Here is a 288358-nt window from a genome sequence, read left to right on the forward strand (position 1 = left end):
TGTAACCAAAATATGTGCGAACATATCCTCAACAGGTCGATAAACTTATCAGATATAACTCTAACTGTCTGATAAGAGCGTGTCTATCCTTTGAGAACTTATGAATGAACATGCACATTCATTTTTTCATTTTAAAAAACATTAAAGGTAACTTAATGTTAAGCATGTGTGAGTGACTCTTGATGTTTTTGATAATGTTTTAATTGCTGATCAACAGATGGGATAATAAAAGGGTTTATGATAATGCATATATAACCAGCGACATTCCTCGTAGCATGGGCACAGGAAAGTGTAGCACTGTTATAGTAGAGTGCCATTCACTCGACACTGTTGTAGAAGATTGGGTGGTTAAGGCAATATTGATGACCAGAAACAACCACAATGTGTGTCAGTCTACAGCCACCCATGTGTATTCAAGTCATTACAAAAAATATATATCACAAACACACTTACCTGCAGTAAAATAATTGTTATAAAACACAAAAATGTTTCAAGAATACGCAGTAACTTCCTTCAGGTGCATTTCTGTCAGAATTGGTTATTAGATTTAAAGAACAATATGGTGGCAATGTAAGTAGAAAACCGAGGACTACCTGGTTACCATGTTTGCTCTCAGAATTAAACTAAACTAAGGATAAGGTGTTTACAATGTTTGTTCTCAGAGCTAAAGTAAACTCATGACTAGCAGGTTACAATGTTTGCTCTTAGAGCTAAGCTGAACTCAAGAGTAGACGGTTACAATATTTGTTGCCAGAGCTAAAGTAAACTCATGACTAGCTGGTTACCATGTTTGCTCTCAGAGCTAAACTAAACTAAGGGTAAGGTGTTTACAACGTTTGCTCTCAGAGCTAAAGTAAACTCATGACTAGCAGGTTACAATGTTTGCTCTTAGAGCTAAGCTGAACTCAAGAGTAGACGGTTACAATATTTGTTGCCAGAGCTAAAGTAAACTCATGGCTAGCTGGTTACCATGTTTGCTCTCAGAGCTAAACTAAACTAAGGATAAGGTGTTTACAACGTTTGTTCTCAGAGCTAAAGTAAATTCATGACTAGCAGGTTACAATGTCTGCTCTTAGAGCTAAGCTGAACTCAAGAGTAGACGGTTACAATATTTGTTGCCAGAGCTAAAGTAAACTCATGACTAGCTGGTTACACCATGTTTGCTCTCACTGAACTAAACTAAGGATAAGGTGTTTACAACGTTTGCTCTCAGAGCTAAAGTAAACTCATGACTAGCAGGTTACAATGTTTGCTCTTAGAGCTAAGCTGAACTCAAGAGTAGACGGTTACAATATTTGTTGCCAGAGCTAAAGTAAACTCATGACTAGCTGGTTACCATGTTTGCTCTCAGAGCTAAATTAACTAAGGATACGGTGTTTACAACGTTTGCTCTCAGAGCTAAAGTAAACTCATGACTAGCAGGTTACAATATTTGCTCTTAGAACTAAGCTGAACTCAAGAGTAGATGGTTACAATGTTTGTTCTCAGAGCTAAAGTAAACTCATGACTAGCAGGTTACAATGTTTGCTCTTAGAGCTAAACTGAACTCAGGAGTAGATGGTTACAATGTTTGTTCTCAGAGCTAAAGTAAACTCATGACTAGCTTGTTACAATGTTTGCTCTTAGAGCTAAACTGAACTCAGGAGTAGATGGTTACAATGTTTGTTCTCAGAGCTAAAGTAAACTCATGACTAGCTGGTTACAATGTTTGCTCTCAAAGCTAAACTGAACTCAGGAGTAGATGGTTACAATGTTTGTTCTCAGAGCTAAAGTAAACTCATGACTAGCTGGTTACAATGTTTGCTCTCTGAGCTAAACTGAACTCAGGAGTAGATGGTTACAATGTTTGTTCTCAGAGCTAAAAAATCATGAAGCTGGCTGCAATGTTTGACTCAAAGCTAACCTGGCTGCTAATGTTTGTTCTCAGAGCTAAACTGAACTCATGACTAGCTGGTTACAATGTTTGCTCTCTGAGCTAAACTGAACTCAGGAGTAGATGGTTACAATGTTTGTTCTCAGAGCTAAAGTAAACTCATGACTAGCTGGTTACAATGTTTGCTCTCTGAGCTAAACTGAACTCAGGAGTAGATGGTTACAATGTTTGTTCTCAGAGCTAAAGTAAACTCATGACTAGCTAGTTACAATGTTTGCTCTCTGAGCTAAACTGAACTCAGGAGTAGATGGTTACAATGTTTGTTCTCAGAGCTAAAGTAAACTCATGACTAACTGGTTACAATGTTTGCTCTCAAAGCTAAACTGAACTCAAGAGTAGATGGTTACAATGTTTGTTCTCAGAGCTAAAGTAAACTCATGACTAGCAGGTTGCAATATTCGTCTTAGAGCTAAACTGAACTCAGAAGTAGATGGTTACAATGTTTGTTCTCAGAGCTAAAGTAAACTCATAACTAGCTAGTTACAAGGTTGTCTTTAAACTGAACTCAGGAGTAGATGGTTACAATGTTTGTTCTCAGAGCTAAAGTAAAATCATGACTAGCTGGTTACAATGTTTGCTCTCAAAGCTCAAACTGAACTCTCAGGACTATGGTTACAATGTTTGTTCTCAGAGCTAAAGTAAACTCATGACTAGCTGGTTACAATGTTTGCTCTCAAAGCTAAACTGAACTCAGGAGTAGACGGTTACAATGTTTGTTCTCAGAGCTAAAGTAAACTCATGACTAGCTAGTTACAATGTTTGCTCTCAAAGCTAAACTGAACTCAGGAGTAGATGGTTACAATGTTTGTTCTCAGAGCTAAAGTAAACTCATGACTAGCTGGCTGCAATGTTTGCTCTCAAAGCTAAACTGAACTCAGGAGTAGATGGTTACAATGTTTGTTCTCAGAGCTAAAGTAAACTCATGACTAGCTGGCTGCAATGTTTGCTCTCAAAGCTAAACTGAACTCAGAAGTAGATGGTTACAATGTTTGCTCTCAGAGCTAAACTGAACTAAGGATATGGTGGTTGCAATGTTTGCTCTCAGAGCTAAACTAAACTAAGAATATAGTTGTTACAATGTTTGCTCTTAGAGCTAAACATTACTAAGGACTAGATGGTTACAATTTCTGCTCTCAGAGCTAAACTAAACTAAGGATTAGGTGGCTACAATGTTTTCCTTATGAGATGAACTTTGGTAAATGGTAAATGACAGTCTGGATCTGATTACTGTCAACCATTGTACAGTGACTGAGATGTATTTTGGGTAGATTACATCAAAGCACATCTTTAGAATCGGATTAAGCCAATGTTGACACCACCATACAAAAAACAAGTAACTCTTGATAGTGAAAGCCAGTGAGTGTGAATCCTGTTCATAAGCCACATGCACAATATTCAAGCCATATCACATAGGTCTGTGACCAGAAAAAACAGTGGTTGATATCATGACCACCATCCCACATCATCAGGATACAATGACACAGAATCAGCAAAATCAGAGCCTGACCAACATCCCACACCATCATCAGGGTACAAGGACACAGAATATCGGCAAAATCAGAGCCTGACCAACATCCGACACCATCAGGGTACAAGGACACAGAATCAGCAAAGTCAGAGCCTGACCAACATCCCACACCATCAGGGTACAAGGACACAGAATCAGCAAAGTCAGAGCCTGACCAACATCCCACACCATCAGGGTACAATGACACAGAATCAGCAAAGTCAGAGCCTGACCAACATCCCACACCATCAGGGTACAAGGACACAGAATCAGCAAAGTCAGAGCCTGACCAACATCCCACACCATCAGGGTACAATGACACAGAATCAGCAAAGTCAGAGCCTGACCAACATCCCACACCATCAGGGTACAATGACACAGAATCAGCAAAGTCGGAGCCTGACCAACATCCCACACCCATCAGGGTACAATGACATCAGGGAATCAGCAAAGTCAGAGCCTGACCAACATCCCACCACCATCAGGGTACTGACACAAGAATCAAGCAAAGTCAAAGTCAGAGCCTGAGCCTGACCAACATCCCACACCATCAGGGTACAATGACACAGAATCAGCAAAGTCAGAGCCTGACCAACATCCACCATCAGGGTACAAGGACACAGAATCAGCAAAGTCAGAGCCTGACCAACATCCAATGACACACACCATCAGGGTACAAGGACACAGAATCAGCAAAGTCGGAGCCTGACCAACATCCCACACCATCAGGGTACAAGGACACAGAATCAGCAAAGTCAGAGCCTGACCAACATCCCACACCATCAGGGTACAATGACAGAATCAGCAAACAAGCCTGACAGTCAGGCCTGACCAACAGAATGACACAGCAAAGTTGGAGCCTGACCAACATCCCACACCATCAGGGTACAAAGGACACAGGGTACAAGGACATAGAATCAGCAAAGTTGGAGCCTGACCAATCAGCAAACAATGACACAGAGCAAAGTCGAGACTGACCAACATCCCACACCATTATCACAATGACACAGAATCAGCAAAGTCAGAGCCTGACCAACATCCCACACCATCAGGGTACAAGGACACAGAATCAGCAAAGTCAGAGCCTGACCAACATCCACACATCCCATCAGGGAATACAAGGACACAGAATCAGAGCCAGAGGAGCCTGACCAACATCCCACACCATCAGGGTACAAGGACACAGAATCAGCAAAGTCAGAGCCTGACCAACATCCCACACCATCAGGGTACAAGGACACAGAATCAGCAAAGTCAGAGCCTGACCAACATCCCACACCATCAGGGTACAAGCCTGACACAGATCCCACACCATCAGCAAGGAAAGTCAGCAAAGTCAGAGCCTGACCAACATCCCACACCATCAGGGTACAATGACACAGAATCAGCAAAGAGCCTGACCAACATCCCACACCATCAGGGTACAAGACACAGAATCACAGCCTGACCAACATCCCACACCATCATGACACAGAATCAACAAAGTTGGAGCCTGACCAACATCCAACACTACCATCAAGGTACAAGGACACAGAATCAAAGAGCCTGACCAACATCCAACACCATTATCAAGGAGCCTGCAAACCAACATACAATGACACAGAATCAGCAAAGTTGGAGCCTGACCAACATCCCACACCATCAGGGTACAAGGACACAGAATCAGCAAAGTTGGAGCCTGACCAACATCCCACACCATCAGGGTACAAGGACACAGAATCAGCAAAGTCAGAGCCTGACCAACATCCCACACCATCAGGGTACAAGGACACAGAATCAGCAAAGTTGGAGCCTGACCAACATCCCACACCATCAGGGTACAATGACACAGAATCAGCTAAGTTGGAGCCCGACCATCAGATGTACTTCATGATACCTCACTTGACAAGAATACACATACTGCAAAGTCCCAGAGTGAAACCTTAAATGAAAAGAGACTTGTAAAACCTATTTCCCAAACACTATTTCTGACCCCATCCTCCCGAAAGCAATTGAAATTATTGGTTTAGACAATCCTAAAAACAATGAATCTTTCAATTCAAACAAATTACACATTTACAGCTCAAAATAATAAATAGAGTATATTTTAGTTGATATTAGGGCACATTTTAATGCACTTCTTAGTTTTCAACAGAAAAATATAATTTCCTATTCTGTTTCTTCGTTAAAATATCGCGACATTTTCCTCAAGTGTAATTTCCTCGTCACTTACAGTTTATGTAACATAATACAAACCCTTATAAACATTCACCCAAGCTCAGCTCAGATTAGTTTTAAATGGCATACCCCATGCAGCACATAATACAAAGTCAGTTTAGTTTAAAACCGGCTAGAACTATGACATGAAAACGTCAACATTTGATTCAATCCGGAAAACAATACTTTTTCTTAAACATAAACAGCCATTTCCGCATGTGGAAATGTCAATAAATATCATGTACTGTTTACCTCCATGCACTACTTGCTGCACATTCCAATTAATGCCAACTGGTATTTGGAAAAGAATAACAAGAAAAAGATTGAAATTTTGACATTTCCTTAAACTTCACAAATATTAAATTGGAAAGCTTAATTGGTCTGTTCTCATCTGCCTGTTTTGTATATCTCTTAAATTAGCACTGACAAGTACAATGTGATAAGTTGCTTCATTTTGTTTGAACTTTTGAAGAAACTTACGTAAGAGAACCGTTTTTCAATGTTCTTACTATCTTCAGGGGCACCTGCCATTATCAATCTGATGTACTTTAAGATGGCTAGGTGTTTTGAGTGAGAGTATTAGCACTGCTGGAAGGAAAGTTCTCTACCCTCAGTGAATATAGATAAGGGTGACTTCAATGTCCTGTATGCTTCTGTTGAGAGAACTGCAGATGCTTGTCAGCTCACTCAAAGAGTACACTTTTTACCAGAAAGGCTAGAAATATAGCACATCTTCTATTTCAAAAAACGTTTTAGAACTAAGAAAATATTTGTTTTGCAGGTTCCTGTTATGAAAAAGACTGATGTTCAGTTTGAAAACTAATACCTGATGTTTGTTTGTGCTCTCTGACAGAATACTAAACATATGTCCTGTGTACTGTACATAAACCATCCTAATCTTTAGTAGCAAAGATTTGTGCACTCTTTGAATTAACATGTCAAACATTTAATTGTGCTCTTTCCTGTATGTCCAACATTTGTGTTCTCACTCAATCAAGGCGGCAAACGTGTACTCAATCAGTATGTCAAACTTTGTTGTTACAATCTCAGTGCAGCCTTTAAAACAGTATACCAAACACTTAGAATCTGTATACCAACAATGGTGACCTCTGACAGTACAATATACCATACCCTGATGCTCTCATTGTATACCATGCACAGCAAACCATGGTGATATCTAACCAAATCGACTTGTGAAGGTCCGGGTTAGAATATTGATTTTCAGTAACCCATGCTTGTCGTAAGAGGCGACTAACGGGATCGGGTGGTCAGACTTGCTGACTTGGTTGACACATGTCATCGGTTCCCAGTTGCGCAGATAGATGCTTATGCTGTTGATCACTGGATTGTCTGGTCCAGACTCGATTATTTACAGACCGCTGCCATATAGCTGGAATATTGCTGAGTGCGGTGTAAAACTCAACTCACTCACTCACTTGCATACCAAATCAGGGGTCCCTCGCTGTGATAGTGTTCAAATATTGCTAAAAGCAGCATAAAATGATACTCACTCATTCACTCTTAGAATCAGTGTACCAAATCCTGATGATCTCATTGTATCAGTACACCAAACCTTGCTGATATCTTAAAATTCTTTTCACCAAATTGTAGCGCATTCTTAGAATCAGTATACCAAATCCTGGTGATCTCTGAGAGACAAATATACCACACCCTGATGATCTCATTGTATCAGTACACCAAAGCTTGCTGATATCTTAAAATTCTATTTACAAAACCATGGTCCCTCACTGTGATATGGTTGGAATATTGCTAAAAGTGGCAATAAATCATATTCACTCACTCACTCTTAGAATCTGTATACCAAACAATGATGACCTCTGACAGTCCAATATACCATACTCTGATGATCTCATTTTATCAGTACACCAAACCTTGGTGATATCTTAATATTCTATTTACCAAATCATGGGGATCTCTTAGAATCAGTGTACCAAACCTTGGTGATATCTCAGAATCCAGTATCTGGTGATGTCTTAGAATCAGTGTACCAAACCTTGGTGATATATCAGAATCCAGTATCTGGTGATGTCTTAGAATCAGTGTACCAAACCTTGGTGATATCTCAGAATCCAGTATCTGGTGATGTCTTAGAATCAGTGTACCAAACCTTGGTGATATCTCAGAATCCAGTATCTGGTGATGTCTTAGAATCAGTGTACCAAACCTTGGTGATATCTCAGAATCCAGTATCTGGTGATGTCTTAGAATCAGTGTACCAAACCTTGGTGATATCTCAGAATCCAGTATCTGGTGATGTCTTAGAATCAGTGTACCAAACCTTGGTGATATCTCAGAATCCAGTATCTGGTGATGTCTTAGAATCAGTACACAAAACCCCAATGACTCAATATACCATACTCTCATGATGTCTTAGAATCCAAAATACCAACCATAGTAGAATCAGTACACCAAACTTTGATGATCTTTCACAATGGAAAAACTTAAATTCTTCTGACCAATGTAAAAGACAAACAAAGGATGTACCTGACTCCTAACCTATATTGATCATGTTTATGAACTAAGGTAACAAACAGAAAACCAGATCTCAATCTGCAATACAAACACTGATAATTCCATGGCCCTGCAACCCGGCAGTATCAGTGATTCTCCCCCAACATATGATATGCTGTGTTCAGCACTATCATCTTCTACAGCACTATTTTTTCAAAAGTACATCATCATTAAAGGACAATAAATAAACCAAAAAATCGCAAAGAAACAAGCAAAAATAGCAGCCACAAAAAAACTGCAAGTGAAGCATAGGAGATATTCACCTTTAAAAGTGAAAGACGCAGTGTTTAGTCTATGGGCCTTCAAGCTTGAATAATTAAAAGAAAACAAGATATATACAAATGTGAAGGTGATGTTCCTACTTTTCGCACAAGTTGAGCATGCAATCCTATGGCAGCTGAAGCTATACAGAGGATAGGAGGGATGGATATCATACAAACATCATGGCCAACATGACCACCCAAATCTGGGCTCTATCTTCTGTAATAAGCCCAGCCACAGGTGTGTGGATACAACATGGCACGAGTTGCCATGTAAATATACTCTTCTCCCTATAATGATCCATTTTTAGGTCAGTAACTAGATATTAAGTGGACATGTGAAAAGTATAAGGCTTCGGGACAGAGGAATTGTGGACTCTCTGGATCTGATAAAGGCTGAAGTAATAATCAACACATTCTGGAATCCGTTTGTCATTTACCATATGTTTTACATGATAAGCAGAATGCCAGACAGTGCCCACTTCAGCAGGTTGGATCACTACACCTGGGTTATGGGATATTTTGGACTGAAGTTTTCAGAGTAGTGACAAACTGACCAAAGTCACAGATTCCACAAAGTGATCTTATAATTAGTACTAAGGCTGACATAAGTCAATGTTAAAGTATAGAAGTTACGATCATCTTAGCACTTATCTTAAGTCTATGTTAAAGTATGGTAGTTACGATAATCTTAGCACTTATCTTAAGTCTATGTTAAAGTATGGTAGTTATGATCATCTTAGCACTTATCTTAAGTCTATGTTAAAGTATGGTAGTTATGATCATCTTAGCACTTATCTTAAGTCTATGTTAAAGTATGGTAGTTACAATCATCTTAATGTTTGCCCTTAGTGACTATGTTAAAGTATGGTAGCTACAATCATCTTAGCATTTGTCCTAAGTCAATGCTAAAGTATGGTAGCTACAATCATCTTAGCATTTGTCCTAAGTCAATGCTAAAGTATGGTAGTTACAATCATCTTAGCACTTGCCCTAAATCTATGTTAAAGTATGGTAGTTACGATCATCTTAGCCTCTGTCCTAAGTCAATGCTAAAGTATGGTAGTTACAATCATCTTAGCACTTGCCCTAAATCTATGTTAAAGTATGGTAGTTACGATCATCTTAGCCTCTGTCCTAAGTCAATGCTAAAGTATGGTGATTATGATCATCTTAGTGCTTGTCCTAAATCTATGTTAAAGTATGGTAGTTACGATCATCTTAGCCTCTGTCCTAAGTCTATGTTAAAGTATGAGTGAATGCTTTAACCACTAGGCTACCCCACCACCCCTTGTGAGGTGAAAGACCTCTTAATCTGAGAAACGTCTAAATATGCTTTTGAATTGCAGAAAGGTCTGTGTGGAAGGGCACATAATGTAGACTGTGAGACAGACTCAGCCCACCTCTGGTTCTAATTGAGACTGAATATTAAGCCAGGCTGTACCATCTTAGACCAAATGATGCAAATATTTGGTGCTGATTCAGGTCTATAGGCAACAGGAGTAAACAGTAAACCAATACATGTATTAACTGATGTGTTAGGTCATGTCTTATAAAGCTCATCAGTAGAGTTTCAGTGATGGAATTACACATATGTGGGGCATTTTCCAAACCAGTGGATGATAGTGTGAGCATTGATATAACCCATCATACTATAAGCATCTTGATATGTTATAGGTTTCCAATTTCTTTCCAAGTACCATTTCCCAGCAAGCACAGTGAGAGTGCGTTTAGTTTTACACAGTACTCAGCAATATTCCAGCTATATGGTGGCCCAGCAAGCACAGAGTGAGTGAGTTTGGTTTTACGCCGCTTTTAGCAATATTCCAGCAATATCACGGTGGGGACACCAGAAATGAGCTTCACACAGCAAGCACAGAGCACTGATACCAGAAACTATGAGGTCTGGGGATGTAAGAGGTTCAGCTAGGCATATAGATTAGTCGTGAGTACAAAAACCATTTCACAGAACCGCTTTTGTAGTTGTTCCCAGGATACTGCCTGCGTTGGACAAGGAAGAAATGGTAAGGAAGCATAACAGTATGTTGACTGCTGTGTTACTAAGTTATGAGAGGCCTCCCTGGTGCTATGGGCAGCAATGGAACAGGTGGTTCCTCTAGAGCTGGGCAGGGAAGCCAGGTAGAGGGTTATCATCTAGCAGATCCCTACCTCTGATGAAAGGCAGCACGGAAACCCCTATATAACAATGTTCATTCCTGCTGTCGAGACTGATAGTGCTGGAATGTCTACAGACTCAAGTTTCATACCCCTTGGAGTTCTTGTAGACTAGACTGGCCCTGTTGACCTGAATATCGCAATCTTCAATCAAAATATCACAATGTATTATTTTTACAGGTAGACTCAACTATTCAATTCACTGTGGCAGCAATATTAAAAATGTAGCCCTTAATGAAAATCACATGAGGAACCCCAAGGCATTGTTACAGGATATTTGAAAGGATTGCCACCAAAGTCTGAGTGAGAGAGTTAGATTTTATACCGCTAACACATATTCCTGGGCTACAATGGCAAAAAGACACAAGAAATGGGTTAAACACTAGATTGACATTTAGTCCCTCAAATATTTTGATCACATTAAAAAATTAGACCTACAAAATATACACAAAAATATATTCCACAGAGAGACCAGGACAATGCTTTTAAACATATTTTATTCGAAAATGAAATGGATTGGGCACAAGTTATCCAACTTAGGAACGCCCTTTCCCAGAAGTTATATATGTCATATTTACAATATAAAAAACATTGACAACAGGGATTTGTGGAAGGAATGTACAAGGTATTTAAAGAGGATGTGTATAGTATATACAAGAATAAACCTACAAAAATCTTTCAGTGAGCTTAATATATCTATTTACATGTTCAAATAATAATTCATTTTCATATAGTGATATTGTACCATGACCAAATAACAATAAATCTAGACTAATGGGTATGCTATATTTAATGACAGTATTTACATTTGCAAACAAATCTTTACGCTGTTTTGTGTACAAAGAACATTCTAAAAGATAATGCCATGAATTTTCACAAGAACAATGCTTAATTATGGAAACGGAGGCAATGTAGACCTGTTCAATCATTCTAAACTACCTTTTTATCTAATCTGTAGGTTCTGGGAGGCAGACTAGTTTAACATGTACCTATTTCATACAGGACCTGAAACAAATAGACCCATAAAGGTTCGGGTTAAAATTGATCTTTAGTAACCCATGCTTGTCGTAAGAGGCGACTAACGGGATCAAGTGGTGAGGTTCGCTGACTTGGTTGACACATCGGTTCAACATTGCGCAGATCAATGATCATGCTGTTGCTCACTAGGGCTGCTCAATAAAACCGGTTTACCGGTTCAGACATGACAGTATTGCGATACGCTTATCGAAAACCGGTATTTTGACATGCATTCGGAAAACTTCGTAACACTCGGAACCTTGATGACTGTGGCAATTGTGGTAATGGTGGTGGGAATGATGGTGGTGAAAATTACATTAAACTGGATTGTTAAACTCGGTTTGAAGTAGTGTTCTTAATTTTAATTCAAGTGTTTGGCAATGTTTTTGGATCTGAAAGTTTTAAATATTTACTCATTAATGACCAGTGATCTCTGATATGTCCTGACCAGGTCAAGTTGCTGTCTAAAATCTCAGGGCTTTTTTGAGAGTGGAGAAACAAGTTCAAAGTAGTAACCACTGTGTTGATGTTAAATTGTTCTTTTCCTTGTTTCCTTTGTGCCAAATATTATTTCCATTCTTATTTTGTCATGAATAAAAGTTTTTATTAAAGCTTAATCAAGCATAGTGATTTGGTTGTGTTTTTGCTTTATAAATCAAGCATTAACTAGATTATAAGTATTTTTTTTATTAAAAACAATTCTTGCAATATATTGCAATACATATCGCAATATATGCTTTCGCATTGCAATATACTGCAATATGAAAATTCTCTGCAATACCCACCCCAACTGATCACTGGATTGTCTGGTCCAGACTCGATTATTTACAGACTGCCTACATATAGGTGGAATATTGCTGAGTGCGGCCTAAACTAAACTCACTCACTCACTCACTCAAACAAATATATCCAATGCAACCTGTTCAGGTCTATAATATATGGCAAGTCTAGATTACACCGGGCATCCTATCCACAAAACGTTCATAAGACTATGCCATTCCTTAGCCTATGATAAAGTATAGAAATAGGTTGTAACGTTACGACTGGGATTGGGACCCAGGCTCTGAAAATGAAGAAAGTATCAGGGCTCCTTTCATAATATTATATTTACAAAATTTAGTTACTTAGGTTTTTTTCTGTAAAATATGATAATTTCCTAGACTAGATGTTAGTTTAGCGAATATACCACACAAGCAAACAACATGAGGAACCAGTGCGCTTTAACCATGCGAGTGAGTGAGTGAGTGAGTGAGTGAGTGAGTGAGTGCGTGAGTGAGTGAGTGAGTGAGTGTGTGTGCATGAGTGAGTGAGTGAGTGAGGGTTGGAGGATGGGCTGCAAGGATTCATCTATGCCACTGAAAGGTCCATGACACAAGTAAAAACTTTAATCAGTGAAAAAACCCTTTTCCAGTTTCTTATCTTCTAGACAAGTGCATCTGAAATGTTTATCATGGCATTAACAACCAAAAAAACCCAGATGCCAGCTAAAAGTCTTTTTCCAGTCATAGGTTTGGTTATTTTGTGTCACATAAAGATTGTAATGTACAGTCAACATAGTTTCTGCTCTGCTGTAAGTGGAGATTTTTCTTCTCTCAGTGCCACCAGAGACCATATAATTGATCTATTTTGTTCTGATCACCTATGTTGGGGTGTGGTGGGTGAGCTGGCTGGCTGTAGCCAGGCTAGTGATCCAGCGAGGTTGAGTTGTCGGATCGAGCCCACCTATGACCGGGTGTAAAAACCTTGAAGTCAACTTTGTGTGCAGTCTCTTTCAGTGTTGTCACAACCCCTAGTGTACAGTACACAACCCTGTGCACTTAAAAGAACCCACGAATCCGTTGGTATATGACCAGATGGTGGCTACGATCGCAAACACCTAGTTTGTGGTACAGCAAGGTGAAGCAAACTTGGACAAAGTACTGTGACTATGTGTCCCAGTCCACCCAGCTGTGAATGTGTACTTCGTAAGGATGGAAAGCCACAATAACTTGGGGCGCCTAGTGGCAGCAAGAGTTGTATACTTCCCAGGGAGTTGAGATTGATAATACGATGTGCCGTTAAGATTGACATCCAGTGATCGAGGGAAAAATACCAGCGCCTTGAGCATGCACTAGTTGCCTGGATATGTGCGCTACATAAATATACTATATAGTAAGTGTCTCCCTCAGACATACTCTGAATAAATACTTGGGCTGGGTATGCCGAGAATGATGTACTGCAATATATTGTAATACTTAGGTCTGAATTTCGATACATGTTGCAATATATTGTGATATATGGTGCAATATATAATAATACTTCAATTGTATTGTGATACATGTTGCAATATATTGTGATATATGGTGCAATATATAGTAATACTTCAATTGTATTGTGATACATGTTGCAATATATTGCAATACTTATGCCTGTATTGGGATGTATAATGCAATATATCATCATTAAGATAATGCTGTGTTTTCATCCACTTTCAATCCACCCTTTAAGTTTTCCAAGCCAACATGTTTGGAACAATGTGTAGTGGAGAAGAACACCTGGCAGTTATGAGTACAGTGACATTCAACCAAGGGAGTTAACTCAGTGACAAAATATATAGCACTGCATCCTTGAAATATTATCAATCTGAAATAGGATGCATCAGGAAGATTATGATTAATTAAAGACCAATTCTAACACAGATCTTCATAGGACAATGCAGACTGAAGCTAACAACTGACATGAAACAAGGGAGTTAACTCAGTGAGTGAGTTTTAGCAATATTCCAGCAATATTATCAATCTGAAAGGGACACCAGAAATGGGCTTCACATTATTGTACCCATGTGGGGAATCAGACCCGGTCTTTAACCACTGAAGCTAATTAACTGCTCAGAATGCAAAAGAAAAACTGATGAGGTACTGTTCCTTAGTATGCTCCGTTGCTCATATATCAGTTATATTTTATCTCGTCTCACATTTTATAAAGAAAGGATGAAATTTCCATTTTCTTAACGAACAAACCAAATCAGTGTACATCTTTCCTTTACACAGGTATTTCAGTTCTATTTTGTCTATTACATTGTCATTCTGATGAATGTTGTTGTTTCTTGGCTTAGTTATTACTTCTAAACACACCTTTTGTATCGTTAATTTCAGGTAATGACAGGTAAGCAAACATTTGACATCTTATCTCCATGTAAGCATTGTTGTTAATGAGACGGAACACTTCATTCATCATAAGGATTCATAAGATATCTTCAAGTAATTGTAATCTGAAACTATTTAGACGTTTGAAAATACAAGTTAAGTGCATGTGAACTCATGCAGCACTCCAGCAAAAATCTCAAAGGTATTCTCTAAGCAAAGAAGTAGGATATGAGCTTCGGAGGGGGCGCTCTTTATATTTGGCCATTCATGTTGTTTCATCTTTTTTATATCATGATAACCAGCTTGCTGGAGTTGGTCAAATGAAACCAAAACAAATTTGTGTTGCTTGAAAAGTTTATCCTTATTGTATGCGGTTGTTGGTTTAGGTAGTTGAGGGGGCAGAATTAAATCTTGATGCTGTCTAAATTGCAGAATTTATACAGTAACATATATACTAGTCAAAAGAAGTTAAAGGACCCCTGATTCTTTCATATTTCTGTAGTTTATTTAAATAACACCCAATTCATTAATATCAATATTTAATCTGTCACTGCATGACAAATTATACATGTAAGAAGAGTATGAAATAAATTCTTGTATTTTATTATCAAGATTTAATTCTGCAAGGAAAGGCTATATTTTATGTGAAAGGTATATACCACTGTTCTACTACTACTAATTATTGTCTATAATGTGACACTTACTCTTATGTCTGATTATTGTAGTTGAATGTTATAATGTTTCTGCCAAAACATTAAAGTAGAGAAATCAATTAAAAGTAGTTTAATCCAATCCTAAAATATATAATATACCCTATAAACAAGTATTGTTTGAAAGGGGCATTAGTATAGCAGAGGTGCACATTATCAAAACACTAGTTACCATTGTTAATAATTCTAAGCATACTTCCATGACATTACATCAAGGTCACATCCTGTAATTACAAAATAACTTGACCGCCTCCATGGTGATGTGGTTAGAGCGTCCGCCCGGAGAGCGGAAGGACGTGGGACCGATCCCCGACCGCGTCATACCAAAAGACGTTAAAATATGGTACTTGTTGGTCCCTGCCTGGCGCTCGGCATTAATGGGTACAACAAGGACTGGTCGGCTCGGAGTCAGTATAATGTGTCTGAGTGGGGTATTCATGCTTCACTGCGGCATGGTATCTCAGTGGGCTAGCACTATAAAACCAGCTTAAGTCTGGGCTAGTACAAGCAGCCGCACATACACATACACACGCATGCACGTCGTCATATGAGCGAAATATTCTCAAGCACGACGTTAAAACCCAATTTCACCTCACAAAATAACTTAATCTTCAGATTTTCAATAGAAGTCCTCTTCACTGCTAACTAGTGAATATATATACTCAACTATACATGAGTAGTTGTATCCATACTAGCATATAGCCGCCTACAGCTTCTCTTACGACTTCTTTCCAATACCTGCTAACTAAATACAGATGACTGGAGGGACTACTTCTGTCGAGAAAGAATTATTAAAAATGACTATTACTTTCATAATCATTGTGAATGCCATGCCTCTATCAGCATATATCAGATATACTTTAGCTATAATTCTATTATTTGGTATTTACTGTTGAAGTCAACTGGGCTGCGACTGGCAACCGATACCTTGCCTTGCACGTGCAATGCACATGCTCAGCCCGTACAACCCGTCTTGAGAGGAACACATGGTTCATACTGACAAACAATCTCATTCTTCACAGCGATTCTTTGTAGCGTAGTGGGTAAAACTGCCAAGCTAGTAAGCAAAGGGTTGCAGGTTTGAAACCAGGACTTGGCACAATGAATTGGATGTTTTCAATAATGTGATATTTTACGATTGTAAGAGCAAACCAAAGTTATACCAATCTTCAAAACAAGTAAAATAATTCAAAGTCAAGGGCTATTCCTCAGAAAATACCTGGCATGCAGGCAATTCTGTAGAAAATCCCCAGGATGCAGGCAATTCACCCTGTAAAGTTACCACTAGATTATGAATACCTACTGATTTCAGCTGTCTCACTCACGTTTGGAATCTGTACTGGCCATCCACTGCATCAAATCACCTCAAGTGGCTTAAATTCAGATAAATGGTAAAAATTATTAAAGCCAAAAACACTTTACTTGAACTACGATTATGTGTGTTGATAATCTCACTTGCGAAGTCAACAATTCATCAAACCATCTATCAGACAGATATTTTTGGTCTCAGTGATGTCATCGATGCTCATGATGTTAATCACTGGATTGTCTGCTCCAGACTCGATTATTTACAGACCGCTGCCATATAGCTGGAATATTGCTGAGTGCGGCGTAAATCTAAACTCACTCACTCACTCACTCAGTGATGTCCTTTCCCATTCTGTCAAGGTCACTTCCCATTATGATGTCACATCCATTTATGACAACATATCTGGGGAACTGTAGATCAACTCTGGGTGATATTATGTGATTCCAGCAGTTAACCTCCGATCTGCTCTACTCACAGTAGACAATAGTGATGAAATGGTTAGCCAACCTTCCAAGGCTGGGGTCACTGGAATTCTTCACCACCTCTATCCTCCCTCTTTTTTCAAACTAACGGAGAAACTACTGAGACTACCCCTGAGAATCCATGACAGGTCCCACGGAATTCTGTCTGAAACTGGTTAAATGTCACACTAGTAAAAGCTGTTGGAAACAACTAGTTCTACTGAAACCAAGTCCAATGACGCTAAGCGGGCATACATGGCTCTGATTGTTAGCTTTACATTCACCTTATACTGAGTAGAATCTTCTGCATGAGGATGCTTGTGGTCATTAGCAATCTTGCAACAATGGCTTTTGTGATCTCCTTGTCTGAAGCAGGACATAAGATCAGAAAAGTCATTTCCTGTGTCTATTATATGGTTCCATAGCGGCCAGATATAACCTTAGTACTTTGATTGGAAACAGAACTGGTCTGGATGATCCAGTCACATTATGAAGCATATACAACTACTGGATCTTGGGAGCAAACTGCAGGAGAGATCTGACAAACATAGAGATCCTGTTCTCTGTGTTACCAAGTCTCAAAGACTCTTGTTTACTAAACACCAATACTCAGGCTGCTGTAGCCACAGCTAGTGGAAAGGTCATCTTTTTGATAACTGAAGAAGGAATGCCAAGGATTCATACCTCCATATGGTTCATAAATCAACAATAGACAACACCATAGATGTGATCCACTTCAGGAAGGTACACACAAGATAAACCTCTGGTAGGTGTGTGATTCAATAAATCCATACTCATATAATGTTGATAGGGTTTCCAGACAATCAATATCAACTCTGTAGCCTCATCTCTCATGCTTGTAATCAGATTGACAGTGCTGAGTTTACTTTTAATAAATGAGTGTTGTTACCTGGTTGGGCTTTCACAAGCCTCTTTGAGGTCACGGCACAGCCACAGTCCAAAGTTGGTCAGGAAACATTACCTCTGTAACCAAGAGGATTGGCTGGACATTCACATTTGGTGAGTACTGGTACCTCTTCCTGCATTTAACAAAGTTATTGAGAAGACCAGGCAAACCCCCATCTACAAGGATGGTAGCCATCCTTCTCTACAAGAATTCCTGCATATAATGTCTCTGATGTTTCATGACTGGACACATTTATGACAAAAACAAAGTCTGATGTAGGTCCACAAATTGTCTTGTAGCATACTTTGCCATGTGTTCTCTGTGAACAGTTGACTTACCCTGCATGTGTTTGTGATAGGGTGCTACTAACCACATGGTGTGCAGGATTCACTCACCTTTCCCCTGGTTTCATCAGTATCAAATTGACATGCTTATGATATAGATGGAATCATACAATCAAGGAATTTGTTCTTGTAACAAGTGCAAAGACAATAAACCTGATTGACAACTTGTAACAGTTATGATAGAATACATTTCTTATGAATTGGAACAGAAAATCAGTCTATGGCCAGCTGTGTATTCTAAAATATTTAGCAACCTGTTCTTTCAGGTTTGGCTTGAAACCTGACATTAAATGATGATCTTCTATTAACCGTGTAAAAGGAGTGCCCCTGTTTGTATTATCAGGTGTTGGAGATGAGTCAGAATCAGAGGTCTCTTCATCCCCTGGACTGAATCCAAGTCTCATTTAGCAGATCTGACCCAGAGGATGATTGTGCCACTGTAGGCAGCACATGATAATCTGGGTTGGATGGTGTTCAAGTCTGACTCATTATTGTATCTACAAATGATGGTTCTGTGTTATGTTTACTTGACAGTAGCAATGTAAAATTTAAGAAGTGAGATACAAATAATTGCTTATCTGTTGAGGTGACCATCTAGTGTAATCATGGAATCTGCAGTGTGGATGGTCACCCAAAAGAACGCTTGTTATGTTTGTGGTGTCTGTGGAAGGAAACATCTCTATCTCCCGTTTCAAAGCTCAAGCAATGTCAACACAGCTGCCCATTGGTGCCCACAAGAAGATGTCTTTGCTCTGAATATGATCTAAGTCTTGACTACTAGGCCTGGTCTGCATGTTGAGCTTGTAACTGTGGCAATAACAGGACGTATTGGACTGTGTGAAGTGAGCTGGATGTTCTGTTCATGAGTTAATTCAGTTACCATGTGTTGCCCTTGGCAAACCTTGAATCTATGATTGTTGGTGGGTAATAGGTTACCATTTACCCACTCCACCACCCTCCTGTAACTGAGAAGTTGGTTCTTCAAAGATGAGGAATAGCTGGAATATTGCTGAGTGCGGTGTAAAACTAAACTCACTCACTCACTCAGAGATGAGGATGACTTTCCTCACACCACCATGACTACTGGTCTATCATGCTAGGCTTCCTTATCCCATGGTCACCTGGTAGAAGAAAATGACATGTTTAATGAATATGTTGTTTCATCAAAGAACTAACTTATCATCATCATCATCATCATCAAGATTCTTGAAACTCTTATTGGTCTAGGGGATCACCTGCAAAGTGGAGTTGGCCAAGGATAATATCTGGTGCAGAATTCGGAGAGTACATGTTCTATGGCGGGTTAGGGTTAGAAGAATATTGTGGGCCAAGACAATTGAATCCAGCTGTTCCCTACGTGACTCATGATGTCTCTGTGACCTAGGTTACTGTGGAACATTTGCATGGTTGACTTGAATCGCACATACTGTGGCTAATGGTACCTGGACAGTTAGGCTGTCTCTCCTCAAAATCACAGGATCTGCTTTCTTCCAGTCTGTGTAGAACAAGTGCCCACAGCAGTAGACTGATCTCTGTGTGATGTCTTGTTTCCCACCAGATCCATGTTGTGACCTGAATGGCCCTGTTACAGCAGAAAGAATGGCAGATATTGAAAGAGGTAATGGGTCTGCAGAGTGATCATCCTTGGTTTCTTATGAAGGCCATTTGCATTCAAGAATTGTGGCTGGATACATCTTGGGGACTGCCACCCTGATGATTGACGGTAGTAAAATTGCCATGGTAACTGCCCAGCTTCCTTGGTGGTTGCTGATTCCTCTGGTACAGGAGGAGGAATATACTTGCCATTTGACTATCCTCATTGTCTTGTTTTGGAGATGATCTTTGTACCATTTCAGCAATTCCATTTCTGCTGATAACCCAAGTGAGAATAAATCCTCTACAGCTGACCATTGTATGAAGAATAGTTATTCCAACATACTGAAGAAGTAGAAGCAACCTCTGACTGGGTGGTGTTTAAGCTTTGCAGGGTATGTAGGCTGCAAGGCAGAGGGTATGGTAATTTTGGCTGGTATGGTAATTTTGGCTGGGTCCTTACATTTAACTTTCTTGACCAACTAAAGATAACTTGAGAAAAGCCAACTGACAGGGATGATCACTGCTTCATGGCAGTTCAAATAAGCATGGTCTCAGGATCCCCAGAAACCATAAACTTCTTGCACTTAGAGAACTCTCTTCTTGCATATCAACAATGACAATGCAATCCCATACCCAAAAACACAGATCTTCAACTTGTATTTTTGAGTAACTAAACAACCATTTTACCAGAAGAAAAAGACCTAAAACATCTGAATTATGCTGTATGCTGCAATTACAACTTGAGAATACTGAAAAAGGTCTTGTACCGAAGTGCTGGAGATAGTTGGTGCTTCCTCTTGCACACAGAGGAAAGACATCAGGTTTTTCCCTACCTTCCACATACAAAAGCTTCAGCAGCTATATGCTTAGACAGGTACATCTACTCATGTATAGTTGACTGTGAACAGGACTCCAGTTGAAAATCTGACAATTATTGATAGTCTGATCCCAGCCACAATATGAGCCAAGACAAAGGATTATGGCAATGATGTAATATTTGCAAGAACCCATGTTGACGATGGAACATATGCAGTCTTAACCTCACTGTTTTATGCTCTAGCACTTATAAACTTAAAGGTCACATGCAACGTAAAACACAACTTTGCAGATTCTGATACCTTTCGGTATGGACTTACCGAAACAAAGCGTCAAAAATGCAAATTCAACTTATAAAGTTGAAAAATAACGATGATGAAAAACCGCGAAATCGGAGTTCAAACGTTTCACTAATTTTCCCCAGACTTTTCTGGGGAATACGGGTTTCAACAGCTGGGCTGCGCTCATAGCACGTGCGCAGTGAAATAGGTTCGCGCAACTTGGAAGCGGGCTGTCCGGTGAATACTCGGTGAAGGCTTTGGTGTGAGCTATTTTCATAATGTTTTGTTGATATCTCACAGGCGCGAGCTTTTTATATGTTATGACAGTAAATAAACTGTTTATATAATTTCATTTGTCTATTTCACCACACGTTCTTCTTACCGAGTCACTTTCTCAGTTCGATACTTAAAAGCAATGTCATTATTTAGCGTTGACACAATTTCTAACTGTGATATAGATACGTTGCTGTCACAGACAAAACTCAATGTCTTGTTTTATTGACACCTGTGTGTCTGCCTGCCTGTCTGCTAATGACAATATTCAATACACAACTGCGATCACTGACCACATGCAGTTTGAACTTAACACCAATCAGGTTAAACACCATAAACAAAATGCATTGATTTATGGCCCGAGTTCGGTCTCTGTCACATTATGTAATTACACAGACAGGCAGGTGTGATACTTGAACACATGACATGTTATGATGTCTGTTGATTGCAAAATGTTATACACAAAAAATGAGCATGTATTTACAAAACCCAACATCTCTATATATACACACACAAAGAGCCGTGAAGGCGGCATCTGCTAATGAACCAGCCGTTACACTTGAGTGCACACCCACCCGCTCTGACTGGGTTCGGTATCTCGGCTGCTTCGTTTCGAGGGAGGTAAACCCAAGTACAAAATATTGCACTTTTGATTTGCAATTATACGCTTATAATTTTGTTTATTTGTTTTTTCATAATCAGCAATGCATATTATATGTCATGAATAAGTGATAATTGTGTTTTAATTATGTTTGATTTTTTGGTTGCATGTGACCTTTAAGAGTTTAACAAAATATTTATTCTTTTCCTTGTATTTTGTTTAGAATCCCTTTGACCCATATGAATAACTGAACATTAATACTATGCAAACTGATCACCATGGTATATCAATTATAACTTCCTAGTACAGCAACCCCTTGACACAGTGCCCCTCCATGTACTGCTTCCTCAGATACACAGTGGGGCACTCCTTGGCTCCCAAACATTCATGTCCCTGAAAAAACAAGATTCTCCAATAAAATGGATGAATAAACTGATGAGATATCCTCTGATAAAATTATTAAATAATCTGATGAGATTGTTTGTAGTCTCAGTACTGTTGTGTCTTTAGTATAGTGCTCTGTTTTTTCTCTAAAATGCCTTGTCAATAGGAGTGAGCATAATGCATGCCACAATGAGTTATGGTGCTTTTTTAACCCAAAAGCCAAACCATTAATGTAAATTTTCTGGTCTGTTTGTAAACTATATCAAATTGCAAACTAGATACATATCACCAGGGTGTATCATTACAAACTTATCTGAAAAGGACTATAATATATCTGAGACTAATTGCTTGAAGCAAAAAGATCTGATAAATTCTGCCAGTCAGATTAGCTTGCATTGGGGGGCTATGATGATGGAAACTCTTCTCTGATACACTTTATCCTGGATCAGGGCCCATACTATCTCAAGGATCTTATTGAAGTGGATTTTAAGTTACACCTATATTTCAAAATAAACTACTCAAAGGATGGGTTTATCTTCAATTTTCAGGCAACAAAATTCATTTTCTAGTACTGTTTAAACTAGCTTGCTGTATAAGTAAGCATTCCTCTGAATGATGTGGTGAAAGAGATACATGTCTTAACTCCAAGGAAACGTCAAAGTAATAGGAATATCTTTTTAATCAAAGGTGGACATACATAGGTAATATTTTCTGAGAAAACAACTTCATTTTCAAGATATTTACCTGTCTGAAAAAGATGCTGGGGATAAAATGTGTGGGAATGTTTGTCTCTATATTTATGTTTTCTTCAAAATGAAACATATGCAACAAAACAACTGACGTTACCATGGAAAATTACAGTGTAGGTTTGGTAAATACTTGATTCTGGAGATCGGTCAGTCAGAGAATTCAAATCACAAAAACACCACTGACTGAAACAGCTGATTTTTATGACCATGGAAACTAATATTTACACAAGGAACTTCTAACTTGTCAGTCATTATATGTGGATATTTTGAAATGATAACGCATACAATTATAGTTTGCCAATTGCTTATGTTCTGTTACACTGGTCCCCCCCTCCCTCACTCTCACTCACTATTTTGTTTCTACAACACTGAAAGTACCTGAATGTGAGACATGGTTGAAAAGAAACATTGTAAATATCTCCTGAGGCAGTTTGTTTTTTGTTTTGGGGGAAAAGTGACCTTGAAATCTGGTGCCTTTCTAACATTTGACTGTGCTTACATGCTCTCTTTATCACGTTAAGTGGTGATACATCATAACATTGTAATAGTGATGTGTGGTGTAAACTTTAGGGGTGCCTACTGTTTACAGGTAATGATGTAACTATACTATATACTATTATTGACTACAGTTCATGCGAGTAAAGTTTAAAGATGTAAATACAAGGTTTGAGCATACACATTCCTATACTTTGTCAATACGATTGTATTTGTGTTTCCTCAGGTCTGATAATAAAAACACTTAAAACAACAAACTCATTCAAATCCACTTCCTTCACTTCTCATCCAAACAGGGAGTCTAAAACCCCAGGTTATTTTACAGGTGCTCCAGGGTTACCATGGTATCCATTTTGACTTGGTCATGAACACAATTGTAGGGAAGGGAATACCCGTGAAGATCCGGGTTAGAATTGGTCTTTAGCAGACCATGCTTGTCATAAGAGGCAACTAACGGGATCGGGTGGTCAGCCTCGCTGACTTGGTTGATACATGTCATCATATCCCAATTGCGTAAGATCGATGCTCATGCTGTTGATCACTGGTTGTTTGGTCCCGACTTGAATATTTACAGACTGCCGCCATATAGCTGAATGCAGGTTTAAACAACAAACATCCCGAGGGGACATAACGTGAGCTACATGTACTTCGGTGCAGAGTGCCGTTGTACAAAACAACCTTAGCACTAGGACTACCTTAAGTCTATGTTAAGGTATGGGAGTTACGGTCACCTTAGCACTAGGACTACCTTAAGTCTATGTTAAGGTATGGGAGTTACAGTCACCTTAGCGCTAAGACTACCTTAAGTCTATGTTAAGGTATGGGAGTTACAGTCACCTTAAGCTAGGACTACCTTAAGTCTATGTTAAGGTATGGGAGTAACAGTCACCTTAGCGCTAAGATCGCTTTGTACAACGGCACCCAGGACAGGACCGACATCTAGAAATGTGTAGGGGTCAAGCTGTGGAACTTGGTCTTCTATCAACCAACTCTTCCCGACCAATGTTGGTAAATTTCACCAGATTTGTGCCAACACTAACATCAACGATTTTTCTTTTAATTCTGTTATGGCAGAACGAGATAAACATGCTGTGTTTTATCTCCTTAGTAAAAGACATATCATGTAAATATATGGTGCTCTCTGCTTTCTAGCTTTCATTCATCTGATGAATGAAGTACTCCTAAGTAAAAGATATATCATGTATGTACATCATCCTGAACATGCCATTATCAAATAGAGAATGTCAGTGCAAAAGAATACCCAGTCTTCAATATCCTCAGAAACAAAATTCGTTTGGTGTAAAGGGAAAAATGGCCGTGAAAATAATATGAATGGATACTGAAAATCAGTGATGACATAAGCTGTTTGCAAAAAGGGCAACCATGCATCCTTTCAATTAATCTTAAACGGAGTTAGGGAGTTGTATTTGTAGCTGTCAGTTCCATTTGGTCTTAAAATTACCATCAGCCTGGACAAGACAAACCAGTGGTTGATAGGGCCACTCACATTTCAGTTGGGGCTTATGCCTCGTATGTGGCACTGGTCTGGACCTGTTCTGCTTTTGAATCCAAAATGGTGAATAGTAAACTAAAAGCTAAATGATGCCATATTTTATAACCAAAATGCCTTTTACAGATCCCAAGATTTAGGTAGTCTTAGTTCACTTAGTCATCTCCGTGGCATCCCATTCACATCTCTGTGGCACCCCATTCACATCTCTGTGGCACCCCATTCTCATCTGTGGCATCCCACTCACATCTCCATGGCATCCCACTTACATCTCCATGGCATCCAAGTCACATTTCTGTGGCATCCCACTCACATCTCTGTGGCATCCCACTCACATCTCTGTGGCATCCCACTCACATCTCTGTGGCATCCCACTCACATCTCTGTGGCATCCCACTCACATCTCTGTGGCATCCCACTCACATCTCTGTGGCATCCCACTCACATCTCTGTGGCATCCCACTTCACATCTCTGTGGCATCCCACTTACATCTCTGTGGCATCCAAGTCACATCTCTGTGGCATCCCATTTACATCTCTGTGGCATCCAAGTCACATCTCTGTGGCATCCCACTTACATCTCTGTGGCATCCCACTTACATCTCTGTGGCATCCAAGTCACATCTCTGTGGCATCCCACTCACTTCTCTGTGGCATCCCACTTACATCTCTGTGGCATAAAAGTCACTTCTCTGTGGCATCCCACCCACATCTCTGTGGCATCCCACTTACATCTCTGTGGCATCCCACTTACATCTCTGTGGCATCTCACTCACATCTCTGTGGCATCGATATCCCACTTACATCTCTGTGGCATCCCACTCACATCTCTGTGGCATCCAAGTCACTTCTCTGTGACATCCCACTCACATCTCTGTGGCAACCAACTCTCATCTCCATGGCATCCAAGTCACTTCTCAGTGGCATCCCACTCACATCTCTGTGGCATCCAAGTCACTTTTCTGTGGCATCCCATTCACATCTCTGTGGCATCCAAGTCACATCTCTGTGGCATCCAAGTCACATCTCTGTGGCATCCCACTCACATCTTTGTGGCATCCCACTTACATCTCTGAGACATCCCACTTACATCTCTGTGTCATCCCACTTACATCTCTGTGTCATCCCACTCACATGTTTGTGGCATCCTACTCACATCTCTGTGGCATCCCACTCACATGTTTGTGGCATCCCACTCACATCCATGTGGCATCCCACTCACATCCCTGTGGCATCCCATTCACATCCCTGTTGCATCCCATTCACATTTCTGTGGCATCTTATTCACTTCTCTGTGGCATCCCACTCACATCTCTGTGGCATCCCACTCACATCTCTGTGGCATCCAAGTCACTTCTCTGTGGCATCCAAGTCACATCTCTGTGGCAACCAACTCTCATCTCCATGGCATCCAAGTCACTTCTCAGTGGCATCCCACTCACATCTCTATGGCATCCAAGTCACTTCTCTGTGGCATCCCACCCACATCTCTGTGGCATCCCACTCATAAAATTAGGCCTATTACAGTACCTGTATAATGTGAAATATCAGGCATGGAGAAAATATGCTAATTCTCTAAAAGACATAACTGAATAACACCTGTTTACAGCAGAGATTTCTCATGAGAATGGAAAGAGTTATCTTTTTTTGTTTACAATGTAAAATATAATAAAGTAATTTGACTGCTATACAATATCAGTGAAAAAAACCTCATAGACATAAGCTCTTTATAAATGTTTTAAATGAAAGTAATCTTGTACTTTTTAACTGCACTTTGTCTTCAGTACATCTTGCTGATTTTTCAGTACACTGAATGAGAACCATCCATATGATAAAGGGTTAACTGTGCAGGGTATGGATCTTCTTCAGTCTTGAAAGAGTTAACATTCAGGCACACAAAAACGTCTGGCCCGTTTCACAGACCAGCTAAGAATTCCAGACAGTGGCAATAGTTGCTGTCCAACCTCACACAATCCGACTTAATCACCATATTTAAAATATTGTCTTTGTTGGTTTTATCACTGGCAATGCAGTTAGTCAGAGGAAATGACAGATCTGACCAGTCTCTGTTTACCAGATTGATAACATTGCCACTGTTGTATATATCTTCTTGTAGACCTGCCGCCCTCATTGTGTATACAAGTCCATCATTTGGTCATACAGAGGCTGGAATCCCTACGTCTACCTCTCTCAGCTGCTTGTTTATGTCTGAATAGGTTTAGGGTCACTTTAATATGAAGACCTGACTGGCTCTGTAAATAATAATCTACTCAAATAACTCACATATAGATCATGAAGGAAGACAGCTTCCCCTTTCTAAAGAAACTGGGTAGTTAGCAGATCCAGGCACAGCTAAGGGAAGCAACTCTGCACAGTGAATTAGGGCACCTCATGCTAATAGTCCTGCAGTACTGTTATCTTTATATGATTTCAATATATTTTTAATTTAATACAATGGTTATAAAAAATATATTGACTGAAGGATACAAGCATGAGAAGTGGGAAAAATCCCTTAACAGTAATGCACTATTTTTTCATTCAAATGACTGACAAGATTTGATTGACGAAATTGGTAGTAGCTTCAGTAAAATGTTTGAAGAGAACAAACCAAACCTGTAATCTCTTTGTCATTATTATGTTATTAAACCAACAGTAAACCATTACATGAACAAATATCTGGCCTGACACTTAAAAACTTCAAATACAGGCTTCAAATACTGGTATGAACTGTGATATGTTTATCATGCACTGAAATACACAGTCAGTGTAGCCTCAGGGATAGAACTTGGTGTCATATCTAGTGAAACAATCACCTCCTGAATCTTTCATATTTTAAACTGCTATGCCTGGGCAGATTACTACAGTAATATGAAAGAATAATTCCTAATAAAAGGAGCTACTGTTTCTTAGTTTTTTACATTTCAAATTATAAATCCATGTGACAAGGGATTGTGGTGCAGAGGCCATGAAACAAACTCTGTAAGCAGTGTAACCTCACAAGTCGTTGGGAATTAGGGTAGCCTAGTGGTTAAAACGTTCACTCGTCACGCTGAAGACCCGGGTTTGATTCCTCACATGGGTACAGTGTGTGAAGATCATATCTGGTGTCCCCCACTGTGGTATTGCTGGAATATTGCTAAAAGCGTAATAAAAACTAAACTCACACACCAAGTTGTGATCCATGTTAGACTGGAAACTTGCTGATAATTACTGCTAGGAATGCTTTCAGGTACAGATGATGGTGTATTGTTCTGTCCATGGTTTGTTAATCCAGCATTCATTAGGTCTGGAACACTACAGTCAAGAAAAAACAGGGTTTACCTGTAAATCCCTGCTGATAAGAAATGGCAGATGGAATGTGTGTGTGAGCGCGTGCACGTGCATGTGTCCATGCACGTGTGTTGATACCCGATTTACTATTACCTAGCCTGCCTACCTGTGAATTAGTAAATTTACAGTTTATTACCTCTATATTGTTGGGGTGGTGTGGTAGCCTAACGGTTAGCATGTTTGGTCATCACATCGAAGGAATGGGTACACACCTACAATGTATGGAGCCCATTTCTAGTATCCCCCACCATGATATTGCTGGAGTACTACTAAAAGTGGCATACACACTCACTCACTCTGTATAGTCATTATGTTATGATTACACAAAGCCATTTAAAAGTGGTCAAATGTAACATATGTTATATTTGGGATTACATTTTCTTAGTAAAGTACAAATTCTAGTACTTTTTGAGTTGAGTCCACACCCTCAGAGTCAGGCACGTAATTCTATTTATTGAAATATTTTGAAACTCATGATCACCTAAGGAATCTGATTAACAGAGCAGCACATGCACCTATGGTTATTGTACAGTTTGACACGGACATGATTAACACATGACAATCATCACTGTCAGCATTTGTTTAAGTGTAGTCTTTCTAAGATGGTTGCTCCTCTCTGCATAGCATAGTAAAAAAATATATAATTATTTTTTGAAAAAATATTGACTGCATTTTTTGAATGCTGGTTCAGCATCTAACAAATGAAGACACATATTACTGCCTGGCAATGGTTTATCAGGCCCGGCTACAGCCTGGCATACTTCTCTGATAAATGGCGATACTGTCTGTAGTACAACATTCAATCTGCTCCTCAAAATAAACTCAGGTAAAGTTGATAAACCAGGAAATCAACATCACTCTCACTTCCATACTGTCTCCTTGACAAATCTGGGAGTACTGCTGCGCACTGCTGTAATCTTTGTGGTAGAAGCCTAGAAGGCTAAGTGAATATAGATAACAGTTTCAGGTAGACTTAAATTGACAAATGATTAACAGCACACTCAATCTGCTGTATACCTGGAATAAGAAAGAGGCTTTGTACCCAAAATGGACTGTCTGACTCTTGTAGAATTGGTTTCTTGATAAGATGGAATCATAATTAACCGAAATTCTTCAAAACATGGACTAAAGGAAAAATATTGATATATTTAACTGGAAATATTTTGTTTTTGATTAGTAAACTTTGTGTGTTTATGCCATGAGTGAGTTGGATAATATGCCGGTTTTCACAATAATCAAGCCATACCATGACAGTGGAGCCACAGCTGAGGATCCACATACATATATCAGTGGAATCAAACTCAGACTCTTTGTGAACACTACTTTATTTGGTTGGTTGGTTGGTTGTTTTTTTAACGTCACACTCAGCAATATTGCAGCTCTGTAGCAGTGGTCTGTAAATAATTGTGTCTGGACCAGACAATCCAGTGATTAACAGCATGAGCATCAATCTACGCAATTGGGATACGATGACATGTGTCAACCAAGTCAGTGAATCTGACCACCCAATCTTGTTAGTCGCCCCTTACGACAAGCATGGGTTGCTGAAGATCAATTCTAACACCGGATCTTCACGGGTAACATTGCATTAAATACCTCATGAAACCTTAAGGTGGACAAGAAACTTGAATGTAAGCTGACATAAAGGGAGACAAATTTAGCTAACAATAACAAGTACAGAAACAATGTAACCAGGTTTCCTTTAATATACACCTGGACTAGCCAGAATACTGAAATACAAGGTTAAATCATTGTGACTATATTGAGACATCGCGGGTGCAGTTGTTGCTGCTGACAGATACTCACATGTTGAAGGGCCCTAAAGTGATAGTGAGTTGGAGTGCATGCTACTTGTAACAATGAGTTACTTATATCAAAGGACAATAGCTTATTGTGGTAGGAAAGCCTAAATTGATACAGGTTTCAGAAACCCACAAGCCAGGATATGGTGCAGACACACCAAGAAACACACGGTTTCAAACCACAATCACTGGTTCCTGGCACACCCAAGGGACACAACTAAGATGAGTGGGCCACCCTTACCTTCTCATAAAGTAATAGCAATCAAACGAAACTGCGATTAGTCAGGTACTGAGGAGATTGTGTGTGCTGTATATATCCATGTATAAGGCATGGTTTTTATACCTAGAATTAAGGGGGTTACAATATACCTGGGGAAGAAGATCTTACATTTGCTTTTGAATGGCAGAGTTAACTCGTGTCCTATAGCCACTGATGTTATTCAACAATAAAACTTTGTGTTTTGTTTGAAGTTACTATTCCAATTACTATTTTGGTATATTAGCTTCAATTGTATGTGAATTCCTTGTTTATGCTATACATATTCTGCCTATAAACTTTAAATGAGCCTTGCCTCGATTATGATTGACCAGCCGGCTGACATTTTAAAAACCCCATAACAGTTATTTTCACATACATTCTTCATTTAAATTATCATTGCATGTCCATAAATACATTTGCATAAATTAGCATTGATTTTGATTTTTTTTTTAAGTTGGTTACCTTATATATGGGGATACTTTATTTATGATTAAGTTTTATACATCTACCTGTGTTTAAATGACATCATTCCGAAACACTCATATGTAAAAAATATATGTTTCTCTTAAAAAAAATAACTTGTACATCCAGTTACTTGACAATCCTGTTAAATTCACCTGGGAAGATACTGTGAACCTCACAGGCTGAACTGTACTGCAAACATGCTTTAACAGTTCACACTGACTCCTTGACAACACTTAGGCTATGGCAGGTTGACGTTATGAAAAGGAATCAGATTTTTACTGCTTCGCATGTTTTCATTAAGGTTGTATAAGAAAGATATAAAACCTATTGTATAATCCTGTCTCTGGAAATCGTGCCAGAACCAACACGAAGACGTATGCAGTCAAAAGGCAGAGGGAAAGTAGCGCCGGTTCAGAGTGTTTACACAGTAACAGTAGTACATATACAAGCACTAAGTGTATGCTCTTTGCACCAGATTAACATAAGGTCAACAAATGTGTGCTCCTACACAAATTTACCCAAACAATTGTGCATAGATATGCTAAACAAATTTCCTTCTCCATACTGAATGTCAGGAATGGTAAATCAACAAGTGTTAGGACCAAGACAATCACATAACCCTGACAAACTGGAAGCAATGATGGCATGGGAAGACACATTTCTGAAGCACCAGCGAAAGATGTTCCACATCTTGTAATAAGCATTGCCTTTGAAGTGATAGGGGATATATGGCAAGTTTCTGTTGTGACTATGCCCAGCATTTGTTATTCCTCATTTTCATGAACTGTCTAATTGCTGAATTCATGAATTAACTACCACAGGTTCAGCAGAATATTCCCATGCTTTAATTCTGGCCTTGTTTTTATGTGCTCTGATGTTTAGTGTTGGATTGTCCAGTCCCAGATTGCAGGATGGCAATAAAATAACTTGAACCTTTAGGCTTCTGGATGAATCAACATTTGAAGTGTAACCAAAAGTTCATATACATGTACTTGTTACAGTCTGCACATGCACTTATGATTTTCAGGTAAGATAAGACCCATGAAGATCTGGGTTAGAATTGGTCTTTGGTAGCCCATGCTTGATTAATATTTACAGACTGCGCCATATATCGCTGAATGTGGATTGGGTGGTCAGGTTTGCTGACATGGTTGACACATGTCATCGTATCCCAAATGTGTAGATCAGTGCTCATACTGATCACTGGATTGTCTGATCCAGATTAAAATTATTTACAGACTGCCGCCATATCGCTGAATGTGGCATTAATAATAAATTAAACAAACAAAAACAGTTAAGGTGAGAGTATTTCCAAAGGTAAGAATCTGTGTTTCCCTTGAGAATGGTAAGATTAAGATTGGTAATCATGCATAACATTTTTAGAGTCACTGACAATGTGGTTGTTGGGGGAATGTATACAATCCTTCACTACTAGTGCATTCATTAATCCTTTGATGAAGAATCTACTGATCTGATGATGTTAGAAAACCTAATACAAGCTATCTTATTTGTATTGGTGCATTGAATACGCATGTATATTTGTGTTTCTATTCTTTAAGGATTTTCTGTAAAGTAAAGAATTGTCCTCATTGGCCCTAACCCTTGTACAGGATATGATCCTCCTTCTATACCATGATTAAACAAGTGTTTGGAGACATCTAGAATAGGCTTTCAATACTGTCCCTTCTGGGGAATCGAACCTGGGTCGAACATGATGAGCAAACACTTTAACCACTAGAGAACCCCTTCACCTCTATATTGGTCAAACAGGGTTTTTTATGGCTATAACTTACTATTTGTGCACAAAAATTCACACTACACTTCCATACTTTTATATGTTATTATTGTATTTCTGCTCAAGAGTGCCAAAAGCGCGGGTTCGATTCCCCACAAGGGTACAATGTGTGAAGCCCATTTCTGATGTCCCCTGTAAAAGCCAACTCACTCACTCTGCTCAAGAGAATTAAGATGCGTAGGATGTCTGATACTCTGTTGATGGCATTACTTGAACTAAGCATGAATGCTCTGTACTACAGGAATTGGCGGCAAGCCATCCTAAACACCAGATTTTGTTTAACAGTTATGCTTCCCTGAGTTATACCAAATTTGGTTCAACTCAGATTCACGCTGATTATGATTCTTGCTTTTCTGCACCATACCAATACTTATGGCTTTCCACCCAGGTTTTCCTTCCACATGAATCTGACACACTATGGTATAAATTTAAATACTGATCAACATCCTATGGTATAAATTTATATACTGATCAACGTCCTATGGTATAAATTTAAATACCGATCAACGTCCTATGGTATAAATTTATATACTGATCAACGTGCTATGGTATAAATTTATATACTGATCAACGTCCTATGGTATAAATTTATATACTGATCAACGTCCTAAGGTATAAATTTAAATACTGATCAACATGATGTTAACACATTTTACTCTCTTGGTCACATGAAATTGCTGGGTGGCTGGCGATAAGGAAAGAAATGACAGATACCCTTGTAAAGATTCAATGTATGAATTCAATGTAATGAGAGAGAATTTTAACAGTTTGTAAAAATGCAATGGCAAAAAAGTCATTCACCTTTAAACTCAAACACAGATCTATCAAGGTTAATGCATTTTTAATTTGTGTTGCTCAGAGATCCTCAGCTATCATGACCTTCTGATAGCAGACATAAGACGTGAAAATCCCACAAGAAATGGCGATGATGGACAAGTACGAAAGAGATGAATGCAAGCCTTTAGACTAGTTTCACATTAGGAGTGATAAAGAGCTCAAGTGCATTTCTTTTGTACGACATACAAGTATTCGGTGAGGCATATCGTTTGAAGTTATTTGAGAGCATCTAAGTCAGTGTATCAACCAATCAGCTGACACTGGGACACCTAGAACAGACACAGTCTTCATTATCAGCTGAGAGACAGCTGGAAAGGTTCCAGTCCATTTTTTCTTTGGTATCTTGACTGAGTGGTGCACTTGATGTACACCTTGTTTGCAAAATAATGTTGTTGCAAATTCAGAATTTGTGTGAAAATAAACATATTGGAGGGCGGTCTAGACATCATAGAACTGAGAATGCCCATGTGGCTTTGACGTACATTTAGTTGTTTTTAACACCTGTCAGAGATTGTGAGGGTTTGGTTTACATGATCAATCATACGTTCAATTAGCGTGCTACAAGTGGTTGCAGAAGTAATTCTCATCAGAGCTCAAGGTGGGATCACACACAAAACAGCAGCAGAAGAAAAGACAGATCTATGTTCAGTACTTGATTGCTCACATCCAGCTGGGTGTGAAGATATTTCCTTAAAATGTAATAAAGATGACTTAAGGTGTAATGTTCATTGTTAAATATTGGATTAAATCTATATATATTCAAAAACACAGTTCTCTAGTGCATAATTGTCACTGAAAGGTATTAAACCATTATTGACAAACTCATCTTCTTAAATTATTCAAAGAATAGATTTATATAGACATTTCTGGAAATTTAATTTATATAGGTTATACCTGTATGTTACAATTTCTTGCTTACAAGTTGTGCTGAATTTTCTTTTTAGAAATTGGGAAAGAACTATTTAAAGTCACTGAATGTACCGGTGCTATAGGTCAAAACAGTACTACATCACAGAGGATATGTGTGTCCAAGTACTGACCACAAATGACTGATGTACTGGACATATTGAAATTTAGATTAAGACTTCTTGAAGGCAATCGGGTTCTATTAATTGATCGTAACAAGCATGTAAAGTTTCAGTTTTATTGGTCAAACTGGTTCTTATGATTTGTTTTGCATTTTCCAATATGGACACTGGCAGCCACATTTTCTATCAAGATGTCTTGAACTAACTTAGTACTATACAAACCAACAGTCTCAACAGCTTAGTTGTCCCTGAAAGTTTTTAAAATACTGATACCTGAATGTTTCTTGTGGATATCCATGATGACTACCGTGTGGCCATATTTATGTTACAATTTTGATGCCTTGAACAAAAACTTGAGCTCCACTCTGGTAAAAAGTTTACACACAAATTTCAAAACGTTTAGAATGTAAAAGGTTTATGGATCCCATCACTGAAGAGAGATGACTGTCAGGTGAGCTGAAAATGCACAACAATGCATCAAGGTACATGTAAGTAAGACCACATGACAATCTCCAACTGTTCAAGCTGGAAAACATATGGTAACTTTTCGAGTAAAGATATTTTTTGGAAATATTCTATAAATCTTCCAAAAATAGAAAAGTCGTAATCCAGCCTTATGTGAGAGTCCCACTGGAGATGCCAAATACAAGGATATGACATCATTTAGGTACCCCCTTTCAAGGTGATGCAGTAGTAAAGCTAAACTGACATTGAATTTATCTTTGAGTCATCAATTGGACAAGACTGATACAGGTGAAAATATATAATTATGTGTCCTAGTCCTCATGAGTGGGTGAGTGAGTTTGATTGTATCCTGCTTCTAGCAATATATTGTCAGGGGACATCAGGCATGGGCTTTATGGGGTAGCCTAATGGTTAAAGCGTTGGCTCGTCATGCCGAAGACCCGGGTTCGAATCCCCAAATGGGCACAATGTGTGAAGCCCATTTCTGGTGTCCCCCGCCGTGATGTTGCTAGAATATTGCTAAAAGCGGTGTAAAACCGAACTCAGTCAGTCAGTCATGGGCTTTACACATTGCACCCATGTTGGGAATCAAACCTGGACCTTAAGCATGATGAGCAAATGCTTTAACCAGTAGGCTACCCCATAGCCTTGTACCTATCTTAATTACAATACCCTTTGACAGATACCAAACAGCACTGTAACATACAGGAACCTTCAAGACTTGTTGATTAAGACATCAAACATCCTCCAATAACTGCCTATCCCTCTCAAGTTGTTATTTACAAAAGGGAGTTTCAATGACCAAATGTTTAAAGCCATGTTTGAGTTTTCTTCTCCTCTACCTGCCCTGGAGGCCTGGAACTGCTAGAGGTCTACTCAGTGTTTCTGTCAGTCATTATCCTAGACGGTGTTTGTGTAGGTTCGTACAAGTGAGTGGAATCATTCTCAGGAGTATCAACCCCTAACTGTAGCAGCCATCTATTTGTCTAAGAAGGTTGTCTTTTATCAAGCTAGTTCTCTGTTTTCACAGAGATGAGTTTACAAGCCTGATGAGTCACTGTCCCCCACATGGAGCCCCCGTACTGAGTTGCTTTCTGTATGAAGGTGAACACCACAGTCTATGTTAATCTCCCAGTACCATGAACACTGCTGCCAAGCCCAGTGTTTAACATACATTTGCTTCTAGATGGTTGATGTGGTTATGGGATTTCTTTTCTTTCTGACAAGACTGTTTTCATACTGGGAATATTACTGAACCCAAATGGAATGAAGACACCACTGGACTTTCACTCTGGGAGATTGGTATGGCCCTGCTGAGTTGGTCTTTGAAACAGAAAATTTGGATGGTGGAGTATTACAGAAATGATAGGAAGAAGTTGAGATGTCCAACACCTTTTCTTTCAGAGACGGCATCTCAGTGCCTATCAACAGCCCACAAAAATCCTTAACGTCTGGGGAGCAAATCAGAGTTCTCTGACCGTGACCTATGTAACAAAACCACAAACTGCTGTTTTCTGTCTCTTTCATTCATCCCCTTCTTTGCATCACCACAGGGGTGTTTCTGCTGGTTGCTGTGGTAACACATAGATATTATGGTTGATTGGGTGTGTGAGGTGTTGCTGGGTTAAGAAAACGAGAAGAACAGATTATTCAGGTGAGAAGTCTATGACCTTATCCAGGTGAGGCCAAACTGCAAGAAAGCTGTTTTACTTCAGCAACCAATGTAGATAAATGTACAGGGTTTCACATTATGCATCAGTCTTGTGTGTTTCATGATCTTCCTCCTAAATACTTGTCACATTTTCAACAAGTCCAACTTACAGCAGCATACTTCTTCTGTCCTACCATATCACTCAAAGGAGTAACAAAAAGCAATTATTTATTATTTATTATTTCGATTAACTAAATGTTCATAATGTTATTTATCTGTAAAGATCTGGGTTACAATTGGTCTTCAGTAACCCATGCTTGTCTCAAAAGGCGACTAACGGGATCAGGTGGTCAGGCTTGCTGACTTGGTTGACACGTCATTGTATCCCATTTGTGTAGATCGATGCTCATGCTGATGATCACTGGTTTGTTTGGTCCAGACTCGATTATTTACAGACCGCCGCCATATACCTGGAATATTGCTGAGTGTGGCATAAAACTAAACCCACTCATAACGTTATGTTTGTTACCAATATTTCAAATTCTTGACTACAACTGACCTTTGATAGCTATTAGCATTGTGCTCATGTCGACATGACTCTCAAAATATATTTTGAGAGTCAAGATGACAGTAGTTTAACTAAGCTAACCCTTTAGCCCTGTGTATATGTGTAGATGCATGTCTCCATTTGTTTATTCCAGTGTTATACCACAACACTATCTATAATTTTATCATGGTGTTCTATTCAAATGGTCATACATGTATATGTTTGCTCCAAGGTTAAATAGAAAAAAACGTGTTCCTCAAGCACATTTTCTCAATTGCTACGAGAATATATCTGGCTTCCGATATTTTTCATAGAAACTGAAAACTATAAGGGAACAGCACAGTTTATGAACATTCCACCAAGAATATAAGCTAACAAAACTGCACATGCATAAGACTTGGTTCTTTAATGATAATATCTCAGTCGTTAATCATGGACATCAGGGTGCTTCTTCATATAATATTGCCAAGACTGACATACAAGATTTAAAGTGATGTTCCCCAAACACATTTCCTTTCCATTTTACCCTGTTCTAGAACTACAGGGGCAAATCCACCATTCTGGAATAGAGGGTGTTTGCTAAAGTCATAAAGTGAACAAAAATACATTAAGGACTGACACAAGGTGCCTGAGAATACAGGGTTGTGTGCACCCTCTTGGATCTGGCAGTTTGGCAGGGCTGTTCATACATTTATTAATGAAACCAGCAAGGATAGATCCATGTACTGACTGATAGATTACCTTGAGAGGCAACTCTACACTTTACTTGAGAGGCAACTGTCACTTTACTTGAGAGGCAACTGACACTTTACTTGAGAATTAACTCACTTTACTTGAGAGGCAACTCTACATTTTACTTGAGATGCAACTGACACTTTACTTGAGAATTAACTCACTTTACTTGAGAGGCAACTCTACACTTCACTTGAGAGGCAACTCACACTTCACTTGACACTTAACTCACACTTCACATGAGAGGCAACTCACACTTCACATGAGACTTAACTCACACTTCACTTGAGAGGCAACTCACACTTCACATGAGACTTAACTCACACTTTACTTGAGAGGCAACTCACACTTTACTTGAGACTTAACTCACACTTTACTTGAGAGGCAACTCTACACTTTACTTGAGAGGCAACTCACTTTACTTGAGACTTAACTCACACTTTACTTGAGAGGCAACTCACACTTTACTTGAGAGTTAACTCACACTTTACTTGAGAGGCAACTCACACTTCACTTGACACTTAACTCACACTTCACATGAGAGGCAACTCACACTTCACATGAGACTTAACTCACACTTCACTTGAGAGGCAACTCACACTTCACATGAGACTTAACTCACACTTTACTTGAGAGGCAACTCACACTTTACTTGAGACTTAACTCACACTTTACTTGAGGAGGCAACTCACTTTACTTGAGACTTAACTCACACTTTACTTGAGATTTAACCCACACTTTACTTGAGAGGCAACTCACACTTTACTTGAGACTTAACTCACACCTTACTTGAGAGGCAACTCTACACTTTACTTGAGAGGCAACACTACACTTTACTTGAGAGGCAACTCTACACTTTACTTGAGAGGCAACTGACACTTTACTTGAGAGTTAACTCACACTTTACTTGAGAGGCAACTCTACATTTTACTTGAGATGCAACTGACACTTTACTTGAGAATTAACTCACACTTTACTTGAGAGGCAACTCACACTTCACTTGAGAGGCAACTCACACTTCACACTACTTGAGAGGCAACTCACACTTTACTTGAGACTTAACTCACACTTTACTTGAGAGGCAACTCTACACTTTACTTGAGAGGCAACTCACACTTTACTTGAGATTTAACTCACACTTTACTTGAGAGGCAACTCACACTTTACTTGAGAGGCAACTCACACTTTACTTGAGATTTAACTCACACTTTACTTGAGAGGCAACTCTACGCTTTACTTGAGAGGCAACTCTACACTTTACTTGAAAGGAAACTCACACTTTACTTGAGAGGCAACTCACACTTCACTTGAGACTTAACTTCACTTGAAAGGCAACTCACACTTCACTTGAGACTTAACTCACACTTAACTTGAGAGGCAACTCACACTTCACGTGAGAGGCAACTGAGACTTTACTTAGACTTAACACACACTTTACTTGAGAGGCAACTCACACTTTACATGAGAGGCAACTCTACACTTTACTTGAGACTTAACTCACACTTTACTTGAGAGGCAACTCTACACTTTACTTTTGAGAGTTAACTCACACTTTACTTGAGAGGCAACTCACACTTTTCTTGAGAGATAACTCTCACTTCACATGACAGGCAACTCTACACTTCTTGAGAAGCAACTCACACTTTACTTGAGAGTTAACTCACACTTTACTTGAGAGTTAACTCACACTTTACTTAAGAGTGAACTCTACACTTTACTTGAGAGTGAACTCTCACTTCACATGAGAGGCAACTCTACACTTTACTTGAGAGTGAACTTTCACTTCACATGAGAGGCAACTCTACACTTGACTTGAGAGTTAACTCACACTTTACTTGAGAGGCAACTCTACACTTGACTTGAGAGGCAACTATACACTTTACTTGAGAGGCAACTCTACACTTTACTTGAGAGTTAACTCACACTTTACATGAGAGGCAACTCTACACTTGACTTGAGAGGCAACTCACACTTTACTTGAGAGGCATATAGTGAAATCAAGCATCATATAACAGTTAAGCATGACAGTATATGTAATAGTACTGAACAGTTTCAGATATTTTAACCTCATCTGGTTCTTCCTGTGAAGACACGTGAAGATCCGGGTTAGAATTGATCTTTAGTAACCCATGCTTGTCGGAAGAGGCAACTCACAGGATCAGGTGATCAGGCTCGCTGACTTGGTTAACACATGTTATCGTATCCCAATTGCATAGATCAATGCTCATGCTGTTGCTCACTGGATTGCCTGGTCCAGACTCGATTATTTACAGACTGACACCATATAACTGAAATATTGCCGAGTGCAGCGTGAAACTAAACTCACTCACCCTTACTATTAAAAAATATACAAATGTGTGAAACATCCACCAACATGATGAATGATTATATAATGCCTCTTTGAAAGCATGATAAAGTTGTTATCATTCATGGATATAAAATAATATTCCAGGAAATATGATGACATGCAATCACCAAGCCAATGAGATTATTAGTCTCCTCTTACATATTGATGTGTAATCAATAATAGGCTGATAAAGATTAATAAATGACATAAACCAATGGATTTGGGTTAGTAGACAGGTTGGTGAGTGAGTGAGTAACATTTGTAGCTGCATGAGAAATATTTCCACAATCCATGATGATATTTGGTTATTCAAACTTTGAGCACCCTCCTTGGTGAGAATTAAGAATAATATCAACATATGGTACATGAAAAGCATGACTACTTGAAATTGCCTAAATCTAAAGGATTTGAAGTCACTTAACACGAAACCTTTCTTGCAGTATTATCACTTTCATAATTATTACAAATGACATTTGAATTGAAAGGAGTATCTCATAATTAAGGGATCAGTGTCAGGTTTAACAGTACATTTAATGACAGAACACAGAGTAGATAGTTTTATCTTTGCAAGATATAGACCATAGTCCATGCTTTATGTATACCCCAAATGCTGGAAAATAATACCTCCTCCAAATCAATGTAACAGAATAAAATAGTCATGCAAACATGCATGTGTATGAACTGAGGGAGACATAGGTACTGAATTCCTCCCAAACTGAACATTATCAAGATCGTAAACCAACTTTAATATGAAAAGCACACCTCTGCTTAATCAAGCATATGACATCCTCAGGTGATTGTGAATTACTTACAGATGATACAAAGAGCAGGTGTGAAACACTAAACGAGCCCATAAGATAGATAAAAATACCTGTAATCAATACCTATATCAAAGACCATACGCACAAAAATGATACTATTATTTCAAGTTACAACTGGAGTAACACCAATAGAATAATTAATGAAGATATGAACATTAAAATGCTACTGGAATTATTAACATCTGATTTATTCTAAGCATGGAATATGTGTGACAGCTGGTTTCACCAACTGAGCTACAGGTAGCGTATACAAGTGACTATTCAACAATCCGGTCAGTGTCCAGTTTATAAACACTTCATACTAGAGGATGATATGCCTCGGTGGCTTCACCTCAGGTGCATAGTCCCAGCAATGGATCCTTTATTGGCCTCCGTGTAAGCCCAGTCAAGTGTTTGATGAAGTCCTGGCACCCTCACCTGGAGTACTGGACGCCTAGCTCCGCTGGTTGACGTGAGTTATCTACCTGTTTCACGCAGACAGCTGAAGGCGGCCCTTACTCACAGCGGGCTAGCTTCACAACACTTTTATCTACATGGGGAAACTTTGTAGGGATTGAAGCTATATACGCTAACGACCAGCAGACTCCTCCTTACACCATCCTGGGAATACGAGGATTTATCTCATGACGAGACGGATGTAATTACTTTTGCAAGATACTCTTTGCTAGAGAGAGTCGATATGTATGTACTGGTCTCGATTTCTTATCCAAACAGTGATTAGTTCTGCGAATAAACCTTTAGGAAGGCATAATTTGAGTGGAGTGTGTAGTTTCAGCATTAAGATCGTATTGCTTTGATGGCTGAAATGTGAATGTCTGCATTGTGGTCACGACTCACATGTTCACCCCGCTCTGACAATGAAGAGGAACCCATGAATAGATGTGTTGATTAGAATTTGGATTCCAGTGAATGTGAACTCTGTGAATTCTTTTATGGATTATCTGTGGATTTAACATGTGTTTAAATCTTAGAGGAACAACTTAGAGGAACAATATCAATTCTAGTGCTGGCTTCTATACCAATCTGCACCATAAACTGAACTTTTCCACGTTAGCAAGACTGCTGACTTTTTCAGGGACAGCACCTTTCCTGAATGGATTATTTTCTATCACTGGTGAAATAGTGAGTTCTGAACATCAATTCAAACTGAATTATAAACATCCCCCAAAACAAGCAAGAACAGAATTATATACAATGCCTTGGTAAACAGAATTGTTAATTGGGGAAACAAAAGCTATCAGTGTACAATAGCTTGAAGGAAGTACAGTGTCGTCAGTGTGCAGTTTGTCATGCCAGTTGATTGCTCCGCAGCGCACGCTTTCCCACGCTCTCTGGTCTCTTCTACTTGCCAGCGAGGTAAGTAGAAATTACGACAAGCACTGCCAAGGGGCACCTATGTAAAGAAGTCAACAGGCAGTGGACAGGTAGCCAAACATAGGCTGTAAATCTCTTTCATATCACTTATCACTGCTTATCAAAAGTGTATTTATCAACGTTTTACCTGAGAAGGCTGTTGGGAAAGCGAGACTTCAGAGCCCTATAGGTTTTATTTAGTATGCACACAGTCTTGAGAGCAGAAATCATGACCAGTACAAAGAACAGGGGTTACGATTAATGAGATGTTGTGTCGTGGAAATGAAACATGGTACGGAGGAAGAAGACACCGGTGTAGCTTACAGGATAAGGGCAGAAGGAAATAGGAGACACATAAGTAAATATACTCCCAAAAACACCTTGTGGGCTGACGAGGCCTATGCTTTTCCTTCAATTAGCAAATAAACAGTCTGGAGAGGGTCTACAAAATAATGAATTATGCAATGACATTAAGGGAAGGTGTAAGCATAGACACCTATGAGCTTTCTCACGCTTTGTGGGCTCTCTTCCCTCAGCTGGTTTCCCTCCGCTCCGGTAAAACCTGTTCTCAATACAAGCCTTAACACCCTTCATGTCCGCTGCTACTCACATACATCAAGTAAACCTACACTGGCATTCTGAATAGCAGCTTGAAAAAGGTATACATAATAAACACATCAGTATTCTCAATTAAACTTGAAAAGAGCATTAGGTAGTCTGGAAACTGACAATACTATGGGTTTCACCCCGATGAATTGATTCAAGCCATGGAAAACATAAAGCACTTTTTATGGCTTGAGAAAATTTCAAGAGTATGATTTCTATGCAAAAAAGGGACTTGATCATATTCGTCCTATAAAACAGAGCAATGAATCTGAATTGATGCTAAATAAATCAGTAAATGAACATTCAATAATTCAGGTTGAACCTAAACATTATGATAACTGTGTGATAACGTTCATATCAGCAGGCTTTTATACTAAGAGAAATATGTTATAGTCTGTTATACAGATTTCTTCAGCAATAATATCATGTCATTACTGTTATAAATTCTGTCATTATAGAATGCATGAATTTGTTATCTACACAATTTTACAGAGTATTTGAAGGTATCATAAAAAGGACAATTGGAAACATTTGTTTACGGGTTTTTATTGATATTTTATTGTTACATACAAGGAAATAATAAAAGAAAGAGAATAATTAGAGATAAATCAGTTTTAGTTCATTGTATTTTTTCTAAAATTATACAAAATGACAACTTTCAATAAATATGTAGCATGCAATTTATATTGTCACCAATGTATTGTAGTAAGCTCATTTATTAGATGGGGCAGTGGGTTATCCTGGTGATTAAAGTGTTCACTCATGATGCTGAAGACCCCCTAAAGACAGATGAGTACAATGTGTAATGCTTTTCTCCAGTGTAGGTCACCAAGATATTGCTGGAATACTGCTTAAAGGGACATAAACATAGTCTCATTCATTTACTTGAAGTTTGTAGTAACAATAAGGACTTTACATAAAGAATGAGGGTATAAAACAAGCACCATGTCTGAATCTAAGCTTGGAAATCCTATAAAAGGCTTATATGTTATATAGGACTTATCGTAGAATGCAATTCTTTCTCACTGGCTATCTTAGGTGTCTTAAGTTGTCAAGTCAATTGCAAATAAATACAGACAGGGGTGAAGTGGTACACAAAGTGACTTCCTTAGTCGTGAACTGAAAGATACCAGGGACAATATATACTAACACCTACGGGAAATGTGGCAGTTCATGTTGATGTAGGTATATCATATTATGCTAGAAAACATATATTACAACAGTTTGGATGCTGGTGCATTGTGCTCTTGTATGTGTACATCCTCTTGGTATCAAACCGGATATGTAGTCATCTTATAAAAGCAGTTATCATGATAACTTCCCCTGAACAGCATTTTAGCTCTCTGAAATTAGATGAATGAGTGATATTAGTTTTACGCTGCAATATTTAAGCAATATCATGATGGGATACACCAGAAATGGGCTTCACCATTGTACCCAACTGGGGAATCAAACCCGGGTCTTTGGCGAGACAAGCAAACACTTTGACCTCTAGGCCACCCCACCGCCTACTCTGATATAAGGTTGGGCTGTACTGTATAATCATAGCAAAGAATTCTTTGTATTTCTTGTATTCATTCCAATGGTTTCTTCAAATGTGAAGTACTTCTTCAGAAGTCGAATCTTCTGAAGTTCTGGTCAGTTACTGGTGAGCTAAATGCATGAAGTTGGGAAGTATCATGTTATGTGCTTATGGAGTAGAGTTGGATGTGTCATATGCTGTTCTTATGAACTCACACGTTACTTAGTACAAGGACAGGAAAAAAAACCATAAAAAATTGGGAGTGCCTTGTTCCATGGGGAGAGAACACCAACTTAAACAAACTTGACCTTCACAATTGTTTCAGCACAGATACCTCACTCACACATGGTACACTGATTCTGAGACGACCAGTCCTTGTTTCATCCCTTATACACCAGGCAGGTCAACAACAAGTACCATCTTTCAACATCCTTTTTTGTTATGTGGCCAGTGACTGAACCACCTCCCTTCTACCTCCAATGTATACTCTCTATCCATAAGGGGGTTGGGGGTTGGGGGTTGGGCTAGCCTGATGGTTAATCTGTTCGCTCGTCACGCCGAAGACCCGGGTTCGATTCCCCACATGGGTACAATGTGTGAAGCCCATTTCTGGTGTCCCTCGCCGTGATATTGCTGGAATATTGCTAAAAGCGGCGTAAAACCAAACTCAATCACTCACTCACTCTATCCATAAGACCATAGAGACAGACCCTTGACAGCAGCCAGGGATGGTTCAAGTACCAACCACATATGCTACTCAACATTTGCTAAGAGCTACATCAATCCCTATGGAGTAGTATACTAGAATCTACCACACCTGATGAAGATGAGGCCAGTAATGCAGACATTGCTCTGATATCATCAGGATCTCAAAGCAGCCCATATGAAAGAAGACTCAGTCGGTGTTCTTATAGGTGGTATCATATTGCCCAGATACTCCTGATCAAGTATGTGGGCTTGGGAGGAAATATCTTTGGTGCAAGCTTCTGGTCTTGCAATGAAGTGATGAAAAGTTTTCAGTTCTTTGCCATTGGTGAAGGTAATCCAAATGTCTTGGCTCAATACAATCCACCTTCTGCTTTTCTCAGTGGAGCTGAATCAGATACAAAAAACAACCCTTGGAGTGAGTGAGTGAGTGAGTATGGTTTTACGCCGCTTTTAGCAATATTCCAGCAATATCACGGCGAGGGACACCAGAAATGGGCTTCACACATTGTACCCATGTGGGGAATCAAACCGGGTCTTTGGCGTGACGAGCGAACGCTTTAACCACTAGGCTACCCTAGAACCCTTGGAAGAAGCTTGGACAGCCCGGTAGACAGTCTCCATGAGTGAACGTCAAGGACACATGAATTGTTGTGACAATAAGTTAGGTCTTAGTGATTGTTGAAATTGTACAATGCACTTTGATTTTAGCAGAGATTTCTTATGGATGTTGAAAAGGTGTTGTTGCTTTTATTTACACCTAGCAGAATCTGTTTCAGCAAATAATCTAGACTGGTTATTCTCTTGCATTTTATATCACATTGATTGTGGGTTGACCGGAAGGGTAACTATGCTTGAAATACAAAAAGGGTGTCTTCATAGATACTGAGTAGGTAAACTGGTAACTTCATGCCTTTCAAATGTAACTTAACATAAAACGTTAGGGATATGCAAATCATAGCCACTAGGAAAGGGATAAAAAGTTAAAGTGTTCAAATAGCAACAATTTCAAAACTCCAGAAATTACTGTAAAGTTACATGTACAATCACACAATTTAAAGGGTTGCAATCTGGAGTGACACAGGAAATACATAACTGGAAATAGGGGTGACTGAACAATCAATGTATCTTTTTTACAGAAAGCAAGGATTTACGAACCATTTATCAACAAATGATCTGAAAATGTTACCACTGGGCCCCGTTCCTCAAAGCGATCGTAGCGCAAAGTTGATCGTAACTCCCATACCATAACATAGACTTACGACTGTTGTTGCGCTACGATCACTTTGAGGAACGGGGCCATGGACAACTACTGAACTAAGCTATGGAACTTCCAGTTGTGAATTCATTTTCTCGATGCTTAAACACCAACAAATTCATGCATTACATGTTAATGACTATTACACTCCATAAACCAACAGTTGGAGGCAATTAGCACAGGCAGCAACTGCACATGAACACCTGCAACGTCTATGTTGGCAAGTCTATCCTATTATTTTTAACAGTGTGAAAATCATTATTTAGTACTGTTGGTATACCTGGGAAGGGTAGACTTGAAAAGAGGTTTGGAAAAAATGTCTTTCATCTATGGCTCATTTCAAGCATATTAGCCTGTAATTTTCATTTTAAATTAACACCTCTTCAGAAGTCTATTTCGCAGTATAGCTTTCTTTAGGTTCAGCTAATTCATCTACATTAACCTAGTACAAGGTACCACCATTTTCAACAATACTCATAGTGTTTTAACAGAAAGGTTTCTGCAAGTAGCTCAATCATTTTTAAGTCTATCAATTGTGTCTTAAACCAAAAATAATTATGATGATGATTTCTTTCCCTTCAGACCGCTTTCCTGTAGACTATCTAACACTGAATGCTATGCTCATTTTCGTAACTGTAGATGAAAACACATTTTGATGATTGGGATTTTTTTACTTACTTCTTTGTACTTCATACAGCTCAGATCGAATGGTAAGACTCCTAATTATGATGAAATAATTATTTTGATATTTACTCTCGAAACAGTCAAAACTATGTACTCTCGAAACAGTCAAAACTCAATACAATCAAGGTCTTAATTCAAACTGAACATATCTACTGCAGCACTACATCCTAATCTGTTGAACAACCATGATTATTGTTACTTAAAATGAATCAATTTGCAGTATTTCTATAATATACAATAAACATAAGGGGTCAACCATTTCATATTCTTTGGGTGGGAGTCGAGAGTTTCATCTCAGAAAGATATATACTTAAATACTATGAAAATACATATTCAGTGTATCTTAATATTTGGCAAAATAGCCACAAAACAAGTATTTCTGGGTATAGGCATGAGATATTGAAACACAGCTATATATGGGTACGAATCTCATTTTGAGATGGACTTGAGATGGAATTCAGTACAAATGTTCATCTTTTCTGATTTTGATTAGAAGTTAATTGTGTGTTTTCAATGTGATGGAGAACAAGTCTTATTGATTGACAACTTTTTTATTGCAAATAATGTTGGTGTAGCTGCTGACACTGTAATCAACCAAACGTGTATTTCTTAGTCACAACAGCTTCTTATGCCAGGTGTTTCAATATATGATATATCAATACCTAGAAGTGTATCATATACAGTACTGAGAATGGCATATTCACTTAGCCTTTAGGTAACATTAGATTCAAAATCTGCAGCTGAAAGAGATGCTCACAAACAGTTTAGACTTCCATTCTAATGCTGGCGGTGGTGGAATAGTCGAGTGGTTAAAGCTTTGCTCATCATGCTGAAAAACCAGTGTTGATTCCTTACATGGGTACAGTGTGTGAAGCCCATATCTGGCGTCCCCCATCTTGACACTGCTGGAATATTGCTAAAAGTGGCGTAAAACCAAACTCTCTCACATCATTTTTATAGAGCAGCACAGTTTATCACTGACTTCACAACTGCAGACTTGAAATAACTGATCATATTGATTTCAGTCATATCATGACATAGTTTCCTCAATCAAACTACCCGCCACACATCAATACACATGCATATATATTTCATTGTCCTCAAACTCAATATTAATACATGTAATTACATGACTATTTAATGTGTTCTGCATGTATAAAAAGGGCCATTTCTCACAATAGAATGCTGCTTAGATTCAAAACCCTCGAACAACATTCGACTGAACATATAATATGTCAAGGATTTTCATACTGTCTAATGCAATGCGACCACAGTGAGAAAAGGCTATATATACTTGAGTTGTGCAGCAATTTATACATAAAAAATGCCTTTTCTATTTAGTAAGATCATATACTGGTCAACTTTTAACAGGGATAATCAATAGTAATAGTATAATGATATTGCAATGGAGCCTTGTATCATGATTCATTCTAACCCGGACCTTCACGGGTCCTGATGTATGGAACCTCATCTGGTTTAGGGAGCATCAGTTGCATGATAGACTGGTTCCTTGTCCCACAATTATCCAGTTTGGATCACTGAGTGATAACTTAAAGATTTTTATCAACATTGAAACCAAATTTACTTATTCCTGTATTCAACCTCTACATCCTCAAGTTCGTTTATGTGTAATGCTGAAAGCGTATATGCTTAATACCTCAACAGTTCCCAATATTTCACTAAGTGTTTCAAAACAATAGTTGAACATCTATCTAGTGAAAAATCTGACACTGTCACAACTCTTGTGTTTTTGGTGAAAGATCAGAGTTAATTGTTGGTGAAAGAAATTAACAGCTTGCTGCTCAAACTCGTTTTCCTTTTATATGCTGTTCTTACATAACATGAATGCACAGGTATTAGGAATGTTAAATGAGAAAAATGTTTCTCAAACAGATTGCAACTTAAAGAGGTAATTACAACAATCACTTAGAAATTAATCATGCTATATGCCATGTTAGACGCTTTGAAACTAAAGCCTTACACAAATATTTAGTGAATCATCACTGTGCAAGCTCACCTTCATATGATTACAGGAAATTTCTCAAGCAGATTCTTTTAACAAAATAGTCTGGCTTTCAACTTAAGGAATCCCCATTAGAATCTTGTCATGGGATATCAGACGAAGACTGGGGAATCTCGGACATTCCATCACTGCATATTACCTCAGGGTAGAATGTTCCTACATGAGTGGGACTTGAGTGGGACTGTCACGCTTCAAAGCATCCTCGTTCTGGAGGGGACACGTTTTGACGGACAACACCCCTGGAAGGGTGCGACATGACAACGATGAAAGGATAAAGACAGATTGACCTTACAAAATCCCTTGTTAGTCGTGGCAAGTCCATCTACCATCGTCAGTATGCAATTTGTATCTGTGACAGGTGTCTAGGTGAGCATGGCAGGGATGGGAGTGGGGTTGCTTCCTTGCTGAGTCAAAGACGAAGATGCAGTCATGCCTGGTCTTGATCTGCTCGCTCATCCTCTGAATTAAATTCTTTGATGATGTAACCGTCACATTTAAAAACTTGTTTTAGTGGTTTCCACTGATGCTTACTCCGCATGCTTACATGTCCTTTTCATGTTCTGGAAACCATTCATGTACATAAATAAATTAAGGAGGCATGCTTCAGGAATTTCTTCCTTTTAGATTTTTTATTCAAACAAGGCGATATTTGTAACAAGTCGTGATCATTCATAGATAAAGCACAGTCGTGCAAAAGGTTCATCACTTTTAATCCTGTGAAGATGCTTCAGTTGAAAAAAGGTGAAGATAAAATCCTCTGATTTTGAGTTGTAGATGTTTTTGCCACAGTTTACTCTTCACTGAATCTGTTTTGGCAGATAACAGAGACTGAATATTCTCAGATGTTCATATTTATTCTGAGTTGAGATGCCATAGACCCCTAGTTCCTCAATGTATGACCAATTTGATATTTCTGATTTTGAAACTCCCAAGTTTTAATGAACAATGTTGGAATTAAGGTACAGAGCAACCATTATCTGGATGGTATGGACAACATCTTTCACCATGTTATTCTGGCTGGAGAGTGGTTCAGTGATGATGTAGGTCAAGCACCTCCATGGGCTTTCAACAGGTGCTTGTGCCACTGTAGATGGCAGTAACTAGTGGTACACTACAGCAGCAAGATGGTATCTGTCTGCAACATAAAATGCTGTATATTTTGCCTTTGTCTACATATTTACAAAGTCAGCCAGAAAAAGCAGAAAGGTAAACAGTCTTTTTTGGGAGTACATGTTCTGATCACCATGGTGTGAGCAAAGATTTTCCACCTACTTTTATACAGGTCTTTCTTCTACTGCAATAGTGCTTCTCTTTCAATACCTCCTATAGCATCACTTCTACTGCAATAGTGCTTCTCCTTCAATACCTCCTATAGCATCACTTCTACTGCAATAGTGCTTCTCCTTCAATACCTCCTATAGCATCACTTCTTCTGCAATAGTGCTTCTCTTTCAATACCTCCTATAGCATCACTTCTACTGCAATAGTGCTTCTCCTTCAATACCTCCTATAGCATCACTTCTACTGCAATAGTGCTTCTCTTTCAATACCTCCTATAGCATCACTTCTACTGCAATAGTGCTTCTCTTTCAATACCTCCTATAGCATCACTTCTACTGCAATAGTGCTTCTCTTTCAATACCTCCTATAGCATCACTTCTTCTGCAATAGTGCTTCTCCTTCAATACCTCCTATAGCATCACTTCTACTGCAATAGTGCTTCTCTTTCAATACCTCCTATAGCATCACTTCTACTGTAATTGTGCTTCTCCTTCAATACCTCCTATAGCATCACTTCTACTGCAATAGTGCTTCTCCTTCAATACCTCCTATAGCATCACTTCTACTGCAATAGTGCTTCTCTTTCAATACCTCCTATAGCATCACTTCTACTGCAATAGTGCTTCTCCTTCAATACCTCCTATAGCATCACTTCTACTGTAATTGTGCTTCTCCTTCAATACCTCCTATAGCATCACTTCTACTGCAATAGTGCTTCTCCTTCAATACCTCCTATAGCATCACTTCTACTGTAATTGTGCTTCTCTTTCAATACCTCCTATAGCATCACTTCTACTGTAATTGTGCTTCTCCTTCAATACCTCCTATAGCATCACTTCTTCTGCAATAGTGCTTCTCCTTCAATACCTCCTATAGCATCACTTCTTCTGCAATAGTACTTCTCTTTCAATACCTCCTATAGCATCACTTCTACTGCAATAGTGCTTCTCTTTCAATACCTCCTATAGCATCACTTCTTCTGCAATAGTGCTTCTCCTTCAATACCTCCTATAGCATCACTTCTTCTGCAATAGTGCTTCTCCTTCATTACCTCCTATAGCATCACTTCTACTGCAATAATGCTTATCCTTCAATACCTCCTATAGCATCACTTCTACTGCAATAGTACTTCTCCTTCAATACCTCCTATAGAATCACTTCTACTGCAATAGTGCTTCTCCTTCAATACCTCCTATAGCATCACTTCTACTGCAATAGTGCTTCTCCTTCAATACCTCCTATAGCATCACTTCTTCTGCAATAGTGCTTCTCCTTCAATACCTCCTATAGCATCACTTCTTCTGCAATAGTACTTCTCTTTCAATACCTCCTATAGCATCACTTCTTCTGCAATAGTGCTTCTCCTTCAATACCTCCTATAGCATCACTTCTACTGCAATAGTGCTTCTCCTTCAATACCTCCTATAGCATCACTTCTTCTGCAATAGTGCTTCTCCTTCATTACCTCCTATAGCATCACTTCTACTGCAATAGTGCTTCTCCTTCAATACCTCCTATAGCATCACTTCTTCTGCAATAGTGCTTCTCTTTCAATACCTCCTATAGCATCACTTCTTCTGCAATAGTGCTTCTCCTTCAATACCTCCTATAGCATCACTTCTACTGCAATAGTGCTTCTCCTTCAATACCTCCTATAGCATCACTTCTACTGCAATAGTGCTTCTCCTTCAATACCTCCTATAGCATCACTTCTAGCATCACTTGTACCTCCTATAGCATCACTTCTACTGCAAAAGTGCTTCTCCTTCAATACCTCCTATAGCATCACTTCTACTGCAATAGTGCTTCTCCTTCAATACCTCACATAGCATTACACTGTCTACCATAATGAGCTGGTTGGAGTGAGTGAGTAAGTTTAGTTTTACGTCGCTTTTAGCAATATTCCCACAATATCATGGCAGGGGAAATGGGCTTCACACATTGTACCCATGTAAGGAGTCAAACCCGGATATTCGGCCTGATGAGCGAACGCTTTAACCACTAGGCTACCCCACCACCCTTGCCCCTGAGCTGGTTGGAAGTCTGTAGCATTGGATCATAAGAAATCACAGCAATAAATATGAGGGGAAGAAAGGTTAAAAGAGAATATTAAACTGGCATATTTACAGGTTACACTGATTTGTGATATTAAACCACAGCCTTGATGATTAGCAAGGATATGTTTTACAGTCCAAGTCATTATAATAAATGTTGTAGTATTTCTTCATCAACAGATTTCAATGTCTGTCCCTCTGGCAATATGAACATATATGTCTTTCTCCCCACACAAGGGGTATAATGCAGGAGGTGCTTACTCATTCTGAAAACTCTGGTCTTCTTTGATTAGGGGTGGGTATTGCAGAGAATTTACATATTGCGATATATTGCGATGCGAAAGCATATATTTTGATATGTATTGCAATATATTGCAAGAAGTATTTTTGACAAAAAAACTACTACTTATAATCGAGTTAATGCTTCATTTATAGAGCAACAAAATCACTATGCTTGATTAAGCTTTAATAAAAACTTTTAATCCTGACAAAATAAAAATGTTAATATTATTTGGCACAAATGAAACAAGGAAATATCCGAGGACTTCCGAGTGTTACGAAGTTTTCCGAATGCAAGTCAAAATACCGGTTTTCGATCAGCGTATTGAAATACGTATCGTTTTCAGGTCTGAACCGGTAAATAGCGGTAAACCGGTTATATTGTGCAGCCCTACTATTCATGTAATTTTCATCACTATGTTGCCGTTTATACCCTATATAGAAACGGGTGCAGCAGTTAGACATACTGATCAATCACTGTAGTTGATATTTTGAATTCTAAACCTAACATTTTTGCTACGCATTCCAACTTGTATGCATTCTATCATGATTCAGTTTCTCACTTTGAAACTTAACCTTTGCTTTAACCATAAGAGTAACAATGCTCCTGTTGGTGAGCATATAACCTTCAAGGCTGCGGCTGCTATGGAAGACTTGTTTATCCATGTATCTTGTATTGGCACTCTAGTCAGACTCCCCATGGAGTCAATCAAGATCACTGGCTCTTGCTTCTGCTCTGCCTCTACCAATTCCATAAACATTTGTTTCTCCAACACCTTTGGCTTGCATATCCAAGTGATACCAATATGCCTAATGTGAAGCGATAATGAAGACCTGAAAGGATAATGTTGTCCATAGTGGCAGGGCTTATCATGGACCAGGAACTGATACTCTTTTATGTATCAGAGCCTACGTTGCTGATGTTTTGCCCACTGGTGGCTATTTTTGTGTTGTTTTTCAATGTTTGATTGGACTGTATATCTAGAATGGTTGTAAACTGAAGAAGTTTTAAAGTCAGACATTGGTCTTGTGATGGTTGCTTACTACAAGTTGTCTGTGGCTGCGGAAACATTCCCAGGTCTGTTTCATTTGTTTTGGGTAGGTGGGTGGTCAAACAAGTGGGCAAGTGATGGAGGAAGGTAGAGGACTCGACAAATATAGTCTGTCTCACAGTCCTTGAACCACATTATTTTCCCTACAGCCTAGCCTTCCCTGTAGTGCTAAAGCCCTAAACGAAGCAAGTCTAGATTTCCCCAGAATCTCTGGTCTCCCTAGGGCTCCTTTTCAATTTAAATGGGCTTGTTTGTTACTATCAAAATTATATATATTCAGAGACTAAGCCTTAGTCTACGACAAATATAGCACAGTGGGCTGTGACAAAGACATAGTGGTGGCTCATGACATGAACCATGATGTCTTGTAGAATGTCACACAAATCCCCAGTTTGTTTAGCATTTAACGAATAATGAGGAACTGGTGGCATATATATCATAAAACCTACATAGCACAAAGAAAACTTATCGAAATGACTATTTTGAATACAACTGTCATACAATGATACTTGAAAGCGCTGCATGTAATGACTGCAAGCCAACCTGGCCTTGTTTCATCACCTCAATGCTGGTGCCAGGCAGGTTGACAAGTATCAGCTCTTAATGTCACTTGGTATGATGCATTTCAGGAATGAACCCCCACCCTTCTCTCTTCCAGGCAGATGCTCTGTCCACTAAACCACTGCAACCACACAGTGCAGGCAGTATCTTTACATACTGAATATAGGATTTTATCCTGGAAAACAGGAATCCCCTAAGTTGTAAATTCAGCTATGATAGAAAGTTTGTCAGAAACTTCTATCATGCATACTAATAATGAATAATTTGAAATATATTTATAGTCCAGTCACATGACAGCTGAACTGGCTGAATACTACACAGTAATGGAGTAAGGCTGAGAATATTACGTCTAATGATTTCATTAGAGGCATGTGCTCCTGAAACACATCTTGCTTACAGTGATAGAAGGGAGATCACAGAATGGGAAGGAAAAAATGGCAGACAAGCATAAGGGAGGACTAATCCTTGAGAATCTGCAACTACATCTGAGGGCAATGCTGGGCTGCAAATTCGGCTGTTTGTACAGTAAACAGGGTACCAAAATAATTGTTCTGACTGAAGCAAGACTGTAATCTGACCTGTAACAAACCTAGGTAGTGTATTACCTCCACCACAGATGCATAGAGGGACTCTGTTTAGAGGATGGATATTAAGGATAGTACACCATGTAATGCGACTCCGAAATATGCATGGTGGGGCCTGTTCTGTGTGGAAGGAAAAGGGTGACATATCCTGTTGCTGGTATGATTGTTAAGACATAGATACAAGGATGCATGCTTTAGGAAACCTTGACACAGGTAACCTTTAATCTTCTAAAAACAGTCCTTAATTACTTGTTTTCAACTGTATCAATTTTAGTTTGAAAAAATATACCACATCCAAAATATACGTTCATGGACGCGTGTGTGGGATACCTTGACACAGGTAACCTTTAATCTCCTAAAAAACAGTCTTTAATTACTTGTTTTCAACTGTATCAATTTAAACAAAGAAAACCAGCCCACCCCAAAATATATCTACATGCATGCACACTTTGGGATCCCTTGACACTATTTCTAAAAAATAGTCTTTAACTACTTTTTTTCAACTGCATCAATTTAAAATAACAAACACCCCATTCCAGTATAAAAAAATAAAAACCAAAACAGTACACAACTAATGAACATTAAATGAACATTTTTAATTTGGTTAACAGTGAGTGAGTGAGTGGGTATGCTTTTACACCACTTTTAACTTTTAAGTTTGGTTTTACGCCGCTTTTAGCAATATTCCAGCAATATCACGATGGGGGACACCAGAAATGGGCTTCACACATTGTACCCATGTGGGGAATCGAACCCGGGTCTTTGGCATGAGGAGCCAATGCTTTAACCACTAGGCTGCCCCACCGCCCCAAATGTGGCTAAAAGATAATATCAGTATGACAATATGGTAACTATTAGATCGTATATACATATATCCATTGGACAGATGGTTATGTTTCAAAACTAAACTAATATCTTTTGTCAAAAGTCCTCATCCTCTCTCCTACATATTTTGGTATCAATCTTCATAATTACGTTAGAAATATGAACTTTACTTATGGAGCATTATTAAACAATGTGGCATAGGACACAGAAAAAGGATTTGCATTAGGGATCCATGCACTGAAAATACATCTGTGTTGATGGACAAACACTATAACGAGACCCATCATACATATGGAACAATTTGCACACTCATAAAGGATGACAGAGCAACTTTTCTTAACCATGTGATAACAGCAGAACCTTGTCAGAGGCTGATAAATTGTCTGGGAATGCTACAGGTGTGATAGACACTGCTTCCTGTAAATCACTGCAAGAACAACTGTGTTGCAAAAACACGGAGCCATTGATAACAATATATCAAACATCAGGAAATAGAGACAATAAAAAAATGTGTATATGCATAAGAGTGGGTAAGTGAGTGAGTGGGTAGTTGAGTAGGTGGGTGGGTGGGTGGGTGAGTGAGTGAGGCAGGGAGGGAGGAAGGGAATGAGGGAGCATAAGTTTATGCTACTTTCATCAATATTTCAGGAGTATCACATTCAGGAAACAACAGAAATGGACTTCACACATTCCACTCATGTAGGGAATTAAACCCTTTCAGCATAACAGCTGAACACATTAACCACTTGGCTACCTCACTACCCTGCCTGTTTAAGATTAATGTAGTATTCTTATACATGTGAATGTTTTACCTTGATCTAAAAACATAATTTAGTAAAATAGAAATAAATGAGCTTTAGAATTATTTATTTACACCACCCTTTGGTCCCTAAGGGAACCTGACACAGCTATCTAGCCACTGAAACTTTAGTAATCTCTCTGATAGGATGTCTTCACTAACATAAACAAAATACCGGGTGTACTTCAGTGACCTAAACCTTTAATGTATTTGTTTTGATATGCTGACACAACAACACAGCTCGTAATCTAGCCAACACTGACACACTTTACAATGACCTCTCATTAATGCCAGTCTCATTTCCCAGAATCCAGAGGCAGGTTTAAACTCTTCAATGCCTGAATTAGTCTCTAGTACAGACCCTGAAGCAAATATATCCAAGAAAGCCCACGCAAGTCTAGAAAATGTGGCAAGTCTAGATTTCCTCAGCTGAAAATGAAGTCTCAGTCCTCCTTTTCATTATATATATTTTTTTCACTATGAACTTTTTTTAGTAAAATATGTTCATTTCAGAGACTAGTTGTTAGTCTATGCCTGAATCAGTAACTGCACAAGATCAGGCATGGGGCAAGTAGTATTCTAAACGTATACATGTAAATACTACTTGTTTTGGTCTTGTACATTTGTTAGTTGGTTTACGAGACCGAACAACAAAAGAGACATAGTATAAAATGTAATACAATTCCTTTCAATAAACAGTTTTTTGCTAACACTTTTTTTCAAGCAGGTGATGTGAAAAACACACTGTTCAAAAGAAATGTAAAAGTTTTAAAATATTCAAACAAAACAAGAATCAATCTCTTTCGTACCTTGCCATGTTAAGACTTCTTTTGTCTTTTATTCCCTTAGTAGCATTACTAAGCTGGAAGGTTATGTTTTTTTTCCAAAAGGCCAAAGGTTTTGTACTCCCACTAATAAAATATACAGGCCTGACAATGTAACGACAGATGTGTTGACAAGTCATATGCAACTTGCATTGTTACGTGCAAGCACGGGCATGGTTATATTTGGTTTCCTAGTTTACAGGTATCATCCTGTTTGTAACCAGACCATGCAATAAAAGGAGACATGTCAAATACGTAAGCAATTAAACGAATTTGGCTAAACAGTCCATGTAATCTGGTAATGATTAATAAGACAGAATTGTGACACAAACAGAACACTTACAGGGGATTCCACAAAGGGATCTTTCATAGTGCTATGAATAAAGTAACTTAAATTTCCTTGCCTTATGATAGTTCTATCATATTGATGCTCTCTCAGCGCTAAGATAGTCGTAAGTGCCATACATATACATTAAGTTACGACTGTCTTAATGCTAAGAGAGCTTCGAAAATCTAGGCCCAGGGGTGGTGGGGTAGCCTAGTGGTTAAAGTGTTCGCTTGTCATGTCGAAGTCCTGGTTCGATTCCCCACATGGGTACAATATGTGAAGCCCATTTCTGGTGCCCCCCACCATGCTATTGCTGGAATATTGCTAAAACCAGCACAAAACCATACTCACTCACTCCTAGCATACAGATCACTTGGTGGAACACGAACCAAGATATAACATGTCATATTCAAGACATATCGCTTAAATTGAAAACAACAATGTCAGAAAATAATCAAACTTTATCATACGCCCAAACAGATTCCAAAGAATGTAAAAGGCAACATACTATGGATGAAACACTAAAAATGAGTGATGACATTAGGTATTTGCTAAAGGGATAAACATGCCCTGTTCTACCTACAGCACCTGCCACTCAAACATTTTATAAAAAGTATTTGTTTGTTGCCTAACACCTCACCCAGCAATACTCTGCCATATGGTGATGGCCTGTAAATAATCAAGTCTGGGCCAGACAAAAGCTTGCAAAACACAGTTTTGAACAAAGCCAAGACAATTGTAGGTTTAATCTTAAACAACCGAATTTGGTTCGTAGAAACAAACCAGTAATTAAGTTATACAATCAATCATCCATACACACAGAAACACAAACACATTCTGTGAAATACAGCATACAAATCAGCGAAGTTATCTTCCTAGTCAATGGCAAGGGAATAATCTTACATACAAATCTAATCTGTAGACATGCTATTCACCACACAACTCAAAATATGAAAATTGCTTTGACCTTTACACAAATTAGTTTACATGCACATAAGAATAGGTGACTGCATTTCTGAATCAATGGGTATAAGCCATGCAATAGGTGATGGTTTATGAACAGGGCTAGAGTACATTATGACTGTATACGAATGATAAAGCAAGCCTGTTGTTATCTACATAGCATCAACCTCCAAGCTAGGCAATCAAAATGACTAATGCCTCTGCAATCTTAAATGGGTAAATCAGGATCTGGATTTAATAGACCTTGCAAATATTAACAACCGGGTTTGATATGGTCACATATTTCTTGTTCTATTTTATTGCTGGAATCTTCAGCCTCAATTAGACATGAAATATTAATAAACATGGAGGCTATATGACAATAGTGGAAGAAGGTATCTGATGTCTTGGCCACACTACATATTTTAAATCATTCAGTTGATAAAAATTGTGTGTGAAAGTGTTAATTTACAGAAATAACCCTCCCTAACCCCAAAGTGAAAAGAGTCAGTAAGTGATCTCAAAGCAATATCAAGACAGGGTAAATATAACAATATATGGGTGCACAACTTCTTTATTGGAGGGAAGCGATGTTTTGGTGTAGGTTGGCACAGGTCCTCAAAGAAGTTAAATTTCATGTTGGGGGACAGCCTTGCACACTGTATCCATGTAGATAATTGGGACTTTCAGTGAACAATTTAACCACTAAGCTACCCACTACCCCACTACCACAGGCCTTGTTATATGGCCTCTGCCACTACTAAAAAGACAGTTAAAAATCACATCTGATTTGTTAATACATGTATTACTACAGTCAATTTGTCATGTCATGACAGGCTAACTACACCAATGTGAAACAGTTCTTTTGAGTAGTGTATGCATGATTCATTCATGCATTTAAAAGCTATTTCAACAAAAATACAAGAACTATAATGCTTCTGATTATACAGTCAACTTATTTACATCTTTGTACTGTTAAGGTCAGGAGTATTATGAATACAGTTTACAATGGACAAATAACATTAGCTGAAGGAAGAGTAAAAACTCCATACTAGTCCTGTTAAAATAAGGCTGGTATTGTTGATATGGTAATGCGAATCCTGCATGGAAGAGGGCTAAATGAAGAGGAGTGTCTGTATGGGTTATATCAGTTTCAGGGGGCACCTGCTGACAGACTAAGGGGAGGCATGGGGTCTCATCCCTCGTTACAACCAATTTGGGTGACTGGGAGCCCACCATGGTAGACATTACCGTAACTATTTTATTAACATGAACAAGAAAATATAATTCTTTGAACAGTACCTAAATTGTAAATAGTAAAAAAACACAGCTGTGAATTAGGTATGATGGTGGGTATACATATACAGCCTAACATTTCTTAAATATTTATGAACCCTCTAGGATACATATTTGCTGCTATTTTATTAACAACAGAATAAAATGTTACTCACATGAGGACTATAAAATGAATGTAGTTTTCAAATTGCAGAAGTGAAGCAATTTTGTGAACCTGATTTTACTTTTATGTGGCTTGAAATAAAACATATATCTTTGGACTCATTTTACAGTTAATTTTGATCAGATCAACAACAAAAACAAGTCTTAAAGCAAACATTAAAGAAACAAAGATTAAGATTTATCTTAAGAATTTGATGTTCATGTCTACACACACCAGATGTCAAGTACCATCACGTAGTGTTTGTATTACAAGGATAATTTTGGCTATTTGGGAGAGGTGAGCTACACGATCATATGATACTTAATTCTGGCCTTGATTCATGGATACATGAGTATGATTCACTATGATAATTGGTTTTATTTGTACACAGGCACACCCGTTAGGTGTATCCTGTGCTTAATGTCCACTTTAAAGCAATTGCCTTGTGAATGGATTTGGTAGGTTGATATACAAAAAATTGTCTTATCTTGACATATTGCTAAAGGATGAAAAATCAAGTAGTCTCTCACAGCAGAATATGTCTGATAACATTTACATTTCAAGTTGATGATAATATAGATTAATCCAAAGCTCTAAGTCTTTTTCATTTTGAAAGAATATTGCAATTTATTTTGAAAGAATACTGCAAACCTTGAAATATAGAAATAACCAGGGCCGGGAATATATGATTTATATCACCTGTCTAAATTGTGAACTAGCAAACTTTACTACTTCAATAAAACTTATAATGGTCTTTTTCATTCCCTCCCAGTACATTAATTGGATGTACATTTGCTGATAATATACATGATACATACTTTCTAAAAGCTAATCACAAGAACTAGGAACTGAACCTATTTTAATAAAACCAGTTTAAACAGATCACCACACATGAACATGGCAAATATTATAATTAAGCTGTTTGATCACAGCCAGTCTGTAGTTTAAATACTTTGCCAATGTCATAGAAACATGCATCTTGAAACACGCTTGGCTACTAATGGCAATGTGGACCAATCACCAAGTTTGGTATGTAATATTTTGGTACAATAACCTGGCAACCTTCCATGGGCATTGTGTAATGTAATGAGCAATGATTCTGATACAGTAAGCAGAGCGTTATACAGCAATACAGCTTCATACAGTGCCACATAGCGAGCACTCTTACCCTGTTTATCATATGAAGTATTCGTGAGTGCACGATTTGGAGTTTTAAAATGGTTACAATCAAAATAAACATTCTTTTGGACACTCTATTTGTTTAATTTGATTGTACTTCAATGTGTGGAACTTGACAATTAACTGCGCCAATGGTGCAATGGCACAGCCTAGAAGAAAGTCTAATAGTGCTTCATCCATGTGTTGTCATTAGGCATTGGGAAATTTTATGCATCTATCATTCATTCAGTTGTTAAATCCTGCAATGACACACACAAATGTTTCTCAGCGGAAACTTCTATGAGCACAAAATGAATGTTGCCAATATGGTTGCTATGATGGCCATTACTTATTTCAAATCAATTCAAATTGATAAGGGGGCGGTGGGGTAGCCTAATGGTTGAAGCGTTGGCTCGTCACGCCGAAGACCCGGGTTCGAATCCCCACATGGGCACAATGTGTGAAGCCCATTTCTGGTGTCCCCTGCCGTGATGTTGCTGGAATATTGCTAAAAGACGTGTAAAACCAAAGTCAGTCAGTCAGTCAAATTGATAAGCATATGTTTAGGATATCTCTGCTTTAATTCCTAGGCAATATTCCAGCAAGGCTAAGGAATGTCAGAAAGATGTTTCAAAAGGTTTGTAAGGACAAAACATGACCTCAGACGAACCCAGTGAAGTACTGGAAGTTGTCACCATACTCTCAGAGTCCAAGGGGCCTAGTAGTTAAGCGTTTGCTCATCACGCTGAAGACTCAGGTTCTAGTCCCCACATGGGTACAATGTGTGAAGCCCATTTCTGGTGTCCCCCATTGAGACATTGCTTGAATATTGCTTGAATATTGCTTGAACATGGCTTGAATATTGCTGGAATATTGCTGGAATATTGCTAAACGCAATGTAAAACTAGTCCAAGGAATATGTAGGATTTTACTCTCTACATGCCACCTTTGTAGCAGTATCCACAATTCTAAATCAGCCTTCACAAATTTTGCCCATGCAATTGCAGACTTCACAAATTGTACCCATGAGGACAACAGATAGCAACTCCTTCTCTGACATGAGAGCTCACACCCACAGGCCTCTCAGATGTCCCATTACAATGTGGATGTCAGTTGACTAGAATCTAGGCACTACAAGTATTCCAATCAATGACAGATGAACCCAGTATACTGTACCTACCTCTTCAATGTGAAGAGGTACAGCTTGAAAACAGTGTATTTTCCCACAGCCCACAATAACATTCTGTAGGGCCGACCTCAACCCTTATCAATCATGCGGACACGGGTCACTCCTTGCCACTCAAGGTAAAATTGCCATATATCATACATAAAATTATACCTCAGTCTACTCCATACACATCCAGCAAGCCAATCTTCATTTATTTTGATAGTACATCTCTATCATATCTACACATAATTGAGATGCCTAGCCTAACCCTAGCTAGGCTAAGAATGTGACTTCCTCCAGTCCTCTGTTTTCTGGATAAAGGCTTATATAGACAAATTTACATAAGGGTTAAGTCATGAATTATAAACACAAAATGTCACCGCCACAGAATAATAAGTCTTCATTATCTGCAAAAACATGGGCGTAAAAGCCCAAACAGTGGTGAAGATTACATGAATGGTTCACTGATGACACCAGGTGTCAGGGCTGAAAATAAGTTTAAAATTGCTAGTGTACTCCGGTACAGTGGCACAAGTAAAATCACTTGCCCTGATAATTTTTCCACTAAAATGGCCGATTTTCTTGTTGATTTTGTAATAAACAACATAACTAACATTGGAAAGTCAACTGGGGACCGGTACAGTGTGATAGACAAATATGCTTGCCCGACAGAAAAAAACACTGGACTCGGGCATCGGGCAATGGGTTATTTCCACCCCTGGGTGTCCATACATAGTTAATAGTTATAATGAAGTATGAAGGGAAACCACTTCTTAATGATGACTGACAATACCTTGAAGACAAATGCTGTCCTATATTATTTTCAGGACCATACATTTACTTTCATTTAAAATCATTCAAGACAAAATCTATACACAAAATAATGTTTAAAATATGTTTTTCAGTGATATGAAAATACTATTATATATTTTATCTGTACCAGAGTGTCATACAACAAGATTAAACTATGAGTAACCTAACCCGAAAAACTGATGCCTGCTCCTTGTGTCATGTTGAAACAAATGGCGATAGAATAGAATAATCTTGTTCACTACAAAAGTCGAAATAACTATAAACACCATTAAACTACACATCATAAATCTGAGATGGTGGAGCTTCTTCTTCCTGCATGGTGATCTATCATGCATGACATAAAGCACATCTCATAAACCAAGTTAACAAGGAAGAAGAAAAGAATGATACACACAATTGGCAATTAGACTTTGCTAAGTAAATCTTTGTACTGTTTCCAGGTGACTGGTGGTGTTGAAGTCCCTCGAGACCATCATACCTGATAGGTAAGTATTTTGTCATTGTTGAAGCACATACTTGTCAGGACATGATTGTCAGCAGGCCATTCGTAGGATTCATTACTACATGTCTAGTTAAGGTGAAGTGATATGGAGTTTGTCATTCCGTCGAAGAGTATTTCCCTTATACAGCTACATGCATGTGTGTGTGTGTGTGTGTGTGTGTGTGTGTGTGTGTGTGTGTGCGCGTGTGTGTGTGCATGCGTGTGCGTGCACATGCGAGTGCATGTAGATGTGAGTGTATGGCTGCTTGTAGTCTAGACTGGTTTTATAGTGTAAGCACATTGAGACACATTCTGCCTGGCTGACCTGACCTTGTTTTATTCCCCTATTAATGCCAAGCGCCAGGCAGGGTAACAAGTACCACCTTTTAATGTCATCTGGTATCATGCTACCAGGGAATTAACCAGTGATCTTCTGCTCTCAGGACCCGTGAAGGTCCGGGTTAGAATATTGATCTTCAGTAACCCATGCTTATCGTAAGAGGCAACTAAAAGGAACGGGTGGTCAGGCTTGCTGACTTGGTTGGCACATGTCATCGGTTCCCAATAGCGCAGATCGATTCTCATGTTGTTGATTACTGGATTGTCTGGAATATTGCTGAGTGTGGCGTAAAATTAAATTCAGTCACTGCTCTTTCGGTAGATGCACTGTCCACTAGAGCATGGAGGCAGTTACCTAGTTAAGATGACTTACACACCATTACATTGATACACAGATTTGTTTTCATTCTGGAGCAAAAAGGGAGTTAAAAATATATGCCTTCCACAATTTAGGTTTGTCAACCCTTCCAAATTGTATCCAAATTTTTTCAAGAATTCTTCAAAATTGTATATTTTCTTGCCCTGAATCATCCATCATCATTTGCGACCTCCACTTGGAGTGAGTGAGTGAGTTTAGTTTTACACTGCATTAAGCAATATTCCAGCTATAAGGCGGCAGTCTGTAAATAATCGAGTCTGGACCAGACAATCCAGTGATCAACAGTATGTCTCAGCATCGATCTGCGCAATTGGGAACCGATGACATGTGTCAACCAAGCCAGCGAGCCTGACCACCCGATCCCGTTAGTCGCCTCTTACGACAAGCATGGGTTGCTGAAGGTACATTCTTACCCGGACCTTCACGGGATACACAATACCACCTCCACTTGGAATATACATGAGAATTATAAGTGACTCGGTGAGTGAGTTGTTGTTATTTTCATCCTGCCTATAACAATGCCAAAGCCTCATTGGGCTTTGCAGTCTAGGAGTTGTAGCATGTCATGAGCAACTGTGTAAAAACCATTTCATATGCGCAAGAGCTGAGTCAATTGTATGATTCAACTATATCATAAGCATGTATTCTGAATTACTATGAAATAGTAATTATGACAGATGCTTGGCAAAAGGTAAGTGCACCCTTCCCTATTGGTTGTGAACACATGGAAAGACAGGTCAATAGTTAACATGAGCCACAGAGGAAACAGATCTTGTGGAACAGAACTTGAATACATTCCAAGGTGTTTTGAAGTGATGTCAGAAGACATATGTATGCAAGATGTAAGATCAAATCATGTGTAGCACTTAGAATACCTTTTCCTTATAAATCATAGAAAACGTTCCATTGGGCACAGCACTCATGGTTGTAGTTACCAGTAAGCTGTAAAGATGGCAACTCTTGGCTCAAATACTGTCACTTCCAATTTGCTGGGTGAAGATAAGACGGAAAGGCTGCAAATTCACCATAGTGCTAAAAGAGATCAAAATATTACTCAGAGGATAAACATAGCCCAGTGGCCACCACCTTGATGTGCATTAGCTAGCATCGGTACCTTATTGGATACATTTCGAGCTCTGGGTGTTGGTGATATTACATTCTAGACATGTTTGCCCAAAATGCTACCTACAGGGACAGAAGTAGACTAACAACTAGTCTCTGAAATGAACATATTTTACTGAAAAAAGTTTGTAGTAAAAAAATATAAAATATAATGAAAAGGAGCCCTGAGCCTTTCTTCATTTTCAGAAGCTGAGGAAATCTAGACTTGCCACATTTTCTAGACTTGTGTGGGCTTTCTTGGATATATTTGCTTCACGGTCTGTACGACATACTAGGACAGAAGGAAACATGTTGTTTCATTACGGGGAATCGACAATGCTGTTATATGATTATGGCATCCATTATATTTTGAACATCCTTGCTTGAATTTGCAGGGTGGGGCATAGATGTCCCAGTTGTCTATGGGGTAGTCTGTCTCACAGTCGCTGAGCAATAATATTCTCCCTTCCGCCTAGCCCTTTCTATAATGCAAAAGCTCTAAAAGAAGCAAGTCTAGATTTCCCCTATTCCTGTATCTCCCATCTCACAGGAGCCTTTTGTAAAATTTAAATGAATTTATTTGTTCTCTCAAAATTACATATATTCTGCAACTTAGTGTTCATTGGCAGTGCTGAATTTACTGTGCTGAGTTGCATCACTTGGTCTTACCAGAAATGACCATGGCTTTGAATTCCTGTTTGCCTGGTTAGAGAGTGAGCAAGAGAGTTTCGTTTTATGCCTCTTTTAGCAATATTCCAGCAATACCATGGCAGGGGAAACCAGAAATGGGCTTCACACATTGTACCCATGTGGGGAATTGAACCTGGGTGTTTGGCGTGATGAGCGAATTCTTTAACCACTAGGCTACCCCACCACACCTTGCCCCGATTAAGTATCAGGGTTTGCCAGCTCCATACCTGCATCACTCTGGCCTTTCCTCCACATACAGCTGACATACCACAGCTTGAATATTCTCTTCCATGTGGAATTTAACCAAAATATTATGAATTTATAACATTCCAGTCATATAATATATGTTTTATGAACCAATCTGAAAGTCACACTGTTTCTGACTAGTAAAAGTGCAGACCAAAATGGCAGCTACAGCATTGCACTCTGTGCAAAATTCAAGGAAAACCAAGAAAATATTTAATAGTGTGGGCAACCATCCAAGACTGACTGACTGACTGAGTTTAGTTTTATGCCGCTTTTAGCAATATTCCAGCAACATCACGGCTGGGGACACCAGAAATGGGCTTAACACATTGTGCCCATGTGGGGAATCGAACCCGGGTCTTCGGGGTGACGAGCCAACACTTTAACCACTAGGCTACCCCACCGCCCCCAACCATCCAAGAACATAGGACAATACAGGCATTGCTTGGCATGTGTCCTTTATCTGAATATCAAAGAAGTTACAAATATTAATAAGTACAAATTATTATGTTTTCATGAAACACCGCGTAAACACAGGCACGCAAAATGAATCATAAATACTTCCTGCTTTTTACTTCAATGCATGGAAGTTTGAAACATTTTGATGACAAACCCTTTTTTTGATGAGTGTAGGTGCTTAATGGAGATTAATGAGAATCATGAGTGAAGTTGAAGAATTGAAAGTAAATTTGATTATGTTACCTTAGCAACCTCAGCTGGCCTGAATGTAACCAACAAGCTTAAGAACAAAATAAAGTCACAAGTAATGGCATTTTCCAAATATTTAGTTCATTATGGATCATTTATATGAGAGAAAATTGGTGCATTTTAGATGTTTTCCCAAAAGAAAACCGCAAAAGACAATATTCTTGGCTTTATATATTATGGTATGATTTGATTGGTTGGTTTGTTGTTTAATGCCACACTCATGTATCAACGAAGTCAGCGAGTCTGACCACCCGATCTCGTTAATTGCCTCTTGTGACGATTATGATGTGAGAATGTGATACAATGTGAGAAGAATTTGAAGGTTTTATGCTAATGGACAGATGAATGGATGGAAATCCTGATGCACAGCTAAGGGGCATAACTCTTCACTGGCAATTACACAGTCTCAGGCCACTTGCCCAACCATTTCCCATAGTTCTTAGATGAAAAAGCATGTGTCCTCAATCTCCAGATCTCCAGTGTCTGTGTCAATAAGTTTCAATCTGAAAATAGGAATATCAATGGCATACGATTCTCGTATGGTGAGATAGGATCACGTCCTGTTCCAAACAACCTAAGTACTATGACTATCTCGACTATCTCGATGTGAAAAAAATGGGAGTAAATCACCCTGGCACTAAACTAGCTTTGTGGAACAGGGCCCAGGGTGTTAAATATGTCAAATACGGTACTTTTTAGATGGCCAACCTGAAGTCTGGTGTCTGGTGTATTGCAGATAACCTTTACATTCTCTGTCTTCTACTGTCTGGCAGTGTTCGGAACCTGTTGAGACATAACAAATTAATCACACTCTTCACAGAATGTCTGTGCACATGAAGCATTTATAGTGTTGGGACTACTGCAAATAACATTGCCATATTATAGTTGCCAGCCTTTCAATTCCTATTGAAGTATATCATGAAATGTCCACAAGAGCCTCTACATGATTCCTCTTGTCATCTTGAAGCATGTCATACAATGTCATCAAGAGCTTCTTCATGTAATCCTCTTGTCATCTTGAAGCATGTCATACAAAGGTATCAAGTACTTCTTCATGCGAACCTGGGGCGGTGGGGTAGCCTAGTGGTTACAGCGTTGGCTCGTCACGCCGAAGACCTGGGTTCGAATCCCTACATGGGTACTATGTGTGAAGCCTATTTCTGGAGTCCCCTGCCGTGATGTTGCTGGAATAGTGAGTGAGTGAGTTTAGTTTTACGCCGCACTCAGCAGTATTCCAGCTATATTGCGGCGGTCTGTAAATAATTGAGTCTGGACCAGACAATCCGGTGATCAACAGCATGAGCATCGATCTGCACAATTGGGAACCGATGACATGTGTCAACCAAGTCAGCGAAACTGACCACCCGATCCCGTTAGTCTGCTGGAATATTGCTAAAAGACGCGTAAAACCAAAGTCAGTCAGTCAGTCAAATTGATAAGCATATGTTTAGGATATCTCTGCTTTAATTCCTAGGCAATGATGTTGCTGGAATATTGCTAAAAGCGGCGTAAAACCAAGACTCAGTCAGTCAGCCATGTGAACCTCTTGTCATCTTGAAGCATGTCATACAAAGGCACCAAGTACTTCTTCATGTAAGCCTCTTGTCATCTTGAAGCATGTCATACAATGTCATCAAGAGCTTCTTCATGTAAGCCTCTTGTCATCTTGAAGCATGTCATACAATGTCATCAAGAGCTTCTTCATGTAAGCCTCGTCATCTTGAAGCATGTCATACAAAGGCACCAAGTACTTCTTCATGTAAGCCTCTTGTCATCTTGAAGCATGTCATACAATGTCATCAAGAGCTTCTTCATGTAAGCCTCTTGTCATCTTGTCATACAATGTCATCAAGAGCTTTTTATGTAAGCCTCTTGTCATCTTGAAGCATGTCATCAAAAGAGCTTCTTCATGTAAGCCTCTTGTCATCTTGAAGCATGTCATACAATGTCATCAAGAGCTTCTTCATGTAAGCCTCTTGTCATCTTGAAGCATGTCATACAATGTCATCAAGAGCTTCTTCATGTTAGCCTCTTGTCATCTTGAAGCATGTCATACAAAGGTATCAAGTACTTCTTCATGTAAGCCTCTTGTCATCTTGAAGCATGTCATACAATGTCATCAAGAGCTTCTTCATGTAAGCCTCTTGTCATCTTGAAGCATGTCATACAATGTCATCAAGAGCTTCTTCATGTAAGCCTCTTGTCATCTTGAAGCATGTCATACAAAGGTATCAAGTACTTCTTCATGCGAACCTGGGGCGGTGGGGTAGCCTAGTGGTTACAGCGTTGGCTCGTCACGCCGAAGACCTGGGTTCGAATCCCTACATGGGTACTATGTGTGAAGCCCATTTCTGGTTTCCCCGCCGTGATGTTGCTGGAATATTGCTAAAAGTGGCGTAAAACCAAGACTCAGTCAGTCAGTCATGTGAACCTCTTGTCATCTTGTAGCATGTCATACAAAGGCATCAAGTACTTATTCATGTGAACCGGTACCGGTAATATAGTTTCTTCTTGACCTGCTTGCACTGATTGCAATGTCCTTCACCCATGTTGTCCATCTTTAATCCTGAAATGGTTGTGTCGTGAACTAAAACAACAATAATAACCATAAAAGCAGCAGGAAATAACCCATAAAATACCAGAGTTAGTTCCTTTTAAACCTTCTCATTTAGGAAGATAAACACACTGTTGGTGGTAGATACTTGATCAGTGTTGAAAGACTGAACCATACAAGAATATAGGTAACAGTGAGGGTATCTTGCTTTTCTTTATGACTTGTGTAAATACTGTTAAGATATGCTCCAACCTATTGAACCCTAAATCTGACTTGTTACCTTTGGCAATGTATTATAAGTAATATCTGCAAATACAGTGGTACTACATAAATAACGACTATGGGATTAAGAGAGATAGCACAGCCGATTCCGTAAATATTTACAGACTGGAGAATAACAGATTTATTTCACAGTTCTAACATTCATATTGTATGACAAGGCTGCAGCTTGCCTAGTCGTCAAAGGTGCCACAACAGGCTGTGCAGTAGATTAAGGCTTAGTCTCTGAATATATATAATTTTCATAGTAACAAACAAGCCCATATAAAATTGAAAAGGAGCCCTAGGTAGACCAGAGATTCAGAACCTGAGGAAATATAGACTTGCTTCGTTTAGGGCTTTAGCACTACAGGGAAGGCTAGGCTGTAGGGAAAATAATGTGGTTCAGGGACTGTGAGACAGACTAGCTGTGCAGTTGCATGTCCCACATGTGTTCCTGATACCAATGTATCTATGATCACTGGTTCTAATTTCAGTTTTCCCTTATCTTGTTTTTAGGTTGCCAGAATCCCCCTGTTGCTAAATGTCAAAGAGTGAGTGAGTGAGTTTGGTTTTACGCTGCTTTTAGCAATATTCCAGCAATATCATGGTGGGGGACACCCGAAATGGGCTCCACACATTGTACCCATGTGGGGAATCGAACCCGGGTCTTCGGCATGACGAGCGAAAGCTTTAACCACTAGGTTACCCCACCGCTCATAAATGTCAAAGACCTGCATCAGTTTGAGCTTTCTTCCCACAAAATGCTGACATGGCAAGATATTGTTAAAATACTGTTCAAAGCAACATTAAACAAAACTCAGTCACAAATGTTGACTACAGATATCAAACAAGAAGAGATCAGCAAATTTTAAGGAGTCAGTTGCTTCAATATATCACCTATAATTGTAATTATTTTCCTAATAATGTCTTTGTGAAGAGTAAATGGTATAACAGCTTTCATTACAAACAGGGTGGTGGGATAGCCTAGTGGTTAAAGCATTCGCTCATCATGCCAAAGACCCAGGTTCAAGTCACACAGGTGTACAATGTGTGAAGCCCATTTCTGGTGTCCCCTGCCCTGATATTGCTGTAATTGATATTGCTAAACGCAGCGTAAAACCATACTCACTCACTTATTACAAAACATGCAAAATAGTCATGCCGTTACTTTTAAAAGGATCCGAAAGATCTTTCACAGTCAAGGCTAACTATAAAATGATGTTCAAGGCTTTATTACAACCCCAACTCCCACATCTGAATGTTGATCATCTACCTTACACTGATTTATCATTTCATTTTTTCTTTATAGCTCGGTATTATATTTCTTTTATGTTGAACTGTATGTAAACTGCATCCTCTTTCTATCATGACAACTAAAGCAAGAAAAAAAATAAATAGGAAAGTGAAGGAGATGTCTTTTCACCTTCTATCATCACTATTTGATAGTGATTCATAAACAGATGCTTATCACATAGTAAGAACCGTACAATAGACTCTATATTTCTTTTGATTATGGAAAGGGTTTTGTTGCTTATATTTATGCCATAACATAAACACAAGCTTAATACTGACACTGTAGACATCATTTACTGTCTATCCTGAGAACGAAGAGTTCTGATTAACAGCTGTTCCCACAGTCTCCATTTCAATACAATCTGATTCAATACTCATAAATAGACTGTAAGGGTGTACATGTCATGCACAGTACATAAAAATGCATTGACGGCTGGCTGAGAAATCCGCTATAAGCTAGACCCCATCAAGTTTGTTTTCATTTCAGGTCACATATATATGTAACTTACAAAGAAAAGGTAAATAATTTAATGTGTGTGTAGATATTCTTTATACACTTTTGTATGGACACACTGAAACATGTCAGAAGTCACAGAATCAAAGAACATTGCAATAAATGTGGCTGTATATGTTGCAGGCTTTGTGGGGTTAAATAGATAATTTCCAGACGACATGTGAAGTATTCCCAAGGGCTACAAACTGTCTGAACTCGCTGAAGAGGTGAAGCGATTTAAGTATGTACATAATGTACTTCCACCTAACTCCTGCCGACTTTCTCATGCCTGTTTTTCCCCACGGAAATTCATGACTCATCAGTTGATTCTGTTGGTTAAATCATCAGTGAATTTATTATGTTAAATTAACAGTGTAGATCTCACACACCCCATGCCACGTTTAATGCTTCTCGCTAAATACTGACATTTCAAGTGGGAGATGTAAGAGAATACATCAGCTATGACTGACAGGCATCGTATCACGTGCATTGTGGGTATGTCACACACAGCTCCGCTTCTATTGATACCTACAGCTATACATGTATTATTACAGAATGCAACTGAGTACACCTTTTCTTACTCAAGTTGATACAGTATCAATGCTAGATGTTATCTTGTGGGAACTATCTGAAAATATATTATGGCAGATAAGTTCAGAAAAGTCAAAACAGTTCTTGCATGATAATGATGCCTAAGTATTCAGAGATTAGTACACAATAGATACGATGCCGTAATGACAACTCTTTAAGGTGGTGGGATAGCCTGGCGGTTAAAGTGTTCGCTTGTCACACTGTACCTAGGTTTGATTCTGCACATTTGTACAATGTGTGAATCCCATTTCTGGAGTCCCTTGCCATGATATTGTTGCAATATTGCTAAAAGCAGTGTAAAACCATACTCACTCACTCTTGAAAGAAGAGTACTGATGAAAGAAGCTATTATCCTGTGAACCATATACAACTTTTATTTAAGAACAGAATGCATTCTTCCTTAAAGAAAAAGAATAAATTATGTGTCTTACTTTTTCAGTTTTAACCCGTATACAAAGTGATCTTCACACTGTGACTATCAGAAGTCTATCAGTACATTAAAGTGGAGAATAATGACAGTTATAGCACCTTTGAGGTACAGGCGATATTATATCGCCCTACTCAAATCTGTTCCCCACAGAACGTATAAAGTGACCTTGTATCTATGCAATCTCTTTCATACTATCAAGAAATAGGTGCTAAGCCTTTATTAAATCAAGATATCATCCATTTTCATCAAACTAAATTATCAAACATTGTCATTGCTGTCATGAAATATGTGGCATATGCAGGAATCAAAGGCATTAAATGATATGCAGAACAAACAGTCTGTTATAAATCAGTCACTCAGGGTATATCACACATACTTGGAGATATTTATACGAGACATTACTGATATAAAGATTACAGTGAAAACCCTTACACCCATGTGCTCTTATACACAAAGTTTAAAAGTTTAAGTAGAGTCAACTTAACTACCGGGTATATTAAAATTTTCTTCAACTTCAATTTTGAAATCTGTACTGAAGTGTCACACTCATGAAATAAAGAAGTTATTATTCATAAAGTTTGTATATATTGTACTTCCCAACTTCTAAAATGCCACATAGGTCTGGTATTATTGCATTCACTTACCAATCTGCTTTGAGGGTTGCTCATAAGCACATGTGCATATACTAAATGTTATTGAAGGTCCAGGTTAGAATGAACCTTCAGCAACCCATGCCTGTCGTGAAGAGGCGACTAACGGGATCAGGTGGTCAGGCTCGCTGGCTTGGTTGACACTTGTCATCGGTTCCCAATTGGGCAGATCGATGCTCATGCTGTTGATCACTGGATTGTCTGGTCCAGACTTGATTATTTTCAGACCACCGCCATATAGCTGGAATATTGCTTAGTGTGGCGTAAAACTAAACTCACTCACTCACTAAGTTTTATTGTTAATATTCTCAATCTTCAACTCTAGTGGATAATATCAAGTTTCATACACTAATGACTTACATTTAAACTCAACACTGACAGCCTAATTATCCACAGCCTAATGCTGGCAAACCTGTATTTCAGCACCTGCCTTCTACCAACCACTATTTACAAATTTCCTACTTGTATCTTGCAATGTTTTGTCTTAAACCTTAAGTTTCACAGGAAACTGTTTTTACATTTCTATTGTTAGAAATGTTCATGTGCTGGGGAATTTAATGTGAGTTATGGTGTGCAGAGACAAATGTCCCGATCTGGCCCTGACCCTATAATTATAACAGCAATTACACATATGGGAAATGGATGGAGACACTTTCCCTTCAACTTAAACACGTACAGGTGTTTTTACATGTTTTGAAATCACACACTGGGAACAAGCAGAGACTGAGTAACTCCAATATATGTTATTAAATGTCTGTGGAGTGTGTACACAATAGAAATTGAATGCATATATCACCAATGAAGCAAGCAAGCATGCATGCATGCATCACACTGTGGATATGATGTACACAACTGTGAATTTCACATGACTCGTTGAACTAAGTCAAATATAGAATGCCGTACAGCCTGCTGCATGCCTTGTTTGTGAATCAGCTGACGGTGCCTTTATCATTTCCAGCACATCGCTGACCACATTGATATTCTCTACACCAGTTGGTAAACACACAGGAATGCCTGGTAATGAGAAAGAAATTATTTCTAAATAATAAATAATAATGTCAAACTCTCCCCATATTAAGAGCAATATAACATGAAAATGACAGCAAAATAAATAATTCTGATTTTGCATATGTTTATGTCAATGCATGCACATTTAAATATCAGCAGATAAATATTCAAAACACAAATCAGAAATCCTTTTTCAATTTTGCTAAAATGTTTGTGTGTGGTGTGCGTGTTCAAACATCCATGAATGATGAGTCTACATGTACACATGGAAATAAGTATTGCACAGGGCAAGTGACTTTAAGAAAGTAACTTGTCCTGACTAATTTTTCCACTTGCCCTGATTTTATGACATAATCATGATGATGTAATTATGAAAGAATCAATCAACATGGTATTTGATGTTAATGTCTACTGGACTATTTATTGAAAAGTGATAAATAGCAAAGAAAGATAACTCTACTTTATTATCATTGCGAAATTTAACAGCTACATTTTGAGCAGATATGAAATTAAATCCAAGTTTATTTGCAGTTTGAAACCATAAGTGGAAATTATCTAGTGGCCCACAGACAAGTAAGATACCATTATTTGATTGCCCGAAATGAAAACTGACTTGTCCCGGTCATCAGGCGATGGGATTTTTGAACCCCTGTTTGCAACACCTATGATTTTAACTCTCATAGAGCCATTTGTATTCGTATCATAATCATGTTTGTTGGTATAATTGTTTTGACCCTTCAGGTGCAAAATACATTGATCTTGGATTTGTGCATGCTATGATCAAAGGAGAGCATCATGTGCAGTAAGTGTACCTGTCATTAAGCTAATACCAAGTCCCAGAAAACAGTTCTTATAGCTCAATACCTTTGAAAATCATTTATTACATTATGAAAGAGCAAATATGGTGCCTCCTCAACTGACAACTGCTCAAAGATATCAAGATATTTCTTATGGGGAAAGCTGACCTCTAATTGACATCAGGGGCGGTGGGGTAGCCTTGTGGTTAAAGCGTTGGCTCGTCACGCCGAAGACCCGGGTTCGAATCCCCACATGGGTACAATGTGTGAAGCCCATTTCTGGTGTCCTCCGCCGTGATGTTGCTGGAATATTGCTAAAAGCAGCGTAAAACCATACTCAGTCAGTCAGTCTAATTGACATCTATTGTAAAGATGTTGGTTGTCACCCATCGACTATCAGCCAATTGTCCAGAAAACGTCATGAAACTAATGACATTAAGGACCACTAGCATTTTGGTTGATAACTGCTTGGGAGGATACAGCCTGTCTCAGAATCACAAGACTTCAACCGTTCATGTCAAGTGGTATGTTAAAAACATAGTGACTTCCACAGTAACATTTGTCTAGAGAATGGTCCGAAATCTCCTAAAATCGGCTGGTTATAGAGTTATAGAGCTCAAAGTAGCACAACTAGCCTGGTGTCAAGCTCGTCATCACTGAAGTTTGATACCATGGGGAAGGATAGATGGTCAGACGAAATTTGATTTCTTTTGGTCATGACTAATGGCTGAGCTTGTGTTTTGTGCCACATTGCGTGAGTGAGTGAGTGAGTTTAGTTTTACACCACTTTTAGCAATATTCCAGCAATATCAAGGCAGGGGACACCAGAGATGGGCTTCACACATTGTACCCATGTAGGGAATCGAACCCAGGTCTTCGGTGATGAGCGAACGCTTTAACCACTAGGCTACCCCACCACCCCTGTGCCTTATTGATGGTGTGGGGGTGCTAATCACATAACTGTTAACCTGACCTTCTGAGAATCAGTCAAAATCTGAATGGACAGTGGCACATCACTGACATGCTGGACAGGGCTCCATATTTCAATGACAATTTCTCTGAACACAAGGCCTATCTTCAAGGCCTATCTTCAATACAAGGTGACATTGTGCACATGAAATTGGTGACAGCAGCAACTCTACCTTAGCCCACCAAGAGTTCAGATCCTAATCTCATAGAGCAAGTTTGTGGCATTACGGGTTGCAGGATATTGATGCATTGAAACAAGAATTGAATACAATACCTCAAATTCAATAATTGTGTCTCATACAGTCAGTGAGAAGGAGGGTCAGGGGTGTTACTGTAGATGACTGGAGTTACACCAGATATTGACATTCTGATTGGTTATTTATACTTATGTGATTTCTTGAGGATTTCTTGAGGGTTGAATGCACTTTGGTGCATATAGTAGAGAACTATAGTAGGAATGTAAACAAGAAGACAAAGTCATCAATATCCCCTGCAACGGCAAAATACTCTTTATGAATATGTCTACTAGTTATGATTATGTCAAATGTTTTGGAGTGTATACAGCAAAGTGGAAGGAGAGTATTGAAAGGCTTTTAAGATCTGCTCCAGAGAGGAGCACTACCATCAAATTCAGTTGAAGCCTAACTTGTTGCCATGGAAATGCAACAAGATGACATCCTCATAGCCACCGCCTAAGTCACGTTTCCATGGAAACTGCAAAAAATATAATTCATATCTGGGTCTAACCCCCAAAAGGCACATCTAGGGATTATGGTTGACATGTGTACCAAGTTTGATGAAGCTAGCATGTATAGTTTGGGAGATCTGCTCCGGACAAGATGACATCCTCATAGTCACAGCCTAAGTCATGTTTCCATGGAAACCGCAAAAAATAAAATTCGCATCTGGCTCTTATCCCCAAAAGGCACATCTAGGGATTATGGTTGACATGTGTACCAAGTTTGGTTAAGCTTATCACCAACAGTTTAGGAGATATACTTCGGACAAAGTGTGATGGACGCACGGACGGACATATGGACGGACGGACGGACGGATGGAACTTGTTTCTATATCCCCCACAACTTTGTTGTTGCGGGGAATAATAAACAGGAAAGGGGTAACGATTATCAGAGACAAACCAGTATCCAGACTTGCTGATTTTTGGCAGGAATGTCTTGGTTTGATCGTAGCACTGCCAGTGGCTATCATGAAAAATGTTGCTTCTATATCCCTATCACAGACCACATTCAACATCTAATACCCCTTGGGGTGGTGGGGTGGCCTAGTTGTTAAAGCGTTGGCTTGTCACACCAAAACCTGGGTTCGAATCCCCACATGGGTACTATGTGTGAAGCCCATTTCTGGTGTCCCGACGTGATGTTGCTGGAATATTGCTAAAAGTGGCGTAAAACCAAACTGAGTCAGTCTAATACCACTTGCATTTGACCTTGACCTGTTACCTTCTCATGACAATTCTGAAAAGACTCATGTGGTAGGATATCCCTATGCGCCAATAGTCATTGTGTAGCTTTCATGAGAATCAAAGCCGTGGACAGAAGCCAAATTAAAACAATAACCTTATAGCAGTCCTGTTTCATAGCACTAACTAACCCCACAGGGTTTCATAGCACTGACCCCCCAAGGTTTCAAAATGAAAATGTATGCAGATTGACATAAATGTGTAAAAATCTGGTTCCAACAAATCCTACTGAGTCCCAGGGTGAGCCACCATTATGGCTGAGTTATATGGTGTAGTAGCTTAACACTACACGCTCGAGTAGTTCCTCGCCCATCTCCGTTATCATAAGCAGTATATTAGAAGCCTAATTCATCGTGGCAATCAGGCTGGATTTCTGTATGACAGTCCCATGTCGCCCGAGGCAAATCTTGTGAAGTTCAGGTTTTCAGAGCCTGGGAAAATTCTAGCAAAATTCAATTTTTAACTAGAAGAAATCATATTCTGACAAGGATTAATCACCAGTTCAGATTGATGTGTCAATTTCAGGTAAGAAAATATAATTCAATACTGCCTACACACAAACCTATTATTATTAGCTAACATTAATTCCATGTTTTATTTGTCATATCATTGTTTTTAGCTCTAAGAATATAAAGAATATGCTTGTACATCACTAATGAAGTCAACCCATTACTCCTCAAAATAAATACAAGCCTTCTCCCTCTCCTTTATGATGTTATGAAAAATCCATGCCCTTATATACACAAGTCATGCCTTCCCTTATACTTCCCTCCTTTACAATGTCTTCTTCTATTCAGATCTCCACACCTTCTCAGATGGCCTCCTTTTCCTCCACCATACTTCTCCTTCTTCCCAAATGCCTTTCCATCTTACCAAATGCGCTTCCTTCTTGCCCATATTCTTTCCTTTCTTCTCAAATGCCTTCCCTTACTTCTTACTCAGCTTCTTCCCAAATGCACTCCTGTTCTTTTCAAATGCCTTCCCTTTTTTCACAAATGCCTTCCCTTTCAACACAAATGCCCTACACAAATGCTTCCTCCCAAATGTCCTACGTTTTTTCAAAAATGCCTCTCTTCCTCCCAAATGTCTTCCCTCTCATTCTCAACTGCCCTCATCTTCTTCCCAAACACACTCCATTTCTTACCAAATGCCTCCCCTTTCTTTGCAAATTCCCTCCTTTTTCCCCTAAATGCCAACCCTTCCTCCCAAATGTCTTCCCTCTCATTTTCAACTGCCCTCATCTTCTTCCCAAACACACTCCATTTCTTACCAAATGCCTCCCCTTTCTTTGCAAATTCCCTCCTTTTCCCCTAAATGCCAACCCTTCCTCCCAAATGTCTTCCCTCTCATTTTCAACTGCCCTCATCTTCTTCCCAAACACACTCCATTTCTAACCAAATGCCTCCCCTTTCTTTGCAAATTCCCTCCTTTTTCCCCTAAATGCCAACCCTTCCTCACAAATGTCTTCCCTCTCATTCTCAACTGCCCTCATCTTCTTCCCACGCAAATGCCATCCTTTTCATCTCAAATGTCCTTCCTTTCTACTCAAATACTCTCCTTATCCCCACAATGCCTTCCTCTTCCTCCCAAATGCCTTCCCTCATGCTTTCTCCTTCCCAAATGCCATTCCATCTACCCTTCTCGCCTTCACGCACATTCCTTGTGCCTTCCCTTCCTTCCCCTACTGGGGCAGTGGGGTAGCCTAGTGGTTAAAGCATTCACTTGTCACACTGAAGGCCCGGGTTCGATTCCCCACTTGGGTTTAATATGTGAAGCCCCCAATATTGCTGGAATATTGCTAAAAGCAGCATAAATCTAAATTCACTCACTCACTCACTCCCCTATGCTCTCCCCTTATACCCATACAACATCCCCATCTTCCAATTTGACCTCCCTTTCTCCTACCCCTCGCTTCACTCAAACCCTCCACCCACCAATCTCCTTTACCCTCACGCTCCCTTTTCACCTTTTCCACTTGAATACACCCTCCCCTCCATCAGCCATTCCACTATTCCCTGTGTACCCTCCACCTCCCACTTACCCACCGTGTCACTGACAGGTGATATAAACCAGTTCCTTTAGAATTTGCAACATTAGACCGCAGAATATAAATTTCTCATTTTTCATAATTTCCAATTTTTCAAAATGTTTTGGGTTTGCAGGTGGAGTGTCATAAAGCTATAGAAATGTGTGGTCAAACTTGCATGAAAATTCATGAGAAAACTGTAACTGAATCTAAAAGCAGAGTGGTGTATTAAGGGTGTATTCAGGGTGTGTTAGGGTGTATCAAGGGTGTGCATGGATAGTGAGAGGAGATTGGTGTGCAGCGACATTCGGCTAGAACATTTTAGCTGAGTAAGCTCAAGGTGTACAGAAGGGATTCCGGAGAGTTACATCTAGATCTGTGACAAACAATGGACTATGTGGGTGTGGAGAGGGAGGGAGGGAGGGTGAAGATTCAACAGTCATAATGACATACAGGTAAGAGGCCGTCAGGTGAAAAACGACACTCTTCAGGTAGATCACGTCTACAATTGTTATCTGATTGGCTGATCAAGTAATTCGTATATCAATATTTGGGCTAACAACTTTCCCACGGTCTGCCACACGAGCAGCTATTTTTGGTCTCTGAGTTATGAGGTAGAGTCCAACCGCAGGTCAAACACTAACATCTCATTGCCTTGAAAAAATTTGGTAATTTGATATACTGTCTGCTAAGACATGTAAATACCTATCAGCCAATTCTGGATAGTGGAGGAATTAGCAGGCTTGAAAATCATTTGCAGATTATCTGTACATTATGCAATGGAGAACGACTGGATACATGTCAGCCTCTGCTTGAGGCACATGGTGTTTGCCTGGGGCTGTTTTCTACAACCGACGTCTCTGTGTTATGTTGAATGAACTGATTTCAGGTGGGATAATATCATCTACGTTTTTTACAGTCAACAACAGGTGAGGTGAACTATATGTTTCATTGCTCTTAAATAATCATCCATATAACTAATAGGTGTGAAAATTCTTCCAATTTACACTTGATATATCGGTGGGATTAGCCTGAACTGACCTGCTGAACTGACAATAGTCTTTGTTAGGGGAATAGTAGCATAGTTTCAGGTTAAAGCATTGCATTAGGGCTTGACGTGCTCAACAAAACTCTATAGAATATTGAGTTAGAGTATAAATTATTTCTAAAATCATTTTTACATTACTGAAAAGATTAATTTTGTAAAAAGTAATTAAAAACAATAAGAGTAAAAAATACTTTGTTAATAGATTTGCATACTTATTGAGTCAGCACTTTCCTTTGCTTTATGTATTAAATGATTGGTATAACCTTGATCTCATGAATATTACCCACATGGCATAATATCCTCTTACAAAATCTCAGGACTTTTAAACATGGTCACCCCAGGTTTTCTTTCATATGGTTAAAGAGCATGTGCTAAGTGGCATTCTCCTGCAGTAAAGTATAAAACTACCAACAGTAGGTGTAAATTGATCTTAAAAATGGGCTATGATTAAAATAATAGGCTATTTTCAAATGAAGTCACTTATTAGCAGTGCCTATATTCATCACCAATATTAGTTTGATTATCGATCTTGGTGATCTTTTAGTGTTGATTTATTTCATAAGGATCATTTCCTTTGATAATAATTTTCTGTGAATAACAAGTTATCCAGTTAAAATATATTTGATATATTTTCATAATGTTTACACAACAATTAATATATAGGATAAGATTGTTTAGTTAATGCAGGAGAGTATTATGACTAGAATGAAATGGGTGGTCAGGCACACCCACTCAGTTGTGTCATGGTACTGTTATTGTTGGATGTCACTCATAACATCAACCACTGGTTTGTGAGGCCAAGAATTAGTGAAGGGACTCATGATATAGCATTAACATTGCTGACAGTTGGATGAAAACATGCAATCACTGTCATATTGCAGTGCAGTGATTGAGCCATGCATATGGTATAATACTGACTGACTGAGATTTTACGCCGCTTTTAGCAATATTCCAGCAACATCACGGCGGGGGACACCAGAAATGGGCTTCACACATTGTACCTATGTGGGGATTCGAACCTGGGTCTTTGGCGTGACCATTAGGCTACCCCGCCGCCCCTACATGGTATAATAAATAGGAACCATAAATAAAAACGCTTAGAATAACAGCACTATAAGCATGATTGGAAGATATTCTTGTTGAATGAGCTAATGGCAAAGTAGCTTAATTATATATACCCCACAAAATGAATTGTCATTTTAAGCAACTCCACTGACTGACTGACTGACTAAGTTTGGTTTTAAGCTGCTTTTAGCAATATTCCAGCAACATCACGGCGGGGGACACCAGAAATGGGTTTCACACATTGTACCCATGTGGGGATTCGAACCCGGGTCTTCAGCGTGACGAGCCAACGCTTTAACCATTAGGCTACCCCACCACCCCTTAGGCAACTCCAAATGACAATTCATTTTGTGTTGCATAAAAAACACTACAATTGACATATTCAACAAACTTTGAGAAAGATAAGCAAATTAAAATAAATGAAATGAAAACACCTTTTTTTATAATCTGTTTTTTAGAATAAATACTGTAATGATTTTCCCAGGGCTATTCTAGATGACAAATGACATGTAATGGTTACCAAGCATACTGCTGATTAACATGGTAATAATCAATGCATTGTTTTATCACCCAACTACCCACGGCCAGGGCTTGCTGCCTTCATAACCCATGACCTTCATGATCAACATAGCAATTACTAAAAAATATCAACAATTTGCCATGGGAAAAATAAACATTGAATAACTTTCACAATAAATATCAACTTATCATGATAGCTTTGTCAACAGTGCAAGTTTGAGCAATGGTATTTGAAGTAATGAATAGATTTTCATGTTACTAGGTAGGTCTTGACATCAGGAGGTGTTGACTGATCTTTGAAAGCCATTTTACATCGTATTCAGATGATAATATGAGCTTTGAGTTTGTTATGTGATGCATTATGAATGAATTATTGCACACAGAGAGTACACTTTCTTCCAGGACAACTTTTCGCTGAAATTGCAAAGCATGTTGTACTTTAAGTAACAAATACTCCTTGTTTTCCTGTATACACAATCAATCCATCCTTTGTGTACATGTTCCTTTAATGCATATTTAGCACACCAGAAACAATGGTTGTCAATATTTCGGACATGTGTACTCATTGTGCAATGCATGCAGCACGTGTGACATTTCGGGAAGCAAACTTCGTGAAAATGTTTGTGATACAATGTGTTTTGTATACCATGTGGTATTTAGGCGTGTTAATATTGTTGCCAATATCACAAAGTTTCTGAAGATAATTAACACCTATTTATTTAGAGTAGCCTTCTTTGTCAGACACTAAACAGTACAAATGATGCTGTCTTTCACGTAGTGTGTGTTTTTTAAGGCAGGCATGTCTTCAGACTTCATTTAAAGGAACTGTCTTGCCATTGGATCATTATCATTCTGTATTTATCTATACCTTTTCCAGTTGCTCCTGTAGGGATTGGTGTTTCTTGCTTGACTACAATATTTACAAAACAAATATCAATATAGTGATTGGAAAAGTTCTAGATATGGCTAAAAAGAAAATCAACATGGCTAACTGTGCATGTGCAATACATCAGCAGACGTCTGATACATTTATATCACATATCATTCTTTTTCTTGAAATGAATTTATCATTAGTTGTCAAAGTTCATGCTCTTCTTTTGTTAGATGACTGAAATTTAGAGCTATTTACGGACAGTAATTTTGAAATTACAAAAGTTAAGATGCCGTTCTAAGGCAACATCTTCTGTCTCATTGGCTAACATATATATACAGATGTTGATCATTTAATCTTTCATACAGTGTCAGTATCAATGAAATATTTATCAAGAAATTAAACTTTATATTCTGCTTATTGCATGTGCTAAATATATATGTCAACAGTGTAGATCATAGAATGAAAGTCTAAGGATCCTTGATGCCCAGCTCATGCTAAAAGTCTTGATTTCAGAGTTCCTTATATTCATAAGCAATTCCAATAAACCTTAAGGACCATTGGACAACCATTAATATCTAACACTGTTTCTACCGCCTCCGTGGTGTAGTGGTTAGAGCGTCCGCCCGGGAGAGCGGAAGGTCGCGGGTTCGATCCCCGACCGCGTCATACCAAAAGACGTTAAAATATGGTACTTGTTGGTCCCTGTCTGGCGCTCGGCATTAATGGGTACAACAAGGACTGGTAGGCTCAGAGTCAGTATAATGTGTCTGAGTGGGGTATTCATGCTTCACTGCGGCATTGTATCTCAGTGGGCTAGCACTATAAAACCAGCTTCAGTCTGGGCTAGTACAAGCAGCCGCACATACACATACACACGCATGCACGTCGTCATATGAGCGAAATATTCTCAAGCACGACGTTAAACCCAATTTCACCTCACCTCACCTCACCTAACACTGTTTCTACATACAAACTAACAAACATATATACTATGCATATGTATCTATCATGATATCATTACGGATCTATATCTCATGGCCATACATTTCCCTCACAGAGAAAACTTTGATATATATTACATTCTGTGACAATTTCATATCAGGGTGTTCCATTGTTGTCAATGAGGGGAATCTAGTAAGACAAAAGGCTGATAAAACCTTCCCTGAGAAGGTGGATTACATTGTGTCCATTGTTTTCTTGGAACAGTGTATGACCTTGCAGATTTGTATCAACATTTATCACAACACAAATCAGTGGAATAGCATGGTAACGCCAATTTATAACTCAAGCGGTTAATATGGTATAGCAGGAACAAGTTCTTTTTTAAGAAGTAGCATATACCACAATTTGGAAATACAAAGCCCGTGGACATGTAAAGCAGGTTGGGCTCTTATCCAGGTTCATGTATTTGTTACTGTGTGAGAATTGTTGGTAATTCAACATGAGAAGCTGTATTAAGTCAAAACTAAGATTAAACATGTAAATTAAACTAAGATTAAAAAATCTGAATTATTATGTTCCACAGATGAGCTGACATTTCATAGTTTAGTTAAAAACAATTGAAAATAGAATTTGACACTGAGCAACTGACTTCAATGTATTTATCACAGAAAGGTGGCTTGCAATGTAACCTTTGGTAGTCAAGCTTTTCTTGATTTTATGACACTTCATTTACTAATATGATAATTTCAATGCTTTGAGCTCCAACAAGCTGAAGCAATTGTACAAATGTACATATGTCAAATGTCCATCCAGAATAACTTGAAAATCTTTGTAATGTCATTGCTGTAAGTATTGGAAGAGAATAATCAAAAACATTAATGCCTCACTAAAACTTTGTTCAGGGTAATTGAAACCTATTTAAAGTTTCATTAAGATATACAGATTTTTGTTTTGTTTCTACAGAGATTGAATCATCAGACAATCTTCATAGTTATACTGAAAGCAAATGATCCTAAGCTCAAACCCAATCTTACCTCTTAAGTTGAAAACAACATACCTTACATCATTCACAGTGAGATAGGGCCACTGCGTGTAAGTGAGTATGAGTTAAAACTCTTTTATATATATTCATGCAATATCATTGTGGAGACTTTAGAAGTATGTGACACATATTGTATACATATGGGGAATGAAACCCAGTCCTTGAGCATGACATGTACCCGTAAACACATTAATCACTAACTTTTACTGGCTGTGAATTTAATCTGTTTCTGAACATTTGTACTAAGATAGGTCTACCAGATGTGAACTTCATTTATCATACAATGTATATACAGGCAATGGGCACTTCTACAATATAGGTGCGATGAAATGTCCAATTCAGCAACACGTCCCATTTTGCTAGGTGTCACAATCAGCAACATGACCCAGTTAGTGAATTGTCCCAGTCAGCAACACGTCCTGATCAGCAACATCTCCCAGTCAGCAGCATGTCCCAGTCAGTAACATGTCCCAGTCAGCAACATGTCCTGATCAGCAACATCTCCCAGTCAGCAACATCTCCCAGTCAGCAACATGTCCCAGTCAGTAACATCTCCCAGTCGGCAACATCTCCCAGTCAGCAACATGTCCCAGTCAGGAACATGTCCCAGTCAGCAACACGTCCCATTTTGCTAGGTGTCACAATCAGCAGCATGACCCAGTTAGTGAATTGTCCCAGTCAGCAACATGTCCTGATCAGCAACATCTCCCAGTCAGCAACATGTCCCAGTCAGTAACATGTCCCAGTCAGCAACATGTCCCAGTCAGCAACATGTCCTGGTCAGCAACATGTCCCAGTCAGCAACATCTCCCAGTCAGCAACATGTCCCAGTCAGCAACATCTCCCAGTCAGGAACATCTCCCAGTCAGCAACATCTCCCAGTCAGGAACATGTCCCATCAGCAACACGGTCCCCAGTCAGCAACATGTCCCAATCAGCAACATGTCCCAGTCAGGAACATGTCCCAGTCAGCAACATGTCCCAGTCAGCAACATCTCCCAGTCAGCAACATGTCCCAGTCAGTAACATGTCCCAGTCAGCAACATGTCCCAGTCAGCAACATGTCCCTGTCAGCAACATCTCAGTCAGCAACATCTCCCAGTCAGCAACATGTCCCAGTCAGTAACATGTCCCAGTCAGGAACATCTCCCAGTCAGCAACATGTCCAGTCAGGAACAGTCAGGAACATGTCCCAGTCAGCAACATGTCCCAGTCAGCAACATGTCCAGTCAGCAAGTCAGTAGCATGTCCCAGTCAGGAACATGTCCCAGTCAGCAACATCTCCAAGTCAGTAACATGTCCCAGTCAGGAACATCTCCCAGTCAGTAACATCTCCCAGTCAGCAACATGTCCCAGTCAGCAACATGTCCTGATCAGCAACATCTCCCAGTCAGCAACATGTCCTGATCAGCAACATCTCAGAGTCAGCAACATGTCCTCATCAGCAACATCTCCCAGTCAGTAACATCTCCCAGTCAGTAACATGTCCCAGTCAGGAACATCTCCCAGTCAGCAACATCTCCCAGTCAGCAACATGTCCCAGTCAGGAACATCTCCCAGTCGGCAACATCTCCCAGTCAGCAACATGTCCCAGTCAGCAACATGTCCCAGTCAGGAACATCTCCCAGTCAGCAACATGTCCCAGTCAGGAACATGTCCCAGTCAGGAACATCTGGCAACATCTCCCAGTCGGCAACATGTCCCAGTCAGCAACATGTCCCAGTCAGGAACATCTCCCAGTCAGCAACATGTCCCAGTCAGGAACATCTCCCAGTCAGGAACATCTCCCAGTAAGTAACATGTCCTGATCAGCAACATGTCCCAGTCAGGAACATCTCCCAGTCAGCAACATCTCCCAGTCAGCAACATGTCCCAGTCAGTAACATCTCCCAGTCAGCAACATATCCCAGTCAGCAACATCTCCCAGTCAGTAACATGTCCCAGTCAGTAACATGTCCCAGTCAGCAACATCTCCCAGTCAGCAACATCTCCCAGTCAGGAACATGTCCCAGTCAGCAACATGTCCCAGTCAGGAACATCTCCCAGTCAGCAACATCTCCCAGTCAGCAACATCTCCCAGTCAGCAACATCTCCCAGTCAGTATCATGTCCCAGTCAGTAACATGTCCCAGTCAGTAACATCTCCCAGTCAGTAACATGTCCCAGTCAGCTACATCTCCCAGTCAGCAACATCTCCAAGTCAGGAACATGTCCCAGTCAGTAACATGTCCCAGTCAGGAACATGTCTCAATCAGCAACATGTCCCAGTCAGCAACATGTCCCAGTCAGTAACATCTCCCAGTCAGTAACATGTCCCAATCAGCAACATGTCCCAGTCAGGAACATCTCCCAGTCAGTAACATCTCCCAGTCAGTAACATGTCCTGATCAGCAACATCTCCCAGTCAGCAACATGTCTCTGATTGCTTCACGGAAGTTAAAGAATCAAAACTACTTACTAGTTGTAGTAAAATATGTATATGATTGATGACCATAAAGATTTTCCATGACACAACTTGTAACATAACGATTTCTTCCTCAGAAGCGAGGTTGTGGTCGAAGTAACAATAATACTGTAAGTAGTAACCGGTATTATATTAACACCCACCTCGCTTCCAAGAGAGAAATTGTTAAGTTATAAACTATGTCATGCAAAATCCTTTTGGCCATCAATCAAATACATATTTTACTACCAGTAGAAAGTCTGTTAGAATTAATGAGATTATGGTTTGTTTTCATCAAGTTAGAAAATCAAAACCACTTTCTACTTGTAGTTAAATATGTATTTGAAACATGACCAAAAGGATTTTGCATGACACAACTTATAACATAACGATTTCTTCCACGGAAGCGAGGTGGGGGTCGAAGTGACAATACTGTGGGATAAATTTCTTGCTACATTCACGTGGTTAACGTCCACTCACCAGTATGTAGATACTAGTCAATGTACGTCTTTATATTTGGTCTTATAATCCTAATTAGTTTATTATCATATTTGTATGCATTTTGAAACTAAATAAAAAGCAGACGATTTGCTGATACTTATAGTGAATTTATAACAGGACTGTAATATCTAGACATATTATAGTTTGCCAATGTGAATCATAATTCGCACACACGCCCTAGTGTATGTTGTCTGTCTCATTATACTTCACGGCGAAAACAATGATTCTGTTGAATGCTACGACAAATGAATAAAAACAAAATGCAAATTTTAAATTAAAACAGACTAAAGTTATAGGAACAATGTCAGGATATTATCTTGTTCGAGGAATGTATCCATCAATATCCACAAAAACGAATGATATGCCATTCATCTGCAGCTGTTCCAAGTGATGTGTCTTTTAACAGTCTAATATACGAAAAAGTGATGTATCGTTTCAGGTATTTCACATTGGTGTATTGTCTCATTGGTCACCCAAGATAGCACACCTGCCAACTAATTGCATAATGTCCGCCATTCTTTAAAAAAGAGTAATTCAGTTAGCCAATAATGAGCAATCAATCAATGTATTGGCGGTTAATCCTTTGAAAGAAGGACGTTGTTTTTACGCAGACACAGACACGACAGAGTGTATTCAGTATAAATTAGTAAATCTACACACATAAACAATACCTTTGGAAAAATCCGCTGTGTAAGATAAAAGTAATTAGTCACATTGAGCACATGTGACCCCATGTAACATCATTAATGGCAGGTGCCCCTTCCCCTTACAGAACACTATGTATTGTGACCAGAATATTTTACCTTACACCCCAACCCCAACCACCCCTTGTAGAACACTATGCATTGTGACTAGACTATTTTACCTTACACCCCAAGGTGGACAGTGCCCCTCACCCTTGTAGAACACTATCCATTGTGAGCAGACTATTTTACCTTACACCCCAAGGTGGACAGTGCCCCTCACCCTTGTAGAACACTATGTACCGTGACGAGACTATTTTACCTTACACCCCAAGGTGGACAGTGCCCCTCATCCTTGTAGAACACTATGTACTGTGACCAGACTATTTTACCTTACACCCCAAGGGGGATAGTGCCCCTCACTCTGGTAGAACACTATGTATTGTGACCAGACTATTTTACCTTACACCCCAAGGTGCTCAGTGCCCCTCACTCTGGTAGAACACTATGTACTGTGACCAGACTATTTTACCTTACACCCCAAGGGGGACAGTGCCCCTCACCCTTGTAGAACACTATGTATTGTGACCAGAATATTTTACCTTACACCCCAAGGTGGACAGTGCCCCTCACCCTTGTAGAACACTATGTACCGTGACCAGACTATTTTACCTTACACCCCAAGGTGCTCAGTGCCCCTCACTCTGGTAGAACACTATGTACTGTGACCAGAATATTTTACCTTACACCCCAAGGTGCTCAGTGCCCCTCACCCTTGTAGAACACTATGTATTGTGACCAGACTATTTTACCTTACACCCCAAGGTGCTCAGTGCCCCTCACCCTTGTAGAACACTATGTACTGTGACCAGAATATTTTACCTTACATCCCAAGGGGGACAGTGCCCCTCACCCTTGTAGAACACTATGTATTGTGACCAGAATATTTTACCTTACACCCCAAGGGGGACAGTGCCCCTCACCCTTGTAGAACACTATGTCCTGTGACCAGACTATTTTACCTTACACCCCAAGGGGGATAGTGCCCCTCACCCTGGTAGAACACTATGTACTGTGACCAGACTATTTTACCTTACACCCCAAGGTGGACAGTGCCCCTCACCCTTGTATAGCTTAACTATTGTCACATATATCTTCAATCTAACACCCTTGTTTGGGAGCTTTCCCATCCTGAAGTACAAACTGTACTCTCCAAACTGAGACAAGCAAAGTGTTACCATAAAACGTGACTCTCTGTTCACTTGGATCTATTATTATCATCATAACACATCAGCATAATTGAAACCGCTTAATTTCAACCCACAGATGTTACAACTTGATCTTGCAGCAATGAGTCAACCGTGACCATATTTACCAAAGCCAGTAGTTTTCCTACCAAAAAATATCACACAAACTTTCACTTGGAAAACCATTGTTTTTAATGACGTTACAGTAATTAAGCCCAAAACTACTATTATCTGTTAAGCATGAGAAGTTTCAGCCGGTAACATCCACGCCGGTATGTAGTATTGAATATTCACAAAGGCTTATAATATGACCATTGATTATGGTGAAAGAAGTGGTATCAAGTCTTTGACATTCGATACTGAGTAGAGAACCTGAGATGCTGGGGACATCCAGTAGGTAGGCGGCAGATGCTGCATAAATACAGGCTGCCACCACTTGTACAGGCTGCAGCAGCACCTCACTGTACACGCAGCAGCACGCCAACAACCGTAAACATCCTAAATATGAGGCACTTGAAAATATAATCGTCATAATGAAACTACACTCTAAACACGAGGCACTCGAAAATATAATCTTTACAATAAAACTACACCCTAAAAACGAGGCATATGTGGGTTCGATTCCCCACATGGATACCATGTATGAAACCTATTTCTGGTTTACCTGTCATGATATTGCTGGAATATTACTAAAAAGAAGCATAAGATCTCACTCACTCACTTACTCATACATAAAGTATAGGCACATTCCATTTGGCCTTGTCAAGCTCATTAAACAAATCTTCTTATGCAATACTGACTGAGTTTAGTTTTACGCCGCTTTTAGCAATATTCCAGCAACATCACGGCGGGGAAACAAGAAATGGGCTTCACACATTGTACCCATGTGGGGATTCGAACCCGGGTCTTCGGCGTGACGAGCCAACGCTTTAACCACTAGGCTACCCCCCGCCCCCTTATGCAATACACTGTATCAAGGTAGTAGTGTCAATTTTAGCCAACCGTAACGTATATATGAGACCATTTATTAAAATGGCAATAACATACTTCATTGTAATTCCCCCTTGCCATAGTTTATCAAATATCTCTGTAAGTACAGGGCAATCACTCCATCACTATAGCCCTCATCATTTATCCAACACACTGCAGTGAGGTGAAACAATATACCTCTTGGTTTCTATTGAACATGACAATTTCTGGAAAGAAGTGATTTTTCTTTCACCCTATTAACGCTGTTTTTTGCACTAAATATGTTTTTCTGGCATGGACTACACCTAATGATGTAAACACACTCAGGATAAGCGTACAGCATCAGTCAGTCTGATTAGACCAGTACAGGAATGTGCTCATCCTGCTACATCGTTATTTGTGACGGTAAATATTGAACATTTATACCTGCCAGTCGTTGAGGGTACTTACAGCATTTACAATCTGACTGGATGGTGAGTAACATCATTTGGAGCTGCTTAAAGACATCTGCATTATAACTAACAACTTTGCTCTCACACACTGAGAAGGGAAGGCTTCATAAAATGAATACCAAGCAACATCATTCTTCAAAAAAGATCATTTTGTGGATGTGATATTTGTTTTCGACTTTGTAGTGGGATTACAAAGAGGTGAACAAGGTATGTTACATTGAATATTATATTATACGGCTGGTGTATACAAATCAATATCTCCCAGTGGGATGTGTATGTTTTGGGAATGATGCAATGGTTTGCTGCTTACCGAGGCAATATGAGTGTTTTTGTTTAGGCAATCTTTGTTATTTCATCTTACACTATGACACACTACAATCTCAGTCTCAAATTCAGTGGTTCAGCATATATATGTATTATTTCCATTTATTCATATCTTTTCGAAGGATATATGGTAAACAACAGATTTTATGGAAAATATTATTCAGTAGGGTTGTACAGTAGTAATAATCTGTTCTGGAATCCTACAATTCACGTTCAACTTATGACATGGGCACACTTTGTGATGTCAGTCTTGTGTCCTCACTAATGACCCAGTCAACTAAGGAGCTGGAATTAGCTAAGCAGAATTGTGCTCGACAGGTATGCTAGAAACCTATGACCTTGGGTTCTAACCCAAGTTCCCTCTAATTATCGTTCCTTGGTTTGTCAATTCCATACTGTATCTCATGTGTTTCACCAAATTAGTAAATGTCTAAGACGCTTTAGGGCTTCTTCACACGAAGCTTACGTGCTGTACTGCGAATGAAATATAGTCCAAGGAAGCTGTGAATACTCACTCACTCACTGAGTTGGTGTTCTCTACATAGCGTTTCCGCAACATTTATTGTGATAACAATCCAAAAATACAACTCCCTTGCTAACACACATCATGGTAATTTGAATGTCCATATATTTGTTCAGGAGATTCCTGGCTCATGTAAGAATGTCCCAAGTTGTAGCTAATTGGACTAGAAGCTATAACAATAGTCAATAAATATACTGCACTAAAGTTAAAGAATTTCTTTTTTCATATGATAGTCAATACATCGTAGCTGGTGGTATGGCACAAAGTCATGTGGATGTTCTTAACTAGCTTTGAGTAGCATATAGCCGGTATATTCTCCCTCTACATACATTGTGTCAATAGAGTATAGCCACTTTATTTTTTGTAATTCATTTCAAGTTGTGACAAGAAAATGTAATAATATGGAATGGATTCAACTTTGTGTACTCATCAGCAAAATAAACAAGCTTCAATGGGGATAAGGGGAATATTTATTAAACAAGGTGAAGGTCAAAGATACTCATTCTTCTTCTACAATCCGTTCACTAATCCACAATGTCCGTGACCTAACAAGTTAGAGAGACCCATACCATGAACAGGTATCAAATAGGGGACAAAGTTTCTCAATGTTTTGTGCACTGAGATGTATATTAATGTCTTGATCACCAAATCGTATTGGACATGAGCACCATGACTTAACATTTTATTCTGTTAGCTTTTCTCAAACAAAGGATTAAAGATGCTTCAGTATATTTCTTGTTTCATTGAAAAAGGATAATATTAGCAAATATGTACTTGAGTCATATTTCAGTCTGAAAAACTCAGATCTCAACTATTTTGAGAAAAACTGCAAAATCTAAGATATTATATCTATATATTTGCCTTTTATGTCCAGTGGAATCTTTTTTGAGCAGATAATGAAGAATATTCTCTCATTGACATTTTACATTATACAGATGGGCTTTATGGAAAGGCATAATCTAAACACATTGTTATGTTTCTATGTCACTGGACTAACAATTGCATACTTTCTGTAAATCTGAATAATATGTTAAAAAAAGAGACGATAATATTAAGTGACTGTTGATTTAGATAACAACATGAGACTGGTTTATAAGACAGCTCAAGGTTGAGTCAGCTGTTCAGTCTTGTGTTTGATGTTCTTCTCACAAAGTCAGTATTTTCTTGGTTTCAAAGCTTTAACATTCGACAATATACTATCTCTATATATATAAATGTATCCAGTCTAAACAGATCAATGCGCATCCGAAATTATTTCTTTTTAAATTTTAGCAGTGATAATATATTGTCGAATAAAGACTTTCAAACCAAGAAAATACTGACTATATGTATATATATTTTCCACAATCACCATGCAGGACTATGTGAGTCCCTATGAACCAAAATAACCTACGCTGAGAACTTCCTACATGTGCATTTTCACACATTCCTTGTGCATCCCAAGACAAATTTTCCATTAACATTGCTGTAGCATATGTATATATAGAGAATCTTTGGAAGTAATTCTCTTCAAATACAAAACATTACAACATTAAATCATCCAGATGACTGCACCAGTTTCATTAACTATGACTAGATTTCAAAGAGATTTAAAGCCTGCTGGTTTTGAAGGGGGGCTTACTACTTTGTGGCTATCTAAGCTCTATCTGCACATGATACCTACTGTTTGGGAGATGCAGAGGAGGCCATTAGCAGGCAGGAAGATGTCATAATCTGACTCACTGAAGATCTCGGTGAAGAGTTTAGAATAGCGTTCAGCATCACATTCATATTTCATATGACCACATCAGAGCAGATGGGAAACCATGGGGACATCCACCACAAAAGTCAGGGTTTCAGAAATTGGATTCATTTTAAAATAAATGAAATATAATTATCAAATAAGGGATTTTGGATATATGTAAATATATGTAGAGAAACAATTAAAGGAACACAGGAAAATTCAAACGTTCTTTATTATTTTCCAGTTGGTGATGAAAACCAGGAAATATTAAAGGAACAATTGAATTTTCCTGTGTTCCTTTATTTGTTTCTCTCGTATATACGTGTTTTGTCATGGCATTTATTAAAAAAAAGTAGAAATATTGGTACCAAATAAGGCATTTTGATAGTACGCATATATGTTTTTCATCATGATATTTATTTTGAAATAAACTAAATAAAGTACAAAATAAGGCATTTTGGAGATACTGTGTACGTATGTTTTTCATTTACGAAAAGTGGTGGCACAGATCGTGTTATGAAGGTTGAACAGGTACCGTTGTGTTGGTCATCTACCCACTACAACCTCACCTCAGTTAAATGCCCGATCGCCCACAATGCTCATGAATTACTTGGATCCCAAAGGTATCAGTATGGCATGGGATAACTGTATATTACAGAGGAAAACAACATTTTTTTGTTGTCACTGAAACAAGTACAGTCAGTGAGTTATAACCTGAAAGCAACAAGATATATCGTGTTATACAACATGATAGAGTGAGTGAGTGAGTTTTAGGACGCTTTTAGCAATGTTCCAGCATTATCACAGTGGGTGACACCAGAAATGGGCTTCACTCATTGTACCCACGTGGGGAATCAAACCCGGGTCTTCGGTGTGACGAGTGAATGCCTTAACAACTAGGCTACCCTACCACCCCCAATATGATAGATGTTATTATGAAATACTACACTGACCCTTGGAGATCTGGGCACTGAAGTCTCTCAGACATCAGACATCTCACTCCTTCAAGAAATCAGCATGGTCTACCCATATTAATTCCCTGCTAATTTGTTGAGGATCAACTCTGAATTGTAAAGGGTATATCAAAATATTCCAAATTGTCAAGTTCCTAAGCTTGTGAATGACATAATCTACTAAAAAATATTAAGGACCATCATTTCTATCCCATCACTACACATAAGCTGTCATGGAATGACAAATTAAAATCAGTAAGACGATAAAGATGAGCATCGCTTAACTTGTTTTAGAAGCATATCTTTATATAATGACCATTCCTTGCATTTAGATTTCAATAAGAAACAGTTTAATGTTCCCAATACTTATACAACATCTACCTCTTATGGCATAAATGATTCTCATATGTTTGTTCAGCATTAGTGTGATCTAAGCATAAAACAAAATAACAAAGTTAATCAAATGCAAATGCAAACTCTGCACACTTTGAATTGTTAATCAGCAATGGAAGTACTTCCTTGTTGGACAGCAGCTGGAATACATAAACTGGCTAGTATAGCTGAACACTGGTAGTGACATGTTTGATGATGTGCTGGAAATATAGACTGACAATGCACAGAATACCAAAATAGATTCCTCTGGGCATAGATGGCACATTAACGGTGAAAATTACGTGACCAGATCAATGGAATTCAGAGATGACACCTGGTGTTGTGAACAGGTAAAGCACGTCCTGCCCTACCTGAAGCACCTGCTACTCTCACAGTTTGCATAAATGTTTTTGTCTGTTACTCCACAAGAGAACTGATACCATGGTAGCCTGGAAGACAGACATACCATGATCACTGTGATCAAAATCCTGCCTACGTGTTGTTGTTTGATTCTGGACCAGGTAAACCAGGTGTTGACTGCTAGATCAATGGTGCATGCTATTTGGGTATGATGACATGATCTGCCAGGTGACATGCTGTAGCCCTCTTAACGAGCCATGCTGTTTGGGTATGATGACATATGATCTGCCAGGTGACACACTGTAGCCCTCTTAACGAGCCGTGCTATTTGGGTGATGACACACATTCATCCAGGTAACATATCATGACAACCTGATCATCATGAATTGTTCTTGTGACAAGCTTCGGGCTTATTCTTAAGGCTACAGATACCCAAAAGAAGCACAAAAAAGACATTAAGCTTAAGTTTTTCCATATGAATCTTTTTCACTTGTTGACTCCCTTATCCTAAATTTGAAATTAGAAAAAAGGAAAACACGTTTCCATTTTCAGGTGTTTCACTTTCATCTTATGTACATGTGTTCAAAATTGTTTTGTTTAAACCCATCACCCCTTATTGCATACAGTGTAGACAGCCCACACAGGATTCTTACCACATAGGGGACTTTCAACTTAAGCAAATTGATTTAAAGTATGTATTGTAGACCTTAGACCCTTGTAAATACTCAAATACTTGTTTTACTAATCCCTATCTGATTCCTGTTTGCATAAAATGAGTAAAAATATATTAAAGAACTACTGATGAATAGGTAAGTTCAATCATTCTCCCTGAACAATTCATGAAGGTACAGACCCTATTTAGCCATATGCATACAATAGAGTTCTACTTACCTGAGTACCCAGGTATTGAGTCAAACTGAGATGTATCAAGATGTGACTCAGTATTACGTTTCTCGTTACATATACGCCAGACAGTGGTGTCGCTTACCTGATTGAACTTTGACTATGGAAGTAAACACACGGATAAGGATAAAGTTTTGTCAATGAATAGCATCACCTCATTCTTACTGTCCACTGCAGGAGGTACACTGTTGAAATCAGCTGACTTTGATGTAGCAAAACGACTCTACCTGGATTTTACCTGTTGTAATTGTGGAAGTTTTCTGCTAATTTCAAGTAGGTCTGCTAATCTAGCATTTAGTGCATGGATGCTGCATATATATTTTTATATGCATATGTGTGTGTGTTCAAAATTGGTGGGGGCGGTGGGGTAGCCTAGTGGTTAAAGCGTTGGCTCGTCACGGCGAAGACCTGGGTTCGAATCCCCACATGGGTACTATGTGTGAAGCCCATTTCTGGTGTCCCCCACCGTGATGTTGCTGGAATATTGCTAAAAGCGGCGTAAAACCAAACTCAGTCAGTCAGTCAAAATTGGTTTTGAAACCTATCACCCTGATATATGTTAATTGCACTTGTCAATGATTTTACCTGTGAGGTGTTTTCCAATCAGAGTATCTTTTTCTAAATATATCCACTGGAACAGTGATGAGGCTGGACATGATTATAGTGGAACCTGATTTTTCCAACACCTGTTAATCTGGAAACATTTTCATCTTGATATGAATGTCACAAAATTGAAATAACTTTGCAGTATACTTGCTTTTAGAGACATTTGTTTATCCAGCATATTTACCTGGGAACATCAGTGTGTGGATTAGTGAGGTTTCTTTGTATGTGCACCAGTGTTAGGATCCTATGTATGTGTTGCTGCACATACTTTCAACTTAATCACTTAATAACTGCATTACATGTCAGTAAATGGCTTTATCATATCTTGTGTTGTGCACTGCAAGCAGATTTTCCATGTTTTAATCTCACTTAATCACAACATAATTTCTAACGTGTAGAAGAGTCGGAACGTTTGAAGAAGATCTGCTTTTGTGTTGATCTCATGTTTCAAAATTATCATGAATATACTGATACAATAATGATAAGCACCTTAACTTACACATTCATATACATAATTAAATACAGAAAAACATGTTCTTTTTCCATCTTAACGTAACTGTAGCATAACATCAAAGGTTCAAGCATGTCATCACTTGCACAGGTGTTTCAGACGTTTTTCTCTCTTGTTGCAATGTGTATTTAGACAATGCACTTTGGGTAACACATGCACAGCAAATGCAGAAGAAATTTAGCCCTGAGGTGATGCATATTCTCAACTGATTAACTAGTTTGCAAGCACTTACCAAGTACCATCACTCCAATTCTATTTGCCCTGTGCATTTGACACAAAGTTAAAGGGCACTGTTACAGCAAGGCAATCCAGCAAGGCAATCCAGCAGCAAGAGCAAAGATTACATCTGTGGAATCATCACTATTTGACGTGTAGCAGCTCGGCAGGAATACTTTAAGTATACACTTCATCTTCTGTTTTCTGGACTTATGTCCAAACAATAGAACTTACCTCATATGATATAAGTATAATTCAATAAGTTAGAGGGTCAACGCTAGATACTAACCTGCCTTGTTTGTGAGTAGAAACAGAAGACTTTATGTCTTGGCACAAACATTTCTTTTGTAGCGGATTCCATATAATTGATAATTGCTTTGGATCTTATGATGAAATGTATGATCTTATGATGAAAATGCATTCTCTTCCCACAGAGGTTATGATCTTCTGAACCTCTGATGAAATGTATGATCTTCCAATGAATGAAACTTAGATTCAACTTGACTATGCCACAAATATCCCCATGATCTTGTGTTGATGTTACACACAAGGCGTTTAATGAAATGTATGATCATAACATGACTGAGTTCTGTCTAGAAGAAGCGTTTATCGAAGCATGAATTATGATGATCACTTTTGAAACAAGCGTCGCTGATTGCACAACTAAATCTGATTGCCTCCAATCACGAGTCTTGATGAAATGCATGATCTTATAGGAAGATGAAATTAGGATCTTATGATGAAATGCATGATCTTATGATGAAATTAGGATCTTATGATGAAATGCATGATCTTATGATGAAAAGCATAATCTTATAATGAAAAGCATAATCTTATGATGAACGATCTTATGATGAAAAGCATGATCTTATGCTGAAATGCAATGATCTTATCATGAAATCCATAATCGTATGATCAATACGATTACCTGAGCCCAGTTTAATGCAGCAGTTGTCAGGACATAACTGTTATAAATCTGTGCATGTTATCACTGTTATAGCACTGAATGATGTTTGTGAAACTGCAACATGATCTTCACGTTCTAAAATCTTATTAATTCAATATTTTTCTTGAATAACCTGGGCAATTGCATTTTTCCTTTAGGCAATCATATTTTGACATACAAAATACAAAATTTTGTATTTTACTAGATATATGCTTATACCATCTCATTTAAACCAAGAGGTCTACAAAGTACTAAACATAATGGTTTAATGTATTCATGGATGCTGTTCTCAACCTCTCAATATCTTGCTTATGGCTTTTTCTTAGTAATGCATGGCTCACAGAAAGAAAGAGTCATTGAAACAAAGTGACAGGACAAAAAAGAATTGACAGAGTTGTTATGTTGATTATAATATCAATCATTTTCAAAATGTGAACATCAATTTATACAATGTTACATTGATTATAATATCAATCATTTTCAAAATGTGTATATCCTTTATACAATGTTACTTTGATTATAATATCAATCATTTTCAAAATGTGTATATCCTTTATACAATGTTACATTGATTATAATATCAATCATTTTCAAAATGTGTATATCCTTTATACAATGTTACATTGATTATAATATCAATCATTTTCAAAATGTGTATATCCTTTATACAATGTTACATTGAATCAACTTCTCAAAATGCTATATCCTTTATACAATAATCCATGATTGTATCAATCATTTTCAATGTGTATATCCTTTATCAATGGTACAATGATTATAGAGTCAACTTTTCAATAGATATAGTCACTGGTCACTAGATAGAGTCACTGGTCAATAGATAGAGTCACTGGTCAATAGATAGAGTCACTGGTCACTAGATAGAGTCACTGGTCAATAGATAGAGTCACTGGTCACTAGATAGAGTCACTGGTCAATAGATAGAGTTATATAAGTGATCACAACTGCTTCTTTTTACTTTTAGTAGTCTTATTGTGTTTATGCATAGTTGGGGCGGTGGGGTAGCCTGATGGTTAAAGCGTTGGCTTGTCACGCCGAAGACCCGGGTTCGAATCCCCACATGGGTACAATGTGTGAAGCCCATTCCTGGTGTCCCCCGCCATGATGTTGCTGGAATATTGCTAAAAGCGGCGTAAAACCAAACTCAGTCAGTCTATGCATAGTTAAAGTTTAACTTTCATTCTTGTACTCAGTCTTCCATATTACTTCTGCTGATGTACCTTCACATACAACAATAGCAAATGAAAACATTGAGTGTTCTTTAACTTATTTTGAGAAGAACATATACAGTCAATGTCAGATACCAATCTTACTTGGTTTGACTGAAATTAGTCACATAAAGGTAAAACATTGCTGTGACAAAGTAACCAAAATGTGTGTTTTTCACGGATCATCTGTAACCTATATTGAACTTTTGTAGTGTTCTTGTATCCACATACGATTAAGAATAAAGGTCTGTTGTACATGAACAATGAGTCATACCCATGATACAATCTTTTGTACATAACAAACTGGTCATCATTTAATTGTTCATATTTTTATCAACGATAGAGAAAAGAATATAAATGGCATGTGTTAGCAGGATATGATCTCCTGAAAATGAAACGGCACATTATCAAATTAGGTTAGTCTATGGCATGAACAAGCTGTGCTGTAAGTTTATTCTCCTGTAGCCAGTGACTTGAAGGCGTCTTATTGACCTAAACTAAACGACATTTACAGTTTAATCAATAATACACAATGTTGCTGTTGCCTGCCTTCTCTAATGAACAAATGATTTCAATGGTCTTTCACCATAGGCTGTCATCATCAATACTTCAACTACTCAACAAAACTTCAACAAAACAGGCCTCATTCCTATTGACATTCGTCACACCTTCTTACAAACCTCAATAATGGTATTTTTATACACACATACAATTTGTCGCAATATCAGGCACATTTTCATTCATGGCCCTAGAAGTGCCTGCTTGGGTCATATCACCTGCAAAACCACCATTATTTTTTTTACATCGACACCGAGCTACTTATATTTTCTGTGGTAAAGGTGAGGATAGGCTTTGGTTATTACACTATTGCATCTGCATGCTGTTTACCCATCACACTCTTTATGAGTGAGTGAGTGAGTTGGGGTTTTATGTCGCTTTTAGCAATATTCCCACAATATCACGACAGGGAAACCAGGAATGGGCTTCACACATTGTGTCCATTAGTGGTGTAACGATTCATCAATAGTATCGATGTCTGCACTGACAACTACGCAATACTAGTGCATTGATACAAAACACATTTAGGCAATATATCAAGATATTTATATCGCAATGGTCAATGATACATAGAGAATCTCACCAGAGTGCCTTTTGATATCAAATATATCGCCATGAGTTGATAAAGTTACAAATATCCGAGGCTTGCCAAGGATATTTTTACTTTATCAACGAGTGGATGATATATTTGATATCAGAAGACACAAGGGTGAGATTCTATTTATCATCAAAAATCGCTCTTCATCAGTTTTCAATGAAAAATGTACGTCTCTGAACACAGTTCTGCTTTTACGCTTGCAGTGCAGTGATGTCATAGCATTGTGACATCATGAAGCTCATGACATCATAACATTGTCAGGGTATTGTACAAAATCTACTGTCAAATAGATATCTCCTAGGAGAATATCGTTTGATCTCACACAAGCAAAACAATATCTCATGTGCAACACAGTTTTGGATGATAAATCGATGTATCGCCACAAGAGATGATATATCCCGATAGAACTTAAATACTACTTAAAGTTGTAAGGAGTAATGCATTAGGAATAGGAAGGGAGTCTCTTTGAAATTCTTCTAAATTTTAAAAACAAATTAAACCTTGAAGTAATGTGTTTGTGTCTGCAATCTTTTTTACATGACCATAAGAGTTGGTTTGAGTGAGAGTGAGTGAGTGTAAACATGTTCAAACTCTGTGAACTGTAAAATACTTGTCTTCCAGTGCTTGAAATATGTTTTACCTATTTGACAAATAACACCATTTGTTAACAACTATGAATGATGTCTTATCTTTGTTAAGAAAGAGAACAAAGAGAAGATAAAATTCAGAAAGCATACTTAAGAGTTTTTTCATTGATTCTGAATTCTGGTATAATTTATATTGAATTGTTTGTGAAAGCATTGGTGCAGAAACACAACTTCAGTTTCAAACTTATATATGTTAGATCAAAGTATACTGAATAGATTTTATTGTACTTTCTTAAGCATTAAATGCTGAAACTTTATTAGATGAACAGCCTTTTAAGTGTGTGTGTAACAAATAAAGTTTCAGTCATTTTATCTATCATATATGTTCTGTTATTAGAAATTGTAAAGTATCGGGATATGTATCGTACCGCCACCATTGTATCGTGATGATAATTGTCTCACAGGTTCCTTGCCAATACTTTCATGATATATGGTCTCGCTTCATTAAATTGGCATTGGGATATATCATCTCGCCACTTAGGCAACGATACACAGCTCTAGTGTCCATGTGGGGAATTCAACCTGGGTTTTCGGGGTGACGAGCAAACGCTTTAACCACTAGGCTACCCCAACGCTCCCACTCTTTATGAATTTACGAAGTCTATCAAATACTTCAAATACAATCTGTATCATTTGTTTTTCAGTAAAGGTGTCAAGCATGTCACAAATCATGACAAACGTTTCTTTCATTTAAATTGAATTATTATGAAAACTTGACCTGTAACCATCAGTGTTGACCTTTCAGGTGATGTATTTAAACTTCCAAGAATAAAACAGTGAACATTCTGAAGTAGATGTTTTCATCCATCAAAATTAGAAAAAATGCTACTTCTGTTTACAACTTCAAACAACACAAAAACTGTCATGTAAGAAGTCAGGAATGGATTAGTTCCTAGGCTTGACATATCGCTCAATGTCATGGCTTCACTTCGGCCAGCAGTGTCTTCATGACATTTTTCACAGGCTTGTGATTTCAAACAATTTAAGTAACTTTTCATTTCAGGTTTTCAAATTCTTGGAACAAATGATGTAATTTGCTGGATTTTACAGAACAGATATATTATATTGAGATAAGTAAAGAGGATGTGTAGTTTTTTAAATGTTTCCTTGAAGGCAGGATATGCTCATCTTTCTCAAATACCTGGTATCTTCAGTACTTAATAGGGATTCATTCACACACACTTATGATAAATATGTAATCATACAATTCTGCTTTTAGCAGAGACTTTTTACGATTGTGGTGTTGTGGCTTTCATTTGTATGAAATGCTTGCATGATCAGTGAACAATACCTTTGAATGGATTGGTAATGTCAAAAATTAAGTTATCACAATTTGAGCCAATGATATTTGTGATGCAAATATTTTCCAACAGTTCTGACAAAATTGACTGATATTGATAATAATAATAATAATAATAATAATATGGACATTTGTAGAGCGCAGTAGTAACTCCACACCTCAAGGGCATGCTCTTTGTGCATATATAACTGATATAGAGTCATATACTGTTGTGTCGAACTGGAAGGGAGCTACATAATAGCCTGTGTGTGTGAGAGAGAGAGAGAGAGAAAGAAAAAGGGAAGGAATAAAGGAAGGAGGGAGGAAGAGAAAGAGCTGTGAAGGAGAGGATATCTTCTGGTGTTGAAACTACTTGCTGATTAACTGACTCAGCATATATTGTTTTTGATGTGCTTTGATAACATATAAGATATTACGTCATGTGCATTTACAATGAATATCAATCAATAATTTACAGGCATGTATGGAAATCTGTGAAGCTTCTTCCCGTAGGTCTCTAAGGAAATCAGAATCCATGTCATGGCCATCAGTTTCAGTTTCTTAACGCCGTAATCACAAGCCCCATTCATTATTAATTATTTAATTAATCAATACGATATCAATCTTCTCTGAAACTGAATAGAAGTAGTCATGCAAATCTCCAATGTAATGTCTGAAAAGGAATCCTCTTTTTTAATGCGATGTCTCATTAGCAAACACAGGTATTATCGTTTACAATATGTTACAACATCAATAACAAACCTAAACAATGCTTTTTTGCCTGTATGAGACTGTTTCTTCTCTAGTCTTGATGTTTTATATTCAAGGCAATTTCTTCTGACAACTCAATCTGAGAGTAACTCACTGGAAAGAAGTTACTATTTTACTAATTCAGTGTTTTGTGATATCAATTTGAATATCAGTCCCTATTAGGATTGCACGGTATACCCATATACCAGTATATCGCAATATGCTTTTCAAATGATACGTATTGTAATATTTTTTCTGAGAACTGGTATATTGGGTAAAGAACATATATGAAGTTTTTGTGATTATCTTTATGGTATAAAAAAAATCTACACAGACTTTCATTTACAACAGATGTTTTACTTCGTTATAACTTAGTGTAAAACTATAAATTTATAAAAAAAAGAAAATAGAATCCCTGACTATGCTGCTATCAGAACCATAACACATATTTTTGGGGACTTATAATGTAGAAAATAGGATTGACATGTACAATTAGTGTCACTTACTGTCAAATACTTAAGTTCCCAATATATTGCAATATAGGTACCTGAATCGCAATCTATTGCAATACAATTTATTTGCCAATACACAGCCCTAGTACCTATGACAATAACAATTATACCAATGACACGTGAAGGTCAATTGTAATTTCCATTTCATATTTCTTTTTCAAGAACATGAATCCTAAACACTTGAATTTACAACGGCTTAAACATCAGATTCATTGTATATAATGAATGAACTTCAGTAAATACTGAAATGTTTACCAACAGTTTAACCTTGTGAACATCTACGAGAACAGTAAGCACAGTGACACTTTGCCTTCATGAATGTGTTTGTTGGGAATATATGAATAAATGATATATATATGAATATTTACACCTACACAATACAAAAATGTCGTGGAGTGAGTGAGTGAGTGAGTGAGTGAATATGGTTTTACGCTGCTTCTAGCAATATTCCAGCAACATTATGGCAGTCGACACCACATTGTATCTATGTGAAGAATTAAACCTGGGTCTCCAGAGTGATTACCAAAAGACCACTAAGCTACCCCATTGCCCCACAAAATGTCAGAAAGATTTGAATTAGTAGTATAGGTAATCTTGATGATGTGATTAATTCAACCTACAGTTCAGTAGTATTTCATCAGGGTTCCAAAGCCAATATATAATGATGAAATTGAAAGTTCAAACAAGGAATCATGAGACGGCAATCTTCAGATCCTTCACAAAGGGGACACAACTCTAGTCAGCTAATTTCTATGCCTTAGATGACAAGTCATCAAAAAGGAATACAAGATAGCTGTATCACTGGAACAGATGTCGAAAGGGGCATCAAGTGTTAAAGATATACATAATTCTCCCTGAGAAATGCATGAATAGTGAAAATATAATGGACTATATGTCATTTTTAATGTGATGTGTTTAACTGTGCAGTAGTTAGGGGTGGTGGGGTAGCCTAGTGGTTAAAGTATTCTGGTGTCTCCAGCCATGATGTTGTTGGAATATTACTAAGAGCGGCGTAAAACTAAACTCACTCACTCATAAGGTGACCTCTGTCTCCAGCTATCTGGAGTACTGAAGTGAGTGAGTGAGTGAGTATGCTCACTCACTCACATACTCACTCTTTGGAGTTAAATGACATAATGTTAAGATCATACACACAAAGTTTCAATTTCAGAAACCTTGTAGTTCCTGAGCAGATATGAACATATCAATGCTTACTAAGGCCCTTAAACACCAACAGATAACAGATATCAGCACAATGGTATGATATAACTGACCAGGCCATGATACAACCAGCTCAGGTAAAGAGTGCTGGAGTTATAGCTGTAATAATAATTCCCATTCAGCAACAGGACATCAGCTTGCTGCTGCACCATCTTGCAGGTGTAGAATGGAAAAATATGAACTATGAATCATAGAAAATGATAGTTCTATTGTTTCTTAGATATTCCATGATGATATGAATGTCATAATTATCCTTGACTAGACACTGTCTGGTTGCAAACCATAAAATTATCAAAATATAACTATCTCAAAGCTAAACAGATCATATCAGTATTCACCAAATTTAGATATAACATGGCCTATATGTGTCATTCGATACATTAAAAGGTTTTAGAAATTCTTGCTTTAGGAACACTTTATAATTTCCTTCTTTGCTTTCATTAAAATTCAATATTTACTGAACACATTTATGACATTAAAATGTTGCTGCTTAATTTTGAAATATATTGTGTTTTCTTATGATAACTGACTGACTGAGTTTAGTTTTACGTCGCTTTTAGCAATATTCCAGCAATATCACGGCAGGGGACACCAGAAATGGGCTTAACACATTGTGCCCATGTGGGGAATCGAACCCGGGTCTTCAGCGTGACGAGCCAACGCTTTAACCACTAGGCTACCCCACAGCCCCTCTTATGATAAAGAAACAAACCATTCACAATATGTTTAAAGACCTACACCTATGTATTCCACAAAGTATTGAACTTAAAAGTATTGGCACATACAAATGAAACCGATTTTCTGTGGCACTGATTCTGAGGAATTACTCAGGATTTCAAACTAAGTGCACTTGGCAGGCAACTTTGGGAAACTTTTTCAGACATTTTGCTGAAATGGTCACTGATACACTGATACTTATTACTGTTATTAAAATGAACTGGGACAATTTGTAATTTTGATTTAGGAATATTTAGTGACAGTTGCTGAAGACGGCTATATACCAAATATTCGGCTCTGAGCAGCCTAGTAAACACCCTGGTTTTACAAGCACAAGTATGTATATTTGGAACAGAATGAAATATGTTGTTGCACTATGAATTTGTTTCTCTATTTTTTCTTCTTCTAGATTTGTGGCAGTGTGGTTAATAGTGACATAAATGACAAAACAAAAGTATAATCAAAGTCAGATACTAGCACTAAGACTATAACAAAAGTCATAAATGCTGAGAAAATTACTGAGTTGTTTATCTTACTTGTCATGCGTAATGTTGCTTTGTAACCCTTAGAAACACGATAGCTAACCACAATTCTGTAATACCTGTCTGTGTGTCACCAAAATGATACGTTCAGACTTCAAGAAAATTCAAATTATAACACATTGACATGAAAAGGATGACAAAATACTTGAATAATAATGATATAATGTTTGCTTAAGTCCACCTGTTTTATAATGTGGTCCGTAAGCGTGTCTTATTACACGATCTTTCCAGGGTGATTTAAGACTACACAGCAGCTACCTGACGAAGGTGAAAAATGATGCTCTGCCCTAAAATCTCTCTATGCATATAAGCTGTTAAAGGTAGATAAAAGAGCAATAAAGTCTTCATAAATGTCTGGGGAGCGTGGGAATGGGTTTTCACAATGTAACCAAATTGGACTGCATCCCATGGAAGTCCAGCACTAGGCACAGAAGGACGTCATGTCACGCTGTCTGGTCGGTCCGGACCTTGCCTGAATGGGTGTCACTGTAGGATGTATGGTAAATTGAAATAGCAAACAGTATTGTCATAACCTCTTCCGTAATATTTTTAACAGCACTGCTGTCATCTTTCTGGATTAGCATCTGACAAAATACATGTATATCTGCTTACTCCATTAGATAAAGGGGAAGAAATATTGTGATTAATGCATATTCTGAAGTTCAAGGAAATATAGAGTGTATTATTCCAGTAACTTATTCCTACCCAATGAACAATCTTTCCCAGTAACAAGAGTGAGGGAATGAGTTTAGTTTTTACGTTGTAGATTCCAGCAATATCACGGCGGGGGACACCAGAAATGGGCTCCACACATTATACCCATGTGGAGGAATTAAAACCAGGTCTTCATGGTGACAAGTGAACACTTTAACCACTAGGCTACCCCATCCTCCCCATAATAATGAGAGGTGTTTGATACTGAAGTATTGTCAGTCCCTCTACGTGTAATAATTAGTTACTATCATATGTCACCTCACTCAACTCTTTTCTGCCATTTACCACATGTCAGTCATGACTTAATTATACATTGTACACATGTACCCAGGAGAGTCGCTGTCTTGCACTTGATGCCACTAATTTCCATTTGTCATAAATTCTATTTTCATTCAAAGGAGTCTTAGGCTTTTCAGTGTTGAATCTCTTGCCTATAACTCAACTCTGGAAAAAACTAATAGCAAAGACAGGTAGATTCCAGATGTCCTTTTTGCATCAGGAATGTACTGTCATGTGATATAGTATATGTACGAGAGTGATATTCGAGTCAATGAGAGGCTAGTTACATGATGAACACATATTGCTATTCCTAATATGATACAGCTGGAATACCACTAGACTGACGTTTAGTCTCTGAATATATATTATTTTGATAGAAACAAACAATTGCTTTTGAACCGAAAACGAGCCCAGTGAGCTCAGAGATTCAGAACCTGAGGAAATCTAGATTTGCTTCATTTAGACTGACTGACTGAATATGGTTTTATGCCGCTTTTAGCAATATTCCACCAATATCACGGCGGGGGACACCAGAAATGGGCTTAACACATTGTACCCATGTGGGGAATCAAACCTGGGCCTTCGGCGTGACGAGCGAACTGCTTCATTTAGACCTTTAGCATTGCAGAGAGGGCTAGGCTGTAGGGAAAATAATGCAGTTCAAGAACTGAGAGAGAGAATACCACTAATATCAGAATACTGTTATTTACAGTGATTGGTTACGTCCATGACCTGGCATATCTATTGGCTGTTTATAACATATACCCTTCCATTCTTTACAGTGATATTTGTCTTTTCCTCATACAAAATTATAAATATTCTGATAATGTGTCAAGCGTATATTTAATGGAATGAAATATCTGCTTATCCCTATTGAAAGTTGAATACTATTATGTCATTCATCATAAACTAAGACAGAGTATCTTCAAAATTGGTGACTTTCTTCAGGGTTCAAGGGGCAGTGGGGTAGCCTAGTGGTCAAAGCGTTCGCTCGTCACGCCAAAGACCTGGGTTTGATTCTCCACATGGGTACAATGTGTGAAGCCCATTTCTGGTGTCCCCCGCCGTGACATTGCTGGAATATTGCTAAAAGCAACATAAAACTAAACTCACTCACTCACTTCAGGGTTCAGAAATCTTCATCTACTTGACAGCAAAATGATATTAGCTGATACTTCAATTGACAAAATGCTTTAAGGACTGTTTTGGAGATAACATTGACTAGCTCCATGCATCTGTACTAGCCTCTGTGTACAAACATTGCCACAATAACGAACACTGTACAGGAAGCTACATTATCCCCAGAAATCACACCAGGGAATATAAATTTGAAACACCGTGAGAACAGGTACAAGAGAAATATTACCCCATTCATATAATCCTTTCCAGCAGTGTTATTTCTCATAAATCTCAACATTGTGATATGAGACATGAACATCACTTGTCCGATGAATTACCATGAAATGTGTGTTTGTGCATGAAACATCCTTGTACCCAGATAACTTCAAGTGACTACAATGCAAATGGCTTGTTATTTACACCTTCAAGATTGACTGACCAAGCGTAAAACAGATTTGTATGAAAACAGATTGACCTCTAATCTGTTCCTACCATTCCCCTTTTTAAAATGACATTTGACATATCTGGAAATGTTTTCATACAAACACGATTAAGAGCAACATTTATATGAATGTATTTTTGCTTTCATTACATGCTATCATATGCATAGATAATACAACCTTGGCATCTTTGCCTGAAGTTACATATTTTAGATATTTAGTCATGTTGTGTGTGAGCAAACATAACATTAATGCTTAAATGAGTATAGTATGCATGCTAGGATCTGGTGAATAAAACTATTTCTGTTAAACACCAAGTATAGTTTATGTCCTGTTTTGTGGTGGGTTGGAGATGGAAAAAACTTCATGACATTTTAAACACCTACTTTGGAATCCTGTATAATATGTGCAGTTGAGGAAAATAGTTACATTGTATTTTTTATTGTCACATCTATTTGACCATGTGAGTACCCGGTACATTTGGTGTGAACAAACCAGGGACTGCTATTCAGAAGAAATTTAAGGATCCCTGTTTCTCAGAAAATAAATAAGCTTCACAGAAAATTTAAAGGGAACCAAACTCCACCTTTTAGTTGTCTAGCTGGTGCCATTTTAGTTAGCCCACGTAATCAGCGGGTGCCAATTAGTGCCAGCAACCCCACAAACTGGGTTTCAGGGGAGCAGCAAGGGAGCGCCTCGTTGAAAATCATGGGAATCCCCTAGAATTTTTCTATTTGAAAACGTTGGAAAGCTTTTACCTTGCAAATTTTTATGTGTGTAAATGTGTATGTACACTTATGTACTTCAGTATACAGCAATTACAAGTATGCACATTACTTTTGCAACAAGTTCATTTCATATAATCGAAACAGTTATGACCAAAATGTTTTTCAGAAAAATTGAACAGAATAAAACTACCGTAATCCCATCTTGTCATCATGTTTTATCACATGAGCACTATATTTGACCTCATTCACTAGATGCTCAGTTAATGACTTTACTGCAAGGATTAATTAGTGGTGACAGCACTAAGATTACCTGACAAAGACTATGCAGAATAACTCAGTAAAGGTCACCCCTGGCTCTGAAGGTGTCAAGGATATTTAGCAATCGGTGGTTCACATTCGGCATTTCTCACATGTGGTGTAATTGTTCAATCTAAAATTGGTTTCGTGTACTGAATGTATTACACATTACGTAACATGCGCATGGTGGCACAGCAAGAGATGAATGTCCAGTTGAGTTGCAAAAAATATAAATAAAAGCATTAACTAATGACACATCGATTGATAAATCATAGTTATCTTCACAGTGGATTTGTAAAAAGTGTTTATATAAATAGTTTTTCTAAAGCAGACACCAACATCTAGGGACATAATATCACGAAATGCTTTCGACACTTTTAATATTATTCCACTACAAAGACATGTGACATCAAACAAGTGTCTTTGTAAATTGAGATATCTGTTTGTGTGGATATTGATGGATATATTTTCCGAACAAGATAATTGCCTGACATTATGCTCATAACATTTTTTGTTTTAATTATCACATCTGCACTTTCTTTTCTTTTCTTTGCTGTAGCAGGAAATTATTAAAGGCCTTGATGGTTACTGATCAGATTGTTCCATATGTAAAAATTATCCTGCAATAGCAGTTAGTTATTTAAAAAATGTATCCAATCTTTGTTTATACATCTTTGATTATTCCAAAGTGCTGTTATTTTATTACATATATTTAGTAAAAATGCAAACTAAATTACCATTTGGATATATAATTTCTGATAAAATAACATTTTCATTCGATCATTGCACCAGAATTCTTTAAAGTTATTAATGGGTACTTTTTGACTGAATTATACTCAGATTTGTAAAAAAGTGCATAATGCTTCTCATTCTTTGATCCTCCAATAGGTGTTGCTTCATGGAGTACAGCGAGAATACTGCTGAACACAAGTAAAACATGTTGAAATTACAGTCCATCACAAGCAAATTTGTATTCAACGATGTAATAACCGATCCATATTTCGAGGCTTTCATAGTCAGACTTTTGTTTCCCTTTCACTTGAACAGAATTTTAATGAATCTAATGTAATGCCAGTGCTTGAATTATCTCCCCTTACAATACCTGCGAGATAATGGATGCAAATTTGAAATATATACTGGTAACTTTGATGTCCACAATGTATCCATCTTTTACATCTGAATATCATAATGGTGTCTTAAACGCTCACTCCCTACAGCTATAATGGGAGAGGGTTTGAAACCTTGTTTGTCATATGTGATGCTTAATAAAAACATTTCAATCAAGACATCAAAAATGGGGATATCTTATTCCAAATTCATATCAACAGTCAAATATATCTGAAAGATGTATTTGAACTTCAGTATAAAAGTCAAACAAGACCACCACAACTATGTAACCTTTAAGCATTTGATCTCCTGGATGATATATCAAACAAAGCCTTATTCATGATGCATCAGATAAAAATGCTGTAAGTTGAAAGTGAGAAATCCAGATAAAAACTACAAGTGGAAAATATCTCAATGTGCTTTGATGTTTTTGGGCATAACAGGTAAACGACCATGTCGTACATACCTGTGTGTAGCAATGGCTTGGGCAATGATCTAGGACAGCCACCTACAGTCACACTCAGCTGAAATGCTCAGTACAACAACATAAATCTACTCCTCCAGAGTGCACTTGTATACCAACCCTTTGATGAAAAGTGACACAAATTATTTCAAACCAAGGGGGTGATCTTGGGTTAAAAAATATGTTACAGATCTTCAAAAAGATTTTCTGTAAATTTTATCTTTTCTATAGGCTATGAACTGCCATAAGTTTTGGGGCCACAGATTGTGTTCTTTGCCACTTGGTGCTACATATTAACACTATTTTTTTCTGTGATCTGTTGAGGAGCGTATTAAAACGTTATCAAGGTGTCGGGGTTTAACAAATTTATAACACCTTTTCGTATTATATTAGATAAGGAAAAAAAGGAACAAAAAAGAGAACTGTTAACTCCCATGCATAATAATACACCTCAAAAGATAAACATAATAGATAAGTTGTTCATACAGTGAGGGGCGGTAGGGTAGCCTAGTGGTTAATGAGTTTGCTCGTCACGCGGAAGACCTTGGTTTGATTCCCCACATCGGTACAATGTGTGAAGCCCATTTCTGGTGTCACTCACCGTGATATTGCTGGAATATATAATGTGGCGGAAAACTAAACACACTCACTCATATGGCGACCACTGTCTCCAGCTATCTGGAGTACTGAAGTGAGTGAGTGAGTGAGTGAGTGAGTGAGTGAGTGAGTGAGTGAGTGAGTGAGTGAGTGAGTGAGTGAGTGAGTGAGTGAGTGAGTGAGTGAGTGAGTGAGTGAGTGAGTGAGTGAGTGAGTGAGTGAGTGAGTGAGTGAGTGAGTGGTTTTATGCCACTTTTAGCAATATTCCAGCAATATCATGATTGGTGACACCAAAAATGGGCTTCCCACATGGTACCCATGTGGGAAATTGAACCTGGGTCTTTGACGTGATGAGCCAAAGCTTTAACCACCATGCTATCTTACCACCCCCTGATGTACTGAAGTTTAAAATGGCTAGGATCTTGGGTATAAGAAATAAGATACTGAATCTACCATAGAAACAAACTTACGAACAACAGAGTATTGTATCCACAAAGGAGACTGTATGTATACAAACACTAAATGTTTACTGTTTCCTGTCAGCACTTCAAACAATCAAAAATCTTTTGATAAATACAGTACCGGAAAAGTTACATTTAATGTAACTGATTTATTTCATTTTTTTTATTCACAGTAAGCAAAACAAACATCAATGAGACTTTCTGTCGAACAGTAATCTGGATAAGCCTTCCATAAGACTAGAACATATAACCTTTGTTGTATCATAAAGTCACAGACCACAATATTCATGAATAAACACATCTGTCTTTAGAATAGGGAATTTATTACCCTTCAACTGAATGTACCATTGTCTCTGAAGGATCATTATTTGTGCACCTAATACCTATTCGATAAGAAAAACAGCTCCTTTATGCCATATTTGGTTGAAAGTAGCCAGAGTTAGAACACTGTAACCACTTATTGATTGCAGGGGTGGGGTAGCCTAGTGGTTAAAGCGTTGGCTCGTCACGCCGAAGACCCGGGTTCGAATCCCCACATGGGTACAATGTGTGAAGCCCATTTCTGGTGTCCCCCGCTGTGATGTTGCTGGAATATTGCTAAAAGCGGCGTAAAACCAAACTCAGTCAGTCAGTCAGTATTGATTGTATGTATCAACTCCAACTGCATTGAAAATATGTTTGACTGTAAGGTAACAAGCAAATATTATTATGTGTATAAGATAAAAGAAAAATATGCTAACACCTTGAGAGGTAAAAAGCATAGTTTGAACACATTAATTCTGAACTACATCTATTTCTCTCAAAATATGATAACACAACATATTTCTATTTTCAAGTTTAAAAAATTATTGTAAACACTTATTTGCTAATATATTTTGCTCTCCTCCCCCCAAAACCCCAAGCATCAACCCAAAACGTCTACAATACAGGGCTAGCCTATGTTATTTCCCCCTTCACTGCTGCAATCCATACAGACACACTAGATACTACTAGGCTGAATGAACCCACTCTACCTATGAAGCATTTATAGGACAAGTGTAACAATCTGTTTAATCTCATTAGAACCAAGCCAAGATCCCACCTGACGATCCAGTCAGCTCAGATAATCTTGACAAGTGTATTTCAATATATTTTACCTCCTAATGCTCACATGGGATGCCTCCTTTTATCTACCATACCATATGAGCAGTATAGTCCGTGACTGGCACACCAAATCAGCAGCCCAGCTCAACCACGAGTATGTCCCTTGCATTGAAGAGCAATGAAGCAGGTAAATTTCAACTACCTTATCGTGCTAATGGGAGATATTGCTGATTTGAAGGTGACTTGTTTGTGGCCAAAGGAAGCTAAATTGACACATGAGATGAGCAAGAGACAAAATCTTTCGCATAACTTCACGCAGATCAACCTTTCCTTGCTGTCAGTGTCAGGGTCTGATTTGCTGCACTAACCACCCACTTACATAGTTGGAAAGATTTCACGATTGTCTGTAGTCTTCAGTCAGCTGTAAGAGACTTCAATATCCTACTCATTGTCATTAAGACTTCTTGTAATTTAAAAAAACAACCAATGTATCTGTATAGATTAACAAATGTCACATGACATTTATGTTTTCATGAGAATGATGTCTGTAAGGTGCCAAGTAGCATCAATCATGTGCTGAACCTTCAGGCTACTGTCGAAGTATAACAGACAATTCCCATCCAACACACTTACAAATCATACAGACAGTAAAGTAAACTCACAAGCTGACATCTACAATACGTTGAGATCTAGAGCTGTGATGATACATCGTAGTATCGATAATCGTGATACTTTATCTGACGATAAATATATTGATACTTTTGTTCGTATCGTGATATGTATCGTTAACCTTAAATTTGTTAATGTTCACTAGAAATTGACGGTTATGTAAAAATTTACACTGTTACTTGCTATCAAAATATACTTTTTTAAAGAAAATAACTAAAGATAATCGAATCGTATCGTTCCAAGATATCGCGATACGTATCGTATCGTGACATTTCCGTATCGTCACACCTCTATTGAGATCATACCCATTATTGAAGGAATGGATTGATATGAAACATGAAACATGTTCCTCTGTAACATTCCACAAGAACATCTTCAAGGGGTTTAAGGCTTGATAAACACGGCAAAATGGCAGTCATTGTTAGTTTTTCAAACTCCATTTTGGTTATCTGCAAACCAATTTTTTACAGATATAATCAAGCAGTTAAAGATATGCCCTATTGCAAAGAGACAAAATTTCAGGTTCACACTTCACACAATTTGAAAAGTCTTGACTTAGACTGAAAATTGACTCTAGGCCATACGAGACAGTGTCCCATTAAATAAAACTCATATATGTTGTAAAAGATAACCAATACATACAGTACAACCAGAAATTATTGAGAATTTAAAGATTGTAAATTTTGTATTTTTTTCACTCATTACTCACGTATTAAATGTGAATATTAGCAGAACATAACTCCAGATTCAAAGACAGGTGAACAGTTAGTATTTTGTCAAGTCACCATGGGCAGCAATGCAGGCTTCAATGCGGCGGGGCATACTACTGATCAAAGAAGTTAGAAAGTCGTGGTCCATGCTGTTCCAATATCGGACCACCTCTTCTTTCATTTCAGCAATATTTGTCAGATTTTTCTTATTGACACTTTCCTTCATAAGTCCCCAAACATTTTCTATTGGATTTAGGTCAGGGCTATAGCTTGGCCAATCTAATAATGTCATATTTTGGGTCTGAAACCAGGCCTGTGAATGCTTTGAACGATGTTTTGGGTCGTTGTCCTGCTGGAAAATCCAAACATTTCCATAGAACACATGAGCAGATGGAAGTAAATGTCCCTCGAGAATATCTGTGTACCAGTCACTGTTCATATTCCCTCAAATACACAGAGGGGCGTTGCCCCTAACACAGATATGCCACCCCACACGTTAAATTTCGGACTGTACTTTGGGTGCTGATACAAAGGTTTTTCAGTTTGTTTGGTCCAGAATTTCAGTGTATTAGGAAACAGCCACACAGAACTTTCATCTGAGAAAATCACATTGTCCCAGTTAAAATTTCTATGCTGTAAGCACCAGTTCAACCTTCGCTCCTTTTGTTCAGCTTTCATGATCGGTGATGGAATTCCTCAACTTTTCTGCCAACCCATTGCATGCAGCTCAGTTCTAATTGTCTCCTTACAGACAGCCACAGTTCCTCTATCAATCATATCCAGCCTTAAGTTTTCTAAACTCCTTCGTTTGTTTTTAGAAACAAGAATACCAAGCCGCCTCCTGTCACCGACAGTCAATTTTCTGGGCCTACCTGTGCCTACCTGGTGCTCAATGCCATATCCATTTGCAATATTTTTCAAAACACGATAAACAGTGGACAAAGGGATGCCTGTTCTACTTGAAATCACTTAAGCTGATCTGATGTCCTTGTTATAATACTCTAAAATCAACTTCCTCTTCTCTAAATCATCCATACTGAGGATCACTGAAAATGTCATCTGCTAGCAAGTAAACAAAGGGGATAACTCACAAACTAATGAAAAAGGATTAACGGAGTTGTCTCTCTTGAATGAAACCAAGCACTTGATAGCTGGTCAAGGTTGTTTATACTAGAAATCCAATTAAACATATTCCTAAAATTCTCAATAATTTCTGGTCATACTATATATCAGCTGAATATTTGTAGTTTAATGCCTTTCTACCACTAGAATTATCGACTTGTGAAAGTGAACAACATTTGGAGTCAAAAGTTAAAGTCAAGAAATCAGCAGAGAACAAATGATATGAGAGATACACTACATAAAAACTTAAGGATCACACAATTCCTTCATACAACTATAGCTTCTTTGTCATGGCATGAAAGACATATTATTGTAAAATGAAAGAATTGGCTTTTTCTTGAAACTCTTTTGAGTAGTATATTATGAACAAATATAGCACCTCTATGTAATAGACAGAAGTATATAACAGTAATTATAACTGCACATAGAGGTCCAATTGCAACACAAAGACCAAGGCAGGTGCAGAAGCATCTTGTTCTTATAACTGTTCCTTTGTATCCTTATAAGGTATAGTGACAAGTCCACCATAGATATACAAACTTTGGACCTATTTTGTTATGATCAACTTTGAAAATAATTTGGACGGTGGGGTAGCTTAGTGGTTAAAGCGTTCGCTCGTCATGCTGAAGACCTGGGTTTATTCCTCACATTGGTACAATGTGTGAAGCCCATTCCTTGTGTTCCCCGCTGTGATATTGCTGGAATATTGCTAAAAGAGGCCTAAAACCATACTGACTCACTCACTACTATGATAAAGCAAGGCGACAAGTCCATTATACATATTCAAACTTTGGACCTATTCATTGCGATCAAATTTGAAAATAATTTATACTCAAAATGACTACAATAATTCATGAATCAACACAGGTGTGACATAAACCACCTAAACAAATAATTCTGAACAATCTAACCTCATTGTTCTCAATGAATAAAATAACTGAAACTTTGTGACACTGCCACACACATTGATTCGGTATTGCTGTCAGCATTTAAAAACCATGGGATAATATATCATACACAAATATGAATCAGGGAGGCCCAGTCAAATATGATTTATTATTACCTAACCTTATGATCTTGACAATGCATTTGCATTGTTCTATGTTTAAACATTGTAGCCAACATTGTACAGGACAATAATCCTTTTTTAGAGAGAGCAAAGGCTCATTATTGAATGGCAATGGAAATCCTGACTGTTAGAGCATTAGACTGCAAAACATTATTGCAGAATTGATCTGATAATATTTTGGAAGCTCAAATAATAATTAAGACAGGACATACTTGGGGATTTCATCTTTCACAATTTTGGTACAGCTGCTTCAGTGACTCTTCAATGCAGCATTTTAGTACAGCTGCTAAGACATTTATCAAACATCTCCTATTCAAAGTATTTAAAAGACGTCCCTGTAACCTTGTCTTGGTCGGTCAGTCTTCAATAATAAAATAGACAAAAAATCATCATTCCTGTTTTTAAATGACAGGAAATAAGAAAAGAACCCTCCACATGATATATTCCTCAAATTTCAATTAACTACTGCTGTTAACCACTAACAGATGATGCCCTTATGCCTTTCAGTGAAAATTCTAATAATTCAAAAACATTAGAAACACTGCACCCTTTCACATTTTTTGTCTCTTTCTAACTTTTTCCTACCCTGTCTAGACACAGGAAAAAACACCTGAGATTGCATGCTGGATGAAGCTTGGCGCAATCTGATACAGCCACTTTTGACACAGCCCCTCCCCCTGATTTGCCATCAGTTCCCCACAAAGACAGCAGGTGAATGTAGGTGTGATACGATCTGTGCAAGCTCCCACAGGTAGCGATGCTGGTGACAAGTCTATTGAGAAATCTAATCTACCTATGCAAGTTCCTCATACAATAAGAATCACCTCTCTAAACAGATACCGATCTCTTAATTATAGGACTCACTAGACTGCCCATCTCAGGGTGTTAAACATCTTTTGATGACTAAATTAGCTATACACCTCTGACATAAAACTCTTCATTATGGTATAACCCTCCTATATTGCCCTAGGATATTGCTTATTCACTAAACTAATAAGAAGCTGCTTCAAAGTTTTTATTCTATAGTTGAATATAGTAATGTTTACATAAGTTCACAATTAGGGTGAAAATGAATGTAAAATTATTTCTAACTGAAAGATGTTGATCCTTACGAAAGGATATACCACATGATAATGCCCAACACACAGCACCTGGCGTAGTGTGTAAATATTTGGTCCAGGTAGAAATGACAATTTAATGCTGCAGTGGACAGTATTTCAGTCACATCCTGTCAGTTTAATGTGACAGGGAAACCAAAAACAGTCCTAGGCCCTATGACTGTCATATCTTCTACACTCAACATAGGCTCATGACAGTTGCAGCATGATGATGCTTTCTGAAACTGAGATCGGAGCCATTGGTTAAATCACCAATCGAGAGTTGGGGTAGCTTATTGGTTAAAGCTTCCGCTCGTCATGCTGAAGAGCCAGGTTCGATTCCCCACATGGGTACAATTTGCGAAGTTTATATCTAGTGTCCCCCAGTGTGATATTGGTGGAATATTGCTGAAAGTGGCGTAAAACTATACTCACTCACTCAGTCACTAATCCCTAATATGACATTTTGCTGTAGAAATAACGTCATCTAAGTTATAGATATATATGTTCACAAGAAAAAAATAGATAAAATCAAAATGGAGTTAAGAACAAAACTTAATTTTAGAGATGAGGCAATCTAGATATGTTCAATTTTAAACTTGATGTGCCCTCATTATTTAATTTATCTTCTTGTGTCAGGGAGACAGACTCCAATCTGCATCAGCTAAGGGACAGAACTCTGCAGAGCAGGCTTTGACCACTGGGCATCTGTGGCCAGCATAATATGAAAGTATTAAGTCACTAAATGTCAGAATTTATGAGACCTGTTTAAGAGAAAGAAATTCATTCTTTTCATATCCTTTACAAGAACATCACTGAAAATGATGATGAAGAGGTAAAAAATTAAAACAAACTACCTCATTTTGGAAGGATAACAATGTTGGGATGCATAACTTCTTTATTACAGTGAGATTGACGTTTTGGTGTAGGTTCTAACACCGTTATCAAGCAAGTGAAGTGGTTTGAAGCATTTTATCAAATATTGAAACATTGAAATGCTTCAGGCAATCTTACTTTTTTAAGGCAATAAAATACAGGCAGTAAACTAAAAGCTGAAAAATTTGTTCACATAGAGTTTTACTTATACTTAGATTATGAAAATTGACCTTATTGCTTTGGATATATTCCTGCATGTCATCATTGCATGAGATCAAAGCTTTGAAGTAAAAAATGGCAATTCACAGGAACATATCCTGATACTTTGCAAAGGCCAGGAAAGTGAGTGAGTGAGTGAGTCTAGTTTTACGCCTCACTCAGCAATATTCCAGCTATATGGTGGTGGTCTGTAAATAATCAAGTCTGGACCAGACAATCCAGTGATCAACAGCATGAGCATCGATCGATCTTTAGGAACCGATGACATGTGTCAACCAAGTCAGCGAGCCTGACAGGCCGATCCCGTTAGTCGCCTCTTACGACAAGCATAGTCGCCTTTTGTGGCAAGCATGGGTTGCTGAAGACCTATTCTACCCCGGATCTTCACAGGTCAGGCCAGGAAAGGATCTACTCACATTTCATCCCTTTGGGGTTTGATGCAGGTCCCTTTTTTCACCAGCCGTTCTTATCGCTAAGATGATTGTTATACAAAGGTTACCTTGTGGAACAAGACCTTGGACATAAATATTGACCTTGCGATTACAAGTTGGAAATTTGTTTGTTTTTCGCTTAATTCGGAACTCAGCAATATTATAGCAATATTAAGCAATATTACAGCAATATTATAGCAATATGATGGTAGTCTGAAAATAATTGACTCTGGATAAAAAAATCCACTGATGGACATGATGGGCATTGATCTAAGCAGGGATATGACCCGATTTCATTAGTTCCATGTTGCAACAAGCATGGATCGTTGCACATGAATTCTGACATGAATGTTCATGGGTTCAAGCTGGAAATAATGTAACAGAATTCACATTATTGCCACATCATGTTTTCTTAGTCACTAAAACTAAAAGAAACCAGTACTTTGCGCATGTGTAAACTATCCAAGTAATTCAACTTTGCCTAAGCATACTGAACACAGGGAACCATTTTGTTTGTCCATGATCCTCAGCCTCAGCTTGATAGCCATACAATGGGGATCGAGGATCAAAGGGCACCTGTTGGAATGTATCATTATGTATCTAGGTACTTTAATTTCAAACAATCATCAATATTCATAAGTGCTCAAACGTTTGTACTCAGAGTATGTCGCCTATTTCAGTGTGTCTATTCTGAGGGGAGATGATATGTGAATGAAGCACCCTACACTGTCATGTCAATGTGTCTTTGTTGACTTTCTCATCTTGCGTGAATGTCTGAACAAGAATTTACTAAAATATATGATAAAAGAAATGAAAAACATAATTATAAGTAGTTCAAATAAGCTTTCCTTGGAGATTTTAATCACCACATTCTTTGATAACACAACTGATAACCCGTTATTTTCTTGCTGCAAAAAACAGACAAATTCTTCATAATCTTCATACAAAAATCAAATGTTATCTGAAGTCTGAATAATAATTAATTTTAATCATATGTACACCTTATTTCCAATATCCATTCTCCATGTTCTCCCTCTGTAAGTGTTACCAATTCAAGGGAAACAACTCTCCACACTCCAAGACTATAAGAATTTATCTATTCCCATTGTAATACAGAGCTATTGGAAAATACAAAATGTGTTTGTATTCCCACGATCATTTTACAACACACACATATCAAAGAATTTCAGACCTATTTTGGAGTTTGTGGTGTTCAAGAAAATGTATTACAATCTGATGGGACAAATATTTGCTTTGAAACCACCCATTGATACAATGAATCAAAGGGAGCACTAATGGACATATGCTTGAGGTTATTCAGTGTGTTGAATGTAGTTAACTCCATAACTTTATCAAAATCTGAGTAAACCTTCCCATACATTCTGAGAAAAAGACTTGGATTACAAGAATTGCTTTGAACTTATGTTTTTTTCATTCAGTGATACTCTGTTATCTTGCGGACAGATACAACTCTCCTCAATTTTGAATGTCTGTGACTTAAAATAGCCTTGGAGCCACAGACTAAAGTTCACTGCGTAAAAGAGAAATAACGAAGTATGGTTTTGGCTAGTGTTGCAATAAGGATAGTCAACAGGGTAATCAATATCGCATAGATGTGTGAGTGAGTGAGTTCAGTTTTACGCTGCTTTAAGCAATATTCCAGCAAATATCGCGGTGGCGGACACCAAAAATGGGGAATCGAACACAGGTCTTCAGTGTGACGAGTGAACACTATAAACAAATAACATCAGTATATACTGTCTTATATGTAACATGAAACTGAAACTGAAATTTGTTACTGAAGGTCCAGGTATGTAAATATAAACACAACAAAACCCTTTCCATTTTCTTAAAAATCTCTGCTAAAAGCTAAATCTGCTGTATGATAACGACTATAACATGAACATGTGTTATCATTATCAAATAGTGATGGTACCAGGTGACATATCCTGCCCCACCACTGGTACCCATCATAAACACATGCAAAGGAGTGAGTGAGTGAGTTTAGTTTTACGCCGCACTCAGCAATATCCCAGCTATATGGTGGCGGTCTGTAAATAATTGAGCCTGGACCAGACAATCCAGAGATCAACAGCATGAGCATCGATCTGCGTAACTGGGAACCAATGACATGTGTCAACCAAGTCAGTGAGCCTGACCACCCAATCCCGTTAGTTGCTTCTTACGACAAGCATGGGTTACTGAAGGCCAATATTCTAACCCGAACCTTCATGGGTCACATGCAAAGGAAAGTCAACTAATAACCTGAAAAACAACAACACGATAATATTTGATACAAGTCAAATAAGGAACTGCATATGGCAGCTTTACTTTTCTACCCTTTAATGTTTTGTGGAGCTTTAGTGCAGCCTTTCATGTTGTAATGTCCCATGTGTGTTTGTGTGTGTGTGTGTGTGTCGCGATGTGTGTGAGAATGAAAGTGTGTGTTTTATTTAGCATAATAATAACACTATGGAAAAAATAGAAAAAAATGACAAAATATCAATAAATCAGGTTAAATATTGAACATTTTATGGGATTAGTATTGATGAATTCTCTCGTCTATCACACTTCTTATTTGTTGAGGCTGTCTCCACAACAAACATCAAATATGATGAGAAATCTAGCCAATCAATGGACTTGTAAGGTAAACATGGTTTCCACTGTAGATTCAAGTCTGGGTTATATTATCAGGAACCATATCGATAAGCCAATACATGAACTCTTCCAGACTTTCCTGGAAGCCGTCATTGATTTTAAACAATAAACCTTAGCAACACTGTTTCAAGGTACAACAGTTGTAACTATGTATGTATTTGCAGGAGTCTGGTTGGCTGTTGAGACACGACAAGAACCAACTGATGCTGCTATGTAGACCCATACTGCCATCATGTATCCCACAGTGCGCTCCTGGTGGTCAACTCCCGTGGGTCAGGACCCTTCAGACTAATCTCCAATATAGGTGAGATCACTATTAACGCTCACGCACTCCCTTTGATCATTTAAAGACTGTATTGAATTGTTTGTCCCAAACTGAATTTCTAGTATGTAACTTTTGAATTACATGTCAACATGTTCATATGTGGTGTCAGCACATAATGTGGCTTTGTTTGGAATACATGCTTCTTGAAAGCTCTACCTCTCTACAGCTATGCTTTGAAGGTGACAGGGATAATGTTGTGTTGAGCAATGACCATGTTTGATATGTCAGCTTGAAGGAAGTCACTAGTTGAGATGTAGAGGGTTGTTTGTCTCAACTCATGAATCATGTGCACTTGACTAACTTTCATTAGCAACATTTTTCTATTGTCTTCATGCACCCATCATTTAAGTACACATATTATATGAAAACTATGTGGTCAAACAAGCTGTTCGAAGGGGATCACTATTTGGAATGCAATATTAGGGTACTACTGTTAAACATTGCTAGACATAATGGTATTTCTGGATCAGGGAAATGCATTTGAAGACCTCTTTTTAAATTATTATGAAAATTGTATGTGATCTTTTCTCAAAATATGCTTGCAAGGTCTGTTTGCTTTACAGTGATTCATTTTTGTAATTTGCACCTCTGCCCAATGGAATACACTTTGACAGATAACTGTGGCTACTTATTTCCTCTCATTGTCTGTGCCAAATCTTTTAGTCCACCAGCCCAACATGCTGAGTTCATTTTAGTGGAAAAATATGGATATTTATTAACTAAGCTTACAAGACAAAATTGGGCTTTTATACTTGTGGCTAAAGTTGAATATTGAGGGTTGATGTTTTACATTTAACATTTTAATCATAATTTAATTAGTTTATGTGAAGATTATTACATGCGTTATCAAATTCTGTAAAAGCATGCACCTGTGAGGCTCATATATCAATATCATGGCATCATGATGCAATACTGAAGTGTGATATTGAAATGAGACCTTCCAAATAACACACGTTAACTATTTCATTTAATGTAGGGCTTTAACATCCACTGAAGGGAGGTCCCTATTTGCCTTGATATTTGCATTGAATTATGATTATTGATATGAACTGATATATTGTAGTGAGTGAGTGAGTGAATTTAGATTTATTCTGCTTATAGCAATATTCTAGCAATATCACAGCTGGGGACACCAGACATGGGCTTAACACATTGTACCTATGGGCGGAATCGAACCCAGGTCTTTGGCATGACGAGCGAACGCTTTAACCACTAGGCTACCCCGCTGCCACGACATATTGTAAAAGGTACATACATCCATGCCTGTATTTGCAATCAGTGTCAAGAGGTCAGAACCACATGTGTCTTTATCAAGTGTCTTTGACTGTGCCTCAAGCAGTAAACTATCTTCTTTTTATATTACTGACAAGGAAAACTTAAGTGTTTCATATATTTTGTCACATGTTTTAATACTATTTGAACATGATTGTAAATGTATCACATTTCTTGTGGTGAATTCTGTGTTTACTCACAATTTACTAATGATGCTCAGTAATGTGGAAACTGTGTTGAAACTTGGTGAAGTGAAACAATGATATGAATACTGAGAAAGTATAATCCCAAATATACCATGTTAGATCGATGTTATCACATGGACAATAAGTGACATCACAATGATCATTATGACATCATAATAACCATATGGACATTTACAACCTAGCAGGCACCTATGAAATGGCTCTATTTTAAAAGAAGGATTATGCAACTTCATGGCAAGAACAGCATCACACATATTATTTTACTGGTGGGTATGGTTGGCAAAAATAAAATCAACAAAACCCCTTCCATGATTATATGCAATCTTCATTGTCCATTGTAGGATTCTGACTATATCATTAGCAAATCATTTGGTTTTCAGCCATATATTTTTAAGACATGCTGCAGGCATATTGCCTTCTATTTTCCCAGTGTGTTTTCCCAGTATTTTCTTCTGCAGAAACCAGAACCATAATGCATACATGCATGAGTTTCTGTTGATGTGCATGGTGCCTGAGAACCAAGATTCTCATATCTTTCTAATCAACTGTCTGTTGATATCACATTATATTCCCTGTTCATGTCAGTACCAAGCCAAAAGTAGGGATTAAAATAGACGACACTGAGATGGTAAAAGAATAAATTGCCAAGCTGATAACATTGTGTATTGTCCATAAGTGACACAGATTATCCTAACCAACTTAATAGGAGGTAGAAATGACTGCCCCACTGTGACTTAATCTTTCAAACTCTATTTTCTGCATGTGCCCACTCCAGCTATTAGACGGCAGGAATTCCGTAAGATATTAGTAATCAACAAGTGATATAGATGAGAAGATAGGACCAGGAATGCTGTTTACCTCTGGCAGCTCACAACACTGATAGGACATGATCCTAACCCACAAGGGGCTGAATTGTTGCCCTGCACACCCTGGACCAACCACTTGGGAGTGAATGGTTATTGGTTACAATGGCATCATAGGAATACACAACAAACTCTCTTTGATCAACTCATTGGCAGATTGTTCAGAGGATTACATAGAGGGTATCTTATTTGAAAGAAGGATCACACTTGAAGTAGACCATGCAACAGGTGCTTGTTGTTGTGTTGCCATGCTTTTGAGAAAAGAAAAATATATAACTTCACTTCAACTTGGAGATAAGTATGTTTTTATCTGTACAACGTCGGATTATCTTTAGACTAACGCTTAGTCTCTGAATATATATACATTTGAAATTAACAAACAAATCTTTTTAAAATGAAAAGGAGCCTCAGGGAGAAGGGAGATTCAGAACCTGAACCTGTTGAAATCTAGACTTGCTTCATTTAGGGCTTTAGCGTTGCAGAAAAGTCTGGGTGGATGGGAACATAATGTGCTTCAGGGACTGCGAGACAGACTAGATTGTCTTGTAGTTATTAAAGTAAAAACAACTGACTATGATATTCAGTAAAATGTGAAGATTATAAATATTAGTTTAAGGAAAAGTGAGAGAGTGAGTGAGTGAGTTTGGTTTTACGCCGCTTTTAGCAATATTCCAGCAATACCACGGCGGGGAACACCAGAAATGGGCTTAACACATTGTACCCATGTCGGGAATCGAACCCGGGTGTTCGGAATGACAAGCGAACGCCTTAACCACTAGGCTACCCCACAGCCCCTTTAAGGAAAAGTATTGTTAATTATCATATTGTGATTTGTTTAGAAACTGGTGATTAATTGGGCGTAAGATGGTCATAGGCTGTCTGAAGATGTTTATTTTGCCAATCAAAATTTATACATTTCAAATCTCATATTCAGCCTCTCCCTTGCCATTTTTGGCATCTTTCCACTTGTTATTGTGACATGACAGAAACGTTCCATTCTAGACTAAACATACAAATGCAGAGCTGCATCATATGGAATGAAAACAGAAGGTGTATATTACTTAGGGATAAAAAATATAATTAGACATAAACTGTTTTTGTTTTGTACACAGTTTACTCAATCTGCAAAAGTCATCTTGTCCAAACCATCATCCATATTAATTTTATAACATGATCATACTTTTCCAAAAAGAAACTTTTTAACCCTTGGAAACTGATATTGCCATTAGAAAGGTGTATTTCACATAAATCTGCCCAGTTTTTCAAAGAAAGATGTTCTGAAGGCTCCAAAATATTTGTTGATATCATTACATGATTAGATACATACATTAATGATGGAATGTGATAACATGGGTGTTTACCAAGAGCTTAGTGTATTTTTATATAGACTTGAGAAACTTGTAGCAACTACTTCACACGACACACCCATATCACCGAGTGTTAATATTCATAAAAATAAGAAACATAAATACATAGTAAGAGTTCTTGTGGATAACAAGCACCTGCATGAGTTGTTTGCCATCACTTGTACCTGCATAAATTATTAGTGTTTTTGTTATGATTCTCTTTATTGTTCAATGTCCCAAATCCTGTCCTGAGAGTGTGTTGGGTCAAGTTTGTGTCACGTATATCTTTTGATGTAGATTAAACTTGCATTTATCAGTGTTCATTGGTATAAGTCACAAAGCACTTCATTCATAAAACATGTAACTCCAGAGAGACTTGTTCCCACGGAAATGTTTTAATGGACAAAAAAATCACATTCACCAAGCTTACCAGTAAGTTGTTCACACATCCACTGTCAGGCCATAATAAATTAATTATCCGATTTTCACCCATTATATGTTATTGTGGCCTAACCTAGAAGAATTTAATATCTTTAATGGCTTGAGACGTCATAAGATAATTTATTTTCAAGAGAATAAACAGATTGTGAAGTGTATTTTAACAAATGGGACGGGTTCGAAGTCGAGAATGATCCCCAGGTGCAAAAATAATCATGACTTTGAGAACCAAACCCAGCTTAAAACAAAGTCCCATACAATATACAAAGTGAACCAATGTCCACCCAATGCACGTGCATAGATACTGGGTGGTCGTTTTATATTTTATGTACGAGTAAAATGGAGTCACGAGAGACTGTTTCTATGTGATCATGTGCATTCAAAACTACATCTTCAAATGGCATCATTCCTCTAGCCCCCGTCCCCCTAGCCCCCTGTTGTTATAGAAAACGTAACAAGAATATGTACATCATAAAGTTTCTTTTCGAAACTGATTAGTTTCTGTATACGACTTCTAATCAGTTACGACATAAACATGATTTGTTGCAGGACAATCAAAACATTGGAGGATGACCTTTAGTAGAAAATTACTGGAAGGCTTTTATCAAATATGCAGACTATTAAATAGTCAGAGAATAATAAATAGGATATATACCTGAGTGTTGTTATATAATTGATCACGCCGAAGACCCGGGTTCGAATCCCCACATGGGTACAATTTGTGAAGCCCATTTCTGGTGTCCCCTGCCGTGATGTTGCTGGAATATTGCTAAAAGCGGCATAAAATCAAATTCAGTCAGTCAGTCAGTGTTATATAATTGAGGTTTTGAAAATCTTCATATACATTCGTACAAGAGCAACTCAAAATTATTTAGGTTAAAGTGATATATTTCACATGTTTTAGGAAATTTGCAGCTCTAAAATTTTGTCTCACCTCTTCCTCAGCTGTTGATCCATATGTATGAAGACAGTCACTTCATGCTGTCTCAACCCCATCTATTCCGCTGGTATTCAACGAGCTGTGTTCTGGTTGGATGCAGCAACCGATTCTCTGCAAAAAAGCACACAAAAACACCGTATATCTCCAATCAATGGGCAGGGTTCACAGAGAGCCATCAGTAGTGGTGGTTGTCGTGGAACTACTGCAGCAGGAGATAATGCTCATAACGTCCTAAAAGAAGAGTAATAATTATGCTGAATGGGTATAACTACAGTTGCTGGGAGCTGTCAGTCACACAGACTGGTTAATACACATACTTTATGGAAATAACTAGAACTACAGCCACATGGGCCACCACTGGCTTTATCATTGCTGGAAATCAACACTGAATGTCAGTCAAAGTACAGAAAAATACCATGCCAAGAGTGAGTGAGAGTGAGTGAGGGAGGGATAGTGAGTGCCAGGGAGAGTGAGTGAGTGAGTGAGTGAGTGAGTGAGTGAGTGAGTGAGTGAGGAGGTGAGTGAGTGGAGTGAGGAGTGAGGAGAGAGGAGGAGGAGTGAGTGAGTGAGTGAGTGAGTGAGTGAGTGAGTGAGTGAGTGAGTGAGTGAGTGAGTGAGTGAGTGAGTGAGTGAGTGAGTGAGTGAGTGAGGGAAGGAGTGAGTGAGGGAGGAGGAGGGAGTGAGGGAGGGAGTGAGGGAAGGAGGGAGCGAGCAAGGTCTTACTTCTGCCACAGCAACAGTCAATTTCCTTGGCAATGGTCAGTCTCCTCCGGCAACAGCCAATATCCCATGGCCACAGTTAACCTCTTATGGCAATCAGTCAGTCAGCAAGGGCCTTCAAGGCCATACCTTCTATTGCACCGAACCACTGACCACTTAGACAGTCCAAAGTGACACAGCTCAACAATTTTGTCTGACAATTTCAAAACTGGCAACTTACAATAAACCATTGTATCAAATACATTTCTGTTTATTGCAAATGCACATCACAACTGAACAATAACAAATAGCTAAAAGACCATAGAAAGATGATCAGACCATGTATATAATGTCTCCAGAACTGCATGATACATGATACATGATACATAGTGATAAACAAAATACATCCGACATGTTCAGTGTGAGTGAGTGAGTTTTACACTGCTTTTAGGCCAAAAAACTATATGTCCGTTTCCTGTTACATGCTTTTTAAAAATAGGGTAGGTGGGTCGGTTTTATCTTCTTTTTTTTATTTCTTAGTGGCACCAGGTGGGCACCTGAGGTCTTCAAGAGTACCATATCATGTAGTGACAATGTCTTATGATGAAACATTGAAAGATTTCTATATCAAATCATTATTTATTTGCAGATTTGGTCAGTGAGGACCCATTATACCAATTCAATGCAATCCATTTTAGCCCTACGTACACTGAAAAACATGAAAGTATCATACTCGATTTGGATAAAAATGATGAGTTGAAATGTACTCCAGTCATGATATTGACTTGGTTAAAAAAAGATTAGGGTCGGTGGGGTTACCGGAAACAGACATATTTTTGGGGGTCTTAGCAATATTCACACAATGTACCCATGTCTGGAATCGATCCCGGGCCTTCAGTGTGTGGAGCTAACGCCTTAACCACTAGGCTACCCCACCGCCCCTGGTTAGGGATAAAACAGTGAGAAGTATACAGATTGAAACATGTACATGTGGATGACTAATCCTCCTGATGGTGGGGGGCGTGTTTAATTCAGCTCTGATGATGACTTAATTACCGTCATGTCCATAGTAAAAGTGCACATGACATAGACAATGTGAGACAAGCTGACATATATTCATTTAAAAAAATAGTATATTGTGTAATTATCAACAGACCAATAAGTAAGTACTAGTAACACGAGATATACGTTTCCATGACATTTGATGGGCTACTCATGGGGACCATAGGTAGTTCATAAGCATAAATGTCATTTAGGTGGGGTCAGTTTTGCTATTATACAATTATCTGATTATAGTTAGGGATTGTCTCAAAAGCTCAGTAGCACACCAGTTATAGAAAATAAAACAGAATTTACCACAGAGTTTTTACTTGAAACAAGCATGGGCTATGATCATTCAGAGCAATCATTCATACATCACTGGAATAAAGCACTGTTTGCACTGGTGGAAATATGGGCTCAGAAAACAATGTAAGTGATATCATTTGTGAAACTTAATGTCCTTGTGTGATCAGGGTTGTCATTCAGTGCTCATTTTGTACAAATGATAAAACTTTTACTAGTATAAAATTAACTGTCACTTGAATTTACTAATTAGCCAAGTTTAATCACCAATTATGTACAAGTTTATGATAGAAGTTATGATAAAGGCATGTGAAATGAGAGGGTGAAATTCTGTTTTATTATGTCTTCATTATATAATCAATGTACTTTCATCATTTTGCATACCGGTATGTGAATATAGATACATACATAGACTAACAACTAGTCTCTGAAATGAAAATATTTTACAGAGAAAAAGCTCATAATAATAAAAAATAATAATAATGAAAACGAGCCCTGAGACTTTCTTCATTTTAAGCTGTGGAAATCTAGACTTGCCACATTTTCTAGACTTGCATGGGCTTTCTTGGATATATTTGCTTCAGGGTCTGTCTGACAGACTAAAACATACAGTGACTATTTCAATATCCAGGCACATTGTTGTCATGGAAATTTCAATAGTGTTACTCACATGTGGCTGGTAATGTATCATTGGTAATAGTGAGTGAACATGGGTTTATGTCACTTTTAGCAATATTCCAGTAATATCATGGCAGGGGACACCAGAAATGGGCTTCACACATTGTGCCCATGTGGGGAATCAAAGCCGGGTCCTCAGCGTGACAAGCGAACGCTTTAGACACTAGGCTACCCCACCATGCTACCCAACTGTGCCTCAAAGGCACATGGGGTACTTAACTATTACCATTCAGATGTATTGTTATGGAATTTCAACACTCAGATACACTGTTCCTTTGATGTATAAAATGATAATAGCACATGCATATTACCTAAGAATGCAGACCTTGGCAGTAAAAACACCAGTAGAGGATAGTGTCTTTAAGACATAATCAAACAATACATTTCAGTGTTGAGACAAGCCCTTTAATATTTTTATGTTCTGCTCCCACAAACACCATTGTCTCTTGTTACCTAGAAACCACCAGACACCCTCCTGTTGCCATGCCACTGATATCAATGTTTGCATGCACTCTTCCTTCTTATTTCAGCAAACAGGGACTCTACAATTTCATTTGTCATAGTCATTTTGTTATGTCAATATTTCAGCATTGCAGCTCTGATAAGCTTTGATTTGTATTTGATTGTTTTGCTTGACATCTGTGACATTGGAGGAAGGTTATGCTGAGGCTGCAGATATGATGGTTCAATCAGTTTTAAACAATGACTGCACCCACTAGAATACACTTCTCCCCTCTATCTTTCAGTACATCTCCCTTAATATGTTTTGAACATGCATTACAGATATAATGAGTGAGTATAGTTTTACGCCACTTTTAGCAATATTCCAGCAGTATCATGGCTGGGGACACCTGAAATGGGCTTCACACATTGTTCCCATGTAAGGAATCGAACCATGTCTTCAGTGTGATGAGAGGACGCTTTAACCATTAGGCTACCCCACCACCCATATTACAGATGTCTCATATCTGCAGTATCAGTAGCCCTTCAATATGTTCTTATTATAAAGTGAATTAAATACAAATGATTAAATGTTGTCCAGAAAACAACCTATCTAAAATAACCAGAAAAGGAACTTCACGCCTTTGTTTCCTTACTGCCTGGACATGCACATTTCGATCTCTGCAAATCAAAATGACTCTGAACACGTATATACCATCGATAGTACACATTGGTAACAATAAAATAGCCTGCATATTTGGAAACCAAAATGCACAATATTATAGTACTGCGCCAATGTTTGATAATTTACATTATTTTCATACTTGCACAAACCAACACTATCCTCACTTTCCACATCATGCGTATCCACACTTGGCTTTCATTTTCGATTTAGGATGTACAAAATGCAAGGAAGTATTGAATGATTTAAAATGATATCCATTCGAAACGAATTGGACATGATATATATAATATGCACACCTGTACGCCTGCTGAAGCACTTCCGTTATTGACCAATGGGGCGCATTCTGCACGTGCAAGGGAAGTAGGGGAGGTAACCCATGTAACTGTTAATCTGCATACGTGTACCGGTTTGTGGCCATCCATTCACTGCATGAGGTATTGAGATATCTTCCTTCTCAACAGTATAAGATTGTTAGTCATTTTATGTGTTTGTTTCTGGCCTGTCACTCGTCACGATCTTCCCACCTCTCCAGAAATGGAATCAATAAATAGAGCAAAATCAAAGAAAACTTGCTGAGAGGGGTCCTTGTTTGCTATGGCTGCGAAATCTCGCCAGTAATAAGACACTGGTGTCGGTATGCGCATTAAAACAACAAATATCCAAAAATATTTGGATCAATATTTTTGTTTAAAAAAACACAAAGTGGTTTTAGGTGTGGCCTGGCGCTTATTTCCGGAGGCCGTGCGTCATTTATAAACGACGAACAGGGTTCAAATTCCCGACGTCAGTGAGGTTATCAATGGGGGTACACGGTCTATGTTCGATCGTTCTGATTTATTGCAGGATTAGCTACAAATACCATTTTCTACTCGTTTGTCAAATGTACACATTCTAAAAGCCACTTCATAAGAACTCATTATTATGGCGTAATTAGACCCCGGCGTGAACAAGGCACCTCTCATGCCCAAATAGCACCGGTGGGCGGAGCAATACGAGAATGTCTCTACCGCCAGGTCAGGTAATATTGGAATTTCTATACCGCCAGGTCGGGTAATATCGGAATTTCAGGGACATGGGTGACTATAGGAACGGTCAACATCGTGGGCAGAGCGACGCCATCCACCGCATTCCTGAACATTGTCATAGTTTTTGATTGAATCAATGGAGACTAGGATACATGGATTATAGCATTACCATCGAGTGAGTCACCCATGTTAAGTTCAAAAGATAAGTTTCACTTTGAATGTGTGAAACGGAGACTTAGGGTTACAGCGATTAGGAGATTATCTACAAACGACAACTGCCTGTACATGGTTAATGTTCCAGCTACATGCCATGGTGCTTGTTATCCCGGTGCGTCCTTTGAATTTAACAGACATTTGCAGACGTATGTGTATTTTATTAATTGAAGTCAAGACAAGGGGCTAACCACGTGGACAAGCCAAGTGACTAACTTCTGCGTTCTCCACTCGAGCAGAAAATATGGTCGTGTTGTTTGTCACTGGACTATTTCAAACTTAACTCCGCTTAAATTATAATTGTCTGAAATGCATTAAAATTACAATTGCCTTAAATCCATTATAATTGCCTCCGTACAAACTGTCACAAACGAATAAGTTTAAACCCTTTTAACACCTGATTCTTCAACTGTAGGAAGCCTGTTCTTGCCAAGAATGTTGCTTTTCGCTGTTGTCAGCAAATTTCCGGTTGTGTCACGTCGGCCTGTAAATAATCGAGTCTGGATCAAACAAACCTGTGATTGATTTGATAGCAACGCCCCACGCCGCTTGGATTCGATAACAGAGTCGACCCAACCACCGCGCGCATACAGATCACCAATCCATTTCGACGCCTCCTACGATAAGCATAGGTACTTGCGACTCCAGAATCAGAACAGCCTGAGAAGGTTTGCTGAATACTCTGTGGGAATGGCTATCTGGGGGTTTATTTATTTACGAGGGAAATCTTGATTTTTATTGTCATTTTTATAAGCTAGGCGTTGGCTGTCAGTCCATCACTTTTCAGTTCAACACCCAGGGATGATAGGAAAATATTTCCAGTAATGACCGTATATACCTTCGTCTTCCATTTGATAGAACGAGGTTTACGTAGATTAATCACCGTGTGAACCCAAGATAAACACCAGTAATTATTCAAACCAAGTATCGTAATCAGGCTGAACCTGGGATTCGAACCCAAAAGCAGACTTAGCAGAATTCTCAAAGACTTAGTGATGCACACCGACTAATGGCACCTTGGATGACTGGGCCAGGGACTGGGACAGATGACTTGGTCATACGGAATACCGGAAGTAGCCTACGATGTGTTGATTTCGTTCCTTGATGTACCATTGTCTGCATTGATATGGATTACATACTGCTGTGGAACCAACTTCTATCACATATTTTGTATCGAGAGAAATCCATTTCAAGAACTTTTCGTGAAGGAAAATAGCAGGTGACAGACACAAATAAAGGGTTTATTCTAACAAACAGTCATCGGACTTCATAATGCCAGTTTTAGGGTCGCCTATCGGGGACCAGCCACTGTGGCCGAACGCCATTACTCCGAGAATTCCTTCATTTATGAGCGCTTCAAGGAACACACTTTCAGCTGTATCGGGAGGTACCAATCAGGAAATGCAAAAAATCTCTCTTTCCTCAGCCCTTCGTATGACATAACCTCATTCATTTAGTGCTGGGCGAAAAATAAACAATAACTGGATCATACCCACGATGAGTGGGGGAATAAAGTAACCCAACATATGGTACATCTCAATCACCGGCTTGTTTGGTGGATCAACATAGGACGGATATCTTAGCTCAAGACGCTAAACGGTCAAACGCTTGTTTGCAAACAGAATGTTTATCATTTCCATTGCGTTAATGAAAACATGACACAACCCCTGCGCTTTCTGACCCTGAACCCGCACCGACGTGCACGCATGCTCACACATAAAATATGGGCGGTGGGGTATCCCTGTAGTAAAAGCGTTCGCTCGTTACGCCGAAGACCTGGGTTCGATTCCCCATATGGGTTCAATGTCTAAAACCTATTTTCCATTGCTAAAAGAGGCGTAAAACTAAACTCACTCACACATAAGATAAGAATAGCAGAGGAGACAAAACATATACACCCACGGACACACACACAGACAGACAGACACACAGACAGACAGACCCCATTCATACACGAAATACGTTAAAGAAGTAAGATTCTTGAGAGGCATTTAGAAGTTGGTGAATATATAAGACGAGTATATGGATGGCAACTTCTTGTTTATTGTACAACAACGTTTCTGGGCTACTTCTTGCTCTCTCAGTCGCCTGAAGAAGGGGCAAGAAGTAGCCCAGAAACGTTGTGATATACAATAAACAAGAAGTTGTCATCCATATACTCGTCTTATATGTTAAAGAAGTAGCCTGCGATGATCAACTCGAAGTAATACTTTAGGACAGTTCTTAGTGTGGGTTTTTCAGCCCTTATGACAAACTAATGAAAGAAGGTTTTGTAGTTCTTATGACTGAAAAGCGGCCCACCCCGTAAACATCAAACGTCACTCGCAGTTACTACAACACTACACGAATCGCTTCCGTAGTCATTTGGTATTACTTGTATAGAAATATATAGTTGTCATCGGTGTTGACGCCGAGATCCCACGCCGCAATATTGTTGAAATAAAGGATTATTAAAGCACACGGGTACCCGGTCGCATTGTCACTCAGATCATGTCGTAAGGTCTATAAGTATATTAAGTCGTGGCGATGCCCCGATAGTGATATACGTTGCTAGATAGCGATTGACGAATGCACTACATTTAGACCATGGGAAACGACGAGTCCACAGTATTACAGTTGGGAACGGAGGTTACGATAATGTATATAAATAGGTTTGACGACCAGCAAAATCTTTCACATATTTTATTGCGTGCTTGTAAGAAATGTCAATATTTGTGTTTGATTGTGCACGGACAAAGGGGTAAGTAAATTTATCATGTGGTGATAGCCTACTTGGTAATGGGTATCCCCGTTTCACATCAGGGCTATATCCAGACTGACTTTTAACATACGGCCGTGAGAACAGCGTCAAACACGTTACCTTTATAAAATGAAAGGTTGTGGTCTGATACAAGGAAATTACGAGACAAATCATATGAGAAGCGTGATGTGGGACACACGAGACACAGTTTGCACTAGGAGGTCTAATTTTACATTGAGCAATGATCTAAATCATGTAGTCACTTGATCTCAGTTACCTCCCTTGGTTGTTACCTTAACACTGGGTCAGTGATCCCTCACCTGTTAGCCTTGACGTATACAGGCTCGTATACCGTGAGAAAGTTCAAAGAAACTGTTTCTGATGACATGAGTTTCTAAAAATGCGTGGTGTAGCAGAGCTGTGTTTCCAAGCTGTGTCTCAATAGATATGTTACTTGTGACAGCTCCCTACAAGGACTCTTTCCTTCTCTTATGTAACAATGGGATATTTTACCTGGTCACAACAATACCTGGTCAGTTACAAAGGTAGGCGCTTATATTTCTTCTTTTCCCACAGTGTACATTTCACAATATAGTAGTATTTTGGTCTGCTTAATATCTAAACTAATACTCTACAACACCTGTCACTTGGAAAGGAAGGGAGGTTGTGTAGAATATATATGCAATGTTTTCGTGTGCTGAAGTCGAAGTCATGGTTTGGTAAACAAAAAAGAATTTACAAAACAGAAATTTGATTTTTGTCTGTATGTGGAAAAATAGAAAAATGATTTGCGATGTCTTAAATTTCCTTTAAAAATCCTATGACAGCATTTGTGTGTAAGCCACCGTTTCGGGTCACATGATCTGAACTGAATTGGGAGGAGATTGGTATGCAAGGGAGGTTGATGGTTGTTAATTTCATGACATGAAACTATCTCGATACTATATCAAAGGCAGAATTTCACAAAGTTAATATTTCACAAAAGGACTTTTGGAAAGAGAGCTTTAGAAATTTGAAAGATTCGTTTCATAAGAGACACGCTTATTTTGGTAAATGGATAAAGTGTATTGTTAATTCCATCAGTCGAATATGTGAAATAAAGTTTCTTTGATGTGTATATATTTTAGTATACCCTTATAAGAGAGTCCCGATGTTTCTCACGCACTTGAGCAAAGCTGTATGACATTTTTTTGTGTAGCAAGCATGTTTAGTTCTGCATCAACAAACAGTCGAGGCCCGAGTGAGCGACGAGGTTACCGAGCCTATCTGTAGCTACTGCCGTGTGTCAATGCTCCTTCAAATCGGTTGTTAGATTAATGATTCAATTTCGTACATGTAACATATTTGGATAAATATCACATTGAAAGCTGGTTTATGTTTATGGTTTTATGGATAAATAAATAAATATTTTATCCGGTTTCCAGAGAGTAAGGTTATTAATTTGGGTATTGAAGAGAGGCAGTTGTTTATACGTGGAACCAGAACCAGTTAAGGTTGGGTCACATGGATGATCATTCTTCTGGATGTACTGGTATGTCAGCTGCTGTATGTCCAATGTAAGTATCAGTCTAATTTATTTGAACGTGTATACTACTCCAAGGGAGTTTGTGAACACCCGATGTATGACTATACCTTATCCGCCATGGCATGTTCTTTGATATCGCCTGAGTAGCTTAGACAACAGACACGTGTGTCGTGATGGTAGCACCATTGTATGCAGAAGAGAGTGAGTGAGTGAGGTGAGTGTCGAGTCCGGACCAATGAAACCAGAGGGTAAGCAATTGCCCATGCTAGGGCGGTACAACAAGTCAAGGGTTATTTTGGCAGGTGAAATGAGGTTTAAAGTCCCGTTCAAGTTTATTGCACATATATTGCGAAGTGCATGCGTGCGTCTGGGCGCGTGTGTGTACACGTGTGTGTACACGTGTGTCCGAACTAATGCTGGTTTTATAGTGCTAGCCACTTGAGATACCATGTTAAATACGGGTACCCCACCTGGAAAGCGCACACTCCGTTTATAGGTTAGTTTTATTCCATTTCCCCTCACGCCAGGCAGGGCAACAAAAAATACCATATCTTATTGTTGTGTATTTCTGTTTGTCAGTTATTCTTCGTTAGCAAAAACCAACGAGGTTCGGAATTACGACATTTCATCGTGTGATTAGTACTTCAACTATAGATGCAGACGAATACACAATGACATTTACAAAGTGGTCAAATAAACACATGTTATATTTGGGAATATACTTTCTCAATAAAGTAGAGATTCTAGTACTTTTGTTGGGTTGAGTTCCATCCGGATTCGAACCCACACCCATGCACATGTAGTATGTAGATGCACATGTAGCAATACCGCCATTGTGACCACTATGCTCTGTGTAGGCTGGATTTTGTGACAAGCATGAGTTAATGGAGAACTATTTGTACCGGAATCCCCAGGGGGAATCTCTGCACTGCCAACAAAATGGATTTTGCATCATGGGATATGATGTACAGATTAAATCGCAGCTATTAAATATACCCAAACACACAAATAAAGGAAAAAGATGAATGTCTGCGGAAACGAAATGGACAAGCAATTCAAAGGACCAATGGCTATCCAAGATTGTATATGATTTTATTTGTTTGTTGTTTAACGTCGCCCTCAGCACTGAGCAACAAGGTTGGGTAGGTCAAACTCTGCCCATGGCTCTTGTTGTACAGTTACTTTTGTACTGGGTGAATCAAGGATAACTTGATTAAGTGGGTGATAAACCCTAATGTTAGAGAGGGTAAGTGAAGCTTTGTGATGAAATAGTGTGAACGGACAGATGTTGTGTACAGGGTGGCTGACTGTGTCAGGTTCCCACACCCGGCGGGGTGGGAGAGGGGTGTACTTCATGTGTGGGTATTATATCGGCGCCAAATTCAGACCCGGTAGGGAGGATTTGGGCACAAATGAAACTCGAAGTCCTGTAATTGTGAATGTGAACGGTCAAGCGTTCATGATCGATTCCTTACGGTGTGGATAATTTATTAACATAAATACGGCATTTATAATGTGTATTGAATAGTAGATAGGATTTATTTAACTGTACCAAACTCTTTAAGTGTTATCCTTTAATGATTTGGTTATCGGTACGCTGCCGATGTCAGTGCGGAATTCTTGCTTAATATCTGTTGTTCATAAAGTTTGTCTTTTGGAAACCAAACTAAAGAATATGTATGTCTGCCCCATCTCCATATATCGATGACACTGTACTATCTGGTCCAGACTCGATTATTTACAGTCCTTTGCCCTGTTGCTGGAATATGTTGTTGAAGAGTGCAGCGTTAAACCACAAACTCGAAAACACCTCACATTATCGGGTAAGTGAGTCTGATGGTTCGGTTTTACGAAATCGACTGAAAGAGGTGTAGAGGTGCCAATTTACCAATCTATTGATACTCACGAGCATAGATAGGGTGATTGTGGCCAAAGATCGTCATGGAAACAAAACGATGATTCGAACCAATGATCAGCAGATTCGGAAAGGTGGCGCAACTCTGCTCAAAGTAATCAAAACACGGCGCCACAACCCACCGTGCCACCTGTGCAGCGTCATTGAATACAGGTCATGCATTTTAATATACCTCACCGATTTACTAGATACGTACAATGGACCTTCGTTAATGGGAACAGTACCTTTCAAGGGCAAATTGTCAGCGCCTATGGATTAACATATTATGGTATTGCTCTTATAACTATGTATACTGACTGACTGAGTTTGGTCTTACGCCGCTTTTAGCAATATTCCAGCAACATCACGGCGGGGGACACCAGAAATGGGCTTCACACATTGAACCCATGTGGGGATTCGAACCCGGGTCTTCGGCGTGACGAGCCAACGCTTTAAGCACTAGGCTACCCCACCGCCCCTTAACTATGTATAAGTAAAACAGATCCGGAATAAGTGAATATGGATTTACGACGCGTTTAGCAATAAGTCCCATTTGGGAAATCGAACCAGGGTCTTTGGCGCGGCTAGCGAACACGTAAACCACTTACCTACCCATAAACATCCAGAACAGGGGTTTCTTGATTAACGGTGCTTCGGCGAACGAGGTTTTCTGTATCGTTTCTTTCATTGTAGGAACATGTTATCCGTAATGAAAGCGTTTAATGTTATGTTAACCAAACGTGTTGACAGTCCAAAGAAACGTATGATTAGAAAGTGTGTCGCTTGATACGATGTATGTATTCGGTGAACATCCTTGTCTGGGTCTGGCCAACTGATAAAATAATTCGGATTATGTCAACACTAAGTGTTAGTTTAAGGTCAGTACGCCAGACAGAAGGTCAAAATACTATTTAAACTTTCTTGGGAACGTAACGTGTATCTATATATGCATCGGGAATGGCCCTACACCTGATTTGGCAAACATCACTGGAAATATACATAGTTACAAATCATGTGATTTTCCCTCCATGCGATGGCGTAGCCATACTCCGTAATGAATTAGGTAGAATATTGAATTAAGAAAAATGGAAAGACTTCATACAAGAACCTTTTTTTAATTCGCGATAGGAATCTAGCTGTGATTATGTAATTATAGCCTGTATGTATGTATGTATGTATGTATGTATGTATGTATGTATGTATGTATGTATGTATGTATGTATGTATGTATGTATGTATGTATGTATGTAAGTAAGTAAGTATGTATGTATCCACACACACATTGCTTTGTCATCGTGCTTTCAGAGGCATATGACGTGAAATCAACATTTGATTGACATTTTCTTTGTTTCTTGGAAAACTGTTTTGACACTTGTCCATCACCTCCACAGCAGCTGTCCAGTGCATGGACTATCTGACCGACCCCCAAGACCCTGTGCTAACGCCGCCGTAACCCTGGGAAATAGGGATTATGATCGATCTATTAAGGAAGAATTTCACGTGTATGACAATCAGTCATATCTTAACATGGCACGTGACAAATCCTTGTCCAGCTGATAGAGTGATAATGCATCGATCAGAGTGTAGTGGACAGTTATCATGGCCGTCCTATCGTAATTAGCTGTCGATGACCACTCTACACTGACGGCGTTCGGGGTCAGGATGACATTGATGAAGTCACCTGTATGTACAAACTCATTTGTATTTTGTAGGTTGATAGGTGACACCTTTCGCAAAAACACAACATGACTGTTACAGCATATCACATAATTCTACACAACAGTCCAAAAACTCTAAAGAAGAGAGATGTTAGTATGTTAATATGTGGCACATAATATATTGAGTTACATTTTCAATTTTACATTATTCTTTAGTATGCATTCAATGACCTAGTAACAGTGTGTGTATGCGCGTGCATGTGAGAGTTCCCGTGCGTGTATTTTATTCGCGACTGAAATGATATTTCGGGAACATAATTGCCTCATATGAATTCAAATTCGATTTACTTATAATTAAAACTAAAAATTACAAAACGAAGTGAGGAATACGCCTTTACAGAAATTCAAATGAAGTCACAATGCCCAGATTTCGCTCGACAACTGCAATTGCTACAGTGAAAGACTTGGTGGACAAAACAAAGAAAGGTAACTACGTACAGCTCTACAGAAGGTATGTGTAATATGTTATAATGTCTCATGCAGATTGCCAGTTAAAGCATCCGAGCTACAAACAGTTTTAAAAAATATGCTGAAAACCCATGGGGTGTTTACAGTAATCCAAGATAATATCTCCAAGCTTGACTAAACCCGAGACAGTGAGACAAGTCATGCGAAGCTTCTGTCAGTGGGATTGACGGCTCGGTGTGCGCCGTGGATACCCTTGGGTGAATTACATATTTCCGCAATTATTCGTTTTACTTCAGCGTTTGGTATCTTTGATATATTTTATTGCTTTTGTGACGTCTCGTATGTTTGTTTGGCTGAACAAGGACGTCTGATAGGTAGATCATGATGTGTGACCATACACAATGATAATGATACAAAACTGAGATTTTTAAAGAGCGTTTCTCATCAAATGGGCAAGCATAGGCGGCATTCTCTGGTGACGTAAAATATTTCATTTTTGGGTCTGAACTAAGTTACACATGAGAATCGTAACCACACCCCGCGAAAAAGAAGCAATGAAAAAAAACATATATATGATTTCTCCAGGTGTTACATCAAAATAAGTGATACTGCAGATATATGTATGTTCAGTAATTGTCAAAATCACCTCTAGTACTGCCGACAGGGTCACAGCCTTGTCCACTATAGTCGCCCACTGGTTAAAGCGTTTGCTCATCAAACCCAAGACCCTTTTGTCTCTTTCTCACATAGTTACAATGTAATGGTGTATTGCTGGAATATTACTAAAAGCGGCACAAAACCTTATTCACTCACTTATTGACGCCACGTTCCGAATCATGAACGATGGTGAGATGCATCTGACAACCCGATCCTTTAAATTACACGCTGTGCTGCAATAGCTCAAATATGTTTAACCCACTCACTCACTCACCATTAACGCACATGACGTACACACATACCAGACAATGACATACCGGTATAGTAAAGTATTTAGTTTCAGCATTCTAACTGTTTATTGTTGGACGTATTCTCACATATATGTGTACAGTGTATAAGCTGGTAGGCTGCTGCATGAGAATACATGTTATCAAATACTTTAATATTTGGGTTCTTTCTTTCTATATAAATACATGATGACTTTCACCATACACAAACTCACACATTCATCCTTCATGTACATGGCATACGTCAGCTAATGTCCACAGATGCCTAGTCAGCTTGTTTAAGAAAACATTAACATTAAATTCTTGTTTCATAACCTTTTTTTGAAAACTTTGGATACAAATTCAATTCAACACTATTCATTAACCATAAATAAAACAAACCTAGGACTATGAATGTATTACGAATTATCAACGGAGAGGGACATTGAAGGATAATGTTTCATTTGTAGTTTATCCCTCTCTTAAATGTGAGAATGTAGATGGGTTTTTCACCAAAGTGGTGAACAGATATGTATCACTTCGGGCTTTCCTTCCCATATTAAGCAGACACGACATGATTCAACTAGAAAAGCAACGCACTCAGTAATGTGGAAAACTATCCCCAATAAACATACATAATTATTCCGCCCACCCGTGATGATAAACATCCACAATAGCCATTAAAGGTTACACATTGATATGCAGTGCATGTGATCATCAATATGATCGCTTAGTGCATGTGTAATTATGTAATAATCAAATATGTGTCTGATATGCAGACAAAGCGCATGTATACATGTTCCTTATGTCCAATTGACAGGCGTGCACAGATAGACTTCATAGGAGGTATGTCTTAACTGATAGTGACGTCACAATGGTGAATACCATTAGAACAGACAACGGACGTGTAGCGTGAATAAAACAGAGAAAAACTGTCTTGTACTAATAAAACAAGGGAATGACTGTATGCCTGTATGCGAGTTGGTTCCCACAGAGAAGTACTGAGATACGTATCTCACACGCAAAGACCAGGAGAAGGCCAAGTGCCAATTATGCTGTGAATGAAATGTAATCATTCAAATATGCAGATAAAATCACTTACTTAACCAGTTTCAAAGGAATCGTGCACACGAATTATTTGGCAGGTCTGTCCAGATCACAGCTATTTCTACGGTGTTAGTACAATCATTCAGAGGTGGAATATGCTTTGATATTTCACAATAACCTATAACAATAGATGTTCATGAATAGGTCAGTCAAACTTTAAACAATGCCCTAAACAGTAGATTTATCTAACGTGGGCTATACGATCTGAGACGCTGTGCCCTATAATACACTGTCCTATCTACCTCGCAAATCACCGTTTGTCGCCTCTAAAGAACTTTTTACATGCTTCTTAAACAATCGTGAACGTACTTCAAATCGTTTTAACTGATTTCAGAGCTTAAAGTGTAGATATAATCACAAAAACATATCATACACAGAAAACATTTGTTTTCGGATTTCGATCGACAAGACACACTTCAAATCCGCTGACTCTTACATTCACGCATTTCAAGTTATCTTGATAGAGTTAGCTCCCTTGGAGTGAAGTACGAGCGGGTTACTCTACAGAAATATATGATAAAGATTCTCAGAACCATAGAGGTTAATACTAAAATCAGTATATTGCTTCAAGGCAAGCTCGTTTAGACAATATAATATATAAATTATGTTTTTTGGTTAGCTTATTACACCAGAATCACACGGGCAAATTACTAAGGGAAAATGTATTTGAAATTATACATTATGTGTACCTTTACATTTTCTTCTTTGAAACTTCTTCGGTAAAATAACACTAAGAGCTTGATTGACGTTGATTGACATGTGAGTATCCTGCACATGTTTCCCGTGCTCTCCGTCCACCTCGTGCACAACAAACAGGCTGAGCTGTTGGCTGTAAATTAAGTCAGTTGAATATTCTACCTGTGATTAACAGGTAAATGCCTCCCATAAACAACGCCCTCACGTGTGATTATTTGCAAACAGGTAAAGTTTAATATTTTTTTCAATATCGTTAGTGCGAAATCTGATATCTATCTTCATAACAGTGTGGCAGAATTTCACTTGAAATAGCTGCCATTTGAAATACGTTGTAGTTGTTTAGAAAGTATCAAGAAGCGCTACAGTGACTATATTTGATTAGGACAATATGTCATAAGGGTGACCGTGAAGCTATAGAACAATATGTAAGATTAGTCCATACTGTGTAATTGGTACTTGTGAAGCTTTTCCCACAAGGCGAGGCGATCAGGAGACCGCAGGGAACACATGTGCTGGACATTGTAACCTGGGCACTTTGCTGTCACCGACAGATACTTGTTTGGTTGTTTTCAGTCACCGACAGATACTTGTTTTGTTTTCAGTCACCGAACTTTATTTAAAAACAGTAGCAGCCGATTGTGATGGGGGAGGGGCGCGTGCGCGTGTGTGTAGGTGCTAAATGCGGAGGGGGGTGTGTGTGCGGGTGCTAAATGCAGTGATGTTCAATGTAGCTTTAGTGGAGTAATGGCCTACTAATACAGTGAGATTAGTTATATAATAGAATCGATCTTGAGATTTTAATGGTATATTTTAATATTATCAGTATTTGGTTTCCACGGGGATACAGTTAAGTCTAATACACCTGGTACATACTTAGAATTTACCTGTGAAATATCCCCAGGTATTCGACGTCAATGATGATTTGATAAAGATAAAGCGAGCGGATATTTGCTTTCATCTGGCAACATTCTTAGTGAACGGTTTTTTCAATATCGAATTTGCGATATGTTTCGTAACTATCAAGAAATCTCTTTCGGTTTCAATATTTATTGAAATACTCATGTTTCTGTGTAGATTTTGAAACGTTGACGTAAATGGACTTGACTATACATATATCAAATTGTATCTATGAAACACTGACATCGTCAAATTTAAATACAAGTAAGTCATCAATTTGAAACCAAACATTAATGTAAATGTACTTAGCATACAACTGTGTAAATCATTGACTTTAATCTACGAAACATCTTCGAAACATTGACGTAACTCAACTGAAGTAAATAATTAACTGGAAACCACGCGCGTCTGTACAGCTGTATTTTATCATTTGTCAGTGCAAGATAAATCGACGGTGTGCATGACCGATGTAATGTGATTTTGCTGAAGATTTCCCATCTAATGTCGGACAAGATGTAGCTCGTATTCATCATTGTTAGGAACAGGTAATATAATTGTTTGGAATTGTTAATGCATGACATTTACCCAAACATTTACTCATACATCTAGTAATCAACTTCCATGACGATGATCAGAGTAAAAATATATGTTGAAATGACGGATCGAATTTGAACAAATTTTCTTTTTCTTTCTTTCCCTTTATCGATATGGTGCTGAAATATTCATAGGTTTTATGTCTTTACCTTTGAAACTTAAAACCATAAAACACAAACCACATAAATATTGCACGCTAAGAACCGATAAATCTTACAGACTTGTCCCTTTGTGTTCTACAATGGCCTTTCAAATAAGAAGAAAACAATTATGATAATAATCGCTTAGATACGAAATGGCTCTGCCATGGTGAAAAAGCGAGTGCGTCAGTTATAATGTAAGTTTATTTGTTTCAGTCTTGTTTTGGTTTCGACTTGGATTTTTGCATCACTTCCAAAAATACGTATCCGTCACATGAGGATATGTAATACTATCCCCGTGAGGAACCACGTTGGGGAGGGGGAATGTGCCCTTAGTGATAAGAAGACGAGGGACATTCCTGATTTAACGGTCCGACTGGTGTTACATACACGTGCAAGACAAGCGGAGGGTTGTTCGTTTTGACATAGGTAATACGTGTATTATTGAATATAACATGCTTATCATTATACTCTTTGAAAAAAGTAGGGGAACTTCATTTTTAATTTACGATTGAAAACATTGGGAGATATATCGGAGTCAATCAATGTTGATAATAATGTTTTGAGAGTGCATCGCCACTTGCAGTTCCTTATGACCATAGTTGTTTGTACAGTAATCGCTCGTGAAAGATCATTGGTGTATGACGTGAAATTGGCATGTGTACCATTTTTCCAACAAAACAAACCCGACTAGAAACGAACCCTAACACTAACAACTGTGTGATGCAAGATGATTGTCAAAATTAATGGCCTATTGTGGTTTATCGACCTTCTTGAAAACCGTCGAAATCAAGAATGACACCCCTGTCTTGAGCTAATGCGTTGTGCACGAGCACCCCATGTGTTGTTTAGGGGTGGTGATAAAGAGAAATCATGAGATGTCTGTCTTTGAAAAGTTTGTTAACGCTTGTACTTCCTATCCAAATTTGAAAGATCAAGTTCCCCTACTTTTTATGAAGAGTATACGGTAACGAACAAAAGTTGTCTAATCCGGACTGCTTTACAATCCGGACAAACGAGTCGGTCCCAGGCCAGTCGTAATAGACAGATTCCACTGTACATGAATTGTGTCTTTACTGTTCCAGGATCTGTAGATCTTGGTGTTGAGATCTTATTCTTTTGGATTATGATCATTGGTTTGTCGGCACTGCATCGTATGGTTTTATCAACCTGGTGTACGTTGACCAGTGTTGCTTCGGGTTTTCCTCCCATATCAGGCAGACACGCCGTGGTATAACCGAAAAACTGTTCAACATAAGTCCTATGGTAGTTGTGTGGGTATCGTGTTCAGCAATGTGTAAAGGTTTTGAACATTTTGAAACAGGTATTTAATAATCAGTTATTTTGTTATTAAATGGACAGGTGAATGTCAAAGGTCGCCATGTCTCTTTGTTCAGAGGCAACTAATTCACCACATAATTTTTTCTTTGGTAATGATTTCCAAATGAATTGTTTGCCCTCCTCACCTTGCATTCAAAGACATAGCGATCAACGTTCTTCCGATCTATCTGCTAAATCATTAATTTTCAAGTACCACCGCGTACCAAATCCTTGCATGTGACGCGCCACCTTTGACCTCTAATCCCACGTGCTGATTCGTCAGCAAGAATCTTTTGTGGAAAACGTCAATCCTCAGTAGGAATATCAGCGGTGGTCTAGCGTTCGATTGGAAGAGTTTCCCCCTAGACAATGCATCATTAATAACCCTCTTTAAGAAATCACGAGGCAATAAAATCTCGTTGATCCATGATTTCGTGCGAGAACTGAGCGTGACTTACGCGCATGTAGAATGCTGGCTCACGTTCCCGCCGTGACCCTGCGTGACTTGTAAAGGTCACGGAACGTATCATAGGGTTATGTTACAGTGTTCGTTAACTTGTAAATTGCACAAACTTGTGTAATGATTTAACTCGAGTGTGGAATGGCTACTCTTGTTAAAGTCCGTGATCCAGCATTTAAATCCCAAAGCAGCCACTCCCTTATGTAGCGTTATTTGTCGCCTCGTCACTGACAGTTGCTGGCGTTATGCATGGTATCAAGACTTGTAACAAACTGAACTGACGAGTTGTTCAGTGGGTAGGCAATCTGAAGATGACCTCTCGTCGCTATTACAGTGAAAATTGGTCTAGTCAGCTACCTCGCTTCAACACTGCTCGCTGATCAAGAAGACTTAATATTATATTTTGAATTGTCAATAAACTTTCGTTGAACTGATATCAGTTAATAACTATATATTAATTCTGTCAGCAAATTGTTTTATGTGATTTTCAAAATCCGTTTAATTTTTTTGTGACAACTGAAGGAACGTGGTTAATATCAAAAGTCTTATTTAACGTTACACACGCGTACGAGTGCTTAGTCCGTCTCCTTGACCCTAGAACATAAATAAGAAAATTAGTCTGGATTGGATAAACTCTGAAATTAACCAGCGTTCTGGGCTCCATTAGGTCATGTAATATTTTGTAGAAACTTTATTTCTTGAATTAAATGCCAGTCTAATAGAAACTTTATTTCTTGAATTAAATGCCAGTCTAATAGAAACTTTATTTCTTGAATTAAATGCCAGTCTAATAGAAACTTTATTTCTTGAATTAAATGCCAGCGCTGGGACTGTTCTAGCAAATGGACTTACCTGTCATCTTTAATCAATAGTTTAATGTGTCTTAGCTGAGATCAACGCAGGGTTTGACTCTCCGTATGATTAGGAGCGATTGGAGGGAGCGTCATTGTTCATTCACTTGAGTGCATTGACAGTCAGTGGACAATGGTTGTCCGCCATTGCCCCATTCAATGGCTTTGAGCACTAAGGTTCCGTCTACAGGTGTACCATTGGGACAGTATTATACAAGTAAGATACCAGATAAATGTCCGGGATCTACACCCACGAAGAACACGGTGACTGCGAGGATAATAAATAGCGTGCTAACTACATTGAGCGTTGTTTTGCATGGCTCACTCCGTGTTGCAACAATAACCACCTAAGCAGTGGTCTTCGGGCAACATCTGTCTGCATCATCGACTCACAATGCGAGCAGTTAGTCGAAAAACGACCTCAATGTCGCCCTCTTACTGTGATACCCGCAGAGCTGTCAACCGTCGGTGTCAATGCCGACTTTGGTAACAGATTTTTCGATACATTATCAATGTAGTTGAATTGTGACTGCAAACTGTGTTGTCCCATGGAGTTGTCTGCCCTTTGGCCGCAGGTTTAAGGATGACATACGTGTTCGCTTGTTATCTCCAAGTCCAATTTGATGTTTAGAAGGCAGGAGACAGAAGTTTGAGGCTGTTAATGTGATCGTTTAGTGTGTTCCTGGTGGATGACTACAAACACAAGAAGTTAGAACACCAATTTTGCATATAACTGAAGTTATTCTGCCATGGTATTTCAGCTCACAACCTTCCACCGGTTGCTGTTTAACTTGTTTTGATTAGTATACATATAGCATCTGCTTTCTTGCCATGATGGTTGTCCGTAGAAATTACTGCCCGACCGGATACTGCACTCCAGGGTTTAACAATGGTAAAATACTGGACTTGTTTAAAGGTGGCAATTCTCTCAGTGTGATCAAACTGAAACTGCTTTATGCTTGGTAACTTTGAATCAATTTCATTTGTTTTTTGGTGATTTTTTGGTTTTGTGTTCACTAAACCCTTTTTGTAATTGTTGCCTTTGGACCTTTGTGACAAACAGGGTCGTAAGTGTTATAGCAAAGTATGTTTATTCAGTGCCATTTCATACCATGCACTACACATTTTTTGGTTACGTCACGGAGTTTAACAGGAAGAACGTTTGCAAAACCAGTTAGTTATCTTAATGCTTAATGTATCTGATTAGCGCGTCTGGCTCAATAACATGCTGGTAGTGGTTGACTTCTGCCTACACTGGGTGCTTCTGCACGTATAGGTGTCTAGAAGTAAGCTGTGCATCAGGTTGACTTCTCTCTGTGGACATCAATTATTAATCTTACTACTGCCATGATGGCGGTCCTAAGCTGCAGTGGGCGGTCGGGCAGACGACACCCAAAGGGACACGCAGATATCGGAAAATGATGGTATATGTGGCGTGTTGTTATCAGGTAAACAGTTTTCTGGGAGATCCTGTTGCTCAAGTCGCGTGCGGCGAGTGATCCCCGAGGCCCAGCAGATAGGAGAGCAGACGAAAACTGTGAGACGGCCAATACCATTCAGATCTTGTCTCCAGGGAGCTCAAGGAATTTGTTATGGAGGATAAATTTCAGTATCTGATTGCGTTAAATAAAACTTGAACCTACAAGTAGCTTGTTGGACACAGTGGTGCACACGATCTCTGCTTTGTTTATGCCATTAGTATTAGCTATTGTAGACAAAGCTCCCATGTTTAAAGAACTCGTTTGTGTCCTCCGCTCGTGTTTGTGCCGCTCTGGCTCCAATCTCGCTTGCTTGTGCTTCGGATGCGAGCGCAGCGCCCCCTCCCGACTTGAAGGAAAATCTCGGTGTACTGTTAGCATTCTCTTCATACAGCTCTGGTGGCGTGGGAATATACCGTTTCTCTGATTGACGCTCAAAACGGGGTTCTTTCTTATTTCCCGTTATCATCCATTGTCTGGCCCATCAACTGTTTTCAACCCTGGGATCGCGTATATAGTTTGGATGTATTCTTCATTGTGTTTAACTGACTCTCTGTGACAGATGTGGAATGTGAAAGAAAGCTCACTGTAGGGTGTCCCCCTCCAATTTGGTCGAAGGCCAGGTAACTACAGCAATTACCATGCGGGACTGAACGAGGACAGGTTTATTCAGGGACAGGAGATTGATAAGTGTGAACCGGACACATACGGCCTTGTTTCCTTAAATCTGACGGTTGCTTGTCTCTGTTTCAGTGGATACACTGCCAGAAGGACCCCTCCGGGGCTCGGAGACTGATCGATAACCTAATCAATTGGTGAGTATTTTCCTTTTTTTGTCTCCATCCACTTCTTATAATTGAGGAATTTAGTTCTACCTTCTTGAATCCATTTATCACCTAATAAAACATTAATGGGAAACCATCGATTATTTTAGGATGGCTTAATAACATAAAAAGTCAACTGAACTGACGCCAACGTGCTAACACATACAACAAATTAAATTGCAGTAGGTGTTTTTTTTATTAATTTTTTTTTAATAAGGTATAATTTTGGTGATTTTTTTTTATTATGTGCTCAGGTTAATTGACCTGTAGCCATCAGCATTGCCGTATTTGCATCATCGCAGCTGTTAACTGGTTTATGATAAAAAGATAGAAATCAGTAAAGCTGGACAAGCTGTTTATGTAGTTACTAAATCCAACCTTTCCCACCTAAGCCGTTTGTTTCCTAAGTGGCCTCTGCGTTGAACCCGGTTTTACAATGAAGTAACAGAGTTTTCCTTTCTTTGTATGGTCAGTTTAAATATTTACTAAGCAGTCGACCTGGTCAGCGTCTTGACCGTAACCTAACAACACATCCTCTGTTTGGGCGAATGGGACGTGTGCCTCCTCTTTGACGAGGTAAAGGTCTGATTACGGCGATGCTAACCGCCAACAGCAGTATAAACTACAGGATGCTCGAATCAAAAGGCGGAGATGCATCTAATTGGATAGGTTCATCCCAAGTATAGCGGAAGTGTTTGACCAAACTTAGCCTCGTCTAATGGTTAATCTCGGCCTCTATCAACGAACTGGGACATTTTATCACCTGATTCAATGTCTATGAAAATACACAGAGCACCCAAGTCGTCTGTTGTGATGAAGGCGGTGTAGACAGTAATTCCGCCAAATGTTTGCACTCCTAATTGGCAAGTTCCTCCCCTCCAGCCTCTGATCGATGTCATCTGTGAAAGAATTAGAAACCTTTGCTGGCTCTATACTATTTAATACCATTCCCAAATAATGACAATTTTTGTGTTTCTCGGGTCTAGAGGCATGAAAGGACATAACGGTTATCAGAGACGTACTTGTGTCCTATTTGTGACTCGGCAATAGATTTGGCGCGGTTCAAGGTATATATATATGGTTCCAGGGCTGGCACCACTTGGCACGCTTCGCTTGATTCCCAAGAATTGTATCCTACTAAAAGACTATTAGTGGTGTTGGATTGATGAAAGTCATCCACGGGAACTCGGGTAGTTCTTACCAGATGTGAAATGGCAGTTATGAAAAGCGTACGTTTTATAGAATTTTGATAAATTAAATTTTTCGAACAGCTATACATTTCTTAAACGTTTTGTTAAAAAAAAGGTTCCATGTGTGTGGGCAATAGGTCTATATATAAACTACACTACACTACACTACACTGGACTATACTATAAGCAAAGGGCACTTACGTAGTATAGGGTAATATACGAAATAGAGGCACACTGGATATACTACAATCTAGTCCTTTAACCAAAGCCAGTGTATATAATGCAGGGTAATATAGGGAATAGAGGTTTTACTATAATCTACACTGTGGAGCGGCGGTACTGTATGTATAGACTTGCACAAGTCTCCAAGGTAAAAATTAATAGTTCAATGATAATTTCTAAAAAAACATGATGAATAACAGACTTGGCTTCTGTCCGCTTATCTAGACTTGCCTCTTCAAAGCATAGAATTACTATACATCCAGGGGCTCAGCATCCAGTACAGCCTTGGAGCAAGGCTACTGTATGTAGTATAGGGTGCAAATAGGGAACTGAGGGACAAACTGGGTATGCGGTATGAGATTTAATGGCTGTTGATTTACATAGTATGCAGTAATCATGAGAACACCGAGAGATATTGGCTATGGTCTGCTGCACTCTACTTTAACACAGTGCAGTTAAATCTTTCAGCTAGATATCAATTTAATCTTTTCAGTTTTCGCTATAGCTAATCTTTCTATAAAAGGCTTTCATTTCTGGTGATGCGTGTACGAAGGTGCCCCTTAACAGGAAACATTGTATCACTCGAGAAGATAGTGTATATATAGATGCTTTATGTAGTTATGTAGTTTCAGTTCACTGTTAAAGTCACTTTTGTGGCTGAGGGTTAAGTCAGCGTAGTGTTCAGGGATGATGTGTGATGTATTAAGGGAAGTCACGCTGGATTAAAAGTCATACATGCGGCAACGAGGGTGCAATTAACATTAGAAACTTGTCAAGTATGTGATATCCAAATGTTTGCTTCCCATGAAATGATGGGATAAAGGGAATATAGATACCCTTAACTTGTGTTGTTGATTCGAGGCGACCAACAACGTCGATGGTGCAGATCTGTGAGATAAAATGACAGTGTTTGCTTGTGACGCCTATACGTGGGGATCGACCCCTACCAATGTGCAACTTGTAAATGCGCTGCTTGTATCTTCTTGGCGCGTGGCTGTGGGGTAGCCCACTGGTTAAAACGTTCGCTCGTCACGCCGAAGACTCTGGTTCGATTCCCCACATGGGTACAAAGTGTGAATCCCATTTCTGGTGTCCCCCGCCGTGATATTGCTAAGAATGGCATAAAACCATACTCACTCACTTCAATACTCCAGATAGTGGTCACCGTATGAGTGAGTGAGTTTAGTTTTACGTCGCTTTCAGCAATGTTCCAGCAATATTACGACAGGAGACACCAGAAATGGGATTCACACATTGTACCCATGTGGGGAATCGAACACGGGTCTGAGGCATGTCCCCTGTCGTGATATTGCTGGAATATTGCTAAAAGCGGCGTAAAACTAAACTCACTCACTCTTCTAGGCGCACAAGGTGGTGTTAGTTGTTTCTGTTACTGTCTACTTAGATATGTTTTTACTGTTATAAATAAATGTATCATAATAGGCTATACAGTACGCCTGTCGTGTCATGACAGATTAACGGTTGTAGTATGAAAGAATCGGGTGTTTTTTTGTTAGTATAGTTCCTCTTACTAGCAGGTTACATGTAGTCGGCTGGTAGGTATTTGCATAGCATTTCATGCTTCTAAACACGCAATGAAGGCCATGTACATAACGTTGAATTACAATCACTTCGGTGTGTGTTCATAACACCCTCCTGGTGCAATGACATTCAGTCCCGCGACTGCTGGAACTGTTACATTTTCGACAGTTGTGTTAAACAACACCCACCCAGTGTTCATACGCCTGGTACCCGTGAAGGTCCGGATTAGAATCGGTCTTCGGTAACCCATGCTTGTCGTTAGAGGCGACTAACGGGATCGGGTGGACAGGCTGCCTGACTTGGTTGACACATGTCATCGTATCCCAATTGTGTAGATCGATGCTCATGCTGTTGATCACTGGATTGTCTGGTCCAGACTTCATTATTTACAGATATTGCTGAGTGTGGCGTAAAACTAAACTTGCTCACTCATCCGCCTGGTAAAAGCCTACCACGTCAGAGCGCCCGTTGCGCACAGGATTCTGAGCGTTAAGCAGGTCATAACTCTGTACCTTTAACATCGACTTACGACGCTCATAGCACCGCTATCGGATTGTAGAACGGGACTTGTGTACAGACATGCATTTCGGTTCCGTCCCCGATTTCCACCTCGTTTAACTCTATATTGGGTGTAACCACAGTGAGAAGCACATAGTAGAGAGTGAACGCCTGACTGCAGCCTTCCAACACAGCGTGGGAACGTACCTGAACACGTATTCTGTAGTGTTACTTAACGTTATCAGTATTATTCCGAACGCATCACTTCAGGCGTACGTCAGAAGCACCTGTCGTTTCCACAGTGAATAATTGGTACAGGTAGATCTCAACGACCACGTGAATTTCTATAAGGGCTTTCATTTTTTCTGATGCATACACGTAGGTGCCTATTTAGATGAAACATTGTATCCCCCGAGAAGATAGTGTATATATAGATGCTTTATGTAGTTCTAGTTCACTGTTCAAGTCGCTTTTCTGGCTGAGGGGTTAAGTCAGCGTAGTGTTCAGGGATGATGTGTGATGTATTAAGGGAAGTCACGCTGGATTAACAGTCATAAATGCGGCAACGAGGGCACAACGATCAAAAGAGGTTTGACTTGTATGTGATAACAAAATATTTGCTTCCCATGAAATGATAGGATTAACGGAAAATAGGTCCCCTTATTCTGTGTGATTGATTCCCCTACAACGTGTATGACGCACCCGCCGCCTGGTAAGGGTGTGTGGGATAGACAACATTGTGGTGGACGCCTGAACTTGGGTTCGATCCCCGCCTAGGTACAACTTGTAAAGCCACTTTTGATAAGCGCAATATTAGGTGTCTCTAAAATCGATATTACTGTACGTAAATTCATTTTCACGTGTCTTAACACTTGACCAAGCGATACTTGGACTTATATAAAAATATTCTTGTTTCACGTCCGACGCAAACATTCGACCCGACCAGAAGATATTTGTAGTTTTTTACGGGGCGGTGGGGTAGCCTAATGGTTAAAGCGTTGGCTCGTCACGCCGAAGACCCGGGTTCGAATCCCCACATGGGTACAATGTGTGAAGCCCATTTCTGGTTTCCCCCGCCGTGATGTTGCTGGAATATTGCTAAAAGCGGCGTAAAACCAAACTCAGTCAGTTGTAGTTTTTACACGAGAGAAAATGCAACTTTGACTCTCAAAATGTGCATGAATTTTTCACACTTCTAAGTTTTGATTTTCTATCGGAGGAGAAAGGCATAAGTTTGCACAGAAATGAAAGGGTTTGGGACATATTTTTTTTTTAAAAAGTAATGAAAAGTAATTAGAAACAAGAATATTTTTATGTGGCCTTAATTCAGTTTTAAGTTGGTTAAAGGTATACAATAAATCTCATATCGGGTACTTTGTTCTTTCCTCGTCAAAGATAAGGCGATTCGAACACGATGGATGTCCATCTTAATTGACCATTTGTCAATTAACGATGTCCATCCTAATTGGCGTCCACTCATGGCAAATCAGATTAGACAGCTGAAAAAAACAAAATTAGAATTCGTTAAAAGACTGCGAATCTGAAATACCGGGGTCATCACTTCACGATGAGCCCGATTTGTTTTTGACCACCCCTGCTCCATCACATTTACGACTTTGCCACGTGCGCTCATTCATTGGCGTCCATTATGTGTTCTTCAACGACCACTGTCCTATATGCACGTGCCGATCGTGTAACGCTTTCATCCACCACGCCGCCATGTTGTTTATGAGCCTGTCCTTTGAGATGAAACGAAAGCTATCTTTCACAAATCATGTCTGTTTAAGCTAATGGACGATCTGGATGAATTATTGACCAAGCTGATTGCTCCGAATTGTTGTTTTACAGTCAAGAGTTGTCTGTTCAATTATTTGGACCCGGTACTGTTTTCTTGACTGACAATGTCCCCAAGAAGACTGAAAATAGCACTTTCGTGCACTGGCCGTCACAATAACGCTACCCAATGACCATATACACACTTGGTGATAAACATCGTATAAAAAATGGTTGAAAGGCGTACATTCGGTATAATAGACCAACGTCTGTGAAATATTTCTATATGTAGTCGAGCGTACAGGCCTTAATGGTATATTCCTATACTAATTAAACGACTGACTGACTGAGTTTGGTTTTACGCCGCTTTTAGCAATATTCCAGCAACATCACGGCGGGGGACACCAGAAATGGGCCTCTCACATTGTGCCCATGTGGGGATTCGAACCCGGGTCTTCGGCGTGACGAGCCAACGCTTTAACCATTAGGCTACCCCACCGCCCACTAATTAAAAGAAGTTGAACATACTAGTTATTATGTCATTAGAACAACTAAGATAATATGAAAATCCCGACCTTCTTAACTTCTTGCGAGTAGTATATTACAGAACAAGCATGTCAATTCCACTGCACCCCCTGTCAACTGTAACATCACGTGGACGTTTTACCTCCCTGAAATTGAGGTTTCCTTGATACTAGTGTGTTTCTGATATCGATTCAATCTTATTTAACCTTACACATTTTGTGAGTGAATAATCTGTTAAACAGTATCCAAATTGGGAACAGAACAGAACGCCCCGCGTTACAGGGGTAAATGTTTAGTCAGTATCTTAGCATCGTTGGATACATCAGTTTCACAGAAAAATGATCCCTATGTTTGAATAACATGGTTGAGATCACTTCTCCCACACCTACTATACTTACACTGCAACCCTCTGAATAACTAACAGCTATTAACGCGCGTTTCTTTGTTTTCACCAGTCCTTCACAGAATCCATGAATACCCCCACGTCCATTAGTTTCTATAACCAAGTTCCGTCAACGGCTCAATTCAACCAAAAACAATACAATACGTCAGTTACGCTGCTTAGGTCTCAGCTACGTCTTCTAAATCCCCGAGAACCGTTTTCCATAAATATTAGAATCTGTAGACCATGTTCAAAGGTAACTTATACACTAAGATGGAGTAATAATTCTTTCAATATTTAAACTGGCATGGAAGGACCTTGACGTATATCGATAAGTTGATTGCATGCGCATGGCAACGGCAGCTATTCTTCTAAACAAAACCTACCTCCTGCGTGGGAAAGTACTAACAAAAGGGCGTAATTTAATTACTGTTTTATGTCAAAGTCGGATGAACAATTTCTGCTGATTAATGCAGGGTACGTGCGTATTACCTTAGAGTACCGGGGCGTGTAAACAGAAGAGTTGTGGTTAATGATTATTACAGGAACGTTATGTGCTTAGAACTTTGGCTTTTGTGGCTGTTTTTCAACCAGTAACCGGGTTTTACTTTACGCCATTTGTTACTAAGGGAGATAACTCCATTGGATTTACACCACCCCTGTGCTTTATCTAATACACTCTTACAGTCTCTCATACCCTCTCCTATAATATGACGGGTTCCTAAATAGGGTTTCACGTCTAATTTGTCAAATGGACGTGTAAACATACATACTTAAAACATCGAAATGTCTCTATTTTCAAAATATTTTATTCAGAACTACATGTATTTCATCAGTTACTAGGCAACGGTGTAAATGGAAATAAGGCAGATATCTGTAAATCCTTTGGTCATTTATGCATCAATATGAGAAACCACGACTAAATGAATGGACTTTCTTATTCCATTGATCTGCAGTAAGTTGTGGTAGATCGCACCAAACTGCTATTGGAGATCAATTAGAAATATCCCAGGAGACACCATGGTAATCAATGGTTCCTCGGTTGACAGTACCATAGGCAAGTGGAACCAGTCTCCACTCACTGGCATATGGTAGCGGTACCAGCCAAGCCTACCCTTGGCAACGGCTGTAGTCGTGACATTCTCAGGGAACAGACCATATTCTTCCCGCTGTATACACACGTACAGCTTCCAGCTTTAAAAATGCATTGCCATTGTTAATCATGCAAGGGATGCCATTCAATCTTGATGATTATTCTTTCATCCTGGCGGCGTTTTGACAACTGAAAGATGACGAGAGATGTATGATTTACTGCCCGAAATACCTTGAATTGCTTGTCCTCGTTGTGGAGGCCATTGTGATTTTCGGTTTATGGTCTTTGTCACTCCGTCTCTGGAACAAAATAAAATTCTGATATAATTTCTCTGGGAAATAAAACTTGTGAAATTCACTTGTTAGAAGTTTACTGATGTGGCCAAACTAACAGCTTGCAGAGAGTTCCATTTTTCCATAGTGGACTTTTCAGATTGCTCATTGTCAGAGGTAACAACGGATTAAAGTTTCAATAGATGATATATAATTGGCATCTTAAAAGTGAAAATATTTGCACTGACAATGAGTTCAATGAAGGCAAACATTTCTGGTACCAGCTGAATATTGAAGTACCGTTGAACCGATCTAATTCCACTAGTTCCATATTTTTAAAATTTTGTTAAATCTCAAATTTGAATTTCACACGCGTTAAAAACCGGGGTATAAAAAGTCGACATTGTCACAGAAAGTCCCTATTAGCGATAGAGATGGCTGACATACCGTTAGTGCTGAGCCGAGGACCCGAGCAAACGGCGCTACGAGATCACATCCCTTTCTGTGGAGAGCTATTTGTTTAAGGTGAAACAATAGGCGAAATGATACACGCTCGTGTTTGCTATACATGCTGTGTTTGACAACTGCTGCTTTAGAGCGCGCCGATGTTTGGAATTCCACTTTGTTTCATCCCGAGTTGCGTGTTTACCGACTACGGGCTTCGCTACAATAACACTTTTCATGGGACGGAGGGAAAAAGTACAATAAAGTTTAATGTGACAACAGTTTGCAAGCAGCCCACACATAGGGAGATGATCTGCTGCCACGTTGTTTAAACTTGTCCAACCTTTGACGCTGGGAAATCTCTTGCAATACAAGATCAAAAACGGCATAAGAAAAAATGGCCAAAAAAACGAGGGAATATTTTTAACGATGACCATCCCAGACAAGCGGCACTGAGAATCTGGTGCATGTACTGCGCATGTGCAAATATATGTGAGGACAGTAACAACGGAAGGCCTAGGAATTGGCTCATCATAACACTAGACTAATTACCTTGAGGGAATATTTACCTGGTTATTATTAGGCCTCCGTCGTGTCTGTATGGGTTTAAACAAACATGGCAAATAGGACCATTGACTGTTTAAGTTCTGGAATTACTACTAACGTAGGTAGAATGGCGATAAATGTGCCATGTGTATTAGAAATAGGCATTGATTTGCACAAGCACGAGTAAGTATAACTGTATATGTGTCCGCCATTCCAATTATGACGTCACGCCATCATAAGGTAATCGAAGCTAAAGAGTGAACTTTGAATAAGAAAACCACATTATGAAAATGAACATTATTCTCAAAGCAAACACACAAAAAACAAAACAAAAAGAAAAACAAGAAAATATATACTGGAATATTGTTATGTGAAGTCATTTATGCAGTGGACAATATTTATGATTGAAACTAGACAAAAAGTACAAACATGATCTAATCCATGATATCGAGGTTAGCACGCACCAATCTTGTCCCACCTTTACAAAGTATAGTCTAGGGGTTCTTGTGTATAGTGTGCAGCTACGACAGGAACATCCCCTCATACAGCAGCTATCGCACCAACAGCTCCGACGGAGGTGCTTTCCTGGGTATATTGGTGAAGGTCGTCATTAGGGGAACTACTTCGTGTAGACATCTCACCTGGGGAAACAATTGACAACAGGTACTGAACATTGTTGGCTGGTTTGTCCAGCGTAGTTTGCCCACAAGGGTAGCACTGTTTAAACCATTGCGTAACGGTCCCGTGACACACGCAGACAGAGAAAATAGGAAATGTCGGGCATGTACGTGATAACAACACTCAACACAGTCTCTGTTTAAGTAGATGTCAGCCTTACCGTAGACATTAAGAAGATATATGTAATTTAAGATATCCTAACACGTATCCCCACATGAACAATGAGTGAGTGAGTTTAGTTTTACGCCGCACTCAGCAATATTCCAGCTCTATGGCGGCGGTCTGTAAATAATGGAGTCTGGACCAGACATTCCAGTGATCAACAGCATGAGCATCGATCTGCGCAATTGGGAACCGATGACATTGAACATTGCTTTAGATAATCAGTCAGTTTCGTAAAGCCACATGAAGTAAAATTATTCTAGTCATTTCTTAACATGAAGTTGGAGTCATATTAAATTTTTTTCTGTTTGCTTGGGTGTCAGCTACTCATTAGGAGTATCATTCTTTCACATTACAGTTACTATGCCATAACATATTAAGTCATTAACTATATTGATATGGAAGGGTCGGATGTTCCTTATCTTTATTCACCCGTGAAGATCCGGGTTAGAATGAACCTTCAGTAACCCATGCTTGTTGTAAGAGGCGACTAACGGGATCGGGTGGTCAGGCTCGCTGGCTTGGTTGACACATGTCATCGGTTCCCAATTGCACAGATCGATGCTCATGCTGTTGATCACTGGATTGTCTGGTCCAGACTCGATTATTTACAGACTGCCGCCATATAGCTGGAATATTGCTGAGTGCGGCGTAAAACTTAACTCACTCACTCCTTATCTTTATTGGGTTGTACATATTCTATAAACGTACTGTTTGCATCATTCTTATGAATGAGCTTTGGATGGCCGTGATCCAAATGAAGCATAACTGTTTGTTTGCACTAGTGGATCATTATGGTTTATTTCACCTGCTCCTCTTCATATCCTATACGTTGTGTTAACTTACAAAAATTACGAAGCGAATGCACGTTGCGTTTACGCGCTGTCTCTTTGCTCACTCCTTGGCAGGAGGCCGCCATCTTGTTCCACGGGCAGAAGATGCGTATGCACAGTGGTATGGCTGCTACCATTGTTGGCGAGAGTATTCATAAAGATTAGTTAGGATAACGCCGGCATTAACTTCAATTTGAGGTGGAGATTTGCAAAGTGTGCCGATTTGGGCGCGACTCAAGGCTGCATTTCTGAGTTAGCCGAAACAATGCGCGTAGACAGGTCACGTGATCCGCAACGTCTCCCAAATATGTCGGAGTTTGTTCGTACCCGGCTTTCATATTCTCGCTTTCATCTACATGTTCGAAACTTGTTTTGCTAGGCAATAACTCGTAATCGTACGATTTAAAAGTCCATAAACTCTCCCGTGAATATAATGTAAATTGTAAGGGATGATAAATAATTATTGTAATTTGAGTTTTCTAGACCCGTCTCATACTGAAGAGTTGTTGCATGTATCACGAGCTAAGGCCGTATTTGTATAAGGTGCATAGCTATGATGTTACTCATACTGATAGTGTGACGACACATAATTATCAAGTGAAGATGGCAACACTTACCTCCACCATAAAGTGTTACGATTTGTATGTAAACTCAATCTACCAAAGAGAAAATAACTAAGATTTCACGAAGGCAGGAGCTTTCCTCCCAACTTGTGTGTACTTCTGCATTCTTCTAACATTGACTTTGTTCACAAAACATGGTTGGTCAAAACGGGGAAAAAAAATGTGTATTTTAAAATTGACAAGCGTGTTTGGAAGTTTTCAATTGTGAATCACCTGTATAAGAAACGCGCTTTTTGAACCTGAACTCCTATTCCGCTTCGCTTTCCATTACAAGTTGTGCATTTACCCAATTAGATCATACTTGGGTGACAACTTTCTATTACATGTGTGAAGGTAAACGCGCTAACATGTAGAGCCAACACGACGTCTGGGAGTATGGGGAAAGACCGTCGTGGAGATCGTAAGGGCATGTCGGGGTGTGACAAGGGGGTGTTATGTCGTCTTTGTTATTTGTACACATGGCAACATGACTGTGTTAGCAAAATGAACTTAATGTTTGAGCTTAATTCAGGGCAAGAGAACCCGCCACAGCTGACCCATTGACATTGGACTTCTAATTTCTACAGCTATTAGGCGATGTTTGTTTCTTTACATCAAAAAGGTAATAAGTGCATTAGCGGAATGGATTTGCATGAGTGTAGGCAACCAAATCTAAATATTTCCACCTGTATAGAAACATTGTTGCCACTACATCCTTTCAGCTGCGGACAAGCATCCCTGGGATATTTCGGCAAAGTGGGAGATATATGTGTTGATCTCAAACCGTTTTTGCATTAGTACTTCTGACAATACGCAGGCCAAGCCAACATGACATATCCTTCTGGTAGAACATTATATCATCATTCCCCATTCCTATCCGTCGTACAGCAAAATAGTTAGGTGACAGTAATTGCTTCATTAGCCTTGACTTACCTCCGTGTGCAGGGCATCCTCGCAGCGGCCGCGCATTACCCTCAGATACCTTGTAATGACGAGGAGACGTTCTACTCAATCAAGGGCCCTCACTCAAAACGATCTTAGCGCTATGGATGCCGTAAGTCTGAGTTAAACTATGGGAGTCTTAACATTAAGATCGCTTTGTGGAATACGGCCTATGCATCTTATGTGGTAGTCTCTAATCCTAAGGACCGACGAGGTCTTTTTCGGTTTGTCTCAGGTTTTACGAGAAGTTATTCACTGGACTGTTAGAGAAAGATAACTCGCAAATACGATCCCTACAAATGTCTGTTGTCCTAAGTATGAAACTGGCGCATGGGGTAGGCTGGTGGTTGAAGCGTTGGTTCATCACGCCGAAGTCATGGGTTCGATTCCTCACTTTGATGCAACGCTTGAAGCCCATTTCCGGTACCCACGACGTCATATTGCTTGTTGCTAAAAGTGGCGTAAAAACACAACTCACTCACAATGATAGGTCATAGTTTACTCATGCTTATGGGTTGGACTAAATTCACCAATAAATCGTCCCCCGCAACTACAGATATTACAGGAAGTTAATACTGAATCTCTAACGAGACTAGCCTTTGACAAAGGTATTGACTTAAACAGGTCATTGGGGTAACTCCTCTGCTTACTCTGTTATAGGGTAAGGTTGATTTTCAAACAAAGTTGCCGTAACTACACAGACATTTATTGGAGAACTGATAAACTGTGAATATCCAACCTGAAACGTGGGTCACTGAACCTAACTGCTCACGCAAAAAGAAGGGACGATACAGAATGAACAACATCTTTCAAAACAGAACCTTTAAATGGTAGCTGCTACTTCGAGAACACTGTTTCTTAGAACTAATGATTTGACGTTTTCTGAAACACTCCCTCTTCCATTGTAGAAACCATACAGTCTCACATTTAAGACAGGAAGGGAAGCAACTGGGAGAATAACCCCTTTAAATGATAGCTGCTACCTCGTGGACACTGTTTCTTTGAACTAATGAATGAGGTTCTCTAAAATACTTCCTCTACCATAGCAGAAATCATGCGGTGTCACAGGAAGAGAAGCTACAGGGTGAATAGCTCCTTTTTATATGATAGATGCTGGCTCACTATTAGATTGCTTTAGAGAACTAGGTTTGAAATTCTCTACAATCCTTCCTGTGCCATGGTAGCAGTATCTGACACGATCCAGGACCTAATCTGGCCCAGTTTGCGCCATAAGCCCCGTGTTTGCCCGCTGGGGATCACTGCGGCGCTGTCCCAGGCAGAAGGGGACGCTCCCAACAGGGGCCACTTAGATCCCGGCCGTCAAGTGGCGGAAATAACGCCCACGGAACAACTGGACAAGGTGGATCTATTGACGCGGTCCTCTGATCGCGTCTATAGCGTGGTTTAAGTGGAATGTTTGTACATTTTTATATTGTAAATGTACATATACCCAAGTGATTGGGTTTTTGGTATCGCTGAGTAATGGGATTGTTTGGTTACTGTGAGAACTTGTGAGAAATATATAGCGTCTTTTAGGATGGACAGACGTGTTTGGAATTTTCGATTTCATATTTCGAGGGGGAAGGAGTGGCATAGTCACAGGAGACACGGAGATTCGGTGTGCAGAGTTGCGTCCCTTTGGCATGCCCGAGACCTTAGAGATATTTGATTGTTCATCATGTTGTCTGGTTTGTCGCCATCATATCTGTGGTCTTTCTTTGGTTTCTACAGAGTGGTAAACATCGTAGATCTGCATTACTTCGGGATTTCATCCACTCGCAAGCTGAAACCAGCTCACACGAATTTCGATCTTGTCCCTTCGAGACGTCTCTTATTTAGTAGCCTGTCTCACAGTCCCTGCTCCATATTATTTCCCCTACAACCTAGCCCTTCCTGCAATGCTAAATCCCTAAATGAAGCAAGTCCAGATTGCCCCTGAACCTCTGGTCTCCCTGGGGCTCCTTTTCAATTTAAATTTGTTTATTTGTTACAATCAAAATTATGTATTCAGAGACGAAGCCTTAGTCCGCTGATTTAGTAGCATTGGGGAATATTCTCCATGTAGCCATTACGGACTTGCATTCACCATCGGCCATTGATGAATTTCGGATGCTAGGACATTACATTCTCAAACCTAATATACTGCTCACAAAAAGTTAAAGAAGACCCAAGTTTTCATTTGAAGGGAGCTGATATATAATGACCATGATAGATTCACTATGGTCATATAAAGTCCGGTGTTCTTTATTATATTTTGAGTAGTGTATTTACTTGAAGGCTGTGTTTATCGACTAAACGTTACAGTCCTCATTCTCGGAATGTTACTGCTACCGCCACAAAGACGAACCATAACGCTTTAATAACCCCTTTTCTGATCGACTTGTTAATTTGTGAGTTGTACAGTGAAGCATTTTCTTTTATAAGATAGGTGTAAAACTTTGGCTGAAAAGCCTGGTTTATCGATTAGTATGCAGTATTTCAAGTCTGCTGCCCAACCGTGTCAAACAGTATCTACATTAATTCTACACCGAAGTAACTATCTCCAAATATGATCTTCAACACTTGGTGATTTACTGTTTACAGTCCATTAGAAAGTCTTCAGTGTGGCTGGAAGTAGCTAATGGTAATCAGCACACCGCCGCACCGGGAAGAGTATGGGCTGATAAATATGTACTGGGTCGTAATGGGGGCGGTGGGATAGCCTAGTGGTTAATGCGTTCGCTCGTAACGCTGAAGACCCGGGTTCGATTCCCCACATGGGCACATTGTGTGAAGCCCATTTCTGGTGTCCCCCGCTGCGATATTGCTGGAATATTGCTGAACTCAATCACTCGGGTCGTAATAGTTCCCGAGTACCCCAGGCTTGTCGTAACAGCTACTCTCTAGAGTGGGTATCAGGGCCTAGATTTTTCGAAGCTCTCTTTGCGCTAAGATAGTCGTAAGTTAATGTTAATGTATGGCACTTACGACTGTCTTAGCGCTAAGAGAGCTTCGAAAATCTAGGCCCTGGTGGTCATGCTCTGGTGTGGCGGATTGCTTTCCTCGATGACGTTAATCGTTTCTCGTTCATTCACCCTCTGGTTTATCAAGCTCAGGTTTGATCATACTCAGGTTTGATCATACTCAGGCTGAAATATTGCTGACCGTGCCATAAAACATGGTTCATTACAAATTCACTGTAACAATTTGCCAATTCACCATATAGGTATGCTTCTTACTCGTATTTCAATCTGAAGAAGAACCTAGAAAAGGACAATATTAAGTCCCAATTTATATTTCTAATTCGATTATCTATGCCCCCATATGTATGGAACATTAATCATCTGAGCATAAATATGATCATACATGTCCTAATTGATATACCTGTGAAGGTCCGGGTTAGAATATCGATCTTCAGTAATCCATGCTTGTCATAAAAGGCGACTAACGGGATCGGGTGGTCAGGCTCACTGATTTGGTTGTCACATGTCATCGGTTCCCAATTGCGCAGATCGATGTTCATGCTGTTGACCACTGGGTTGGCTGGTCCAGACTCGATTATTTACAGACCGCCGCCATATAGCTGGAATATTGCTGAGTGCGGCGTTAAACTAAACTCACTCATTCACTCCTAATTGATGACAAACACCCTGCACACTGCAGTAATTCATCTCTCCTTCGGGTTTTGTCCATTTTACAATCCGCGAAGCTACAAGGTGTTGACACTTCAGGTCGTCGTGTCCTTAACACTGATCCACAGGAGACCTGATACTAATCTCTGGATACATTGATGAATATTGCTGGCGTAATTGGTGACAAAACACGTTGAATATTTCATTAACAATTGTCCGGGTTTTATTGATATTCAGCACAATGTTAACACGGTCGTGTCGTCCTGCTTCGTGAGGATTTCCTGTCCACGCAGCAGGGTTAATCAACCGAACCAATCCTTGAATGAGAAACTGCTAACTATGCAAGATTTATGAGGCAAACATAGACTGATAACCCAACATTGTGCAGTGGCATCGGTCAGCTTGATCAAAGTTTCAAACTGCTTAATTATATTTTCATTGGCGACATCTTTAAATATTGAAGGGGCAGATTTCAAATATTTGAAACTCCCTTGGACATAATTGCTTTACTTGATTAAACAGATGCATTGATTGTAGGGAGCACTTAATAAATACTATATTGCACATACACAGTTGGCGATCATTGTCGCCTTCCACAGTGTTGTGAGCAGTTAGACTGGCGCACAAGTAGCTGTATTTGCAGAATAGATGGTAACTATGGATGGGTCTGAGTTAAACATGTTGATATGTTATTTTTGTAGTGTGTTCATATGACTCAGAATTAACAAACGTGTTTGCTGACTCATTATTATTGCATACATTGTATTGAAAGTAAACCATTCCCATTAATTTCATTATAATCTGTTATATCTATGAACTGATACCTTAGAGAGAATTTAACGCATTCACCAAATAAGGACCTAGACTCGTATTTCATACCTATCTCTTTAAGGTGCGTTTCTTCCAATTATCTCGTGGAATCCCGCAGAGTCTCACTTGAGAGTCACGTGGCACCTACGAGGGGAAGTCACGCGAGCTGACATCTAAGTGTTGCCCCCTACCGCCACCAAATTAGATTGGTATCCCCATGGTATTTAATCATTCTCGCTTATGACTGGTGTAATTGTAGAGGGAGCAGGCTTCAACACAGGACACTAGGGACTATTAGAAGCAGATGCTGAGATGCCGGTATTTAACCGGAGTGGACGATCTTGCCACTTAATGAACTGAGAGAGGGGTCTCGTGCCTTGTGTTAAGTATCCGTAACTGTATATTCTTGGACATCAAATCTGTCAAATTACCAGCCATAATTGTCACATCAAACGAGGAATCTTTAAGAGTGTCCCGGCTTAAGTTCGAAGACCATTAAGCAATGATTAATCGAATTAAGATAAGAGCGTACTCTCAAATTAAATCAGTCGATGAAGCATAGAGAATCCCTATCCTGTTCAAGTAGCTTGATGGCACGGAAGGCTTCATGTTTCATCGTAATGTAAAGATAACATTTCCAGTCGTTTAACCTCCCATTTAGTCTGAGGTTTCTCAATCACACATCTATACAATTCCTTGAGGAGAAATAATATACTTTACTCGTCTCTTACAAACGATCTGGTTCTAAAAATACCAAGAGCGTTTAGTGCCATTCACCAATCGTCTTTAGCATCCTTGACTACCAATATCGGCATACTGCAGCCTTGGCGCTACGGCTGCGGCGAGATCATGTTTGGCCTCTGCTACCACAAGTGGGCCGAAACCGGATCAATGCCTGTGGTAAGCCTGTTGTACTGACAGGCTAGTAAGTCTTATTAATTGCCCCATCTCCTACTTGCTTGCCCCGTGTCAGTAATGTCGACCTGTGGTGAAGATGGCACTAATACAGGTTGATAGTCAATCGCCTTTAGGTGATCACCTGATCGACAGCCTGCTTGTAGGGTTGAGCCACAGAAACTCGTCTGCTCTGGAACGGTATCGTCTGCGGACAGATGTCGTATGCTGCTGCCGGTGAGATTGGCCACGCGGGAACTGTTGTGTGGCGGAGGATCCTTGCGAGAATGGTCTGTTTGACTTGCTGCGTAGTTGATGCCATTTACTCTCTCAATATTTAGTCTACAGGACTAGGAGAATCGATACGTTTAACATCGTCAGTTGTACTGCGACAGGTCAAATTCTTTCTGAAGCATCCTTGTGGCTGGTCCTCCGCCGTTTGATATACGCAGGAGTGTTTAGTAGCTATGCTGTGAATACATCTTCATACTAATTTTGGTTGCGAAAAATAAAGAAGATTAAAAGCTGGTGGACCATTGACATATGTCCACTGAACGTATAGGACGTAGAGAGTACGTGTTAGGTCTCTGTACACATTGGTCTTGCATGCTTACCACGCATTGTTCGACGTGTTTCCCACAGCAAAATGATTATTTTGAAACGGCAAAGGTCGTTGAAACAAACATTTGAAGTGCACATCCATAACATCCCATTCTGGGGTAGACACACGTATTCTGCTGCTGTTTCCCACATGTTCAGTCACTCAGATTTCTGGCATATTTTACCATTACTTCCGGTTCCCACGAGTTCTTGCGCAGAGAACACCATATATTTCCTGTTGGAAAGGACGTGAAAAAGTTGTATGATGTAAGACGCGCTGTTTCACCAGCTAAAGCACAGAAGAGTCCCTGTAAAAGGCGATGCGCGTGGGCAAGGAACTATATGGCCCGAATCGTGTTGTGTTGCTCCATTTCCTGGAGAACAGCGACTTGACAAGAGCAGAATGTGAACCTATAACGTAGTAAGCTCAGTCAACCTGTCACTTTAACTTAATGCCTCCACATTTCGCTCGACGGGAAACTGTGTGGAACCTCTACATTCCGGTATAACTAGGTTCCTGTTTGAATGAGATTGTTGTCGAATTCCATGGCGTCATCGTGATTTCAGACTCATTAGTGGAATATTCAGTTCAGTTATGTCTTCGTATGCTACTAAAAGAATATAAAGAACACCCAGTTTTTTTCATTTGACTTCAGTTAATCTGTCTCGACTGGAAGATCTTTCTACACTACACAGTCTTCTAATTGCGCATATTCTTGAACTTCTTTTGAGTCATGTATTTACGTGACTACCGCCTTCCATCTAAATATCGAACGGTTCATGAACTAAAAAGCAAATCTCGACACAAAGAAGCACGCTGTTAAACAATCCTTGAGACAAAGATATATATTGATAATACGACTACCACTGAAATAATACCTTGAAAAATGTGTCCTCAAAATTAAAACTCTAAACCAAGTCTTAGTATGTTTTCATTACGTTTGTAACCGATCTTGTAATTATTGCACTGGATTTTAAACAAGTAAGTTCAGACGGTCTCCAGACCCTTGAAAATAAATTGAAAATAGAGTCACAGCTCTTGGATCGTACTGAAATGATGCATTATTCTGGAATATGTATTTTTTATTTTGCTGGTATATTTTTAGAGGTAATAACTCTATTTCTGGCTAAATGTCAGGCCCGGGGCAGTAAACGTTGAAGTGGACTTCTGATACAATCTCACTGTTCCTGTTTGTTGATGGTCCAGGCCATAATGGTAATGTTTATGACCTCATGCACACATTCTGACAATAAATACCAGCAGTAGGACAAACATTGTTTCTATCCAGATAACCCTTATTACCCTTTAATTGCAGTATCATCCACTGCAGCCGGGGTATAATTTACTTCAATGTAACCCCTACAGTCAATTTACGGTAGAGCCGTTATCATCTGCTGCTGTCATTACTACGGGCTTTGATTAGTGAAGCGGGTCGATGCAAACAGATTATGACACGAACAGATCACCATATGGTCCTTGGCCACGACCATCTTGAGAGCCCCCAGTTCTGTCATCAGTTCAGCTCGTGTCGTATCAGGGTGTTATGTAAGTGTATAAACTGGTTTTATAGAAGGGTCCGGGCAGATAGCGTGTCTGTGTTTGTCCTGTCGTGTTCTGGCGGGAGGGATGGAGCTCTTGACTCTGCAGCCTGTCCAACAAAGCAGGCTATGTTCCGATTGACCGAGGCGATTGCTAAGCTGCAGTGGTTTTGTTATTTGGCGATAACGACGGATGACCACCTGGTAAATATTGAAAGGAGGTGGGGGAGACGTGAGAAAAGGGGATCATTGTCCACTACGAGGGACCCCCAGGCAGCACGCACGCGCGTTCTTTTAGTTCGTGCCCCCCTTGATGTTCGCACGTGTTGTCTGTCTAGCATCAAAGAGACGCGAAGACTTTTAGGTACAAGGCTAGACTTGCAAGGGCAGAGGGTGCAGTTTGTCGGTTGCAAATAGCGTCTTAATGCTACTGTATCACATATTCCTTCTCATGTTTAGCGAACGATTAAATCAAATTAAACGGTTATCTCAGGTGGGATATCATAATTAATGACGTATTGGCGGCAGGCTAGAACACACATTACCCCCTCCTTCCTCATGACGGATCGAAATTGCCATTGTATAAATGCAGTATAGCTCTGGCCATTGTTTTAAACATGTCTATGGAAAGAAATGTTTCGAAACAATCTGTAAAATGTTGAACACTTGTCGACACCATTGTTAGGCCGTTCTGAATTAAGATACGCATGCACAGGCATTCCCGTCAGGGCTAATGTCCAGTGAAGATATGATGAGATGCTATAGCCGATTGTAATCGTCACGGAATCCCATTAACACTTTACTCTCCTTTACATTTCAGACAATGCATAATATATATCTGTAATTAAGATCAGGTAGAGTAGGAACCCCCTTTATCTGTAGGTGTAGATAAAACACGGAGCGCACTATTGCAAATCTCGCCACTGGCGGTCGGTTGAAACATTGATGAAGACGCATTGCTATCTGAGCGAGGGCGTTGCCTGCTGCAGCTATGGACGGAGCAGGGTCTGATCGCGCCACGGGAGTTGCCGAACAACCTCCATGTTGATTCTACCTGGCGGTGACGTCATTGCTGGAATATCTGGCCGGCTAGTTCACATTCACGTCGTTGTTTTCATGAAATATATGTCGTCCCTTGATTAAACCCGAGACACGTTTCATCACCGCTGTCTGTCATCAGGGACACCGGCCCGACCTACCAGTACCTTCCAAAATATATTAATAAATGTCGAACCATGAACCACTTCAAACGTCTTATACCCAGGTCAAAGTTTAAAGGGCATTTGTGTTACCTTTCAATCTAATCCGAATTCTCTCCCCTTCCCCAGTAATGGGGTACTAATGGGCGCGTCATCATATTTTATATATTCTGGCCCAGTTGCCATACCGGAAATGCATTTCCACGGTAGATATTCGCTTTGATCAAGTTTTTTTATTTTTCTCAGCACGATACCCGTGTTCTAAGGCTTCACTGAAGTGGTAAACGTCCGATAACTGCACCATTTCTGTTTTTCTCTCTCACATGTTTCTGACACTCCTTGATGACTTTAATTTAAAGCGGAATTAAACCACAACTTATTCTCTGTTACAGCATATAGAAACTCATTCTTATGATCCTAGACATGCACAAGTTTCTAAGGTAATAATTAATAGTTAAAAATATAATTTCGAAAAATATAGATAAAATTAACACATTGTCCCACAAACATACCAGTCCTAGAGTCCTGTCCGCTTCTCTAGACTTGCCTCTTTAAAGGATAGAATTACTATACATCAGTGGGCTTAGCCCTCAGTACAGCCTTGGAGCAAGGCTAGTATGATGCTAACTATACGTGATAATTGTATGTCAATAGCGATGATATATTCTGAAGAAACGTTCGGACATCTGCCCATAGGTGTATAAAACATTGTGATGGTTGAGAGACAGAACAGCATGGGGCTACTGACGTAGATCAAAGGATGCTTCAGTGATAATTGGCACCCATGAAGCATTGTTTGCATGACTGTGTGTACAAAACAGTAGCACACGATGCCTACAGTAAACAACTGTACGTATGAATCTCAACTGGGTCTAGAACTGACCAACACCTGCTCACCCAACAATATGGTGAGGTTCTCATACATTACCAAATGCTCGCCCTCTCCCCTGGAACGCAGCTCCTACACACACCTCTATTTTTAATTAGCAAGCACCTGTGAGGTGAGATAAACCAATATTGTTGCATGGAGCTTTAGCACTCAAACATCCGTGATCTATTAGATGTTCTGTCTGCTGCTTTCGATCGTATGGTTTGTTAGGAAATAGTTACGCCATTCTACATTGTCACATGCACCAACGCAAAGGATTATTCGACCCCGTGATATAAACTAAATATAACCTGAAATGTATATACAGGTATACACGGATAATACAAAGTCTTATAAAGCGATAATGTTAGCTTAAGGACCAATATCCCACCATGATGTTAACATCAAACATCAAAATTTGAAATCGGGAAAATCGTTAAACTGGTACAACCTTCAAGATTAAAGGTGTACATACGACCAAAACGTGTCCAATGTTGAATGATTTGATTAAAGATTAAGATACAATGTAGTTTTGAAGACTGACAATAGTTTTGAAGACTAACACTTTTCTCCTACGGGCATAGAATAATCCAAGACTATATCAATCATTTGGAAATGTGGAGGTTATCAAGGTTGACAATTTTTTCGTGCCCGACTATACGGAGTAATTTGGCAGTTGTTTTCTGGCATGCACGGTGTGGCCTTAACGCGCACTCGACTCATAGGCGAAGATCGCCCGGGATTTGGCCCAAGGTGCTGTGACTGTATACGTTTTCAATTTGGGGAATCAGATGAGTGTACCATAAAAATTAGCTTGTTTGCATCCAGACTTGAAACAATCGCCATGTCCACAGCCTCCGAGACGCATGCAAATGTCTGTTAAATTTATCACGCAAACAGAAGTATGTTTGAGCACGGCGATTGTGCTGCCTGGCCCTCAGGGCAAAAGGCAATGTCCACACACTAACCTGGCAGTTGACTTCTGCGGAGGGGCGACTGTCGTCTGCTCACGGCACGTGGCCAGTGCTTACTCTGGTCAGTTGACTGATTGCATTGGTCAGTCGTCGGTCTGAAACAAGTGGCCAATTTCTCAAAGGTTCTGTAGGTTTGGTTTGTGTTTGGCGTTCAGCCAGCTAAAGTAGACATTCGTGTTTATATAGAAGAGAAACCGGTCTCCCAAAGCGTGACACGGTGTTAAACAAACCTTGAAGGGAATGAAAGTTATATGATGTCTAGAAACATTGATACTCGACATGGCTGTGCTACTTGTGTCGGAACCAAACGACATGACGGCATTGTCCACTGATGGAAACACCTGCCGACGCGAATTGTATTAAACGTATGAAATGAAAATCGATGCTTAACAATAGGCACTATTGAACGTGACGTCATGAGTTTTGCTATGATCGATGATATATTGCAATTATCCTGTACAATAAAATGAAAAGGGCAGGACAAAGGGTATTTGCTCCTGGTGCATGGTTGAGGTCGGCAGGCCGGTAGTCGACTTCTCTACCTGGAGTATGTGTCGACCTAAACCAATGTGGCATGTACCCACGCCTACCTCGCTGAATCATTCCGTCGCGGGAACAGGGAAAAAATTTGTCTTTGCATTTCTGGTGGGCCTTGCAACCGCTGCACCAAGGTCGCTGAAAGGTGTGCTGAACTGCCATTTTTTTTCCTACAACAATAGAGGCATTGTGCGCATCACGTGACATCAAAAAGTTTCTCAGCCATATTGGAATAGTATTTCCAACATCGGGTCAGAGATTGTCAATACAAACGATAGCAGCGTCGAGATGCCATAGCCTGTCGCAGTGCCACATCGTCCGAGCAGCCTTCTCACCACTTGGAGTTGACTAGTGTGGGTTGACGGACTCCGAACCAACGGCTACTACCATGTGTAGTGTGGATATTGTTCTGGTTACATGTATGCTGTGTGGACCTAACGTGCTTTCTGGATTTACCTAATTCACCTGGGTCGCTGTGTTTGGTAGGTTTACAGTGTATGAGCCTCCCGGTTATCAGCCGTTCATTACCTGCTTTTGTCATCTGTACAATGTTCATTGATGTTTTACGTATGAACCTAATTGTCGTGAATGTTGTCAAATACAGCCTCTTACATGGCTCCTAGAACATACCTTTATTGTCATTTATCCTTTTCGATTTCTTTCTGGCATGTCATGACCAGATACAATGTAAAGAAGCCCATTTCTCCGCTTTCTAGTCCCTGTCGAATTATGTGTTAACATGCATTTTAGGTCTGTATGTGAAAGTATCGGTTGTGATAAAAGGGTTCGATGCCTCCAAACAGTCAGAGGAAGGCAACAGTGGGCTGACGTCGGGGGTGGGAACTGTTTGAACATCAATGCTTTTTGATCGTCACAAGTTGATTAAACACGATTTACAGTAATGGGTCCCATCTTTAGGTCTCTGGGATACTTAATGCTCTGACACGTTTCACCAGAGCGCTCTCTAGCAAGGGATACCTTTGATCCCACAGAGCCGAAAAGTGTAACATGGAAGAATCAGGTAACGTCGCCATTACGCTACACGGTGATTTTAACGTAGAAACACCCTTGTAACGGTTGACGTTCTACATATTAACTGACAATTACCATAGTGGCGAGTTATCGTATTTTATTGGCTGTACTTAATAATGATGGCCTGCTTGAAGCTTTCGTGCATGTCGTATGATGTACATACCTTATATTTCGTTTAACGTTTAATAATATTTCATGCGCTCGTGATTTCTGATATTTAGACAGCTGTTGCACCGCTTATTCATCAACAGTTAAGTTATTAACCTACTTACAAAGACGTATAGTTTGGTTTTAAATGTTGATAATGTGTGAGGTTGTATCCATGTCGGCTCTGCGTAATGCGATGGGTGTTGTAGCGTAGTTTCCTTGACTACGTACACCAGTAACGCAAGTTTGTGCAGAACGGGCAGCAGTGATGTTCTGGGTGGCCGTGATTGACACTATCAGTGCATCAAGTGCCATAGATGACGGGTTTATACGAGACCACGAGATTTACTGGACTATCATATCCTGTCCCATGTTCTCGAATATCCGCCATTTAACGATCAACGTATACGTGGACTTGCGAGATCTGCTTTGAAAACGATGACCCATGTTGTATATGTAAAGGTTAACTGTTAACAAATACCGAATTTCATGCCGCTCAAAACGGTTTCAATAAGGTTGTGAGAGATTCCAGAAAGGAATGTTCACTAGCTAGCCTTGATTGAAGGTTTGGTGCGTTTACTCTATTTTTTTTTGCAACTCGCTGTGCTGACGCTGAGATTAAAGTTAAATACTTGAAATGCCTTTTCTGGATTCTTTCGATTCCATAACGAGTGTTGTATCGCATGTCAGATAAACGGTTATTGGAGATTCACTGTGAAATAAAAATGACTTCGACGATAGTTATGACCCGTGAAGGTCCGGGTCTATTAGAATAGCCCTTCAGCAACCCATGCTTGCTATAAAAGGCGACTATGCTTGTCGTAAAAGGCGACTAACGGGATTGGGTGGTCAGGCTCGCTGACTTGGTTGACACATGTCATCGGTTCCCCATTACGCAGATCGATGCTCATGCTGTTGATCACTGGATTGTCTGGTCCAGACTCGATTATTTACAGACCGCCGCCATATAGCTGGAATATTGCTGAGTGCGGCGTAAAACTCAACTCACTCACTCACTCGACGATAGTTATACGTGGAGTTATACGTTACGAGTAAACGAAATTCTAAAACAGAACTTAGACTCACATTAATTAATACTGGAGAACAAAATTCCGGTAGTATGTTGAAGAACACATTATAGTTAAACACTATTTTCAGTATCTCTCCCCTCACTTTTCTTAAAATTTAAATATTTAAGTCTTCAAAAACGCGTTATGTACGACGCTGAAAGTGATGTTCACTGTTATCGGTTGATTATATACAAGATTAATTGTGAAATGAAAACTAACACGCACTTATTATAAGTATTGAGTATATACGTATTTGTTAGAAACTCTGCCATAACTGTCACAAGAGACTGAAGTCAGTCGAGGCATCACCCGAGAAAGTTCCCACGTGTGGAGGCAGCGAGCACACACGCGCGCCAGCCACGCGCTCGGGTCACAGGTCAGGGGCTCGCCAGACATCTGGCGCTGTGGGTAACGTTCTGCACCTGGTGTGTGGTAGGAAGAGGTTGAGCAGAAGCAGGCACCATTTCTAGTGTTGTTTCTTGTGAGTTTATGACAATTTCATGGTGACCTGCTGACACAATATTATCTGCTTAGCATTTCTGTGCTGTTATTTCTGAAATGGAGACATTTTTTCGGTCTGGTGTACATTAATCGAAGATACAGAAAATTACGTCGATTTTCTTAATTGCAAAAATCACCAAAGTTTGTTATTGAAATGTTTTCTTATTCATAAGATTTAACTTCCAAATTCCATTCATCAAAATGGCATGGTAAAATCGCAAGAGAATTTAAGCACCGGATCATTTGCGAGAGAGGAAAACGTTCATCAAAGTATACCCATTACTGGTGTCCCCGGCAGTGATGTTGCTGGAATATTGCTAAAAGCTGCGTAAAACCATACTCGCTAACTCATTCATGAAAATAGTGGGATTGATGGCAGTTTTGGTAAGGCTCAACGTCGGTTCTCGGTTGAAACAAATTAATTTTATCTCACTCATTCAACGCCGGGTATTGACATAGACCCATCGATGACATGACTTCATACCCAATCCGCCACCGTCTACACAGACAAGGGGAATTATTGTGTGGCTTAATTATTGTGATCAGCCGCGTTGACGTCGCCCCCGGCACAAGCAACGTCATGGCAACGTCCCACACCCACTACATCTGAATCCATTCCAAATACAATATACCTGTAAATATTTGTAAACATCCGTTTGTAATGAAGCAACGGCTTATGTTCACAAGAGGGAAATTGACAGCTCTCTTGTCGAATGTGTGTTTTTGGTTGGGGCAGGCTGTGTTTGCTAACAGGCATTATCGAGAGAGATGGCCTACCAGTCGAGAAAATCCAGCAGTACAATGGTGAAATAGATGCATTAAAGGATGCAGTGACTTAATGATGAGTTTATCAGTGTTGGGATATCTTCACTTCATCTGTTAAATCTGGGATGGCGTGCCTCTGGCTGTAATTTCGCCATCAGTCGTTGACAGTGCTGATAGGAATGTAATATAACCCTCAGATGTTATTGCCCAATTATTGCAATAAATCTTTCCCGGATTCGAAATTGTGTAGTAGCGTGTAGCGTGTACCTAGAGTGTGACGAGGCTAAATCTGAAGTAGTAAAATATATAACAAAAAACACATAACACTTTAATCAAAAACGATTTAAAAAATAAATTATTATTAAATCTATAATGGCATCGGTATTTGTAATGACATTAGGTTCTGACCAATCTACAGAATGATTCTTTGACATAATAGTATGGTCAAGTATTTATTTCTTGTTACCTACATCTAAAATGACCAGGTTATATTCGACAAGGGTACAGTAAAGGCAGTCCGCAATGTGTTGGTGTTTTGAAACTATATCTGATGTTTAAACGAGCTTAACGTCCCATGGCCGGATATTAGTACGAGTTCTGTATGTCGTTCTAATAACTTAAGTATGCTGGTGTCGTGTCGGGGTTAGGAGTCGCGTGCCATCGAACCACGTGTTCCACTCAAGTTTTCCCAGATGTTCCCCAACGTGAGAAAGTTTCGCTGTAGCGTTGAGGGTTTGTTTCCTTGTTCCCCAGGTGACACTAAGTTAAAGCCTAGCCTTGATTTATACTTCTTCCATATCTATTGTACTTAATGTTTGGACGATTCATATTTACTGAATCAAAACCTGCATTTTGTATCGCAACTGATACAAATTGTGAAATGTCAGTGAATGTGTCACACGTTTCCTGGTTTTGTGGGGTAGTCGTGTTGTTAAAGCGTTCACTAGTCACGCAGAAGACCCGTTTTCTATTCCCCGCATGGGTACAATGTGTGAAACCCATTTCTGGTGTCCCCCGCCGTGATATTGCTGGAATATTGCTAAACGCGGCGTAAAACCATACTCACTCTTGGTTTTGTGAATAATATCAGTTGTATTGAGACTGCTCAGGGTGGGTGCCGTGAGTGTAATGTCTTTACACATGCAGTACGTGTATTATACAGGCTGTGTTACAACTTATGGGGATGCTACATGTTATAATGTAATATGAATGTCTTTATATCTCATGACGAGTTCCATAAGACAAACATTATGCATGATACATTGTACAAACACTTGCCTTTCTATGGATGTCCACCCCGGATAGCAGTGTAAGGGAGATAACTCTAATCGCCTTGTCCACCTGGAATAGAAAACGTTGGGATTAGTGAGGTGTGTCGAGTTGCGAATTAACTCAAGTCAAGGCAGCACTCGTATAATCTTGCAAATACGCCGTAAAACTTGGGTCGATATCTTTTGAGACATTAAGTCAAAGCATCGAATGTATTATCAAAGGTAATATCCGGAAAAAACAGTCCTGCTAATCATAAGTTGGATCATGTTACAAACGCGATTACGAAAGTAATTGGAAGTTTCATTTGTTAGTTGCGTGATGATCTGGAAGAAGACGCCCTAATGCGGTCCCAGTTAACACAAATGTGTTTTCAGGAATCGTGACAACGTCTACAGCGCAGTGATGGAACCTATAACTTTATCGTCATGAACAATTAATTATGTTCGACATGACTTAAACATTAAAATTTAAAAGGAAACTATTGGTACGCTGGGATCATACTCCGTGATGAATTAATTGCACCCTCGTGGTATATAAAATCACACAACCCAAGCACGTGTATTGTATATTTCCTCGAGAGAGGGCCCGAATGTACAGGCAATTCTGTTACGGCTTCACTCAACCCTATATAGAACCGTGTTACTTCGTACACTTGTGTCCTGAGTCTGCTGACTATTGTGAGGCTGTATTTACCGTTGTATCAAATCGTTATCATCACCACTTACACAGTGAATATAGCTCGTATACCCTGGTTAGGCTCTCTGCAATAGAGTTCCCACGCACTCTGGGTTATCTGGCGGCAGTGAGGCCGCTCTGCAACAATAGGCGACAAGCATCCTTCAAACATCATCGATTACCAATGATGCTGATTTCCGACGCACTTGTTTCAGTCGGTGAGAAAATCGATGAAATCGTTTAGAAGCCGATAGACAAAGAGCCAGCTTGACATGCATGGTTTAATTCCGATGATTTCGCTGACTTGCTTTAATAACATACCTACATTCTGACTTTAGGACGCGTTGTTGGAGTGGACAGTTTGGGTTCATGCACGGTTGACAATAAAGGCGTGGCCGGGTGTTGACGCACAACCAACAACTAGGTATGTGACTTTGATTGTGTGATTTTGATTGTGTGAATGGTTGTTGTCTCGTATGGTTTGGTGTGTGCAAGACCATTCTCCATGGAGAGATTAACGGCGTGGTTTCCGGTTGGTCCAAACCAACGACATCGGGGTGACGGGTGGCTGAAGAATTTGCTGAACACATCGAAGACATTACTTCTATTGTTAACACGGTATAAAGTGTGAAGCCAATTCATTATTCTCCCCTTGTCGTTATATGCCTGGGATTTTACCACAGCCGGTGTATAACTGTACTACAGCCGGCGTATAACTATACTACAGCCGGCGTATAACTGTACTACAGCCGGTGTATAACTGTACTTACACACTGATGATAGTACCTAGTCCTGTACTCGTCACTGTACATAGACCAGTTCTGGTGTCGCCCGCCGTGATATTGATGGAATATTGCTAAAAGCAGCGTAGAAGTAAACTCACTCACTCACTGTACATACTATTAATATCTAGTCCGTATACTTCATTTGTTGGATGTGGTATTACATATTTCATTACAGGAGATTAGTTGAGGTCACTATTTGCGTTGTGTATAAGAGAGTTGGTTGTGGTGTATAGAAATCACAGAGAGGTGCTGGTGGTTATTACATTTGCTGTCACAAAAAGAAGGTTGTGATGTCACATATATATCACAGAAAGTTGGTTATGATAGTACATTTATATTACGGAAGGTTGGTTGTGATATGACACATCACAGAAAGTTGGTTGTGATATGACGTACATGTATATATCACAGTAAGTTGGTTGCGATATGACATACATATATATCACAGAAAGTTGGTTGCGATATGACATATATCACAGAAAGTTGGTTGCGATATGATGTATATATCACAGAAAGTTGGTTGTGATATGACGTATATATCACAGAAAGTTGGTTATGATATGATGTATATATCACAGAAAGTTGGTTGTGATATGACGTATATATCACAGAAAGTTGGTTGCGATATGACGTATATATCACAGAAAGTTGGTTGTGATATGACGTATATATCACAGAAAGTTGGTTGTGATATGACGTATATATCACAGAAAGTTGGTTGCGATATGATGTATATATCACAGAAAGTTGGTTGTGATATGACGTATATATCACAGAAAGTTGGTTATGGTGTGACATCTTCCAGAAGATTGATTGTGACAAGTGTCTTAGTGGCGTTTGCTACTTTAACTGTAGGACATGTCTGTCTGTTTCCTATGCTACAGCAGACCCGTGAAGATCCGGGGTAGAATAGGTCTTCAGCAACCCATGTGCTTGCCATAAAAGGCGACTATGCTTGTCGTAAGAGGCGACTAACGGGATCGGGTGGTCAGTTTCGCTGACTTGGTTGACACATGTCATCGGTTCCCAATTGCGCAGATCGATGCTCATGCTGTTGATCACTGGATTGTCTGGTCCAGACTCGATTATTTACAGACCGCCGCCATATAGCTGGGATATTGCTGAGTGCGGCGTAAAACTAAACTCACTCACTCACTATGCTACAGCAACGGCACGAGTCATGAGAACCAAACGTGACATTTTTAATAGTGCATGCAAGCCCACGAGGTATTGTCGCTCACTAATATTCATACATTTCCGATTGCCATTCTAATTCTGGCAGCTTTCCATATTTACATGCTTCGAATAGGTTTATTTCATGCGGGTAATTTTATCCCCAGAAATAAGTACTGACCGCACGTACTAGCCACAGGTACTGGCCACGTCATCACTAATATACATACAGGTGGGACTCTCTAGTGAAGCATTGACATTAAGGAGGATTATCATTTGGCTGGTGTCGTCACCGCTGTTAATGTACTGGTAAATTGGACTTATCACCTGGCAGGAGCCTGTGGCCACGCGATGATTTACCTGTGGGCTAGACTTACCAACTGGTGGTATGATGAGCTAGCTACCTTTGGGCTAGGCCAACCAACTGGTGATATGATGAGCTAGCTACCTGTGGGCTAGGCCAACCAACTGGTGATATGATGAGCTAGCTACCTGTGGGCTAGGCCCAACTGGTGATATGATGAGCTAGCTACCTGTGGGCTAGGCCAACCAACTGGTGATATGATGAGCTAGCTACCTGTGGGCTAGGCCAACCAACTGGTGATATGATGAGCTAGCTACCTGTGGGCTAGGCCAACCAACTGGTGATATGATGAGCTAGCTACCTGTGGGCTAGACCAACCAACTGGTGATATGATGAGCTAGCTACCTGTGGGGTAGGCCAAACCAACTGGTGATATTCTGGCGCGGCCTACTTCACCACCCGTCAAATTACCCCCCAAGGCTGGCCAAGCAATAACCAAGCAACTTCCATAACGATCTGCCTTGGGGTGAGGATTTAAGTACATGCACGGTGTTTTTGAAGTATATATAGATTGGACTAGATAATTTGAACAGTTTTTGCTCACCCCTTAAGCTCCATTCTGACAGAACAGCCGGTTAATATTACACAGATAAGCAAATTCTTACCCGCAGTGCCCGGATTGAGATAAGGCGGAGCTTTTACTCTTTTAGATAAGGGCATTTGTCGATAACAATAATGTATGTATAGATTATAAAATAATCATAACGAAAAAAACTCTATTGTTTTTTTTCGGTCTAACGTCGTATCTCTCCTACAGATCAGGGACTAAGGGACTCAGAATGATAATTAGTCACGGAAAATTTAACTGCGATGGGAAACACAACAAAAAGCCAACAGTGATTATTATTTTGAGTAGATGGAAATGTATTTTGTTATCGCCTCCGGTCAAAAAAGATCTTCCGTTAACCTTTCTAAATCATGATTGAGGATTAAGTGAATAGCCGAAGAGCGGCATCGTGCAAGGGAGGTAACTCAAATTTAGATGGTTTTGCATCCACTAAGCTATCAATTTTCTAAGATGTATTGATCGGTCATGGTTTCTCACATACTCCATAAATAAAGTATGAATTATTAACTTAAGTCCAATAGCTCAAAGAAAATGCTGAATACACATTCAATATGAGAAAGAATGAAATTGCTGACTGTTGGGATCACATTATTTTCAAGACTTCTTGACTGAATCAGTCATTTTCTGACACTCAATTATTTAATAGCCATTCTGTTAGGAACAAAATAGATAATGCACTTGTGAACAGGAGAGTACTGAAGATTTGAGTAAGAATGTTTGTTATGTACTTTTCCTCAAGGAGGTTTCCTACAAGGAAGAAATAAAAAAAGAACTTCTTGGCGCCGAACTTTCGAAAGAGACATGTCAGTGAATATGTTTATACAATAAATCGCTTAATTTGAGCATATGGTTAACTTAATTGCGTTTAATTATCCCATCGACAATCTAATTACTCCTATATAGGTATAAACACACACCTTCTGTGTTGGCGAGTGGAGGCAATCTTTTTAACAACAATACTTGTTTGTCTAGCATCACAGATAGATCAACAAAAGATACACATATTTATGACTGGCGAGCACCAGCAATTCCGCCTCCGCGTCTACAACGTTGATTAATCCTATAAACTGTCTCCAGAATTTACGAGATTAGGATAAATCAAGGTGTTAATCCCAGATCGAGAGAAACGATTTAATTACAGCCAGCTTGGTCATCGATGGTGCTAGACCGTACGGTCATAAAGCAGACAGTGGTCACGTTGTCCATGAAAGTTCATTGTTAAAGATAGTGATTGTGTATATAGAAATTAACTTGATGTAGGTGGCTTTAGCGGGATCATTAAATCTTTAGAATAAAATTTTGGTAATTAGAGACGATGACTTACAGAAACAAGTCCGATGTCGCGAGACGCGTGGCAGACATTACTACGCGATGTTAATAATGTCCTGTAAAACATCAAAGAGGCCGCGCGGCGTTAATGCGACATTGGACAATGGTTTTAATGGGGTTGGGTTACCTTCTTTTCAATGTTTAACCGCTCAAGTGGCGAGAAAGCATATGATGATGGATGCAATCATTTTCAAATCCGTTCAAATTGTCGAGTATAGTCGGCGATGTTTCGGCAGGTGAATTTGTCATTGGAAGTCGCCAGCCCATTGAAGAACAAAAGACGCCGCGTGTTGGTAGTTTAACTTTAACGAGGGCAGGTAATAACCATCCAGCTGATTGCAGGTTCCTCCACTTAGTCGGTGATGTTTACAGTTGGGGGGGATAAAGTTAGCCATTGTGGAGGAATTTGGGTCAATGATTGTGATAGGATTATCAAGCACACGACAGATGCTACATTAATAGGTTACCTATTAAAGACATCTTAGAGACAATAGGCAGATATTGGATGATATATGAACGAGATATATGCTACTCAAAGGACGTTAAAGATTAACTTTTGCAATATTAAAGATTCGCGTATCCTTAACTAATTTTGAGTAGTATGTTAACGCAACACATTTCTACACCATAACGCTATTCATTGATTTTAACTGATGAATGAAATTAACTATCAATTGACAGATAGAAAAGCGTCATTTTTGCTACCCATATGCTACATAATAGCCTAAAGAATAGTTTTGATTAGTTTAATGTAATGGATGTTACAAACGCTGTCGTCATATCGGATGGGGTTGGACGGAATAGCGATAGACATTAATCATTGCGGATATCCAACAATACCGCTATGTGTTGTAAACAGATCTTCACAAAGAAGGTATTACTGTCTGTATCAGAGGTCGAACTAAAGGCGTATTAAAAGAACATCCTTTTCGTGAAGCAATACACGGATTAGTATGGTGCTCTGCTGGCATGAACAAGTTAACGGTTGTGTTGATTAATGGCTATGCACAGGCCGGCATCTGTCAACATTATACAGAGAACGTGCACATAGGTTGTGTAGAAAACATCCTAGCTCCGCCTAAGGGTGAAGGAGGAAGCGTTTGCCGGGGGACCTGCGTGTCCCCCAAACATCTGTTGCCCTCGTCTTATCACAGATGGCTGTACGTCCGGCCCTAACAGTTTCTGTCGTCTAAAACCCAAATCCGGTTAAAAACGACATGGAAACACACGCGTACACCTTCTCTGATTGCCTTTGTTCTACTGGAGAACATGCCTGGACACACGACTGTCAGTCGCCTCCAACCAGCTGCCGGGAAAATGTAACTCTTATAGTTTACTTGCAATATCACCTGTGCAAATTCATGTTTTTTTAAATATCCAATTCGGTCTGGACATGTCTCTTTGAGAGATCAGTTAAATCATTATTAGAACACCTTTCCAAAGATCAAAATGTGAATTGTGTTCAAATATTTGCTGGGCATGATATGTAGCCTAAACAGTGAATCGTGTATACTACGTGTAAGTACGGTCAGAAACATTGGGTAGTCTAACTGATGAAGTGTTTGGCTAGTAGTGCCAATGGGTTCGCCTCCCCTCATGGGTAACATAAGTCCATTCTTGGTTCCCCCTGTCCCTTTATGGCCGTATTTTGTATGTACACATTAATAATCATAGCTAAACTCGAGGACTTCAGAATATGGAACCGTAATAGATATCTAATTTATATTTTGATTGTAACACACTGGTACTGTGTCCACTTCACTACGTACATATTCAGTACTTTTTGTCTCTCGTAACATACGACTACATTTTTATAGTTTTCAATCTTTTAATGACGACGGCATCACAATAGCCGAGCGTCTACTGTTATGCGGCAGGTGCGCGCACCTAGGTCGTCACTCGATTGCTTTGCTGGCTCTCGCGGTCGAGTTTTCCCGCCATGTCTCTGTTCTTGAGCACTTTAACTTGGAGAGGCAGTCTCCTTGTCCCATCACAAAACCTCCGCACATTAACACATGAATACATAACCTTGGGCATTTATTTACCGCTCTGTGCTGCTTTCATAAAACGTTACCTGTCTCTAGAATCTCTAGAACATCTCGAATTACGGAACAGGTGTTTTGAGCCGTCATTGAAGAAGTTCCCGGTGTAAGAACACATGATTGTCCCCGCCCTCGCGCTCAGCATTGTAACACCTTACCCTTGCTGTTGTTGCAGAATGCAAGGTGTTAATTTAAATTTTCTTGAGACGTATTTCTTTGAGGAGTTTACAAGGCTTATTTTTTTTACCAAATTACTTGATGAGGTAGTTGTTCTGAGGAACTCCCCCAGTCCCCTCGCTCTTGTTTCAGTTCGAAAATCATTCCTTTGCGGGACAACTCTTGCAATCTCTTGATGCTAACAACCCACGGACATACCAATGCGCCGTTAGCTGAAAATCTATCTTGTCAATGTGTACCTGTGCTTTTGGGTAAAAATCTCTTTGAAGTCGCCAGGTGCGCTATTACGGTTTAAACTGAACACTAGTCGTTATCAGTACGAGACTGTCATCATGGGCAGATGTTTAAACCGAAGTGAGCCGATCCCGCCTTATTCCGACGGGTCTGCTGCGATTCGCTCCCTCGCCCTAAGATAAACAACTCCGAGGAGGAAATCCCTCCCGCCTCTGATGAATTATATCTCAAGCGAAATGACATGCTACACGCGACACGAGCTTGGCGCGTGGCAAACCGGGAGACCTATGTACATCTTGAACAAAAGACTTCTCAGAGCAAGTGGGGAAAATATTTTTAAAAACCCGCTCCAGTAGAAACTAGATTTGAAAGTAATTATGTGCAAGCTCTTAGATGTTTTCTGAAGTACATACAGCTTTATTTGAATAACAATTCACTATCTGCCTGTTTGACAAACGGTTGACCCAGTTTGCACTAAACCTAGGTTGCCTCTAGTGAAAAAAGTCGATAGCACTGCGCATGCGTATCTAGTTCAATGTTAGAAGCGAATCTGCGAATTTCACAAATTTTGTTGGTGTCACCCCCGTCTCATCCCATAGTGAGGGTCGTGAATACGGTTGAACGTAGACAGGTGCTGTAACAGCCACGAGTGAATAGGACGATCTTTCTGAAAAACATATCGGGTCCCGACACTGAGCGATGTTACGCTGTGTGGCTAACCATGTCGCACCTATATGCAAATGAGAATCTCGGAGATGGCGCGAAAAATTATTACATTAACGGCACGCGACACTCGTTTACCACTAAAACATTACCGCGAATATTCATTAACACACACAGGTTCCTTAGGAACTGTAAATAAGGAAGTTTTCTCAAATTATATATTACTCATAACCAAGGATACCAACTTTTTAAAGGTAGGTGACACGTATATAAATATTATCTATGTATCTACCTGCATAAAGACACACCTGAATCGGTTTATGGTCATGCACCTGTGCTCTCGTATAATATCCAGAGGTATCATTCAAATATTTTTCCGTCCATATAAGTGCTTTCGCGCCACTCGCTTTTCAAATGGTGACATCTTTTACACTGCAGGTGTAATGTGTTTACACGTGAGATACGGGAAGTCACACTTCTCTGTATTCGCTATGTCACCTTGTCAAAGCTTAATCACTAAGTCTATATGTTGTCCTCAACTTTAATGAATCTCTCTGACCGAGGTGTCAAACTAAGTTCAATATTTTCGCAAACGGACTGTCAAAGGTTTTACCCCTGTCCCTCACTGACAAGCCTCTCACCTGTTACCTCAATATTTTCTCATTAGCGCTACAGGTGAGTCAACTCGGTGTAAGCTTATTATGATGTGCGAGTTCATAAAGACAATGCTGGGGGATGGTGTTTGTTTTGTTTGTCGGTTTATGAACTCCGATATTTGGAAAACTTTATCACTTTGAAGTCGAAACACCTGAACAGGTGTTGACAGCGTTTGAAAACTTGTATTACTTCACAACCATTTGTTTAGCATAGATGGAATAAAACAATCAAATTTGAGTTACCTTTTTATACTTCGGTGTCAAATTTCATCTTAAATGCTTCTTTATGAAAAAGTTGAAGCAAGAAAAGGTTGATATGTACCCGAGTGGAATGTCTTCCTACTTTGTTTATTAATGTATAAATATATGAAAATACAAAAATCCACATTGAAATTGAGATCGTTCCCATTTTACCTTCTAGATTTGAGTTGAAATATGTTTTGTATATTGATTTGATTAATGTTTAGTTTCAAGAAGCGCTGTTCATGATTATGGCATCATCACAATAATAACATGACTCAACAGCATACCTTGTAACCATGGAGAAGAAGTGATGCTATTTTTATCCGACCATTGATGGATATTTTTTCGTTCAATGGGTGCGAGAGTAAGTTTGATACGCGGTGCTATGACGTCACGGGTATTGATGATGGACTCTAATGTTGTGTTAATTTTATATGAAAATGTGATCTTTTTGCACTGCCGAACCTGGAAGGAGTATCCTTTATGAAATAATTATTTTTACCTTTACCTAGTGTGGTAGATATAAGGCAACGATGGTGTGCGTGCATAACTTACTTTATACACTGATATATATTAATGCCTATATAGTTTAACTATACGGTACTTAGCTGTTACGTTCGATTCCCCACATGGCTACAATGTGTGAAGCCCATTCCTGGTGTCCCCCGCTGTGATATTACTGGAACGTTGCTAAAAGCGGCGTAAAACTAAACTCACTCTCTAAGGTGTTACCATAGTGTATCAAGGGGGAAATATTCTTGTATCAAGCAGGAATGAGACCAGTCAACATCACAGTAACATAACATTGTCTTTTAGAAACTATATGTAATGCGTCCCCGTTATCTACACATTTGGTATAGATCTCCTTACACCAGTCTGCGATAATGTTGATGTGACACAGCGACTTGGAAATGGTCGAATATGGACCCAGCAAAACTTAATTTGATGGAATGTGCAAAATTCTTCACTGTAGGGGTCCGATGACACGCCATCAGCGATGTCAGACATTGTAACCATCCAATCCTCTAATCAGACCTTTTGACATGTCCAGCTTACTCGGGACATCTACTGTTATAAATCCAGGGGGAAAGGTTTCTCGGTCCATTGGGAAATGGTAATATACTACTCAGAACAAGTAAAGAACACAACTGGAAAACCGTTGTTGCAAGATAAACGATTGTGAATTGGGTGTTCTCTAACTTCTTTTGGGCAGTGTATTAAACCGTGGTGGACGAAGTTGTAATTGTTGAACAAATTGTGCCTTAAACAGAGTGGAGTTAAATGGAATAGAGGTAAAGCTTATATGAAATAAAGGTAAAATAGGCATATACAAAGTAGAATTGAAGTATTGCTTATATAGAGGTATATAAAATGGCTATTACAAAGTAGAGGTAAAATAGTGCTAATGTAGACAAATACGGTTAATGTAACAGTGGTGAAACACGTACACTTGCTAAGTACAGGTATATCTTATCCAAAGTGTTTACAACAGTTATGGTTAATGTCAAATGGGGATAAAAATGAACGATATAAAGATGCCGAACGTCAGGAAGACAGCCATGTAAGTGTTTGTACAGATTTCAACTGTTGCAGAAAGTCCTACTTATTGAGCCCACCACCCGTCATCTGTGAAGCGTCACATACTGTTACACATAATGTGTGGTGACTTCAACACCCAAATCACCGAGCTCCATCACCCATACACCTGTAGGCTGATTATCATATCCTTACATTTCATCATTAATAATTCATTCAAACCCAGCATCTACCCTCATCTCTTATACTGAGCCCGGTGAACACTTTCTTTCTGTGATTTACGCGCCAAACTTGTAAATGGGCAGGCAAAAAACCTGACTTAGCCTATTAACAGATTTCCATGCCAGGTGTACGTCATGAACGTGTATAATACAAGGCAGACACAGGTTGTCAGCTAGCAGGTGAACACGATAACTGTTCTGTGTAAAGCGCGCCAAAATTCAGGGTCACACGGCCAAAGTTGAGGACTGGAAACGTCCGTCGTATGAAAACAGGTTCACAGTGGGAGGGTATGTGTGTAGAGGAATGGCGGGCCTTTGTGGTGTACCGTAGCTATTGTCGGGGATGTGAGTGATCCCCACATAACTGCACATGGCCAGGTGGGCTGGAGGGGGGACGTCGCCTTGGTGGCACGCGCCCATCTTCCTTATATGGAGGTCCAGTCCACGTGCTAGTGTGGGGGGACAATACAGGCAGGTGCAAGACTGTCGGGGCAGCTGACTGTACAAAGACACCTTTATGGGTAGCCATTCATCAACTACAATGGAGATTGCTCCCGGTTTGATAAGGGCACGCGCCAGTGCCGAAATTTGAATAAAGTATCCTGATAACACTGCTTTAAATCATCGACGAGATTTTTTTAAAACTTCACTTTACAAATGTATTATTTCCAGTAGACGCTGGTCCTATACGATAAAGTCCTGACTTAGAAAGACACATACTCTCTAATGTCCAGCATCATGTCATCCAGATTCAACCGGTAACCGTTAAGGATGTTTACCTGTTGGGGGACAGATGTGCTGCCTTTTGAGGGACAGACAAAGGGAGAGGGGCAGGGGTGAAGGTTCGTACCCAGGGAATATCAGGCGAGGAGGGAGAAGTGCTCGTGCCTCTCTGACTGAAATTACACACCGGATCCATGTGGCCGAATGTGCTGCTTTGTTCCAAGGCGACCAATTGCTTATCTTTCTAGACTCACATAGGGTGCTAATTGGTCAGAGTAATTCTTTCTATCCCCTCATACTATAAGCCAGCCGCAGAACTGTTTGGTCATTCAATCCCTCGACAGCCAACCTATCAGTGTGCTGCAGTCGCGTGGCTGCGCCGGGCATTTTACTCTATACTACAACCATAGTAATTTGACGTAGTAAACGCTTAGGCTACAATACACGCATCCCCCGCCGGTCTCATCTCCTTAGGCGCCACGGCCTGGGTAGGAGGTAGGGTCATTGGTCAGTTTTCGGACCTAGCTGTCATAGTTAGCCGGCCACGCTCCATTGTTAGTGCGTCCACGTGGTCGAGCGCTAATCAGTTGTTTCTCTATATCTTCTAGTGCTCCTGTCAATCAACCTATAGTGGGCGGAGCCAGTCAGCGACAACGAGGCTACTAGGTTCTGGAGCAATAATCAGAAACACAGAAGTAGCAAGCGCGGTCAGTAAACAACAACGATGCGGGCACGGAAAGCGGCAAGCTTTGCCGTACTCTGGACATTACAATTGTTGTCATTAGTGTCCCAGGTGAGATTAAACATTTTACTATAAGTTTATGTACTTCGTTTAACGCCACCTACATTTAATGCCAGTGGCTCAGAATTTTTTCCAGTCTCCAATAGTGTGATTTGTCTCTTGATAACACGTTTTCATTTATGGATCTGCTTTTTGTCTTGTTTTCAGGTACTGTCCAGCGGTAAATTTCAGTTGGAACTTGGACTATTCCGCAATGACCACGGACTTAACAATGTTGGAAATTGTTGCAATGGATATAGATCGGAAGGGATGTGCACCTCCAGCTGTAGAACGTTCTTTAGGATTTGCCTTACACATTTTCAAGCCAATATTGAATTGGATCATGAGTGTACATTCGCATCAAAGGAAACTCCTGTTCTTGGGGATAATACCATTGATTTCAAACGAACGGATATAGCAGAGAAGCTCCAGAACCCTATCAGTTTTCACATCGAGTTTTCATGGCCGGTAAGTTAAAAATATCTTCACTACATTTCCATCTATTTATAGTTGGGAGTACCTGGAATCGTTACGGCATCCCTGTACAGCTTGCTCCTGCTACCAGTGATATAACAGAGGTGTTCCACTTCTGCTGCCTGGAAACACGGATCAGCATCTCCATAGAGAGTTGGTTCGACCACATCATCTGTACGCCTCATCTGGCTATAGGGTCTTTATGTCTACCTTGTATTACCTCCATTTCGTCATCTAACCTTATACCACTATGTTTTGAACACGCATGAAGACCATATAAATCTGTCACATATTTTGCGCGTTAGTCGTAGCTTAATATTGATCTGTACTTGAAAGTCAAAGAGAAAGCAACAGCTTGCAGGTCTTAGTCTGCTGACCGTTGTTTGGGACAGAGTATGCCTTATAGTGCTGCAGTAGGAACATGAGAGTTGTAAGCCAAATGAAGCTAAGGTATAATATAGGTTTCCCTTCTGTTTGCAGGGTTCATTTTCACTTATCGTGGAGGCTTGGCATGATGCAACCCTCAGTGGTCCTGCTACCGGTAAGTCATGTTTACATGTTAGGGAGTATATTTCCCATATCAGAGTTTACCTACTGGATGACTGACTCTCCATCCTATCAGTCCCAATGTGTCTATATCTGCGTCATCTCCGACAGTCAACGCTCTCTAACGGATGGAAAAAGCTCCTACTCTATCACACAGCAAATAGAAAATTCAACATGACACTAGGTTCAAGATACAAATGCTATCACATGGCTCCCCATATGCAACTATGTTGATGGCCTTCCTAAACACTAAGTATGATTGAAGGTGGTATTCACCTATTCTGCAGGGTTTTTGCTACTACTAATGGGCTGTGTGGGGTTGCATTGGGTGTGTAGGGGTGTATGGGGAGTGTAGGGTTCTATTGGGTGTTGGGGTATTTGGTATTATTGGGCTCTGGTGCAGGTATCGTCTGCTGTATCTGCCTCCGTCTTCGCTGTACGGGACCTTCTTTGTCAGGCTGTGATCGACACCAGGCAGGAGTGCTGCCAGGCGCGTGTCTCATTCGTTTTTTTCTCGAACTGAAATTTTATCAGACCATGTTTAAAAATTATGGGACCCGTTTTATGGGCTGTTGATAGATACAGCCCGAGGCTGGGAGAGGCTGTCGCTAGAACAAAGAGAGGAGACCATTGAGTGCGCTGATGTTCCAATAGCCTTCAATTCAAACCTAATCGGGTGGAACTACTAATGATCACGCTATGGCAATGGATGAACAGAACAGTGGACAGAAAGAAACATCTCTTGATGTTGCCGACTTTTAACGATTTACCATAATCGCATTGACTTTATGACAATGACGATTGTTGTGGGTAACTTCGTTAACTGTTCACCTTGGTAACGACGGTCAACAAATTACCATGGTAAATTGACAGTCACGTTATGCTTCTCTGTTACCTATTCGTTAAGGAACAGCATGAGACGCGAGTTAAGAACGTGGTGTAGCCGAAGATTATATTGGGAAGTAACGTTCCGCTGTTATTCATCGTTAATGTTAGAGTTAATGCGTCAGTAACGACAGCGTGGTGCAGAGGTTTGGAGGTTGGTGGTTGTCATCACAGCTCGCGACCCCCACGCTCCAGCAGACGACCAGCGGATATGGGAGGGGCTCTCTTGTGACAGACAGCTGAGGCACGTGGCTAGCTGGTGAGGGGAAGTGGGGAGAGAGGGGAGTCTCCGCTCAGGGGGATCCAGGACATCCCGACACTCGTCCCCTCGTAGCTGTCTGCTGCAGATGTCTGCCATCTGCTATTCATCATCTTTTCTCTTTCACTTCCTCGTTTCACTCAGCTAAACACGCCAGCTAGACTGCCCGCTCGGTCCCAGTCACCAAATATGAATGACTTTCTGACATGCGGACAAGAGGCCAAGATTCTGTCCCTCTGGCATTTACTAAACATTACCTCTTTTTCAAATCAATAAACGATATCCCTGTAACTGACCCAACCTGCTAAGTGTCCCCTGTGTAGTAGCAATGTTAGGGTTGAGCCAGTACGTTCCTTCACTCGCCAACCTGACGTCTAAGCTTGTAGACACATATTTCACCATTCCTGTATCTTCTATGTTACAAATTACTAACTTACTAGATAACGTTTGATTTATCATGGGTCCCCAAGATGTAGGTAGCATTATGGGTTTGGATACTACAGCTTGGTTGGACCGCTAGGTGCTTTGATCCAGGCAACGTTGGTTATCTCGTGTTTTCTCCGTCAATTATCGCCACAACTTATCTCTCCGGGCTGGATCATATCTTAATTAACAGATAGATGGTAATAGGGTGTGTGGCGCATCTAATGAACAGCACGCTCTGGAAGACGTGCGAGAACACAGCCGACAGAGCAGGCGGAGAGACTAGACCCAACAGGGTCTCATCACCCAACCTATTCAAATAGCCTGTGTAAGAGTCGGTCAAATTCAGTTACATTCAAAATGTCTTGCTGACTGACAAACGTGGTTGATCAAATACCTTGATCTGTCATGGTTGTGGCACAAGCGCACCTCACAACATCAAGGAATGATTCGTGATGTAGGAGAAGTGAAAAGGGCAAAATATTTAGCTAGAACAGCTGTTGACATTGGGAAAAAAACCATCTCTTATTGTTGCTGTCGGCAGATGTTGCGAGCTCGCACTATGTCAGCTGCAGAGCGGGAATCGTGAACGTCTTGCGGTATGCAGGGACACACTCCCCACCCCTCCCTCCCCAACACCGTCACGACCCCTCTGCTGCCCCTCCCGACACCGTGACATCTCCCCAGGGGTCCTCATCTATCGACACCATCCCTCCTGACACCGGGATTCCTCTAGTTCTGACACTGAATCAGAACCTCTACTTCTGACACTGAATCAAAACAGCACCACCTCACATATCTTACCAATGTCATAGATTCCATGATCGTGTTCCCCACACCTCTAATGGGGCGTTGCCATGTAATTGCAACACCTATAGATACCCGACAATGCGTCACCTGTTCATAACTAAATGTGTTACCTATATACAAGAACTTTAATCATTGCGGGCTTCAGTGTCATTGGATCATTACCAGGTAACATCTGGTTGTTTGTCTGCAGTATGTATATTTATACATCATATAAACAATATACTGTGCGTATACTTTAGCGTTATTTATCCATATTGCTGTTCAACATCTGTCGGGCTCTATGCTATTGCTACACTCTGCACATGTGGTAAAATACATAGCTGCAACTGTCGAAACTCGACAAATTGTTGAAGCAGGTTGGGGAAGTGGCTTTTGTTATCATACAACTAACATTGTGTTATCTGTTTGTGTTAATATTTCACTTGGGTGGGTTTCATGGCTACACCCCAGTGGTGATGTAAAAATCCTCTCGGCAATCCACCCGGTATGAGAGCTATCTACCCGGGTATGTGTCGGACACCGACCGGCTTATTCGCCATCTGTCATCGCCGACCATGGTACCCCCACCTCCCTCCCCCCTCCAACACTCAAGGCGATTAGCTGCTTCAAAGCTGCACGATATTAGTGTTGTGTGTCATTACAGGTTAAAGTCAGTTATGTTGTCCCTAGTTCCGTGAGCCACTCAGCTGCAACATCTGACACTTCACCGTGGCACCCTCTAACCAGACCTCTATCCCAGTTCTGTTACCATTGATCGTTCGTGCAAAAAAACAACATTGAAAATATTTTTAAATAATCGTTAGACAACAGACTCGGGTCGATCGTCACCAACATCATCGTATCATCGTTTTTACAACTCTCGGTTCTGCAGCCTCTCCGTATCGGGTTGAATCTCATCACCTATAAACGTTGAATGCATTTACACCTGAGTTAAATTTGAGTCCCGCTGATCTGCTATCATAAAGAACGAGTTTCTTTGTTCTGGGGCTTCTCGTTTTTATGTTATCGTGGATAGACGGGTGGCGGTCGGTAGGCCGGTGAGCGGCCGAGTTGAGGGAATGGGCTCACCGCTGACCGTGAGACGCGACAGGTGCGATAGCTGTTCTTGTAAACATCCACTTGGTGCAGCTCGGCTCTGCTGCACACAAAGCTCAGGTGTGGGGCATTGTCCAGGATACAGCACTGCATACCCCAATATGATAATAGGGGCTTGTATAAATCCATTCCTTCACTAGCATTACGAGTAAAGGATATTTTGGTGGGAAAATCTTTGTTGGCAGTGTTGTATTTTTGAAATGTAGGTTATGTTGATAGCTAAACAGGTCATGTGTTCAGATAAGGGAGTAGAACTGGTCTTTGAAATAAGTTTGGTTATCCTTGTCATAGGGCTGTGGCAGAGTTTCTGCGACGGGGTGGTGATGAGAGGGGGGGCTGTGTGTGGGGGGTCGAGTGTCACTACCCCCAGTTTACCCTATAATAATGTAGAGGTAAGGGACAGTCTGTGACTGGCAGGTGACAACGTCAATCTGTGTGGGTACTGATGCTGTTACACCCGATACTCCTTACCTGGGGTGTGTAGCGAGCACACTCGCGTTTCTCACGCTTCCCCCCCAAAGGCCCACAGTCCGTGACCCTGCCTTACAATAGCTTCACCCCATACCTTGCCTAGAGATCATTCAGTTTTATCACGCCGGCCCGTCAGCCCCCTTTCCCCTTCAATGGACAGCCAACTGACCCTCTTATTCCTAGCGTTTGTTAGAATTTTCCCACAGCCCCCTCCGCCGTGGGTATGATATCCCCATCTCGCTGTCACTCCCCCTTGTCCCCCCCTCGCGGCTTTACCTGTACAATGGTGATTTCGGTCCGTCATGCCATTCCATTAATTACCTGGGTTTTGTCCCAGTTCGCTGGTTCTGCAAATGTCTTAAACCACACTGTTTACAGTACTTGAGAGGAGTAATTTAAGCCCACGAGAAGAACAGCATGACAGCGTTTCAAACAAACAGCTGTTGATGGGGGGAAAATGAAATTCGGGGGATTCGTTTTCATGAGAATTTTTACCGTCTTAAAATCCCCATGCATATTAACTACCTGTAAACAGTTGCCTTAATGCTCAAAGACCTGACAGCTACATGCCCGCTCCAAGCCAGCTCTTTAGGTGAAGGAAGGTCAGGTGACTATTCTAAATAAAGTTAGATTTGAACTAACAGGATATTGCTGGCATAAGCACACGTGTATTGAGTACACAGGTACACCAGCAGTGGATCTTCAGGGTCAGGGAACTGGAACTGTTTGACAAGCGATATACAACAGGCCATAGGAAACAAAACCATAACACACCCTGCCTATCTTTCCTAGCTAGAAACAATACTGCCTTCTCAATGCACCCTAGCCAATGTGAATTATTGATAAATATGTAGCGAATATTGCGCCGTGCTCCACGAAAGTAGTTCAGCCATATGTTGCACCATCCATTGAGCCTTCTCTATGACTTGCTCCTATACCCAGCCCAAACGGATCTCCATACTCTCGCTGGCAAGATGTTGAATAACAGCAGCACGTACGTCTTCAGCCTATCTATGCTGTCAGCCAATGTGGTAGCCAGGTTCTGTATGCCTGTAGTAGATCAAGAATATATAACACTTTATCCAGGCGACCAAGATGGGGAGTACAACAGCAGTTTGTCATCCTTACTCTTGTGGAAAATTATAAGGAGACACTATTCTATGTGTGGACGAATAAACTGAAGTCGAAACTACCTCGCTGGTAAACGTGATGGTGCGGCATGTATACAAATGGAAGCGATGACAGGGCATTAACCCACACTGCAATGTAGATGTAGTATTGACTCGTGGTCGAGTCACTGAGTACAGTCCCTAGGATGCCTACATGACTTACTGCTGGTGTACCTTCAACACACAGACAGTGCAGCATCAGTTGGTAGATTTCCATTACGCAATCTAGTAGGGATCTCGGTACTGACGGTACCATAAACACGCCACTAGGCTTCAGGGGACTAGTTTTATTAGGTATAGTTCACCTAGGTTGTTTTTGAGGTATCATTGACAAGTCTTACGTGTTTCTAGCGGTAATTCTCTTCAGAAGGCTATTGATAAGTCCTGACGCGAGCTCTAAGCCCTTGCTGACCTGTCTTTTGTCATGTTCTCAGTTCCCCATTATACCAAGCTCACTTTCTGCCAAGCATCACAGAAGCTACGTAAACGCTGGCTTATTGAAAACATCACGCGATTTAAAAATCGTTATCTCCTAAGCCTATATTGGCGTTATATTGACGCAGAGTAACCTGTTATTGATGAATGTGAGCTTAAATTGACCCTATTCGTTGGACATAAACCGTTGAATACCGGAGAAAGTCACTTTCAACCGGGTTCAAACATCGACCGCTAGTCCTGTATTGACGTATCCCCTATTGGTCGCTGTCCGCGCCTACTTGAACTAGCCACCTGTAATTAACCGACAAGGCTGTCCAAGTATTGATTCCTATGGAAGGTTGTCTTGAGACCAAGATGAGATGACCATTGATCAAAACTGTTGTCATCTTTACCTGTACATGTTTTATTAAAACTAACAGGCAGGAAGGACTATGAGCAATCAAACAATCTCAATCAGTCCTAAAGGGACTTGGAGATTAGCAAACAACATACAACCGTTGTTAGATATGAATTGCTTCTCTTTAACATTCATAGACTTCGTTAATATGTGTATTAGACACTTTATTTGAATGAATGAATTGTTCAGCATGGGTTGCGGTATTGAATTAGTGAGCGTTGAGTTTGGGAGTTGGTGATTGTTTGTGTTCACTGAAATGTAGTTCCCTTCTGACATTTGGAACCAGACGGTATTGTCGTCTGCTTCGTATAGTATTGTCGTCTGCTTCATATAGTATTGTCGTCTGCTTCATTTGCACAAATAGACTACAGACCACGTGGTGTTTATGTATTGTGTATTATGAGGTAAAAACCAGTGTTTAGATTAGATGCAGTGAATGAAACAAATTAACGAAATACATTTGAGAAATGAACCAAATCATTATGCCTAAACAAAACGTCACAGCAATGAAAATATAACAAACTAGCAACATCTTGATAACAAAGATGATCCCTTGACGTGTTTTGTGTTTATTGTTTCTTGTGTATGAATGTTTTTGACAAGTGCTCTCTATTCATTTTACAGGTAGCCCACGTGAGCTGATAGACAGGTTAGCTATACAGAGTTCCTCTCCTATCAATGAAACATGGCGGCGGTTTAACCGGACCACGCAATACACCCAACTAGGCTACGGCTACCGTTATGTCTGCGACGACAACTACTACGGCAGTGGTTGTTCAACCATGTGCCGTCCCAGGGATGACAATTTTGGTCATTTTATGTGCAACGAGAAGGGCGAGAAAGTGTGCCTCAACGGCTGGAAGGGAGATTACTGCGATGAAGGTAGGCATGAGAACGATCTGCTTCAAATAACACCACCAAGTGAATGTTCTGGGTATATTTCAAACTGTTTGAATGCGAACTTGACAAAAGTGCCCTAGGGCTTTGGTGACAGGGGTCAGAAGGTTGGTATTTCTATTTCTTGGGTTTCCTTGAAATGTATATGTGACACTCAGTTAGTCAAAGTGTCTGCACACCTGACAACAGTCGGATTACAATGTCTGGAAGGGACGTTCCGATTGAACAATCGTACACTAGGACTTGTCTCGCAACTTTAATCAAACGCTGCTGATCCAGTTCACGTCTATTGGGTCCCTAATTGCAGTTTGGGTTAATTACGACTTGGCTGCGTCAATCCCCGACACCCCAGGGTGACAGGCACCTGACTACAAAACCATATCCTTTATTCACTGACTTGATCGTAGACAGATACTAATTAGGTGCATAGTTAAAAGCGCCAGGATATTTACAAATCAATCCTTTTATATGGTTGTTTATGATAAACAGGAAGACCAAACACAACTGACTTCAGTTTCCTTAAAGATGTATTTACCAAGCAGTCCGCTCTCGGTGTTGCACGCGCCGGACGGACAGACGATATAATCTAACACACTTCAGATTTTCATATGTTTGTAATACATAGCCTCTATCATACTGGCTCGCCTTGCGTTTCCTTTCCAAAATGCCTGTGTAGGGATGGCGAAACAATTTTCCCTGTGTGTAACTGGGGGACTTAGTGAGTGTGCATTAATTTGCCAAGCCATCTGTTGCACTAAATGAACATCACGCTCACTTCAGCATGAGAGTAAGGGCTTTAGTATTGAAAGTAGCTCAGCATTCAATAAGCCTGCCATTGAAGAGGGCGTCATTCACAGAGCTAGGCATGCTTCCGTCCCTCCCTGTCAGGGTTCGCTCCCTACCTCGTGCGCAGTCTCCCATCTTGCCTGGGGCCCTGCCCCTCCGCACCCCAGTCTGCATGGAGGAACGGGGGTCCCAAACCATATCTAGGTCACGTCTATTGATCCCGTCAGTGTTTGCATTTGCAGCCTTTGCGGTCGATATAGGCATAATTTTTCAAAAGAAAAGTCGCGTGCCGACCGAATTATCATAACAAAAATTGGCGCGTTCTCTTGGCAATAGGCCCGGGAAATCGCACGCTCGGTCGCCGAGTGTATTACCAGTTGTAACAAACGTATTTGGGGGGTGTATGCCCTAAAATGCAAACTTGTCAGCCAGTTTCAAAGCTGATCAAACAGAACTGAACGTGATTGTTGCATATTCAGCGCTCGCTGAAGCGTAACAGGCGTTTTTTCGGAACTGACATATTAACCTTATTGTACAGATCCCTTGTATTCTTACGCTGGTAGTCGGTAATCAGGATAACGAGACATGATATGGGTGCAAACGATCTAAGATAAGACTCTGAGAGCGGGTAACTCTTCTCTGCCGTAAGACATGAACCACTGGTGCCGGCGTCTTGGGCAGCTGACGGACAGTTGTCAGCATTAACAACTGATAGGTGTGTCTATCTGGCAAGGGGAAAAGGAAGTGGGGGAGTACTACACCTGGGCGCTACAAAGTATGGGAGTCGCGATCACCTTAGCGTTACTAGTGTTAGCCGAGGCTAAATAAACAACAAAAAACCACGATGCTTTTAATGTATGTTATATTTGGGATTACACTTTCTTAGTTGTTTTAATGGTTTTAATGAAATACATATATTCCGTTCGTTTACCTATACTCGTATTAATGCATACGGTTGTTGAAGATAATTATAGGCTAGGATAATAGTGGGAGTATAAAGGGTTGTTTGGTAGACATTCCATCAGTATGCAGATGTTGGTCACCCACCTGGACTGGGCAGCTGGTCACCCAGACCACAATAGCCTTTGCGTGTCCGCTCCGACCAGGGTAGTGACACTTGATGATCTCGGCTCTTTCAGTGCCGCTAATTGATAGGAGCAGGACCTCAACAAAGCCCCTACTCGTTGATCTTTTGTTCTCACTTCCCGCCATAACCCAATTGCTTGGAATTATCATCATTCAATCCCTAGGTCCACTCAGCAGCAGATGATAATTTTCTGCAACTAAATAATGTCGAGGAATTAGTTCATGGTCGGGTTAAACTTGGAAGCGTTACTACAACAAAAGACCTTGAGGCGTCTTCTGTCAGTCGCTTGCTAATTTGAACGAGGGCAGATGCAACAGTTTACATGTTGCCGCCAATGCAGTTTTTGATATATTTAAACATTACAAGAGGGGAAAGCATCTCCCTGCTATGTCAGCGAGAATGACGTAGTCTTAGGGCGAATTATGTGGGGTTTTTCAATAAAAAAGATTCCATATTTTTTTTTGAAAGCCGTATAGAAACATAACATCATATCTTTCTTTCTTCCAGCTATCTGCCTGCCTGATTGTCACAAGGATAATGGCTTCTGCGACCAGCCGAATGAATGCGAGTAAGTATCCTTCCGCGTCTGTCTTCAAAAGAGCTATCTCGCCGTGGTCGCTATCAGGTCTATCGGAGCAGGATCGCGTTCCCGAAATACATGCCTGGATAATACCAGCCCTAAACGTTGCATCACATATGGTTAAGGAAACAGCCGGTGAGGACGTAGGCACGCGACTTGAAGTCGGGGAACAGTTGGGGCAGCGTGGGAAAGTTGCGCGTGTTGGTGTAGTGTATCTGATATTCCCCCAAACGTTATCCCTGTGCATCCTCTGCGTTTGAAGTTGCGTCGTCAAGTTCCAATCTCTTCTGTCTGTACCTATTAAAATTCGTGTACCATCTTCTCAAATACGCTAGGCGCGAGCTCCATGTAATTGCAACACAGCATAGTTTTCAGTTTCAAGGCATATATACTAATTAATTGTGTGCAAACATTAGCACAACTTGTCTGGCTGGGTATCCTTGCTGGGCTGTTTTATGGTGATTTGTATGGTCTGCCAGGCATCTTGACCAGTCAGCCGAGCACATCTTGTGCTTAATGTCTTTCGGAAATGAACCAACTAAACGGAAATATTCAAGCAGGGATTCTACTCAACTTTCTGTTAACAGGATTCGACCTTGTTGTATTCGGTAATAAAGTAATCCTTCATTGCAACACAACTGAATTTCTATCGACAAGATTACTGGTACAACCCCTTAACGAAATAAGTAAACGCTTGAATACATTTAACCAAACGCACAATAACGTAAGTATGTATTCTGCTGTTAAAACACATTATCAAAGTCAGTCGGTGTTGGAAGTTAAAAGCTGATTAGCTGAACATGTTTGGTGTACAGAGGCTTAGTGTGATGCAATTAGTTCAATATTTGTTCTTTTTTTCAGATGCCGCATGGGTTTTCAGGGGACCTTTTGTGATCAGTGCATCCCTTATCCTGGGTGCCAACACGGTTCCTGCAAGAAACCATGGGAATGCAACTGCGAAGAGGGCTGGGGCGGCCTCTTTTGCAACCAAGGTGTGTTTCTACAATAGTCTCATATAGCCTCCACAATAATTCTCCCTTCTAACGATACACGTTCTTGGTTTTCTGAAACAATATCTTGTAACACTATCTTGTAACACTTTTCTAGGGTAACGGCAGTTATATTTTCCTTGATTTTCATCAAACGACTATTTAAAAAAACTGACTATTTTTAAAAAAGGTTAATGGATCAAGATTTGGTTGTGTTCTGATGCTGGAACATTACGTTAGGCACCAACCTAACGATTATAAACCTCAGTCGTCGCTGGGACATTATCAAATTATGTAATCTGATGTAAAACGGTGGCAAATATCGACAGTTTGCGTAGCCTATGGCCAATTTGATATCGGCTTCATTTCAACAACTAGAACAAGCCTAGAATATGGCAATACTCCTGGCAGTTAGGTGACGCATTTCACTGGCTGACTAAGGCAGTTTGACATGACATGAAAACATGGCCATACGTCACAGCGCTCATATTCCTATATTGACAAACTTTGTGCTATAATGATCGATAGAGCCGCGACTATCAACACACGGTATTATCAGACGAAACGTGCTGTGGTTTTGTGGTATTATTTGACATGACAGAAGTATTAACTTGCTCAAGAATCAGGGTTACTTACAGAATGGTCGATAACCGAGTTCATGTTTATGGTTCCAATAAAACTTGTTTATGCATGAACGTTTGTAACAAATAAGTGCTTCATTGTAGATCTGAACTACTGCACGCACCACAAGCCGTGCAGGAATGGCGGCACGTGCACCAATACCGGGCAGGGGAGCTACACCTGTGCCTGCCCAACTGGGTACACAGGTACTAACTGTGAGATAGAAATTGACGACTGTGAACGCCAGCCATGCATGAACGGTGGCACATGCAGGGTAAGTTTGAGAAAACAAGTTCCAGATAACATTAAAAATTGGCATTTATGTAAATTTAAAGATTTTATTAAAACTTCCAACAAATATATTTATATGATGTAAGTCTTCATGAAGACACTTTTCTGATCATTTTCTGTGGTTGAGCCGTCACATTTATTGACTGTTTATTTGTTACAGGACTTTGGCACTGGGTTCTTGTGTGACTGTACTCAAGGCTTCTATGGGAAACAGTGTGAGAACACAGCCAACTCCTGTGAGACCAAGCCATGCAGTAATGGAGGAACCTGCCTTGAAGACAAGGAGTCCTACAAGTGTATCTGTCCTCTCGGATATGAAGGCTTTAACTGCGATAATGAGAAGAACGAGTGTGTAGGAAACCCATGCAAAAACGGTATGTTTTTGGTGAATCTTAAATGTCATTCTTCGGATTTCTATGACAATTTCTTAAATGGATGATATTAGGTATGATTAAACTGGAAATTTTCCCTACCAGCATGTGACTAATAATATGTTTGTTCATTTCAGAAGGTCGTTGTATTGACCAGTTGAATGGATTCCGCTGTGTTTGCAATACTGGATACAGTGGTCCGACCTGCGAAGAGAATGAGGACAACTGTGTCCAGAACCCTTGTCTCAACAACGGAACATGTGTGGATGGCTTCAATGACTTCACATGTCGCTGTGTGCCAGGCTTTGTCGGACCCTTGTGTCAGAGCAATGTTGATGACTGCATAGTGCGTCCATGTGCTAATGGTGGTTCTTGCCATGATAGGATCAATGATTTTTCTTGTACCTGTGCTATTGGATTTACTGGAAAAACGTGTGAGATAAATATTGACGAGTGTGAGTCAAGACCTTGCCAGAATGGAGCAAGCTGTATGGACCGTGTTGGCGATTACAACTGTAAATGTATGGAAGGATTCTGGGGCAACAACTGCCAATATGTTGAAGGCCAGACCACACCAAGAGTTGAACAGACCACTCCGACTACTGTTCCTGCTGAAACTACAGAGGTGATTGTGAAGGAGACAACTGAAGGCAACCATACCGCTGTTGTGAACCGTCACAGAGGCAATCTTGAGGATGGACTGACCACAACCCAGCTCCTTATCATCATCTGTGTAGGATCTGGAGTCCCTCTCGTGCTCATCATTGTTCTGGTGACAGTGTGTTTGTGTCGCAAACGTCACCACATGATGCATGAAAATATGGAGATAGAAAGACAACAAAATATTGTCAACAACATCAACAACTCAGTCAAGTGTGTGGACTCTCACATTTTTACAACAATCCCTCAGAGCACGTCAAATAGTTCAAGTATTAAAAATAGCAATGAGGAACAAGACTTAAATAGGAAAAATTCAAAACATCTTTTAGAAAAATCCAATAGCAGACAATTTACTAAAGACTTAAATACACATGATCAGCCACCAACATACTTACCAAAAGACTTAGATTATGATTATGAAAAACCTTCCAGGAGGTTGGACCTGGGTGCATCTTCTCCAGTGGATTCTAGTTCCATTAGGTAAGTTGGACTTAGTTTGAACTTCATTTTATTAATAAACAGCAGTGTTTTCACAGCTGGTTCAACAAAGAAGCTAATGCTTGAATAAGTAAAATATCTTACACTTTGGTTCACCTTGACCAATTTACATGTCAATTCTGTAAATAGCTTTGGTTTGGTTGAGAAGTTGTTCATCGTTTGAAGTCATATATCTAATTCTGAAGAGGCTATTGAATGTTTGTATTTTCATGTTGGTTTGACAAGATATTTAATGTTTCCTCATCTTTTTTTCAGTGACTACAGTCCACGGGACTTAGAAGAAAATATTGCAAAACCTTCCTATTCAGAGACAAACAGAAACTCTATTTTAGTGTTAGAGCCCCCCAATCGCCATTCACATTGTGAGGAAGTGTTGGCCACGGAGGTCTAACAGTGTGAGACAGTGACTCCAGCATACATCAGTGCATTGCTGTAAAATACATACCGCATGATTTGTCAGTGTTATTTAAGTGCCTTTGTTTTGTATAGAGATGCAATATGAACGTTGTACAGTTGAAGAAGCTGCCTGGATGCTGTTGTTCATACGAGATTATTTATAATGTGTTGTTTAACAGACGGCTTCTGAGCCTTGTACAATATTATGCAAAGCTTTGTGGAACAGTGATGTGGACAAAGCCAATAGGCTTGCATTCTGCGATTGAATATGAGGGCATCTTTATGAGAAATTATCTCATTGGACTGGGAGTTTCAATATACATGGGAATGTAATTCCATAAAACCAGTGCAGTGAGGACAAAACTGAGACCAATACCGACGGGTGGACGGACATCGGCACCTTGTAGGCCACTGCCATTTCCACTTCTCATGGACAACGTTCCTTCCCACAATGCATTGCTTCATGCCAACTGATGATTGGTTGAGACTTCTTGGGTGTGAGTCTGATTGGTTGACACTGATCATGTGACTATTCATGAGGACATTACTGCTTCACCATCTTGGGAAGACTGACTATTTCCATGGACTTGTACTGGACACTACCAAACAGTGGATTTGTTCTGATCATCCCTCACAGCAGTTACTTTTGTGCTAGTTCCAGTACTTGGTACATTTTTGTGCAATCTGTTCAAACCAATATAAAAAGTATTTGCCTATAACATGGCCCAATAAGGCAGAGTTGTCCCAGCTCACAGACCTATCTATCTGGCTCTATGTGGTTTTCTAGTCTTGTTAAATTGCGTTACACACAGAGTAATGTACAGATTGTTGCATCGTGATGATGACGATGATAATTATAATAGTTGCCAGGGTCGCTGTCCAAGTGTCGTTGGTACAATTTACGATTCTGTGACGCGATGACAAAATAAGCGTTCACAAATGTTTTTCTGATTTTTATTTTTTTTGAATACCATTAGTTGATTGCTTGTCATAATACCCACACTATAAATACCACTGTAGATTGTGAAGTTATGGCACTTTGACAGCAACCCGCTTGTGTAAAAACTACTGTATAGAATTCTCATGGAAACTGATGTGTTGATTGTAATGATTGACCAAGTTGATTAAGTTATTGATAAATTACCGGTGAGGTCTTCTCACGCACGGTAGTAAGTTGTTGCCATTTTCAAATCAGTTATGACTGTTAAATTAACTATAGTTTGTCTCAAATTTTGGATTATTATAACAGTTGTGGAAAATGCATGTGAACTTGCTTTTGCTTTAAGAAGACAACTTCAATATGTTCAGTGATTTTCTCATTGAGTGTACTGAAAGCTTGAACTAATTTTGTAATAAGATATTTATATATAAGATAAACATGAAATGATTAGAATCTATTTTTGAAATATTTGAAATGTTGTGATGCTTACAAATTTTGATACAAGCTATAGAAAATATAAACTATTTAATTTTATTGGATGGAAATCAAAGCATACCCCACACTGTTTTACAGTAGGCTGAACAAACACAGTGTAACAAAGATAGGGGAGATGGGGTATACAGGTGCCCCCGACCTTTAATACCAAGATGCAGTTATTTATTCTTCCCATCATTCCATTGACTCATCTGGTGGCAAATCCCTGGGTTGCTCATGGCTTCTTTCGATTTTCGATGTCAAAACTTCCCAGTTGTAAAATCTGTTAACCAAGGAAGAAGAAAAAACCGTGTTATTTTGGTGTGTTTGTTATACCTGGTTTTGTTATGACTTTCAGAATAAACCGACATCCAACTTGTTATACCTTCAAAAAGAATTACAATGGAAGTTTTGACCTCCCCATGAGCATATCCACTGAGAGCTTTAACAATGTCAGTTTTCATGCAAAAAAAGGGCGTTTTGTGACATGTCTCTAGTATGCCATGTGACCACGAGTCATGTGACCATCTTTCACTCACTCATCTATCACTGTTCGTTTTCGCCATGCATCATCTACACATTGTGTCTGCACAGCTTTCCCGTATGCCTGTGATGTCTGTATGTACATAATATGTATATTTATAGCAAAAATGAAATTGTATATATGACTGTTATTACTTCTATACTATTAATACTATTGGTATTTCTCGATATCATTAAATAAAGAGGTCACAATCACTTATTTTTTCAAATTTGAAGTCAATGTTGTCTGTTTTCAATATCATCACTGCATGGAGTTCATAATGCCTCTGGTGACAGGCATTCAGAATGGAATCTACTGGAATACAGCCATGTCATGTTTCCAAGGTTACCTGAAGACTAGGTGTAAAATCACCCACACCATCTCAGCCTTATAAGGTGCAATACTCACTGAGTCAGTTAGGAACACCCAGGGAATAAGTCCATAAAATTTTGAAAATTCGCAATTTCACAAGACTGATGTTTATCAACACCTTTGTCAGACATCTTATATCACTGCATAATTATGTCAAAATATGCAATCTTTTCCATCACATACTTAAAGAACTAGGTCATGACAACAACTAGTCAATCTACTGGCACTAGATTCCTATTTGGTTCAAGATGGTAGTTCTGCAGTATATGGGGTTTAACAGAAGAGTTGCACTTTAATAACTAGCCCTGCTTCATTAAGCTTGTAGGCACTCTTCAACAGAAAACATACCTCTTCAAGACCTTTAGGAGAGCAGGGAAAAACAACAATTCAACACAGTGCTTTATTTTCACACATGCTGTGGTTACACCATTTACTAGACTGACAGTGTCAAAAACATGGTGCCTTCTGGGATGTATTCATGCGGGCTCATCTTATTGGTTATTATTTAATGTGCACTGAATTTTAAGCTGCTGTTTGAATTTGGTTGCAGGCTAGGATGCAAGAACGGTTAATGCTTTCAGAATGAATCATAGCTGTATTTGCAAACTTAACATGCAATCTATAAAGTTAATTGAATGAAAGCAATATGAAGGAACTGCGACTGTCAACTGCTGCTGAGAGATGTTCCTTCAGACCGATTCAGACTTGAAAACAGCAAGACAATCCACTGAAAGCCTTTCAGATAATCAAATTACCCTTTAAAAATGTCTGAACACCAATTCCAATTTCCTAACATTTTCACTTGAAAGAGTTCAATCAAATGGAATGTGACAGTTATTTTACGGTTTCAATTAGCAAAGTGACTGGCAATGACTTAGAAGTAAAATTAAATCTGTTTGAACGTTCTCGTAACTGTTGACACGATGAAGCACAGATTGCGGCAATGGTGTACAATGACCGCAGTATTGGTGTTCCTGGTGGCCATTGATTGACCAATCCAAACAAGGACATACTGCATGTTACACATTATCCGAGTGATCATATCAATGATCCAATACCCAATAGACCAGCTTTCAACTTGTGCCAGCCTTACGACCCTGCTCCCAAAATCAATCAACTGGAGGGAATGTCAAGTGCTTTTCTAATGTCTTGGGTGGTTTCTTCTGCCAAGCCAGCAGTGATAAAGAGGGTCAACTAACACTCTAAATCACCACTGATGGACTAATGTCAAATTTTCATTTGTCAAATCTTTTTTAGTGCTTCCTAATAGCTGCAGCTTGAATATAGCATGAGTAAGATACAGGATTAGCTTGGGCTTCTTGGAGAAGGAATATTTCACCACACAAACTCATCAGTGGACTCCCATATTCTAACCTGATTGATCCTATGCATTACAAACACTGCTTCTGGGTTTGATGCTTTAGTTTAAGCTAGTGTAATCAGTGATTATTTAATCGCTGTATTTTCAATGATGAATTTCATGAACAAAACATTGTCATTCTCATCTCACAAACCTTCTGTCTCCTTATGAGAAGACCGCCTCCGTGGTGTAGTGGTTAGAGCGTCCGCAAGATCACGGGTTCGATCCCCGGCCGCGTCATACCAAAAGACGTTAAAATATGGTACTTGTTGGTCCCTGCCTGGCGTTCGGCATTAATGGGTACAACAAGGACTGGTCGGCTCGGAGTCAGTATACTGTGTCTGAGTGGGTATTCATGCTTCACTGCGGCATGGTATCTCAGTGGGCTAGCACTATAAAACCAGCTTAAGTCTGGGCTAGTACAAGCAGCCGCACATACACATGTATACACACGCATGCACGTCATCATATGAGCGAAATATTCTCAAGCACGACATTAAACCCAATTTCACCTCACCTCACCTTACCTTATGAGAAGTATTTTAAGGAATATGAATTTTTTTTTTTCATTTAGAAATTTTGAACATTTGAACATTTATATTATCTTTTCTTTTGAAAAAGGGTGGTAGGGTAGCCAAGAGGTTAAAGCGTTCTCTTGTCCACCTGGGTTTGATTCCCCAAACAGAAAAAATGTGTGAAGTCCATTTTGGGTTTTCCCGCCGTGATATTGCTGGAATATTGCTAAAAGAGGCGTAAAAGTAAACACAATCACTCCTACGAAAAACACTCCTAAATGAACAAGGCTGCTGAGAGTAGCCCTACAAAGTAATCCATATTATAGCACTCTTATATTCATCAAAGTCTGGATGTGGAAATTATTAAGTTGTTCATCTTGAAATCCAAACAGTTGCTTGCACTTATCAGACTATCATATTCTCATATAGTCCCAAAATAACTCTGACATGAAGCCCACACCACAATAATCAGACTGATTCAGGTGTGGGTACCTGGACTGATGACAGGTCTCGGTTGATGGGTTGGTCTGTAGCATCAATGAGAAGACCAATCTGCTTCGGCTGCTCCTGCAATTCAGAGTTTATGATTACAAGCTCTCGTCTAGGAATCTCGCCAAACTTCCATTTCAGTAGGCGGAGGGTAGGGCAAGGTAGTAGGGATGAGGCATAAACAATTATCTTTTTTTGTCGTAGTCGGCATCTTGCGGCTTTTTTCCCTGGGAGGTGTTTTTTCACTGGCTGTGGCTCTGTACTAAGGAGTGCAGCAGGCTTGTGGTGAAAGTGAACTCGGCTTCTGATCACTTTGGGCTATTTGTGCTCTACCTTCATTTCATCTTTAGAACTCCATAGGTGCCAATCCTTTTACATCTTTACCAGACATCTTCAATAAACTTTTATGATTCTTCAAGGCTACAGCCATTTTCTAGTAAATGCTGTTGTCCTACAACACCTTATATAATATCACCTCAAATCAGAGTGCCATGTCAGCAACATGTTTAATATTCTGTATCAGTTTGTAGTGACAGGCCAACAAATATGTGTCATTTTAAAAAAAAGATTACAGTGGGATCTCATTGAGGTTATACATTTTTTCTACCACTTGGATTTGATGGTGAGATGAACGAGGCAACCTAAATTTGATTGAAATTATAGTTAATCTGAGATTCTATTCCATACAGAAGAAAATACATGAAATAAAGATAGCAAATAAAACAAACACAATTATGTTCATCATAAGAATAAGTTTAATAAAAGACCACATATTCAGTTCAAGATTTTATGTCTACAGAATATTGAAGCAGCAATATTCTGGGACACCAGAAATGGGCTTCACACACTACCTGTGTTGGGAAACAAACCAGGGTTTTCATCGTGAGGAGCAAATGCTTTCATCCACTATACAACCCGACATATTGGTGATCATTATGTCTACAGCAATGGCCAACCTCTGGTTGTGTCTAGTCCAATCTAGCTCCACAAGATCTCAACAACAACAGCAATGGCCAGCCTATGTTGGGTTGTGTGGTACAAGGACTTCTGCGGTTCACAGACAAGCCCCAAGTGTAATGTGTTCAGCTTGATTACCAGGAAGCAGTGGTGGATGCCAGCCCACTCTCGTGCATGTTGCATGTAATGACAGTGCAGGTTTACCTGCTGGAGTGAATGGGTGAGTTTAGTTTTTATGATGCTTTTAGCAATATTCCAGCAATATCACGGCCGGAGACACCAGAAATGGGCTTCATACCTTGTACCCATGTGGGGAATAAAACCCAGGTCTTTGGCATGATGAACGAACACTTTAACCATTAGGCTACCCCACCGCCCCCTTACCTGCTGGAGCAGGATGTAGGTGCAGCATCAGCAACAAGTATAACCTTTCTATAGATCCTGGTACTCAGTGATACTCTACGATAAGTGTCACCAACACAAGACTCATATATCCTGCTTCAATAAACATCACAGGTTCCATGTGTGTCTTTAGATAATACTTTTAAACAAAGGATTGTAACAATAGTTATGGCCAATTTGTAATGTTCATCTTAGGTTGCAGATTAATGAATTTATCTAATGTGATCAGTTGTCTCTATATCAGACTTGCCTATCCACTAGTTAATCATCATTAACTTACATAATTTTCAGTTCACCTTATACATGTATAATAAAACTTTTAAAACTGGAGATCGCCACTTTTTTGCTGAAAGCTGCCTAACTGACTAGGGTGTTAGATACAGAAGAGGATCTATACCAGGATCACAAAAAGAGCTGGCAGTATGTTCTAGCCCCAGAGTGTAAAGTCACTGCATATGCTTAATGTGAGACGTCAATGTGATACAGTTCCAAAATGTTACATTTTGGTGAGTGAGGACGGTACTGTGTAAGATTTTAAACAATATTCCAGGACACCAGAAATGGACTTCACACATTGTACCCATGTGGGGAATCGAACCTGGGACTTCGGCATGAGGAGCAGATGGTTTTAACCACTAGACTACCCCACAGTTTGGTGAAACAATTACAGTTACGGTTTTGACAATCTATTCATCATAAACAGTATAATCTGGGATTCAAAGCCATGTGACAGGATCATGGCATGCCAAAGGTAAGCAACTCTGCAAGTTATTTCAGTGCCTTAGATGACCAGGATAACCAGGAATAATCAGCCTCTCTTTTTATATATTTCGTAATGATTAAAAACCCCATAATAATAGGTCAGATTGGTCCTGTCAGATTAATTCCATTTTACAGATTCTCCAGGTGTTTTTTTAACAACCAACCACAAAGACCTCGGTATATCTGTCAAGTGTGTTTGTGACCTCTCCAGTGATCTCTCTCCCACAAGTACCTATCACAGACTGAATCTCACACAATGGAGTTTCCATGACTAGAAGCAAACATACAAAAACTATATCAATACATTAATGATTTCTACAAGGTGTTTCCCAGACTCACTCAAGTGGCTCCAGAAGAACAGGTTTGTGCATACAAGTAATCGATATGAACTATTTCTGTAGAAAAATGAATAATGAATAGTTTCTAATTTCTGCAGTTAGCTATAACACCCAGTTAATGAACAACTGTTGTGAATTCAGCATATACAAGCATATACAAGCATATATAAGCATACATGTTCGTTGCCTACGACAAGGAAATGTCTGCTGAATCATGACTTCATTTTTGTATCTTTAACAGTCAAAGGTATTCCCTTTGTTGGTTTAATTACAGTTTTGTATGTATTAGTAATCAAATACTATACTCACATGAAAAGTGAGTGAGTGAGTGAGTTTGGTTTTACGCCGCTTTTAGCAATATTCCAGCAATATCACAGCAGGGGACACCAGAAATGAGCTTCACACATTGTACCCATGTGGGGAATCGAACCCGGGTCTTTGGTGTGACGAGCGAACGCTTTAACCATCAGGCTCCCCACCGCCCATCACATGAAAAGAATATATGACCTACAATGATGATATAAAATATTATATCAATATACTTCAATGTATACTACTCAAAATAAGTCCAGTAACACCCAATGCTTTCACATTTAGTTAATCTGTCATATAATAATTCTTTCATATTACCATAAGTATTTTGTTGTAACAGATTAACTATAGAAACATGAAAGAGTGGGGTCTTCCTTAACATCTTTTGAGTAGCATAATATCTACTTTTTTCAGAATAACCATTTTAAGAAAGTAAAAACACATAACCATTTAAAGAGGATACAAAATAAACCTGATACAACTGATATAGTCACAGGTGACACAGTTGAGTTCAATATGCTGATACATTTATGAAACATTCCATACATGACTAACGGCCATATCTGGGAATTATCAAACATATTAATATCAACTTTATATCATTAATAATCAGGAAAATGAATTTGTACCACCGGGTCATGGGCTACAAATATGCAAATGAAAGTAATCTCAGATATTGCCGAAAGAAAACACTCCTTGATACCTGGAACTAATAAGTGTGGCTGTATGAAACAGTGCGACAAAAGCTTCCTTAATCAATGTGGGAACTGGCCTTGTATACATTATATATAACATCTCCAGTTGGATTCTAGCACTTAGTATCTAGTTAGTCTATCCTGCAACACATCAGGTGTTTACTGCCTATTTTATTTGTGGATGATATAAAGTGATATTGATTAGGGTATCATTAATTCATCATGTGTATCAGACTACTGACATCTTCAGACTTGTCAACACCCTTGAAGAGAAGCCTCATACTGCAGCTTGTTGATTTCCACAAATTTGTCAGTCTGGCTATAAACTTTATAGGACAATGGCTTATAAAATTTTAATTAAGTGTAAAACTTTTTTCTATGATGTGAATTACTGTTTACATTCCATGTTTGTTTTTTGCTATTCAGTGACTCATTCAGTAACAGTCCAGCCATCTGATGACAGTCTGAAAGAATGCAATCTGTTCCTGGCAATCCAGTAATGGAAATCATGAGCATACAATACTTTCTATGTGGAAGTGAGTGAGTTTAGCAATATGGCGGGGGACACCATGTGTGGAATCAAACCTGGATCTTCAACGTGATGCGCTCACACCTGAACCACTACGCTACCCCACTGCCTGTGACTAAGGAAGTGCAATAATATTGAATGTGAAAGTATCGATGATCCTAAATGATCATTATTGAAGCGACTATGCTTGTCGTAAGAGGCGGCTAACGGGATCGGGGTGGTCAGTTTCGTTGACTTGGTTGACACATGTCATCGGTTCCCAATTGCGCGGATCAATTCTCATGATCACTGGATTGTCTGGTCCAGACTCGATTATTTACAGACCGCCGCCATATAGCTGGGATATTGCGGAGTGTGGCGTAAAACTAAACTCACTCACTCACTCATTATTGAAGCTACAATGTTTCAAGCCCATTTCTGGCATAAAACCACACTCACTCACTCCTTAGTAACAAGCATACTTGTGTTGGTGGTGTGGTGTGGTGTGGTGTGGTGTGGTGTGGTGTGGTGTGGTGTGGCACGGTGTCTATGGTCTGTGGTTTCAAGACCTCAGATTAACACAGATACAGACTCAGATACAGTATTTTGACTTTGATCTGACAAATCCTTGTCTTTTCCCTTTAATGTCAACAGCCAGGCAATAACAAGTACCAGCTATTCACATCTTTAAGTATGACACAGTTGGGAATTGAACTACTTACTTTCTGCTCTAGGGAACATGCTGTAACCACCAGACCAGGTACAGTCTTAATGGATATTGATGGCAGTGATGGTAATGAGAAACGGAAGAATGCTTTCATCTGCAGGAACAATTGTACAGTAGTTGTGACAACAGTAGAAATATGGAGAAGTATAATTAAATCTTCAACCACTACAGTCTTGTCATTTACTGTTAGACCATAGCCTCCATTTGTCCAATTCAGAGCTTCACGCCTGAGGAACCATTCCCAACATCCCAGGAGCTCCTCCCTTCATTAATGACAGTGTCTTTAATTATTGAATACACCTCAAGTTCATCTTCTTTTGACTAATGCCGAGTACAGAGATGTTTACGCAAAATGTTTACAACTTCATGCTGGTTCACATGTTCAAAGCATAAAATATTCACTTATTAAAAGTACTACACATAGACAACCCAGAAACTTTTTTGAGACGGTTTATTTCGGAACTACATAAAGTTTGTGTGACATGATAAGATCTGCATAATACTCATGGAGAAGTCCACCCTGGCATACTTCGTAGTAAATCCAACGAGTTGGAGGAAGGGCTGTATTACAGGGGCAACCCTTGGCACCACGCCCAACACAGTGACAAATGGCTGGAGCAAGGCCACCTTCCACAGCTTCTCACACACCGTGATCAACTGAACTTCTTTACCATTCCCACATACATAATTAACAGACTTTATAAGACAATCAGTCCTACTGCATCACAAAACAAGCTTCACACAGAGTACTTGAATAATGAGACAAGAGTATAGACGTACAGTCCTCGAGGGGATTGTTTTTCACTGTGTCCTCACACTGTCACTGAATCAACGTCTTTGTTATACAAGTAACACTATCACAGAAATGATAATTACCCTGCCCGCATTCCTTCCACATTTGTACTACCCATGTTGTTTGTCACAGGCTCATATATGTAATACTAATATTTCTGAGAAGAGACATGTATTTGAAATGTCTTTGTCTCCATCCCTGTTACACAGACACCACAGTATGTGAATCGTATTTCGTACGTGAAGTCTCAATATTCATGAAACTTACACCTGGCTCATCAAGTAGAAGCATCAACATAAATGATTCAGGAAGTCTGATAGGGTTACGTGTGGCAGCAGATGTTTATAACATTTTTCATCAACATAAAAGCAGCATAACATTACATATTATATCAGTGACATTATTTTCCCAAGTGAGTGAGTGAATTGTATTTTACTGCATGTTTAGCCATAGCATAGCTATCGCTGAAATGAACTGATCTGGTCTTCAGTGATTGCGCCCATGTTGAATTACACCTTGGTATGTGACCAGCAAGTGTTAAACCACAAGGCTCATCATCCTTTAACTCAGCAATGAAAATATACTGAAACCTTTGAAAATGGAACTTTAAAATGAAATTAAAACAATACAAATGTGTTTTTGCCATCAAGTCCATCTTCCAACACATCAAAAGAATCAAACTCGTACGTGAAACTAGCCATCTAAAGATGAGTTTTTTGTACTCAAGTCCATCTCAAAACACATCAATTGAGGATACAAGGACATAATATGATTTCAAATTGTTTCCGTATGTGTCAAAATAGTGATGTAGGTGTTGAAATGTTAAAGCACCTTCATATGACGAAATTAACCAGACTATGGGAATCATCATCCCTAAACAACACTTACATAAGCAGACATTGAATGATTTCATACATAGAGGTTGTCTGGTACAGAAAAAACAACATTCACGGCATCAGTTCACATGATCACTGCCAAGCTATTTGTCCTGTCACAGAAGAATTTCCCACACTCGCTTGCAATCAATTTCTGAGTGAGCACACATCTCATGATATACATTTACTCGAGTGCTGATTAATTTGCACTATAGATCAGTAAACATGTTGTTTCTACCTAATGGATCTTCTAGTACTTCAAACACACAGTGTCAAAGGCTTTATTAATGTTGTATATGGGAACATGGACGATGGCTCTCAGTGCGACAACCACTTCACACTTTTATTAAATGAATACAGGAACCCATCATTAAAGATGCCTTATGTTGTAATTTTCAGCCCTATGAGTAAGTGAGTGAGTTTAGTTTTACGCCACACTCAGCAATATTCCAGCTCTATGGCAATGGTCTGTAAATAATCGAATCTGGACCAGACAATCCAATGATCAACAGCATGAGCATCGATCTACGCAATTGGGATATGATGACATGTGCCAACTAAGTCAGCAAGCCTGACCACCCGATCTCGTTAGTCGCCTCTTACCACAAGCATGGGTTACTTAAGACCAATTCTAACTGGGATCTTCATGGGTTCAGCCTTATGACTTCAACCTGTAAAGAATCCAGTTTACAACTGAGAAACCAGTGATTGATATTATGAGCAATCCTCATCTTCGAGCAATGATCTTCAGGTATGATGATAACAGCAAACCATTTCACCCAGCTCGAAATTAACATCGGTCCTTAGGCCCGAAGCCGACTGAAAACCACTTGTACCCACAGCTTTTGTTTTCTGCAGGTCCTTAATACCCAAGAGCTTTTTCATCCCCAATAACCAAGAGTGTTATTTCCATATTAAAATATAGGGCCTACCAATCTGATCAGGACCCACAATTCATTATTCTTCTGGGTCCTAGGGACTGCATTTTTTCAGGGTGAAGGTCAAACACTGATTTCACCAAACTTGGTAAAATCGTGAGACAAACATAGAGTGCCGAGGGACACTTACACCTGCAATCCCCAAGAGCTGATCCCACTCAAGATAATGCAACATTTTGCAGGAAATCATTGAAGCTTTACTAATAGTTGATAGCAGCTCATGGTCTTCATCATCTGATCTGGCCTTTTAAAGACCACCTTGTTTCTAAAGGAGATCCTCACCTGGCAAGTCTTTGAGGTCTATAATCACTTACTCTACAACCTGACAGATAACCTCACATCAGAGACACCCATGTTTGACATCGTACAAATATTAGCTTCCAGCCATTTGGTTGTTGTTCAAGCTCTGTTTACACAGAAATAACTTTCTTGTAACCCAGAACTTATGATTTATCGTCGATGTCATTAAGGAAACCTGATGGAGCCTAATGAATATTTACCCAGTATGCTAGCACCTCTTACAAATGATGTGGGTGTGGTTCTCTGGGAAACCTATCAGGGTTGAACTAATTGCCTCCATAGTAATGACATGACATTAGGGGCACTATAACCAGAATCAATAAATGAGAACTCAAGCATTTTGCAAGACTGCAATTTTCATGTCAATCAGCTTCAAGGGCAATCTGTAAACATGTTATCTCCGGTATATAATGCTTGTGACTTGATTTCTTTAACTTCATCTTAACTTAAAAGATATATTTTCAACTACTTTTTTGACAAAGTACAAATACTTTGATACAATGAGGAAATAAACTCTCTGAAGTCAAGACAGCTATAACATGACTAGCGTTTCAGTGATTTTCTGTGATCTTTTCAAATAAGTTTGGCCTCGATTTTGCCTTTGGCAGATAAGTTTTACCTGCTGCACAAAGTTCCGGACAACCTAATCCTTTCACATTCTCATGCTTAATCAGTCATGGTAGATTCACAACAGTAACATGAAACAATTGGGTGTCCTTTACTTCTTTTGAGCACTTAATCACCTGATACTTGAAACATACATATTCTCTATACAGGACAATATTGTGATATACCCAGTTGCAGGGCTCCAGATAATCTTTCATGATCAGGAGTACATACTCCTTATTTGTTCAATATAGGAGTACTGGAAAACCTTAAGTGTACATTTAGAGTACTGAATGGAATTTAATGCACTATCAGTAATCTCGTGTTCGTTTCATATATGCACCACAACATTGCTACTCTTGTGTAAACACGTCAATAAACAATAAAACAATAATTTTTCAGATAAATATGTCTGTAAATGATTCTAAGACCGTACACCATTGCTGTGATGCGATTGCTATGTTTTCTAAATTATTTCCTACCGTATCGTGCATATTTTTTATCTGTACTTACCGGTATCGTCCCTTATCTGGGGCCCAGCAGTTGTATACTTACATGGTCAAAGATTCAAACTACATGATTTAAGCTAGAGTCTACTCTATAAACACTCTTAGAAATCAGGCTACTTTCTCACATGGGTCTAAATGACCTTCAGAATATGTGATGCTGCTGTCAGCTATAGTCATTAGTTGCAGGCCCACCTATCTGGTCCCTTTCTGAATCAGGGGTGGTGAGGTAGCCAAGTGGTTAAAGTGTTTGCTCATCATGCCGAAGACCCGGATTCAATTCCCCACATGGGTACAATGTTTGAAGCCCATTTCTGGTTTCCCCTAACCTGATCTTGCTGAAATATTGCTTAAACCAAACTCACTCTGAATCAACCAATACCAAAACACTGGGCCAAAAGGATACAAGATCATATCTACAGTCTGTTCCAATGTTGTAGATTTCATCAGAATCAAATAAGGGACACATAAGTATTGGAATGATTTCTTTACAGTTTAGAATAACAGATAGTTTATGCATCCTTTTCTTTTATTTACTGCCTGTGTCAGTCAGCATCTGACTGATGTTCAAGATCATGTAGGATAAGAGGATTCACCTGGCATTCCTTCCAGGATTCAAGCGGAAATTACCTTTTTGATGCAGAAAAATGTCTGGTCCACGGAAAACGAATTTTCGTGCAGAATTTCCCATTTTTCTGCCGCGGAATTTACTTATTTTGAAAGTTGAATCAAGATTTACTATCACCCAAAACGAAAAGTAGGGATAAATGTCAAAAAGTATGATTGATTAGACAAAACAGAACTGACACATTTGTTGTAACGATATTTTCAAAATATTCACGAATAAAGATGATTCATTCATAAGGTAATCTTTTCTTAAGCACCATACAATAGTGTTATTTGAATCTGATTATGTTCTGCAATTATGTTCACAAACGCGATCTTTTTGAAGATTGAAATTCCATTAGTTTGTTTGTTTTTTACAAGTTTTTTTCTGCAGACTTTATTGCAGATTTTTGAAAAATTGGATGCAGAATTAACTTAAATTTGCTGTGGAATTAATAAAAAAATTTCGCGGAATCCAGGAGGGACTGACTAGGTTTCCAGTTGAGGCACATATATTTACTACCTTGGTATCAACTTGGTACCTAACCCACTCAATCAAGTCAAATATGTATTCTTTAACAATAATTCTTTTTGAAAAGAACTCTTAAATGTGTTTTTGTCTTAATGCTTCTTCAAACAGGATGAAGTGACAACCACTAAACAATTACTATGAGATGTTGTTTAATCCATAGCCAGCTGATCTTAAAGTTCCCAAGAAACTGACACCTTTGACCAGTGTGACTTGAGAGAAGAAATGCCCTCAGGTCATTTTTCATGAATAACAGCTACCTTTGTCATGCCTATTAGCAGAGACTCTACTACTCAGTCAATAATTTTGTGTTAGCAATGCAAAACACCACGCAATGGATAGCAAGTGTTTGCAAGAGTTTCTGAGAGCCTGAATGACCTACCTTAGTGAATTTGATGTAATAAATATGTACTTACTTCACACTTCTGTTCTATCACCTGCATGCAAACTGACCATATGCCTTTGCAACCATCTACATATCAAGGACTGACTGACTGACTGAGTTTGGTTTTAAGCCGCTTTTAGCAATATTCCAGCAATATCACGGCGGGGGACACCAGAAATGGGCTTCACTCATTTTACCCATGTGGGGATTCGAACCCGGGTCTTCGGCGTGACGAGCCAACACTTTAACCACTAGACTACCCCACCGCCCCACATATCAAGGAAATCTTTGAGCATGCCAAGGATGCTGAGTTTGATTTTGTCCCTGATACATGCAGTGTGTATACAAGTTTGTCATGTGAATCTCCAGCTGTGATCTGCCTTGTACAGAACGGTCTGCCGTTCCCCAGCTGGGGTCTCTATGAGATACCAAGTGAGTGAGTGAGTCAGTTTGGTTTTACGCCGCTTTTAGCAATATTCCACCAACATCACAGTGGGGGACACCAGAAATGGGCTTGCCACATTGTACCCAAGTGGGGAATCGAACCCGGGTCTTCGGCTTGATGAGCCAATGCTTTACCCACTAGGCTACCCTGCCGCCCCTATGAGATACCAGGGACTCACAATCATCATACAGGCCTATCAAAGCCATGTTCCTCAACCACCCTACTCACCTGTCTAACATTTTGTGGTACCTATAACTGATATCTGTCTCAGTAGAAAAATGATTGAAGATGGAAACTGCACCCACCTAGTCAGGAAGAGGCAGTAAGTAAAATGTCCTTCCCTCCTCTCTCCCCCTCCTTCAGACCCCCCTCTTCCTCCTCCTCCAGAGTCTGTAAATCTCATCATCCACGCAGACTGGTCTACCAACGGGAAGAAAACAACTCCTTACAAAATACTCACTCACTGCGATGCATCTACCATGGCTTCCTTGATAAACACCTTTCGTCCAAATTGATGTTTTCATGAATCATCTCCTCGCACACACTCAGAACACTGTCATAAGGCAAACATGTTCAAATCTATCATACTGATTCATGTATGTCATGTATGTCAAAGATGTATTGCCCTAAGAAACATGAATACAAGCGGCCTTTGTTGCTTCTTAAACACTATAAGTAACTGTCCTGAAAGAATTCATAACAGTAAAAATATAGATCAGAATTTTTACATGTTCTTGTTTATGAGATGTTACAGTAGTTTCCTTATATCATATTCATATTTCATTCATTCTGAACAGATGCTCCTGGAAATGGAGGCAACATTGTCTGAGTCGTGAACTGACCAAGGAAAACAATTGGCATTTATGCACTTAATGAATCAAGTCTGATCTTGACCAAAAATATCAGTTGAAATTAACTGAGACAGTTTCAGAATCATTGAAAAACATCAGTATATCAGAATGTGTACATAACTTAGATATACTGAACATCATTTTTGTGACATTGGCTGATGCTGTTTTTGAGTCAAGACATTTTCACTCAAAACAATGAAACCAGTTTGTAAAACACATCTCAGAACCCATTAAAGATAAAGATGACCAACATCTGATCCTGAAGAACAGGTAACAATGAGGTCAATACACTATAAAGAACTTTCAAGGCCACGGTGGCTGCCAAGATCCATCTTTGTTGTAGTGGTTTACTCTACACTGAGATGTTTCAGTCTGGCAAACTACATCCTGAGCCGTTATAGGTGAAAACAGAAGGTTCAACAACATGTCAACGAACTCTAAAATAGACCAAGCATATTGAAGGAGAGTCTGTATTCTCTTGCATCTGCACCCCCACCTGCGGAGCCTCATGTACCTGGTCGTTGCATACACCCTCCCACAACACCGACAATCCTTCATGAAACATGCCTGTTTTTTCTTTCTCAAATACATGTGCGATGTACATAACCGCACAATAAACACCTCTGCCATGCGTTCACAACCGTCAAAAGGCAGAGATGCTTGTATATATAGATACACATATTTTCTCGCTTTGTAACAGTGTCTATCGGTTGTCATCTTTCGCACTTGCAGCACTGGGAGCCTACAACAGGGTCTCTGTCTTCAGATTCCTATGATGTAATGGTTTTCATGAAATGAATTCCTGTCTTGTGTTGGTGTATTTTGAAAAGTAACAGTTAATACATTCATGTTTTTCAGCTGGTTTCATTGCAGCTTAACCTTGGTGCTAATCAGCAGTTTCCAAGGACACAAGATACCATTCCTGCAATATATCACATGAGGCATCAAACCCAGATTGCCCAGAGGTAAAGTGAACACTACAACCACTATGCTATACCAATGTACCTGAGCTGGATGAGACATCTCTGTATCATGCATTTGAGAGATAAACTGCTAAAGTTGTTGTGTAACTTAGCAATAGTCCTGCTAATGATGTCAAAATCATGAAGGCTGTTCATGATTCTATGAATACAGCTAAGGCTGTTGAGGGCCAATTTTAGGCAGAATCTACACAAGTTTTATCAAAAGGGTCTAGTATCTATTAGTGAAGCATGATCAGGTACACAAGTAAACACAGAATGTTGTAATATGCTCATGCCATCCATCACTTTAAATGGGATGCATATTGGATTTGATAAAGTCACAAAAAAGGGTTATGTTCTGTATCCCAAAATTGAATAAGAAATGTTATGTACAGAAACCATTGTTCTAAGATTTGTCAGTACTTTGAATCTTGTTAATAAGACAGCATCAATGCTGACTAATTCTTGCTTTCCGGTCTGGGTTTGTGGCGGGTTCGAAAAATAAAACCCAAACAAACCAATTTCAGCTGTCAATAAGAACTCGATCACCAGGGTTGCGTGAAACACACACACAAAACTGATCACCTTATCTTTTTTTTTCATGACAGACAAAAAGATATGTTGTAGCCATAGCAGTGGCCTACAGAAGCAGGAACCTGTGTTTTATCCTGCGTTTATCAATGATCTGGGCAATTAATAACACAACTCAATATCGCAAATCTCCCAATAATGGATAAATAGAGTCGTTTGGGCTTCTTTAGTTGCCACACTGCAAATGTCACCTGGCACAGCTGAAACCATTGTTAATACATCACTGTGCAACAATGCTGCATATCACAAGGCGTTTTTCTGATAAGAAAGCTTTGGTTAATGTGCAGTGAGAGAGCTTAATGCATAAACTGTCACAGCTAATTCTGTAATATTGATGGCACTGAATTACTCTGTCACTGCGAATGAATCGCACACTGATATCAATGAAACTTGTCTGAATATGAAGAAGTGCAAAAGAACTGCATCATCATTTAAGTGCAAATAATTTTATGTGATTGACAGAATAAATAGCAAACTGACCCATAGAATTAACCATGTCTGAAACAATTACATGGCACATCAGGTCCAAAGCATCTTAGAAGGAAGACTTTTTGGTGAACATTTCTCCAAGATGAACACCATCATTGCTTGTTAGGAATGAGTGAATGGAGTTTTCGCTGTCACTGGCGATGCTCCTTCTGAATCTGAGGGCTACATGCATAAGAGTGAGCGAAGTCTCGTGACTGACATCATCAAGATTGAGCGAATTGAGCTAAGTTGACATGCAATCAAAGTCACCAAGCATGACTACCTGATCCACATAGTGAGATATTACATCCAGTATAGTGAGTGAGTGAGGTTAGTTTTACGCCGCACTCAGCAATATTTCAGCTATATGGCGGTGGCTGTAAAAAATGGAGTCTGGACCAGACAATCCAGTGATCAACAACATGAGCATTGATCTGCGCAATTGGGAACCGATGACATGTGTCAACCAAGCCGGCGAGCCTGATCACCCGATCTCGTTAGTCGCCTCTTAGGACAAGCATGAGTTACTGGAGTTCATTCTAACCCGGACCTTCATGGGTCACAACCAGTATAGGATGCAGTAGATCTGTATTACTGCATCCTACCAACAACAAGCCTGGGCCTAGATTTTCAAAGCTCTCTTAGAGCTAAGATTGTCATAAGTGCCATACATTAACATTAACTTACGACTATCTTAGTTCTTTACTCTTTCAGCATAATGAGTCAATGCTTTCCCCACCAGGCCCCCCACCCCATTAATGACAAGAGTCAGGTACACAGTTATTGTTGCTGCCAAACCAAGGATGGTGATCAGGACAAAATCTTGGATTTGAATCCATGTTCATAAGTTCATGACAAACCTTTTGGTGAATGAGTGAATGAGAAAGATTTTACACTGATTACAATTTTAAAGACTCACAAAATAATCTTTGATCTAAGAGGTGAATGTCCTGACTCATCTGAAAAAAGATATGATCCTTATAGTAAGTGAGTGAGTTAGTGAGTTTAGTTTTATGCCACTTTTAGCAACATTCCAGCAATACCATGTCAGGAAACACCAGAAATGGGTTTCACACATTGTACTCATGTGGGGAATTTAGCCTCGGTCTTTGTACCCATGGCAGGAATCAAGCCTGGGTCTTCTGCATGACGTGGAAATGCTTTCACCACTTGGCTACCCCATCCCCCTGAGGAACTTAGCGAACTGAGGCACCTAGGATGGCTGAGCCCTCAGCAACGTATATCGCCCATGGATGAGTGAGAATGTAATGCAGATTCAGGAATTTGTCCAGCAATATCTCCATTAACACATTGTTCTAATGTTGGCAGTCAAACCAGCATTTCCTGAGGGATGAGTAACCATTTGATGAACTGTCAGTGGTCATGATTGCTCTTGTACAATTGTGCAAGATTTCAATACCGGAAGGCAAATGTTCCACAACACCTAAAAAACACACCACAACATCACATAGTCAACAAATTACATTTAAATTGACCAAATATCTTTTGATCCAGCTTTTGACACAAAACATTCCCCAGAAGAGAACTAATAATGATGTTCAGTAGAGATTAACACTCCTTGAAATCCAATCAGCGATGATATCTTCTTCACCATTGCAAGCGAACTCTCTCTGCCAGCCTCCTGACTGATCATCAAACAGATCAACACAATTGCCTCATTTGATCCTTATCAAAGTGTTACCCAACTCCATCTTGAAACAAACAACTTTCCATCTTCCTTTCTTTCCCACGCTAATATTCCTGCAAGTCTGTTCACTTAGACATCTTCTTCTGCCAGTATTTTCACATATTCCCGTCCACCATCACAACATTAATCCCCACCGATACCTGTTAACTGCTTTCAACCTCCCATGTTCACTCTGGCCTTGATGAAAAAACAAATGTGGCTAATGAAAGGGGTGAGTTTTTTCATGATATCACCGCAGCAAGTTAATTAACGAAGCATTGCTCTTACTACCATTCTGCATTATCTTCTTCGTGGGGTATTTTTTCACTCATTTTTTTTATGCCGTAAAAAAAAATCTTTATCATTACGTAAATTGATGCCATCTGTATTGAAGATTTATAACTTGACTTTGCCTCCTATTTCACCATGATTAATACACAGCCACAAAACACTGGTCTCACAGCTGTTTTAAGTGTTTTCCTGCTATGTTAAAAATGTTTATCACACACTTATTCAGCAAGTTATAGCATGTACGTCACACATAGAATATCAGTCAGCTGGTAGAATACAAGACAGAACTATTGGTCCTGACTTACATGTACATGATGACAAACACATATCTTTTAAAAAACATATTTTCCATTTTCCTTTTAAGCAGTGTGATGAGTAGCTATTTTGGAGCTTGGTCAGTTCAATATGGAACAAATGATGCTTCAATTACTTTTCTCTCCACGTTCTTACTCTAATATGTTTCTGTTTTCTTCATATCTTCTGTTGATTTCATGCTTTTGTATTCTGTCTCCTCCTGTATCAACCTTCACAGGCCAAACACAGTTTTGTAATGCCTGTCATCTTACTTCTCTCAAATCATTTCAACTCTTCCATCCTGCTGAAGACTGAAACCACTTTAGTATCTACCTCCTTCCTTCTCTACCACTCCAAGAGACTGAAACCATCTTTGTAGCTGCCTCTTTTAGTGCCCTATCAGAGACTGAAACCATCTTCGTAGCTGCCTCCTTTAGTGCCCTATCAGAGACTGAAACCATCTTCGTAGCTGCCTCCTTTAGTGCCCTATCAGACACTGAAACCATCTTCGTAGCTGCCTCCTTTAGTGCCCTATCAGAGACTGAAACCATCTTCGTAGCTGCCTCCTTTAGTGCCCTATCAGACACTGAAACCATCTTCGTAGCTGCCTCCTTTAGTGCCCTATCAGAGACTGAAACCATCTTCGTAGCTGCCTCCTTTAGTGTCCTATCAGAGACTGAAACCATCTTCATAGCTGCCTCCTTTACTGCCCTATCAGAGACTGAAACCATCTTCATATCTGCCTCCTTTAGTGCCCTATCAGAGACTGAAACCATCTTTGTAGCTGCCTCCTTTACTGCCCTATCAGAGACTAAAACCATCTTCGTAGCTGCCTCCTTCATCCTCCACCATCTTTCCAGAGATTGAAACCATCTTCGTATCTGCCTCCTTCATCCTCCACCATCTTTCCAGAGATTGAAACCATCTTCGTATCTTCCTCCTTCATCCTCAACCATCTTTCCAGAGACTGAAACCATCTTTCTATCTGTCTCCTTGTATGTTCTTCCAAGAGACAGAGAAAGATAGGAAAAGAGGAAGTATTTGAGTATAAGATTCCTCTCCCTGCTTCTAAAGCCTGAAGCCATTAGCATCTGCCTTCTTAAGATCTTTCCTTCCTTCTCTGCTTTCTGCATTTTTACGTTTTGATTTACATCTCCTTCATTCATTCCTCATCAAATCATATTTTGCTGCTTTTCTTTGATACATATGACTTTCCTGTTTTTATCACTCTTATTTTCATCCCTTTTTTTCAATCCTGTTTCTTGTTTGCCCTTTCCACTCTTTTCTCTGTATAGCTCCCCCACATGTGCCTCCCCAGTGGATTTAGATTGTCTGGTCCTAGTTACACTGGCTCTACTTCCTAGGCTGGCTCCACTTCCTAGTGTCTTCAGGGATACCGCAGAGCTAGGCCAATGGGTGCAGTCACTCCCCGTACCGATGGGGAATAAAAAACACAGGACACTCTATCTGTCTGTATTACGGCTGCTTACCTCTGTAACCTACAACGCAGTCTCAATACAGGAGAATAACGAACCTGATATTAAACAGACTACAAGGGCTTCGAAGGAGAATGATTTAGGCATCAATCAGCAGCTGGTCTATACTTGACATTTGTGTATCAAACATGTTGATCATCACAGAATGTGACTTTTCTGTTTGCATTTAAAGAATTTGTCCATTTACAACCAATGTTTCGATTTGTTCCTTGCTCTTGTGTGTTCAGATGACAACGTGGTGCCATCAAAGCATCCCCCGGATACCTGGATAGTACTGCTACACCAGCTAACATTCTCCATGTGCATGTGAAATGTTGTCAGTGTGTACCACTGGCCTTTTGAATGCACCGACATGCACAGCATGCTGCAGTTCCGCATACACCCACCAATACAGTGCTTACCATCCATCTTGTCAGGTGCCATAGAGTACAAGCCCGATGCCAAAATAACTTTCATGCAAATTATAAATCTAGAGTACGTACTTGTAAACAGGCAAGTTATGACATCTTGCTGACTTTCAGAATTTTGGCACCAATTATCACAAATTACAGTAGGTTGATAGGTATATAATGTAAGTGGTTGATAGGTATATCATGTCAGTCAATTTACATCAACAGAGATAACCCTACTGCCAACATGACGTTCTTCAATGGATGGATGGCATGGAGCTTCAGTAAATTGTCAAAAAGGATTCAGTGGCCAGTTCACTTCACTCTGCTTCCATTTTAATTAATGTTCGTTAATCATCCAAATTCAGTTGACCCGTCTTCTACAACTTCCTTTCTGATGTCCCACAATTTCTCTTGTCCTTATGATCACAATCACTTTCCATTCCATTTACCTCCCCATTAGTTCCCTAAACATTAAACATCCTCATCCATAAACTTCCCCAGTGACCTTCGTAAACATCCCGGCAAGTGGGGTAGCCTAGTGGTTAAGGCGTTCACTTGTCATGCCGAAGACCCATGTTCGATTCCCCACATGGGCATAATATGTGATGCCCATTTCTTGTGTCCCCTGCCATGTTATGGTTGGAATATTGCTGAAAGTGGCATAAAAATAAACTCACTCTTAAACATCCCTTCCATCTAACTACCTGTGACCTCCCTAATGACACCTTTCTGTTCTCCTTTGTGTGACGCCCCAACAACTCCTTTCCTAGACCCTCATCATAAGCTCTCATACTTTATCTCACTATCTTGTACAGCTTTTAAATCCTTCTCTTCCTGCTACATTCTGTCTAACCCATGTCACACAAAACCTCCCAATCCTTGTCATAAACTTGGGCAATAATTACTTTTTGTAATGACCATTTGATTTGTTTTGCTTCTTGATTAGTACAAATAATTGAAAATCACTTTTGAGATCCAGTTCAGTACTTTATACTCAAAGAGAGCAAACCTGTTCCTAACTGGAAAAGGAACTCCTCATACTGCAACAGGAAAAGTTAAATGGTGCAAAAATGTATGCACTTCACTTGTACAAGTGAATTTTTTTATATCAACACAACCCAGAAAATGTTGTGCCTAAGAACGTTGCTAAGTGTTGCTCAGTAAGTAAAACACCAGCTGTAGGTAGCATAAGCTAAGTGTCCCTTACACACCTCCATACTATCTAACAACGTTGTTGTTTAGGGGATGTGAAATGATCACACACGTGCAAATGGTCTGGGAGCACTGAATCACCCATTTTAAGATATCTGTAGCCAATATGTACTGCCTCCATTGTAAATCTTATACATTGAATGTACTTTGTGTCCGATAAATAATCTGCAACAATTTGGTATTCCTCTTTGATACACCTCCACATTTTAATGAGAACCTGATGTAAACTAATTTCATCATAAAATGTTGTTAAATTTAATTTGATATTAATAATTTTAAGGCCATACAGTACTTCATCAAACATCAACTTTAAAAATTTCACATCTGAATCTGCCCAGAGTAAAGACTCCACCTATCATCAAACATGTACATTAAAGCATTTTGGAGTACATTATGTGATATAGGAAGTGGCATCAATAGTGCCCAAACATTGTTGTTTAGCATAAACATCAACAGTGCTAGCACATGTGTGATGCATGGAAATACTACGTGATCTTAATGCCATACACAGCCCATCCAAGACAACCCTCTGCAGTAGCTTCCATACTTCTCCCCTTGCATGTCAAACAGTGCATCTGAAAGTATGGAGTCCTTGCTGTGCAGCTTCCTGTCACAGCCTGTTCACTTCAAGATGAAGATGACAGACAGAAACATGAAGAACTCATTCACAAGGGATTTATTTTGCTATCATGCACTCACATTCCTCACAAATGAATATTTCCCAAATATTGTTCTTTGACTCCTACCTGACACACAGCACTGATATATTTTCTTTTCAGTAATATCAGATGTTCATGACTTCTTTTAATATTTTCATGCTTCCACCCTTTAAACAGCTGGATTTGCATGTCATTTCTTGGTATGCGCAAGTTATCAAATGCAACAAAAATCCCATCAAATACAGATTCTGCAAGATGATGTTGAAATTATGACTACTATGGCATGTTTTTGTGTGGTGGTCGTGTTTACCCTTCAGCATGCTGATGTCATGTACACATGGCAAAGTGTGTGGAATGGTCTCCAGGGCTGCAGTTCTGGTTGGCATGGTCACCAGAAGGCTGGGAATCAGGTGCCACCTGTTATAACCACAGAAATGCTAGTTGCGTCACTTTGCATGTGTGTTCTTACATCAGCAGTTGTTAAAGATCAGCAGAGTTCCTGGCATCTCTGGGAGTGGTGTGTGATGCCACGGACACCTCAGTGCTCTCACCACTTTGCACTACAGCTTTAGGTTATAGAAAGGCTTCTGAAAGTGAAGGAAAACCAAGTTCTATGGATAGTCGACTTCTTTATTGCAATGAGTGGGACATTTCGGTGTAGGTACTAACACCGTTATCAAACAAGTGAGTTATCATCACTTATTTGATAACGGTGTTAGTACCTACACCGAAACGTCCCACTCATTGCAATAAAGAAGTCGACTATCCATAGGACTTGGTTTGCCTTCACCTATACAACTTCTAAAAATGCCTCTCAAAGAAACTTCTGGAAATGCTAGTGTAGACTTGCACAAGTCTCAAAGGTAAAAATTAATAGTTTAAATGATAATTTCTAAAAAATAATAAAAAACATCCTGGGTACTGTCCTCTTATCTAGACTTGCCTACTATAATTACTATACATCTATGGGCTCAGCATTCAGTACAGCCTTGGATCAAGGCAAGTGCTAGTGTAACCAAAGATATTTATCTATATTACTAAGAACCGACCAGTTTCTTTAATATAAAGGATATAACGTCCAGCAGTGGACACTTGTCTTTCATCAGTTCGAGACTCAGTGTTTCCATGGATGAATCAGAAACTGAGTAAATCAATATGAGTGAGTGAGTGAGTGAGTCTAGTTTTACGTTGCTTTTAGCACAATTCAAGCAATTTCACGTCGGGGACACCAGAAATGGGCCTCACACATTGTACCTATATGGGGTATCGAACCCAGGTGTTTGGCACTTTAACCACTAGGCTACCGTACCACCCCTTCAGAAACTGATGTCCATCTGAGGTTACTGTGATGACATAATGTTGAGAAAAATCCTGATTGGTTTAGAAAGTTAAAACACTTAATATAAGCAACAAAACTGTCTCCTTAAGAAACACCAACCAACAGCACATTGTCCATTGCACGTGTGTCTATGAAACACTTTTGAATAATGACACCAGGTGTTCACAAAACACTGTCATCCTCCTACTTCCTTGTGTTCTGAAACAGTTATGCTGTAACTGATGTTGCTGAAAATGTCATTATCTCTTTATTTTATTTAAGTCTAATAAATCTTATATTTTAACACAAGTAAAGCAATGGAAAGTAATGATACACCAATTAACCATTCTAAATGTTTTTATCCAACCTGCTGTCAAGACATTTGTTCAGAAAGATCAGCTGATACAAAACATCAATGCTAGGGACTAACCAGTTTTGATTATCTGACAAAAACAGATTCCACTGAGCGCAAAGTACATGATAGTGGTGTAAATCATATCACTGAAATTCAATGTCCACACAAAGTGTTTGGAAACAGGCTAACCATGTCCTGCTCTACTGTCAGAACACAATACTTACACAATTAGAATAAAAGAGGTGAAAATGTTTTCTGAAGTCACACAGCAGCACCCCTGCCATGTGGTGGGGCCTGTTAAAATAGAGACAATCAGTGACCAATTAAAAATCAGTCACACAATTGCACATCTTCTGATTTTGTACAATTTTGATGTGAGTTTCCACTAATGTATATTCTCAAGCAATTTATCGTTTGTATATTTGTTGTTTCATTGCACTTTACAACATTTCAGGTTTATGATGGCAGTTTGTAAATTATCAAGTCTGGACCAGACTATCCAGTGATTGTTATCACAAGCATCAATCTCTGAAACTGGGACAAGATGACATACATCAACCGAGTCATTGAGCCTGACCACCTGATCCTGTTAGTTACTTCTTAGGACAAGCATGGCTTGCTGAAGACTATGTCTAACCAAACATTAGCAATCAACTGAAATGGTCTGATAATATTCTTGGCCTGAAATATTTCAAGCATGACATCTCACACACACGCACGCATGCACGTACACACACATGCACACACACGCACACACACACACTCACACACACACACACACACACACACACACACACACACACGCACGCACGACACACACACACACACACACACTAGCACACAAATACACACACTTTAAAATAATTGATCTTATAATACATGTATCTTATATACTCTGGTATTCAAAATCACTGATGATTTTGCCCATCCCCACTGAAACTTTACTAATTCCATTGCAGTGTGTCATCAGACTCGATACAGAATACATAAACCAGACAAAACAATTATAACATTTGAGTCTGCAGCTGTAAATCTACACATTTACATACCTCCAGTGCCCTCCTTATACACAATTTAAACAGTAAAATATAGACGATGATACAGCTAAGCGACAGCTGACAAAACCCACTTCCTCACTTACTAAAAGGTGTATACTTGGTAAACATCATCTTCAAAGTACAACTAATAACCTATTGATGCATTCGCACTTCTTCCTACCGTTGTGAATGTTGTGAAGAATTCAGACAATGGCACATTGTCTGCGATACCGCTGCTATTGTTGACGACTGGTATGCCACAGTGACATGTAATCACTTTCCTTACCTCCTGCCGCCAAAGTCGGAAACAGACTATACTGCCAGCGCACACAGAATGTATTACACAACTATATCGAATGAAGCAGCATCTTGGCATATGGTGCCCAGTCAATTCTTTGAAAAAAACATATGCCAACAAAGCTATCCAATTTTACAGTTTACTTGTATTTCATCTTGTCAAAGCAATATGTGATTTATTTAACATACACTAGAGGCTAAGATTTTCTTCCTCTTGAGTCTCCTACGCAGATGGCTGGGTATTTGGTGCCTGTATGCCATGTGATCTATTTGGGCCAATGCCAGAGCAATACTAGGTCACTCTGGATTGGAAATTAATTGCCTAGTAAACACACTTGGCATGGCTAGTGGATGATTACTTGATTATGAGAGAGTGAGGTGTTTGGGAGCTTGCGCAACACAGGTGAGCCTTTTTCTAAAATCTGGCAAACTTGTTTACCGAGAACATGAAAACATTGTATGACGAAAACGTACCTTGGCTTGCCCAGTACCACAACATTGCACAGTGAATGAAGTTTTCATCAAAACGTCCAGATTTCCTTAAAGGTGTTTCTAATACAGTATTCACCTTAAGAAGTGTCCTCATTCCAACAACAGCCCAATGTGTTGACCAATCTGTGAGTGATCCCTTATTTACGTTATACACAATACAAAGCAGTGTATATAAGGGGTATATTATTTCTGAGTGTTTATTAATAAAAACGTTTTTGATCTGTCAGTGTTGACTCAAGTTTGTTCCCTTCTGCGTGCTCCCTGAGAACAAATTTGACTTGTGAATGATTTTCATAAGCACCACCTTTGTCAAATGTCTCAGTGCCCATGATGCTTATTACACCTAATACGGTATCTGTATCTGGCACGTGGTTCTGTTTGTCAGGGTAACCCCTTTGGCTACACATCAACAACATGTATGTTTATAACAACACACCCTCTATTTGCAACATCAGTGGACTTATTATTCCGAATATGTTGTGCTTAAAAAATAGTTATTATGTATACAGGTTTGTAACAAACAAGTAACATGAGTGAGTGAGTGAGTGAGTTGGGTTTAGTGCTGCTGTCAAAAGTATTCTCATAATATCACAACAGATCAACTTAAGGTGAGAGGAAAGCCTGAAGCTAGGCAGTCCTTAGTCTGTCTCACAGTCCCACCTTATTTCCCCTATTGCCTAGCCCTCCATGCAATGCCAACGCCCTAAATGGAGCAAGTCTAGATTTCTTCAGGTTTTCCATCTCACTGAGGCTCCTTTTCTATTAAATGGGTTTATTTGTTGCTATCAAAATACATATATTCAGAGACTAAACGTTAGTCTATGCAGTCCTTAGACTGACTGACTGAGTTTGGTTTTACGCCGCTTTTAGCAATATTCCAGCAATATCACGGCAGGGCACACCAGAAATGGGCTTCACTCATTGTACCCATGTGGGGATTCGAACCTGGGTCTTCAGCGTGACGAGCCAACGCTTTAACCACTAGACTACCCCACCGCCCCCAGTCCTTAGACGTTGGCCCAAAAGTAAAACGAATGTGTTGACATCCTATGTCCAGTAATGGAGTATGATTATGACACTGTAGATTCTACAGTAAAGTATGGTTAAAATGAACTCAAAGGGAACTATTTTAGTTCGTTGTAACCATAGTTTGAGTTCGCATTTTGACTCAAATATACGGCACCGGGGGACCTAAGAAATAGTTCCGTATATCATTCAGGTTGCTCTGAGCCTGTTCATTAAAAACAGTCTACTGTAATATCCATTCAAAGATGTGTCAAATTCATCCAATTTCATGTTATTGGTTAAATCTTTAAGAATAAATTTGCAAAGTCAGAATAAATTTCTAAGAGAACTATTCTATATTCTAGAAATTTATTTCTATGTGCCCCTACAATACTTTAGACTATATCAAGACAACAAAACACAAACACCATGCTATATAATAAATGTAATTTGGACATAACACAAATGGGGCTGTACATATCAAAGTTCTAATGTCTTAATAATTCTGCATTTTTCATCCATCCAAAATGTTTCAGTAATGTCATAATCATGGCAAAAGATACAACACATCCTGTTTCCAAAAATACCTTCTTTCACCATTTCATGTCATGTACCTTTAAAACTTCATCAACTACCCTAACAAAAAGGCACCAAACTGCAGCCTTCAAGTTGAGAAAACAGGCTGTCCATCATCGCTCAGCTCCCCCTACATGTATAACAATGTAAACATCATCCATCTGTCATGCCTGTTACGAAAGTCAATGTTTTTGTAGCATTTCCACTATAAATTACGAGATTCAATTGAAAATGTCAATGGATATGTCACCCTTGAGCTTAGCTGTTTAAACAGCGACAAACTCAATAGTTTATTGTCTCAGGAGGAAAAATGAGAGAGAATGTGCCTACTTCCTTATTCTTACATCTGAAAGAATGTGGTGAGCTGAATCTGTTGAAGGATTTCATTTTCTTAACCTACTTGAATCCATTTTCGGAATAGGGTCCAGCAGCCCTGCACTAGAAACCTAACAGTAAATCCCAATTTTTGTATGTAATGCATGCATTTTATGTAATGGACTAGATACTCCCATGAGTATTCTGGAGCAGCAGAGGTCGCTACTATCACCATTTGTATTGCAAGAGTCTATTTTTGAGGATCTGTGGTCCTTGTTTGAGTGGCATTTTAGAAGTTGAGACATGCAATATAGAACAAACTTTATGGATAACAACTTCTTTATTTCGTGAGTGCGATGTTTAGATACAGATACAAACAGTACAAGAATCTGTATCAAAACATCGCACTCACTAAATAAAGAAGTTGTTATCCATAAAGTTTGTTCTATATTGTATCTGTGGTCCCTTCCACAAAGCTGGAATTGTGTTAAGGTGATGAATGCTCCTATACTTCGACACAGACCCATGACTCTCATTGCGCTATGAGAGCTTTGTAAAACAGGGCACCCGTTCTAAGATGCATGACCTGTGTAATGACCTTTCCCCTGATTTATGTGTGTATACATGCTCATACTATCAACCACTGAAATGTCTGGTCTTGGTTGACAGACTTGATTCTTTCTGCTATCATGACACATCTGGAATATGGCCAACTGTGTTGAAACACCACGTTAGAGCATACCTCGTCTTGATTATTTGCAGAAACAGATTTGGGTGCTATAGACAAAACCATGATTAAAACAATATGAAGATATCGATGAAATCATTGAGTGAGTGAGTATGGTTTTATGCTGCTTTTAGCAATATTCTAGCAATATCACAGTGGAGGATGCCAGAAATGGGCTTCACACATTGTACCCATGTGGAGAATTGAACCCAGGTCTTTGGTGTGATGAGCCAACACTTTAACCACGGGCAGGTGAATTTGAAATCTGGCAGTCCGTGTTGAAAATAACCCATCCCGGGCGGTTGGGCAGGCAGGTATTTCGAATGCTGGTTTATCATGAAAAAGGTCAGCATGTCCTGCCCCACTGGTAGCACCAGCCAATGACACAATGTGTACTAAAAATTGCATAAAACAACCTGCATTCACAACTTGAGACATCTTTAAACACTGCAGCAACAGCAAGACTGTGACAGATGATGGCTCTCAACATCGGCGATCTTCTTCTCAAAATGAATCATAATTAAAACCCACAACAACGAAAACTGTCGTCTTTACCGAGTCTGGATGCGGTTCCATTTATTACATCAATTGTGGTGTTTGGAAACATGATTCCAGTCAAACTTCCTCCTCGTCTGCGTGTTTAGATTATTCTTCTATGATGTTGTTATTATTCTTCCGTCAATATTTGAATCGCGTGACATGGCAGTCTATTAGAGGTCATGATGCACTTTAGGTCATGCCGATCTGACTTAAGTTAGAAATATTTCCAGCTCCAGAAAATTTGTTGTAAGTTGAAAGTAAACACATTACAACAATGTCAGCAATCTGCTTACTTCTAAGTATATTATGTTGCTTTCTGTCTCCCACGCAAACATTCTGTACAACTACAATACTTCAATGGCAATACAGCCACTATTATCTACTCCCAGACAAAAGGCAACATTTGCCTTATCTCTAAGGACTTTCTCCGAACATTTACTTCAGACAAACACAGACTTATGCATAAGCCAATCATGCTCCTGGGTTTATTATCAAACATATTTAATCTAAAACATACATATCTGCATGTTTTCTCCAAGTCATGTAGACACATATTATATATATGCAGCCATCATTACACCATCTTCTTCTCCCCTGGGCTTATACTTCAGCCTTCAGCAGACAAGAAGACATGGTGCCATCTGTTAGGGTAGTGACCTTGTGCCTTGGGGGAAGGGAAGGAAAAGGGAGGGGGAGGTATCGCTGCCAGATGCTCCCTCAGCTGCATAGACCAGCTAAACTGAAGGAAATAGCTCTGTATAGAAATTCTGTCTCCCTCAGACACTTTGGATACTCTGTAAGTTTCCTAAATAACTCGGCTTCACACTTCCCCCATGCTCCTAAACATCTTGTATGATGTACTTTGCCTCTGGTAGAAATGGAGGGAGATTGCATTAGTGTAATTACATAGCTGTCAGGAAGCTGGTGGGTTTTGGGCTTGCTAATGAGTTGGCCCCTTGCATCTTTATAGTATACTGAAGGTAGCATCACAAGCATAGGTGCATCATGATAGCTGGCGATCACTGACTGTACCAAGGTTGTAGTACATGTTATTTCTCCACGTAAATGAGGTTTGTGAGAAAAAGAACTTCTAAGGAAGTGTTTTCATATTTCCTTTTTGAGCTGCAAGGAGGACACAATTATCTTTTCATATATCTTCCATCAATCCTTTGTAAAAGTCTTCTTGAAGAATAAAACAATCTTAAAGAGATCACACTGTAAAATTACTTTCCATGGCCATGACATTCTTGCAAGAAATAACCAAATACCCCAAGTGAGTTTTCATGTTTCATGTTTTTCCTTCCAATCAGTGTTGATGACACACTTGACTAACCAGGTCGAGTTATTCCATGCGGCCCTAGTGCGTGTATGTCTGTTTCTGGCAGCTGCACCAGGTTCCAGGAAGGCATCTGACTGTGGGCAAGATATTGCTGATTAACAACCCCTGTTGGTCTCTGTTCTGTGATAATCACAATGTACCTTCTGCCACCAAATATAAACTTTCACTTTTTGTCCAGCTTTGGAGAATGTGCCAACTTTGTAAGAGTGATGTCAGAATTCTTGTGCTGCATTAGTGTGATTCTTTCACATACCAGTAACTATTAGGACTGGATTTCTTGGTACATCTCTCACACAACAAAAATCTTCAATGAAATACAACTCATTATCTATCCAAATCCATACTATGTTCCCACAACTAATTATGTATCCAGATTAATATAAATAATGACGCAACAGACTATTAAAAAAAAATCCGGGACCTTATCACAACAATGCTTTTTCAAATTTTGTCTTTCATTCTTTATCAACTTAAAGGCAGTTCCATTTAGTTCCTGTTAAAATAAAATAAAATATCAAGCAGCATGGCACACTATTGCTGACTGGAAACACTTCTTGACCACCTTGGGTAATTCGACTGAGTGAACTGAATGGTCCCAGGACATACAATATATCACTGGCCTGCATGTCAAATTACATCTTATAGACCAGTAAGTAAAGTCACTGTCCCGTTCCACCAACAGTAGGTCCTTATGCAATACAGACAAAACTTACCCTATCTTCAATGCCACTTCTTTTGCAATTAATTTCCTGTAATTTTTTAATCCAGTAACTGTTGAATGGTTATATTGAGCCAAGTATCAACACAAGTTCCGTGAGTCCCTCTATTACAGCCTCCTATTTACTGTCAGCACCAAATAAACACTCTCACCTTTGTCAAAACACTGGGTGGGCTGCCTTCTTCAAAACATGAAGAAATTACAAGATGTAGATAAGCTTTGTTTATGAGACGGTATGATACTTCAATTCTTGGAATTAAGAAAAATGACAACTTTATCAACTAGTGGCAGTAACTGCAAATAATGAAGAGTGTTTACATTATACAAAGACTTACACTTAGTCTCTGAATGTGTATAATTTTGATAGTAACACATAAACCCATTTGAATTGAAAAGGAGCCCCAGTGTGATAGGAGATTCAGAACCTGAGGAAATTTAGACTTGCTTCATTTAGGGCTTTAGCATTGCAGGGAGGGGTAGGCAGTAGGGACTAATATTATATCATGCTGGTTGGATTAATTGGGGAAGAAGGCCTTGGTTTTAAGACAAAAAATTAATCTGGTCTTTCAAAATAATTTGAAAAACATCTGTTGATGTTTTGATTTAACTCTGAGGGCCATGAAATCTCTAAGGGCCCACTTGAATTTACCAATGATACCTGCTTGTTCTTTAAGTGATATATTAAAAGTACTCAGACATTATTTCTTCATCCATTTAGTGGTGACCAGCCAGCAGTTCAACTGCTGCCTATCACTATTTATTCATATGTACACTGACTGAATGATATAACAAACCACTGTGAAGCTGGAGTTTATTATTTTTCATGATTACTTAGGAAACGTGGTAATTTCATTTGATTTAAATAAAACAGATTATGTCTACTTATTATATAGTTGATCAATTCATCTAACTTTCACCACTATTTCACTTTTAACACCAAATCTGTTTTGGCAGAAAATCAAGACTGGTACGTTACTCTTTGACAATGATGTTTTGTTAATTATTATCAGTGAAAGTATATAACCTGTTGACCTGGAAAAAAACATACAGAGTTCATCTTATCTGATATATTAGTGAGTGAGTGAGTGAGTGAGTTTGGTTTTATGCTGCTTTTAGCAATATTTCAGCAACATCACGGCGGGGAACACCAGAAATGGGCTTCACCAATTGTACCCATGTGGGGAATCAAACCGGGTCTTCGGAGTGGGGAGCGAACGCTTTAACCACTAGGCTACCCCATCGCCCCTGATGTATCAGAAGCTATAGTAACAAAGAGGACAACTTATGGATCTCAACTTGTGTTTGTACAAAGAAAGATTACAATATGCCACAATCCTCAAGACAACGCAGTCTTCATTGCTTCTGAAGGGCATAAAGATGTATAAATATTGTAGAAATGGTATCATTCATGTTTTATTCAAATGCACAAAAAGAAAAACAACCCATAACATTCGCTCCAAGAAAGTTGTTGGGTCAGATCGCCTTGCCACAACTCCACAGAGATGAGGAATACAGCAGTTCCATAAAGCAGAAGGTGGTGGTAGTGGTGTGCAACTGCACAATGCACAAAAAGGATTTGGGGGCTCAAGGAAGTTAGTCCTATCTAAATCTATCATAAAACAGAATTACATAGAACTAGATGAAAATCTAAAGGAGACAAGAAATGAATGAAATGAGTCTGCGATGTATCTGATGTGCAGTGAAAGTAAATGTAAATATTAACGTAAAACATAAACAGTTGAAAATAACCAGTCTAGATTATCTAACAAAACAGATTACAGGGAGTAAAAGGCAAAATAGCAATTCAAAAAGTATATGAATGGATTAATAAAAATGAACCAAAACATAAAAATTGCCAGAATAAGCAGTAATACTTGTTGAATGCTAACTCTGATGGTTAATGCTGTAGTCCGCAACATTTCAGCTATGTGTGGCCAGCAGCTGATGGAGCATTACATGACAGTTTGATACTAGCTCATCAAGACAAACATTTACTTTCAATTTTCTAGGTAATAATCACTTCCTCTCTGATAATACTACATTGGTGTGAATAAACATTTTTCTGAAGAATAACTTTCATTTTAGAATATCTGAGAAATAAGAGTGAGTGAGTGAGTTTTACTCCGCTTTTAGCAATATTCCAGCACTATCAGTGCTGGGGACACCAGAAATGGCCTTCACACATGTGGGGAATCAAACCTGGGTATTAGGTGTGATGAGTGAACAGTTTAATCACTTGGCTAAAACACACGCATGCACGCACGCATGCACGCACGGACGCACGCACACACACACCATTCCCATATATAAGAAGGACATGAGCCATGAAAGGTCATGATTCAGTAAATGGTAAGTAAATGTGTTTGATATTCCATGGTTAATGATTATGGAAAAGGTTTCAAAGTTTACATTGACACAGTATGTTTAAAACATTACACACTGTCCTAAAGAAAGCAAACGAGGTGTGAATGTCACGAGTATTAGGAGCATATTAAGAAAGGTAATAAGAAGAACAGAGATGCTATAAACTAATGCATGTTACAACGCACAAAAATGAAATCCTATTGAGTGAATTACCTTGATGCATGTGGCAAGACTGTATGCCCATCATAACAAAGCCATAACATGTGACTTGGTCCTTTGAAGTTTGCTATATCTATTCCTCCTGAAGGCTTTCTGCAGCTCTTTGCAGCCATGTTATAACACATTAGAAACATTAACTTTTTAAAAATGCACCAACTTGCAAAAGCACTTCAGTAGTGAAGGTTTCTTGACAGCCTTTATCAGCCTTCTCCTTAGCTATAGATGGCAGGGTTTGTTCCTACAGCATAGGAAACTACCATAAATCTAGTAGTTCTTGTCCTGGGATGTCAGGGTATCTCAATAACTGCACAAAACACATCATTACTCTCAAGAGCCTCTAAACACCAAACTCATCTGAAGCATGCATCATGTGCTACAACATACTGATTGGGGTACTACAACATCAGCAACATCATGGAAACAGCAAAACAACACAAAAAGACCACCCATTGGTCTGGACAGTGAGTGAGTATGGTTTTATGTCACTTTTAGCAATATTCAAGCGACATCACCATCGGGGACACCAGAAATGGGATTCACACATTGTACCTATATGTGGAGAATCAAACCCAGGCCTTCTGCACGATTAGCAAACACTTCAACCGCTAGGCTGCCCACCGCCCTGGTCTGGACAGACAAACCAATTGCTGAGAGTTATACTTCCACACAGTTACATGGAATCTACCAGCTCACAGCTCAGAGTTGGTCTTCTCAAGTGCTCACCCAGACAGTGTCTCTATGAGGTTTTATTCCACAGTCAGCATATAACTTCTATATCATCATGATCATTCCAGATCTATACCATACCTCATGTTAACATGTTTAAGATGTTCAATTCTTATTAAATCTCTGAATTTGAAAGGTCTAAGATCTTAAATAACAAGTTACAAAAAAGAAGATCATTTCATGTTCCCATACTTTGAGAACATTTTTCAGAGAAATAAATAATGGACTTATCCATCATGATTCCAAATGGCTACTTCTGGCTGCAACACGATTGCAAACTTCTTCCTTGACCTAATTACCTGTCACTGTTAATTCTAAGAACATTGGAACTACTTCCAGCTTAAGATCAGCTTTCCTTTGACATTTGCTAGTTTTGATTTGGTAGCTAAATGCTGCAGAACCATAACTCAAGACATTAAATTTTTGATGTGTACGACCTATTCCAAGAAGATAGTGTATCTTAGTAACCTCTCGTTAATTATCAGATTTCATTGTTTTAGAACCAGTCTTGTCAAACGAGAACTGTCTGTCGACTCATATCACAATGTCTAAAAGATCATGTAAGAGGGTTTACATAAAGGAATCAAAATATGTCCACAAAGATAAATCTATACAAAATTTCCCTTTTTAAAAAGCGCCTTTCTCATATAACAGCAATCCTATTTTGTATCCAACCTCTACTTTGCAGCAATTAATAAAACAATTTGTACATTTGAATGCATATTACTGGCAACTTAAAGAAGCAACAAAAACTATAATAACAAAATATTTGAACTTTTTATTTTTGGAATCTAACAGCACAGTTCTCTTATAAAAAAGTGTTTCTAATGTTAAAACATTTGTAAAACCCCAGCACTTATATAATATGAGTCAGCACAATCTTATCCGAGTCAGCAATATTTGTTGTTTTTTGCCTGTTCATAAACAGTTCAACAATCTCTTCTGTTTAACGAAGCCAAAGAAAAATCCACAATAACAGTGTGCCAGCAGGACATGGGAATCTTTGGGCAATTGTTTTGCATCTGAGCCCTAAATAAGCTCTGACAGAAAAACACAAAGCAAGAGGGTCTAGGTAATGAGGGGAATTACAAGTGTGAGGTCTTACCCAGGCTTCTGATTTCTAGGCTCAACATTTCTCATTGCAGGTGCTCAGGTACACATGGGCCTTTTAATGAGAGGTTACAAGGGGTCAAATTCCCAAACCTTAAACTGAGGCAAACTGATAATGGCCAATTTAGTACCAATGTTCAAAGACAGACTGGAATCTTAACCCAAGAATTGACTATGGAATTTCTGCTAATAAATCCTGAAAGAGGCCAATGAACAAAGGTGTGATAAGTAACCACGGTACTGAAGACCAACTTGTCTCTGTCAAATAAATCTGTCAGTTTCAGAACAGTTTTGAGCCTGACTTAGAAAAATCACTATTTGTGGAAGAAAATATATTTCCAGACGATGGGGTTCTTTCACTAAAGGGTAAATTGAACATCTTGTATGTGCAGAGTCAGCAATAAGAAATGGAAGCTTAGAACAATGCCCCTCTACATTGTCTTGCTTTGGAAACCTAAGTCTGCCTTACCTAACTTCTCACAAAATTAAATTGATACATATGTGCTTTGATCACTTGGTGACACAAGACTGAAGAAAAAAAGGTGAAAGTGAAGAATCAAAACATTTGTTCTCAAGGTGTAACTTTGTAGGTGTAGTGTTTCACCTGAAAATAGTCCAGATCTTACAAAATTGGGCGATACACTCTTGGTCTCATGTTTAATAGCAACAATCTTGTTTCCAGATGATATGCCAATGATAAACTTGTTTCTCCCTAGAAAACAGACACAGCAACCTTCTCACAAGCGTCTGGCAGACGTCATTCAGCAGCCATCAATCAGGAAGTATAGAAGTGGCTGCAAAGCCCATGAGGTGTCTTGGAGGTGAAAGAAATTACTTATAGGTGTCAGGGCTTGTCTCTGTTCAGATCTATGTTAGCCCTATGCATAGTGTCAAGATGACTTACTTTTACATCTGTTGCTCTATGTCCACAGGGGAACCCCCCATCCCAAAACATAAGAATTTAGGGAGGAATAAATAACACTCCAACATGCTAAAGAGAGAGTAGGCACAGATTACAACAAATTGATCTCCTTTTCTGTTGCTTTGAACATGCTGTTACTGTCACAAGGTTACAAACTGGCCTTGGTCTTTGATGCTCAGAATTATATGCACATTACTCATGCTATGATTCACTTGTATATCTGTATACCTTCATGAATTCAATTCATTATTCATGGTCACTAGAAGTGAATATTTTTAAGGGAGTGTTTTTCCTTGGAACAAGTTTGTTGTTTATCTAAGTGAGATATGCAAAACCGGATATATCCAAGACAGGCGGTAGGGTAACTTCTGTCATTTTGCCATGTTTCCTTACGTCATCGTCATTGGGCTGCAAGTGGTGCTGTTCATGATGTACTTTTGCTTTTCCTTTACAGAAAATGTCATTTAAATGTTCAACCTAAAATAACTATACAACATGGTCATAATATTAATTCTTTGATATTAAACATAAAGTATTCGTGCAGAAATATTCATATTCATCCCACTATATTCATAAAACACATCTTATTTGCCTCATGGTATATTCGCTGCAGCCCTTAATCACATGCCCCTTATATAGCTGGAATCATACAATGATCATTGCTATTAGCAGAGATGTTTTACAGTTGTTTGACAACACACTAGTATATAATATTATCATTCTAAAAAGATGCACTTATGATAATATTTCTGTTTTCTTCCTAAAGTGGACAACATTCTTCATCTGGAAAAATCACTTCATTCTCAATTCTAAGTCGGAGTCTTCGTTGTTTATTCAAAAAGTGTGAAATTTCAAGAAAATCCAGATAAGCTATCAGATGACTGTTGGGAAAGGTTGCTCCAAGCATACCTGTCCAAACCCACATGTTATTGAAAGCGTCAATTCAGCATGAACATTAAAGTGCTGAATCCACATCCTGGTGATGACCTAATCAATGGTACATCTGTAAACCCAGTGTTATCATGTCAGGATGACAGCCTGTATCTGTAAACTCCCAGCCAAAACTGTAAGTAAAATACCTCACATGTCCATTGAAAGGAGCTGTCTGTACTCTGTTCCATGAACCTCGTGTTAATGTATACATTCTACATACGGATCTACCTACACATTTGTCCTAACAAAACAGCCTGTATGTTGTATCGTATTTAGTGATTTGTACAGGTTGATGTATGAGCAAATATTGTCCTTATTTTGTCCTCATGTACATTCTGGGGTAGTAAGTGAGCAGTGAGTGAGGTTTTACACAACTTTAGCAATATTCCAGCAATATCATGGTGAGGCACACCAAAAATGATCTTCACACACGTAACCATGTCAAGAATCAAACCCAAGTCTTCACAATGACAAGTGAATGTTTAAACCATTAAGCTACCCCTTCACCTGTAGTGTGAGATGGCCATGGTTGTCCAAGTATTGGTTCCTGTGCTGAAGACAATGGTGCATGTTGTGAAACCCATTCTAGTTGTCTAATGGTGTCATGTCGCTGGAATACTGCTAAAATCAGCCCAACTGCAACCACTCACACGTGTCTCATTCCTGCACATTGTCAACAAGCACCTGTAAACTCTTTTGAAAACAGGACCATGCATCATGAGTTCTCACCATCCACCAATACCAATACATCCACACAATGCATGGCAAGCCTCTGATCTATCAGTACAATCCGATACCAACTGATAAGGCCTGGACCACATACTGTTAGCTTGACAACTTATTATATTTGTATGTTTTTACTCCCTATGATATCAAAATGTAATTCTTGGGTTCTTGATAACATGTCTTTGATGCACATGTATTTACATGGAGATAATGATGAGTTGGCCGGCAAATACAATTCTGCATCCCCAACCCCTCCCCCTACCTCCAGCTGTTTCACACATCTGTTCCCCAATGTCATGAAGCTTACACTCTGAAACTGCCAACATACAGTCAAGATACTTTCACTTTTTGGTTTGTTAATATGTTTCACATGGACTCAAGACAGGAGAATTGATGTGTGGGGTCAGTTAAACAACAAACACTTTTTTATGACATTTGTGTGAGTGGTGGGTGCTACCGGCAAGACTACTGTTCTTGTAAAGACCTGTAGTTGTCACTGATTCCTGGCAATCCAGTCATATAATTTTCACAGCTCTTAATGTCAACAGAAGGTTAGATTATTCTGGTTTAAACATATTTATTTCATGAAAAAAAGTATATTTAAACCAGAATAATGTATCCTCCTGTTAAAAAATAGATTATTCTGTTTTTGTTTTGAAACAGGTTTCATTTGAAATGAGAAACTACTCATATAAAGCTGTATCTGAATATAATTTCTTGATCCTGTTTGTATAGATGCAAAATCAGGGAAAAAAAGAATATTTGTAAACTTGTCAGTCTGTCTAAGGTAGCGACATGTAATCATTGCACTAATATCATCATATTTCGAACCAAAGGAAAGGATTTACATTCAAGACATAAGATAACAATATAACAAATTAATAGATGAAAAATAAATTCCTCTGTGTAGAAAAAAATATCTATATCTCTCTGAATGTTATACACTTGTGTTCTTTTTGAGCTTACTGATAAGTCCAGTTCATACTTTTCATGAAATAAATATGCTTAAACCATAAAATTGTGTTATATAATGAACAAAATAATGTTTTTTGTCTGGGCAAAACTGCCTGATGTGTCACCTTCTAATACTCTATAACCATCTTTTTCATCTAGTTCTTTATCCATTATATCAATATTTATTGTTTGTACACACTGATCTCATCCCTAACATTCATTAACTCAAAAACAAAAACAAACACTGATGATTGTTTAATTTATTATTTTCAATGGACATTCATCTAGTATTGAGCTCTTTGAAGCAACATGGACCCAGAACATGTGTTCACAGTTTACCCAGGGTGACCTGAACAAACACCCTCTGTATCTCCAGTTGATGCCCCTGCCTCAGAGTTGACTCTAATGACCAACACAGTGATACAGGATTACCCCTCAGTTCAAACAGCTGATGAAAGTTGTGATGGGGAAGTGTCTAACATGACTGTAAAACAACAAACAACATGTCTGTGGTCAGCTGTCACAGACACCTAATCCTCCTCTCCTCCGGTGGATATACTCCCCTTGAGCATCTGACCTCCTCCATTGGATATACTCCCCTCGAGCATCTGCCTACCTTTGTGCACTAATCCTCTGAGCTAACACTTGGAGTTGACATAGGTGTGATTCTTGTGTATCACTTGCAGTGCAAGTGTATGCCACTTTAGACATGGATTGTATACCTCTTCACTAATAATCATCTTTCACTTCAGTGTGAGTAATGATAAGGTGTCATAGAAATAATTCACATTACAAATGACCATCGGTAGCTGCAAACCAACAATTATAACATTACCCACAATCAGGGCTGCACTGCCTTGCCATTGATGCTGGATCAGGAATTAAATGTATTTTTCAGCCTGACTGATCTGAAGGTGAGAACCAAATCCTGCAGTGTATCCAGATTGTCCAAGCAGAAACACCTTGGATAAAGGATTTGTCTGATTACCCTCGATTATCCTGATTATCACACGAGCTTCCACAGTTCTGCAGTGGCAAGTGGATATTTGTGACAATAGGATGGAGAGACCTATGTTTATCAAAATTCACTGTTCCCAGGTCTGACACGACTGATAATTGGTGGTGTCAACAGTTGCTACCTGTCCAGTCCTCAACAGGTGTAAACTCGTCAAGCCTCTTTCTGTCACCTCCATTTTAGATAGCATCTAACAGGTGTCAAACTGGCAGCTCACTTGACAATCTCCTTATTAGATTAATCATTGATACGATAAAATTAGGATATTACATTCATTATATCTTTTAACGATAAAAGAACTTCAGAATTAATCACGGTTTACTTAGGTTTCGTGGAATGTCTCTCTTATTCTGATTGATGTCCAAATTACAGTTGAGGTGCAAGATATTGGTGAACTTGGATCCTAACAGTAAGACAATATTGTGACACCTGTCTTGAGAAAAGTCTAGTTATGAAGACCCAGGAAGCAGGTGTCAAAATGTTTCATCTGAAGCACCTGAACTATGTGTATTGATTAGAAAAGGTCAACACTGACAGCCAATTTACTGTTTGAATTACAAATGGTCAAGATTAATTAGGAATAAATTTGACAATTTTGCCAGTCCACACATGCATGTGTCAGAATGTCTTGTGATGGTAGTAATTACAATCATTTGTAATGATAATTGTATGTGTATCAAATCAACATAAGTAATGCACTAACGATGATAATTCTGCCATCCAGGTGTCTCAACTGTCTGTGTGATAACCTGATTCATCAAAACATATCTGACAATACCCTCAAACATGTACATATGAATAAACAAATTTTCATTTATACGTAATGCTGCCTCATTTTTTAATGTAGAAAGTAACATATCTCAAAGCTGACAGTTTATTGCATGGTGATGGGAAAAATCTGACTATGAACGGTCATTTAGGACTTTAACATGCATTAGATACTTTCCTCTACCTGGCACAAGTTGACACAGACTCTGCTAGATGACCGGTACACATCCTTTACTGGGCTGTTTAGGTAATGCAGCCAGGTGAGGCTGACATCAGCTGTTTGATCAGGATCTGATGTCTTGACGATGTAATACAAGTTCTCAAATTACAGCCAACACACAGATGAATCTAGGTGTTCTAAGAGTGATATTTGGCAACAAGTCTAGAGCAAAAGTCAATACAATTCCTAGTGTAAACATATTTTATTCAAAAGAAATTGAACAAGGATCGGTAAACAAGCTGTAATGGCTTATTTGAATACCTCTCTGATACATTTAATTTAATAGATGAATACAACAAATATTAAATAATATGCAGCATGATAGGAAAGCAAGCAACCTGCATATTGACTATCATTAATCATGTATCAAACCTATGCGAAATTTATTATAAAAGTATGGACAGATATTAGTATAAAAGAATTTATAAGTTTATTTTTGTTTGGATTTCCATTTAAGACAGAACTTAAATTATATCCCTGTACATAAAAATACATGAACATGTGATATCTGATGTTGGAATAATTAGGACAAGTAAAAAGTAATGTAAAGTACAAAACAAATTCATGTTGTTGCAAAAAGTGACATCTCACTGTACCAGACCCAATACAGGGCAGAAAGGTTTCAGCGTTTAACATAATTGCAAGGAATATTAGTACCTCCAAACAAATAAACAAAATAATGCTTTGTTACTCAAAACTCCCTGCCACCGACACCAAAGGTAGCCATTGGGCAGCCATTACAAAACAGCTTTATATATAGATCACAGATCACGATACAATCCTTGCTGAAATAATTGTTCGTTTAATGAAGATACTGTTACATCCTGATGTGTGGAAATGATAATTGTGATATCTTCAGGTCATGTGCTACTGTATGTCTTCAGTCTTTTAGTATGGCTCAATGACTACCTTTAAATAAGTTTTAACACCAGATAAACCTTGACACAGCAGTTTGTACAGAGAACATTAAGGTGTATCAATCGATATAGATAATCCTCAATTCAATGGTCATGCCACACTGGACAACAGCCATTAGTTTCGCTCTGACAAATACAAGTAAGTTGAAATGGGGCTTAACATTATGTTCAACATAACTGCACTTACATAGCGATGTGCATGCATTAGTATGTGTGTGCATGCATGCATATCTGCTGGTACTGATCTGAAATAATGTGTCGCGGATAGCTCAAAATTGCTGATGCGGCATAATGCAATATTTCTTCATACCGGATCGATGCTAGTTTTGCAGTGCCAGCCGGCTGAGATACAATGCCACAGTATAATATGGATATTCCTCTGAGTATACATTATACTGACTGCCATTGTTTTATCCCAATAATGCTGAATGCCAGGCAGGGTAAGAAAAAGTACCATAACTTAACATCCTTAAGTATGAGGAGATGGAACCACTGACTTTCCGCTCTCTAGTCAGATCCAAATTTATCAGATCCAGATTGTTTTATCCACATAATGCTAAACGCCAGGCTGGGTAAGAAATAGTACCATAATTTAACTTCTTTAAGTATGAAGGAAAAGAACCACTGACTTTCCGCTCTCCAATCAGATCCAGCCGACTACGGAGATGGCCGACCAATGCACATAGTTACATTCACATACTGCAGGTGCACTCCAGCTTAAAGACGGTCTATATAGGCACCTATGCTATCTGCTCTGTATACATGTTGCCAACAACTACTCCACATGTACAGGAGGAAATGTCAGCATCAAACTTTCATTATTCTAACATTATCTGATTAAATGAATGTGCCATGAAGAATTGGCGAGTAACGGGCTCACGTCATACTGGTAATTGAATTTCAGTGTATGAAATAATGATGAGTTGGTGAATTTTTACAGTTAAATCAAGCAAGGTTTACAATAATATGAGCAATGTTAATATTTTACTGCCCATAAGGGTGTTATCTGACAACAAATGAAGTCCACTGTACCCAGATAACAGACAGATTAACTCATACTCCAGCCACAGGAAACTTAACAAGCTGCATGTAGTCAACTTTCTGCATCTCACACCATTAATATTCCCAGGAATCATAATATCAGGTGAAAAGTGGTGAATAAATTACGAGTATATCTGTAAAATTTCAGATAACATGGCTTGAAAACCATGTGCAGGAATATTAGGTGATTTGTTTCTTTACTTAGGTATTTTGTTTTTGTATTTTTAAACAGGCATTTCATGTGCACACAATCTGAGGAATCCATGTCAGAATATAGGTTCCCATCTATGCTGGAGTTAAGAGGTGACTAAATGAACGCGAAGGCAAGAATTTTATGGATGTCAACTTCTTTATTGTGATGGAAATGATGTTTATTCTTACTCCTTCATCAGGTCAATGAGAATTGAGTAAAGAGTAATGAAGGAGTGGGGCGGTGGGGTAGTCTAGTGGTTAAAGCGTTGGCTCGTCACGCCGAAGACCCGGGCTCGAATCCCCACATGGGTACAATGAGTGAAGCCCATTTCTGGTGTCCCCCGCCGTGATATTGCTGGAATATTGCTAAAAGCGGCGTAAAACCAAACTCAGTCAGTCAGTTATGAAGGAGTAACAATATACTCCAAAACGTTGTGTCCATCACAAAAAAGAAGTTGACATCCATAAAATTCTTGCCTTTATGTGTATCACCTCTAAATGCCGTTCAAAGACTCTAAAATAACTGGGTATTCAGGCTCAGTGATTAGGATGATTGTATGGCACCATTTCCCCAGAGAAGAGATTGATGATTATGATGAGACTCAAGGTAATAATTGAGCTAAATATGGGATTACAACAGGTTATCAGCAGATCCTGTCACATCAAAGGGACACAACTGTACACAGTCACACGTGGCACCATAGAGCACTTTGCCACCCATAGCACCAAGCACAACATACAGGTTATGTAATCGTTTATAGGGAACAAGACTGATGTAGATACAAATCTATAACATAATGGAATGACTAAAATCAACCTGGAAAATCTGGAAAGGAGAGAAGAGTTTAAAGTGAAACTGCCATACTCCATATCCAAACTGTAGAATGGTCCTTTGATTTTTGAAAGTCTTGACTTATCTAAAGTGATCTACCAAATACATGGAGCATCTACCCAATACATCTAACATGGAGAAAATAATACCCATCACAGCTGGAGCAGTTGACTGTCTGTCTAGGCATCTTCCAAGTATATAGTACTAATTCAATTATCAACCTGCTGTTAACTGTCCTGACATGAATAAACACATAAAGGGGAGACAGAGGTATCGTTAATTCATTTTCGACCAGAGAGCAATGTGTTAGACTGTAATGAAACCTTATCACCTGATTTCCTAAACAATTGCTTAGTCAGACACATGGATTCTCGCTTTCAAGAAATCTAATTGTAAACACTGACCATCGGTTCTGTGCTATGGTGGCGCTTTGATACCTTACCATACTCCTCCCTCTGTTGCCACTTATGTAGGACTGCTTAATGTGGGATAAAAGCCCTGAGTAACCACACTTTAGCTGAATGTGTATTGCCATTTACGGTTCGCTGGTGTTGTGAAGACCTAATCAAATGGCTAGCATTAGACAATACATGTATTACATGACTAAGATGGACACTGTTCATGTCATGTAAGATAATACTGCATGACCAAGATTGACAGTAGTCATGTCCTGTAGGTAATACTGCATGACATGCTTGATACTATAGGTGTCATACAGTCACAGCTACATCAACTGTTAGTCACATCAAACTATGTCAAACACAGCATCATGTACACTCCCGTAACCTTGATTCGTGGATATAAGGGAAGTGCGGCGGAATTCATATATTTCAAATGCATGACTTCATTTTGTATACGCACTGATTATTTTATTCATTGATTCAGCAAATTGAAAATGCCTAATATTCCACTCGTGAATGAACGTTTGTTTACGGAAGCCATTTGCAATCATCACCCATTCATGTGCCCACAAAATGTGACGTCACCTTGTTTCGTGGATTACGTAGTCGGTTACTTTATACCACTATGTACGACATCCCACTGCAGTAAGTATTGACACCAAGGAAAGCAGACAACGAGAAGTGAGAAGGTTGGAGCTAACAGTGTCTTTTTTACAGGACATTTTGTAAAAATAAAATTTGGTAATTGTGGTATTAGTGATCTGGGGCTATTTATCTCAATGTTGGACAATTACATTTAGTGTACTTGCGTGTAAGGCAGAGATTCGGAACTTTTTTGGCAGCAAGGCATGGTATTTTATGTATATCAAAAGTACCGCTTCGTGACATCAATCGAGACTTAATTTACGAGTTAGCATAATAATTTCCACGATCCACGAATCAAGGTTTTCCACGAATTTAGGTTACGGTTCTGTACAAATAAACTGAAATCTCTTCTGTGATAATGCAATTAGAGCATTTTTTCTGGTGTCATAGAGCTTTGTTTCAAACAAATTCAACAAGGAAATCAGTATCTATAATTGGCGCTGAGCTTTAGAGCAAGCAAGATGTTATGCCATCATCAAAATTTTAGGAAGTCAAGTGTGCCACTTATTGCCAGCCTGTGAGTCCAAGAATGCTGAAGTGGTAAATCTGAAACTTCCCATTTCAAGGCTTGGACCAAACTACACTATTCATAGGAGTCCCTGGGATACAGACCAGATAGACCCCGGTGGATTCCGATACCATCAAACAAGTCACACCCTTACCAACCAGGAGGCTCCTGGCGCAGGCTCTATCACCTCTCAATATTGCACTCATTTGTAAAACAGAACAGTCCAGCGAGAACCAATCATATACCTATGGACAACCTTAGAGCAAGACTTCCTTCTTTCTGAGGTTAAGTAACGTCCTCACCCTAAGTCCTCAACAGCTCAATAAAAATCATAAATATATGTAAAATTCAGCTAAAGGTATGTAGACAAAAGTATCTTTTTTATTAGCTGCACAGCTTTATGTAACGACTTCATAATGGTTTTCCCCGGATCATTTGTAAGTGTTCTAATGGTACACGGCAGTTTCTATGAAAGACAGAAAGAGACCATGTGCCATTACTGCTGACATGTACCAATCTTTAAAATACAAAGTAAAGCTTATTCCCATATGTTGGTACTTGGTAGTGAGGGCTCGTCCTACTGAATCTCTCCTCTACATGATGAGAGTACTGGCCTATATTAGTCTGTCTCACAGTCCTGGAACCATATTATTTCCCTTCCAACCAGCCTTTACAGTAATGCTACAGCTCTGAATGATTCAAGTTTACATTTTCAACAAGTTCAAAGACATCCATCACACTGGGGCTTCTTTAGATTTAAATGTATTTGCTTGTTTTTCTAAAAATAATATATATTCAGAGACTAAGCGTTAAGTCTATGGCCTACATCTACAGGGTGGGCTGACTGCCTGGCTGGTTATGTGACCTCTGGCTGGTAAGCTAATGACTCTTTGACATGTCGGAACAGTTCAGGAACCGCAATAATTCTTCAAATGATTAACCAGGCATTCGAAGACCAGACAGTGAAGAAGACAGATGAACTGTCTTAATGAAATGTGTTTTAACAATTAGCACATCATTTCTACACTCAATCTGCCCTGGTTACTGCGGTTTCAAGGAATATGTCACTGTTAATAGGTTACTTCAGGGGTCAGATAGCACCCATACTTTAAACGTATTAAAATGTAATACAAGGTGGTCTAGAGACCCATATCTCATGGCAGCTAGAGCTAATAATACACATCAAAATGTACTTCCAAAACCTACCAAGAAGAAAAGGAGAAATTTTCATTAGACACAGAAAGATACTGACAATATATACTCTGTAATGTTGAAACTCCCAGAATATGTTATTCCAGAATCACTAAACCCTGTAATAATTTTTCTTACTTTATATCATGTTACAGTCAATACATAATATTTCAGAAGTTTTGCATAATGACCAATAGTTGTATCAGGTGTACTTGCACAAGATCCATGTTCAGAATGGCCAGTGAGTTCCTGTCTCAGAATGTTATTACCCAAAAGGAATATGCTCATTACAAACTCCGATATCCAGAAATTGCTCTATACATAACACATCCTCTGAACATACATTTACACTCAGGAAACAGTTCACTGAGGACATATATGACACGTATAACAGTTAAACGTTAATCGTTAGAAAGTGTTGGTGTGTTAATATAATTGAAAGGATGATATGTTCAGTCATTTAAATATACACTGTAGACCTTGAACGCTTTCAGTGCCCAGAAACATTTCAAATTGGCAACTTTAAAGATATTCACACGAGTGAGTGAGTGAGTGAGTGAGTGAGTGAGTTGGTTTTATGCCACTTTACGCCTACAACCAAAATATGCCCCATATTACCAATGGTGAATAACTTTCTTATATCAGTATGTGAAATGACCTCACCTACAAGAGTTAATGTATCACTCACTACCTGACAACTTAACTGATAAAACATGCACCAGCCATTAATATGTATATCCAGTATGTTGCCTTATTGAGTACATACCCTCCTTTGTCCAACAATGTATTTGACAGTACAGTCTTACACAGGATCTCCATTAGTGGCCAGCTAGTATGGTTCCTAAGCCATGATACACACCACAAAGACCACTTACAAATACCACTTCAATAGCGTGCATGTCACACTTCACAGAAAGGCAAATACACTGTAGCTCACTTGCACATATATTTGTACTAAAATAGAAAGTGTTGACTTTTATTTCAATGTTTGTTCAAATATCATTCCAAAGATGGCCATATTGTACATTATCCATTGATTGTTCTTCAGCAGAGCAACTATGCTTAACATGCTTGTGTGTGTGTATAAAAATGTTACACAGTTCAATAATGTGATAGACAAAGGGGCAGTGGGTTGGTCTTAAGACTGACAGTATCATATTTAAATAGTATAAATAGTAAATGAAACTCTTGTAGCCTCTGCCATTTTTATTCCACTGCTACAAATAAATAAATGACAAGTCCCTTAATAATGTTTTCTTTTCGAAAAAATAGAAATGTGTCCATTTTTCATTGCCGCTTGTTTCCTTGTGATATATGTAGCAGTCAATTATTCAAGACTCACAGGTCAACCCTTGATCAAAATAAATGATCAAGGTTCCAAGAAGGTTCAATGTTGAATGCTATATTTCAAAGGTGATGAATCCATGATACAATATCAATATGACTAAAGTGGTCAAAATCAGTATCTTTTAATTTGTTAAACCCATTTTCATGGGCACCTGTATTGTTTTGAAATATGTTCAACTGACAAATGTTCTTTTCTGTTGCCCTGGCATTCATAATAAATACAACTACACTTGGCTGGCACTGGATGTCAAACATCCTCCTGAACACGGTTCACAACCTGCTCCCTTCTCCCTAGGGATCCCAACTGTCATACACAGTCCATGCAGGGTGCCACTGCACATGCTCCACGACCTCTCTAAACCCTACTGCACGCGTCTGATGACCTCTGACCTGGGTACATCCCTACATGTCTGCATCTCAGCACGTTCATATTGTCCTAACAAGGGCTGTTATGTTTACACTGTGGAACTAGTGCCTCATAACTGAGACTGTTTTGTTTAGATAGAGGAACATAGGTTTGTATGAAAAGATAGTTATGTTTACAAGGCACAAGGGGCCCACTGAGGTGACACCTGGCTCGGACCAGAATGTCAGGAATCGGACTGGAATGGGCACTGGCAGCCCATGCTTTGGGAGCCCCGAGGATCAAGTTAGTTATGTAACCACCAACTACTTCAGAATGGCTGGCATATGTCGAAGCAACCATATAAATTGATGGAGCATAGAATAACACTGTGGCATTGCGTGATACTGCAACTGAGAATGTTGACATTATCACTCCAGTGCTGTTGGCATCCTTTAACCTTGCCTTCAAGTCTTCAGCAAAGAGGGGGGCCTGAATGCAGAACTGACCTCTAATTCATGCTACATTCCTGGTCAAGTTTGACATGGACATACATGAGGAAGTAATTTCAAAAGTACTGAGTGAATGTTGTGTTTATGCAAAATTCTACAATATTCTTGTTTCGTCATACTGCCCTGCAGATAACTGAGTGCATCTGGGCAATACTGTGATTCAAGTTTCTGAGGCTGGATCCATGCCACATATTTACTGAAATCTTTATGTATGTGCCACATTTCAGAGTCATGTCTTAGTGAACACTGAACTTCTTGACTCTGCATTATATCTGAAGTTGGCAGCATGTCAGCAGAATGCCAGTAAAGGGGTCTTTGAAGGAACATTAGAAATCTAGGCAATATAAACTATGTTATTGACCACATTTAACCTTCAGGATAAATATCTACCTTATAATCACCTTGCTGGAAACATGGCCTCTGAATCTAAACCGAAAATAAGAATCTGTGTGTATACTTGTACCTGCTGAAAACGCGGTTTGATAACATCCACTGTGGCGAAAATATGTACATGTTTATCTGCACAATTTGCAATATTGTGATAAGCGGAGACTACCTCAAGCACAGATATATACAGTGAGGTGATTCTACAAAGCAAACAGTGTGTTATGGTTATGAAAAACTGGTCTGAACAAGGGGCTTCCATCATCTCTATATCAGAAATATGAAAAACAAAAATAACTATTTCATAACACTCTCGTAGAGTCCAAAGTCCACATCCTTTACACTTTTCCCAACGAATGAGTGAGTTTAAAGCAGCTGTAGTATTCTAGCTACAAACCCATAAAAATTATTGGTGTGAAGGGGTGGTGAGGGTAGCCTAGTGATTAAGGCTTTCGCTCATCACACCAAAGACCCGGGTTAGATTCCCCACATTGGCACAGTGTGTGAAGCCCATTTCTAGTGTCCCCGCCATGATATTGCTGGAATATTGCTAAAAGCGGCGTAAAACTAAACTCACTCACTCACTATTGGCGTGAACTGATTTACTGCGTATCCAAGGGCTGCAACTCGGTACAGTGAAATGTGGTACCTTAGAGAACTGAGACACTTGATGTCACTTTCCAAATGAAGAATACAATACAATTAAATATTCACATAAATGACAAATAAAACCAAACGAAATTTCATGACAACCTAATGAAATTTTTGTTGTCTTAATGACTCAAACTCAATATTGATAAAAAATGAAAAGAACTATATTGTTATTGAATTATGGCAAAAAAGGTCATGGTTGAGTCAAAGATTATTTCTCTTTGAATTAAACATCTGAAGTAGACTAAAAACATGGAATAAGTAACATTCTGTGAACAAGTACACATTTGTTAAACTTCACAAATGCAACATATTGACAAACAATCTTAATAACACTCTCCACTAATGAGACTGGGAACTCTGACGAGGATACCACACTGCTCATAGCTCCTCCTTGTTGGACTCTGGTGAAAGATTTCATCATGACAGCCTTTATATCTTCCAGTACCATCCTAATCAGACAATTGTCTTCGAATAATACAAAAATAATTTTCAAAACAGCCAAACGGCAGATAAAATTTCAATGACAGTGCCGACATTTTAGACAATTGCCAATTTAACAGTTGGAAAAATTCCTTGATCACAAAAACATGAACAAACAGTACGCTATGTTTCTTGTTTTGTAAAGAAACACATAAACTATACGTATACAGGATGATATGTTCTTTGTCAAGGCTATTTACCTTTGAACATGTATGTATAAATAGCTTGTGCGAGGGTGTTTATGTTGGGAGTCTTTGAGGAATGGTTTCTTTCTATATCTATATCCAACAATTGAATTAGACAAGGTGCTGTGTACGCACTTGGGAACTCTGCCTTCACGCACTGTTTAAATCATGTTTATAGAGCACACTCTTTCAACTTGCAGACCTTGCAGTTCTTGCCCCAATATGTAACTCTTCTGAGGAGCTTCATGCGTTATATGATCAGAAACAATGTATTGGCTGTATGTACACGTATAGAAGATGTACTAACGGAAACTTAAGCATGTGGAATATTCATTATGTTTTCATTATCCCATGATGAGTTTTTAAATAAAGGTGTCAAAGTTCATCAAATGATTTTATAATTATACGAAACAAATGCTCCGTTTGTGTCTGGAACAATTTTCTAAATCAGTTGGATATTTCCGGGGAGAGATTCATTTGCCACCAACATTAACTTGATTTTTAAAACATTCTGAGCTATTTCTGCAAGCACCAAAAATGTCTATTATCAAGACAATGCATGAATTAAACACGTATCATAATATCTGGGCCAAACATTTATAGTTCTGTTATCAACCAAAACAATTAAATGTGCTAGCTGTATCAATTTTCAATAATGGTTAGTCATTAACTGCCTCTGACCAATTCCCAAACACCAATTTAATTTCTCAAACCATTTCATGAACACATACAAATATCATTAAGCTTGCCCACTTTTTATCTTTTGTTATGTCACAAAATATCAAAAGGGATTGTAACTGAAGGATACTACCTGAAGGATGTATTTCACAGTCCTGAGAGATCCGTGTAACATCAATCCCTTCCCCAGTACCCCATGTTTATCTTAGGTCAACCAAAATAGGGATGTGTGACCCGGTTGATCATCAAGAGGTCCAAACATGTGTAACTTTGCTCATGCAGTCAACCACTAGATTTCTTTGCCCAGACACAATAATGTCATAATATGATACTGTGTTACTCATCATTGTTGACCGTGGTGAAAATAAAAAACAATTTAGTCTCATAATTATAAGAATGTTTTGCTGAGAGCAGTCTATTGTAACATTCAAACTATATCACTTGTGTATGAGTCACTGTCAACTAGTGGTGATACCAGGTGTTCTGGAAAGGATGATCTTACCCTGCCCCTTTAAATGCTCCCATCACAAACACATGCAAAGCCAAGTCAATGGTCCACCTGAAAGAAATACATACATGGCACAAGTCAAAACCTGGATATAATTTTCATCACTGACATGTCAACCTTGTACATTTCATTCACTCACCATTAGGCCATTGAGAGCCACCATGTCATGATGCAACCACCGCCATCATAAAGGCTTGGCAATATGGCTGTTAATACGCAGAAGCTGAGGAGCATCACGTTGAGAAGATAACACAAACAGATGCATCAAAAGCTCAACAAACAATATTACTACCACATTATCGTGTATGGCAAAAACAGTTCCCGATGCAACAGTTATAATGCCATCTTACTTATTTACGAGACAAAAGTAAGTGAGATATTTGGTCCCTGGGGTCATAAAGCAGATAACATGTCACCCTCTCTCCTCACGCCAGCTGTGTAACACGGAGAATTGGGGGGACAGTGGTGCCAATAACTTATTTCTTTTTCTCGTCCTGTCGTTTGTTTCAGTTTAATTTATTTCTCAAACTGAGGATATAGGCCTTACATATAAAGATAATTGGTGATTTTATTAAGTTTCTAAAAAGCTAAATGACTAATCATTTCTTTTTTTTTAACAGTTAAAGTATATTTATGCATTGTTGGCTGAATGTCTTACTTAAATTACATTCCAATCATTACATTTAATAAATTTCAATCCCTGCTGCAGTTACTGTAAGCAATTTGGCAAAACAAAATATAATTGTTATATGTAAAAAAAACCTTAATATTAGAACATTTTATTATCAAAATCAAGAGCATTAACAATTAAGATTAAAATCAAACCAAATCTGCAGTATTTCTCAGTTTATCACAAGTGTCAAACCCTATAGTTATCACAACTCTATCCAAGTACACAAATCACCCTTAATGACCTGTGATTGCATCCCCAGTCCACACCCTGTTATCTAGACACCTCTCCCTTGTTGGGACCTCAACCCCTGCTCCCACCCCCTGCCGGTGTATCCCAGAAACATTCACAGCTTACTATCTCCCATACACCCCACTGATAATTAGATTACTTCATAATTGACATTTGTGTATCCTAGCCCACAGTCCACTGTGGTGATGTGCTGCATAGAGCTGATGCTGTTTTGATAGCCTAGTAATTAATTGACAGCAGCCACAGATTGACCCTGCTTAGGCCAAGTGGCTATCTCCCAGAGAGAAGGACTGACTGACCAGTGGGACTGGGACAGCTGTGGTCAAGTCTTCAGTCCCACGTGGGATAGGTTGCAGAGTCAATAAATAATTATTTCACACATGTAAGCTGTGTATGATCTGATAGATATTCAGAAGCTTAGCTGGGATTACCTAGTCATGACTAATGAATAGGCTATCAACCAGGAAATGTGATATCTGATTTGGGGCTGATTGTTTTGCCAAAGGAGTAGATATTTTTACTTCGAACAATTTTATCTTGGATCCAAGATCACTGATTATTTTGTACATTTAGGGTATCAGAAAACTTGACCATTTTAAATCAGATGGACATATTTTAGTGAATATGCCATCACAATATGTAAGATGTTTATTCACACGAATGCAACTATACAATTAGTTATTTCTAACAAGATGAACATTACATATATAGGTCTGACCTCATGCTTCCAATTTAGACTGATTTATCAAGTAGCTGAATCATTGTAGGCAAATGGATTTTCATATTAATGATAATTTTTCAATTTCTTAAACTATAACATTGTTGGTATTATTTTTAGAAATAATATATGAACTTTCTGATATGAAATAAAACCTTAATCTCTCCAACAGGGTGTTGTATTGACCAGTTGGAATTGAATTAGATATTCCCTGCTGAGCGGTCAGTATGTGTCAGCCAGCTGTGGTTAGTTCAGAAGCTGGACCGACAGGGGACATGATAATAAATAAATAATTGCTTCACAGATGCAAGCTGTGGGAGTATTGAGATAAGTGGTCAATTCATATGCCATGGATTTACATACAGTGAAGTTGTTTTATCCCAGAGTCGGCAATATATATGTCCCAGCAGGCTGTAAAGAAGTGCAGCTGATAGCAACAGCAATGAAGGACACTGGGGTTAGATGATACACACTCACACAAGGTCATGTAGGCTACCACATCATCACTATTTATACTGGCTCTTATAGAACTCCAAGGGTGGGACCATTTATTTTCAGCAAGGAATGATGAACAGCATGAACAATTGTATGAAGTTTTTTCTCTGAAGATACTGTTCTAAAAGTAAATATTGCAATACTAGTGCGCTCGTTTATTATTAGGCTGACATTGGACAGTACTTATTGTTCACAAGGTCAGATGGAAACAATGGCAGGCACCAAAAAGCAATATTGTAGTCAACATTACAAAAGAAGAACAAGTTTTATGGATTGACAACTTCCTTATTCTTCTTCACCATACAAGTTTCTAATGCCTCTTCATAAAAAAATCACATTACATTTGTCATTTTTGCAAACAGTCTCAGTTTGTTTATTCCCTTTTTTCATGTGACAGAGAACAGTTTGGGCATCTCTGAGGCACTGGCGAGTGTTGTTGTGTGTTTCAGTGGTCATGAAGCATGTACCTGACCTAGAGTTCCACGGGTGAGTGTTGTTGTGTGTTTCAGTGGTCATGAAGCATGTACCTGACCTAGAGCTCCACGGGTGAGTGGCCAGTTGCTGCAGCAGCAGCAGCTGTGGTCAAGTGAGGGTGTATCCCCAGGAGCAGGACTATATTGTACACTCCATGAATAATTACTTCATACCTGAAACTTTTATGAGCTGCTTAACTGAGGTGATAGCAATCAGCATTGTTTCTTTTGGCAATATTTATCTGAAGCTGTGATGTGTGAACGCATAAAAATGCCACAGTTTATCTCAAATGCACATTTTACACATCAGCTAACTTTTTGTGAAACCCAAATAGACTTATGAAATGAGAAGATTCCTGCATGTACATTCATACACAACTAAAAACATTCCGTTTTCAAACTGTTTTGTTATGCTATACTCATATTGAAGTACCTAAGCTACAAACATGGATGTTGAAATCCCAATGTCCATACAAACAAGCCCATCTATCAGTAAACCAAGCAGCTAGGGCAAGGTAAGGTATTTGGTAACACTCATTATACACACATATCCTGGACCTGCCTTCAGCTCAGAAATAATAAACATATTCTTAGTATCTCCTTAATGAGAGTTCACCATACCAAGCAGTCTGCAAGACCAACTGGCCATCAGTATAAACACTTCCCACATACACCAGTTCAAACAATCACCAGCATTGTTGCAGTCAACCTAGGAATTTCGCCATGCTGCCCAACTGACCAGAAACATTAAACAACAGAAATTCCAACCCCTGAATCCTTTCTTTGGGATGTATACATGAAGTCAGGCAAGATAGTAAAGATGCTGTACATTAATCTGTTCATGTTCAAATGTATAACAGTGACAAAAACCCTTTCATAATCGCACGAAATCTCTACTAAGAGCAGTGTCATTGCACAGTTCCGACTACTTCAGAAGAATGTGTTTATAAACCACTATCAAACTGTGATGTACTTGTCATTTGCAAAATGGTTATACAAAATATTATTTAAAAATATATCTAAAACACAACCGAACTGTTATCACTGAAGTTTTTACTTAATATCACTGATTATATGACATTTTTAAATAATCAAAACAGAAATGTATCTTCATACTTTACTGTTACATAAATGGTCAACACTACCATAAACCCTGACAGTATCCCGCTGCAACATGGGCCTCTCAGCTGCTCAACAAGGTTCATCGCAACTTCAGACCAACAACACAAGAAACCATCAACGGGAAGTTCCTCTGGTATTTCCTGCTCTGAAGAAATGGTCAGATTTATTCATGCCTGTTCTGCAACTCTTTGACTAGTGCCAAGAGGGCATGACAATGGTATGTTTGAGTGTATATGGTCCAAGACATAAAGGAAGTAGTGGGTTATAGACCAGAAGGTATGCAAAGCAAGGCCATTCGAGTGTCTGTGTGGTGTAACGAGTCTGGGCATGCAGACACAATGCATCGTAAGGGTGTTATGACCAGTGCTAATTGCCAGGTATGTTCCTTAATGCGTGTAACTACATCAGGTCTGGGTGTGTTCTGGATGTCATAACACGGTTCCTGGGAGGGCTGTTGTCATAGCACTGAGGAAGAGGAGCTGACAGACATTACTGAGTTTACACTTGTAACAGTATACCCTAACAGGTCTATACAGACAATATTACTCAGATGTTGTAACATGGAGTGAGTGAGTGAGTGAGTGAGTGAGTGAGTGAGTGAGTGAGTGAGTGAGTGAGTGAGTGAGTGAGTGAGTGAGTGAGTGAGTGAGTGAGTGAGTGAGTGAGTGAGTGAGTGAGTGTGGATTGTCTTGGAAAAGTCATAACTTCAGTCACCTCAGATTAATGTCAAAAGAAAGTCCATTATGATCACAGACCATTACCACTGATGTGCAGCCCACAAACATATTTCCCTGAGAAGATCCGGGTTAGAACTTTTCTTCAGCAATGCATGCTCGTTGTAAGAGGGCCTATGAAGATCCTGGTAATACTCTTGGCATCAGAGTCCACTAACAGAACGGGGTGGTCAGGATTGATAACTTGGTTGATACATAATAATGATAATAATAATAATAGTACCTATTTATAGTGAGCACAAATCCACGCTTGTAAGCATGCTCATGGTGCTACAATTAAAACAATATGTCATCGTGTCCCCATTGCATAGATCCATACTCATGCTGTTGATCACTGGATTATCCAGACTCAATTATTTACATACCATGGTCATATACCTTAATTATTGCTGAATGCAACATTTAAAAACAAACAAACAAAACAAATGCTATAAGAGGCGACAAATGGGATTGGGTGGTCAGGAATGCTGACATGGCTCAAGCATTTTATTGTATCCAATATGGGTAGATTGATGGGTCAATGGTTTGTCTGAGTCCATTTACATACTGCCACCATACATCTGTGCTACTGCTGTGTGCAGTGTTAAACAACAAGAAGCACAGACACATGTGCAGCGCTAGTGCTGACACAAGACAGATTACCTGGTAGAATCCATTAATTAAATGAACCAAGTCTTTAATTACACCCTTGCAGCTAAGGGACACAACTCTAGCTTTCATAACTGGCACTCAAATAACTTAATTGCTTTGCAAAAACAACATTCTTCATTACTTACATTACCATAATATCCTGAATTGCCTCGAGGAATTATGAGAGTCTTGCTACAGGAAGAAAATAATGGACACAAATCATCTGTTAAGTATTCACTCAAGATAGTTAAGCGTCTGCAGAATCCACCCTATAAAAACTTTCAGGACCATACCCAGATCAACCGTAGTTCCTCAGAATGTTTGTGAAGTTTGTTAATTAAATAACTTTCTTACATTAATGAGATCACATCCATTCCTGTCAATTTATTCTTATTTGTTTTCAGGTCTAAAACGACTTATCTTTATGACTCAGGCTCTATCTAAGTATCCGGGTGTGCAGCAAGCCAACAAGTGTTGATGTGCGTGTGTCATGACAAACTTGCCAACCTGACTTGCAGAGTAAATCTCACATGTTAAAATGATGCTTTGGTTGGTGTGTAGCCAGTCTTCGGTGCAACTGCGTCCGTTTATCTTGTAAAACTTTCCAAAATCATGTGGAACATGCTCTGACATTCCAGGAGGGTTTCAAATAAAATTCTCACGGACTTTAAGAAAAAAAAAAGTTATCATATTTTTTGTCTGATTACTGGGATTTTGAAAAGGGAAATATGTTCCTTGTATCATAAAACTGATAGCATTTATACTCGGTAAACCTGTCCCTCAATATTAGTTATCTGAGAGTAGCACTAAAAAAGGATGATATCGGTAATCAGACAGATAGGAGAGATCATTACACCATTTTTTAACTGACAATATTCGACAGTTGCTAGTAGCCTTTGAGTATTTAAACGTTCTAGCTATGTTAAAACTCATCAACTACCAAATGGGTCTACGGAACTTAGTGATCATTAAGATTAAAAAGTAAATATGCGCATTCCAACAATTGATTATTATTTTTTTCTCTTGAACAGAAAACATAACACACACTATGTATGTTTCATGGATGTTTAACGATCACTTCACCAAGATATTTCTTCCATGCAGCTGCAGAACGTTTTCAGTCATTTCATATACTGTTTAATCATAAACTTTTAATATTATCATAGTTATACACTCATGGTTAAAGAGGGAGTGAGTGAGTATGTTTTTACGCCGCTTTTAGCAATATTTCAGCAATATCATGGCGGGGCACACCAGAAATGGGCTTCACACATTGTACCCTTTTGGGGAATCGAACCCAGGTCTTCAGCTTGATGAGCGGATACTTTAACCACTGGGCTACCCCACTGCCCCATGGTTATAGATCACGTAGGGAATGCAAATGGTGGGGCTAGTGTATTTCCCAGAAGGCACTATCTACTATAGATGTGATGATATACAGCAGCTACGAAACAATTCCTGCTTGTGATTGTTCATGGTGAGCTAGGGGCAGTGGCGCAGCCTAGTGGTTAAAGCATTGGCTCGTTACGCTGTAGACCTGGGTTCGATTCCCCACAGAAAACGACAAAGGTGAAGATTTGTGCTTGTCAATTTGTGGAGCACTTTGTTTCTGAATATATTCTTACTCCGTCAACAGGAGATGAAGGAGTAAGAATATAGTCCAAATGTTGTGCAGAGTAAGAATATACTTTGAAACGTTATGCACCACAAATAAAGAACTTGATATCCACAAATTCACACCTTTATGTGTATCACTTCTTGATGTTCAAGTACTCTATGTTCATACACACTACAAAGTTATTTGCATTGTACATCAGCGAGTATATGTAAGAGGGTGGTGTCTGATTATAATTGTTACATAAATGTTAATAACATACAGTATTACTAAAAATGTTAATTACTTTGTTCTCTATTAAGCATATGAAAAATGGAGCATTCCTTTTCGAAGGGTTATTACTTGTTTTCAGACGATGGCTTTGTCACACCAATGCACCAGTGACCTGCCTCATCCCTAGTGTTTATCATCGCTATTACCAGATTTACGGATGCAATCATGAGAAAGATGTATATCAGAATACTTCACACTTTCACTTGTTATGGATCTGTATAAACACTGCCTCCAGTCTCCCACCCTGTGTTAGATATCCCTGATACAGCACAAGCTTGCCCTTACAACTAGCCCCAGGGTCCTTCTGCAGGGGGTTGGGAGTTCACTCCAGGGGGACCCTTAGGGGACACTTCAAAGGCTCCCTCATCATACAAGCTGATAAATTGCTGATGTTATCAAGGATTCCTACAGACAAGACTATGGATGATAACACTGGACGTTTGGTGAGAGGTGATACCAGGATTCAACAACAAACCATTGGGATACTGATATGGCATGGAGTAATGGAAGGTTAACATAACACTGAACACTTCTGGTGACAGAATGTGGAGCTGACTCAATACTGAACACTTCTGGTGACAGAATGTGGAGCTAACACAATACTGAACACTTCTGGTGATAGAACACTGTGCTAACACAATACTGAACACTGCTGGTGATAGAACACTGTGCTAACACAATACTGAACACTTCTGGTGATAGAACACTGTGCTGACACAATACTGAACACTTCTGGTGATAGGTGATAGAACACTGGTGATGAACACTGTGCTAACACAATACTGAACACTTCTGGTGATAGAACACTGTGCTAACACAATACTGAACACTTCTGGTGATAGAACACTGTGCTAACACAATACTGAACACTTCTGGTGATAGAACACTGTGCTAACACAATACTGAACACTTCTGGTGATAGAACACTGTGCTAACACAATACTGAACACTGCTGGTGATAGAACAGCTAACACAATACTGAAAACTGGCGGTGACAGAAGACTGTGCTGACACAATACTGAACACTTCTGGTGATAGAACACTGTGCTGACACAATACTGAACACTGCTGGTGATAGAACACTGAGCTAACACAATACTGAACAAACAGCTTAAAACTATATTCAGTTTCACTGTCCCTCACTAGGTCACTGGCATAGTTACTCACTCACTCCACCTCACCCACTCACTAAACTTGTATTACATTGTTTCACATTCCACATGTGCAAGTGTGCATGGTCTCATCTGTACACCTTTAGACTGAGTACATGATCCTGAGCTATACCAGTCAAGAGGCCTACACTGAAATATCTGTCCAGCACCAATCTGTGTGTAGTCAGGTACTCATTTGATGGCTGTCAATCTCTCTGCAGTTGTCACAGCACATATAAAATGGACGTGAAACATGCCATGGTAATTATTTCCCCATAAAGTCATTAACAAGTGGTGAAAACTACCCCTTTGTGTTCCAATGAGGGTCTGGCAAACAATGCAACTTCAAAGAAATTTTCAGCATTTATAACTTCTTTAAGATCATCAATCAAATCAGGTTTAAAAATTCCAATTTCAACTACAGCTTAAATTTTCTCATAAATTATGAAGTAATGTTCTTTCCTGTCAAGGCCCTTTTCAAAGAAATGCTATTTGGTAGCAAGAAGGAGCACCATACTAACAGACAAGAAGCTGTTTCTTTCAAAAAATATGTTTTCATTTCTAGCACGACAGGTATAGTGGATCGTTGTTTGAAGCAACATCATGTTCCATATATAATTATCTTTTATCTAGAAGATCACTCTACTGTTCGTATGAAAAACCACAATGTATTATGTAGAGTAAAAAGTGATGGCTCATTAACAGAATCAAATTGGACAAACATCTCCAAAACCTTGCTACATTCAAAACAGACGGGACAAAAAGGACAAACAATATTTTATTCTTGTATCTAACCTCATCAGTTAGGTGACTCATCCTTCATTTTGTGATAAAAATAATATTTAATTTATTTTAATGGTTTTTCAAATCATTTCTCATAAATTCCAAATTTGCAACTGGCATGAAAATGGCTACACTTTTACACATGGGAATCCTTAACAGTGAATTGAGCTTAATTACCTTTAACTCACAAATGTCCTCCTTTCAGCCCTAGAAATCCCACATTGATCTCAACTTGAATTCAAGTCAGAAATTCCGATTCATACGATGAGCAAGCCACTCACAGAACCCATTCAATATCCTATGGGACAACTCTACAATATTGTTTGTATTACATAATCAAAATATGATTGTTCCTGAGCAAAGTGTTCAGCTCTCCTGGTGAAGGAGTGGTTCTTTTTCTTGGCTCCCATTGGGGCTCAGATGGAGGCTGGAGTAGGGCGATATAACACATAATGGACGTGGAATGAATTCTCATGTTAGTTCTCTGATGAAAGAAAAACATGACATCTCATCAGATACCATGTATAAACAGTCTGAATTTTCAATCTTCTCTTGATGAGAGCACTCTCTGGGCCAGCAACTCTTGTCGAGATTCAATTCAGAACTCATTTCACTTCAAAAAGTCAACTCTTTTTTTAGTAAAAATAGGTATTCTTTTCACTGCCAGGCTAAGAGAGTAAACATGAAATTATTCTTTGGGTTATGCTTGAGTTGAGCCCTGCTACCCAGACAAGTGAAGTGTAATGTGACATACCAACGCATCACAAGAACATGCATGGACCTGTGACACTCACAAATACTTCAGAGCAGTGCATCATATTGAAAATGCATGTCACACAAATATATACTACTATATAGAAGTTACAGAACACTATTTTCTTGCTATTTATCTGTCATGGCTGGGTACTTCATAGCAAAATCATTCCACTAGACTAATGCTTAGTCTCTGAATATATATAATATCGATAGTAACAAATAAACCCATTTAAATTGAAAAGGAGCCCAGTGAGATGGGAAATCCTGAACCTAAGGAAATCTAGATTTCCTTCATTTGGGGCTTTAGCATTGCAGAGAGGGCTAGGCAATAGGGAAAATAATGTGTTTCAGAGACTGTGACTGACTGACTGACTGAGTTTTGGTTTTACGCCGCTTTTAGCAATATTCCAGCAACATCACGGAGGGGGACACCAGAAATGGGCTTCACACATTGTACCCATGTGGGGATTTGAACCCGGGTCTTTGGCATGACGAGCCAACGCTTTAACCACTAGGCTACCCCACCGCCCCTCAGAGACTGTGAGACCACTACCATTCCACTGGTGGGTCTTCTTTCTCAAATTGTTTTGAGTAGCATATCTTTCATTCATTTCTTGCTCTGTCCTACTAATGTTGAAATGTTACATTAGAAACCTCTTCAGCAAAAGGTATAAGGCACACTACACACACATTGGATATCAGCCAGATACAAGTTCAACAGCAATCAGTCTTCAATTTCATGATCAAGTCTGTACTTTACATCAAAATAAGGGGAGTCTAAAGCATCGAAGTAACATGCAAATGACCATGATCGATTCCATAATGGGTACAATGTATTAAGACCATTTCTGTTTGTTTTTGTCCTGTGTGATACTACCAGAATATTACGAAAGGCAGTTTAAATCTTCAATGACTCACATTAAATGTAGCTAAGAATCGAGCCTTTTCAATAAGGTCAATTCACAATATTGTCCAGGGGACGGTGGGGTAGCCTAGTGGTTAAGGCGTTCGCTCGTCATGCCGAAGCCCCGGGTTCCCCACATGGGTACAATGTGTTTAACCCATTTCTGGTGTCCCCCGCCGTGATATTGCTGGAATATTGCTAAAAGCGGCCTAAAACCAAACTCACTCACTCACTCACAATATTGTACAAATGAACAAATTATAGACAGTCATTATATTTCTCCCTGTATTACATAATACGTAGTTAACAATTCTTTAAATAATTAACAATACAGTATGGAAGATAACTTTCTGAGTTAAAAGCTCTGTGAAGTTTCTGTGTACATTCTGACACTTTCATCAAGCAAGTCATATAAAAGCGAGTACATAAAACAATGCACAGGTAATAATGATAAATTATTACCTGGAATTATATACAAAAACAGAAAACCTTTTTACCCATGGGTTAGAAACATCTGAGTTTATAATAATCTCAATTACCTGGGGCTCCTTTCACGAAGCAACCTTTACTAAGGTTAACCTTAACTCCCATGGCTTAACATTGCACTAAGGACACCTTAGTGACTTACGATCACCTTAGTGATTTGTGAAAGGAGGCCCTGATGCTTGTATGTATTGTTTATGTCAATCAGATGGGACTGTTGATGTAATTGTTGATGATTCTTGAGTTTGGAATGATGTCACACAAGAAATGACACAAGTGCACTCTGACATGGGACTGGAGGTCAGTGCATTCAGTGTGTAACGAGGACATGAATACTCTTGCTATCTCCCAGGAAATACACAAATTCCGGCACTTGCTTCATAAAGCCAGTATGACATAAATGCCTGTGTAATAATCTCTGTTTAGAAACCTTCACTGAAATAGTTCACAGCTAAAACCAAAGATACCTTTCTGATGCACTGGAAACCACAGTGACAAGAACCTGTATGATCGGAAACCTATGTGAAATACAACCGGTACAACTACTGGGACAGAATCCCACATTTTCCAAATGACTTGGAAGTCCTCCAGACAGTTTTTGTCACCGACGTTCTTCACATTCTAGGAAATCACAACACTGGTCCTTATTTACCTCCTGAGGGGTTACTTTCAATGAACCATTGATCAGTAGATGAGACCGACTTGGAGATCATGTTCTTCAACAAGACATGGTAACACACACAGATACTATACTGCGTTCTCACACCTTAGTCAACCTCTTCATTTCCACTCTTGACTGACATTGCATTAAACACAAGCCATGAACAAGAGCTGCAACAAACCACTCACATTCTTAGAAGTTGCCGCAATTCCACCACAAATTGGCCTGTCTCTCTGGGAACTAATGCCATTGCTATGAAGGTGATCCTTCGTTAGATGTCTTTCATTTGAATAGAGACATTCATTGAGATTCAGGCCAGCACCTCTAGTGCTGCAATCATTGTATCTGCCCGAACATCAAAGAGACACTACACGAGAGACTTTGCTTCAAGGGGAGGAATTCAACAATTTGAGGCTGAGTTCAACAGTGGAGGACAGTTTTCAAACACAATGATAGCTTCTTGACCTTACACCATAAATGCAGTAATTTTGCAGTAACTAATACTTAATTGGCACAGGAGACAATGTGTGAAATCTGTTTACGATTGAGTGGATGTAAAGCTGGTCAAGAAATATGTGTCATTTACCACACGGTTTGAGAAAGAGACTTTTATTTAGACATTGTATCTTATTCATTTGTCGATTATACCATTAACCATGCAGCTTCGTCAGTTAATTTCTCCAAGATCCAGATTTTGTCGATCATTAACACAATGTATAGGCATTTCAACTGATACTGTTTAGATTACACCTTCCCTTTCCTTTCTGCTGAAACTGTTCACCAATGGTATTTATATCCAGCTAAGAAGCCGCCCTTTGCAGTGTTTCTACCATTTTGTTCAACAACCTTGTTAGTCACTTCATTCAGCTTCACAGGAATCAAATTATTGCCAATAATAAAAGATTATTTCTTTATCTGTACCTCTTAATTCTGTGTCTAGACACTGTGCCTACTAGCCTATAACAGTGATGGTTTCAATATCAGATCACCCTAATTGCTATTAACAAGGTAGGATTTCACTCAGAGCCATTTATGTCTATGTTCATGTTACACAGTTTATTTTCGTGCTGCTCATCAAATATATAAGACTGGATAGTCATTTCACAGAACTACAAGAAATGTCCATGCCACTTGCTGTAGGATTGACATTGATGGTATATCTATGTCCTTTGTTACAGTGGCTCAAGATTAGGCCATGAAAGATAAGATACTGTTTCTCATCAGAGGCTTTTTTAGAAAAAGACTGTGTCACAAGGCATTTTTTTATTTCCTCTATTTATCTGTGATGGATGAAAATAAATACCAATGTGTGAGAGCAACCATTGCAGCATAGTTTAGCAAGAAATCTATTCCATTAAAATCTGCATAATCTTGACATTCATGGAATTGATATTATATGAGAATTTTAAACTCTGCAAAAAGATACTGACTTTGATTTTTTTGTTTTCATGGTCTTTTATGGATTTGCTTTTACATAAGAACAAGAGCTACTGTATTCAAGTCAATAAAGTTAGTGTTAGATGTGTTTAGCTAACGAGAATCAACCCACCCTATGACAGGTCCAGCATAGACATTGCTACTAAGGCTGTGTATTGGCAAACAAAGGTGTGTTGGAAAATATTGCCATCCAGGTACCTGTAATGCAATATGTATTGCAATAAACTGTTTGTCAGTGAGTGACAGCGATTGTATAAGCAGATCCTATTTTCAACATATTAAGGCCCTCCAAAATAAATTTAATCCAGTAACAGTAATCTCAGAATTAGGTTGGATAGTTTGGGATTCTATATTAACTTGCATGCAATGTATGCTTATAAAAACATGGTGTTTTGTCAACTGATAATGAAGGGAAACATCAGATATGAAATGATTTATAAAAAACAACAACTCACAAAACGTCCTAAGATTTTTTTCACTTTCATTCAATTTACCGGTTCTCACCCAAAAAAATTGCTACACCAAAAATATTTCTATGTATATCCTTTGAAAGGTGCATTGTGATTAACTAGTATTACAACGCAGTTCTAATCATTACCATATACCACCATTCTGCTGTACCTGATAGCTATTTATTGCGATATTGAAGACATATTGCTCTATATAACTATAAAAGGTAGAGCAATATACAGCAGTGGAACATAGAATATGATTAATTGTAACTTAATGTTCATTTTATCTACGTATAGCATTATATATGCATGTACATGGTAATGACGTACTTTGTCAATTCAAAATGTTAGTGCTTAAAAGGTTATTTGAGTGGATAATTTGCTGAAACTGACTGACTTTAAAATGCAAAATAGTGTCGTTGTAAGAGTGGATGCCTGAAAACTAGTGATGACATGGGTTGTTCTCAAACAGGGGAAGATTACTCTACCGGTAGCACACTTAAAATCATAACTGAAATGCTAAAAGCCAATGTCTGTCATTATCATGTGCAAGACTTCAATTATTTATTTTAAAAACTATATTAGAGAATCAATTCCAAAATGGCTGACTGGAAAGGCTGATCATCTTCCACAATGTCCATCATTTGTGCAGGTATGTTTTCAATGCACTACAACAGACAGATCCTTTAAGAACTTCATCATCGGTGAGCTGGAAGTCCTCAACGAATTGCAGGATATATGGTCATCCATTCTCACGAGTTATCCAAACACTGGTCAGCTCCTGGTCTGAGGAAACAGACATGTCTTCCAGTGACATTTTGTTGACAAAGGGGAGATAAGAAGTCCGTTGCTTGGTGCTAGGGACAAATGGACAGGTTACAAATGTCCATACCAGACCATCTATTTGATCATTCAGCACATGTCATAACACCTACCGATATCTGGCTCTAAAAGCAAAGAAAACAGCTCCTCAATGAAAAATGTTTCTTTTTTCAATTTCTAATAAAAGTGACACCTGATGTTGTCAATGGGTGAGTGAGTGAGTTTAGTTTTACGCGCACTAATCAATATTCTAGGTATATGGCAGTGGTCTGTAAATAATCGAGTCTGAACCAGACAATCCAGTGATTAACAGCATGAGCATCAATCTGCGCAATTGAGAACCAAGTCAGCGAGACTGACCACCCGATCCCGTCAGTCGCCTCTTATGACAAGCTGAAGATCAATATTCTAACCCGGACCTTCAGAGGTCTGTCGATGATTTGAAGAGATCCATTCATTTAACTATCACTATTTTCCCTTCTCAGCACAGTGGAATCTCTGATGCTGCTGGTGTATGTGTAATGGTTGATTTCAATTGTGCTGCCAAATGAGTGGAAGACAAAAACACTTTTACACCATTGGATTTTGTTTTCATTTATCTCTTTAAGTGTATTTCCAGACAGTCCTAGGAATGTACAGAATTTTAAATAATGCCTAATATCTCATGACTTAAATCAAATTTGGTTTAAATCAGACACATGCAAAAATTATGCTCATATTTACATTACTACATATCAATACACTTACAAGCCCTCCGAATGAATCTGACTGTCAGGCTACCTGGTTCTACTGGGGATGGGTAAGACTAAGAGGAACATCCTGATACATATAAAAACCTTTTCTACATACTAAGAATCATTTCACACTTGGAATCAATTTATTTCTTCATCTGGAATTTCTTTCGTGTGAGTAAATGATAACGGTTATTGAATTTTTTAGCAATACACTTAGACTAATGCTTAGTCTCTGGATATATATAATTTTGATAGACACAAACAATTACTTTTAAATTGAAAAGGAGCCTCAGGTAGAAGGGAGTTTCAGAACCTGAACCTGATGAAATCTAGACTTGCTTCATTTAGGGCTTTAGGGGCGGTGGGGTAGCCTAGAGGTTAAAGCATTGGTTCGTCACGCCGAAGACCCGGGTTCGATTCCCCACATGGGTACAATGTGTGAAGCCCATTTCTGGTGTCCCCCGCCGTGATATTGCTGGAATATTGCTAAAAGCGGCGTAAAACTAAACTCAGTCAGTCAGTCATTTAGGGCTTTAGCGCTGAATAAAGGGCTAGGCGGAAGGGAAAATATGTGGTTCAAGGGCTGTGAGACATACTAGAATACACTAGGACCTTGCTTACAATTAACCAGCATGTGGAGATTCTATCCAATGCTCCAATAAAGCCTCAGCTGCCCCTCCACAGCAATGATTATGAACTTACAGTGAAACATGTATTCTTGGCAATGTAAACATCATAAACATATATTTAATTAACAAAGTATACAGACACCCTATAACCACTGCCCTGCAATGATATACTCCACTGAAAAGTATTATGAATATTGCTTTTATAATTCCTCATGTAATTACAGTGCCTGACTGACTGCTCTTCTGCAAGATCCTTCCTATCTTTCACTACACCCTGTTTGATAATCATCTACGTTTAAACAACCACATGCTTACTCCTTCATCAATGTCATCATTTCACATATATGTCTGCAGTTCTTATGACGGCATTAATACAGCACAGATTGATTTCTATGTTAGGAACAGTGTGTAATGATTCACAAAGAACAAGATCTAACAAGCTATCATCCTTTCCCCATCTTGACTTGCAGTGTCTGAGGGTCTGTGTGTGAGTGAGTGAGTGAGTGAGTGAGTGAGTGAGTGAGTGAGTGAGTGAGCTGGTGAGCAAACAGTATTCAATTAAATTCAATTCAATTCAATATTCAATTCAATTCAATTCAATTCAAAGTTTATTCCATATAAAGGCCATAGGCCCAAGTACAAAATTCAACAAAATAATCATGATAGTGACAAAATGGTAAGGTTCATCTTTTAAAGACTTTCTGACCTTAAAGCTTCTTTTACAAATTTTGCTATGTTAATTAGGATATTTACTTCATCACAATTTAATAATACATTAAATTTATAAATAGAAGGATGTTTAGAACAGTATTTAAATTATATCAAATCATGTCAGCTTGATGTGAGAGAAAAGCCTTCATTGAAGAAAGCCAAAGATGTTTATCACTTTGTTATATTTTGTTAGCATGCAAATGGTGCTACCAGACAAAACAGTGTAAGAAGAAATGAATGGAGTCCTCGGCAATCATTATCATATACAATGGAAGCTTATAAACCAAAATAGTTCATGGAACAGGTACTTCCAATGAAATGTGAATTTTTACTGTGAAACAAGATCAGTGGCTAATGGACGCCAGTTGACATCACCAGTAAAAGAAATTATAATCTTCTACACCATGCAAAAAATGACCCCACCCCCTTTGACACCCCTCTAATTCTAGGTATGAAAAACTTGACAGGTTCTGCAACTTGAATCTACATCAGAACGCTGATGAAATGAAATCATGGTGGATGTCCTTCAGCTTGTTCTTCTCTCAATGTTTTCTTCAAAATGGTAATTTAGCAACGGAAATACAACAATATGTTGACAAGCAAGGTAGGGGGGCTCATTTGCTACAAAGGTGAAGGGTTTATTTCCCTTTTCGAAAACATGGCCAACAGAGCAGTAAAATGACACTGGTTCAATACAAATAATGGAAAATTCACAAAAATAACAAAATTAATGTCACCACTGTCAATTCTGTTTTAGTTCCTTAGCTCAGCTGTCAAAGGTCACCCACCTCATCAAACCCTAACCCAAATCTCCAACCTCTGTCACAGTTCTCCCACATAGCGGAAGAACGACTGTTGACTAATTGTTCTGAAGAGGAGCCCTCTACAAAAGCCCACAATGATAGGGTATTAAATGCTGTGCCAACAAGTAGCAGGTATTGTGGCTGGGCCAGCCATCTGTTGAGTCTGCTGACACCTAACCTGCACCTTGCTGTAGTCCTTTTTCAGGTTTCTCAAGAGTTCATCTCTTTAGAATGGTGACCACTGTGCTTCAATAGGCAACCTTCAAGGGTCACTCGCAATTTTGTTGCAACCTCAAAACTCATTAACAGTTTCCTGTTACCAGAAGAACAGCATGTGTACTTGCAGACATGTTGGCAACTTTTTGTGAGTGTCCATAAATTTTACATATGTCATTGTATCCTTGTTTATATCCATGTCTACAGATTAAATTTTCCCATTCCTTTTAAAGTGTCCGGCTATATTTCATGTCACCATTGACCTGTTCTGTCAAAATGGTCCTGATCCAATCAGTAAATTCTGTTTATGGCTGCCTGATGTCCATTATACTTGACCAGAAGACCCAGACTTTCTCTCACTCAAACCCCTGCAACATTCAATATCGTGTTGCCTGTGATGGTCTGTGTCCTTATATCACCTACTCTGGGTAATTACAAGGACAAAATGGTGGCCATCAACCTCTGGCCAGCCAATTCATTAATGATTCAAGCCAGAGATAATTCAATTGACAAGGACAATGACACCCTCATTTGACTGGACAGCAGTAATTCCTGTTCCTCTATGGATATGGGCTGCTACAATGACGCAAACACAAGACGCTATTTTCCTAATGGCTGTCTATCATTATGTATATGAGGCTATTTACTCTGATAGCCATAACAAATTGTGATTTATCTTGTTTTGGAAATGGATATGAATTTATTGACCCTCAGCAATAACAAGTATTATGACTGATGAATGACTTGTAGCAATATTTACATAAAGTATTCCATCAAATGAGTCACTCACAGTAATTGTTCCAACCGCATTCTCTGGGAACAAGGGATAGATCTGATAGCCAAAATATAAACCTGTGTTTAAAGGCAGCAAGCATATGCTGATGATTTACTACATGTCTACTGCATAACTGTGTTCTTTGCTGGACTACAGGAACTGTAATACATAGGAAATGATTGAAAATGCTAGAATACACATATAAGAGACAAAATCCTTTCCTCATTCATGAAAAATTTTGCTAAAAGAAGAGCAGATAGTAAAATTGCAACTATACCATGAGCATGTGTTAAAAAATTACAATCATATAATGATGACACCAGGTGCTCAATCGAAGTGATGACCTTCATATCTTCTGTAAAACTTATAGAAAAAGGAGTACAATGTTATTTTAAAGATACACAAGGTTTTTAAGCACAGATTTAGGCAGAGATTAACACATGTATATCCTTTCAAAATAATAAATGAAATTAAAGGAAATGAACAATACTAAGGGAAAAAGGTAGATCTGTTGTAAATATGTATTAGCATTAAAATATACAATTCTTTAATTAGTAAACGAATCATAAGAAATCAGAGAGAATCTATTGTATTGTTCTTTAGTTTTGTATGAACACATGGTAACAGCCTTGTGTACTTGACACCGTCGGCAGTAGCGGCAGTGTTATCAGCAACAACCTCAGCAGTACCACTACAACAGTGACCGCTGAGTAACACCGTCGTTATCTTAATTAGTGTGGACAGGTTGTAAGTAGTGTGTGAATATTAGGATAAGGCTACCTGCGACCTGTCCCTCAGTATCAATCTCTGCACTTCTTCCAGCTGATATTGCCAGTTACGACAAGCTTATCATGGTGTAGAGATACCCAGACACTGTCCATACATGAAGGAGGGGTGAGCACAGGACCACAGGGGATCTCGTAAGGGGTGAAGGGTCAAAGCACTAGGTGCTATCTGACCATAGGTGGAGAAAATTTCAAATATTTTGATCGAGCAATTATGGTCAATCTCCATTAGATTCTGATGAGATATCGCTTGTATTAATATTGACACCAAGATAAGAAGTAAAATTCTGAAAATTGGAACTCTTGTTCGAACAAGAGGCATCTGATGAAATATGGAACTCATGTTTACACAAATATTAATGTCATGACCTGATCAATAATTATTACTTTGAGGTTGATTAAATGGATTAGGCTGAATGGGTTAGGCTTTTTCTGAAAAAGGGAACCAAGACTGGGCATACTGGTGAGGGAAATTCAAATTTGGGAATATTTATACAATGAGTTTGTAGGTTTGTTCAAGGTTGCCTCGAACATTATTTAAGTTATATTACTGTGTGTCACTTTAATATAGTTTGTAGAAGGATGAAGTGATTCATTGATTTGAGAGGAGTAGATAACATAACAGTGAAAACCAGTTACAGGATGAAACATACCACACACCAGGTTTGTATTTTATTTTGATACACATGTCAAACATTTTACTCCAAGTATCCTAACAATGTAATTATGACACAATTCTAATGCATTTACTTTCCAGAAATCTAATTACACAACTTTCACACTATAAAAGGAATGTGTGTTTCTTTAAAACAACTACATCAGATGCCAAAGTCTGTTCCCAAAGCTTCACCTGACACTTCAGCTGACAGTTGTTCCATCTTGACACTCATTCTTCAAGGTGAGACAAGACACATGTCCTGACATCACCAAAACACAATACAAACACACCCAATCCCTTAATCCAATCTGCCATTGTTAGGTAACGTCCAGTTGCCAACCACATAGAGCCATCAGGCATGCCTATCTACCTGAGGCAGTGAGGCTCAGCATGGAGTACTGGACCATGAGGATTCATGATTGCACTTCCCTTAACTCTGATTAAACAATTGTTGTTTCAACAATGGAGCTTCTCCCCAACAAAGATGTAAATCAGGTATAGCATTTTTAGGCAACAACAATTGAAAACATTGTGACTTTGTTTGCCCATTCTTGAACTGATTGTACAAGACCAGCACTGCCACTGTTTCTCTGTTACACACTCATTGTTGAAATGAGGATAATCATTACAGAGTGGCTGCCCACTAAATCAAGTCTTTGCCAGAGAACAACACCACTGAGTGTCATCATTATCAAAAAGTCAATCAACGTTTTTGTATTTTGCATCAGCTCAGGATGGAGTCTCATCCACGATGAACATCTGTCATGTACGTGTCAATCAAATGCCATGTTCTTTATTCATGGCAACTCACTCTCATCAAAACCACTTAACATTTCGTTAGAGTCACTACAAGTTTTTGTCTTAAAGATTGATCAGGAGCTGTAGACTGTCATTGGGAACTTGATATTTCTAAGCATTAGTCCGACAAAACAGATCATTTGCAAAATAAATCATCATCATTAGTCTGTTCTTATAGAATATATCATGAGTTTTGACGACATAAACATAGAATTACATATAATTGTGCTTGTAGCACAACTAATAATTTCACAAAATGTTCTCTTTAATCTAAATTAGCCTTGATTATACAGTTATACTGACAAAACAAATGCTCACATGGCCAGTAATCTGAGAAGTCGTGTTATAATTGTCACAATAACAATAACTGATAACATTCAAAATTTATATGAGTTGTCTCAAAGCAAAGGCAATGAGTGAGGTGTAACATTGCATTAAAGATCAATTACTCTCATTAGTACATGAATGCTTGTATGTATGGTTAATCGTACTAGTTTTGACTTATGCCTGTTTTATAGAGCTTGCCCTATGATACATCAATCAAGCAGCTTAAACTGCTTACACTCAGCTGATAAAGTACTATTTTAATATATTTTCGTATGAAGAATCCAGGAGATGAACCACTAACTTTCCAGGTAGATCCTCTATCCATTACCACTCAGAATCATAATACTGATAATGCTGATATCGATTTCAGACAGGTGAAAGTGAAAGGCCTTATCCTATTTTGGGGTGGTGGGGTAGCCTAGTGGTTAAAGTGTTAGCTCATCACAGCAAGAATGAGTGAAGCCCCTCAAATGGAATAGGACTTCCATCACACAGGGTACCTTTTCCCTAAACAGATTACAGTCAAGCGTTTCACTGTGTCTATTAACAGTCAGTAATGCATCAATTATACATTTTATTACTCGTGGTTCCAACAATTTTTGTTACATCCATAACTTAATAAATAATTCAAAGCTCTAATCTAGTTCAAAGAAACAAAGATTATGGCAATCAATAGTTATCTATTCATATTTGAGCATAACCATCTAAACCCAGAAATACATATTGATCATACTTAATTAGCTTGAAGCAGTCATCCCTTCCCACACCTCTCAACCAAAGTATGTTACTGTTAATCTGTCGGTGTGAACTGCTCACCAAGAGGCAGCCAGTCACCAGTAACCCCTCTGCATTATTAGTGATATCTTGTCAAATATTTTGTAATCCTTTGTTGCCTACTCAAGCATAGTAAGTATCAGTGACAGGTGTAGAGCTCAAGTGAAAAGAATTATGCATAATTTAGTCTTCTGTGTTTGTTTATTGGGATACTTAAGAGCTTAAAATCTTTTATAGCATTGTCTTCAGTGACCCTCTCAACTGCAGGTTATGTTGGTGCAAAACTTAAATGTTCCAGTGTAATTTTACGGCCATTACTTAAACAAACAATTGAATTTCCATTGTAATTTTAAAATTGCATATGGGATATCATAGAACACATAGTGAATAATACATTGTTTTTGTAACATCTCTCAGTTTTTTCTGTTAAGTCATTGTGCAATACCTGAGAGGTTTTGAGTAATTAAGCAAGAAACACTTAATATTTATAGTATTTAGCAGACGCTTCTGGAACAATTCTTTTCAGTAACTGAACTGGAAAAAGGAAATACAAATAAGTTAAACGGATCACATCCCTTGACCCAGGATTTTATACTTCAAATATTTGACTAAAATTTGGAGAGGTTCAGGTCACATGCATATTAAAGTAATGTCACCTGTCCACTCTATCTTGAAAATGACACTTTAATCTGTCTCAATAAAAAAAAAATCCAGCAGTCAAAATCTGCTTAATTAACTATTTTATCAATCAATGTTCTCATACTCAATCTATGAATTATATTTAATCAACACATGTTTACTCTAATCACTCAGGCTGGCCTGGCACCAGTTAATTCAATTTGCTGTGTTTCTAAAGATGCTTACTCAAATGAGAAAAATATTTAATTGATTCATTTTACTCTGTGGCAAACAGGAATAGTTGTGGTTGCCTGACAACTCATTAAGATAACGATCGTTTCAGGTCCAATCAAGCAGCTTCAATTGTGTGGTATTGGATTAGTAGTTCAAAATGTAGAGAAGTGGATGTTCTTGCGTAATTATGTAATTAAGAAATCCAATAAAGAGGAATGGTTTCCAAGAATGAGCTGAAACAGTATGTATGAAAACCATCCATTATAGATGAGGAACAAAACTGTTGGGAGTACAAAACAGACACGTCACACCACACCTGCACACAATGTGTCCAAGATGCCACAGGATTCTCAAGCTGTTGAAAACTGACATCATCTGTGTAGAAATAACTGCTTGTTATTTGAAACTAATTACACAGTGTGATTGACACTTAGATGCATTGAATAAATACGAAGCTGAAACAATCCACAGCACGGCTGATGATGCATGGTCAATAGGCAGTTAACTGATGTGATGAGTTGATGCAATTGTAGATTATTGCATCTGTGATGGTGTATGGCAGAAGATGCTATCTCTGGTTGTGGATGAGTACATCACTGCTTCTTGCAAGTCATGACATCCCTTACCTAGCTTGGCAGTCAAGGACAATTAACTTTTCCAGCCCTAAACACACTACTGTCACCATATCAGATACAAAAACTTCTCACTTGTTCAGAGGTTACCTTTTCCATAGGTTTGATTGTAGACTTGCACAATAAATAATGATAAACAATAAATAAAACTAGTCATTTCTATAGCACCCTTTCCAAGAAAGATTGCTCAAGAGCGCTGATCACTGGTAGGCATTGAGATGCATTTTGAGTTTTTGCTGGAAGGAAGTGAGTGTGGTACAGTTCTGAGGTAATAATTAATAGATGAAATGAAAATTTCGAAAAAAATATAAATAACAGACTGGCGTCTTTAGATTTGTACTGTCCGCTTATCTAAACTTGTCTCTTTAAAGGATAGAATTACTATACATCCATGGGCTTAGCATTCAGTACAGCCTTGGAGCAAGGCTAGGCTGACTGGTTCTGGTGAGGTGGAGAGGACCTAATACTCTGACCAAGCGTGTTGGGGGTTGCCAAGTGGTTAAAGCTTTTGCTTGTCATGCTGAAGACCTGGGTTCAACTCCCCATATGGGTACAAACCATGATGTCCATTTCTGTTGTCCCCTGCTGTGATATTTGTGGTGGTATTAAGTGGTGTAAACCATCCTAACTAACACATATACTCTGAAGCTCCAGCAGCAGAGTGAGTGAGGGACCAGGGCATATGGTCTCTCTCAGTATAATGACTGAGTGAGTTTAGCTTTAGTTCAGCAATATTCCAGCTATATGGCAGCGGACTGTAAATAATCAAGTCTGGACCAGACAATCCACTGATCAACAGCATGAGCATCGATCTGCGCAATTGGGAACCCATGACATGTGTCAACAAAGTCAGCGAGCCTGACCACCCAATCCCTTTAGTCGCCTCTTAGGAAAAGCATGGGTTACTGAAGATCAATTCTAACCCTGATCTTCATGGTTCCTCTCTCAGTATAACTTGTCTGTATCACAGGTGTATAATCTGGTGAAGATAAACCTACTGAGCACAGATCCAGACAAGAAGGGTACAGGGACTCACTACTTGACTTGGTCATCCAAAGTGGTCCCAATCCAAACATAAACTGCCAACGCTAGAGCATAACCAAGGAAGTACGGTAGAAATGATGGCAGCCTGTAAACAATTGAGGCTTAATCAGCCCACTGTCAAGTGACTTGACAATGTGTTTTCTGATTTTGTTGAAACTAAAAACGATATGTTAATTTTGAATTATGTCTGCTGGGTACAAGAGCTGAGATTCTGCTGCTTAAAAGTAAGGAGAAACACTTGAGATACAATTCCATTTTGAAACACATTGGTAGCAGTCAGGAAGGGTGTTGAAGTTTTAATGTCTCAGCCCCTACATTTTTTCTGTGTCTGGGTTTAATCTTCTCTATAACACACTTATTCAGCACCCAGCAACAACCTATTCAGCACCCACTGTGAACAACTGATACCCTTTTCCTACAAACTCATAATACAGAATACTCTTAAATACAATAGAGATGAACCATACATTATGAATTACAGGACAAAAAACAGATCTCCTACAATCTTAGATATGAACCATACATTATGAATTACAGGACAAAAAACAGATCTTGTATAAATTTTCGCTTGGCTTGTATATTCATCAGATTAAATATTAAAGTCTCCTAGGTTGAAAAAATGTTAAATGTTTATAAAACCACTTAGGCAGGTTTATAAATTACATACTGTGAAGGTCAATATATTTACACCTCTTAACTTTCTACATTAAGATAATATTGATTACCTTTAAGCAGGTACTATATTATTAAATGAGTAATTTACATTGGTACATTGCGTGACTAGATCTGATAAGGGACTGCAAGAGGAGGCTGGTAATTACCAAATAGGTTTGAAGCCTGAAACAATACCATTTAAGATTTCATTAAGCTTAAGTATCTCTATTTTCAGGATATTGATTTTCACAGGTAAATTTCTAGATGACATTAACTCAAAATGTTGCCGAATTCTGTGTGAGCAGGATTAACAGGCAGGTGATTTGATAATTCAGTTTCAACGAGAAGCATACCCCAACAAAATTTGGCTAGTTAAATAAATATTTATAAGTAAAATCAACATGATGTCATATTCTTTATGGCACATCAGCACCACATGCACCAGGCGATATGCATCTATAGGGTGTAGCTCTTCATGTGATAACCAGTGCACCGAGCCTCATCGGCAGGCTATATATATTATATACACCACTTGTCTATTAGACTAAACAAAAGGTGGAGTTCCAGTTATTTTTGATAACATGGAACTTAATGGCTGAAAACTGATTGTATTACCCAATAATGACATTGAATATCCTTTCATGAGTCATTTGAAGTTTGGCTGAAATTCTACCACCAATGAAATTGAACCAGGGGTTCAATAAAATTATTTTATCCATAATCTTGGCCAAACTTGTTCTGCCATTAAGTTACTCCGAAAAAGGCAGTCACCTAAAGCAGTCTTAAAAGAGGCAGCCAAAACCCCAGTAAATGTATTACCGTGTCATTATTGCTTGATTCTGCCTTTGATCCTGAGAAAGAGAACCAATAAATCCATGTCTCAAAGCGATACTTTGTTCCTTTGTATAAAGACAACTGCTCTGAAGAAGAATTGTTCTTTTATTACATCTTTGGCACATCTCACTCGGTTTAACGCTTGAGTCACACTTATTGCATGCAACACTGGCTAGCAGACAATTTGGTAATAGAAAATCATTCCTACAAACACATTCAAAGACAATGTGCACCTTTATAGTGTGGAGAGATTCAATGTGCAGTGTTTATGTGTAGCTTTTACTCCAGTGGTCATTTAGGCACCTGGACACAATGTGCTGCATCTGACTGGGTTTCATTATCCTATCACTGCAACATATTCAGTTTTACATTGATTTCAATGCCTTAAGCCCTGACATAATAACCACTGTTTCTCAAGGCTGTTGTCAAGCATTATTTATAACATCATATCTAGTTTCTACACAATCAATATCAAATGCACATAATAACTGTAAAATTTGTGAAAAGTATATTAAAATATATATAAAATGTGTGTGTGTGTATGTGTATACATAAATGCCATCATGCTATGGAAAGTTGCTGTTTCATCTATAGTGAGTGAGTTTGGTTTTAAGCTGCTTTTAGCAATATTCCAGCAATATTAAGGCGGGGGACACCAGAAATGGGCTTCACACATTGTACCCATGTAGGGAATCAAACCCGGTGTTTCATCTATAACTATTTACTATGTTCAAATGTACACATTTCATCCAGTTATTTATGTTCTTTACAAATAGATGTAATCTTTCATAAAAGTTTTATACTCTAGTTTTCAATGGTTTGTTTCTAGGTGGTCCATCAATGTAAACCGAGCAGGTCAGCCAGCTACTGTGGTGACTGTTTAGATGCTATCACAAAATCGCAGCCTAATCCTAATCTCCCATTAGATGCACATGTCTTGGCATTTCACGCCGCCTATACATCTACACAAATCTTCATCAGCTAAACGGATTATGATATTCCTACAATTTTCTCCTATTACTTGTCCTTCACTTGAGGTTCACACACCTTAAAAGGAACACTCATTCTCTCATAGAAGTAACAATCCTTGACTGTTCAATAAACGTTTTATCAGATTTAGGGATTCTACATGTCCAATTAGGCATTCAAGATTGCTGGAAAAGGGCCTCTTATGACAAAGCCTGACCATCCTTTGATCTCAGTCTGTTTCAAAATAGATTTTCCCGCTAACAGGGATGCAACCACAAGAGATCCCATCCTAAAATCCTGCCAATCAACAACCAGCATAATAACTAGATACACCGGCTCCAACTGGGACTGAAGTACCTTCACACCTGAGTTCTCACCTGGCTATTAACGACATGAATGGCTATGTACCTGTGTGAGGGTGTGCGTCTACCTGTATAAAGCTGCAAGTCTATAGTTAACGTTTCCCCACTGATCCTGACAAAAGATACCAGATGCTGGCCCATCACCTGCTTGTGATAGTAGAATAGTCCCTTATATTGAATGTTTCCATATACAGAATGCTGTTAGGAAGGTGTTTAAGCACAATGTACCATCCCCCAACCTGACAATTGGTTACCATTCAAAGATCTGACTTTTGTTGGATGTCAAATAAGTACTCTATACGACAAGTGATTCACTAGAGAAGAAGCAATTTACTCTTCTCTTCAGATAGTGGTCTGTAAGAGGTGTGAAAATCTAAAGCCACTATTCAATATATGTGGTGAGTGACAGGAATGAAGAACACTCATGAACGAAATAAAAAGCATGACTTCAGGCCAAGGTAAACATGTATTCAGGAAACATTCATCATTTTCTTTGGATAAAGACAAAATGATTATCAGTGAGGAGAAATGTGGTATAATGTTGTGTTTGAGATTTTTGCACTTATACAGTGAGGTTCATGATGGATGGGTGGATGCTTGTTCTATATTTGGACTTGTTTTGTAGTGTTAGCCCATTGAGATACCATGCCAGAGTTTAACATGAATACTGACTCTAATCACTGAAGTCCTTGTTTTACCCACGTAATGCCATCACAACACAGGGTAATAACAAGTACCATTTTTACAGCTTTTGGTCTACCTCAGGGAAGAAGGAATCATAGACCTCTTACTCTGAACACAAAACAGGGTAATAACTAGTACCATCTTTTGATCTAAATCACCTATAAGTGAGGAAGGAATCATAGACCTCTTCCTCTGAACACAACACAGGGTAATAACTAGTACCATCTTTTGATCTAAATCACCTATAGACCTCTTCCTCTGAACACAACACAGGGTAATAACTAGTACCATCTTTTGATCTAAATCACCTATAAGTGAGGAAGGAATCATAGACCTCTTCCTCTGAACACAACACAGGGTAATAACAAGTACCATGCTTTAACATCTTTTGGTCTGAATCAGCTCTAAGGGAAGGAATCACAGACCTCTACATCTTGGCAGACCCTCTATCAACTTAACAATGGAGGCAGTGGACTCAGACTTATTCCATTTGATAACAGCTAGCACTCAGTTAGATGTTCCTTGATTGGCCCATCTTCTAATGGCAAACAGGTGCAAACTCTCTGTATACATATGAATGAGTGTGTACTGATTACCTGGGACCACCAAATCAGGGACCATGTAAAACAACTGTGGAACCTAGATGATGAATTTATGAAGATGAATGCTTGAGTAACTTTCTTTTCATACTCATGCTGCACCTCAGTGGTTTTACAAAGAAAGTGTTGCAAGTCAGTTTAAGGAGAACCCACAGACCATTATCTTTACAATAACAGATTAAAACTGCCAGAGTGGCATAAGCTTAGTAATTCAAAATTCATGTTACATATCTGGTCCACTGACTTCTGCATGCCTTTCATACTGTAAGAGGTACTTGAATGTTTTTCACATCATTAATTATTCCTCTCACTCATGTATTTCCACGCTTGGTCTCTTTTCTTCAATTTGGGGAAAATTTTTGAAAATGATAAGCATGTCTTGTGTCTAACATTTTATTTCTGAAAATATACAAATATGTTGTCAGAGTTCCACTTTACTTTATGCACATCCGGGCTACAATTGGTCTTCAGCAACCCATGCTTGTTGTAAGAGGCAACTAAGGTGATTGGTTGGGCATGCTTGCTGACTTGGTTGACACATGTCATCATATCCCATTTGCGTAGATCGTCCTCATGATCAGACCTAACTTTTCCCCTTGTTTTCAATTAAATTGGGTATTTGCATGCTTTCTTTGAAAAACCCATCTTTTCACTGCCTTAAATTTTGAAATTCAAGATCTGAACTGAGGTTTTGTTTCAGCGCTGAACATGCATTATCAAGAATTATATCATTCTGTAACAGCATCATGTGTCAGCATGATACAGAAAGTTGGTAAACATCGCCTCTAATGACTGAATTCATGCATGCAGCTAATGCATGTGCATCCCTAAACTGATCTAGATCTGATCACTAGCAAGCTCAAGGTAGCACTTTATCGTAGCAGACACTGTGGAATTGAACACACAGATTGATCACAGATGAATTAAAGAGTGAAGACTGTTAGAAATCTGGAATAAATGCAGTATCTAATGGTTCTGAGACAAGCTTTCTATGAATAAAGAAAAACAGACAATAATCAGAGTT

At 39.1% G+C, this 288358-nt stretch overlaps 2 protein-coding genes and 3 long non-coding RNA genes across 15 annotated transcripts; 2 read left to right on the top strand and 3 right to left on the bottom strand.

Moving 5' to 3' along the window:
* The first annotated feature begins 559 nt into the window (after positions 1 to 559).
* On the top strand, positions 560 to 5366 carry LOC124255358 (cell surface glycoprotein 1-like). Its single transcript, XM_046689255.1, has 4 exons — positions 560 to 570; positions 3463 to 3807; positions 4553 to 4726; positions 4823 to 5366. The coding sequence occupies exons 1-4, from the start codon at positions 560 to 562 to the stop codon at positions 5364 to 5366; spliced, it is 1074 nt and encodes a 357-aa protein (XP_046545211.1).
* Positions 5367 to 11113: 5747 nt separating this feature from the next.
* On the bottom strand, positions 11114 to 29077 carry LOC124255244. The gene is made up of 3 exons (XR_006892650.1): positions 29067 to 29077; positions 22886 to 22888; positions 11114 to 11299 (listed from the first exon to the last, which is right to left on the bottom strand). It is a non-coding gene; the product is annotated as an uncharacterized LOC124255244 (long non-coding RNA).
* A 12598-nt stretch (positions 29078 to 41675) lies between these two features.
* LOC124255243 (delta-like protein D) lies at positions 41676 to 207481 on the top strand. Of its 10 annotated transcripts, XM_046689102.1 has the most exons (15): positions 41676 to 42616; positions 63958 to 64002; positions 123588 to 123727; positions 151403 to 151464; positions 180010 to 180095; positions 190994 to 191178; positions 191335 to 191634; positions 192121 to 192181; positions 198758 to 199015; positions 201411 to 201471; positions 202345 to 202475; positions 203198 to 203367; positions 203545 to 203758; positions 203893 to 204895; positions 205169 to 207481. In XM_046689102.1, the coding sequence occupies exons 6-15, from the start codon at positions 191110 to 191112 to the stop codon at positions 205302 to 205304; spliced, it is 2403 nt and encodes an 800-aa protein (XP_046545058.1). In that variant the 5' UTR covers positions 41676 to 42616; positions 63958 to 64002; positions 123588 to 123727; positions 151403 to 151464; positions 180010 to 180095; positions 190994 to 191109; the 3' UTR covers positions 205305 to 207481. The 10 variants fall into 10 exon arrangements, with proteins under 10 accessions (XP_046545058.1, XP_046545057.1, XP_046545060.1 ...); XM_046689101.1 differs by lacking the exon at positions 180010 to 180095; XM_046689104.1 differs by lacking the exons at positions 41676 to 42616; positions 63958 to 64002; positions 180010 to 180095 and adding an exon at positions 80643 to 80942.
* Positions 50108 to 133009, bottom strand: LOC124255247. Its single transcript, XR_006892653.1, has 3 exons — positions 132957 to 133009; positions 128808 to 128924; positions 50108 to 50546 (listed from the first exon to the last, which is right to left on the bottom strand). It is a non-coding gene; the product is annotated as an uncharacterized LOC124255247 (long non-coding RNA).
* LOC124255246 lies at positions 158397 to 174009 on the bottom strand. 2 transcript variants are annotated; one of them, XR_006892652.1, is made up of 3 exons: positions 173667 to 174009; positions 160425 to 160601; positions 158397 to 158997 (listed from the first exon to the last, which is right to left on the bottom strand). It is a non-coding gene; the product is annotated as an uncharacterized LOC124255246 (long non-coding RNA). The 2 variants fall into 2 exon arrangements; XR_006892651.1 differs by having other exon boundaries at positions 159418 to 160601.
* Positions 207482 to 288358: the final 80877 nt, after the last annotated feature.

This window comes from Haliotis rubra, unplaced genomic scaffold (assembly GCF_003918875.1).
Source record: "Haliotis rubra isolate DU_JTF1 unplaced genomic scaffold, ASM391887v1 Scf6, whole genome shotgun sequence".
In the NCBI taxonomy this organism is placed as follows: domain Eukaryota; kingdom Metazoa; phylum Mollusca; class Gastropoda; order Lepetellida; family Haliotidae; genus Haliotis; species Haliotis rubra.

Excerpts from the sequence above, each read along its gene's own strand:
- LOC124255358 (XM_046689255.1), top strand. Across the intron at positions 3,808-4,552 it reads CAACATCCCACACCATCAGG|GGAATACAAGGACACAGAAT; the intron begins GTACAATGACAC and ends ACATCCCATCAG. Across the intron at positions 4,727-4,822 it reads CAACATCCCACACCATCAGG|AATCAGCAAAGAGCCTGACC; the intron begins GTACAAGCCTGA and ends ACAATGACACAG.
- LOC124255243 (XM_046689102.1), top strand. The coding sequence starts at position 191,110 with ATGCGGGCACGGAAAGCGGCAAGCTTTGCCGTACTCTGGACATTACAA. Across the intron at positions 191,179-191,334 it reads TGTTGTCATTAGTGTCCCAG|GTACTGTCCAGCGGTAAATT; the intron begins GTGAGATTAAAC and ends TCTTGTTTTCAG. Across the intron at positions 203,759-203,892 it reads AGGAAACCCATGCAAAAACG|AAGGTCGTTGTATTGACCAG; the intron begins GTATGTTTTTGG and ends TGTTCATTTCAG.